This window comes from Molothrus aeneus, chromosome 12, assembly GCF_037042795.1.
Source record: "Molothrus aeneus isolate 106 chromosome 12, BPBGC_Maene_1.0, whole genome shotgun sequence".
NCBI classification, from domain to species: Eukaryota; Metazoa; Chordata; class Aves; order Passeriformes; family Icteridae; genus Molothrus; species Molothrus aeneus.
Window position 1 is genome coordinate 18,942,771 of NC_089657.1, and position 277,759 is coordinate 19,220,529.

The 277,759-nt window shown below is 41.6% G+C and overlaps 2 protein-coding genes across 2 annotated transcripts; one reads left to right on the top strand and one right to left on the bottom strand.

The window, feature by feature from the left end:
• Positions 1-29,842: 29,842 nt before the first annotated feature.
• On the top strand, positions 29,843-220,869 carry SYN2 (synapsin II). The gene is made up of 13 exons (XM_066557968.1): positions 29,843-30,336; positions 100,650-100,707; positions 106,090-106,181; positions 111,028-111,184; positions 131,686-131,775; positions 176,531-176,593; positions 179,006-179,148; positions 184,272-184,346; positions 188,026-188,128; positions 194,612-194,761; positions 212,147-212,207; positions 215,946-216,207; positions 219,855-220,869. Exons 1-13 carry the CDS (start codon positions 29,960-29,962, stop codon positions 219,988-219,990), a joined length of 1,767 nt encoding a protein of 588 aa, XP_066414065.1. The 5' UTR covers positions 29,843-29,959; the 3' UTR covers positions 219,991-220,869.
• TIMP4 (TIMP metallopeptidase inhibitor 4) lies at positions 135,619-166,782 on the bottom strand. The gene is made up of 5 exons (XM_066557967.1): positions 166,068-166,782; positions 146,155-146,252; positions 139,210-139,324; positions 138,435-138,559; positions 135,619-137,216 (listed from the first exon to the last, which is right to left on the bottom strand). Exons 1-5 carry the CDS (start codon positions 166,219-166,221, stop codon positions 137,019-137,021), a joined length of 690 nt encoding a protein of 229 aa, XP_066414064.1. The 5' UTR covers positions 166,222-166,782; the 3' UTR covers positions 135,619-137,018.
• Positions 220,870-277,759: the final 56,890 nt, after the last annotated feature.

The following is a 277,759-nucleotide window of genomic DNA, read 5'->3' on the forward strand; positions in this document are numbered from 1 at the left end:
TTATTTCAATTTCTGTTCATATAAACAGTTACAAAGTCTTGAAAAAGAAAGAGGACTGGCCATGGGGAGGCTGTGAGGAATTTTGAGATGGCCCTTGTTTCCTCTGGGGAGCAGGAACATGGATGCAAATGAGGCAGTCCCTCATTTCCTTCCCTTTAGGACATGCTCTTCCCTTCAGGACATGCTCTGCCTGTGCCACAGACAGAAATTTGGTGTTTTAAGTACACTTTACACTGATAAAGTAAATGTGTTTTAAGTACACTTTACACTGATATTGAGAGCTCTGGGTAAGGAAACTGTGCTTTGATATGGAGGGAAGGTTGTCAAATAAGCACACACTGGAGAATCAGCACTGAAGGAATCAACAAAAACAAGAATTAAGGAGAGAATGACCAAAAAAAACCTAAAAAAGGAGATGTTCTTGGCAAACAGACAGAGAAAAAACCATCTGAAATAAAGCACTGCACAGAGCAGCTGGAGGCAGAGGTAGCCATCAGCAGAGAACCAGGGTTATCCACAATTCCCAGGGTTATCCACAATTCCCAGTATCTGGGAGTAGGGCAGAGCAGCTGAGGGATGAATGCCAGCTGTGGGAAATCCCAAACACAACGAACAGGAGAAGGTTTGGGGCAGAAACACAACTGAGAGGTGACTGTGCCTGCAGAGCCAGGGCAGGGAGAGCTGTGGCATTCACATTCTCTGAACAAATCCCTTCACCCAGGATGCTTCTCCTGGGAAGCTGAGGAGCCTCAGAGAAAAGGAAAACAATTCTGATCTCATTTGCTTCTCCTGTGTTGTGCTCCTGTGGAATGTGTTTGGAGATTGTTCACCCACAGGTGATTGTTCCATTGCATTCTGCTGGGAGTTGTTTTCACTCTTTGGCCAATCAGGGCCAAGCTGTGTCAGGACACTGGAGAGAGTCAGGAGTTTTCATTATTATCTTTTAGCATTCTGTAAGTATCCTTGCTGTACTCCTTAGTTAGTATAGTATTCTTTAACATAATATCTCCAAAGTCAGGACTATAACAGATCTCCAGGGCTCACATGGTGCAGCAGAACTCCATCCTTTTCTTGTATCAAAATCCAAAGGTTGATTAAAATCCATAGACTTGACCATAAAGTAATAAAGTGATAAATCATAAAGTAATAAATAAACCTTCTGAGAACATGGAGTCAGACTCATCATTCCTCCCTGGCACACAAATACAATAGAGAGCATTTTGAGGTTTTTATCCATCCAAGCTTGGGCAGAACTAAAATCCCATCAAAGCTGGGGCAAAGCAAGAGGGTTTGCAGGAGAAGTTCTTGAGAGGAGGAAACCCTGAGCAGACTGTGCCGTTTGCTGGGCTGCACTGGCATTAGAGGCAGGATGGGATGGGATGAGCTCAGAGCAGCAGAATCCCCATGTTTGGGGCACTGGGAGCAGGGCTGAGGGCAGAGACATGAACTGTTATTGGAATATTTACCAATATTGCTAACAGGATGTGCCTCGGCTTGTCTGGCCCCTGCAGCTGAACCAAATAGCAGCAACTGTGGTGTTTCACCCCAGAGACACTTTTGGCCAGCTGGATGTTGCAGCTGGGCCCGTGGGGACAAGGCCAGACATGCCGGGACTCCGGCGGCGGCGGGATGGAGCTTCCTCCCGTGGAGGGTCTGCTCCTCAGGTTTCCCTCTGCCGGAGAAGCTTTAGGGTGGGAGTGAATGGTTTGAGTAGATAAGCTGCCCATTTTTGTAAAAGGTTGCAGATTTCACAGGTTGGGCCAGTTGCTGCCAGGGTGAGTTCTAACTGTTTGTTTTTGTAATCACCTGTTTTCATTAACCACCTGTCATGGTGGTTAATGAAAACCACCTTTTGTCAGTGACACCCTGCTGCTTCCTGGAGGATGGCACCTGGACGGTGGAGAGGAGGAGACCTCGGAGTTAGCATGCAAATGACATCGGATCCAGCATGCAGTGGGAGAAGCCCCTCATCAAACCTAGCCAAAAACCCCGAAAAACAATGAGCCAACACAAAATTGATGAATCAAAGCGATGTCTAGACGTGAGGACCAGAATCTGGTGTCCACCAAGACTCTTTTTACCCCTTGCCCTAACCTAAAGTTGTTGGCAAGACAGAGGACCTTGAATGTTGAACCAAAAAGCAAAGGATGTCTGCATGCTCTCCTGACCATAAAACCCCCAGCTCTACCCACAGACCAATGGACACAGCTGCACTCCTCTTCCTCCTCCTCTGTGTCACTCCTGGGAGCAGCAGTGGTGTGAGCACGGACCCGCCAGGTCTCCCCACCCGAGCGGATCACTTTGAATAAAGGCATAAAAAAGGAGAAAGATCTCCTGCCCATGTTTATTTCAGTGAAGGAAAGGAGTCGGTTCTGATGGAGGGTCTTAATCCAGAGCTTTATTCTGGCCCACAGGCCACTGAATCCAGCAACGGCTCCAACAGAACTCCTGGTCCACATGGTTGCTCACCCTTTTACCCGAGGGAGGGGAGGAGGGAAGGGATAGGGAGCCCACCAACCTGGTACAGGAGAGGAGGTCTCAAGGGACAAAGGACACCAGGATGGCCCAATGCCCCCCTGCCCGGGGTAGAGGGCATCTTTTGAATCTCCAATCACTCAATTCCTTTCTGGAATTCCAGGATTGACAGACAGTGCTTGGCAGGGGTCAGGGTGGGGAAAGGAGGGATGATTGACACCCCTGGGAGGGAATCTTCAGGGGAGAAACCCGGGGTTCTGGGGTAAACCATGCAATCACACTGCAACAAACTGTCTCCCTGGATCCTACAGTTTGGGATTTCCTTTCATTTTGAGCTTTAGTTTTTGGATTTATCACTCCCTTCCTTTCAGTTTGTGCTTTTGGTGCCACGTGGCAGGTGTGGGTCTGTTCCTAACCCAAGCCCTTCCACTGTGCCCTTCTGCCTGATAGGAGCTGCAGAACCTCCCTGTGCAATGACAGCTCGAGCTCTTGGGAGAAATAACAAGAAATGGGATTGGATTTATCAGGATGGAAGCAAATAGTTACATTTAACTGCATTACTGCATCACTACTCTGAATTTTCAGTGCACTGTGATTTAAAATTGACATCTTTATCAGTTTTGAATGAGTCCATGCAAAGCCATTAGAGGTTATTCAATTTCAATTTCCCAAAGTAGCAGGAAGATTGCAAAATAAAAATCCAGGGCAGGATGATGCTTCAGCCTCTTGGAGCCTCAGTGAAATAAATGGGGACCAGTTCCTGCTCCCAGGGATCCTGAGTCCCTTAATTAGCACTTCAAGCACTGATTTGGGTAGGGTTGTTATGCAATTTAAAAAGTATGAATTTAGCATGGATGCTGCCCCTGGATCTTTACCGTTTTTCCTGAATTTCCCTTTCCCTCCTTTCCCTGCTCCCTGGCTGCACTGCACTGGTTCCCCAGTGCAGCTCAGTTTCCTGTGCTGTGCTGCTGAAGAGCAACTCAAGATCTGTTGCTTTGCTTTCCATTGAGAAATTGATGGCATTACTGAGACTAACACAAAAACATTCTTTTAGCAGCTTATGATAAATCCATAGGACCCAAGTTTAAGTAAAAGGCACTTTCATTTGTTGTTTCCTTACAGCAAAGCCCCTGTAATTTTTTTCCATTCCACGAATTCATTATGTAGAGATGTGAGGGAAGGACAGATGAGAACCTTTATCACAATTTTCCCTTTCCCTCTCAGGAATGAGTATTTCCTAGGGCTTTCACTTGCAGGGAGCTCATTCATACAGTGAATATTTTCAAGAGTAAACTGAATTACTTTCAAGCACAGCATGGCATGGAGATGCTGGGAAGCTTTTGTGGATGTGGCTCACAAGCTCTGCAGAGAGCAGAATTTTGTGCAGAGCAGCTCCTCTGGGCTGTGTGGGATGGGAATGCCCAGTGCCTTTGGAGATAAAGGAGAAAGAAATGAGACTGCTAATTCCTCTACAGTCACCCTGCTGTCTCTGAAAAAGGAAGGGATAGGACTGGGGTGATTTTAATTAATTTTAATGAATTAAATTAATTCATGTTAATTTTAATTTATTTTCATTAATTTTAACATCATTTAAAATTATTTTTATTAATAATTTTATTAATTTTTATTGCATTTTATTTTCTTTTTATTACTTTTATTAATTTTCTGAAAAATTCAGCCTCTCCTTGGTCTCTGCCAGGTGCTGCTCTTTGCAATTCTTGTGCTCCCAGCCCCACTCACCCTCACTAAGCCACACCAGCACAGCAGGGATTTTTAGAGTATTTCCCCTTTCATTCCCTTCTTCCAAACCAGCTTCAAACTTCCTGAGAGGCAAAACTGCCAGGGAATAGATGGGGAGGGAAAATGCAGGTACAGAAGAGGATGGAATGGAAATGAAACATTTCCAGGGGTTGGTATCTGCCCACATTTCTCTGCTGGGGACAGATCTCCCGTCCTGGCTGGGCTGGCCAGGCCACAGGGGCTTCCCTGAGGTAAATGAGAATATGGATGGGTGTTAAAGTGCTTTGCTGGACTCCAGCCCTGCAAACACTCTGCTTTCCTTTCCATTCCCCTTGTAGTGTTTATTTTTATGCAAGGACATGAATCTTCACAGGTTCTTTGTGTCACCAGCAAGAGGCATTATCAGGCTGTGAGTATCAATCAATAGCTGCACGTTGAAATGAAGGCTGAGGTGGTTTGAATTGAATAAATATTTAATAGCTGCCCTTAAGAACCACGAAACTTCTTCCATTTGTAATAAATTAGCTCCAAAAGCAAATTTACTTTTGGGCTAATGGGAACCAGCATGTTCTCCTCTGTGCTCAGTTTTATACAGAAAATAAAATAAATTTCAAAGCTTACCTGAGTCGCTTTCAACCCCCTGAGTCCATGGATCTGCTTCAAGGGGAAGTGCTGGGATGAGTCATTTTATTTAAATAAGCACTTATGAGACAAAAGGTGTGAGGTGTGAGTAAAGTCTCTGTCCATGCTCGGATGCCACTATAAAACTGAGTTTCTTCATTTAGCCCCTTTGGTAAAAGGACAGTAAATCACAATACTGATAAATACCAAGTCATTCTCTATCAAAGCCTAATTGCACCAAAATAATTACCTTTAGAGACACTATCATTAAATCAATAATTCATTTCAAGCAATGACCAAAATATGAATTATTAATTTATAGAATTAACTGAAATGCCAAAGGTTTTAATTTTATTTTTCAAAAGCAGCAGCACCACCACCAATAAACATCCGACCAGGAGAGTGAAAATCAGTGTGTTACAAAAAAATCAGATATTTAAATAGTGTAAGGTCATGAGATGGTTCACAGGACAACATTTACAGTTAGGAAACCTTGCTGATGAAGATAAATAAACGAAAATAAAATCCATGCAGTGAGACCAAACAGTGCATGGCAGTAAGTGCCTATTTCTGGATTTTTTGAGATAAATTTGCTGGGATTTTTCCTCACTTAACAGAGGGAAATCCCCCACTGAACCCCCCCAGGGCGGTTTTGCCCTGAAGGGGGAATTGGGAGGTTTGTGCCTGGTTCTCTGGCAGGAATGAACCCTTTCAGGGGCTCAGAGGGGATTTTTACCCCGTGCTGGTGAGGAGCTGTGTGTGCCAGCCCAGCAGAGCTCTGGCCCTGGGCTGGAAATAGAACCCAGCCCAGACAATTAACTAATGAATTCAGGGGAATGGACTGGCACTCTGCTCCCAGGCAGGATTTCTGGGACACTCTCTGTTTGATCTGCAGGATCTGGGAAGGGAAACTCTGGGAGACTTTTTGGGTTGGGTGGCCCAGGGGTTTTTTGTTAGTTTTGTGGGGTTTCAGACAGAGTTTGAAAACTTAAATCAACTTTTTTTTTTTTTAATGCATAAACATGTTCAAATATCTTTTTTTCCCTTTTAATACAGGATCTTTCCCTTCCCATGTTACTGAGTCCTAATTTTGCACATTCATAATTTTGAACAGTCTGAGTGTCAGTAACTCCCCAGGGCTTTTCTTCCCTGGCAGTAATTGACAAAACTTTCCAGCTATTGTAAGTCTACAATTAATTCTACAAATCTGCAGTGGAGCAAAGCCTTTTTAATCACTCGGGCCCTGGATAAACACTTCCTACTTGCTCTAGACCACCTATGTGAAAATGAGTTTATTTAATGAAGCAGCCACATTAGAGTTCTAACAGGGCAGCCACAAAAGGAAGGTGAAATAATAATAATAAAAATGCAGTTTGGGCTAGAATTCCTGCCAGGGGAGTTCTGAGAAGCTGTGAGAAGACAATGAATCCCTTTGGGAGCAAACTGATGGATGGAGGGCAGAGTGACTGCAGAGGTCACAATGTTTCATGTTTTGATGGACAGAATGATGATAAATAAAGCAGGTTTATCAAAAAGGAGGCAGAAGTTGGATGTATTCTATTAGGGAGCAGAGATCTTTGATGGGTGATGATTTATTTATTTATTGTACTCATTTCTGACTGTCCTGAGCTGAAGGATGCTCTCAGATAAGCACTGAAGCTCACTTTGAATCAAAGCTCAGATGTAAAACAAAAAAGCTGTGAGAACACAAGAACTCAGTGTCAGCCTTGGGTCTGAAATGAAGTTGTTGCCTGAATTGCTAAATTCAGTCTGCACTCTCCACACTCTCCTGTTCCAGCAGCAGGGTTGGAAAATAATGCTGAAAGTTTTAAATGTGTGACCTTGTTTCATTTGTTTTGACAGCAGTGGAAAGATGTGACTGCAGAGATTGTGCAGGTCTACCCAGCTGTGATTGCAAAGCTTCCAAATGATATTCCTAAAGCTTAAAATAATTTGCTTTAAGTCATCCTCAGGTAAGTGAAGGAAGCAAAATACCTGTAGGATAAAACTGCATTTAATCCTTGAGCCTGGAGTGCTTTCATCACAAATGCAATTAAAATTCCCAGCACTGTTCTCTTGATTGGGGAGGATCATTTCTACAGCCATAAAATACTGAAAACAGAGAAGTGAACAGGATAATAATGGGTAGAAGTTAACAGGATAGTTATTGCAGAGGTGGGGTCAAATGGTTCAACACTTGTGTACTCATTTCACATGAAAAGAAAAATTGGAATAAAAAGCTCTAAAATGCTAGAATCAACATGGCTTGAAAGAGCACAGGAACTTAATTAAAACAATGCTTTCTGAAAGATCAAATGATAATATGAAAATGAACTGCAAAGTATTTAACAGCATTAAAATCTCCTTTTATTTTAAAACCATGTCTGTGAACTTCTCCCCACGAGGACTGCATCCCAAAAGTGAATTCTACTTTACAAGATCCAACTGAATTCACAATGCCTCATTTTGGGGACCTTTTATTGGCATGAGACACATCCAACAGAAATAACATTTTGTTCCTTTGAACCTGTTGTGGGGGAGAGTGAGGGCAATGACTGGCTGAACAAAATCTGGGGATGATTTTGCTGGGCTTCAGCCCTGTAAACAATCTTCTTTCAATTGCTCTTTTAGTGTTTATTTTTATGCAAGGATCTGAATCTCCACGGGTTCCTTGTGACACCAACAGGAGGCATTATCAATCTGTGAGAATCAATCAATACCTACAAAGAATTAAAAAGATTCTACTTCCAGGGGGCAGCTCCTGACCTGCTGGGAAGGTTGTGGGGAGAGGTTTTCCCATCCCATCCACCTCGAGCCTGAGATGTCTGCAATACCTTGTGGCATTCACATTCTCTGAACAAATCCCTTCACCCAGGATTTCTCTCCTGGGAAGCTGAGGAGCCTCAGAGAAAAGGAAAACAATTCTGATCTCATTTGCTTCTCCTGTGTTGTGCTCCTGTGGAATGTGTTTGGACATTGTTCACCCACAGGTGATTGTTCCATTGCATTCTGCTGGGAGTTGTTTTCACTCTTTGGCCAATCAGTGCCAAGCTGTGTTGGAACTCCAGAGAGTTTTCATTATTATCTTTTTAACCTTCTGTAAGTATCCCTTCTGTATTCTTTATTATGGTTTAGTACAGTATTCTTTAATATAACATTTTATCATAAAATAATAAATGAGCCTTCTGAGAACATGGAGTCAGATTCATCATTCCTCCCTGTCACAAGGGTTCCCACAAGTACAATAATAGCTATTGCAAAAAATAGCTTTTTATTAGATATCCACAACTTTTAATCAAATTAATGGGGTTTAAAACAGTCTGCCTGCTGCATTTTCAATGGAACTTCTTTCCACAGGGTGCCTCTTCACTGCTCTGCAATGCACCTGAAGCCTCTCACCTTTCTCTGGTCCTCTGACTGTGCCTGTGCATTATTTACAAATATCTCTGCACAACCACTGCCTCCTTATAGTAAAATTAGGGAGTCCTTGACACAGGGAATGATTGGTACCTGACTCCATTGATTCAGAATGCTGAACAACTGCTTTATTAAACTATACTATTGAAAAGCTACTGTACTATCCGATACAAAAAATCCAAGCCCCCTCAAAAGTAATAAACACTAAAGCACAACCCCTTCTAACACCCTAACTACCAGTACTAAAATGAATATTCAAAACAAAAATTCCCTCTACTCACCATGCTACCAGTACTTCATAAAGCAAATAAATTGCTCATATTAAAAAACTAAATCACCCTAAAATTCTAAAAATAATTACAAACAAGCCAAAAAGTAAAAACTTTAGTCTCGCTAATAAAAAAACCAAAAAGTAACACGTACTAAAAAAGTGCCACCACATAACCAACTGCCAACAAAAACCCCACAATTTTTACTAAGAGTTCTTACCACATTGGAAAAATAAAACAAAAATAAAAAACAACTGTATAAAGCCCCACAAAACAAGTTGCAAAAGCCACTTAAAAAAAAAAAAAATCAAGCCAACTTGCTAAACTCAAAACTGTTCAACTAGCCCTAAACATTACTAAAAAAAAAGTAACCAAAGCTCTACCTCTACTACAAATTCATAAATAGCAGCCAATGCTCTGTAAAAATAGCTAAAAAACAAAAAAAAAAGTAACTAGCAATGTAAAAAGACCCAATTTAAGCTGCTAAAGAATAAAGAGATGTTATTACCAAAAAAAAAGCTACCTGTAAAAAGTCCATCAAGTAAATGCCCATGTCCCCAAAAGTAAAGCCAATAAAAAACACCAAAACAATAAACAAGTAAACCAAACTGCAAAAATAAAAATGTCAAAAATAAACTTAAATTAACAACATAAATAATATTCCTAACTCAACCCATAATGCCTCAAGCCATCAAAGTAAAAATGCCACCTATAAACAAACGCAAAACCAAAAAATAAATCTAAACATAAACAGTATTTCTCAAATTATCCACAACTATAAAATGTGTGCTGCCATCAAACAAACCAAACAAGTGAAGCCCCTATAATATAGTAAGTAATAATCCAAATACAGATATAAAAATCCTAACAAATTCACTACATCACACTACCCCAGGCACACTAAAGCAAATAATGTATGTTAACCATAATAAAAGCCACCACAAAATAATTAAAAACCTACATTCTAAAGAAAACTCATGACTGTCTGAGGCAGTCAGGACACAGCTTTTTCTACTTGGCCAAGGAAACATAACAATTCTTAGTAGAATCCAATTGCCAAATCACTTTGGGTAAACAATCTCCACAACACATTCTGCACGTGCAAAACCAACAGGAGCAGTGAACAGAGATAAGAATTGTTTCCTCTTCTTCTCTCTGTGCTTCTCCAGGAAAAATCCTGTTCAGAGGATGTGAATGCCCCACTTCCTAAAGGATTTCCAACCTGAAATCCCACACAGCTGCCTGGGAATGGCAGACAATACAGATTTGATGGCATTTTTCCTGCACAGCTCCCCTGGCTGTTCAGACACTGAGCGCTGATGGTGGGGAGGGGTCCCTGGCCCTGCCCCACTGGAGCTGGCACACGCTGAGGGTGTCACAGCTTTCATCTCCTCTGCTCCTTTATCTCACCAGTGACTCATCCTGCAGTGCAACCAGAGGCATCCCATTTGCATCACCTCTCAGCTCATTATTTAGGGCAAAGGAATTGTTGCTGGCATCTCAAAATACCCCACCAAGTCCTTCAGGCTTTGTGTAAGGAATATCAGGATTTTCCTGCCCACCAAATCTCTTCACTTTAAATCAGCTTAATACATCCATGAAATCCCCCTGGCTCTCTTACTCATGTTCTTTCTAATAATAGATAATATTTTTTTTGTTCTGCTGGTTTTGTAACAGCTGGCAGGGTGTTTGCAAACCCAAACCCTGTCTGAAGGAGTGTCTGCAATGTCAGAGGATGCAGATAAAGAGCATTGGAACCTTGCAGACCTTTCCAGCCTGCCCTCAGACTGAGATTTGCCAGTGGAATTTATTGCCAGAAGTAGAAAAAGGTTTTCATGGATGGGAGGTTGAGGGCAGACATTGGGGTATTTGCACCAAGTGCAGCATTTAGTTCCCTATGGAAACTAAAAAGTGCCTTTTCCCTGCCCCACTCTTGGTTTTCTGTGTAAAAATCATTCTTCAAACTTCAGTGGACCTCACTTTGTTTCTATTTTTCCTGTTTTTTTGAGTGGATGAAAAGTGATTTTCTTACAAAATACATCTTTTCAAAGTGATTTATCCTTGTTTTTGACAAGGTTATACCCAATCTGTCTGATGAGTTTGTCACGCTGGTATCTGCAGGCTGTAATTAAAGGGGTCTCAGAACTAATCACTTTTCCAGTTCTCTATCACAGAATTAATCACTTTTTGCTTCCTTAATGCTCCCCCACAGCAGGAGAGCCAAAAGGGGCAGAGCAGACAGCAGCAGGTCTGTGATGAGTTCACACAGCCCAGTCTGTCCCCCAGATTTCTGCAGCACCTCAGAAATGCTCAGCTTTCAGATATATCCATCAATATATATCAAATATATCCATCAATATAGATCAAATATATCCATCAATATCTTGGATTAAATCCATCCCCAGGAGTGCTGCCTTTTGCAGCTTCACTTCAGGAAGGTTCTGCTGCATCACTGAGGCTTTATTTTGCTTTTTACCTGCACTAAACCCTTGTGACTGACCCAGAAATCTGAATTTGCATGTTTCCACCAAGGTTTTATTTCATTATCCCTTAAATTCTCTTTTGGAACCATTGCCACAGGAGCCACTCCTTCTTTCTTATTAATAAAGAAAATTGGAGCAGGTTTTGCTGGGTTTCTTCCCTAAGTTGTGCTCTGTGTCTGGAGCAACCTCTGAAGATTCAGTTTAAATCCAATAAATTACCTTGTTTAACATACCAGAGACAATTAAATGGTCAGGAAAAAATGAGGCAGAACTCCTAACAAAAAAATATTCTGTTTTGTTTTTTTTTTTTAAATAACCTGGCCTATAAATGAAGGGTAGAAAGGGATTTATTATAAACCTGCAGGGCTTTTTCCCAATGTATTTCCTCCTCACAACCATTTAATTTAATCAATTAACTTTCAGCAAAGGATAATTATTATTTAAATGGAAGTTTCCTATTAATTTTTCTTCTGTTTTAGGCATGAAACATGTGTGAAAATAGAGTGAAACTGAGTCAGGGTTTCTTACAGCCATTCTGTCTCCAATGACCAAAGTTTTTCTGCTATTTCACTTGGTTCAGCTGTTGTAATTTAAAAAATACAGTTAATTAGTCATATAATTTTAGAAATCTGATCATTTTATGCTTTAAGTCTTCTCCATTCCTCTGCTCATACTGTTGTATGTCTGTAGCAAATAACAATCTACTAGTATATATAATATATAATGTATAATAATATATAATATAATGTTATAATAATATATAATAGTATATTATATAGCATATTTTTATTACATTTACATTATATATAATATAATGTATATATAATAATATATAATGTAGAATAACAATAAACTAGAAACTGCAATAGTAGAATAGAGAGTTAAAGTACAGACTGCTGGTTTTTATCCAATCTGTCATTAATTCTCTCATTTGGAGGATTATTTTTATCTTTCAAGGCATATTTTGGATGCAGTTTTTATTGTAAATTCAGTGGAAGTAGAGGCAGTTTTATGTAAATCACTTTTCCCTTAACAGCCAGCAAGCTTCAGCATGAAAACCTTTTTATTTCTGTGTTTGTGGATCTGTTTTTCTCTCAGCCCCTTGTGTGGACAGATGTCCTGGGGAAACCAGTCACTGAGGGCCCCTTGGGGACATTGCAGAATTGTAAAATCCCTTACAATAATTATTTTTAATTACCTTGATGCACTTGAGAATGTGTTTGTTTAAATATCCTTTTTATTTTAAAGAGATTTGGATCATCGGTTTGATGACAACTTTCAGCTGCACTCTGAGTTTATCATCACACCTGAGCCAAGAATGATTGTTTTGGGCATTGTTCTGGCTCTGTGTGCCAGGAACACAAAAGCTGTGATCAGACAGAGGAGGGTGGCTGTAAGTGAGTGGAAAACAAATCCATGAGGAATAACCACAACTGGAGCTGGGCATTCCATTGGCTGCCAATTAATTCCTTCCCTCATTTTGAATTGTAATGGAAGGACTGATGTTTGCTTTTCTGTCCCTGAAATATGAGTACATGAACCAAAAATTCAGTGTGATCCTCCTGCTCCCTTGTTTGGTAAAACAAAACCCAAAAAAAGCCATTTTCATAGCAGTGCTGTGAGCAAACCCATCCTTTCACCAGGCAGCAGCACAAGGACTGAGCCATCTGCTCGGTGAGAATTTCACTTTCTGACCTGGGCTTAAAGGTAACACAATTAATATCACATTTAATATCACATTTCAAATGATGCCCTGCTAATGTTTCCGTGGATCTGCTGGAAATTTCATTTATTTTGGCTGTGATACATTAGCTGCTCTGTAAAGCAGAGCTGCAATCTTGAGGTTTCTACAGAATTGATGCCTGAAAATCCAGGTATTAATTTAAGGTTGCATTTAACAGCTGTGGAAAGCTCAGCTCAACATTTTCCATTAACCTGGAAAATATATATATATATTTATATATATCCATCTATGTCTTACCCACATGGTATGGCTCTTATCCTCAGGATCCCCAAAATCACTAACAGGGAATGGATCATGCTTGATGTGGTGGTTTCAGTTTGAAAATGGGTAGAAATATTAATTTTGTGTCGTGGTTTTGGTTCGCTAATTTGAGATTTCACTAATTTTGAGATTTCTTGGCTAATATACTAATGAGTGTGGGGGTGGAAGTGTTGTTAATTACTAATACACCTCCTGCTGTCAGGTAGGATTAGGAGAAAGGTACAGGCTCGAAACTTTAAAAGGGTATAAAGAAAATTTTATTAACTGTAACTAAAAGAAAGAGTAATAAGAATAAGAAAGAGTAATAAGAATAAAACCTTCAGGACACTTCTCCTCTCCCCACTTTTCTCATTGAAAATGTAAAGAAACAAAACATAAAATTTAGTCAGTTTACCAGATTTAGAACAGTCTCTCTTCAATTCACTTTGGGAGAGAAGTTCCTCTTGTTCATGTTATGGAGATTTTCCTACAAGAGAAAATGCTTTTTTGTGGCTCTCCATTTTGTTATGAGCAGCAGCTGCCCAGGGAAATCTGTAATTGTGAAACCCCTCCCATTTTCCACAGCTTTTCCCACAGCTGTGTTTACAGGCCATGCCAACTCATGGGGTGCTGTTCAAAGGCAAAATTCCCATTATCTCCCTCTAAAATCATCTTCATCCTTGGGAACAGAGATCTTCTTTTCTTCTTGGGGGACAGGACCACTCTTCTCTCCTTCCCTGTTCAAACTTCTCACAGGATCCCAGCTACTGGAACATCTGCTTACTTTGGCATGGAGGTATTTGCTTGGTATCAATTTGAACTCTTCCTCTCCCCATGATTTTATGTGTTATAGGGAAATAGAGGCTCCTCTCTATAGCTTTATAAAGGGATTTCAGCTCCAAGGTCAAACCAGAACAGCTGGCCTGAGCAACATCTATGGAAATGAGGAATATTATATTATATTATATAATATTATGCTATATTATATTATATTATGCTATATTATGCTATATTATATTATATTATGCTATATTATGCTATATTTATTAAAGTATAGTATGTATTATATACTTTTTATTATATAATGTATTGTATATCATATACTATATACTATATATTATACTTTATATTTTATATTCAATATAATATGTAATATATATTATATATTTATTTAATATATTATTATATATTACATAATTAGAATAGATATTATAATATATAATATTATATATTATATATAATTATATATAATATAATAATTATATATAATATATATTATTATATATTATATGTAATTATATATATTATATAATTATATATTATATATGTTATGTTATATTATCTATTATTATAATATTAATTATATATAGTATAATATATAAATTATATTATATTATGTTATATTATAACATATTATATTATATTTCTCTTTATAATCAGATGATTTGGGTTTTCTGAACACTCCACCCCAGTTATTAGCATTTTTTGGCTCTGTTCCTGTCCTGCAGGGCTCTCCCTGCCCTCCCCACCTGGCAGGATTTTTTGGGATGCAGCAAAACCTGGGACACAGGGAAGGTGCCCCTGGTTCTGCCTCCCAGGCAATGCTCCTGCCTCAAACAGCACCCAGCTGTCCAAGCTGCTCTCACCACATTTATGGCCTTAAGTTTGTCCCAAATGTGAAAATCCCTCATCTGACATAAAAAATGTTTAGGAAATTTTTAGTATTTTGTGTGGTAATTATTGATTGAATGCCCAGCTCGCAGCTTTAACCTGTCCATACCTCACACTGTGATGTTTCTGTAGCTACGGGACCTTGTGGCTTTTCATTTATCTGCCACTGTCAGGCAGGGGCCTCTCAAAGTGTTTGATTCATCCTATCACCCAAGAAACCTTCTCTTCTCTTTTCCAACAAAACTTTCCTTCTCATGGAATTCAAAAATATTGATAAAAATTTGTTATTTGACTCCATAAAGATTTGTCAAATGTCAAAATGTGACTTTACACAGTAAGGCAGTGCTATTTTTAAGTCTTTTCTTGCTTTATTTCCCCCCCAGGGGTACTGGGTTGTGCTGCAAGAAATCATGGGCAGTAAAATCCACATTTGAAGTGGGTGGATATAAAATCAAATGATGCACGGGGGAGCAGTGACAGTGGGCAACGCCCACTCTGCTCCACTGCATTTCCTTTGCAAAGGTTTATGTTAAATCTAAATATTAAAATCTATTAAAAAGAATTAAATTTAAATTAATAAAATTAAATTAGTATGAATTAATTAAAATATTGTTAAATATTGATATTGATTTTCTGGTGTATTGGCATTTCCTCCTTCCCAAAAAAAAAAAAAACAAACCCAAAAAATCTTTGCAAAGCTGTGATTCAAGTCCAGTTAGAAACTGCAGGTGCAGCAACAGCCAGGGTGGTGTTGCACTTTGTGTCTGTCTGTCTGTCTGCCAGCAGAGCATGCAGCAATTAAAAGAACAAAACCAGGGCATTTTCACCCACAAATCTGCCTGGTAACTTCCTTCCCCAAATCCCCACACAGTTTAATCCTCTTCACCCTCACAGGGGGTTGGGATCTGTGTTGTTTTTGTCCAAGTTTGATGTGTGGCCCTGGAAGTGATTGGGGAATTCAGGAAAATGCAGAAAGACAAAAGCAGCTCACAGAGCTCTGCTCCTGCCAGGTGTTTGTTTTTACAGGGCTGGGCTGTTCCACATCACACAGCTCTGAGCTCCTGGGGCCCCTTGGTGAATTTGCCATCCCTCTGATGCTGCTTTTTGTGGGTTTTGTGTGTTTAAAATATTCCAAGTGCTCCAGACGTGGCACAGCTGCCACAGGAGCTCATTTCAGTGCTCAGAATGATGCAGCATTGCCAGGCAATTCTCTTTTCTTAACCTGGAAATAGAGGAACTGAGAAGAGTTCTAAAAACTTTTATTCTGTTTTGAGTCTCATGAGAAAAGTGAGACAATACCAATGTTATAATTCACATCATCACATTATCAGAGGTCATAATTCACATTATCACAATCAGAAGTTAACTATTTCCTAATTACAAAACACTATAAGTGTTTCTTATCCTATCAGCTTTTTTCTACACTACGTTGTAAATACCTTAATCATCTAAAACTACTTTTTGTCGGTTTTACTACAGTGTATCTCTCATAATTCTCTTTTTCCAAAGTACCTAGGCTATCCTTTGAAACTTTTTTAAACTCTATTTCTCTCTCAACAATGTCTGTCTTATTCTCTAGCATTTCTAAGTCAGTATTTTTTATCTCTAAGTCTACACATAAATACACACTGTGTGAGCCTCCTGTCAAGCCTTAAAATCTCTCCCCAAATCCATGTCCAACAAAGCACTACAGTGATGCAACAACCTGAAATGTAAATAACAATGCACTGCCAGAGATGCAGGGCTCTCACAAAATGGGAAGGAACAAGAAGCAGCTGTTAAAAACACAGATATTGGTTATTATCCTAGTGAATGAATACTCTATAATAATATAATAAAAATAATCTATCAAATCTGGGAAGCTTTCACCACTCGCGCCAGGTGACTCAGCTGACCAAATTCATCATCCTATTTTCTCTTTTTTGTTTTTTTTCCTTTATCCCCAAGGGCTATAATCAGAGCTATTTGTGAGCCTTCAGACTCATTACTGGAGAAAAAACCAAATCTCTGCTGCCTCATTAATGAACTGGGGGTTGAGAGAACCTCCAGGAAAGGATCCTGGGGACACACAAAGCAGATTTAAGGGTTAATTCACTGCACAAACCCAGCACTGGCTGCACCTCTGACAGCGAGCACCAAACTGCTCTATTTTTATAACTTAACCTCTCCTGCTCTGCAGCAGTTCCTCAGCTCTATTTTATGCCCACGTTATGAATGTTTATAAAGATATTCATGAATGACCTTGGGGCTCACAATACCAGGTTTTTGGAGGCTGTTCTTACTCCCCTTCCCTGCTGCTGATGCCCTCAGCTCCTGGATGAGGCTCCCTGATCCCTTTTTCCCCCTCTGAGAGGGGGCTGTTGCTCCAACAGAGTGACTCAGCTAAGCTGAATTATTGACTTTTCTGCCTGAATTTGAATATTTTGCCTGTATATGGAACCAAAACACAGGATATTCTGTAAAAATATATAGACTCACACAGGAATCCATATTAATGACACATAAAGTTAGCTAATCTCTTTCAAGTTCTTTGCCAAATTCTGTGATAAATCAAGATTCCTTGCAAAGTGTAAGCCCCTGACTTTTCCTGCCAGTCTCATTGCTTTATATTTAGTATTAATATTTATCCGTGGCTTTGGGTATGGGAAGAAACATCACATGAAAAGCACCCTGAGCCCTCAGCAGAAAGTTAAAATTGCTGTGCTGTCTTGGTTTGAAAGGACAGGTGTGTGCTAAGGAAAGGAGGAGCCTCCCCTGAAATGGAAAATGTCAACCCCCTCCCCCTGAATTGTTATAAATTTGAAATGAAAAGTCTCTCAGGCAGAGATATGGGAATAGGAATAACAGTTCTTTACCAGGAAAATTAAAATGAAATGCAGTGATACAAACCAAACCCCTGCCAGAGTCAGCCCATGCCCTGTCCCCTGTGTGTCAGGGGGTGGCACAGCCCCATCCCATGGGGGCTCAGCCCTCCTGCAGTGCCAGCTGTGGCTCTGCTGGAGCAGGGATCCTGCACAAGGGGGGAGTTTTCCTCTGCAGCTCCAGGGCTGCTGGAGATGGGCCTGGGCTCCCTCTGGCCATGCAGGGCAGCAGAAGCTGCTCCTCTGGCAATGCACTGGGCAAAGGCTGCTGGGCTGTCCCAAACCTCAGATTGGATCCAGGTAGGAATGCTTGGCTCCTCCCCTGGGCAGAGCTTCTCCCCATGGGATGATGGAATTGGATCAGCCATGCAGGGACACTCAGTGGCCATGAACAGAAAATATCTCCTGAAGGAGGATGGGTTTGTGGAAGAGATAAAGAAAACTGCCCATGAACAGCAGATACCTGCCCCACGTGGTTCTAGGAGCTGGCAATAGAACACACACCCCCAGCACATCCTGCATTTCCAGCCTAAGACGTGGGCATATTGGCCAAATGTGATATTCCTATTCTCTGAACTGAGAAAGACATCATTCTCTCTCACAGGAATTTTCCTGGAGAAGCACAGAGAGAAGAAGAGTAAACAATTCTTATCTCTATTGACTGCTCCTGCTGTTTGGCACATGTGGAATGTGTTACAGAGATTGTTTACCCAAAGTGATTTGGCAATTGGATTCTGCTGAGGATTGTTTTGATTCCTTGGCCAATTGGGTCAAAGCTGTGTCCTGCTTGTCTCAGACAGGCATGGGGTTTCCTTTAGTATAGTTACACTGTAGTATTAATGTAATATAGGATAGGTAATAAAGCAATTGTTCAGCCTTCTGAATCCATGGAGTCAGATGCCAATCATTCCCTGTGTCAGGGGCACCCAGTATTCAATAGACAAATAGTTTGATTCTAGAAATACAAGTTTTAGGCATTGAAATGAAAGATCTCCCTCCAAGCTTCCCTCTGGTGATGCTCTCTCCCAGGGGATTATCATTCAGGGCTCCTGCTATGGAAGAGCCCCCTGTGTCTGCACATCCAGTGCCTGCTTGGTGCTTTTGGAGCAGGCACCTCTCTGATCCCAGGGCTCTCCTGGAAGAGCTCCTGCCAGCTGCCAGAATTATTTCTTGGCCTATTTGCTGTGGTTCTAAAACACAGAAAACACCAGTGAAATCAAATAAATGCATTTTGCATGATTTTTTAGGTTTTAAGAGAAAATCTTCTTTAAGAGTTTTTATCTCAGTTCTAATTTCCCATCCTGTGACATTTCATGTTTTTCCTCCATGCTTGGTTTGATTTTCACTCACAAGCTGTAACTGTTACTCTGTGAAGGGACAGGTAAAAATTAAGGGTTTTTCATCCCAGGCCACTGCAAATTGCTCTGTGTTCAGATCTGAAGGTGTGAAAGGGAACAGCTGAGAAGGAACTACAGCCCAGCAAAGGTCAGTGACTGACTGGGGAAATCCCACATGGGTAAGGTTTGGAGAGATCCAAAACCTATTTTATTATTTAAAAATGCTTTACTATTAATCCCTGTAAGCAGGAACAATGTGACTTAGTTTATGTACTTTATTCAGTTTTATTTGATTTTATTTGGTTTTATTATTGGTTTTATTTGATTTCACACTGGAAATAATGGGAATAGCACTTTTGTAAAGGATGAGAGAGGTGAATATTGAATATTGGTAGCATTTCTGAGTGCCAGATGCCTGAGATTACTTCTTGTTCTCTTGCAGATCTGTAAAAGAACCAGGGTTAAACCCCAGATTCTAAAATGGTTCAGAGGCATCAAGTGCTTAAAGCACAATCACTTTAATTTGAACATATGACAAAATAACCACAACACATCAAAACCTTGAAATCTTCCTGATTTTCTGAGACATTCAAATCTCCCTAAGGCCCTAAACCTGCTGTTCTGCACCTTTTAGCCCTATTAATCTCCAAAAACACACTGAAAAGGTGATTTCTTTCCATTTTCCTTCATTCCTGGTCTCTGAGTGTTGCACTTAATGAGACAGATAACATTTAAAGCCTGCTGTGACAATTTCAGGAGTAATTACAGCACATTAACACCAACTGCTGTGGGATTTCAGCTCCCAGCGTGTCACTGTGATGCCCCAATACCCAAATACCTGGGGAGGGTGGTGTCCATGCTTTGTGTGGCTGCTGCTTCCACATATTTTTATATATCTGGAAGCAGCCACACAAAGCATGGACATTTATATATATATATATATATATATATATATATATATATATATATATATATATATATATGAGATCATTGTGGAAAATCAGCTTTTAGGGAGCACTCAGCCACTTATTTTATACCCAGCAGATTATTGGTTGGGTTCTAGAGCCCAGAGCAGAATGGAACATGTGCTTAAATTAAGGCTGTGCTGCAGGATTGCTCAGGCTGTGATTAGTCCAGCAACACTGGAGAGCAGAGGCTTCTCTCAATTGTCTGGTGAAATGAGGAGCCTCTGGAATGGTCTGTTCTGTGATCAGGGGCTGTAAGAGCCTAAGTGAGAGATGTGGGACTCCAGGGGCTCTCCAAAATGCAGTTTATTGTATCCAAAATGCAGTTTATTGCATCCAAAATGCAGTTTATTGTATCCAAAATGCAGTTTATTCCATCCAAGAGGTTCCAGCAGCCCAGGCTGGTGGGTGACAGAGCTGTGCCCACAGCTGTCAGCTCCAGCTGCAGGCAGGCCTGGAGACCCTTTGGGTTTGGTTACAGTGCATTATAGACTTTTCTTTGCTGAGCATCTTCATACAGTAGAACCAATCTATACCTTAACTATTATCTATAGCCCATCATAGCTACTGTAATTACCATATTCATGTTACTGTTCTCCAGTCACTAACAGTCAGTGCATTACAGTTTAAGCTGGAAGTTGTTTTTCAGTTTTCTTGCAGTGGAAAATTCTGAGACCTTTTTTCTCCTTGCCACATTTGCTGCCTTGTTTGCCTGTGCTCTCTTTCTGCTTGGTACAAACATCTTCTTGTTTGGGGTGGGTTTATCCTTTGCTCTAAGCCATAAAAACCCCTTCTAACCAACACACCCTTTGCCTCCTTGGTTATCCAGTGAGACTGGCTCAGCAATTCTTTCCTTCTATATCAAAACTTGCTTCCATCTCTATTCCTTCATCAGACTCCACATTTAAAAATCTTTCTGCCAAGCACACACGTCTGTGAGACTTTCTGGCCAAACTTTCCTCCTTCCCAACAGTGGGCAGTGGAAGCAGCTGCAGAGCTCAGATGGTCACAGGCTGATGGTGCTGCAGCCACAGGGGTGAGCCAGGGCACAAGGGATGCCAGAGGGCTTCACTCCATCCAGGATTCACACAGAGGAGTTGGGACAGGGCTAAATTCCCTCAGCTGGTGCTGGAGTTATTCTGGTTAAACACAGCATGGAAATCACCTGCTAAAAGCAAACAAATTCCAATTATTGTGCACTGCCTTGCATGGACTAAATCAAGGATTTAGCCCAAAGTTAGCAACCCCAAGGCAAGGGGTGCCCCTTCTCTCATGGCCTTACTCTGGGTACCTGTGAGGACATCCAAGCTTGAATTCTCAGTGAAGGAGAATCTCTGCAAGCTCTGGGTGTTTGCAGAAAGAGGGGAGGACTTTTTTTGGCTACTCACTAAAACCAGCTTGTCCAATTCACATTGTTTTCATGGGCAACAAGGCAAAGCCTCTCCCACTTTGCCTTGCTGCCCGTGAAAATCATGTGAATTACACAATGCTGAACTTTTAAAATGTTATTTTTCAGCCCTGTGCTTTCTTCAATCCTCTGCTCATTTTGGGCGTTACACTTATCAGGCTTTCACATATGTGGTGTTCAAAATTAACCTGTGGTAACTAAAGCAGGTAGTTAATTAGGTAAATGTGCATTCATCTTAATCATTTGATTAGTCATTCTAAAAGAAAATTACAGTTTTAATGGGATGACCAAAGTGGATTTAAGTGTCAGATTTGTTTGCTGCATTTCAGCTGGAGTTGTGGTTTACAGGGCTTCATTCTTTTTCGTGAGCAGCCAGTGCTGGGTTTATTTTGCAGTACAGAACTGTGCTGCAGTTGATCTCACATTTATCCATTCAATCAGTTTAGAATATGACTCTGAATGGTTGGACACTTTCACTCTAAATTTCATAATGTAAATAAAACATTTGCAAAAGAAAACTGTTAAAAACCCAAACTATACCCCTTTTGTGCTGATTAAATTGAATACCTATGATCTGCCGGGCAGACTTCTTCATCATCAGGGGATGCTTATAGACTGTTTAACCTCCTACCTGGAGGATAAAAATGTTATTTTGTTGTGGGGTTTTCTCAGATTGGGAAAATCTTCATCTCTGACAGGCCCAGAATGCCAGGCTGTGTGAGCACACAAGTGCAGCTGGTGCATCTCCAGCCCAGCTCTGCTCATTTTGTCTCCCATCCCTTTTCTCTAGAATTTTCACAATATTCCTTGTTATTTTTATTCTTCAGATATCCAAGTGAAGCCCTAAATGATACAACAACAGCAATCCTTTAAGTGGAGCCCATGAGGAAAGGATATTTTCCTGCTTGTCAGAAATCTGTTTACTCTGCTGCCTCCGTCACATGCCAGCGTCACATTCATGTGCAGTTTCTTTTTGTGCCTCACAACATCTGCTCTTTGTTGCTTTTCATGATGCTGCCTCTCCTCCAGGCTGAGAAATGGCCAGGTTTTGTTGGTACCTGCAGTCTGCAAACAGTTTTGGTTCAGAAATTTGTGTATTTACTGCTCTGCAAAACACTGAGTGTGCCTCACTGGCTGGGCTGCTCCTCCAGCTCATTTTCTGATTTCTCTGTAGTGCAGAGCATGGGAGAAGAACAGCTCAGTGGGAGCAAAAGAAATAAATCAGCTCTTTCTAACAGGAAAATAAGGGCTGTGGTTTCAAACCCAAAAGAGTCCAAAACCAAGAAATGCAGCAGGTGATGTGGGCAGAGCAGATTTATTGCTGCATTCCTCCAGATACACAATGCCAGTAAACACTATTTATATATATTTTAATATATGTTTACTGTCACAAAAACTTGTGTGTGACACACACTTCTTCTCTATCCATCCAGTTTGTCAGTCCATACATGTAATGGTTGTAATTTTTTAAAAGAAATTGTATTTAAAATTCATTATGGAAACTTCTGTGGCTTGAGCTCTGAAATACTTGCAAGACTGCCTTCAACCTCTATGAAATAGTATCTGAGTAGTACAGAACAGCATCAGCAGTATCTGAGCTTTAAATGCATGATAAAAATTGCCTGAAGTTTGCATTTGTATCAAGGTATTTCAAAAATAATTTTTTTTAAAATGTTAACAATTATTAAAGTACAGAAAATACTGAACAAAAAAATCAGGTAATTTCTTAGTAGAAAATGGGAAGACAACTGTTGCTGCTATCATGACTTCAGGCTTTGGAAGAGATAGAATTTTATTTACCTGTAATTTTTTTTCCTATTTTATTTGCCTGTAATGATTTATCTGAGCTGTCACTCATGTGGGCTGTCACCTGCCTGTTCCTGTTGCAGTTGTTCTCATGTCACACACAGAATTTGTTTGGAGCTCCCTCTTGACACTGGCCAGGGGTTATTTACAGACATGAACAGGACGGGGCTGCTGTGGAACTGCCTTGAGCTGTTTGATTTTCCAGCATCAGCCTCATTCCATGGGTATGACAATGGGAAGATGCCACCAGCTCACAATCCAGGCAGCAGACACAGAACTCAATGTTACAACTTACTTTATAAGTTTTTTGACCAATCACCCAAAGCAAAAGCACATTGACAGTAGTTCCATCCAACCACTATAAGCACAGGTACCTTTGGTTAAACAATACTTGCTTATTTCAAATGCAATATCCACCTGTAAGCCTGAAAACACAATGCACAGAGCTCCATTATGATGCTTAGAACTTCCTAATATCCTGCTAGATAAACTTTTCTGTAGCTTAGGGAGTTATTCTAGACAAACGTTAATACACAGACCATTGTTCTATTTGTCCTTGCTTTTCTACAGTTTAAATAATTTTTCTGCTGCCCAATCTCATGGCTGCTGCTTGGCTCTTCTCACAGTTCTGCTGCCTCTGGGGCCTGCCTGTTGCAGCTTTCCCAAAACCCTCTGATTTTGTGGGTTCCTACACCTCCCACACCTCAGCAGGAATTATTCATGAGAGTACAGACCCCTCTCCTGCAGCAGGAGTTCATCCCTGTCCAGAGCTTGCAGGGGTCAATTCTGGTCACTAATGAATGCTGATTTATGAAATAACCTCTCCTGGGGTTTGCAGGTGAGATTTAATGGAGTGCTGAGCACAGCACAGGGGCTGTGGCCGTGCTCACAGGGGTCCCAGGATGAGGGAAGAGATGAGGATCTGACTCCATGTCTGATTTATTATTTTATGATATATATTATATTAAAACTATACTAAAAGAATAGAAGAAAGGATTTCATCAGAAGGCTGGCTAAGAATAGCAACAGAAAGAATGATAACAAAGGCTTGTGTCTGACTGAGACAGTCTGGACAGCTGGGCTGTGATTGGCCATGAATTAGAAACAACCCCATGAGCCAATCCCAGATGCACCTGTTGCATTCCACAGCAGCAGATAACCATTGGGTACATTTGTTCCTGAGGCCTCTCAGCTTCTCAGGAGGAAAAATCCTAAGGAAAGGAATTTCCATAAAAGATGTCTGTGACTGGGGATGTCTGATGCTGTTCAAGTTTTGCTGCTACTCCCTCAGGAACACGAGCATCATTCAGGAAATGACAAAAGGCTAATTCTGGTTAATTTTGTTCCCTGATGAGGTTCATCAATCAAGGAGTGTCACCCTGGTTTTTTAAGATTTTCTAAGCCTTCTGGTGTTTACATTCTTGTGATGAACTTTCTCACACACTTTCTGTAAACAACTTCTTGTCTGGCATTCCTTTATGGAAAAGGAGAAATTTGAGGGGCTGTTGGTTTGTCCAGTGACATTGGAGAGGTGGCACTGTCACCCTGCAATCCACTGTCACTTTGGGAAATCTATAAATACTGGAGTTAGAACATAAACTTCCCTTTTTTCACCTTGAGAACAGCAGTGTGTGTACATCGTGTTGTTTCGTGTCCTGTGGTGACAGAAGAGTGAGAGCCTGGGCTGGGAGGGAGGATGGAGCTGGTTTGTGTCCTTTTGGGGCTGGTTTATGTCCTTTTGGGGTTGGTTTATGTCCTTTTGGAGCAGTGAATTCCTTTTGGAGCTGGTTTGTGTCCTTTGGAGCACTGAGCTCCTTTTGGGGCAGGTTCGTGTCCTTTTGGGGCTGGTTTGTGTCATTTTGGAGCACTGAGTTCCTTTTGGAGCTGGATTGTGTCCTTTGGAGCAGTGAGGTCCTTTTGGGGTTGGTTTGTGTCCTTTTGGGGTTGGTTTATGTCCTTTTGGGGTTGGTTTATGTCCTTTTGGGGTTGGTTTGTGTCCTTTTGGGGCTGGTTTGTGCCCTTTTGGAGCAGTGAATTCCTTTTGGAGCTGGTTTGTGTCCTTTGGAGCAGGGAGGGAGGCAGTGCTCACTCTGAGCCTGGTTCTGTCACACCTCAGAGGCTTCAGCTGCACCTCTGCCACCGAGGCTGAGCAGAGCCAGGGAGATCAGAAATAGAAACCTGACATGGTTTTGCTTCAGGGCCATTGAACCAGCAGGAGAACTCACTGAAGTGTCTGATTAAACTCACTGAAAGAGCACCTTAGGGTGCTTCACCCTTTCCCTCTCTCCTCCTCTCAGTTTGTCAACACAACTAATCACAAAAAATTTGATTTCTTTCAGCATTTTGATTTCTGTGGTAGGAAACAAAGCTGGATTTGAGATTGCTGTTGTGTTCTCTCCTTTGATATTGAGCCTCCCTGTCATTGGACATGCCAGCAATTCAGGATTCTCACTTCCTATCAGACACAATTGTGTTGCATTACCTCACAAATATGCTGTGAAACAGTGGTTTGGACCCCAAAAATGCCATTTGTTCTTTTTCAGGCACAGGTTTACATGCTATTAAATGCATCAAGCGCCCTGTAATATCTGCTGAAACTCTTTCAACAAAGTTTTCCCTCCCAGTAACGACAGTGCTTCACAGAGAGCTCTGCATTTTGGTTGTTCTGCATTAAAAACCAAGGTTTTGCCACTTCCACCAAGTTCAGCTGCAGTTGCCTTGGTGCAGATTTGGATTTAAGGTTGCTACAATGCTCAGCAAGGTGTTTTAAACCCCCTCTGACTCTGGCATCTGAGAATGATGGATATTTTGAAAGATTTTTGTCAGCAAAGAGGGTGATGGTAAAGAGGGTAAAGCATAGTGGTGGTAAAGAGGGAAATTAAAAACCAACCAGCAATCAAACTCCACAAAAATCCCCTGAGAAGCTGCTCATTGGGAAGGGCCAGCAGATTCAAAGTGAATGAAGTGTGTAAAGTGGGAAATATTATTTATTTAATGTAGCTGTGACATCTTCAGAGTGCACAGGGTGGGTGAACAGGGCTCCTGCTGCTCACCCAACCATCCAGGAGGGAGAGAAACCATCCTGGGCAATGAGAAATCATCCTATTCTGAGAGTCTGCTAGCCATGGCTCCAGCCAGAACCTCTCCTGCAAACCTGCAAGCAAACGTTGAGACTGAACAAAGAAATACCTTGGGCAGAAATCAGATTCCATCACTAAAAAACCAAGTTTTCCACAGGAATATGCAAGCAGGGCCAGATCTTGTGTCTTTGCCATCCAAGCAGGAGGACCACTGTGCTTAATCTTCTTCTGGAGTTTGCTTTGTGCAATGAGACCTGACAGAGTGCTCCCAGCAATTCTGGGTGCCAGGGGCATCTGGTGGCCACACCAGTAAACACCATTCATATATATTTTATATATATATATATATATATATATACATATATACATATATATAGACATACATATATATAATCTATTATATATATTTTATATATATATAAAATAAAATTTATATATATATAAATATAAAACATATATAAAAATAAATATATTTTTTTATTATATATATTTTCATATATGTATTGTTACACAAATTTATGAGTGACACACACCTCTTCTTTATCCATCCAGTTTGTCAGTCCATATGTGTAATGGTTGTAATTTTTTAAGAGAAAAGTGTTTAAAATTAAATACAAGCAATATTTTAAAAAGCAAAATGAAATACAAGCAATATTTAAAATTAATTACAATCCAATCCAAGCTGGTACTGGAGGTGCATTTCATCCCTGCAGAAGAAACCTGGCAAATCTGTTAACCTGTTAAAATATTGACCTGTTAACCTGTTAAAATGTTAACCTGTTAACCTGTTAATCTGTTTTCCTGTGCCCAGGAAAATGGAACTCTCACCCTGCCACAGGAAATTTGGTCTGAGTGAGCCAAATCACCCAGAAATGCTGTCAGGACAATGAGCAGGTCCTGAGTCTGTGCAGGAAGCAGTGTGCCCAAGGAGAGGGGTTTTTATATAAAGAACAAATTTTGACAAATATTAAAATATCATTTATCTGTATATATAATTTGTCCCCCAGTGTGTCCATGGTGTTTAAATGACAACCATCACCTATAAGCCCTGGTGTTTTATTTCCTTTTGTCATTCTGTAGTACATAAACATTTCTAATTTCAGCCCTTCATTAAAGAACCCCGTACATAATGTGTAAAATTCAAACTGTGCAAGTGTTAGTACCTGGGATTTTATTCAAACTCTGACTTTAAAAGAAGCTGTTGCATGGATTTACTGTGTTTATTCTTAGAGCACCTGTTCCACCCAACATGGCCTGTAAAGATCAGCAGCCAAATGAGTTGTGATGTACCTTGATAAAAGGATAAGGGCTGAGCTGTGTGGTTTATGTCACACACAGTGCCTATCCCAAAACTCAGGGGAAAGAGCATTCTGATTACTCCTAAAGAAATCCTGCCGGGAAAAGCACCCAAATTCTGGTAAAATTGCTTGAAGGAACACAGCACCACCCCTTCCTTACACGGTTTCTGCCATAAACCAGAGTGGGGTCTGAGATTACAGAGCTTTTGGGGAAAATCTGGGGGGATGCAAATGGCTCCGCCTGCTCCTGCTCACAGCCACCATTTCGGGATGGGGCTGCTGTCCCTCCCTGCATCCTGCAGGGCCCGAGGGATGCTCTGGATGGAGCTGTCCAGGGATGCTCAGATGGAGCTGTCCAGGATGCTCAGATGGAGCTGTGCAGGGATGCTCAGATGGAGCTGTGCAGGGATGCTCAGATGGAGCTGTCCAGGATGCTCAGATGGAGCTGTGCAGGGATGCTCAGATGGAGCTGTCCAGGATGCTGGGATGGAGCTGTGCAGGGATGCTCAGATGGAGCTGTCCAGGATGCTGGGATGGAGCTGTCCAGGATGCTCAGATGGAGCTGTCCAGGGATGTTGTGGATGGAGCTGTGCAGGGATGCTCTGGATGGAGCTGTGCAGGGATGCTGGGATGGAGCTGTGCAGGGATGCTCTGGATGGAGCTGGCCGGGATGCTCAGATGGAGCTGTGCAGGGATGCTCAGATGGAGCTGTCCAGGATGCTCTGGATGGAGCTGTGCAGGGATGCTGGGATGGAGCTGTGCAGGGATGCTCTGGATGGAGCTGTGCAGGGATGCTCAGATGGAGCTGTCCAGGATGCTCTGGATGGAGCTGTGCAGGGATGCTCAGATGGAGCTGTGCAGGGATGCTCTGGATGGAGCTGGCCGGGATGCTCAGATGGAGCTGTCCAGGATGCTCAGATGGAGCTGTCCAGGGATGCTCAGATGGAGCTGTCCAGGATGCTCAGATGGAGCTGTGCAGGATGCTCAGATGGAGCTGTCCCAGGTTGCTCTGGATGGAGCTGTCCAGGATGCTCAGATGGAGCTGTCCAGGATGCTCAGATGGAGCTGTGCAGGGATGCTCAGATGGAGCTGGCCGGGATGCTCAGATGGAGCTGTCCAGGGTTGCTCGTGCTGATGCTGGAGCTGTCCCGGGATGTGCTGCAGGCTCAGTGCCCCGAGCCAGTGCGGAGCTGTCCCAGCAGCGCTCCCTGCTCCATCCTCATCCTCACCCAGCACTGAGCACGGCGGGGCTGCTGTGGCAGGGGGGAATCACAGGCCTTGTTGTGCTGACTGGACACACAGCCACAGACATCCAGAGACACCCAGAGACACCCAGAGACACCCAGAGACACCCACACACACCCAGAAACACCCACACACACCCAGAGACACCCACAGACACCCACACACACCCACACACACCCACACCTACACCCACAGACACCCACACACACACACACACATTCATACACACCCATACACATTCACACACTCCATCCCCCGCTGCCTGTGGCCTGTCCCCATCTCTGTCACCCTCCCCATCCCTGTCCCCTCCTCGTCCCTCTTCCCATTCCCTCCCTGTCCCCTGTCCCCTGTCCCCATCCCCATCCCCATCCCCATTCCCATCCCTATCCCTGTCCTCATCCCCTCCCCTCCCCATCCCCATCCCCTCCCCGTCCCATCCCCATCCCATACCTTCACATCCCCATCCTCTCCCCATCCCCATCCCTGTCCCCATCCCTCTCCCTATCCCTATCCCATCCCCATCCCATACCTTCCTATCCCATCCCCATCCCTGTCCACGTCCCCATCCCCATCCCGTCCCTGTCCCCTCCCTATCCCCATCCCATCCCCATCCCCATCCCCATCCCATCCCATCCCCATCCCCTCCCCATCCCAACCCTGTCCCCATCCCATCCCCATCCCCATCCCATCCCCGTTCCCATCCTCATTCCCATTCCCATCCCCATCCCCATCCCCATCCCCATTCCCGTCCCTGTCCCCTCCCTGTCCCCATCCCTCTCCCTATCCCCATCCATTTCCCACCCCCATCCCATCCCCATCCCCATCCCCGTTCCCATCCCCATCCCCATCCCCATCCCATCCCCATCCCCATCCCATCCCCGTTCCCATCCTCATTCCCATCCCCATCCCCATCCCCATCCCCATCCCCGTTCCCGTCCCTGTCCCCTCCCTGTCCCCATCCCTCTCCCTATCCCCATCCATTTCCCATCCCCATCCCATATCCGTTCCTGTTCCCATCCCCATCCCCATCCCATCCCCGTTCCCATCCCCGTTCCCGTTCCCATCCCCATCCCATCCCCGTTCCCGTCCCTGTCCCCTCCCTGTCCCCGCGCCGTCCCCGCGCCCCGCCCGCCCCTCGGCCGCCCCCTGCCGGCGGGCGGTGGCAGCGCGGCGGGCGCGCAGAGCGCGGAGCGGGCGCACAGAGCGCGGAGCGGGCGCTCAGAGCGAGGAGCGCGGAGCGCTGCCGCCGGCGCATCCACAGCCCGCTCCCGGCCCCGCCGCAGCCCCCCGCCCGGCCAGATGATGAACTTTCTGCGGCGCAGGCTCTCGGACAGCAGCTTCATCGCCAACCTGCCCAATGGCTACATGACCGACCTGCAGCGGCCGGAGCCGCAGCAGCCTCCGCCGCCGCCGCCTTCCGCGGGTTCCCCGGCCCCCGCCTCGGGCTCGCCGGCCTTGGAGCGCCGGCAGCCGCAGCCGCAGCCCGCGCCCCCCCAGCAGCAGCAGCCGCCGCCGCCGCAGCAGTCGGCGGGCAGCAGCTTCTTCAGCTCGCTCTCCAACGCCGTGAAGCAGACGGCGGCCTCGGCCGGGCTGGTGGACGCGTCCGCCGCCGTCTCCGCGGCTGTGGGCAGAAAGTTCAAGCTGCTCCTGGTCATCGACGAGCCGCACACGGACTGGTAGGTGCCCCCCTGCATGCCCCTGCATCATCATCCTCATCATCATCATCATCTTCCGTGCCCCCCGTCCTTGCCCCGTCCTCCCCGCAGGTGCGGCTCACCTGGGGCAGAGCCCCCGCAGCCGGCCCTGCTGAGGGGCTGCAGCGCAGCCTCACGGGCTGGAGGATGGAGCAAAAAAAACCCCAAAAAAACCACCCCAGGGAGCCCTGGAGCGCCTGGCTAGCCGTGAAATCTGCTTCCCATCACCACACTAAATAAAACATACATAGCGCCCTGACCAAGCATATCCCGTGTTCTCTGGGGAAACGCAGAACCCATGCGTAGGGGCAGGTTGGGTTTAGGCGCCCTGGGCAGGGATTGCTGTGCGGAGCCGCTGTGGCGGCGGCGTTGCGTGTGTTAATCCGTGTTTACGAGCCGGTTTGTTTTCACGCAGCTCCCGCTGCTCTGTGCCATTCACCAGGGTGAATGTCCTTCGGGATGCCGGGCACCAGCCCCGGTTCTGCCCTAGCTCCGGGAATCCCTGCCTGGGCTTCATTAACTCGGCCGGTTTTATTTGGGCTGCGTGTTTGGCTCCTGCTGGTAGCATGAAAAACGTGGGGTTTTCCAAGTGTGGGACTCCCAAGCCTGGCTGGTACCAGCAGCAGAGGTTATGGCTGTTGCAGACCCGTTTGTGCTGCTGGATGCTGTGCTCTAGAGGAAGGACACCTTCCTCTCCATCCCTGCTAACTTGTGTGTTTGCACATCGAGCTGACAATCCTCTCGTTGCTAATTACAGTGCAGAAGGTCTCAGCAGCGCCTTAAAATAATGCAGAGTAAAACAAGTCTGTTTTTGTGCCGCTGAGATCATCCGGTAATGGATTGTGGGTTTAGGGTTTTATTCTCAGCGTCTCGAATTTCCAGCCTTGCTGGCTGGGCTGGCTGGGCTCGGGCAGTGCTGTGATCTGATCCCATTTGCTTTAAAAACGGTGCTTCAATAAAATACTTAGAATGAAAACTAAAACCTTTAACTATAGCAGATACATTTTTTCTGTTAAACATTACCTGTTACATTTTCCAGGATTTTTCTTCCGTCTGGTTCTGTGGTTGCTTGTGTGTGTGTGTGTGTGGGGGGGTGGTTTTCTTTTTTCTTTTTCTTTTTTTTTTTTCTTTTTGAAAAAACAAGGTGGTTGTATCGACCAGAGCGAGGCAGCCTCTGTAGCTACGTCATGGAGATGCATCCATGGACGCTGCTCCCTGCCTTGCAGAAACATCTATTTATTTGATATTCTGGAGTGCACAGCTCTCTGTCTGATACATTCAGTAACTCTATTTGCCCATAAGGTTTCTTTCTGGGAGATTTTTCTGTGCATACTGGAGCCAGTCTGAGTATTTTGAACGTAGTTTTACGTACATGGTTTAAATCCCTGATAAATGCACCCCAAATTAGCACAGTCTGTGGATGGGGGCAAAGCTTTGAAAGCCCTGCACAGGGAGTTCCTACTCCAGGTAGGAGCCTCACAGATCTACACAAGGTTACTCATGCCTGCTTGCTTTTGCCTTTTTTTTTCTCCTCCTCATAGTATGTGACATGGATACGTAGTAATTCTAGAAAAAACAGTTTGTTGTTGCACTGGCTCTTTCCTTTCCCAGCAATCAGAGTTGTTTTGTAGCAGAGTTTGAAATATATTCTGGAAATTGATATATCTGACCCTTGTGAGCCCCATCCAACTCCAGAGATGTGTGAATTCTGATAATTCATGCAGAAGAGTTGGTTCATACCTTGTGAAGTACGGATCTCCATGCACTGCTCTGCTGGGGTGTTTGACTCTGTGGGCTGAAATGGAACAAGGATTACAATTTGGGCAAGGCAAAGGAAGGCTGGCAGGGGCAGCAGGTGAGTGCCAGTGCCTGCTGGGCACCCCCAGCTCCCTGGCTGTGCTGCAAGGGGAGGCTGGCACAGCTCTGTCATGTGATGCTCTGAGCAAACCCCAGCAATAACAGCAAAACCAGCACCAAACCAGCACCAAAACCAGCACCAAACCAGCACCAAACCAGCACCAAAACCAGCACTAAAACCAGCACCAAACCAGCACCAAAACCAGCACCAAACCAGCACCAAACCAGCACCAAAACCAGCACTAAAACCAGCACCAAACCAGCACCAAACCAGCACCAAAACCAGCACTAAAACCAGCACCAAACCATCACCAAAACCAGCACCAAAACCAGCATCAAAACCAGCACCAAACCAGCACCAAACCAGCACCAAAGCAGCACCAAAACCAGCACCAAAGCAGCACCAAACCAGCACTAAAACCAGCACCAAACCAGCACCAAACCAGCACCAAAACCAGCACCAAAACCAGCACCAAAATCAGCATCAAAACCAGCACCAAACCAGCACCAAAACCAGCACCAAACCAGCACCAAAACCAGCACCAAACCAGCACCCAACCAGCACCAAACCAGCACCAAAACCAGCACCAAACCAGCACCAAACCAGCACCAAAACCAGCACCAAACCAGCACCAAACCAGCACCAAACCAGTACCAAAACCAGCACCAAACCAGCACCAAACCAGCACCAAACCAGCACCAAACCAGCACTAAAACCAGCACCAAACCAGCACTAAAACCAGCACCAAACCAGCACCAAACCAGCACCAAACCAGCACTAAAGCCAGCACCAAACCAGCACTAAAACCAGCACCAAACCAGCACCCAACCAGCACCAAACCAGCACCAAAACCAGCACCAAACCAGCACCAAAGCAGCACCAAAGCAGCACCAAAGCAGCACCAAACCAGCACCAAACCAGCACCAAAACCAGCACCAAACCAGCACCAAACCAGCACCAAAACCAGCACAAAACCAGCACCAAAACCAGCACCAAACCAGCACCAAACCAGCAGCCCTGAGAGCCTCCAGAAGCCCTCCCAGCTGCTGGGCTCTGATGCTCACAGGAGGATCCGGGGCTGGGCCTCTGCTTTTGTGGTGTTTTCTGCTGCACTGTGTTTGTTTGCCTTAGATTGAAAATGTGTATATTGCTTGTGGGTTTCAGGTTCAATAGAAATCCAAGGATTTCAGTCTGGATCACTGGAATCTCACTGGTTCAGGATCCTCTCCCCAGCAAGGGCCAGAGGAAACATCAACATTTTTCTGTTAGAAAAGACAGAAACCCTGGCATAAAGGGACCCTTTCTCTTAGCCCTGGCGTAAAGGGACATTTTGTTTTCAATATATTTTATTTCTCTGAAAGATTGACTCATACTTCAATTATTATATTCATAATACATATATAATATATACTGTATTAATTATATATATATAGATATATTCAAGATGTAGTAACCCAACATTGTTGCTGTTCATGGAATCACTTGGGATATTCTACCTAGAACCAAATCCCAGCTGTTTCTTGCATTTTGTAATCTTGATTTCAGTGATATTTCTCCTCAATTTCTTGCACTAAGAGGTTTGTCTTATTGCAAGTCTTGAAATTCTCCATTTCAGTTACTTTACCTTTATGGCATGGGACAGGGGGAAAAACTGGGAGAACTGGCTTATCTATATTAATTTGTATATTTTTTAGCCTTTTTCTTACTTCTTAAGGAAAGAGTAAATGCAGCTGTGTCAAAGCCCCCTCCTTTCTCAGTCCAGGGTGTGTTAGAGCTGTAAGGGATAATTCTTTTCCTACAGGTGCTTTGGAGTCTTCCAATCACATTTAGTGATGGTGCTTCTCCTGAAGGCAGGGCTGAATCAAAGATTTTCCACCAGCCTTGGTGGCAAAGAGAAGGGACAAACTGAAAATAGGCTAAAGGTTGTAGTCAATAAATCCATGGCAAGGGATCTTTGTTGGTTCTGGTTTGTAGCATTCACATTCTCTGAAAAAATCCCTTCGCCCAGGATTTCTCTCCTGGGAAGCTGAGAAGCCTCAGAGAAAAAGGAAAACAATTCTGATCTCATTTGCTTCTCCTGTGTTGTGCTCCTGTGGAATGTGTTTGGAGATTGTTCACCCACAGGTTTGTTCCATTGGTGTAAGAGCCTGAATGAGGGATGTGGGACTTCAGGCAGCTCTCCAAAATGCAGTTTATTGTATCCAAAATGCAGTTTATTGTGTACAAAATGCAGTTTAATGTATCCAAAATGCAGTTTATTGTACCCAAAATGCAGTTTATTGTATCCAAAATGCAGTTTATGGTATCCAAAATGCAGTTTATTCCATCCAAGAGGTTCCAGCAGCCCAGGCTGGTGGGTGACAGAGCTGTGCCCACAGCTGTCAGCTCCAGCTGCAGGCAGGCCTGGAGACCCTTTGGTTTAGGTTCCAGTGCATTATAGACTTTTCTTTGCTGAGCATCTTCATACAGTAGAACCAATCTATACCTGAACTGTTATCTATAGCCCGTCATAACTACTGTAATTACCATATTCATGTTACTGTTCTCCAATCACTAACAGTCAGTACATTACAGTTTAAGCTGGAAGTTGTTTTTCAGTTTTCTTGCAGTGGAAAATTCTGAGACCTTTTTTCTCCTTGCCACATTTGCTGCCTTGTTTGCCTGTGCTCTCTTTGTGCTTGGTAAAAACATCTTCTTGTTTGGGGTGGGTTTATCCTTTGCTCTAAGCCATAAAAACCCCTTCTAACTAACACACCCTTTGCCTCCTTGGTTATCCAGTGAGACTGGCTCAGCAATTCTTTTCTTCCATATCAAAACTTGCTTCCATCTCTATTCCTTCATCAGACTCCACATTTAAAAATCTTTCTGCCAAGCACACACATCTGTGAGACTTTCTTGTCAAATTTTCATCCTTCCCAGCACATTGGGTTCTGCTGGGAGTTGTTTTCACTCTTTGGCCAATCAGGGCCAAGCTGTGTCAGGACTCTGGAGAGAGTCACCAGTTTTCATTATGATCTTTTAGCATTCTGTAAGTGTCCTTTCTCTATTCTTTAGTTTAGTATAGTATTCTTTAATATAATAAAATAAATGATCCTTCTGAGACCATGGAGTCAGGTTCATCATTCCAGCCTTGGTCAGGGTGTTTCCCAGCAAATACAATACTGGTTCTTGTGGAAGACTTTCTCCTGGTCCCTTTGTACCATCAATGACCCTCTGGCCCACAGGTGGAAGCAAATAGCCAGAAATCATTTCCCCCAACTGGAAATCTCCTGTCATTCCAGAACAGCACCTTGAGGAAGAGTGCAAACCCTTCCAGTGGAGCAATGCTGGTAATCTGTATAAATTTACATTAAGTCATTGGAAAAGCTGATTTTATTTCCAGGCCTGTTCTTTATGCAGTGGGAGGTGATGTCCTTTCCATCTGCAGCTGCATCTTGAGCAGACATTTCCAATTCCTGACCTGCAGAGTCCTGGGATGAGTTCCCACAGCTGCTGGAAGGGCTTGGAGCTGCAGTGGGAATGTGTCTGATGCTGCAGGGGAGGGCAGAGCCTCAAGAACCACTTGTGAGGTTTAATGGTGATTGGATGTGATGGATTTCCATGGCTGTTCTACAGCTTTGAGGATCTTTGTTGATATTTTACAAATGGAGGAAACTAAGGAGTGAAAGCATTTGTTCAAGGTCATCCAAGCAACCACTGGCAGAGCTAAATTAAACCTAGACAGCTTGCTTCAACTTCTCCTTTAATTCTGCATGAAGTATCCAGAATTTCAGCTAGATAGGTTTATTTTGAAATGGTTAAAATGGGTTTATTTTTAATTTCCTCAGAAATAACCTTTTTGTTCTGTACACAAAAAGTCCTGAATATCCAGCACTGAACAAGCAGCTGATGAGAGGCCATACATCAATGGCAAGGGGCCAAGGTGCTGTGTATAGATCATTATCTTTATTAAAAACTTATGTGTAAGATTCAGAAAGCTGCTTCAATACTGAAAACTAATCATCACTGAGTGTGTCCTGTCCTTTAAACATTGAATATCAGACTTGTTGGCAGCAGCAATGAAATTATAAAAAGAACGAAGCTGGGAAATTTTGGTTTTGTGTTTTTTTAGCACAAATCTGGTTGTAAGTATCAATACCTTTTTTTTTTTTTCACAGACAATTACACATTTCACTTCATTTTTACTGCCAGAGTAGTTACTCAGCCTGTGACAGGCTCCAGAGATAAACCCCAAATGGCTGGGACAAATGCTAAATGAAGAGCAAACTTTCTGGTTTCAAATTACCCAGTCATTTATGGGCCAACATTGCTCATCAGAAATATTTTTAATATGAACACAGTGCAGAAAAGCACTGCTTGATGACACAAAAATTTCATGAAGTGAGCAGTGTGAGTTTTTTAGGGTTTGATTTTTGTTTGGGGTTTTATTTTGTTCACTGGAAGGTGAGAACCAGTTTCAATTAAAACTCTTTGTGCTGCTGTTTTTTGTAACTACCAAACATTCATGAGCACACTACAATGACAATGTCACTGCAGCTTTTCTGTTCATTAGGGATGGCTCAATTGTGCATAACTGATTAGCAGTCCCTGACTCCAATTGGCCTGGAATTCTCATGTATTTAGCTGTAACATGCTGCTTTAGTAGCTGCAGCTCTCATGCCATTCAGTGCAAGCCTTCAGTGAGCGAGTTTCCCAAATTTAGAAGGCATCACTTGGTTTTAATAATGCATGAATGAGGGGACTGCTCTGCCAGAGCACTCTGCAGCCTTTGGGATGGCTCTGGAGGAGAAAACAACAACGTCCCTGCATCCTCCTGGCCTGACACAGCTCTCTGCCACCCGCAGAAAACCCAGAGCCAGGGGGGGAGTGGGGAGGGAAACCCAGTCTGGGACAAAAGGGGAGCTGGTGGAGGGGATGGAGGGGATTCCTTGGCAGGGACTGAAGGTGGGAGGAGTTTGGAGACAAATCCAGCAGCGCTGGAGAGGAGGGAAGAGGTTTTTAAACAGTCTCTGTCTCAAGATTTTGACCAAATGGCCAAAGGGTGTAAGAAAAAGATAATCTTATCAAAATGTAAAAGATAATCTTACCAATATGTGCATTTTATATGGGGAGAAAAAGCGTACACTAAATCACCTTTATTCATTTAAAATGCCCTGACCAACAAGAAACTCTTGATATTAAAGGAAAACAACCTTGCCTTAGGTGTAACACTTCTAAATTTGGGTGAGATAATCTTATCAAAATGTAAAAGATAATCTTACCAATATACATATAAAATATATAAAATAAAAATATATATATTTATATATATATATAAATACATAAAATAAATAATATATATATATAATATATATTTTATATGGGGAGAAAAAGCGTACACTAAATCACCTTTATTCATTTAAAATGCCCTGAGCAACAAGAAACTCTTGATATTAAAGGAAAACGACCTTGCCTTTGGTGTAACACTTCTAAATTTGGGAAACTCGCTCACTGAAGGCTTGCACTGAATGACATGAGAGCTGCAGCTACTAAAGCAGCATGTTACAGCTAAATACATGAGAATTCCAGGCCAATTGGAGTCAGGGACTGCTAATCAGTTATGCACAATTGAGCCATCCCTAATGAACAGAAAAGCTGCAGTGACATTGTCATTGTAGTGTGCTCATGAATGTTTGGTAGTTACAAAAAACAGCAGCACAAAGAGTTTTAATTGAAACTGGTTCCCACCTTCCAGTGAACAAAATAAAACCCCAAGTTCAAGGAGGCAACAGGTTCCTTAAAACCTCTGAAATTGAGCAAGAGTGACAAAGGTTTTACTGTAGTTTCTCTCTAATTTTTTGCTCCCTTTGGAAATGTCACATTTCAAAATTCTCTTTGTGAGCCATTTCAGTCTCACTCGAGCCTTTGCAGTGGGTTCCCAGCCCTCCAAAAAGGAGCTGCAAGCAGCTTTTGCATGAGGCCAGTGTGTGCCTCTTCCAGCAGGTAATTGGAAATTAGATCAGCCCTGCAGCTCCCAGCTCTGCATTAAGGGCTCTCTGCCTCTGCAATCCAAATAAAAACACAATTAAAGGAGGGATGCAGGCACAAACAGCACATCTCTGCAGCCTGGGAGGGCTCAGGCAGGAAACCACCAGGGTTTCTGCAGTTCCATCCTGAGCTCTGCCTCCTCAGCCACTGCAGGAGCTGTTCCAAGGGATAAAACAGCTCATGGGCCTTGGCACTGCGTCTTTGTCCATGTTTTCAATATTAATTCCACACTGGGCAAGGGCTGGAGGAGCAGGACATGCAGCTCAGCTACCTGAAGTATGGAACGTGTTAAACCTGAATTCTTGTGTACAACAACCTCACCCAAGTTGTGCTTCATGTGTTTCATTTCAAAGTGTGGATCAAGTTAAATCTGAATTTTTGTGTACAGCAACCTCACCCAAATTGTGCTTCATGTGTTTCATTTCAAAGTGTGGATCAAGTTAAGTCTGTGTTTTTGTGTACAGCAACCTCACCTAAGTTGTGTTTTGTGTGTTTCATTTCAAAGTATGGAGCATGTTAAATCTGTATTTTTGTGTACAGCAACCTCACTCAAGTTGTGTTCCACGTGTTTCATGTTGAAGCATGGAATGTGTTAAATCTGAATTTGTGTGTACAGCAGCCTCACCCAAGTTGTGCTCCACGTCTGCTCTCCCAACAGCCAGCTGGTGCAGCACCAGACAATGTCTGTGCTGGTATTTTAAGATGATCTAAGGAAGAAAATTGTTGGGTTTTTTCTGTTTATCTGCAGTTCTGTCGTGTGTAATGCTTGGCTGTGTTGGTATAAATAGCCAAACACAGCATGTGAGAGAGATTACCTTTTTGACAAGATAGAAAATGAGAACAAAATCCCTTTCATGGAGGACAACACTTTCCCCTCCATGCTCTGTGTGTTGCTCTATCTAAACAAGTTCTTGCAGGCTCTGGTGTTATTTCAGGCAGCTGAGTGTAAATGAGATGCTGGCCACAAATTTGGGCAGATTGTGGTGTCACCCCCATCCCATCCCATCCCATCCCATCCCATCCCATCCCATCCCATCCCATCCCATTCCCCTGTGCTCAGGACCAAAGTGATTTTTTTCTGTTTTCCCCTGTCTTTAAGGGACCATAGAAATGCCTCTGAAGCCCACTGAAAGCTGTGGTAACACGTTTGGTGGAATGGGTTACATTAGAGAAAAAAGTTTGCCAACATTTTCTTCTAAATTTTGCCTTCAGAGAAAGGAAATGGAAAAATTGGCAAGGAAAGAATTAATTTCAGGGAGGTACATTTCGAAGTAATGAGACTGAAGTGAGAGATGAAAGGAATAATAAATTGCTTGGTAGACTATGGAACCACATAAAAATAAGAAATTCTACTTGCAGCCTATTCAGAATTTGATAATGGCTTGCCAGCAGCAAATTGTAACCTGTTGAAATAGGTAAGGCATGGAACAAAAGGGAATTAAAAACTGTAACATTAGATATTTTATTCTTCATATTGCAAAAATATGTGTAGAGGACTTCCTGTTTGATATGGTGGGGATTTGCCATTGTGTAAACACTGCAGGACACTGGAAAAGCCATTTTTGCTGGAAGCATGTCTCCCCAAAAGACTGATACTAAATATTCCCACAGGAGTTTCTAAAAGTGGTGGCTTCATTTTATGCAATTTTAGTGCCCAGTTCTTAACAGCACCGTGTGAGTGACCCACAGAAATATCACATCATTATATCCCATTAGGAATGCTTGAAACTACAGAAATCTGTTTGAATACCACTGAAATAATTGATGTTTGGGGGGTTTATACATTTATAAATAAAGCACACTGCAATCTGCATTTAAAGATGTGATAAGGCTTCAGTGAAAATCCGTGTTTGAGCATAAACTTGTGTTTGAGGAAGGGAATAACAAATGCAGGCAGCCAGGTTTGGGTACAGAGCCTCCACAGAAGGAATTTGGACCTGCTTGGCTGAACACAGCACCAAAGGTAATTACAGGCTGGTGCACAAATTGTCAAGAATGGGAAAGAGCAAATTGGCAGAGAAAGCAGTGTTGTAGGTGACAAAAAGCAAAGCCATGAATTATGAAGTAAAATGTTACCTGCAGTAATGACATTGCTTCCAAAGAGGAGCAGCTCACCTTGTGGAGTGGCAGAAATGTGCAGGGAGGTGATAAAACCTCCCAGCCCCCATGGGAGGGAGGGAGGGCAGCCTCAGCCCTGGCTCTGCAGTGAGAGCTCCTTGCTTAGTTGCACTGCTGCTCCTGCTAATTAAACAACTTTATCAGCGCCCTGCCACACTCAGAGAGCTCAGGGACAGCTGCAGGCCGCTTCAGCTTTGGGCAAAATGGGCAAAGATTTGGTCCTTTTTTCCTCCTTCGTTGTCCCCACAGGTTGTCCCTCCCTGGCTGACACGTAAATATGAATAAACAGATTCCTAACAAACAGCTGCTGTGAGGCCTTTTGGGCAGCCTAAAACCAGAGGCCAGATAGAATTAAGGGGATAAAAAGCAGTTCTGTTTATTGAAGGACCTGCAGGTACATTTTGGGCAGATGAAATCCCCCAGGGCCTACACCCAAAATGGACCCTGGCTCACAGGTTTTTATACTTTTATAAGTTTGGTCCATTTGCACATTGGGGGTTCATCTGCCCATTCCAGCTGCAGGTAATGAAGTCATTGAGCCCAAGTTTGCTCCCCCCAAGTCCCTTTTGTTCCCATCTCTGGGCCCTGGGGCAGTGAGGTGTCCTTGATTGCCAGGCCTGGAGAGGAATTGTTGTGTGTGCCCAAAATGGGGAAGCTGCAGCTGACACTGGGTGTGCAGTTTGGAGTGACACACTAAATATACGAAAAATATAAAAGCTCAAATCCTAAAACATCAGGTGGCTGAGGTCAAATCCCTCATTATACTTTTCAAGCTGAGGTGGTAGAAGTGTTTGATTCTGAGGGCACAGAATGGTAAATCCTGGGTTTCCTGCAGAGCCCAGATGTTTCAGGCAGTGCAGGGCTCCAAGAGCACCCAGCTCAGCTCCCGCTGTGCCAGGGCATGCTCAGGGCTCTGTGGGATCCTGCTGGGGTGCTGGGTGCCCATCTCCTGCTGCCAGGGCACAGCTGCTCACAGCTGGAATGCAGCTGGAGCTGGGATTCCTTCAGTTCAGGGGCTGCTCCAGCCCTGAGTGTGCACAGCTCCATGCCTGACCTCACGTTTGTTCTGTCTGACCTCGTTTCTTCTTTATTCCTTCTGATTTCTTCCTAATAAAACTGATTATAATTGCACTGAAAGAGCCCAGATTGAGAGGATTAAACTCTAATATGAGATCAGTCCCAGTCCCTTCAGTCTCACGTTTGCTCAGGGAGACCAGGATGGCTCCAGAGAGGAAGATTCAGCTCAGTATTTCATTACCTCTCTGTTTCAGTGGTTTCTTCTGCACTGAAAATCATTTCCAAGGAAAACCTTATATGCATACACACACTTCAGCATTGAGAAATCTTAAAAGATGTTAAAGGTTTTTAAATTAATATTAGAAAAATCATCATATGAAACTTATGATTCTGAAAGTATGATGAAAACATCCAATTCCACTGAGTGGCAATACGGTTTCATAGTGTGCTGTGAGTGCAGAACTTGTTTTATTCAAGAGTTGTTGTCTTAGACATCTACTAATAATATATATATATATAAATATAAATGATAAAATTATATATTAAAATTATATATATTATATATATAAATAAAATATGTATATATATAATTCAAAGTTCTTTCCTTGTGCTCTTGCTGTCTGTATGACATTAACTTTTCCTCTTGCTGTTCCTCTTCAACAGAATTTATCAAAGATTAAATACCAGCGCACCTAATTCATTAGAATATTTATTTGTAAGAATCTACCATTGCCACACATTCAAATTGCTCTTTATCCCAATATCTCCTCCTTCCTTAAAGCCCAATTGACTTTCCAGGTTCCCTGTGCTGATCTTGGTGTTTAAAAAGAATCAAACTAGGGCAAGATGTGTATAGTACATAAATTTTGATATCAAGGTGTATAAAAATCCTAGGGATACTTTTAATGAGGAAAAATTATTTATGAGGCCTTTGTTTTTAACAGATAACCAAAGGTAATTTTCCTGAGTCTTGTGTGGCTGTTCCATATAAAATATACCAATAAATGACAGGAGTGTTTTTGACAGTGCTTTTGAAATGTGTTTGTGTGTGTGTACTCATGTACATCTGTTGTAGAAGGGTTTTTTGGGAGAAGAATTTGTAGGAATTTTCACTGGTGTAGGAATTTTCACTGTCCAGTGTGGTGGTTTTAGTTTGAAATTGGGTAGAAACACTAATTTTGTGTAGTGGTTTTGGTTTGTTAATTTGAGATTTTGTGAATTTTGGGATTTCTTGGTTAATGCAGTAAAGAGTGTGGTGGGCTTGGTGTTTTGTTAATTACTAATGTATTAATTCTTGTGAGATAGCATTAGGAGAAAGGTAAAGTAGGCTTAAACCTTAAAAGGGTAAAAGTAAAAATTTATTAACAGTAATTAAAAGAAAGGGTAATAAGAATTAAAATAAAACCTTTAGAATACTTTTGGTTTTTGTATGGCTGTTCCATGCAATATTTATCAATAAATGACAGGAGTGTTTGTGATAGGCTATTTAAAATGTGTTTGTGTGTGTGTACTCATGTACATCTGTTGTAGAAGGGTTTTTTGGGAGAAGAATTTGTAGGAATTTTCACTGGTGTAGGAATTTTCACTGTCCAGTGTGGTGGTTTTAGTTTGAAATTGGGTCGAAACACTAATTTTGTGTAGTGGTTTTGGTTTGTTAATTTGAGATTTTGTTAATTTTGAGATTTCTTGGTTAATGCAGTAAAGAGTGTGGTGGGTTTGGTGTTGGCTAATTATTTAAAACTTTAAAAGGGTTTAAAGAAAAATTTATTAACAATAACTAAAAGAAAGGGTAATAAGAATCAGAGTAAAACCTTGAATACAAAAACCAAAAAAAATAGAATATTTTTGGTTTTTTCTATGGCTGTTCCATACAATATATATCAATAAATGACAGGAGTGTTTGTGATAGGCCTTTTGAAATGTGTTTGTGTGTATGCAGTCATGTACAACTGTATGTAGAGGGGTTTTTTTGGGGAGAAGAACTGTAGGAATTTTCACTGTCCAGTGTGGTGGTTTTAGTCTGAACCTCGGTAGAAACACTAATTTTGTGTAGTGGTTTTGGTTTGTTAATTTGAGATTTCACTAATTTTGAGATTTTTTGGTGAATGCAGTAAAGAGTGTGGTGGGCTTGGTGTTTTGTTAATTACTAATGTACTTAATTCTTGTTGGGAGATAGGGTTAGATAGGAGAAAGGTCAAGTAGGCTCAAAACTTTAAAAGGATATAAAGAAAACTTTTTTAACAGTAATTAAAAGAAAGGGTAATAAGAATTAGAATAAAACCTTTAGAATACTTTTGGTTTTTGTGTGGCTGTTCCATGCAATATTTATCAATAAATGACAGGAGTGTTTGTGATAGGCTATTTAAAATGTGTTTGTGTGTGTGTACTCATGTACATCTGTATGTAGAGGGGTTTTTTGGGAGAAGAATTTGTAGGAATTTTCACTGGTGTAGGAATTTTCACTGTCCAGTGTGGTGGTTTTAGTTTGAAATTGGGTAGAAACACTAATTTTGTGTAGTGGTTTTGGTTTGTTAATTTGAGATTTCACTAATTTTGAGATTTCTTGGTTAATGCAGTAAAGAGTGTAGTGGGCTTGGTGTTTTGTTAATTACTAATGTACTTAATTCTTGTGAGATAGCATTAGGAGAAAGGTAAAGTAGGCTTAAACCTTAAAAGGGTAAAAGTAAAAATTTATTAACAGTAATTAAAAGAAAGGGTAATAAGAATTAAAATAAAACCTTTAGAATACTTTTGGTTTTTGTGTGGCTGTTCCATGCAATATTTATCAATAAATGACAGGAGTGTTTGTGATAGGCTATTTAAAATGTGTTTGTGTGTGTGTACTCATGTACATCTGTATGTAGAAGGGTTTTTTGGGAGAAGAATTTGCAGGGATTTTCACTGGTGGAAATGCTGTCCAGATAGAAAGCAGTCTCCATGGCTGCAGTTTTCTTGCCCTGGAATAAGAGGAACTTCCTCCATGGTGCCAGTGCAAAGTCACTCAGGTGTTTTGAAGACAGGTCTCATGAGCATCTATTGTGTGGGTTACAATGCAGAAATTCTGGGATGGAGATGCTCAGGATTTGTGTCAGGCTGTTCCCTGCCTAAATTCTCTCAGCTGGACCCATGGTCTAGGATTTTGTGCTGATTAATTTTCTTCCTAAGCAAGAAATGTCTGATGTGAACCTGCAATAATTCAATGTACACAGGGGTAGGATTACCTGCCTTGGCAATAGTAACAATACATGGGAAGAGCCAAGATAAAATATAATTAATGTGCATTATTGTTTACATTATTTCTACTCCCATCACTTCCACTGGCTTGGTGAAGTGCAGTGCTTTTCTGTTTAGTTTTGCTGTTGTTTTATTCTTTTATTTGCTAGAAGGCCTTTCCAAAAAATCAGGCAGCTAATGGAGCTTTGGGGTTGTTGCTTGGTGGGTTTCTTTTTTGTTTTCTTTTTTTTTTTTTTTTTCCCCTGAATATTATAAATGTCTTTTCCAGCTCCCAGATCCTTGGCTCTTGGGCTGTGCATTGATGACAAACCAGCTCCTAAGTGGCCTTTAGAGTAAACCACACCTGCACAGTGAGAGGAGATGGCAGAGTGTGATTGCTACTGTCCAAATCCCTGCTGATTGTCACTGTCCAAATCCCTCTGTGAGGATGCCCCTGCGTTTCAGGAACAGCTCTCAGCAAGGCTTTCACCATGGCATAAACACCCAGGTGCTGCTCTCCTGCAAGCCAGGCTCTGTGGGACTTCATGTGGCAACAACAGAATTAAATCTCGATTTTCTCCTTTGCTGGGCTCCCCACTGGGCTGGTGGAGGTTTTCCCTGGGTGTTTGTTGGTCAGTTCTTGGCTGGGTGATCCAGAGCAGGGAATTTGTGATGCTGTCTGTGGAACCGAATTCCAGCAGTGCTTTCAGCCTTCTGAAAAACACATGGCAAACTGCTCTGTCTGTCTGTCTGTCTGTCAAGATGGGATGGAGACTTTGTGCATGTAACTCTTTAACAAACACTGTGTAAGGCTTAAAGCACATTGCTTCATTTCAAGGATTGTTTCAGTTTGGGAATTTTCAACTGAGTGTTTGAAAGGAAGCAAACCTAATTGGTGTGAAGAAAATGTTTATTTTTGAGGGATGAGCAATAGTTCTAAAAGTCACTTTTTTATTTCTTTAATTAGTCTGTGTTTTAGAGTAGTTTTTTTGATAGATAACTGCAACTCTTTAGATCTAGACCATTGATAGATGAATGAAATTCTTTAGATCTAGACACTGGACTCCTCAAGATGAGAACAGAATATTTTCACTTTGAGGACTTGAGCAAATAACTTTCATGTTGGAAAATGGGATTATGTGTAAAACATAATCAGAGTTAATGATGTTAATCAGCAAAAGCAGCTGTTGTAAGGTATCAAAGTCCCCATCTCTGCTGCACCAGGGCTGGAGTGCTGTGCTGCTAATCTCGTTAGCACACACAACTAATTTCATTTGGGGGCACAAACAGCTTAATCTGCACATGGGTAAAAGTGTGTGCACATCTCTGCCTGTCTGCAGCAACCCAGGAGCATTTTCCTCACAGAGCTGTGCAGGGCATAAAATTATTCTGCATAATGAGGACAAATTCCTCAGTTTTGCCTGAAACATTGCCTGAAAACTTGGGGTAAAAACCCGTGATTGTAGGACCACAGAAGTTCTGTATGTCTGTAAATGGAAAAGAAATTGATTAGAAACAGCTCTGATCAGATTGTTAAAATCATAAATATTCAGTCATCTTTAATACCCTCTCAAAAAATATCTCTGTTTAGATTCCAGTGCACAGCACCTGCCTATGTAGATTCTTTTATTGAATTCAGATGGAATAAGGTTTTTTCTGTCCAAACTCAAATTAAACTGATGCACACTTACTGCCTTTTACAATTCTCTTTGTCAGCTGTCCCCACTAATACTGCTGCTCATTTTGAGGTCAGTGTGCAGTCACTTAACCATGTTAAAACTAAATCCAGCAGACCTCAAGAATTATTTAAAGGTTGAATTTTTTGCTTAAAAATAATATTTCAGAACTGGTTTTTGCTTGACTCAATCATTACTGAAACCTTTTGGAAAGGGTGAAGAAGAAAAATCCAAGTATATGGAGTTTCCATGTCGTTGTCATTTTTAATTAAAAACCTCTAATCTGGCCCTTTGTGTGGAAAGCAAAATGGAACATTCAGGGTGAAATTACTGTGGAGGCTTGGAAGTGGCAGTGAAAGGCATCAAACAGTGATTGGGCATGGTCTGCTCACAATTCCTGTGTTTATTTACTCCTGTGTTGTTTCCACACGAGCAGTGAAGTAGCTGCATGTGACAGCAGTGATGTTTTGGGGAAATATTGTGCTGTGGTGAGTCATGACATTTTAACTTGCTGTTCCTTTTCACAAGAGCTGTTTCAAGCTGCTTGTTGATTTTTCTGAGGAATTGATCCCTGACTTTAATCTGTCACCCTTCACTTCAAAGAGGCAAAAGTTGTGACATTAAATTAATATGACAAAAATGGTGATACTCTGCTGATAGGTTTCCAGATTAAGCTGTAAAATGGTGCAAATACCTCCACAAAAACCAGGAATTCTGAGGCTTTCCAAGCAAATGAAAGCATTCAATGGAGGGCAGCTCCAGCACAGCTCTGGAGAGCTGCATTCCATGATCACTGTGGCATTTTCCAGCCCCCCCTTCCCACCAGCCATTAACAACCACCCTTCAAAACCATCCCCAGAGGGTGGGACAGCCACAGCCCACCAGGAATTGTCACCTGGGGAATTCTCTTCCCATTCACCTCCTGTTTTTCTAGAGTCCTCTTAAAGAAAAAGTTGGAAGATAATGGAAAATTTCAACTTTTACATCGAGAATTCATCACAGAATAAAGAGTGACAGAATTCTTATTGTGCAGCTCAAAAGGTTGCCAAAAAGTAAAATACTTGCCATTATTCAAACTCATTTTCTAAAGGTACCTGCCTGATTTCTGCATAAAGTGTCCTTGTAGCTAATGCAGGCATTGTTAAAAAATCCCCTCTCCAATACTTTGGTGGCACAAATACGTGTTTTGCTTATGCCTTTTTCACTTGGAGAAATTTTCTTTTCATTTATGGCATCTCTTTGGGGAAAAAATAATCAGATGATTGGGACTTGCAATTCTCCAGTGGCTCAGCCATTGAGAGATCACCTTGCTGGAATTTCTTTGTGCTGGAATAAAGGGAATTACATTCTCCTATTTCTTTGTGTTGGAATAATGGGATTACATCCTCCTATTTCTGCAGCCTTCCAAGAGCCTTTTATGAAGAGCATGATTAAATGCAAATGAAGGTTCCACCAAAGAGGCACAAGGCCCTGGAAATTGGGTGCTGGAAATTGGCTCTTTGCTCTGCTCACCTCCCTCCCTCAGTTCTGCTGGATGGGTGAATTTATAGCAGAGCAAAGTTTTCCCTAATCCACATTTCCAGAAGTTTTGGTTTTGCTTTCCCTCCTCATCCCTTCCCCTCTCCCATTCTTATTGTTCCTTATTATTCATGATTCCTTCTTATTATTTGTTCATTCCTTTTGTCATTCAGCTCTCACTGATTAGAAATACTCAGCTTCTAAAGGGCACATGGGCTGGAAGAAATTGTCCTTGCTCAAGCTGTGACAATGAATTTGAAAATTCTCATGACTGGTTATTAAAATACTCAATTCATCACTGATACAGTGGATTACATTCAGTACCTGAACAGATTATTGTTTTGCCATACATTTAAATTACAGCATCAAATCCATTTAGGTTGTCATAATTCAAAGTTCTTTCCTTGTGCTCTTGCTGTCTGTATGAAAATAACTTTTCCTCTTGCTGTTCCTCTTCAACAGAATTTATCAAAGATAAAATATCAGTGCTCCTAATCCATTGGAATATTTATTTGTTGTTTTTATCATTATGATCTTTATATTTTACATTATGTATTATATTTATTAGTACAATATTATTATTTATTAGAATATTTTTTAATCTATTATTACCACCTACCATTTACTTATCTATTATTCATGTTACTCTTTATCCCAATATCTCCTCCTTCCTTAAAGCCCAATTGACTTTCCAGATTCCCTGTGCTGATCTTGGTGTTTAAAAAGAATCAAACTAAGGCAAGATGTGTATAGTAATTAAATTTAGACATTGGTTCATGTGCACTTACACCATCTTGTAGTTCCAGTAGCAAAGCAGATTTGGGAGCAATTTGGTCCCCATGATTGGATAGCACAATTCAGAAATAAATTACTGCAATGTCCTATATTCCAAAATTCCAGTATTCCTTTTTGGTGAGTTATGAGCACACTGGAGGAATATGGAAACCACATTTTCATAGAGAACTGTTTGAAATGTGCATCAACTCCTTCCAATCTTTCATGCCCTTTTCTTGTACACATTTTTAGCATTGCAGCAGCTTCTGAGCTCAGCTTCTGAGAAGACAGATTGAGCAAGTCCTAAATTTTTCAAGTATATTGCAGGATGCTCCTGGAGAAAGAACATCCATTAATAATCTCAAATTTTTCACCTGACTCTGGATTGTGATTAAAGACAGAATCATGTGGAAGAAGTAACAACACTCAGAAGCAGCTGCTTCTATTTTGCTGTTAAGGCCAAGAATTACTGGAGAAGCAAATCCTCATGGCAGGCTGGGGAGTGCAGAGAAAATCTCATTCACCTTGCCAAGACCAGCAGGGCTCTCCTGAACCTGGGATTTGTTTGCTTGAATCACGGGGCACAGAGTTACAAATTGCAAAATAAATCAGGAGCAGGATGAAATTGAGAGTTGGACAGCTTTGAGTTCAGGCTGCAAGGAAGGGCAGAGCTGGGACAGAAGATAATTTGGCTCCTGGTCAGGTATTGATCCAGAAAATTACTTTAAAACATCACAACTTATTTGTAATCAGTGCAGGAATTGCAGGCAAGCCCATATTTGCCTTTTTGGTTTTTGGTTTCCTTACAAGTCAGGAGTGCTCTCAGTGATGACACGTAGAGAACACCCTAAATTTTAGATTAAAAAAATAAAAAGCAGTAAAGAATTATCATACAAGTGAGAAATTCCATCAAATGAAGCCAATGGGTTTGAACCCAAGCTGTGCCCAATCCCCACCTTGTCACCAGCCAGGAGCTCTGACACATCCAGTCCTTCCTTGGACACCTCCAGGATCACCAGGGTCAATTTTTGTGGCCTATTTTTGGTAGATTAACTATTTGTGGAACAGAGTGATGCTGTACAAAGTGGGATTTAAAATAAACCAAAACCCCAGGTTTTCTGCATTGAATTATTATTTATCACTATTTCTTTGCTGCTTTTCAGTAGCAAAACATATTTATCCCCACAGGCATCCAGAAAACATAGAATTAAACACATAAATACTAACAGAGAATTTTCAGTGCAGTAATTATAAACTGGCTTCAGTCTCTGTTCCATATGTTAAGCAGCTTGGAACACTCAAGGCTTTGGGTGGCAAAGAGCATCTCTTGGTCATTGACTTTTACAATTTTTTTTTTAATGATTATGATATAATTGCTGCAGTTCTGAACTGCATCATTTTTATGATATAATTTTTAATGATAATTTTTTTTTATGATTATGATATAATTGCTGCAGTTCTGAACTTTGTCTTTGGAATTTTTTTCTTTCACTTGGCTTATCATTTGGAAAACATTTCAGGAAAGGAGGCTTTGACCTCCTGACAGCTGATGGACAGCAGAGATTAAACCTGGGCCATTGCAGCAAACCATTGGAACAGATTTGCCCCATTTCTGAAGCAGAGGCTTTTATCTGAAGGAATTGTAAATTTGGATCTGTCTCCTGAATTTCCAGGGCTGGGAAGGATTTTGTGATCAATATAAAATTGCACATATTTGGATTGTATTAAACAACAACTTGAATCTAAGGCGAATACTTTGTAGTTTAAATAAATATAACAGTTTGGATAAGTTTATGGGCGTGAAAATTTACACTGATTTTTATGACTACGAATTTTATTTCACCCTCGGATTGCAGCAAAAGCCTGAGCAGAGACACTGGGGGGAAAGGGGAGGGCGGCGGCTTTAACCACGGAGCAGGGGCAAGGACAAATCCCGAATTTCGACGTCAAAACGCTGCAGGTTCAGCCCTGAAAGGAAGAATCCCTGGTCACAGCGATGTCTGCGAGCTTGGAGAGAAAATCCCTGGCGGGGGGAGAGGCAGAGCCGTGACTCAGCTGCGGCTCCTGCCCCGCGGGGCCGGGGGCGGCCGCTGCTGCTGCTGCTGCTGCTGCTTCTGATTCTGATTCTGATTCTGATTCTGATTCTTCTGCTGCTTCTGATTCTGCTTCCTCTCCTTCTCCTTCTTCTGATTCTGCTCCTTCTGATTCTGCTTCCTCTGCTCCTTCTGATTCTGCTTCCTCTCCTTCTGCTGCTTCTGATTCTCCTTCTTCTGCTGCTTCTGATTCTGCTTCCTCTCCTTTTTCTCCTTCTGCTCCTTGATTCTGTTTCCTCTCCTCCTTCTGCTGCTCCTTCTGATTCTGCTTCTTTTCCTTCTTCTGCTCCTTCTCCTTCTTCTGCTCCTTCTGATTCTGCTTCTTTTCCTTCTTTTTCTCCTTCTTCTGCTCCTTCTCCTTCTTCTGCTCCTTCTGATTCTGCTTCTTCTCCTTCTGCTGCTTCTGATTCTGCTTCTTTTCCTTCTTCTCTTTCTTTTGCTTCTTCTTCTTCTTCTGATTCTACTTCTTCTGCTGCTCCTTTTGATTCTGCTTCTTCTCCTTCTTCTGCTTCTTCTGATTCTGCTTCTTTTCCTTCTTTTTCTCCTTCTTCTGCTCCTTCTGATTCTTCTGCTCCTTCTGATTCTGCTTCTTCTCCTTCTGCTGCTTCTGATTCTGCTTCTTTTCCTTCTTCCCTTTCTTTTGCTTCTTCTCCTCCTGCTTCTCTTTCTGATTCTGCTTCTTCTGCTGCTCCTTCTGATTCTGCTTCTTTTCCTTCTGCTGCTTCTGATTCTGTTTCCGCTGCTGCTAATGATGCTGATGATGATGCTGGTGATGATGCTGGTGATGCTGCTGCCCTCCCCCATGCACCCCTCCATCCTCACAGCTCTCCAGGAGCACTCACACACAGCAGAGGCTTCACCCTGGGTGTACAAATTATTCTGTCACAGCCAGCACATTCCTAGGGTGAAGCAGACAGGCAGGAAGGTGGAAACATGTATGGAACAGCAAAATCTGGGACATCTCCGTCCCCTGGGACACCTCCATCCCCTGGGACACCTCCATCCCCTGCAAACACTGGGTGTTCATCACATTGCCAGTGCCAAGTGTGACTGTGTTTTTCAGCAGAGGTTTATTTTTTTTTTTTTAGTTGAATAAAGACATTTCTTTGTGCTAAGGTTGCTTGCATTACTGTACAAGCTGTCAGAGGCTTTATTGAAGCTGGTTTTCAGTAAAAGGCCAAAGATGATGGGCAGCTGTCAGAACCTGCAGGAGGTGCAGAGAGGAGGGAGGTCAGGGTTGCTGTGTTTTTGGGAGGACACAGCAAAGGTTCCACTGTCCAGGCTCTGCCTTGCTGTGTCATTGGGGATGAAAGGAAGAGGAAAACCCTCTATTTCTGTTTTCCCAAGCGTGGCAGCTGTTAGTTCTTGTTGCATTGATTCCTGGCTCTCTGTTCTCACGTGTGTTTGTTTTCAAGTTTAGAGCTGAGTTGTACATGAAGCCCTGCTTGCATAGAATCACAAAATCTGAAATTCTTTCCTGTCCTATCCCACTGTTTGGAAGCCCTTGAGGGTCTGAGTGTTCTCCTGGCCCTGGAGTCTCCAGGGGTCTGTTCCCATGGCCCCTGTGTCACAGCCTCACCACACACACCCAGCCCTGCAGATTCTGCTCTCCCTAACCATCCCAGCAGCTGGACTTGACCATGTGCATACCAGCTGCTGAGGCTGGATGTCACTGACCAAATATATTCAAATATATTCAAATGCCACTGACCAAATATTTTCAAGTTCCAAACTCAGGCCCCAGCCCAAGTCCCAGTTTTCTGCATTACACCCATGCAATGTCAGGTTGCTGTTGAGCAGCTTTTCTTTTCTTCATGCTCCTTTTTGAAGTTCCACTCAGGCTCAGGTGTTAAATGAAGATTACCTTTTTCAGTTTACAAATTGGCTAAAAACTGCTGAGTTGTTACTTTCATAAAATTCCCCTTCTCTCTTCACTGACTGAGAGCTTTTTTAACTCTTAAAATGTTTTTCTCATTGAATACTTGTAAGTTATGAAGCTAATTATAGTGGTTTGAACACACCTTGGTGGTGTTGGCACTTTAAACCCTGTTTTGTGGAGATTAAGCATGCAGCAAAGATCTGAGGTCTCAAGATGAAGTTAATCTGACAGGCTTTATAGTTATTTTAAAAGGTGCCAGTTGGGAAGACATTTTGGGAGGTTTAGAATGCAAGCCTGAAAGATTTAGAGGATTACAGCCTCAGTTTATTTTCTGTACAAGTGTTTAAATGTTATCTAACCAATTATTCTCGCTCTTTTTTTACTAAGCTCTTCTGGCAAACATTCCAGAACGTTCCCCATGCTTCCCACCCTTTTCTAATGTAAACAATTCATCAATTACTTCTGAGCTGATTGTAGGGCCCTTTTCCCTATCAATTGCTTTCAGAAACATCACTGGCCAGGGGCTATGTAGAAATTATGAACAGGACAGGACTGCTAGCAATGTGTCTTGATCTGTTTTATTTTCCAGCATCAGCCTCATTACATGATTATGGCAATGGGAAGATGCCATCATTGCATATTCCAGGCTGCTGAGAAAGAACTCAATGTTACAACTTACTTTAAAAGCTTTTTGACCAATCACACAAAGCAAAAGCTGACAGTAGTTCCATCCAGCCACTATAAGCACACGTACCTTTGGTTAAAACAATACTTGCTTATTTCAAATGCAATACCCACTTGTAAGCCTGAAAACACAATGCACAGAGCTCCATTATGATGCTTAGAACTTCCTACTATTTCGTTAGATATACTTTTCAGCATCTTAGGGAGTTATTCTAGACAAGCGTTAATACACAAACCATTGTTCTATTTGTCCTTACTTTTCTACTTTACATAATTTTTCTGCTGCCCAATCTCATGGCTGCTGCTTAGCTCTAATCACAGTTCTGCTGTCTCTGAGGCCGGCCTTTTGCAGCTTTCCCAAACCCCTCTGATTTTGTGGATTCCCACAAGGAACTCTTTGGTGCCCTGAGATGTTTAACAATGGAAGAATTGGCTGCAATATTCATGAGCATCTTGGACTCCAGATCAGTTTTCGGTGGGAAATCATTTGGACGGGTTCTGCAGGCTGCAGGGATGAAACTTTTGATTTTTGGGTCTGTTTCAGATAAACAAGGGGCAGCAGAGGGCTGGTTTGAGTGGAGGTTTTATTGCAGCCGGGGAGATCAGGATTTTAAATTTCCTTCTTGTCAGTAGCAGGGACAACATTGAAGTACAAGTTGCAGGAAGTAATTTTGGACTGAATAATCACAGATTTGTTTTGTTTCAGACCAGAAAGGCAGGCACTGAGAATTTCCCTGTTGTTTAATGATTGAAAATCTTGGAGATATGAACTTCTATTCCTTCAATTGTGTTTTCTTTGTATTGTCTTTAGATTTGGTAATTTTATGGATTTTTTCTCACTTTTCCAAGTGGCACCCAGGTTTACACTTTTGCAATGTTATCTTGCTAAGTAAGCCACGTTTCCTGCTCATTTTTTTTGCAGACATTTTAAATTTTCATATTTACAATTTCAGGATTTGGTTTTGCTCTTTCCAAGCTCTGCAGTGAGAGAAGTTTTGTTTGGTGTGTCTTCCTCTGCACTGCCCCTGCTCACAGGGTTCCAAAGCTCATTCTTGCATAATTGAGCTCATGTCATTAATTGAAAGCAGTGTGAGAAGAGTATTTAAATACATATAAATGTTTACTGTCTGTAAAATAAAGAATCTGTACCCCAAGGCAGAATAACAGGCTCCTAATATCTGAGTCAGAGTGGTTTTTATAAGGTAACTCCTTTATTTAATTGATTTACCAGAAGAAGGGAACAATTATTTAGTAACAAAAATATGAACTCTTTAAGCTTTATTTTCTTTTTCTATTCTTGCAAAACAAATTGGAAATTTCTGCAGGTGGAGTGTGCAAACTTAACATATTGGTATTTTGTTTTTTTGTGATTAAATTCTGTGAGTTAAGGCCTTCAGGTAATTCTGGAATGGATTAATAGTGCCAGATAGTGACCTCAGAGGCATCCTCAAAGTGTCTGGGATGAACTACTCATCTATAAATTAGACAAAATCTAATTTAGTGTGGAAATCACTTCAAACCCTGTGAGTAATGAAGATAACTGGCTGAACGTTCTGCTCTCATTAATTTATCTGTGTTCCTATGAAGAATCCCTTCTACCTCAGCTGAGCCATTCCCTTCAGCACCCCAGGTTTTGCTTTTTGGAGGAAAAACCTGATCCCAGAAAGCTCAGGAGGGCTGAACCCCAGCAGAGCTTCAAGCAGAGCTGAGTCAGCACATGGAGCTGCCTCAGTGTGACACCGCTGGCACTGCAGCTGCAGGAACAGCCAGAGGAACATTCCAGAGGGATGCCAGGGAGCAAGGGAAGGGTGCATTGAAAAAGATATTTATCTATAGCTGAATGTAACATAACACAACATATAATATATGATAGAATATAAGGTATGATATAATACAATACAATATAATATAATGTAATATGATATTACAAAATATGATATGAGATAATATAAGAATGATAGAATAGAATAGAATAGAATAGAATAGAATAGAATAGAATAGAATAGAATAGAATAGATGATATGATATAATATAAGGTGTGGTATGAGATGAGGTGATATTATATAATAAAATATAATAGAATGGAATATAATATGATATGATATAATATAATATAATATAATATAATATGATATAATATAATATAATATAATATAATATAATATAATATAATATAATATAATATAACATGATATATGATGTTATACAATATATTATAATATAATGGAATGGAATAGAATATAATATGATATAACATGATATTATATGATATGATATTATATTATATAATATGAGATGAGATTAATAATAGAATAGAATAGAATAGAATATATGGTATGAGATTATATGCTATAATATAATATAATGAAATATAATATAATATGATATGATATTATATAATATAATGTATGATATGATACAATACAATATAATGGAATGGAATGGAATATAATATAATACAATATTATATTCTATAATATGATATATGCCATGAGATGATATGGTAAAAATACAATACAATATAATGGAATGTAATATACGATATTTTAATATAATTTAATGCATTATACTATGATAATATAATATAATATAATATAATATAATATAATATAATATAATATAATATAATATAATATAATATAATATAATATAATATAATATAATATAATATAATAATATATATAATTTGCTCCTGGGCCTTGTGTGCTCCCTGAGATGGGGATGGACGTGGTCAGGGCTTTGTCCCCCCTGCCCTGGAGCTCCCACCCTTCAGTCCCAGTTCCCCCAGTGCCTCCCCAGCAGCGCTGCTGGGTAATTTCAATCCACACCTGCAAAAGCCAAGGGAGCCAGCAAGGACTGCCAAGGGCAGCACCACGAGGTTGAACTTGAGCAACTGTGCTGCTGGGGGGTGCACAAAAGGGTTTTGCAAATGATTGAACAGAGAGGGGAAGTTTGGCAGTAGAAGAGATTGCAGTGAAAACCTTCTCAGCTGTGTGTCCTGTGGTGTTTTAGCTCCTCTGGGAAATCTGTGCTAGCAAGGACTGAGTGGCCACTGGAGCTTGTGACTGGCCCTCAGTGAGGTGGGAGTCATCATTCAGAGCTTTAACATCTACAGGTAAGGGTAACAGCTCTGGTTTTTTCTCTCTCAAGTATCAAAACCTGCATTTTTAGTGGGATTTCTGTCAAAAGCATAGCTTCAAACAAGAGATAACTGTTATATCCTGGGTGTAGTCCATGCAAGTTTTACAATTATTCCCTTTTGGTAAAGAATAGCAGTGAAAAATGTCAGGAAAATTAACCCAGAAATACCAGAGGTTTATGTCCAAAAGGAGACAGAGGAATCCTTTTATTTTATTCCAATAAAGGGAGAGGCCATGGGGCATCCCCTGGGGTCTCTCACATTTTTGGAGGATGCCCCCTCCTTTTTATCCCCATTTCCCATTTCCCTTCTCTCTTTCCCCATTGGCTGAGGTACTTGAGAGGTTCAGACTTCCCAAATCACCTGATACCAGAGATTTCCCTCTAATGTGCAACCCTCCCTTTTCATTGTTAATTCTTACAGAATTTAGGGGCTTTTCTTCCCCATTGTTCCTTTCATCTTTCAATGTCTAATTTCATTTATCAGCAAATCTAAATTTTATTTATTATAAATGGAAAAAAATCTTTTTCCATTCATCAATCAGTGCAATCCTTCCCATTGTTTCTTTTATGTCTCAGTGCTGGTTTTATCTACCAACAGACCCACAGCTTGTTTGGAAAGACAAATCCACTATTCCTCTCAAAAAGAAGCCAAAATGAATGTGGATTTTTTTTTTTTTCCTGGAGGTACATTTGAATGTTGGCTTTGTTTGTTTTATCCCTTAAGGAATAGCAGCTCGACCAAGGCAAGACTGTTTATTTGTGTGTGCTTAGGAAATCCCAGCTGATCTGTGGAGGTTGTGTCAGGAGGAGACTGAAAGTGACTTTTCTGAGGAAGTTCATAGTTCCTCAGTGAGAAACTCTGTCTTGAGAAGCTGTTGGTTTGAGAGGGAAATATGTTGTTTTATTCAGTACTTTAAAATAAGCCCCTGAATGAGTTATTTCCAGCCTCTCCTCACAGCTACTACTACATGGCCACAGGCTAAAAACTGAATTCTGAATTCCCACTTCAGCTCCTTCCCACTGCTCACAGTCCTTTAGCTGCACAAAATGGTTTGCAAAGAACCTGCCAAGTTTTACCTTGGGAATAAAAGCTGCCAGTACCCTTTGTGGTCAATGGGTTCCTGTGAAAAAGGTTGGATTCAGGTGCCTGGGCATTGATTGCAGGGTTGGACACACCAAAAATGGGTCTCCAGCTGGGAGAATTGGGTCAGCATTGACAACTCCTGTTTGTTCCCTGCCATGCTTTGAATTCTTGCAGCACAGCCTCCCCTCTGCAGGTTTGGGGTTATTATTTGGGTTATTATTTGCATTTCTCAGTTTGGATTTCCTCAGGTGTGGGTAAAGCTGCTCTCCATCTTCTGCAGTGTGGTTCTGATGCTCACTTGGTTTGTAAACGGGACAGTATTGACAAATGAGATCAGTTCTGTGGGGTAAATTTAATAATGTTAATAATGTGTGCTTTTATTTAAAAAAAAATAATGTGTGCTAGTTTTAACAATGTGCTACTTTATTTAGTAAAATTTAGTAATTTTACTAATGTGTGCAATAGGTGGGATTTATGTGCCTGGGCATTGATTGCAGTTGATTGCAGGGTTGGACACACCAAAAATGGGTCTCCAGCTGGGAGAATTGGGTCAGCATTGACAACTCCTGTTTGTTCCCTGCCACACTTTGCTTTATTGCAGCACAGCCTCCCCTCTGCAGGTTTGGGGCTATTATTTGGGTTATTATTTGCATTTCTCAGTTTGGATTTCCTCAGGTGTGGGTAAAGCTGCTCTCCATCTTCTGCAGTGTGCTTCTGATGCTCACTTGGTTTGTAAACAGGACAGTATTGACAAATGAGATCAGTTCTGTGGGGTAAATTTAATACTTTTAAAAATGTGTGCTTTTTCATTTTTAAATTTTTTTAAATGTGTGCTAGTTTTAATAATGTGTTACTTTAATTTAGTAATTTTACTAATGTGTGCAATAGGTGGAATTTATGTGCCTGGGCATTGATTGCAGTTGATTGCAGGGTTGGACACACCAAAAATGGGTCTCCAGCTGGGAGAATTGTGTCGATGTTGACAACTCCTCTTTATTTCCAAGGCCACGCTTTGAATTCTTGCAGCACAGCCTCCCCTCTGCAGGTTTGGGGTTATTATTTGGGTTATTATTTGCATTTCTCAGTTTGGATTTCCTCAGGTGTGGGTAAAGCTGCTCTCCATCTTCTGCAGTGTGCTTCTGATGCTCACTTGGTTTGTCAACAAGAATTTACCAATCAATATTTACAGATGAGGTCAGTTCTGTGGGGTAAAAATGGAATTTAGGAAATGACAAACCGTGGAATTTAGGAAATGGCAAACTGTGACAAAAGCCCTTTCAGTTCAGTGCTTTTTTCCAGGATAATGGGAATGATTCACCTCTGAGCTGTGTGTTGGCCTGTCCTGGGTCAGTGAGAGCATTCCTTTTCTCATTTTCCAGCAGCATTCCTGACAGCTCAGAAGTTGCCCAGAGTTAGGTGAGGGAAACGCTAAGCATTGTTGGGAGGGACTGAAATGCTGTTAATTTGGATGAATAAAACCTCTTTTCCTCCACTTTTTGGAAACTGGGCAGTGTAGAAAAGTGTTGTGAGAGGATTCCTCTTTGATTTCTTGCAGAGGGGATGATGCTGGCACAAAATCCCGGTGCCATCCCCTCCTGCCCTGCTGCTTTCCCTATGACTCAGATCAGGCAACAGCAAAAAAGGGATTTAAAAATAGCCTGCTTCAAATACATTTCTGTAAATATACAAGGGGAAAATACTGAGCCTTAAACGCTTGCTAAATAACCATTTAGCAGGGACAATATTGAAATCAGGCAGGGCAGATCTGGGGAGGGGATTTGCAGTTTCATTCAGGAGACGGCTCCAAGCAATCAAGGCTTTGTGTTTTTGGGAGGGAAATCACCTCCCGAGCTGATGCTGCCCAAACCCACAGGCAGGGCTCCTCTTTTGGGGCTGGCGCACACAAATTGTTGCAGTTTTTTCTCTAGGGGTTATAACAGACCTGCTGTTTTAGGTACATATGGGAAAAAAATGGAACAAAATGTGAGTTTTGAGCTGTTTTAGCTGACCCAGATTGCCACTCTGTGTTTATCCAGAGCTAAGGATGTTACAGACACTGTATTCCAAGTTCTTTTCTCATATAAAATGAGAAAAATATAAATACAAATATAAATATATATTTGTAAATATATATTTATAAATATGTTACAGACATAGTATTCCAAGCTCTTTTCCCATCTAAAATGAGAAAAATATAAAATCTATAAATATATATTTATAAACATAAATTTATAAATATGTTACAGACACAGTATTCCAAGTTCTTTTCTCATCCTAAAATGAGAAAAATATAACATTTTAAAATATATATTTATAAAGATAAATTTATAAATATGTTACAGACACAGTATTCCAAGTTCTTTTTTCATATAAAATGAGAAAAATATAAATATAAATATAAAATTTATAAATATAAATTTATAAATATAAATTTATAAATATGTTACAGACACTGTATTCCAAGTTCTTTTCTCATATAAAATGAGAAAAATATAAAATTTATAAATATATATTTATAAATATAAATGTCTAAATATGTTACAGACACAGTATTCCAAGTTCTTTTCTCATATAAAATGAGAAAAATATAAATATAAACATAAAATTTATAAATATATATTTATAAATATAAATTTATAGATTTGTTACAGACACAGTATTGCAAGTTCTTTTCTCATCTAAAATGAGAAAAATATAAAATTTATAAATATCTATTTATTAATATAAATTTATACATATGTTACAAACATAGTATTCCAAGTTCTTTTCTCATATAAAATGAGAAAAATATAAAATTTATAAATATCTATTTATTAATATAAATTTATACATATGTTACAAACATAGTATTCCAAGTTCTTTTCTCATATAATATGAGAAAAATATAAATATAAATATAAAATTTCTAAATATATATTTAGAAATATAAATTTATAAATATGTTACAGACACAGTATTCCAAGTTCTTTTTTCATATAAAATGAGAAAAATATAAATATAAACGTAAATATAAAATTTATAAATATATATTTAGAAATATAAATTTATAAATATGTTACAGACACAGTATTCAAAGTTCTTTTCTCATATAAAATGAGAAAAATATAAATATAAATATAAAATTTCTAAATATATATTTATAAAGATAAATTTATAAATATGTTACAGACACAGTATTCCAAGTTCTTTTTTCATATAAAATGAGAAAAATATAAATATAAACATAAAATTTATAAGTATCTATTTATAAATATAAATTTATAGATATGTTACAGACATAGTATTCCAAGTTATTTTCTCATCTAAAATGAGAAAAATATAAATATAAAATTTATAAATTTATATTTATAAATATAAATTAATAAATATATTACAGACACAGTATTCCAAGTTCTTTTCTCATCCTAAAATGAGAAAAATATAAAATTTATAAATATATATTTGTAAAGATAAATTTATACATATGTTAAAGACATAGTATTCCAAGTTCTTTTCTCATCTAAAATGAGAAAAATATAAATATAAATATAAAATCTATAAAGATGTATTTATAAATATAAATTTGTATTTATTTTAAAGGTGAAATATCAGATCCTCATATACTAAATGCTTTTCTAAGAGAACAGTATTTTCCACTTTGAAAATGCAGTATTTTTTTACAAATACATTTATCTTACATTTGTATTTTATGTATAATGTTAATGTATAAATTTGTTATACATTAACATGGAAATATATTTACGTGTTAATGCCTTCACTGACAGCCTGAAACAAGCTGAAAATTGCATTGTACAACCACGGCCACGAACACTTGGCATTTCCCATTATCTGTGCCCTGAGATGCCTCCAAGGAGCATGGAAGCCCCATGAAGTCCAACCCTTGCTCTCAGAATGGACAAACATCGATTTTTGGTTCCACTCAGCTCCTGAAATCCCTGGATTTCCCTCAGCTGCAGGCTGGGCTCTGCCAGGACAGCCTGGGTCCTGCTCACTTTGCCAAATTCCAAGACAAAACCCCAACTCTGCTGCTCAAACGTTCCATGTTTGTAGATAAAAATACATTTAGAAATAAAATAAATAAAAATAAAGAAAAGATACAGTTAGAAACTAGGATCTGGATACTGAAGTTTAAAGAATTTCAGAATGAGTTATGAAGGAGAATGTGTAAGATTTTTGGTTCCTGCTTTTTGGTTTTTTGGGGTTTTCTTTTTTTTATTTGTTTGGTTTTTATCTTTTGAGTGGATATTTTGTTTGTTTTGGAGTGTTTTGTTTTCTGCTTTTTGTTGGTTTTCTCTTTTCTCCTCCTGTTGTTGTGTGCTTTCTGAGGCATTTCTCTGCAGCACAAGCATTAATTCCTTGCAGTAGGAGGAGCCAGAAAGGGGCAAGCAGAAGGGCAAAAACCAGTTTGTAAAATGTGGTGCCAGTGGTGGGGAAGGAAAGGAGGAAAGGATCTTTAGGGCTGCAGACAACACAGGAGGACCAGGAGCTGCTGTGGCCATGAAGTCAGGAATGGCTTTATTGGTTTTTATTTTGGTTATTAGGGAAAAAACCCTCAATCCAAATTCAGTTTGTTTTGTTAGGTCTTCCCCCACCAATCCTACACATTTATAAACGTCTCAAAACCCATTCTAGTTGTGGTGAACAAATCAGAATAAATTGCTGGTTGTACTGTGGGCCATTCTCTGGTTCAGGATGAAAATCAAATGAGACAAGAGCAGACCTGTAAAGAATCTTGGGTGGTTTCAGCACGAGTTGTTTGTGTGAATAAGCAGAAATGTGGGAGACTGGTTTTGGAATAAGCATTTCAAGGTGCTTGAGCCTTGTTTAAGCAGAATTTAAAACACTGAAGGTCACCTCTGCCCCTGGAAAATCTAAAAGAAATATCAGCTAGTGCAAGGCTGAGCCACTGCAGTGATAAAATTCTGTTGTTAAAATCTAGAGCAGGGACACATGAGAGAAGTGGAAATTATTTTCTTATTCTTATAAAAGGGCAGGTTATGGTTCCCAAAGCATCTGTGGAGAAAATGAAAGATATTTTCTGGATTTTCTGTTTACAATTCTGCTGATCAGAGCAGAGGTCAGGGAGAGAAACAAATCCTCTGTACCACTAAATGTCCACCCACTTAAATGAGTTTTTAAAAATTTATTTCCCCATATAGAAGTTGCTTACTCAGTGGCAGCTGTTTGAATAGAATGGGGACAGTTTTCTCTGACATCCAGGAGATTTTATTTTGAGCTGTGCTGAGTGGATGCTCAGTATATTTCCATTTCCCCTCGCTGGAAAAGGGGCTCATGGCAAGAGCGTTAGCTGGGCTCTCAGCAGCTTATTTCTTGGCATAATTGTATTTAAAGGAAGAAATTTTAAGATATGGTATTGAAAACACTCTTTAAAAAGAGGAAAATCTTCATTTTATACCTCTATTTCCATAAATCATTGACAGAATTGACTCCTGCTGTAACAGAGTTCAGCATTTCAGCTCTGCTGTATCTGCTTGAGTTACTCAGCCTATTTAATCTATTCTCAAATAGAACCTATTTAATATAATCTAAATTTTATTTCCTATTATTAAATTACTAAAATTAAAAAATTTAAATATTATATTAATAAAATTTATATTAATAAAATATTAATTATGATAGTAATTAGTTTATTAGTTTATTTTATTAATTTAATAGTTAAATATTTTATTTAGATATTAAATTATTTAATATTCTTTGAAATTATTTTATATTATTTATCTCATTAATAATTTTATTTTAAAATGATTTTACATTAATAAAATTTAATACCTTACTGAATTTTATGTCCTATGTAATGAGAAATAATTAAAATGTGTCAGAATGATCTGATAATGAGGGGATGTTTAGGGCTGAGGCTGTGGAAGGGGCTCTGCTCACCCTCATCCCTCTCATCACAATTCTCTGCCCTCCCTTTCCTCTCCCTGCTGTGCCTGGTTTGTGTCACAGAGTTTGGGACCAGGACCCCCAGGATGTGCTGGATGCTGAGAAGCACAGAACAAACCCAGCCCTGCCATCCTTCAGCTGGACTTCAAAATTTGCTCTCATGTCAGAAGGCAGAGCTGATGTAAATGATATTTTTAACTAATTAATAGCCAGCTGGTCATTCCAGCTGCTGGAAAACAGCAGCACTGCAGCTAGAAAGAAATTCTGGTGCCAGGTTACATATTCCATACAGGATTTTTCAGGAGTCTGAGCCTTGAAACAGACTGGGAATTATCCTGAGGGAAAGGGTTTGGAGCCTTGAAACACAGACTGGGAATTATCCTGAAGGAAAGGGTTTGGAGCCTTGAAACAGACTGGGAATTATCCTGAAGGAAAGGGTTTGGAGCCTTGAAACAGAGACTGAGAATTATCCTGAAGGAAAGGGTTTGGAGCCTTGAAACAGAGACTGGGAATTATCCTGAGGGAAAGGGTTTGGAGCCTTGAAACAGAGACTGGGAATTATCCTGAAGGAAAGGGTTTGGAGCCTCGAAACAGACACTGGGAATTATCCTGAGGGAAAGGGTTTGGAGCCTTGAAACAGACTGGGAATTATCCTGAGGGAAAGGGTTTGGAGCCTTGAAACAGAGACTGGAAATTATCCTGAAGGAAAGGGTTTGGAGCCTTGAAACAGAGACTGGGAATTATCCTGAGGGAAAGGGTTTGTGTTTTGATCCAACTTGTTTTGGTGGTCCCAGAACTTCCTTCAGCAGAAAAGGAAGGGAATGTGCACAAAGTCCTGCAGACTTTAGAGGGTTAAATCACCTCTCAGTCAGGATCCTGCTCATTAAAAACAAGGGAACTCTTTTACAAAATAAGGCTGGACAAGTTCTGATGGAGAGGGCAGGGACTGCTCAGAAATATCAGGTTTATTATACTTTCCTAAAGGTAACACATGGAGAATAGGCTGGAAATAGTGAATAAAACTTTCTGGTACCATTCCTTTTGCTTTTCTGAAGGATGATTGCACTGTATCTCAGGTCAGAAAGGTTAAACTTCAGGCTTCACGTTTGGAGTTCTTTTGTTTAGTTTTTTTTTTCCATTTTTTTCCCCTTTATTAAGCATCAGTGTAACAAAATTTGCTGCTATTATCTGGATGCTGATGCCTGAGAGGCAGCAGGGAAGTAATTGTTTTGTTTACATTCCACAGGGCTTCTAAATGTCTTTTAAGGAACGTGTTCCCTGGACTGTAGCATCAATTCCATGGGCTGGAACACTGAATTTGAGCAATTGAGTGCCTCAGCCACCTTCCAGCAGGATAATTCAACATTTATTTTCCTGCAGCTCCCAGTTTTCCTTGGAGCAGGGTTTTGCTCCCACTAACTAACCCAATCCGACTCTATTTATTTATTTCTGAGCTGAGAACCTGTAATTAAGCCAGCTGTAATTTCCCAAGGGGACTTGTCAGACATTTTTCCACCCACTGTGTGGAAGCTCAGGTTCTGCACTCCCAACATTTTAATTCTGCTCTTTATGAAATACTTTCTAAAATACTCCAACATTTCTCAGTGCAAACAGTTCCAAAAGTGCTGAAACCACAGAGGGGAGGGCTTGGCATCAATATCTAGTGGGAAGAGGGTCAGAAGGTTCCCCTTTCCAGTAATTTGGAGCTTTGCTGAGCTCCTCAAGCACAGAAAACCTGAAAATAAACCAGAAAAACACGAATAGACCATAAATAAATGTACCTATGAGTGCTACCTAAATGGAAATACAGGTTTGCAATCCAGTGAAAATTCAGCACTGCCATGAAAAGGGAAAAGAGAAAACCCAAAACCAGACAAGTTCATGGCAGGATCTACTTGTGCTGCATGCAGAATATTTGCATATATTTTGCACACACACCATATGGCAATTATTCAGATTGCAGCAGCCCAGTGTTAGGAACTTATGTTGTTTTTTTCTGAGCATAGGTCAAATATGGATTGATGTGTTGATCAGTTTGGTGCAAGTTTCATTTGTTTCATGCCTCACCTTTCAGTAATCAAAATTTTGCCCTTTTCAGTTTTGAAGGGTTGAGTCATTTGCCTTTGAACATTTTGCCTCCAGTCAGAAGCCAAGGATTTTATAAAGAGCAGAATTAAAATGGAAGGAAAATCCATTGTGTCTCTTACAGCTGAACTGCAAAGATGCAGAGCTTGGACATTTGTTTGAAACAACAGAATTTTGTATTCCTGACAGTGCCTTTATTTGCAAACTCGAGTTTTTGGTGTGCCATCCTTGATTTGGGGGTGCCTCAAGAACATAAAATAATTTCTAGTTCTTCTGTCGCATTCCCAGAAGTGGGGTAGCCTACAAAAATAAAATTTCACAGTCACCTTAATCAAATCTTTTATTAATTTGCATGGCAGTCTATGGATTATAAAAGGTCTGAGTCAGCATTCAGCTACCAACTTCAAAGGAGGAATATTCAGATTAAAGTAGAGTGGATGAGTCACCTCACCAGCTTCTGAAATGTGCTTTTTATCAAGGCAAAGCAATGCTGGAGCTCAGGAAATTTGGGAAAAGAGAGATGCTCTGAATAAGTTAGCTTGGGGCAAATACAAGGGAATGCAGATTTTCAGCTTCCCTTGGGTGAGGAATTATTGGAATCTTCTTAGGCTTATCCAGCACCAGGAACTCTTGTCCAGTCTGCAGAAACCAATTAACTGAACAGGCACCACCATGTGCAGAAAGTAATAGAAAATGAGATATTCCATGGCAGTGAAGTGAATTTATATCTGTGTGGTATGGGAGCAGTAAATACACACACACCACGGATTCTTCCTGGGATTCTTCCTCCATTTTTCTGGGGCTTTTTGCTGTGGTTTAAATTTCTGCTCCCATTTTCCATCGTGGCATCCTCACCATGGAGTTATGTATTCAGGAGTTTTTCTCCTTCCCTGATTTTTCCAAATATATATATATATTTTTTTTTAATTTAAATTTAATTCCTACATATTGTTTATTTGCCAGTCCAGTTATTTTAGTACAAGCTGGAACTTATTCAGACAAGTTTTTGAGCTTCCTGTGAGAATGGGGATGAACCTGGCTAATATCTGTATTTTCCATTGATTATGTTTTCCACAACATGACATAAGCATAGGAATTAAAGAGAAATTTCATGTTAAAGAGAAATTAAAGAGAAATTTCTAAATTAACATGGTAATTTTGCAAGTTCCTGAGGAAACAGAGAATCCTTTTAGGACCAGAGTTGTGCATGGAACACACTAAAGCAAAATTATGTGTAGTGTAAGTGACAAAACTTGGGGATTATTTTGCTTGTCAGCAGCAAGTCACAGCTAAGTTATATTAAACATTTATTATCAAATGACATTTTGACATCTGAGGATAGTCATAACAGCATTCCAGCAAAATGGGCCTGGGAGGACTTCAGGTACCTGATGCTTATCTTTGCACTTCTTGTTCCTTCTGTATTTTTATTTTAAAAAAGAAAAGAAAAAAAAAGAAGCAAGTTCTTTTGTAGAGCTCTTGTAAATGTGCTGCACTTCAAGTAAAATTTTGGCAGCAGAGGTGGCTCAAATTTTGTTGTAGTTCATCTGTTCCTGTGTGATAAAGGCCCAGACAAGCTCCAGGACATTAGTCACTGCTTTCTGCAGATTGCTGATTTCCCTTTTTTCCTCTTTTTTAAACTGCTCGAGCATTACTGATGGCAATTTGTGCATACAGCCTCAAAGATAAGCTGTGAAATGAGAAATGGAGTTTGCTTTGCAGAGCTCCAGAGCTGGGAGGATGAAAAGCACTGCTCAGAACTGATGGCTTTGAGGAGATGTGGAGGCCAGGCCCAAGTGTCATCATTAAATCTGATTTTTCAGAGGAGTTAGAGCTGTAAAAGTGGGAATAACTCCACACCTTTCTCTTTTCTCCTTGTCCAGGTTTTGTTCTGTAGAATACCCATTCTGCTTGTGGTGCGTTCTTTTTTAATATTGATATTTTGAGGTGGCTCCTCCAGAACTTGTTGCATCTTGAGCTGGTAATTCATTTCCATCTGGTAATTCCAGAGGTGAAAATGTGTTGTCATCCTCAGTTTGTTCTTTGGTTTTGTTCTTTTTTAAGAGAAACTTGCAGATCTTGGGAGCAGCGAAGGTTGCGGAGCCTTTGGAATGCTCCCAGCAGGACGCGGTGTCAGATGATCCATCTCCTCCATGGGATCCCATCTGTCCTGTCTGTGCACTGAAAAATTCCCATTTCTCAAAGGCAGGGCCCAGGAGCTGAAGGGATTGTGCGTTCTTTATGCCAGAATAAAAGCTCTGCTGCCCATTGGTGTCCAGCACTTCACAGCTCCCTCAGAATTCCAACTTTTCTCAGTGCAAACAGTTCCAAAATGCTGGTGGTGCTCATGGCTGGGTCTCCTGCCATCATCTCCTCTGAAATTTTTATTTTTTGCTGAAATATGATCAACACACCTTCTATAAAATATTACTTGCACTTCTCAGAGCTGAAAGAGAGTGAAGTCTGGATTTAAGAGGCAGAGTGGGCCACAGATGGGTGAGAGGTGTTTTGACCCAGGCTTTTAGAGCTGAAGGTGGTCAGTTGCTTTGTGGTACCATTTTGCATTACTGGACTATTTAATTATTATTTAATCATTATTTAATCATAATTTTTAAATTTTTATTTAATTATTGTTTAATTTGGATTGTCCCTGTTAATGATGGTCCTGTTCTTCTTTCGGAGTTTATACCTGACAGCACTGAATTTTATCTGCTAGAGTCAGGCAGATTTAGGACTTTTGCCACAATACTGACATTTATTTTTTTTTTTCTGAATTAATTTTTTAACAGGACATTTGTCAAGTTTCATTCAAAAGTTTTCTTCCAGCAAAAATATGCTTTCTCTGATAAAAAATGTTGGATTTTGGAAATAATATAACAGCAGGTTTTTACAAGTTTAGCTAACAATTTCTTTCTGCTAGTGAAAAAAACTGAGTGGAAACATTAAAAAACAAACTTCAGGGCACAGCCAGATTTCAGATGTAGTCAGAATGTTCTGTTACAAATGATGCAACTTGCTAATTGCTTTTAAATGAGGGTATTTGTGCCCATGGTGATTACTGCAGAGCACCATTTAGAGTCGAAAAGCTGGAGTGGTGTCCTAATTGGGGTTTGATTTGCAAGAAGTACTTGAAAAACTTGCTGCTGTGGACTTGCAGTGGTATTTTAAATTTCCAGTGGCTCTCAGGAAGCTCTCCTTCCAAAAATGTCATCAGTATTGGGTGACAGCTCTGCAGAAAGTAAGGTCTGGCTTGGCTGGAATGGTTGGTTCAAAAGTACAAATAATTTCTTAATCTGCCTCCAAGAAATTGCTTAAAAATATTTTAAAGGGTTTATTTTGGTTTAAAAATGTGGGCCTGGTTCATATTAACAATATTAGACTTCAAAAGACAAAGTAACAGCACAAAAAAAGAAGAAGCTGTGGATTGACAAGAAGGCCCTGGTGCAATGTACAACATTCACTGTGGGGAGTTAAAGAGCAGGATGAAAGGAAATATTTTATTTCTTTACCTGAGAAGATAAATATTCCTCAAAAATGTTGTTCCATCATTAGAAAATCAGAACTAAAAAAAAATTAGAGGTTTTTAAATGATCTGTAGATCAGAGCCCGTAGCATAACTCAATGATTGCATTTTTCTTGAAGAAATCTTGCTGCTGTAACCATGGACCTTCAAACATTAGTACAATTTCTTTATAGCACATTTTTGAGAAATTCCTTCTCTTTTCTGTGCCACGAATTTACTTTGATTTCTCTGGCACAGTCAGGACTTATGAAGTACAATCTTGGTATTCAATAATCATTACTAAGTGGTACTATTAAAGGCCTTATTTATTTACACATCTTTTTTTAGTGGCCAGAAGCTAAATCCAGGAAGGGCACAGAAATTCTCTTTATGGATTTAATTTTTCTTTAAAGTCAGGGACAGTTTGTTCAATTTGAAATTTTCTTCTGTGTTTTGATCCAAATGAAGACACTCCCTGCCAAATTAACTATGAATATTAAAGAACTCCACAGATAATATTGCCCAAAAGACATTTTCCTTTATGTCTTCAGCTGTGTCTTCATTATATCCAGGATGTTTACAAAGGGAAAAGATGATTTCTACCCTCTTTGTTTCATTTTTGGATTTGTGGTTTCAAATTCTAGGAATGCCTCTCTCATTCCACAGTCAGAGCAGGGTCAAAGCTTGGCAAAGTGAAGGAAGGATATTAAAATTTCATTTCTGTGGTTTTTACCTAATTCACACTTTCTTATTGTGTAGTCTTGGCTGCTCCTCTGTTGTGCTTTTCCATCTTCTCCTTGGCTTGTCACAGACTTCTGGTGACCTGTGAAGGGCAGGTCCCCCCAGCTGCTGAGTGAAACCAAAATAAAAACATCAATTTAATTTCTGGGAAAGCAGGTGAGTGCAGAGAGCATTTCTAATTCACACATAATTTAACCAGAGGCAAGGAGAAGTTATTTTCTGAACTGATTTATTTTTACCTGGAAACAAAGTCCTAGACAGGGAGCTGTGAAGTCTGTTCAGTGGAGCAGCTCAGTGCTCAGGAACCCCGTGGCTGCTGGGGGAGGTTGTTTTTAATTTCCCTTGTGTGTTCCATTTTCTGTTGATGGCACCAACAGTTGGTTTCCCCAGGGCGTTGAACTTGTTTTGAATTTGAACAAGGTGGCTGTGCAGAGGTTTTATGAGCTGTTGTAGAAATTCTGCAACACCAGGTACTCAATTGCTTGGCATCTGTTTGTGTTCTTGCATCTCTGTGTTCTTGCTTAATGCTGCCATTACCATGGAGAAAGTTTACATTTTAACTTTCCAAACTAGATCACACCACTTAGGCCAGTAATTTCAGTCAGAGCAGCACCTATGAAGGAAACTGGGAAGATGAAAGATTCTTCATCTGTCTGTGGTTTAAGTCAGTCATTATTTCATATACTGATTTCAGTTAACCTTGTAGGCAGGCTTGCTCTCCTACCTCCATTAAGCATTTCCAGGAGCACAGATATAAATCAAGGACTTGAATGCTGATAAACATTTTATTTATTGCTAAATGTCCATAGAATGTAGGGGGATAGAATATAAGAAAATAAAGATAATGTAGAAAATAAAGATAGTGTAGAAAATAATCTTACCCCTAAGGAGCTGCAGCTGGGCCAATTATCAAAGATTGGGACCAGGCCTGACTTTACCAGGCCACAGCTGTGAGCAATGAGGTGAAGATGCTATAAAAGGTGGGGTGGTGTTGAGAGGGGAACTGGAGTCAGTGGCTGCTTTGTGGAGAAGAAAGAGTCAGTGCTCTGAGGAGGTGCCCATGAGAAACACCAAGAAGGTGAAACTTTTGTGATCAGGAGACAACAGCATGGAACACCTGCAATAAGATGACAACAATAAAATGCTTGTCTTCCACCTTCTCCTCCCACCTCTTTTGCTCTGTCCTTTCTCATGAATAAGCAGCTGGAACCTGGGAAAAGCCTGGGGAATCTGTCCTGACCACCAGAGCATTTGGACAATGTTCCCAGGGATGCACAGGGTGGGATTTTGGGGTTATCTGGTCTTCAATGATCCTTGCAGGTCCTTTCCCCCTCAGGGTACTCTATGATTCCCTCTGTGATTTTGTTTGCCAGATGTGGGGCATCTTTTACCCAAGTCCTGTCCAGCAGACCCATGGGATATGTGGAATGTGGTGCATGCATGAGAGCAAAGTCATTTGAACATCACAAAGAGAACAAATGGTTTAAGGCTTACAGCAGAAATGCCCTTGCTCCAGGTGCTGCCTCTGGCTTTGGAGCCCAGGGATTATTCTAAAGGAGCTTGTGGAGGGTGACTGAAAAACCAAATTCATTCAAGTTGCATTGCTCTCCACATGGGTGAATTCCTAAATAGATGGAGAATCCAGAAATAATTCCAAGGAGGTGGAGAACTCTTGTTTTTGCTGGAGGCCCTGTGGCAGGAAGGAAGGAATGATGAATCTGACTCCATGTTCTCAGAAGGTTAATTTATTATTTTATGATACTATGTTATGTTAAAGAATACTATACTAAAGAATACAGCAAGGATACTTACAGATTGCTAAAAGATAATAATGAAAACTCCTGACTCTCTCCAGAGTCCTGACACAGCTTGGCCCTGATTGGCCAAAGAGTGAAAACAACTCCCAGCAGAATGCAATGGAACAATCACCTGTGTGTGAACAATCCCCAAACACATTCCACAGGAGCACAACACAGGAGAAGCAAATGAGATCAGAATTGTTTTCCTTTTCTCTGAGGCTCCTCAGCTTCCCAGGAGAACAATCCTGGGCGAAGGGATTTGTTCAGAGAACGTGAATGTGACAGAGAACAGCCATCCTGGAGGGATTCACCACACCCAGCCCCTCCTCACAGCCCCACTGCTGTGTGTTCCCCTGACCCAGAACCCTGCAATGTGAGTGTGCTGTCCCCTGAGCTGTGTCCCAGGGCCAGCAGCAGCTGCTGAGCCTTGCCTGGCCCTGGGAACAGCTCACAGGGTGGGGACACCATGGGTGTGCACGGACACTCAGGAGGCAGCACAGAGCAAATGTCCCCTCCCAGCCCAGGCTCTGCCTGACTGCCCTTTCTCATACTCCTGGTCCTGCCTCAGGGACGAGGAAGGAGCCAGCTGGGAATGTCCCTGGCAGGAAAATGAACCCACAAACACCAGAGGTTTATGTCCAAAAGGAGACAGAGGAGTCCTTTCTGGCTTTATTCCAATAAAGGGAGAGGCCATGGGGCAGCCCCTGGGCTCTCTCACATTTTTGGAGGACACAGCCTCCTTTTTATCCCCATTTCCCTTCTCTGTTTCCCCATTTCTGAGGTACCTGAGACGTTCAGACTTCCCAAAACACCTGATACCAGAGATTTCCCTCTAATGTATAACCCTCCCTTTTCATTTTTAATTCTTATGGAATTTAGGGTTTTCCCCCATTGTTCCTTTCATCATTCAATATCCAATTTCATTTATCAACCAACCTACAGCTTGTTTGTAAAGGCAAATTTATTTTTCCATTCATCAATCAGTGTAATCCTTCCCATTGTTTCTTTTATGTCTCAGTGCTGGTTTTATCTACCAGCAGACCCACAGCTGGTTTGGAAAACAAATCCCTCCTTCCTCTCATCCCTATCCCAGCACAGCCTGGCTCTTGGTGCAGACATCTCCTCGTGCTTCTGTAGGGAGTGAGTGCAGGGGAAACACAGGAGGAAGGGTTTAAAATGGTATCCAAAATCACACTGAGGTGCTTGGCTTGTTTGGATAAAATCCTTAATGTGAAGAGATGCTGCTTTAGGTATTTTTATACTTGTATTGTTTCCACAGAGTTAAATGGATTGTAAGGTTCCAGCTTTCCCTCAGATTTAGTTGGAAGTGCCCAGAAAGTTTCCAGGGCTACAGGATGATCACAAAAGCCTGGCTTTTACAGGAAGCTGAATTAACTTTTGCAGTAAAACCTCTGTGTTTGTGCATGAAGTTCATCAGTCTAAATACACATTCTGTGTGATTTCTTGTTGGGAAATTCCCTTTTCTGAGCCAGAGATGGGGTAACTGAGAGGTGTTTTAAATCTTTCATTCCATTTTCAGTCTCATGAGAAGGGTGAGACAATACAGATGTTATAATTCATGCTATAAATCAGAAGTCAACTATTTTTTAATTACAAAACACTGTAAGCATTTCTTGGCTATCAGCTTTTTGCCACACCATGCTGTAGATGCCTTAAAGCCAATCATCTGAAACTGCCCCTCATGGGTTCTACTACAATGCATCTTTCACAGTTCTATTTCTCTAAAGTATCCAGTCTTATTTGCAAGGCCATCCTTTGAAACTTTTTTCTAGCTCCATTTCTCTCTCAACAATATCTGTCCTATTCCATGGCTTTTGTAAGTCAGCATTTCTTGTCTCAAATTTTGCACACAGATGCACATAGTGTGGGCCTTCTGTCAGGCCTTGAGAATTCTCTACAAATCCATTTTGCACATTTCCCTTCTTATTTCAGTGAGAAAAGCAGGACAGGTAATTGATTTTGGAGGTATTTGTCAGGATATCAAGTACAGCATAGCTGTTCTATCTTAGGTGCCAGATGCAATGAATAATACTGGGAAATTATCACCTTAAGAACTACAATTAGTTTTAGTCTGAAGGTCCAGTGGCAGGACATGACATAAAATGGGTTTTATTACCTGACTCAGACCTGCAGTGCAAGAATTTTAGTTCTTGAACTACATGAGTAAGGCCTTAGCCTTACTTTAAACAAAAATAATCTTTACAATTTCTCCACACTTTTCTCAGTGTAAAAAAGATATTTTTTTGACAATTTATGTGCAGATGTTCTGAACACAGCCCATCAGATGGGGCTGAGTTTGGATGTGGAAATCTGGTGTGTGAGGCACCCCTCAACATGTCCAAAAGCACCAAGATTAATTCTGGACACTCCATCCAACACAGTGAGAAATGTAGGAGTAGAATCCTACCAGTTACAAACCACAGGCTTGTCTTCTCCCAACTGGAATAGCTGTTAATAATATTTTTTTAAATGTTCATTCATAATGTTGATTATTTCTCTTTTGTGTGTGTGTGTGTTGAGCTTGTTCTCATCAGCTGCTTCAGCTTTTACAATTTCATGACTTTACAATAATTAAATTGTAAAGTTTTTCCTCTCCTTGCTGGGGTGAGGAGGACACAAGTGAGCTGAGTAAAGCTGGTGCTCAGCAGGTAAAAGATCTGACTCTGCTCTGCTGAGCAAAACTGAAATGTGAGGCTTGATTTTCCCCAGCTGCCAAGTGCTGCTGCTAATGGAAGCACTTGTTTTATTTTTGGGCCCTTCTGTGCCTGAATGGTGAAAATTGAGGCACGACTGAGGGGAAGTCGTGCTGCAGGGCTGAGGCACAGCTCAGGGGAGACAACAGAAACACCACAGCTCTTGGCTAAATATATGTTCCACAGGAGGAAGTGGATGGAAATAAATGATGCTGGATTGATTTTGGCCTTTTTTTCCCTTTAATTTATTCTCTGTATTCTCCACACATGGATTGGTAGCTCTGTAGCTTATTGTATTCATAGCTGGTTTTCCCAGTAATTTTCTCTATTTCTTCCCTAGGCAGAAAAACAAACACATTGCAAAGCTTCTGTCCTATCTTGGTTCTCTCTGGGAACCAAAGACCCAAACCAGCCCTTTGAGAGCTCCTTGGTGATTTTTGTCAATTATGTTTTGTTCAACTTTTGAGATAATATTAGCATAGGAAGTAATGTAAAGGTTGGTCTTTATTGGAGGCCTCCAGGGGCAGATATGGAAAAATCCACAAAAACCACCCCCCAATGGCATGAATACAGATTTATAAATCCAGCAAATCAGCATAATTGAGGAAAATCACCAATTAGGAGCACAAGTGGTGATGCAGTTCCTCCCCACCAGTTTAAGACCTTTCTAAATTCTCCCCCCTCAGGCAGGACAAAACTTTGTTGATGAAAATGTGTCTCACAGAGCTGTTTTTAGGCTGAGTTTTATGCACCACAGGCCACTCAGGTGAGGATTTTACACCACAGGACACTCAGCAGCTGCCACCAAGCACTGCAGCCCCCCCAGCCTGCCCTACCCCATTCCAGGCTGGAGATTTTGATACCTTGGAGGTGCCCCCAGAGCAGAGGCCAGGCAAGGTTCGGGGAATAAAGTGGGGATTGATGAAAGCCTTCAGCAGGCACAGCTGGGGCAGCCACAGCCTCCAGAGGCTGCAGCCAAGGGGGGCCATGGCACGAGTTTGTCCCACCATGATCAGTTTGGCCATTCACACATCAGGGGTTAATGCTCCAATTCCAGCTGCAGGGAATGAAGGCATTTAGCCCCAGTTTGCTCCCCCCAAATCATTTTTGGTTGTACTTTTTGGGGTAAAGATGTCCTTGAGGTTCAGGAATATTTTTGTCTGAATAAAATGGAAGAATGGTGGTGGACAGGCTGTGGAGTTTAGAGTTATACACCAGAGCAGCCCAGGATCTGAAAAACATAAAAGCTAAATGCTAAGGCATCAGTTTCCACGAGTGGCATGGAGAGGGGCACCATGGAGGCATTTTGGGCTCTGCCTGGCCCTGCCAGCACAGTGTCCCCATGCAGTGACAGTGACAGTGCTCACCTGGGCTGTGCCTGCTCTGCTCCTGCCTGCCTGGCACCAGTCCCTGTGAGCAGCCAAGCTGGGCCAGGGCTGTGAAAAACAGAGTGCACTCTTTGGAATTTTTAAAAGTTAAATAATAAAAATAGGATTTTAAAAAGGACAATATTTCCAGTGCTGGGGTGCTCCTGGCCAACAGCCACAGAACACCTGGGTGGGGTGCAGCCATGATATTTCCTGAAAAATCCTTTCCTTAGGATTTTTCCTCCTGAGAAGCTGAGAGGCCTCAGGAACAGAATGTAACCAATGGTTATCTGCTGCTGTGGAATGCAACAGGTGCATCTGGGATTGGGCTCATGGGGTTGTTTCTAATTCATGGCCAATCACAGCCCAGCTGTCCAGACTGTCTTGGTCAGTCACAAGCCTTTGTTATCATTCTTTCTTTTTCTATTCTTAGCCAGCCTTCTGATGAAATCCTTTCTTCTATTCTTTTAGTATAGTTTTAATGTAATATATATCATAAAATAATAAATCAGCCTTGTGAAACATGGAGTCAGATCCCTCGTCTCTTCCTCATCCTGGGACCCCTGTGAACACCATCACAGGTGGGGTATACAGACAATGTTATCTTTATGCTGTTCCATCATATTCATGTGTTTCATGCATTATTCAAACATTCTTGCAAACTTTCGGATGTTTTGGAACTCCTTTGTTTATCCAGCTTATCTGCATGACATCCTGTGTGTCACGTCACTATATTTTATTTCTTCTTGTGTCTCCATCCTCCTGTTTCACATCCTCTGATAAGATTTTAGTATGTCCTCCTTAAATTCAGCATGTTTTTTTAATTCTCCTCTGGTTTGTATCACAGTTATCACTTGGACAGGTTGGGCAGTGCATGGCCTTACACTGTTTTAGTTACAAAAAACCTTTTTTTTTTCACAATTTATGTTTTGCTCAGGCTCATAGCAGTACATTCATCACACTATTATTTCTATAAGTGATACACAGATATTATAGTCATTACACTGCTATTTCTATGAGCAATGCACACTTAAGCTGATAGATATTATATTATATTATATTATATTATATTATATTATATTATATTATATTATATTATATTATATTATATTATATTATATTATATTATATTATATTATATTATATTATATTATATTATATTATATCTATACTATATTATATTATACTGTATTATATTATACTATATCTTATATTTATTATATAATATTTATTATAATTATTATATTATATTTATTATATTAACAAGTAGCTATAAAGAGTTATAATTGATGCTATTCCTAAATACTTATAACCACTAACAGCATGCATAGGCTAATAGATAAATCCAATATTATCTGCTCATTTTTGCCAGGGCTGGGGAGCACAGGAGTGCTCAGCCCTGCTTTGGAGGCTGCCCATGGAGTCTCTGGGCTCAGCCTCAGGCAGAATTGTCTGCAGCACAGGTGTTGTCACATTTGGGCTCGGGTGGCAGGGTCTGAGCCAGCTGGACACGGGCAGGGCCCTCCTGGGAGCTGCTGCTGCTGCTGCAGGGAGAGCCCACGGCCTCTTACTCACCTCCATCTGTCAGAAAATTCCTCTCTGTGAGCAAGGGCAGAAAATAAACCCACATTTTGCATTGAATTCGGCTCAGAGTGCCTGCTGGCAACAATTCCAGGGGGATATTTTGAAGATGAATCCGTGATTCGTGTCTGAATGCATTTTTTATTTTATTTTTCACGTGTGGCCCTGCTTTTCCCTGTAATAATGCACAGTTATGACTGTTCCTTCAGGGAGGATTTAATTTCCTCCTGACTCAGGAGTCAATCTGTGCACAGCTCACTGGCAGAAGATCTCCCTGCCTTTACCACACAGGAGCTTTTGGAGAAGTGGAATAAAGTGATTTGCATCCCTCTATATGCAGGGGGTGTGTGTAAGCAGGCAGTGGTGATGTGAAATGAGGATTTCAGCTGGGTTTGTGACTTGCATAACTGAGGCTCCTTCCCTTCCAGTTGACTCAGAGTGTGAGGAGTGAATTCATCTCTTCTTGCAAAGGCCATCTATTCCCAGAACCTCTGTGTGCATCACACTGATCACTGCAATAAATCACTTTGGGAAGCACAGGAAAGCAACGTGATCTTATTCATCAGATTGGTGATTGTAGCATGCTCAAAGAAATAAAAAAGAAAGATAATAGCAAATAGCCATTCCTCTCTGTGAAGTCAGTGTGGAAGGACCTGTTTGGATTATGTATTTTTTTTTAATCCCCATTTTCTGGATTTGGTGATCTAAAAAAAAGGATGGCTTTTTCTCTGAGCAGCACACATTGCATTTTCCCCTGTTCTTATTCATGTAGCAATTATTTAACATGGATGCAACAATGCTCTTGAAGAAAATGCAACACTGTCTTTAAATGGGAGATTTCTGAATAGCAACGTGTCTGCAATTATAATATTTGTAAGCATTAGGTGTAATTACAGATTTATAAAGCTGGCTGCACAAAAAGTGTTTTTGCAAAATTAATAAATCAGGAGTGCAAAAAGCAACAAAACAGTATTTTGGAAGTTGTCAGCCTGGAAATTAAATATTTTCCTTTTCAAAATCCCAAAGGAAAGTCCCACTGGAGAGGTGCTGGGAAAGGAAGGCAAGAGTAAGGGTACAGAATATACACACAAAATTCCCTTTTCTAATTCAGTGATGTGATAACAATCCATGTAATAATCTATAATTTCTTACCACCAATTATTTAGCTGCTGATAAATTCAAGATAAAATATTATTGTGAGCCCATGTGGAAGCTGATAGTTTGTGTATGAGACAGGCTCTCAGCAGTTTAATTTGGTGTCACTATTTCTAATACAGATCCTCTTGTTGCAGAGGTACTGGTAGTTCTGGATTCTGGATCTATGTGGGCTTTTTATTAATGTTTTTTAGGGAATTCCTGTGTCATGTGATGCCTGGGAATTAAAAATTCACTCCTTCAGCTGCTCTCCACTGTAACACAGGTGGGGGAAAGGGCTTGGAGAGAAAAGAATTTTGGTGTGATTAATAATTGCAGGGGTTTCAGGATTGAACTTCAAGCCATTTTTGTTCAATTTTGAGTACTCTGCTTTTTAATTCCTACTTGTAAAGTCTCTCAGAGCATCCACAGAGCTCTGCAGCACCTTGGCTTGGCAGGAAATGCCTGCCCTGAGTGCCAGGCAGTGCCAGCACTTTGCCTTGGCCATTCCTGTGGCACAGCTCCTCTGTAGTGAATAAATTAAAATATGGCAGCTGTCACAACTTACAAATCCAAATCCTCCTCCAAATCTAGAAGGCCATCATTTCACAAATGTTGGTGTTAAATCTGTTTAAAACATTTTTGTATTATTATCATAATTTTGTAACTAATTTTTATAATGTTTTGTAATATTATAAATTCTTTACATTATAAAGGTGATTATCTTGGAACAGTTTAGGATGTTTTAAAGATTTCTTGGCATAAACTTAGCTTTCTAAAGGGTAGGGTTGTTGGTTTTTTTTACCTGGTGTCTTGGTTTGACAAGACAGGTGTCTGCTAAGGAAGGCAGGAGCCTCCCCTGAAATGGAAAATGTCAACCTCCTCTCTACAAATTATTACAATTTTGAAATGAAAAGGCTCTCAGGCAGAGATATGGGAATAGGAATAACAGTTCTTTACCAGGAAAATTAAAATGAAATGCAGTGATACAAACCAGCAGTGCCAGAGTCAGCCCATGCCCTGCCCCCTGTGTGTCAGGGGGTGGCACAGCCCCATCCCATGGGGGCTCAGCCCTCCTGCAGTGCCAGCTGTGGCTCTGCTGGAGCAGGGATCCTGCACAAGGGGGGAGTTTTCCTCTGCAGCTCCAGGGCTGCTGCAGATGGGCCTGGGCTCCCTCTGGCCATGCAGGGCAGCAGAAGCTGCTCCTCTGGGAATGCACTGGGCAAAGGCTGCTGTGCTGTCCCAAACCTCAGATTGGATCCAGGTAGGAATGCTTGGCTCCTCCCCTGGGCAGAGCTTCTCCCCATGGGATGATGGAATTGGATCAGCCATGCAGGGACACTCAGTGGCCATGGACAGAAAATATCTCCTGAAGGAGGATGGGTTTGTGGAAGAGATAAAGAAAACTGCCCATGAACAGCAGATACCTGCCCCAGCTCTGACAGATGGCAATAGAACACACACCCCCAGCCCAAGACTCCTGGTTATTCCATTGTGATTTTCCAGCTTTAACAGGACTGTGTGGCTGCAAAAGAAAGGGAAATCGGTGTGAAATTCACTTGGATCCATTCACATCCTCAGGGGAAGAAAAGCAGTTATTCTGACTTGAGATGGAGCAAATGCACAGCTTCAAAATGCAGCAGCACGTGTGACAGGTGTGCATGTGTGACCTGTGTGACCTGTGACATGTGTGCAGAGTGACATGTGTGATGTGTGTGACATGTGTGCCATGCCCTGGCACCCCAGGTGCTGCTGTGCCCAGGCCATTGAAGCTTTCTGTGTCTGGATCTATCAGGTGCCTCAATCAGCTCGTTCTGCATCCATGGGCAGAGCCAGAGGGATGCAGGGATGGAGGGAAGGGAATGAAAACCCTCCAAGCACAGAGGGATGCAGAGAGGGAGAGCAGAGAATGAAAACTCCTCAGAGCACAGAGGGGTACAGGGATGTAGATGGAGAGCAGGGAATGAAAACCCCAGAGCCAGAGGGATGCAGAGATGGAGAGCAGGGAAGGAAAACCCTCCAAGCACAGAGGGATGCAGAGATGGAGAGCAGGGAATGAAAACCCTCCAAACACAGAGGGGTGCAGAGACGGAGAGCAGGGAATGAAAACCCCAGAGCCAGAGGGGTGCAGAGATGGAGAGCAGAGAGTGAAAACCCTCCAAGCACAGAGGGGTGCAGAGAGGGAGAGCAGAGAGTGAAAACCCCTCAGAGCTCAGGGGACAGGGACGAGGGATGAGTCACCAGCTTTGCACAATCCCTGCAGTCCCTGCTGCTCCCATTCCAAATGGATTGGCACTGCTGCAGCTCCTTTTGTCCCTGTCCCTTCTAGCTCCCCTCTCAGCACAATGAGCTTTGTCAAGCCACTCTTTGCTCTGTATTTTTTAGTTCTTTTCTGCTTTTTTTCTCCCTGCAGGCTTTTCTATACAGTGCCACCTGTGCTGACTTTTTTCTGATTAAAGCAAATTTAGCTCTGGCTATAATAATGAAATCACATGCAGAAGGACTTCTCCAAAAGCAAGGACACCCTCACAACTTGGCTCAGGCAAGACTTTACATCCTTAGGAATGTAAATTCTGTAGGCCAGAGGAGGGTTTGGGCCTGATAATTCTCATGTCAAGCAGATTTGAGGGCTTTCTTTATATTTTCTAGCACAATAAAGACATTTGTGTATGAAAGAATCATGCTTTTAGATGCTAGGTTGAGGCAAAGGGTGATGACATTTGGAAGATGATGCTGGCATTATACAAGATTGGTAAATAACAGCTAAATACCCATCTAATATTCTGGTTTTAAAGCCAGTGGGATCTGAAGGACACTTGGGATTTGCAGGGAATACATTTGGGTGGCATTTTGCTTTGTGGAGAGGGGGGCTCTGAGCATAGAACTCACCTTGTCCCACACGAGATGAACAATACAAACTTTACAATATAAAATTTACCATGCAAACTTCACAATATAAACTTCACAATATAAACTTTACAATATAAACTTCACAATATAAACTTTACAATATAAACTTCACAATATAAACTTCACAATATAAACTTTATAATATAAACTTTATAAATATGAACTCTGGGAGAGGGAGCTGAGAACAGCACCTGCAGCTGCAGGGGCTGGAGCAGGAATAAATAGGAATAAACAGGAATAAAGAGCTCCTGCCTGCTCTGCTTTCAGGGCTGTGAGCTCCTTGGGAAATTTGGGCAGGGAAGGAGGAAATCAGCCCATTTTTAGTGGCTGTGCAGGGAGGGACAGGCAATTCCTCCAGCTGTGGAATCCCAAATCTGGAGCCTGGCTCTGAAGCCGTGACAGAAATTGTGTCTGGGGAGAGCTCAGAGTGAGGAATGGCCTCTCTGCTGTGGAAATTCTCCTTTTTCATCCTGGGGAAGGTAAAACCAGCCTCCCCAGAGCCATGGGAGTGATGACAATAGAGGTGATCCTTTTTGTCTGGATCATTGATGCCTGCCAGAACACTGGCAGCTCTGCCAGCCCTCAGAACCCTCAGTTCTATCAACCCTCAGCAACAGAAATAAATATATTATAAAATAATAAATATCAAAATAATAAAGCCCCTGGGACACGTGGGGCTTTAAAACACATGAGTTATCAGAATGGAGGCACACAAAGCCAAATGCTGCTCCATTTTCTTATTTTGTTTCAGAAATTCTGTTCCCCCCAATGCTGTGGTGTAGAATCCTTTCTCTATTCCCCATTCTCATTTGCTGTAAATTAAACTCTCATCAAATTACAGCGTTAATAATAAATATACCACTGAGAGTTACTATTTTCAGCACCCAGGTCAGCAGCAGTGAACTCTGTTAAGAGCATTTATGGGTTCCTATATTACCTACCTGCATTCAGATTTTCATTCATCACTCTACCCCAATGACCTTGAGCAAAATCAGGAATATTTTTCTTGTGGAATACACATCCATTGTGCAAATGATTGGGAATTTCATGGAATATTTTAAGGAGGGCTCTTCGTGCTGGGCAAACTTTATTTTCTGTTCTGAGAGTCTCTCAGGCCCGTGGTAACCTCTGCTCTGTGTTGATAAAGCAACAGAAACATTTTGGTTTTGTGTATTTCCTAATCAAAACCTAGTATTGATAATTTTTTTTCCAGCTGAGAAATCCTTTTTTTTTGGTAGGAATGCATTTTTTTCTTAACTGAGAGAGGAATTTGTGTAGAGGAAAATAAATTGTTTTACCTAAGAGTCAGTTTTCCTACAGGCACTTTCTTGGTCCCCTGCACCTCTAAAACTGCAGATTTTAAGGGGTTTTTGTGTTCTGTTAAATGACCTGTGCTTTTGCAGTGATTTTCCTGCCCTATCCAGTTTTAATTTATGAATTTATAGTTAGATAAAATGCTAAAAATTAAATAAGAAAACATTAGTGTATTCCTTTTGTAGTCTGGTATTTTTCAGAGTAAGGCATGTTGATATCATGGTGAGCTAGGTTATGGAAATTGGTTTGTATTGAACAGAAATGTATGAATATTCTTTTATCATTCATTAGCATTAATATTATTTTATTAGAGGTTATTATTTTATTATTTATTGTATTGTTATGTAGATATAGTATTATTATTTACATTATTTATAAAACTTACTAGTTTTATTTATAAATTTTATTTATAAATAATAAAAATTATTATTTATAAATAATAAAAAATTCATTCTGTAGACATAAATAATCTTATAAATTATATAACATATTTTATAAATTTTATATAAAATCTATATTTTATTTTTTATAATATTTTAAATAGATTTTTATTTATATAAATATTTTCATATATAAATAAAATTTTATATATAAAAGGGATTTAAATACATACAGTTTATAAATATGTTTTACATTGATCTAAAGATACAAAAACATATAAAGATCCTTTATATACATGTATCTATTTAAAAATTAAAAGGAATTACTAAAGAGATGTAGTACTGTGTTATTTATGGAGAATTACAAATTACACCAAAGTGGAATTTTGTGGATCCATTTCTGTGCCTCTTTGAGGTCACCTACCACTGCTCCATTTGAAGTGTGAGGTGTCCTTACCTGTCCCTGCCTTCCTGCTGCTCCACTGACAGCACAAATCTTCTTGGGCAGCAAGAAAAATCCCTTTTCAGTCTGTTTTGTTCTCCTGCTCCTTTCCTTCAAAGCTCCTTCCTCCTCCTCCTCCTCCTCCTCCTCCTCCTCTTCATCCTGTCACTATCATGCTGTGGATAATTCCACAAGTTGTCCACGTGCTCTGTGCATTCTGGGGTGAATTCCATTGGGAATGAGAAGCCCAGGAGAAGTGCAATTGAGCTTGGTGCAGAAAACTCTAAGTCCTTGGAATAGCAGCTTTGAAACAAGTAAATCCTCATCATTATGGGTATTTATTGTGTGCCTTTGCTGGGAGGCTGAGGAGCAGACCATGGAGTGGTGGGAGCTTCCACTGTGCCCACTTACCTCTCTTTTTGTTGTTGGTTTTTTATTTAGCTTTAATTTTTTAAAAGCTTTAATTTGTTTTTGCAAACTAATCATGACCCCAGGTCTCCCTTCAAATAAATCAGGGTTCCCCTCCATTGAGGGGAGTCAAAAGCATGCAACAAAAATAAAAGCTCATATGGCTGTTTTCTTTAAAATACACGTTTCCTCTTAAAATTTAGGGATCTCTGATGCCAATCTTGTGATTCTTACCAGGCCTGTGAGTCAGATTTTTTTAATTATTTCTTTTTGTATTCTAAGTTTTTGCTCTAACAGCTTTTGCCTGCCCACAGACTCGCTCCCATCTGTTCAGGTTAATGTGCTCAGAAAGGAGCATATTGCAGGATTTGAGGGAGGAATTTCATCTCAAGACACCACTAGTCCTTGGAGTCTGCTTAAACTTGGTTGCCAGGACTACTCCATCCAAGGCAAATAGGATAAATAACTTGAGATTGTCTTGTAGGAAAATGAGAGCTGTAGCTTGCCTACAGAATGAGGAAAAAAAAGATGTGTGTGATAATGAAATGGAAACCTTGGATAAACACTGGGATTGAGAAGGGTTCCAGGTCTCAGCTCTTAAATATGTGAGAGGGAAGAAGGGAAAAGGAGTAAGAAACTGTGAATCCAGGCATGAGACAGAAAGTTGTGATACCTTTTACTGGGGGATAGTACCAAAACAAGCCCTCAGCAGAGTCTGAACCAAGTGATGCCTCACCCTGGAACTGCAGATTAATCAAAGTATCACAACATTGTGGGTTGGAATTAAGCCCTCAAAACACTGTTTGCCTCAAGCTGTCAATCAGGAAAGAGGCTCAAAATGTGGGATTCACACAAGTAGGGAAAGGATGACATGTTGAAGCCTTGACCTGCTGCCTTTGGAGATGTTTTATGAAAAGGCGCAATTCAGAAAAGTTCCTGTATGTCACCGTGATATTTTCTGAAAAATCCCTTTGCCAGGATTTCTTTTCCTGGCAAGATGAGAAGCCTCAGCTTCTCCATGTTTTGTTGCTTTGGAATGTGATTTGGAGAATTGTCTACCCAGCATGTGAATTGGTTTTAATTAATGGCCAATCACAGCCAGCTGTGTCAGACTCTCTGAGTCTGTCATAGGTTTTATTATCCATTCTTTTCCAGCCTTCTGTCTGTATCCTTTATCTTTCTTTAGTATAGTTTTAGTATAGAATTTCTATAATGTAATATAATGTACTAACATATAACATAATATAAAGAATATAATATAATGTAATAACATATAATATAATATAATGTAATAACATATAATAACATATAATGTAATGTAATGTAATGTAATGTATTGTAATATAATATAATATAATATAATATATCAGCCTTCTGAGAACTTGGAGTCAAATTCTCATCTCTCACCTCGTCCTGGGGACCCCCCAACACCACACCTGAATCCATCCCTCCCAGCCCAGCCCTTGGGGTGCAGGGTTGGGGTGCTCCCAGCCCTGCTGGGTGCCCTTGGGGTGCTGCTTATCGGAACCCAACAATTCCCATTTCTTCAGGTGCTCTCACTGCTGCCTGTGCTGGGGCTCCACTCAGGTGGCATTAAAGGCATCTGTGAGAGGAAGGCCTGGGGTATTTTTTAGACCCCTGTCATTGGAGGATGAATGATGAATGATGAATCTGACTCCATGTTCTTAGAAGGCTAATTTATTATTTTATGATCTATATTATATTAAAGAATGTTATACTAAAACTATACAAAAAATAGAGAAAGGATACAGACAGAAGGTTGCCAAGAATGATAATGAAAAACTCATGACCTCTTCCAGAGTCCTGATACAGCCAGACCCTGATTGGTCATTAAGTAAAAACAATTCACATGAAACCAATCAAACAAGCACCTGTTGGATAAACAATCTCATTCCAAAGCAGCAAAACACAGCAGAAGCAAACGAGATAATATTGTTTTCCTTTTATTCTGAGGCTTCTCAGCTTCCCAGGAGAGAAATCCTGGCGAAGGGATTTTTCAGAAACTATGATGGTGACAAAGGTCAATACCAAACCCTCCCAGTTATCCCCTTCTCCAGCTGCTAAGAGCAGAAAACAGCCCCATTTCTGCCTGGGGAAGTGTCTCTGAGGTGTTTTTCCAGCTGGGAATTGTGTCTGAATGTGCAATAATGCTCCTCTGGTTCCTGTCAGGGCCACCAGGGAAACGACACAGCTTTGGGCAGAGCTGCTCACTTTGCTCTGTTCCTCTCTGAGCTGGACTTGGGGCTCTGGATTGTTTGGGACACACTGTCCTGCCACGAGGAGGAGCGGGTGCTGGGCATAATTTGGGGGAAATTTAGGGAGGGAAGATGGAGAGGAGCAGGGGTGCAGCCATTTGTTGGAATAGAATCTTTTATTTTTACTTAGAGATGGGGTAACTGAGAGGTGTTTTAAAAACTTTTATTTTCATGTGAAGGGTGAGACAATAGAGATGTTATAATTCATGTTATTACAATGAGAAGTTAACTGTTTCTTAATTCTTATATATCATAAGTGTTTATTTGTTTACAGTCACACTAAACTGTAAATGTTTTAAAGTTAATTATCTAAAAAAGTTTTTGGGGGTCTTACTATAATGTATCTTTTATAGTTCTATTTCTCTAATTTCTCTTATTTGTAAGGCTATCTTTTGAAACCTGTTTCTAGTTCTATTTCTCTCTCAACAATATTTGTCTTACTCTATAGTATTTCTAAGTTAGTATTTTTATCTTAAGGTTTGTGTACAGATGTATGATATATGAGCCTTCTGTCAGGCTTTGAGAATTTTCTACAAATCCATTTCCTACATTTCCCCCTCTGTCTTGAGTGGAAAAAAAAATTTTTTATGGTTTTGTTTATTGATTGTCGCATGTAGTGAAGTATATTAGGTAATATTATTAATATTTTTATTATAATAATTAATGTATATAAACATTAATTACTACAATAAGCCATTATTACTATCTAAGCCATCAATGTGTCACTGTCCTCAGCTGTCCTGGCTGTCACTGAGGGCTGCTGGCAAGATGAGGACACTTAAAATTAAGATTTAGTCTCTTACAAATGATGGAAACTGGGTCATTTTGCTGAATTCTTTATTGCCTGTGTAGCTACCTAATGACCAGGTTTCCTCTTCTTTCTTTGGGATGAAGGATGCAAAAAAATCCTCATAAACTGAGAATTTCCCCATTTTCTTTGTCTCAGTTTTTGGCATCTAGACCTGTCTTGTGTTCATTTCTGAGCACAAGGCTCCACTTTGCTTTGCCTCCACCCCTCCCTGCCCGAAGTGGAGTTTTTCCTGCCCAATGTGGAGTTTTTTCCTGCCCAAAGTGGAGTTTTTTCCTGCCCAAAGTGGAGTTTTTCCTGTCCAATACAGAGTTTTTCCTGCCCAATGTGGAGTTTTTCCGGCCCAATACGGAGTTTTTCCAGCCCAATATAGAGTTTTTCCTGCCCAATGTGGAGTTTTTCCTGCCCAATGTGGAGTTTTTCCTGCCCAATGTGGAGTTTTTCCTGCCCAATGTGGAGTTTTTCCAGTCAAATGTGGAGTTTTTCCTGGAGCTGTCCCCCAGCCAGGGCAGGCCCAGGTGTCCCCTCAGTAATGGGGGACCAGGCTCTCCACTCCTGGCATAATTTAAAAAGTGAGATTTACTCTGATGGAAGAAAGAAAACTTCAGGGAATCTAATCGAATTAATATTATTTTATTAAACAATTATTCATGACTGGTTTTTTTTCATATATTTTTGCATTTTTTAGTCTCTCAGACTGAGGCAAAATGTGAAAGCAGAAGGCAGAGATGGATTTTGGTCAGTGCCAGCTCTGTACCCGTGTGTCCTGTGGAAGCCTCACTGCAGCTTGGATTGTGATGAATTCTTTTCTTAATTTTGATCTAAACTCCAGCTGAGAAAATACCTGAGCTCCTTCCTTTCCCCCAAAACCTCGCAGAATCAGAGCTCAATAGGCAGCAATGGTGAATAGATGGAAATCCCTGCTCACATTTCCTTTGGTTGCTCCGGTTTTATTTACAGTGAATAATATTTCCGTTTAAAATTAAACCACCATTGCTTTTTAATTAGCAATTAGACGGACAAATTGGTGAAAGCGCTGGAGGTTTGGGGTGGTTTTGGCAGTGATTTTGCAGAGCTGCAGCTCCCGGCAGATGGCAGTGCTGGCCTGGATGGAGGTGAGGCCCTGCTCCCCTCCAGCCCGGCAAGGGGCAGAAGCTCAAACTCAAAAGTCACCCCAGGGATTGGTTATTCCCTAAAAACACACCTGGCAAAAGTGGATCTTGGTTTGCTCTGCTTCCCTTTCCTGGAAAAGAGGCGGCCTCGGCAGCCCAGTGAGTCTGAAATGGCTGCAGATGCAAACTCCTCTAAAGAAATGCAGGATTTTTGTCTGGAGTGATCCTGGTTGAGCTGACTGAACGTGAAATGCATTTAGGAGAAATGCCCATAAACACAAAAACCTTTATTAAAAGTCTCTAAGATTATCTTTGGTTGCCCTCAATTCTTCATAAAGGAATCTGCCCTTTTTTTTCTTCACAGTCAGTGCATATTATGGCTGGATTATCAAAAAAAAAAAAAAAAAAGAGATCTGCTAATAAGAAATCTTAAAAATAGCCTCAAAACAAAACATAATAATACTTCAGATTCTGTCTGCAACTCAACAGTGTAATTTTTTTTTTTTAATTAGCTGCTGGGCAGTGGAACAGGGTAAGTAATTAATGAGAATGGAGAAACTCAGAGTGCAGGAGCTTGCAATGAAGTTAATGAGTGCAGTGCTCACCAGGTGTGTTCTGGTTGCTATGGGAAATAGGGGCTCGTTCAGAGAGTCACAAAAACTACTGGGGGTAAGAATGAAGCTCCAAAGTGAAAGAGGAGAAGAGGAGAAAAGATAGAAAATTCTGACTTCAAAAGTAGTCAGAGAGATTCATGGACTTGCTTTAAAAATAAAATTAATGGCCGTGTCTGTGAATCCTTGTGAATTTTCTTTTGATTGTGCTGTTGGGATCTTGGGCATTACTTGCTCATTTTGTGTGCTCTAGTTTCTTCCCTGCTCACAAATGAAAAAGAGAAGGATTTGAGAAGGAACTGGCAGAGTGCCATTGTGTGGGATTTTGATAGGAGAGCTGCCTGGAATCAGTGTCTGCTGGAACTGCAGACTAATTTGTGTGGAGGCAGTAGCAAAGCAGGCTGAGTGCAGCAGCCTTCCCTCCCTAAACTTGCAGGATGGACACCCTGGGTCTGCAGCTCCAAGAGCTTTTCAACACATCCTGGATTTGTGTCCCAGCAGGATTATTGTGGAATAATCAGGAACACATTCTCCCTCTGAGTGCTGTTATTGTTTACTGGCTGGGAGGATCCTCCTTGCCCAGAGTCATAAATTCACAAGTGAAAATATTTACCAGTAACCAACTCAGCCTGGGCTCTTACATAAGCAGGGCTGCTCTGGAGGGCTCTGCCAAATGGCAGCTTCTCCATGGGAAAGGCATTCCCACCCCTTCTCCTGAGGGAGCACTGCCAGGGGCTGCAGCCTTGGGGGTCACCAAGGAGCCATCAGCAGGGAGGGGACCACAGCCTCGGCAGCTCCTGGGGGACCACGGGTGGATCCCACAGGATGGGGTGGGCTGGCTCCAGCTCATCTCCTCAGGGACCATGGGTGAATCCCACAGGATGAGCTGGGTAGGTTCAGTTCATCTCCTGGGAACCATGGGTAAATCCCACAGGATCAGCTGAGTGGATCCAGTTCATCTCCTGGGGGGCCATGAGTGAATCCCACAGAATGAGGTGAGTAGGTTCAGTTCATCTCCTGGGGCACCCTGGGTGAATCCCACAGGATGACATGGACTGGGTCCAGTTCATCACAGGTGAATCCCACAGGATGGGGTGGGCTGGTTCCAGTTCATCTCCTGGGGCACCATGGGTGGATCCCACAGGATGAGCTGGGTAGGTTCAGTTCATCTCCTGGGGCACCCTGGGTGAATCCCACAGGATGACATGGACTGGGTCCAGTTCATCACAGGTGAATCCCACAGGATGAGCTGGGCTGGTTCCAATTCATCTCCTGGGAACCCTGGGTGAATCCCACAGGATGACATGGATTGGGTCCAGTTCATCTCCTGGGCACCCTGGGTGCATCCCCCAGGATGAGGTTGGTTCCAGTTCATCTCCTGGGGGACCATGTGTGCATCCCCCAGGATGAGGTTGGTTCCAGTTCATCTCCTCAGGGACCCTGGGTGGACCCCACAGGATGAGCTGGGCTGGCTCCAGTTCATCTCCTGGGCACCCTGGGCTCAGGGCTCTGTGAAATTCACCCAGGCAGAGATCAGCCCTACTCAAATCTCTGAGATTTTGGAACAGGCTTTGCTGTTGTGTGCGAAAAAGAACACAGAGAGGTCCTGTTCTCACCCCTATAGGCACAGGGGGAATTAATCCTACGGATCTGAATCCTGCAATTATGGAATTATTGCATCTATTGCTACGTGGGGCTGTGTGTCAGGAGAGAATGCTTGTTTGCATCTCAGTTCCTTCGTGCCTGTTACACTGCCATGTTTTGGCAGGAAATCTCAGGTCTGACAGCACTTAGCTGTGCAAAAAAAGAAAAAAGAGGGAAGGGGAAGGGCAGATTTGTTGGAATCCCAGCCTGTGTTCAGCACTGCCCCTTCTCCTTTCAGCTGGGTGGGCTTGGGGTGCTGGGGGTGTGCAGCCCAGCCCTGGGGACCCTGCTGCATCCCCAAATCCCAGACCCCTGGTGCTCCCTGCTCCCCCACTGCAGAGCTGGACGTGCCCTGAGGGCTGCAGGCCTTGGCTGGGTAATTCTGCACCAAACTCTTGGGAGGGTGTGGAGCCTGTCTGATTCCAGTGGTTGTTAAGCTCTGAAAAGTTGGCTCGCTTTTGCTGTGCAAATGATGGGAAGGGTGTGAGCCATGATGGGACTTGGTATCATTTAATGGCATACTTACACCAAAATGAGTGTGCCTCTCTCTGACAGAGATTTTCTGGTTTTAATTCAGCTCCTGATTAGATGCACCATGAGCAAATCAAATGTTTGCACAGCTGCCTGTCAGACACCACTGTCAGCAAAGTCCTTTCCATCTCTGCTGGCTTCCCTTTGTCACAGCACCCTCACCTTGGGCTCTGTTCTGTGGTACAGACCCCAGCAGATTTTCCTGGCTTTGAGCTTTCTGGGCTGTTCCTGTGCAGGAACTTTTAAAGTCCATTTCCCCAAGGTCAGGCTCACCTGGGGAAGGGATGTAATGTCCGTGTCTGGGGCATTTCTTGTGGTGCCAGTTTATTGTTGTGTAAAACACAGTTCACAAACCAGCAGTACTGGAAAATTCTGTTGTTCCCTAATCTGTAGTGAGAAGCTGACAAAAACCTCAAAACACAGGCCCTTTGTTATTTAGCTTTTTAGAGAATATTGGAATCAATAAACCAAGCATGTGTTTTTGAAGTACCGACAAAATGATGTGATTGTATTTCAAGGTGGAATATTGATCTACAAGGTGGTGAGTTTAGTTTTCTAACACACTTGGGAAGCTTAAAAACCATGAAAAGGTGATACTGGCAAAAACATTTTCCACTTTCTTGGTACCCATTTGCACAGAGAATTATCTGTACAATGTAATTCCCGTGGCTACAGGAACGTGAGAATTGTGGGGTAATTGAGTTTTTGTGGCAGCATTCTGGACCTTCCTCTGGAAATGCCTGTCTCTGAGGCTCATTCTTCAAAAAGAACTGATAAATTCTTTTTGTTTTCTGCTGAGCACAGTGAGTGAAATCCTCCTTCCCTCGAGGAGGGGAAGCTGCACTGGAAGTACCAGGCAGCTTCAGATCCACGTTTAGAGTCACAGGAGACTCATGAAACCAATGGAAACTCTGTGTATGAGTGAGAAAAAAGCCCACCTTGGAATATTCATTAATTCACCTGCAAAGAGCAGAGGATCACAGAAAGCATCAGCAATCAGCAGTAATTTAATCCATGGGATGGCAGTGATTAACTTCATTATGATTTTTGCTAATGCTGCATGAAACACATCAAGACTGTTCTAGTGCTCTGTTAATGTGCTTTTTCTGTTAGATTTCAGCAATTTCTGAGTTAGGGTCATGCCTTTGGTGCCTATCACCCATCCCTGAGCACAGGCAGGCACTGAAATATTCCCAATATTTCCATGCACCCCCTCCCTGTGGCTGCTGCCCAAGAGGGGCTGACACCTGGGCAGGTCCCTTGGAGCCAGGAAATCCAGGGCTTTGACCATGGAGCTGTTTCCCAGGGATTGGAAACCAGTCCTTGGCCAATCTCATCTGCATTTCTTCCTACAGGAGAGGGCAGCAAAAGCTATGAACTCCTTCCCTTCCTGCAGCTGTGCAGGTGCTAAACCAAGATGAGGTTTTCTGATTGACCCATTCAAAAAAAACCCCAAAAACCAGGGCAGCACGTGGCTGTCTTGAGTATGAATATAAAAACATAAATTTCAATTGCATGAAAAAGAAAATTGAAACATCAAATGCTGTTTTACCTTGATTATTTGGGCTTTTTTTTCAAATGGGGCCTCGAGTGTTCCTGTAATGTGATGCAGTGCATGACTGGCATCTTCCCCCTCTTTCTTTCCTCCCTTTGAGTGGTTCATTCAGAGCCTCAGAGAGGTTTTTAAGATACAGTTTCTGTGTAAATTCAGGATCCTCAAAGGTGAAAATTCAAGCAATGTTCATAGTGCAACACATTATGTATGAAGTGACACCGTTGTCTCTCCAGGCATAAATTACTCAAATTTACCTCAGAGAGTCTCACATCTTCCTGAGGAACATCTGAAACACCTTGGAGAACTCGATATAAATACAACAATTAAAAGGCAGATGCATTTCTGATGAAAAAATGGACTGGATTCAGTCTCAGAGGCTCTTTCACCCCATGCTGGTTTATCTGGCTTTTCAGATGTTGCCAGAAGTGACCTCCTGGCAGTGTAAAGTCCTCAGGTTCACTGGATTTTCTTTACCTCAAGAAGAAAAAATAACCTAACCTACCTTTTGGTTATCTTCCTAGCTGGTTTGGGTTTTTTCCTGTCACAAACTATTCCCAGGGGCTGCACTGTGGGACATTTTTGCCATTTATTCAAGAGGATGTGCCTTCCTTTCTGAACAGGATTGCTCAATAACTGTTTGTGCTCCTTTATCTTGGTTATCAGCAGATGAAATGGAAAGGATGGACCACTTAGTTGGTAGGGAAATGCCAAAATTTGTTACTTTATCTTGGATTATTTGCTCCAGGAGATAAGGAGTTCAGGGCAGAAGGGGCAGTTTGAGGCTTGAGCAGCAATAAAAGCTGGATTCAGAGCTGTAATATTTTGTAATTTGGCTGGCAGTGTTTTCCTGTAGAAAAGTTGGAACTTTCTGTTCATCTCATGAGTACAAAATATTTTTATGACCCCAGCCCTGGGAAAGTGTAGTAGCAGCCCTAATGAATCGAACAGATTTGGAAAAGGTTAGAATATGTTGCATCACGTATTGGGTCTTCTGCTGGTGAGGGAATGAACATTTAAAAATACTCATTTGTCATCCCTTTTGCAAAAAAAGGAGCTCCCAGAAGTTACATCGTGACCATAAATCTTGCAGGGAAGAAGTGGGCTAATGGTAAATATTACATAATGGGAGGTGTGGGATTTTGAGACGTTACCAGCAAGGCAGACTTGGTGTTTGGGCATGAAAGAGGGCTTGTTTCACCTCGAGTGGGCAGAAAATGAGGCATTTTCAGTTGAGCATGCTGTGTGAAAGACCCAAAAAATTTCAGTTCAGGAGTAGGAGGCACTCACTTTCTTCTGCATTACATCCCCAGTGAAAACACTGCTCAGGCACAAACAGAAACCCTCCAGAATAAAAAGGATTGCAAGAATAAAAAAAAATGGAAATAATAAAATGGCTCTGTTTAGTTGAAATGAGCAGAGAAAAGGAGGTTTGATACATGCCAAGGGAGGGAGAACTTGTTAAAAAAAAAAGGGCTGGCAATGAATTAGGAGAATAAAAAAAAGGGATTGAGGTGGAGGTTATGGAAGCCTCTGAAGGTGCCACAAATAAAATTGTTGTGAAAAACCCCCCACCTTTCTAACAAGAACTGTGTGCAGTCCAGACAGAGAAATGGAATAATTGCTGCTTAATAAAATTGTGTTCTTTATTTCTAGCTAGCCTATGGGTTATTTTAAAATGAGTTTTTAGAGGTGGATTTCTTTGGGCAGGGAAATCCTCCACTGGGAAGTGTTTACTGTGGTTTTTAGCAGTGTGGCCATTGCTGGGGAAGGGGATGAGGTGCAGGCAGGACCCTCATACTCAGGTTTTAAGCAAGTTTTTAACAAAGTTCTTGGCTCCAGGCTGCAGAGGGGAGGGCAGGGAATCCCTGCAGAGGAGGAGCAGAGGTTCCTGCAGGGCTCTCCTGCCCTGCTCAGTGTGAGCTGGGGGGTGGCTGTGCCCTCCTGTGTGGAGTTTTATCTCCTTTTTTGCCAGGGATGGGATTAAATGTGTGAAACAGAATTTCTTGTTGGGACTCAGATGTTTGTTAGCTCTTTTCAATGTCACAGTCTCACAAGCCCTGAGCTGTACAGCACTTCACTCCAACAACCTAAAAATGGAGCCCTGTCTCTCTCTACAAGGCCTTTTAAGGATAAACTGTCCATTTAAGAAATGATACCTCAATTATTTTTACTTTTAACCCAATAACCAACCACCTATGGCTGTGATGTGGAATTTTTATCCATTCACACAAAACCACCCAAAGCCATGGAGAAGAAGGTGAAGGAGAAGGAGAAGAAGAAGGACCAGCCTGCACCCTAAAACCTCCACCTTTCTTTATATCTATTACTGTATTTTAAACCCTTTAACTCTGAGTTTCCCACCCTGTGGTATCACACACTGCTGATCAAACTCCACTCCCACAATCCCAGCTCTGTCATTCCATTCTGGAAGATCCTCCACAGGCTCAGGTCAGTGAAGTGTTCCCCTGGGGGTCAGTGCCTGGCAGCACAGAGAGGCTGAAATTCTGAAATTCTGAAATTCTCAGCATCCAGGGTCCCAACACTGATGCTCCTCCATAAAGGGGCAGTTCAGAGATACAGAAATCCTGGCAGAATTAACTGGGACAGTGCCAGGGGCAGGCCAGCTGGGAGGAGTGTGCTGGGATGCATCAGGACAGGAATCCTTGCCTTTGCTCCCAGTAATTCTCTTTCCATCTGTTATGATTGACTGCTCTGGTATAGAAATATTTGATGCAGACATTTCAGGTACAGAGACACCATGAGGACTCAGACATATTGGCAGAAACACCTTTTTTTGTTGTTATTGTTTTTGGTTTTTTTATGAGCAGTTTATTTTCCCCTTCAAAATGATGGAGTGAGAGTGGAGAAGTGCATCAGTCATGTCCTACCTGGCATGCTGGGGAAAAAATGTACAAAATAAATCAAATTTCAGTTGGTGTTTCTGTGAATTGTCACCTCCTGGGGTGGGTGACTGTGTCCTTGCCATGGAGAGGGCATTGCACCCAGCTGGGTGACGAGCAGCAAAGCAGAATTGTGAGCCATGGAAGCTTCTGGAATCACCTGTGCTGTCCCAGAGCCAGGAAAGGCACTGCTGTGCAGATTTACAGCCCCTGCTAATGCAGATTAGCATTAATCTAATGGAACCCAGCCCAGCAGGGAGCGCTCCCAGAGCCAAGAGTCATCCAAAGTCACACAAAGTCTGCTGTGTTCTGACATTTATTTTGTGCTGCTGGCTGCCCCTCCTGAGGCAGTCTCTGTGTGAGGGAATACCTTGAGAAAGCATCACTGTTTGATGGGAGAGTGAAAGAGGGGCTGGGGCAGGGGCCAAGGGTGGAACTGCACCATGCAGACACAAAAAGGGTGTGGTTTAAATCCAGACAGCTCTTTGCAGAATCTCAGTAACATTTAGGAATATCAAGGCCTTTCAGAGTCAGGTTTTAAGCAGGATTTTTTTTTGTTTGTTTCATAACAGTCTTTTTTTTGCAGAAATGTGGAACAAGTAAATAATAGAAAGCCTTAAATGACTGTGTTTAATTTCTATTTAAGCATGATAACCTGATCAGAGGTGAGTTACCCAAAGCTTGGCTGGTGGGGAAGGAAGCACAGCAAATGTTGGTGGTGCCAGTTGTAGAGCACATGGATGCTGACACAGAAATCCCCCCTGGTTTCAGTGGGGTGTGGTTTAATTCCCATAAAATGAAAATGCTGTGCAGATCTTATCATACACTGGTTTTGTTAACAGCAGCTTGTGGTCTTGCTGTGTTTACAAAAGTCTTTTTTAATTGAACTATAGAACAAACTATTCCTAATCCCATTTGAACTTGAAGACTGGGCTCAACTTGAAATCTTAACTTGAAGACAAGGTTTTGTTTGTCTTCAGCTTTTCCTGGCCTGTCACTGAGACACTTTTAAAATCCATGGAATTCTGGCTGGGTCATTTGTCTGTCAGTATCTTTACATGCAGTTCATTGATAATTGCAGTAATTCGGTTATTTGGGAATATTCTGTATATATACACACACACACATAGATATATGATATATACATATAGAAGATTTGGGAATATTCTGTATACATATATAAACACACACACACACACACACATATATATATATATATATATATATATATATATATGATATATACACATAGAATATTTGGGAATATTTTGTATATATATATGCACACACACAGATATATATGATATATACATATAGATGATTTGCGAATATTCTGTATATATATACACACATATATATATGATATATGCATAGAGAAGATTTGGGAATATTCTGTATATATATACACACATATATATATGATATATACATATAGATTGTTTGGGAATATTTTGTATGTATATATGCACACACACATATATATGATATATACATATAGATTGTTTGGGAATATTTTGTATGTATATATGCACACACACACATATATATGATATATATATGGAATATATATATGGAATATTCTGTATATACATACACATATATATGATATACACATATAGAATATTTGGGAATATTCTGTATATATGTACACACATATATATGATATATACATAGAATATAGAATATTTGTGAGTATCCTGTGTATATGCACACACAAATATATATGTATATATGTGTGTTCATATATATATATAAAACCAGGTTGGTCTCATGGCATAGTAAGATACTGTGGAACTGTTGGGAAATAAATCAGATTTATTATTTATACATTTGAACCCCCTTTAACGACTCTGCCTCGTTCCTTGTCCTTGGCAAGGTTCAGTGAGTGCAGTGGGTTGGTGTCAGGCTGCCTCTGTGGCAGCTGCATGTTCTCTGGTGGTTTCATTTTAAATGTGAATTGTGCAGCAAGAAATGCAGCAATATTTCAGGGGTTTTGAGCAGCCCCTGGCTGTGCCTTCAGTGGGCAGCATCCCTTCCCAGGCTCTCTGCTCTCTCTGTGGCCTTTGGAAAGTGGTGGAGTTCCAGGTGGATGATTTATGATTTCTTCCCTTTTCTTCTCCATCAACACCAGCAGAGCAATGTCCCTGTAAGCCCCCCTGGTTTGGGGTGTGGTTGGTTTTTAGCTTCACCCTCCTGAGAGCCCTGTCCTGGAAGCTCTGGGAGCTGCTTACAGCCATCCCACACTCTGTGCCAACAGGAATGAGGCTCAACAGGAGTCTGAGACTGCGATTGAGTGGAATTCTGTAAATAAATGACACCAAACAATTGCATTCCTCAGCTCCCCTCGGTAAAAAATAAAATCAATTACCATAAGTATGTGATGAATGTCATTATGACAGGACTGCTTCTTTTCTTGCAAATGGGGAATAATTCAAGCAGGGCATGGCTGAATTTCCAAGGTAGAGTAAATAAAATGAAAACTGGCTTCTGTTTCACAATACTCACATGCTAACTAATTCTTAGACTTTGTTATGAAATGTTTAAGTCATGACATTTTCAGTTATTCTTCAGAGATACCTGTGGAGGTTTTGGGGTTTTTTTGGGTTAGGGTTGAGATTAAATGTGTAAGATGGTATCTCTTGTTTGGATTTAGATGTTTATTAGTTTTATTTATAGTATAGTTTTACAAATTGTGAGTTTTATAGTATTTAATAAATTAAAAATGGAGTTGTAATTTTTTCCTAAGTTTTTTTAAGGATAAACTGTTTAATTAAAGAATGACACCTAAATTATTTTTATTTTTAACTTAATTACTAATTACTCATAGTTTGCAATGTGGATTTTTAAATCTAATTACACAATACTACTTCAACTTATGAAGAAGGTGCAGAAGAAGGATTAGTTTTTGTTTTAAAACTTTTATCTTGATTTATATATATTATTATATTTTAAAACGTCAAACTCTAAGTTTTCTACTGCGTGATATTACACACTTTTATTTACTCTACACATCCACAATCCCAGTTCTGTCATTTAATTTTGAAGCTTTCTCCACGGTCTCAGGTCAATGCAGTGTTCTGGGGGTCAGTCAGCACAGAAACTCTGAAATTCCCAGCAGCCAGGGAATTCCAACAGATACCAAGATAAATTCTTGCAGTCTGGGGCTCAACATTTGGAGAATATTGTGGAATATTATACATTTTCATAAAAGTTGTTGGTTAAAGCTGCTGCAAAATTGATTCTCTTGAAATGATTGAATGTCAGGTTTGTTTTCAAGCCTCAGATTGCTCCACTTCAGTCCTCACTGCTCCTGTTTATTTTCAAAGCTGAAGTCATTTGTTGAAATGTGAATCGTGCCAGGGTTTAGCTCTTTGGAGATTGCCTCATGTTTGAGCAGAAAGACTGAATTTAGAGTTCTAGCATCTCACTAATTAACAGCTAATGAGTATTTTGGTTATCTCACTAACACATACTTGGAGTAAAGAGTGGAAGGGTCTGTCCTGAGCTCTCTGTGCTTTCCCAGGTCCATTCCTTCTCTCAGAGCTGCCAATTCCTGATATTTGTTAGGGCAGCTTTTGGGGAAGGTTTAATCTCTGTACAGTTTCCATTTACATTTGAAGAAACTGAGTATTTAAACTGGTTTTCCAGTGGCCAAGAGGCAGCTTCACTATAATGTAGCCAAGATAATTGTATTTAAATCAAATGTGTCATGTGATGTCCAATAATGCACTTCCCTCACCTGTTTCTGCACCAGGGATAAAGCCCAGGAGCTCATCCTGCTCCCAGCAGAATTCAGCCAGGACAAGGCTGTTAAAGTCATGGCGACCAGAACAGGACTTTGAAGCATTTTTTGCAGTGGTGAATGTTTAGTTTTTCAGAGGGGCATTAAAGATCTCTGTTGATGGGAGCTGGGTGCTCTCCTCCTGATTGTGGCCCCTTCCTCCAGCTCAGATCTCCTGGCTTTTCCCATAAAACACATCCAGAATCCCCAAAGATTCCAAGAGGTGATGCTCACATTCCTCTTAAGGGATTCCAAAACAAATTTGGAAAGATAAACAAGCGATTAATGATTTTTCTGTAAATTAGGGGTTTTTTTAACTTCTACCTTTAGTATGGGAAAAAATATTTGGTAACACTAAGCTGAGTGTGCACCTCCCAGAACAGAACAATGGATTTCAAACTTCATCTTTCCTGTGTATTTATTGCAAGAATGCAGTTTAAAAAATAATAATACAAAAGCTTTCTTCTTTGTTTTCTTCTCTCCCATTGCATGTTTATACAGAATTATTGGTTGGGCAATATTTTACTGTGTGATTTCAGCATAAAAACTTCTACCATCCATTATCCATATCCTTAAGACATATCTTTAAGAAATACCCTTATTCCTTATGAAATGCTGCCCAAGGTGGTGTTCACATTTGTTTATTAAGAAATTTTGTTTATCCACGATTGAAATCAGTGGTGAAATTCCTCTGGATCAGGAGAAATAAATTATTAATCTATGTATTGCTATTGCTTTCATTGGGGAGGTAGATTTCATTAATACAACAGCATTTTGTTAGATGCATTTTGTTAGAAGAATTTTGTTTGATGGAATGCACAAAGCTGCTCTTCTTTAACACTTGAGGTGATGTTCTGTGGTGTGCAGGTTTTGAATTGGGCAACAATTTTTTCCTTGCACAAGAAAAAAGCAGGGAAGGCACCCTAAGCTTTGACTCGAGCAAAGAAAACGCAGAGGGGCTGATCCCATATTCCTTCAACAAGATCAGGGTCAGAATAATTCCTTTTTATCAACAGATTTATCTTTTTTGTTGAAATTCTCCTTTAGTCCAAAGCAGATACATTCAGCCTGAGGGATACAAGGGATGGATTCCTGGAGGAATGTCTGCTTGTAAGGATCAGTGAATTCTGTTTTATCCCAGCAATCCTGGTGCATAATAATTGCCCATAAACTCTCCTTCACATTAATTATTTCATATCAAGTCAGTCTAAAGGAAGGAAAATTGATTAGGAAACTCAAATATCTGACAACTGCAGTCTCCAGTTCTCTGACACTTCAAAAACAATATAAGGTTTCTAAGCACAGGATTCCCAATAAACCAGTTTTTCTGCATGAAATATGTGGATAAAGATGAATGTGAGTGGTTGTAAGGAAATTGTGCACAGGAAATGAATTTTCACTGCCACTGTTGACTTGGAGAGCAAGATTGTACCTGTTTAATAGGACTCCTTTTATATTGTTTAACAGCTGTGAAATGTGTACTTCTGATGTTTCATCATTTCAGTGCATTTTCACTTCAGTGCTGGAAATCACATCATGCTTTTTATTACAAAATATTGTGGGATGGGGTAGATTAAATCTACCTGTGCATCAGGTGGATTGAATTAGTATATTAGTGTGTTTTCAGGACATTGGAGGCAATACAGGAAGTTTTCTATAGACAGTGATTGCAGATAAATACATCCTTGATTTTCTCTCCTTTTTTTTCCTGCAGGGCCAAGGCTTTTCGTGGAAAAAAGGTCCATGGAGAGTATGACATAAAGGTGGAACAGGTAAGTGACTTAGCCTGAATGTTATTTTTATATATTTTATATTTATATATATAATGTATTCAAAAATGTTATTTTTATATATAGTATATATGATTTATTTTGATATTTTTATTTTTATATCTGTGCATTTATAGAAACACATATATTTAATAAATGTGTGTAATCCCTCCCTGGGGGGATTTAAAAGCTGTGTTCATGTGGCACTTGGGGACAGGGTTTGCTGGTGGCCTTGGATTAATGATATTGGAGATTATCTGAGGGGGGCTTTTCCAACCTCGATGACTCCATGGTTCTCTGTGCATTCATGTACAGAAATATTCACAATCTTTGTACCCCAAACCCCTCACAATTAGGGAAACGTGATGGTTTGGGTTGGGGCAGAGTTAATTTTCCCCTGGAGCTGCTGGGGTGTTGGTTTCCTGTTTCCACTCACAGCTTTTGCTTTAGCTCTTGAATTCTGTTCATCCCAACCCACAGTTTTCCCACTTTTCCCCTTCTGGTGGGTAAAAAGTTACAAAGTTTTCCCACTGGTACCCTCTGGGTGGGAATGGGTTTGGGGCTGAGCTGCCAGCTGGGGTTAAAGCACAGCAGCCCTTTCTTGGCACCCGGAGTGGCCTCTTCTGAGGGGATTTTCACCATAATTTTCACAGCATGAAAAACATCTTGTGTTCAGGAGCTGTTGCTTAGGAACTGTGAGGTTCCCAGACACTCCATGAATTACGTGTGGCACTTCTGTATCACTAATTCCCCACTCAGGAACAGAAATGTGCTCTGGTGCAGTGCTAGCTTGTGAGGGTTTAAAAAAAATCCATAACAAATAGGAACAGGCATGGAGATATAATTTAGGGTGCGCTGGCATTATAGATATTTTATTTAAGCTGAAACTAGGGGTTTAAAGAAGATTTTTCAGTGCTTTTGAAGCTTGAAATGCTCAAATAGATGCTGCTGTAGAAAGCATCAGTCCTTGAGCTGTTTTGTCAGTGGATTTTCAAGGAGTGAGGGGAATTTGTCATTAACTGTGTGCATCCAGATGTGAATCCTCTGCAAGGCTGCAGCATCCAGCCCTTCCACCTGGGAATATCTGATACCCTGGGAGCATGGGAAGCTTTGCCAGGGCTCTGCAGGAGGATGGAGGGAGAGGCAGGAAAATGAAAACAGCTGATCTGCCCATCGCCACCTAGGCCAGGGCAGGCAGCTGACAGCCCAGCCCAAGCCTTGAACAGGAGCCAAAACTCCTGGGGGCACCTGGGACACACCTGGGGACACACCTGGGGACTTGGGGATCGGTTTTGGTGATTTTTGCGTCTTTTTATGGGGTTTTTTTTAGTATTTCTTGGTGGTTTTCTGCATTTTGGGTTAATTTTGGGGTGATTTTAGGTGATTTTGGGTCACTCACCTGCCCTGGCCAGATCATCCAGCTCCTGCTGGGGGTTTTGGGGTGATTTTGGATGATCTGGGGATCATTTTTGGTGATTTTTGCATCTTTTTATGGGGTTTCTTTTATTATTTTTGGTGGTTTTCTGCATTTTGAGTTAATTTTTCGGTGATTTTAGGTGATTTTGTGTCCCTCACCCCCCGTGGCCCAGTCATCCAGCCCCTGCTGAGGCTTTTGTGCTATTTTGGGGTGATTTGGGGATCATTTTTGGTGATTTTTGCATATCTGTATGGGGTTTTTAAATTATTTTTGGTGGTTTTCTGCATTTTGGGTTAATTTTGGGGTGATTTTAGGTGATTTTGGGTCACTCACCCTCCCTGGCCAGATCGTCCAGCTCCTGCTGGGGGTTTTGGGGTGATTTTGGATGATCTGGGGATCATTTTTGGTGATTTTTGCATCTTTTTATGGGGTTTTTTAATTATTTCTTGGTGGTTTTCTGCATTTTGGGTTAATTTTGGGGTGATTTTAGGTGATTTTGTGTCCCTCATGCTCTCTGGCCAGGTCATCCGGCTCCTGCTGGGGGTTTTGTGGTATTTTGGGTGATTTTGGGATCATTTTTGGTGATTTTTGCATATTTTTATGGGGTTTTTTATTATTTCTTGGTGGTTTTCTGTACTTTGGGCTAATTTTGGGGTGATTCGGGGTCACTCACCCTCCCTGGCCAGGTCATCCAGCCCCTGCTGGGGCTTTTGTGGTATTTTGGGGTGACTTGGGGATCATTTTTGGTGATTTTTGCATATTTTATGGGTTTTTTTTTTATTACTTGGTGGTTTTCTGTATTTTGAGTTAATTTTGGGGTGATTTGAGGTGATTTTGGGTCCCTCATGCTCTCTGGCCAGCTCATCCAGCTATCCAGCTCCTGCTGGGGCTTTTGGGGTAATTTGGGGTATTTCAGGGTAAGTTTGGGTATTTTTATGGGGTTTTTTTCCTGCTTTTAGAGGAGGGTTTTTTGCAGTTTGTGGTATTTCAGGTTGGTTTTGGGTTGATTTTAGGTGATTTTTTGTCGCTCACCCTCCCTGACCAGGTCATCCAGCCCCTGCTGCGGCTTTTGTGGTATTTTGGGGCGACTTGGGGATCATTTTTGGTGATTTTTGCATCTTTTTATGGGTTTTTTTTGTATTACTTGGTGGTTTTCTGTACTTTGGGTTAATTTTAGGTGATTTGCGGTCACTCACCCTCCCTGGCCAGGTCATCCAGCCCCTGCTGGGGCTTTTGTGGTATTTTGGGTGATTTTGGGATCATTTTTGGTGATTTTTGCATCTTTTTATGGGGTTTCTTTTATTATTTTTGGTGGTTTTCTGCATTTTGAGTTAATTTTGGGGTGATTTTAGGTGATTTTGGGTCACTCACCTTCCCTGGCCAGGTCATCCAGCCCCTGCAGGGGGTTTTGGGATATTTTGGGGTGATTTTGGGATCATTTTTGGTGATTTTTGCATATTTTTATGGGGTTTTTTTTATTATTTCTTCATGGTTTTCTGCATTTTGAGTTAATTTTGGGGTGATTTTAGGTCACTCACCCTCCCTGGCCAGGTCATCCATCTCCTGCTCAGGGTTTTGGGGTGATTTTGGATTATTTGAGGAGATTTCAGGCTTAATTTTGGGTGGTTTTTTTTGCATTGTTGGGTGTTTTTCTGTATTGTGGGTCAATTTTGGGTTAATTTGGGGTGATTTTGTGTCCCTTGCCCTCCCTGGCCAGGTCTTCCAGCTCCTGCTGGGGGTTTTGGGATGATTTTGGATGATTTTGGATGATTTTGGATGATTTCAGGCTTAATTGTGGGTATTTTTATGGGGTTTTTTTGCATTTTTGGGTGGTTTTCTGTACACCTGGAATTGCCTTCCCGTGCTGCTGGAATTTCATCAGAGAGAGCCTGCAAGTTTCTGGGCCACACAAACCCTTTTGTTACACACCAGCACACAAACAGCAACGACTGCAGCGTCCTGCTGCTAATACCATTTATTGTATTATTGTATTATCACCGTGTTATTTATTATAGGATTGCTTTTTATAGTATTTATTACAGTGTTTATATTGTAGTATTTTATATTTAGCATTTTAGTATTTATATATAGTATTAAATACTATAATATTTTATATTATAACGTTTAGTTTTATATTGTTTTTATAGTATTTCTTTTTATAGTATTTATTATAGTTTTATATTATAGTATTTTTATATTATAGTATTTTCTATTCAGTATTTTAGTATTTATATATAGTATTAAATACTATAATATTTTATATTATAACGTTTATTTTTATATTATTTATTATAGTATTTATTTTTATAGTATTTATTATAGTTTTATATTATAGTATTTTCTATTCAGTATTTTAGTATTTATCAATAGTATTAAATACTATAATATTTTATATTATAACGTTTATTTTTATATTATTTATTATAGTATTTCTTTTTATAGTATTTATTATAGTTTTCTATTATAGTATTTTCTATTCAGTATTTTAGTATTTATATATAGTATTAAATGCTATAATATTTTATATTATAGCATTTATTTTTATATTATTTATAGTATTTATTATAGTATTTATTATAGTTTTTATATTATAGTATTTTTATATTTAGTATTTATATATAGTATTAAATACTACAATATTTTATATTATAGCGTTTATTTTTATATTATTTATAGTATTTATTATAGTATTTATTATAGTTTTTATATTATAGTATTTTTATATTTAGTATTTATATATAGTATTAAATACTATAATATTTTATATTATAGCGTTTATTTTTATATTGTTTATTATAGCATTTCTTTTATAGCATTTATTATTTATGATAGTATTTATTGTATTATAACAGTAATTACTTCACTTTCACCCTGCCTTTCTCTGCATACATTATCTTCTGTCCCCCACCCTAAGCTTTGGAATGGTTTGTTCATTGGAGGTAGCTCGGGGTGGGAGTGGGTTGCCGAGTCTGACGCTCGCAGTGCCCGCACAGGATGCCGTTCTCTCCCCATTTCCTTGTCTTTGCCATAACAAACACATTTTGTTTCTGCAGCGCTGGCCCAGGGACCCCGGGAGGTGCGAGGGTGTGGGGGCTGAAGGGAGCCCAGCCCTGAGAGCAGCAGCAGCAGCAGCTCAGCCCTGAGCCCCTGAGCCCAGGGTGTGAAATGCCCCCGGGAATACTCGCAGCAATTCCATTTCTCAGGGGCATTGTGACACTCTCTATCCTCTGCTGCTGCTGCCTGGGACAGCACTGACTCTTTCATTTCTCCACCAGGAGACAGCTGGCTGCATTTCAGTTCTTCTGCTGGGGGATGTTATTGTGAAGTGCCTTGAGAGTCTAGGCTGGTGAAAGGCTGGGGATAGATGTAAAACATCCTGTCCTTTCCTTTCAAATCACTGCAGATTCACGGGGTGGGAGCAGCTCCCTCGAAATTCCACATCTCCTGGGTGAGAAGACTTCTGGAAAAGTAGCTTTAATTGAGGATTTTGTGAGACAATTGCTCATTAGCGCCAGGTTTTCTTCTAAAGAGTAAATGCACATAAAGAAAATCGAAAGGGTGAGCAGTGTGAGGAGACACTAAATTCTATAAGAAAATGTTATTTTAATTCTGCTTTTGTACTGTTTTCTTCAAAACTTTCTGTCAATGTTGAGCCTGTAATAATCTCTTTGACAACATTGTGCAAAGCAAAAACATAATCCCTACATTTCTGTGCAGACAGGGAGGAGTAAATCCACTTGCTACTGCCCCACAACCCATTTCCACAACATTGTTTTTTAACCTTTTGCTCTCTTTGGATTAAAACCTTTTGAAATGTGACAAATACTGCTGGATCAATGCCCTCTTGGTGCTCATTTTATTTCAAATGTAGATTGCCAGCACTTCAGGCCCTAATGCTGAAAATAAGGGAGTTGGAAAATAAAGGTAAAACAAACCAGGCTGAACTAACAGGAGCCTTTTCTTCACAGGCAGAATTTTCAGAAATCAACTTGATAGCCCATGCTGATGGCAATTATGCAGTTGATATCCAAATCATTCGAAATGGCACAAAAGTTGTCAGGTAAGCAAAACTCAGTGGAATATCAGCAAAAAGCAAGAAATGGCATCATGGCTGGGTGGGAAAGGTGCTGAGTGCTTGGGCTGTGTTTGTGGATTTTGAGTGATGCACCTCAGGGAGAGCAGAAAATAAAATGTCTGATTTGTGACAAGCTTTTTGTGACAGGGAGGGCACATCTTGACATTTTAATCATGAGGAAAATGGATTTATTAAGGGAAGGAAGTCCAGAATAAAGAATACATGGTTGGGAGTTGGGGTTATTGATTTGGGTTTTATGTTTGCTACAGAAGGACCCAAACTTGGTGATTTTGTGCCTGCCAGACTTTCCCAGAATAGCAGAATTTATTTCCAACATGGAATATTTTCTATTGAAAGAGACCAAGTCAAAACACCCCTCTCAGGGCAGTTCCTGGAATATTTCAGCCTGTTTGAAACATTTTGGTTTAAACACCTCACATTTCCCAAGAGCTGTTTTGTCTAAAAAGGAGGATGCCAAGGAAGGCAGGGTAAATTTAACTTTTGGTTTTATTCAGTGAGGACATCAACAGCCTCATAAATGTGAGGGGAGAAAACAGGGCAAAGGAAAAAATTGAGGAAGTATCAGAAAATTTATATCAGCAAAATTATCATATTGGCAAAATGATTATCAAAACTATAATCCAATATTTTATTTAAATGGTGAGAATTGCTCCTATTTTGGCATTTATGTGTAAGTGAAGTGTAGCAGTTGTTTGGCTGAAAAATTGCATTTAAAGGCAGAGATACACAAGCATGTCCTGGATCTTTATGGTTTGCAGAACACATCTCCAAATAAAAGATTTGAATATATCTACTCATTTATGTAAACAAGCAAACAAACAAACAAAGAACCAAAACCAAACCAAAATACCAAAGCAACAAAAACACCCAACAAACTCCAGGAAAAAATATTAAAGATAAGTTTATGCTTCAAAATTCCAATTCTTTAATCTCTGGCATGTTTTAAAAATATCGCAGTTTAATACAAAAACAATGATCTTGTGCCAAACCCACAGGATTATTTCCTTAGAAGAGTAAGAGATTTGATTTTTCTTAGGGTTGGTGGAATTTTTTACCCGATGATGGAAGTTTGGAGCCAAGAAATCTTGATCACTGCTCCCTGGTGGCTTTTCTGTACTATTCCAAAAAATGTTTTAAAAAGTATCAAGGCCAAGTTGCCATCAAAACATGTCAGGAGAAAATGAGGGCTGGGAACCTCCAGAAAATAACATCTCCAAAGATTTGCAGGTCGTGAGAAAACTTGGTAAAAGTGCTGCTGTTCTTTAGAGAAAAAAGGAGCTTTGTGTTATCAGATAAGGCTGAGAATGAGATAACAATATTAGAGTTTTCTGTGTGATTTGTTTACCCAAAAGGAACTGCCTGAAGCTGATCATTTTCCCTCAATCCGGTGTGAGACACCTGGGGATGTGGCTTGTGGAGGTGCAGGCATGATGGGAGAGAATTCTCTGTTCCTGTGCTAATTGGAGATATTTGTCATCAATAATAACAAATTCTTAGGCCCAAAGTGACCTTGTATCACAGACTTATGAGCAAATTGTTAGTTAGAAAAATCATAGAAACTTCAATGACAAAATTTTGCTTGATTTGGTTTAGTTTAGGAGGAAAAAACATATTTAACAGGCACTGACTTGTTTGTTTTTTGTGAATGAAAATCATACCATGAAAAATTATTTTTTCTGTAACATTATGCTGAGATTTTTGGGTCTTGATGCTTGAGCCACAATTAAAATTTTCCTCCTGGCCTCCTTCTGGATGCAGTCACTCCATCCAGCATTAATTACAGAACTAGAACAATTATGGGAATGTGTCATAGCCCTTTGAGGAGCTTTTGCAAAGCAAACTGTATTTCTTTATTTTTAATTTTTAAAAAGTACATCCCCTCCATTCCCCAATTCTTTCATTAAATTGGTCTTTGAGAGGACACTTTCTGTTCTTTTATTTGAAGCCACAGCACTGTCTGGGATGTGTTATCCCCCTTATTTTAATAAATAAAAGTTGCCTCTTTCTTTCACTGAGGAGTCTGCAATTTTAATGAGGGCATGCAGGAATTGGAAAAACAAAAACTTCTACAGACACTGAAGAGTTTGACCTACAACCTTAGACAAAGCTTAAATTAATATAGAAATAAAATACACAAACATTAAACAAAAAAAAAATCATAAACTTATGTTTCTATAATTGCAAGAAAAAATATACCTCAAGTAAGTAAAACACTGTATTAATAAAATAGTGAAGATTTTATAATGTAAGCGTGTGTCTGTATAGATTAGGCTAAAAGTTTTAAAATTATAGTAGAAACATATATATATAAATATAACAAAACCCTACTAAACAAAAATATCTACAGTACAACCAAATTAAATAAAAATAATAAGTCAGAAAAACAAAATAAACCTTATAGCAACTATCTATTAAGTTAAAATGTTATATATTACCTTATAACAAAAAAACTTGTAACTTCTTTTAAACTAGAACCAGCTACTTACTCTCATAAATCTCACAACCTCTAAAACCAAAATATTTGTCTGAATAATAAATCATTCTTAACCCAAAAATAGTCCCATCCCTTCCTTAATAACAGCAATAAAGGCATCGTTAATCCTCTAAGTATTACATTCATGCTGGGCCAGTAAATTGGATTTCCATGTTCCAAACTCTTGAAACTTTGATCACAACATCTCAGGGCAGTGTTGCAGATATTTTTTAGGAATTCTTTTTAAAGGCAAGGATTTCTTTACAGGTTTTGCTCATTGAGCTTCAGTGCCATTTTGACGACTATTAACAGCAAATCCTTAATGTTGCTTTTGCCAAATCCTGCAGGTTTGGGGTTTTATTTCTTTTTACAGTGGCAAAACAATGGCAAAGGGTGCCCAGAGCAGCTGTGGCTGCCCCTGGATCCCTGGCAGTGCCCAAGGCCAGGCTGGACAGGGTTTGGAGCAGCCTGGGACAGTGGAAAATGTCCATGGATGCCTTCCACTAGAAAAGAAAAGGAGCTTTAAAAGCTCCCTTCCAACCCAAACACTTCTGTGATTTGAAATTCAAGAATCCAACTAATCTACTTGGGCTGCTGCATCCAAGCTGGGATCTCAGAACTGCTAAAGCAATTTTAACATGGATTTTAATTGTATTGTTGTTTTTATTCTACCAGACTGAGAATTCAGAATGATTTTGTAATCTTCAGAGTGTCTCACTCCAACAGCTTGTATTTATTTAAGGCATGTAAATAATTTCACCAATTTACTATGCTAATTTAATTTACCCTGCAGTTATACCTCTCTCAGGAACTTGAAATCTTCAAGCTAGTCTGGGCTTTCTTCCCCTTTAAAATTGGAATGCAGAAAAGACTCTTTCAACCATCAAATCTGGGAGTGAATTGCCCCTGTTCTGGAGGCTCTGTCCTGTTGGCTTGTGTTTTCTATTTTCCATAACCTTCTCCAGTAACAAAATGTCAGGCTTGGAGTAAGGTGAGGATGGTGTCGGATTGTTGGCAAAGGTGGGGGGTGATAGGCAGGGAACCAGGGGAAATGCTGGTCAGATACCAGAGAGAAAAGGGGGAAATGTGGCTGTAAGTCAAAAAATTCATTTTGACAAGTCTCTTGATCAAAAGTCCAGTTGTGATTCTCTCCATTATGGTCTGATTCCATTTGTCAGCAATGTGGTTGCTTCATCCCTTACTGTCCTTAAAACAGCTTGACAATAATTGTGGGGGAAAAAAAAATTAAATTGTTCCCCAAAAGCCCAAGTTTGTGGCAGAGGCCTTTGCCTGCTTCAGTTTAGCTTGCCAGTGCTCAGAAAATGGAGAAGACAAACTGAGGACATACCTAGAGGATGGATGTGATTTATCTGTCAGCAGGAAAACAACATGAAATCCATGATAATTTCTCTCTTCTCTTAATGGAACCCCATTATTGAGCGCATGCTGAACAGATAAAGGGTGTTGAAGATTTTCATGAAGCCATCATGACTCCTTCCATCTTTTGTAACTTCTCTTTTGTTTGAGTGTTTTTCATGAAGCCATCATGACTCCTTCCATCTTTTATCAATTCCCTTTGGTTGGAGTGTTTTTCACAAAACCATCATGGCTCTTTCCATATTTTCCCTTTGGTTTGGGTGTTTTTCATGGAGCCATCATGGCTCTTTCCATCTTTTATCAATTCCCTTTGGTTGGAGTGTTTTTCACACAGCCATCATGGTTCTTTTCTTTTTTTTTTCCTTTTTTTTGAGTGTTTTTCATGGAGTCATCATGGCTCTTTCCATCTTTTTTCAATTCCCTTTGGTTTGAGTGTTTTTCATTAAACCATCATGGCTCTTTCCATCTTTAATCATTACCCTTTGGTTTAGTGTTTTTCATGGAACCACCATGGCTCTTTCCAACATTTGTCAATTCCCTTTGGTTTAGTGTTTTCCTTGAAGCTCTTTCCACCTTTCTTATCATGGTTCTTTCCACCTTTTATCATTTCCCTTTGGTCTGAGTGTTTTTCATGAAGCCATCAGGGCTCTTTCCATCTTTTGTCATTTCTCTTTGGTTTAGTGCTTTTCACAAAGCCATCATGGCTCTTTCCATTTTCTCCCTTTGGTTTAAGTGCTTTTCATGAAGCCATCATGGCTCTTTCCACCTCTTATTATTTCCCTTTGGTTTGAATGTTTTTCATGGAACCACCATGGCTCTTTCCAACTTTTGTCAATTCCCGTTGGTTCGCATGTTCTCCCCTACTCCCCCACCAGCCATTTTCCCCCCTCTGCACACCTTGCTGTGGAAGGAGAACCAGTTTGCTGGTGGATTCTCATGACTGTGGATGTTTTTTGGCAGGTCGTTCCGGCCCGACTTCGTGCTGGTGCGGCAGCACTCGTACAGCATGGCGGAGAACGAGGATTTCCGCAACCTGATCATCGGCATGCAGTACGCCGGCGTGCCCAGCGTCAACTCCCTCGAGTCCATCTACAACTTCTGTGACAAGCCCTGGGTGGTGAGTGATGCTGCTGCTGCTGCCTTTGGGGGACCTAGAGCAGAAAGGTTCAGAGAATAAAGTGGGGATTTATGAAAGCCTTCAGCAGGCACAGCTTGGGCAGCCACAGCCTCCAGCAGCCGCAGCCAAGGTGGGCTGTAAGAGCCTAAATGAGGGATGTGGGATTCCAGAGGCTCTCCAAAATGCAGTTTATGGTATCCAAAATGCAGTTTATTGTATCCAAAATGCAGTTTATTCCATCCAAGAGTTCCAGCAGCCCAGGCTGGTGGGTGACAGAGCTGTGCCCACAGCTGTCAGCTCCAGCTGCAGGCAGGCCTGGAGACCCTTTGGGTTTGGTTCCAGTGCATTATAGACTTTTCTTTGCTGAGCATCTTCATACAGTAGAACCAATCCATACCTTAACTATTATCTACAGCCTATCATAGCTACTGTAATTACCATATTCATGTTACTGTTCTCCAATCACTAACAGTCAGTACATTACAGTTTAAGCTAGAAGTTGTTTTTCAGTTTTCTTGCAGTGGAAAATTCTGAGACCTTTTTTCTACTTGCAACTTTGCTGACTTTTTTGCCTGTGCTTTCTGCTTAGCAAAAACATCTTCTTGTTTGGGGTGGGTTTATCCTTTGCTCTAAGCCATAAAAACCCCTTCTAACTAACTCACCTTTTACCTTCTTAGTTATCTAGTAAGACTGGCTCAGCAATTCTTTTCTTCTATATCAAAACTTGCTTCCATCTCTATTCCTTCATCAGACTCTACATTTAAAAATCTTTCTGCCAAGCACACACATCTGTGAGACTTTCTTGCCAAACTTTCATCCTTCCCAACAGTGGGCCATGGACACGAGTTTGTCACACCATTATCAGTTTGGTCATTCACATATCAGGGGTTAATGCTCCCATTTCAGCTGCAGGTAATTAAGTCATTTACCCCCAATTTGCTTCCCCCAGCTCACTTTTGGTTACACTTTTTGGGGCCTGAGGCAGTGAGGTGTCCTTGATTCCCAGGCATAGAGAGGAGTTGTTGTGTCTGACCAAAACCTGAAGACAGTAACCAGCCCTCTGTGTGGAGTTTTAACGTTATACCCTAATGCAGTACAGGATTTGAAAAACAGAAAAGCTAAACCCTGAGCTGGATTTAAAACATAAAAGCTAAATCACTGCACCTGGAAATTTCCTGGGCCTGGCATTTCAGCTGCTGCATTGTGTGTTTCACTCCTCTTCATGAACGTTGATCATCAAACTTCCCTCACTGAGCAGTGAAATAGTGGAAGGATTAAAAACCCAACTAAGATATTTCAATAATTTTTTTTTTCAAAGAGCCAGTGTGGGGACAGAGAGCAAAAATCCTTGTAGTACAAATAGAGACATAAGTGAGGCATCCAACGGAATGCCTCCCCACTGCTAACACGCTTCCTCAAGTGAGGAAAGAGTGTTTATTCACAATTTGTCTGGGAAAAGCAAGCTGAGAATATTTCTCATATTTGTGGTTTTGAACATAATTTGAACAGGCTCTAGCCAGTGTTTTCCTCATTCCTGTGAAATTTTTGGGGCTATGCTTTAGCAAGGCCATCTGAAGGGACTCGTTCCCTCATTTGAAAGCCCTTTTCATAACCCTGTGCCTCTGTGGTAGGGGTTGGGTCCTTTCAGTTACCCCTGGAGCACTGAGGCACCCTGGAGAGCCACTGATCTTTGCCAGTTTCAGTGGAGAAGCCAATGCTGTTTTTCTTGACAAGTTCTGTGGAAATGGAGGCAGAATTTGGTGATTCTTTTGCTTCATGAAGAACTAAACATTAGCAGCAACAAGGTAAAATGTGGTGCTGTAAAAGGTGCTGATCCACAGCGCAGTCCCGGCTGCTACAATTCCATTGTCCAACAGTTAAAACAACTTTAAAAAATCCCACTTCTCATAAATAGCCAAAACTTCATTTTTCCCTCTGGTATCTGGGTAAGAAAAGAAGAGTTGTCAATATTTTTCACACTGCAGGGAAGTTTTGCAACAATACTTTTATTGCCTTGAAGATGTTAATTTTTTAATACTTACTATGAAAATCCCTCCAAACGATTGTCAGCAGTTTTTAACATATACCTCTTGCAGCTCATTTTATTATCCTTTTATACTGCAGTAAACTCCTGCAGGGGGGGGAATAAATAATTGATAGAGCATTTACAACTTCTCAGTGCACGCTGTACATTGCTAAATTCATTATTTCAGTGCATCCCATTTTCCAGCTGTGTGGCATTTCCCAGTGCTTTGATTCACTGGGTGGGGAGGCAAAGCCAGTAGCATTTATATGCAACAAAATGCAAGGAATAATTCCTCCTTACCGACTGCCATATCTGTGTTTTTATCACTTTATCACTGCCCTCAAGGTGAGTCCTAGTAAGGAGTGTGAGCTTTTAATGTGAGCACAGAAATAATTTCTGTACAAACACCAGGAGCTTTGTTTGGCCTTTTAACTTGAATACCCTGCCTTGTGCTGGTGGTGGTGATGGGAGATGTAAAGACCACTGTGTTTATCCCAGAGCAGCACAAAATCCTCATCAGATTTGGGAGAGAACAACAATGGAAGAACTCATGGCCCATGGGGGGATATTTGAGATGTCCTGTGTGGGGTAGGGAGTTGGACTTCAATGCTCATTGTGGATCTCTTCCAGCTCAGGATATTCTTTGCTTCTATGAGGCCATTCCAGAATAGATATCCTGAGGGGTAAAAATCCCTATACTCAGCCAGCTTCATGGATGCTCAGATGTTGCAGCAGAATCCAGGCACTGCTGGTTTTGCCAACATCATCATCTGCCTTGTTTGGTTGGACCAGTCTGGTGTGTGCTCCCTCCTGGGTGAAATCCCTGCTGAAAATTGTTGTGGATGCCTGGGAATGCACTCCCCAGTCTGCTGCTAAAATTAAGGGTAAAAACCACTGTGCCCCTCCATGGCCATGGCCATGCTTGGATTTGGCATCAATTAATCCTCTCCTCAGAGCGTGGCAGGGATTTCTTCCTGCACAATCCTTTTGTCAACACCAGTGCTGTGATATTTCTGTGGAAGTTCTCTCTGCAAACATTTCAAGTGCAAAAGCCCCACGGACAAAGGAGAAGCAGAAAGCTACAAAAAGCCATAAGTAACAATCTTTATTAATTCATGAGAAATAGATTGACCTTCGTGCAGTAAAATGTGGAGTGGCAGAAGGGAATTACAGCTTTGATAACAGCAGGGGGGGAAAAGGGAGTGTGCAGTGGAAAGGGCCTTAAAAAGATGGGAAATTATTGAGTTAGCCATGGGCAATGAGTCTTCCTTGTATCAGAGCAAAAGTAGGAGTAGTGTAGATCTGTAGGAGGGGAAGTCAGGGAGGTGAGACTGGTCATAAAAGGGCTCTCAGATAAAATGAGAGTTAGAACTCAATGTACAAGGTCTTTGGGCTTTAAATTATTGCTCTTCACTTGTCAGGTGTTTGGTGTTTCAGGGACACACAGCTCCAGCTGTAGAACATCTTTCAGCTCTGAGGGCAGGTTCACACTCTGTGTCACAAGCTGCCTGCCCTTAATTTTGCAGGAAAGCTCCTTTTGTACCCTGGCTTTCTGTGCACTTGCCAATAAGCAGTGAATCAATTTATGTTTGATCTGAGGTGCATCATTGAAAGGTGGGGTGTGGTGGTTATGATATTTTATGAAAAATCCTTTCCTTAGGATTTTTCCTCCTGAGAAGCTGAGAGGCCTCAAGAACAGAATGTAACCAATGGTTATCTGCTGCTGTGGAATGCAACAGGTGCATCTGGGATTGGGCTCATGGGGTTGTTTCTAATTAATGGCCAATCACAGCCCAGCTGGCTCAGACTCTCTGTCCAAGACACAAGCCTTTGTTGTCATTCTTCTTTTTCTATTCATAGCCAGCCTTCTGATGAAATAATTTCTTCTATTCTTTTAGTATAGTTTTAATATAATATATATCATAAAATAATAAATCAGCCTTCTGAAACATGGAGTCAGATCCTCATCTCTTCCTCATCCTCAGACCCCTGTGAACACGGTCACAGTGTGTGGTGGGATGATGGCCAGGGATGTCCTGAGAGCAGGAATTAAAGCCTGCATTCCCTGGTGTCAGGGCATGCACAGCTCCTCCAAATGCACAGCAGGACTTCAGAGCACGGCACAGCCCTGTGAGAAGCTGGGCTGTGAGCAGCCAGGTGGAAGGCAATGTTGGAATGAGTGTGTGTGGGGAGATGTTTGTGCTCTGAAACCTGCACAGAGTATGGGGTTGTTACAGCACTCGGGTTATTTCACTTCTGTGATAACACTAAGCACATAGCTCATGGAAAATTCATGGCCCTGCCTCGAGATGGATTTCACTTAAATGCTGGTGAGGATGTCAGAAAGCTGGGGGGAAAGCATGGCTTTTACAAATAAAGGCTGAGCTCTTTATTGCTGAGCTCACACAGAACTGTGGAGGAACCGTTTTAAGGTTTCTGCCCTCTTTGAAGAATTATTATAAAAACATTAGAAAGTTCCAGTGCAGGGTCATGTTGCAAATAAATTGTCTTGGGCATGAAATAACCCCATCAAACAAGACTAGAATTTTATCTGGTTCAATTTACAGCTACACTGAGTTAAGGTGAGGCAAAAACATCCACTCTCCTTATAGGATTCCCAATTCTCCTCACAGTTTTACTCATGTTTAATGGGGTGCAGATCCTGCTGTAAAGCATTTATGAAAAGGAAAAGTTAATCCAAAGTTAATATTTGATATCATTTAAATTATTTGTTTTCCTTTAGAAAACATCATTCAGGAAATAAGGGAGGCTTCCCTTAACTGAGGCTTAGGAGCTTTATGCAAACTTTCTCATTGTACATGATGTCATTGTCCCTGGGGGGATTTGAGATTTAAATTCCACGTGGATGTGGAACTTGAGGACAAGGGTGAGTGGTGGACCTAGAAGGTCATGGTTAGTTCCTGGTCTGGGTGATCCTAGAGGGATTTTCCAACCCAAATGAGTCTGTGGGTCCATGGAGGTGTGTGAAGTAATTGTGGAGGCCAGAAGGAACTGCAAAATGTGGTGATGATATCAGAGCTTGCAGCATTATGTGAATCCCATTCTTTTAATTATTAAAATATTTTAAAATAATTTCATAATTGAAATAATAATTCTCAAAATATTTTTAAATGTTAAAAATATTATATTATGTTATATTATATTATATTATATTAATAATACCAAAAAGAAAACATAATATTTAAATTTTAAAAATAATATTTTTTTAAAAAGCAACAAAAAACATGTATTAAAAATACAAAATATAATTTGCCAGTATCCTGTGTTGGAATTAAAAAAAAATTAATTTTTCCTGCATGGATCCATTTGCAGGATTCTTGTAAAGATTGATGTGAATCCTGCATGCTGAAGGATTTCCTTCAGTTGAACCCTGCTGGATTTTAGCTTCAGTTGCAAATATTGGTGATGGGGTGCAGTACTTTGGAACACCCCAGTTTATTCCCTGCCCACCCCACTGTGTCCAGCAGCTTGCTGATAGTGGAGTCAGGCAGGGAGGTGGATTTTAGTGACACCAAAGAGGCAAACTCTGATTTAATTGTCAGGGGCTGCAAGGTTCAATGTCCAAGGCTGCTGTAGATGGAATAAAGGGTTGGGTTTATTTCTATTTCTATTTTCTTTTTTATTTCACAGTCTGGCTGTGATATGATAATTACAGGCATTACAGGGGCTGGGCTGGTGCTTCCAGCTTCTTTCTGACAGTGTTGAACCTTCCAGGCCTGCAGAGACCCCAGAGCTGCTGCACTTGTGCACAGCAGCTGTGCATGGCTGAAGGGGAAGAAAACCCTCCCAAAATCAGCCCAGTTCCACCAGGGCAGCTCTGGTTCCTTTAGAGCAGAGGAAAAGCATCCCAGCTCCTGCAGCTGGCTGCACATCTGTTCTCCTGGGAGGTGCAGGGCTGCTCTGGGGGCTTCAGGGATCTGCTGCTGCCTCAGTCACACATTCACTCTGCTTTAGAGGGGGCTCAAGGCTCATTTGTGAGCTCTGTGACCCTCACTGGCTGCATTTAGCGAAGAGGGAGTGGAGGGAGTCCCTGGGGGATGTGGGGAGCCCAGGAGAGCTGAGCTTGGGCAGGGCTGTGCCAGCCTGGCTCTGCAGGGGTGGGAGCTGGGGCTGGGCAGCTTGGCCCCATCAAAGTGCACTCCTGGCACTCTGCTCCAGCACTCCAGGGATGGGGGAACAGAGGAAGCAGCCAGGAAGGGCCAGAGCTGTCCTAGCCTGGCCAGAGATACCTGGGAGAGTGTGAAGAGAGCTGGGGGATCCTGGTGCTCCTCACACAGAGCTCCAGAGGGGAACCCATTTGTGCTGAAGCATCTTCAGATGTCCCACTCTGCCCCACTGTAGGAATTTATTGTTATAGAAATATATCAATTAAATGAAGCTTTTAAATGTTAGAGAAGTGCCACAGAACACTCAGTTGTGCCAAAATTTCTCCCAATTTCTCTCCTTGCTCAGCCCCAGCCCTTGGGAGGAAGGCTGGCTATGGCTTTTTTTCTCAGACCTGCTAGTATTGGAAATCTCACAGTTGTTGTTTGTTTCTTTTCCTTCAGTTTGGGAGCAGACAGCCAAACACTTCTTTGCAAGTTTGTTGATATTTTCCTTGGTTTGCTCCTCTTGCCAAGCTTACACAACTCTGACTTCATGTGCTGTGTTCTGCTTTGCATTTCTTGTGCAGATGCTTTTCTGCTTATCTGTCTTCACCTTCTAACTGGACATTTAACTTCTCTGTTTTTACCTTGTTTTTTCTTGGAAGGTCTGTTTTAACTGCCCTTTATTGCTATTTGATGCTTTCTAGTGCTCTTCCCCACCTTGTTTTCTCCTCTGTGCTGCTGCTCCAAGTTGCTCTCTTGTGCTTTTCCCACTCCCAGTTATACTTTAAAAATCTTGAGCAACAGATTGGAGCACTGGCAGGACATTTGTCAGGACTCTGCAGGGAGGAGCAGAAAAAAAGAGATGAGCTCTGTTCCTTCCAGCTTCCTGTTGACACAAATTATTGAAGCAATGCTAATGGGAGACATAGCCACGCAGAGGAGATTCAATTTTGTGTCAAAGCATCTTCTGGAGAGCAAACCACAAACAAAATGAATGTGTGCAAGAGGAGAGGCATTTTGAAAACTTATTTGCTGAAAATCTGGGAGATTTTCAGTGCTATTCCATGTTGGGTTTAAAAAAAGAAATTCTAAATGTTTATTTCACTGTAAGAAAATCCTATGCTCGTTAGCAAAAGCCAGATTTGTACAATAATGCTGAGCAATGGGATAGGATTTGGCTGGTTGTTGCTCTCTTTTATATGCCAGAGGGGATTTTCTTAAAGGTCAAGGCTGCAGAATGCTGCCCTGCAATCTGGATGCAGCTCAGAGAGGGAAGACATTTAGGGACACTCAGATTTGATATTTTAGTCAGTTCTATGTGTTCCACTGGAGCAAACCTGGGGCCAGCACTGAACTTTCTGCTTCCAGCCGCTCTGGCAAGACTGATGTCCCTGGCAGGTGAGGGCAGGGCAGCCAGAGGGGTGCAGGGCCCTTTTCCTGCCCTGTCCCTGCAGGGAGCTGCTGAACTCCCTCTCCCTGCCCAGGGCTGCCCTCTGTCCCGGGCAGGGCAGGGCTGCTCCTGGCACACCAGGACATGGTGGCAGGGCCAGGACAGCCCCATGTGATGTGTGACAGTGTCTGTGTCAAATTCCATGTGCCCAACAGCAAATATTTGCCCCAGTGGCCAGTTCTGTGGCCTTTATCCGTAGAATTTTGGATTTACAGAAGGGTATTGGATTTACAGATTTCAAGTGAAGTCAGAGGCCTGTGGATCACCAGGTGCTTTTCCTCCAAGCAGAACTTTCTTAAGAACAAAAATCCTGCTTAAAAAAAAACCTGAATAAAACCTGTTTTAATTGTCTGTCACTCAGTGAAGATTTTGTCCTCCTTGCCTTGTTTTAGAGCAAAACATGCTGATGGACTTGTCATGCAAGAGCTGAAAGTAAATTCACAAAACTGTGTCAGAAGGAAGGTGAAAACAGTGTGAGCTTTTTGGTCAAAAGACAATTTAATACCAGGTTTGAACATTGGACTGGAGCAAAATTCATAAATAAAATTATAAGTTTAAATGCATGACTAGAAATCTAAATACCTTCAACCTAGTAGTGTTTGCTCTTTGCACCTCTTTATAGAGCTGGTTTAGTTTAATCTAGTCTTGGAACGGAAAGGGAATATTCCAGCTTTCCTTGCTGATTTTGCTTTCCTAAAATAAGTAAGGTCACTTGAAATTCCTGGTTAAAAAAAAAAAAACCAAAAAGCAGAGATCCTTAAATAATAAATAAATCTCAGTGTGGTGATGATTTTTCTGTGTTATACAGCCATTAATTCTCTCATCTCTGTATTCATCAATCCTTGCATGCACTCTCAAGTGCTTTATATATAAACTGAGTATGGGAGTATTTTGCTTTGACCAGCATTTACTGCTATCAGGATAATCTAAAGCAAAAATAGAATTTTTGACTACATTCCTGAATTTTGTAGTAGGTTGTTGCCACTCTGCCCTGTTCTCCTCTGCACTAAAAAGCAGCAAGAAGTGGGAACTCTTGACATCCATTACAGACTTGCATTGCATTGGACATTTCTAGGGACAGGAAATTGAAATGGACTTTTTAACTGTTTCTTACTTTCTAGTGAGAGAAACTGTTTTCAAACAGAGGCTGTGAAGTTAATATTCAAAGCAGGACTGTAAAGCTGGGGCTCAAGTCCTTTCTATTATCTGCTGGTTCTGCTACAGTAGAGACTCAGAATCTCTTTTTGTGCTTGGTTAAGGCAAATATCCACACCACACCTGAAGGCCAGATTATGGAAATTAAGTTTGATTTCTTGTGCAATCTTAATATATAATTACAAAGGAAACCTGTGTGTTATATACCCTATTAAATTATCTTAGAAAATATTTTTTTCAGTTAAAATCTAGGCTGTATCTGCTCCTTCAATGCGTGCCTGTGGTGACTCAGAGCTGAGGAGGATCGGGGGGGACATTCCCCTTCCTGACACAGGAATCTGTCACCCATCCAGGAAAATCCCTCCTGTGGTGACGGCTCCACCAGGGCAATCCCCACTGCTCTCCTCCAGTGCAACTCTCCCACCAGCACTGCCATTCCCCTCTGGCATTCCTGGATATTCCATTCCACCCTCAGCTCCAGCCCCCTCTGAGATGGATGCAAAGTGTCCTGGTTTCCTTTTGGGGTGTGTGAGCACCACCCCTGCTCTCTGAGGTGTTTTTAGTGGGTGGCTCAGTTTAAAAGGCTGTGAAATCTCTGTTTGGGTATCCCCAAGGAGTCCTCTGGCTTTCCCTGCTGGGCCTAGCAGAGGCTGGCTGGTGGTGTCTGAGGAGTGACCCTGGAAATCCACCATAGAAACCCAACATGGAAATCTCCACCCTGGAAACCCACCGTGGAAATCTCCTACATGGAAACCCACTATGGAATTCCAGCATGGAAACCCACCCTGGAAACCCACCCTTGAAATCCACCCTGGAAACCCGCCATGGAATTCCATCCTGGAAATCTCCATCCTGGAAATCTCCACCCTGGAAATCTCCACCCTGGAAACCCAACGTGGAAATCTCTACCCCAGAAATCTCCACCAGGGAAATCCACACTTGAAACCCACCAGGGAAATCCACCATGCAAATCCACTATGGAATTCTAACATGGAAATCTCCATCCTGGAAATCTCCATCCTGGAAATCTCCACCCTGGATATCCACCATGGAAACCCAACATGGAAATCTCCACCCCAGAAATCTCCACCAGGGAAATCCACTATGGAATTCTAACATGGAAATCTCCACCCTGGAAATCTTCATCCTGGAAATTCACCGTGGAAACCCACCCTGGAAATCCACACTAGAAACCCACCATGGAACTCTCCACCCTGGAAACCCACTATGGAATTCCAACATGGAAACCCACCTTGGAAACTCATCCTCGAAATCCACCCTGGAAATGCACCATGGAAATCCACCCTGGAAATCTACCATGGAAACCCAGCATGGAAATCTCCATCCTGGAAACCCATTCTGGAAACACAGCATGGAAATCCACCATGAAAACCCACTCTGGAAACCCGCCAGGGAAACTCACCCTGGAAATCTCTACACTGGAAACACACCACAGAAATCCACACTGGAAATCCACCCTGGAAAACCACCTTGGAAACCCACCATGCAAATCCACTATGGAATTCCAACATGAAAATCTCCACCCTGGAAATGCACCCTGGTAATCTACCAGGAAACCCACCTTGGAAATCTCCACCCTGGAAAACCACCCTGGAAATCCAACCTGGAAACCCAGCATGAAAATCTCCACCCTGGAAATCCACCATGGAAATTTCCACCCTGGAAATCTCCACCATGGAAAACCACCATGGAAATGCACCCCAGAAATCCAGCCTGGAAATCTCCACCCTGGAAATCTCCACCCTGGAAACCCACCCTGGAACCCACCAGGGAAATCTCCACCCTGGAATTCCAACATGGAAATCCACCCTGGAAATCTCCACCCTGGAATCTCCACCCTGGAAACCCATCACAGAAATCCACACTGGAAAATCACCAGGGAAACCCACCATGGAAATCCACCATGCAAATCCACTATGGAATTCCAACACGGAAATCTCCACCCTGGAAATCCACCCTGGAAATCCACCCTGGAACTCCACCATGGAAACCCACCCTGGAAACACATGCTGAAAATCCACCATGGAAATTTCCACTCTGGAAATCTCCACCATGGAAAACCACCATGGAAATGCACCCTGGAAATCCAACCTGGAAATCTCCACCCTGGAAATCTCTACCCTGGATATCCACCATGGAAATCCAGCCTGGAAACCCACCCTGAAAATCCACCATGGAAATTTCCACCCTGGAAATCCACCATTGAATTTCAACATGGAAATCCACCTTGGAAATCTCCACCCTGGAAATGCACCCTCAAACCCACCCTGGAAACCCACCACTGATGCCTTCCTCTACAAGTGTCACTGAACTCAGTATTTTTATGGAAACCTCCTATTTGAACTGGACCTCATCTGTAAAAAGCCCCACAAAGAAGAAAATCTCCTTCTGTCTCCATGAGCCCCAAACCCTTCTGAGAAGTGCTTAAGCACCAGGCCATCAAAACAAACAACAGCACAAATGTTTCCCTGGTCAGAACACTGAACTCCCTGTTCCCATAACAGTGGAATGAAGTCTTTTTTTATTCAGCATTTTCTCACTGCTGGAAGAGCACCCAGGAAGGAGTCCCCAGAGCCTCTCTCTTCCACAAACTTTATTCCTTCTCTAAATTTTCATTCCAAATGAAGGGCTCCAGGAGGCCTCTGGATCTAGGCCTCATGGGATTACCTTTAGCTTATTCTTGTATACCAGGCATGTCTTGATCTGTGTTGTACCCTGGTATGCTCATAGGCTGTTTTCCTTCATTTTAATCCACATGTCTTCCTTAAATCTCGCCTTCCTCACTGTTTACACATTTTGTCAGTGCCTCTTCCACCAGCCAAAGTGTCTCTCCTTGCCAGATGCCTTCTTGCCCAACCCTGCAAGCCAGGAGATGTTTTTATGTCTCTGACTGTGACCATTTTCTGGTTCTTTGGGATTTTTTTAATCCTGTTTTTCCAACTGTTGTAGAAAACTTTTTTTTTCCCCATGGATGCACTCTGCTAATTTGTAAGCCAGTTCATGCAGCTCTTCCAAGGGCATGAGGTTTTTATTTAAGACTTTTTTTTTTTTTTGCTTCCTGTAGAAGCTCTTAATGGTTTGCATTTCATCAGCTGTAATTCTAATGTGAAAATATTCCAGCAGTTAATTACATGGTGATTAGTGGGAGAGCTGTGCCTCTCGGATTGCAGTTCTCATGCTGCAGGGGAAGAGCTGGAGCCCAGAAAATGCCCTTGGAAATTCCGGATAGCTGGAGCAGACAGCCCAAATCCCTGTGGGAAGGGCCAGCACAGCCCCAGGGGCTGAGCAGCTCCATCTCAGGAGGTGCTGCAAGAACCCAGAGGGTGAGGAGGGAGCAGGAAGGGAAGGAGGTGAGGAAATATCAGCTGCAGCCAAAGGCAAGGGGGAGACGCTGCTGATGCTGGGCAGGGATTGAGGGGAAAATGCACCAGGGACAGATCTCAGCTGGGAGATGAGAGCCCTGCAAAGCCTCAGGAACAGCTCCCCTGTGGCACAAAACACCATGCAGGTCCATGGAAATGATCCTGGCATTCCCAGTCCCACCGCGCTGCCTTTGGCTTTGGGTCCTGCTGGAAAACCACTGGGATATTGGGACACAAAACAGATGATGGACTTTGGACCTTGTTAGCCCAAGAGATTTGGGAACAGGGTGCCTTGGCAAGAGCAAACAGAGCTCTGAGGATTAAATCAAGATTGCAAGAAGATTCAGTCAGAGGGTGTCACTGACATATTTTCTGAAAAATCCTTTTGCTAGGATTTTTCTCCTGAGAAGCTGAGAAGCCTCAGAAAATAAATGTGAATAATAACTATTTGATGGCTGTAGAATGTAGTCTAGAGATGGTTCACCAACAGGTGCATCTTTGATTGGTCTCATGTGAATTGGTTTTACTTGATGACCAATCACAGCCAGCTGTGTCTGAGTTTGTCACAGGTTTTTGGGTTTTTTTTTAACTTTCTGATGTTTCTTTTTTTAGTATAGTTTTAGTAGATATTTTATATAATATAATATAATATAATATAATATAATATAATATAATATAATATAATATAATATAATATAATATAATATAATATAATATAATATAATATATAGTATATAATATATAATATATAATATATAATATATAATATATAATATATAATATATAATATATAATATATAATATATAATATATATCAGCCTTCTGAAACATAGAAGATTCTCATCTCTCACCTCATCCTGGGGACTCTCAATCCCCACCACAAGAGAGGTTTACCAGGAAAAACAAAATTACATCAGAGTTCTGCAAGCAAGAGGTGTTTAAAATGCATAAGTTTGTTTCTGTGATGATTAACCCAATCCCTGTAGTAAAACATTTCTAGTCTTCCCAGAATAAGTATATAAGCAGTTGTACTCCACAATAAATTGGGATTTTTCGCCCATAACACCAAACCCCCATCTCTCTCTCTTCATCACTGATGAAAACCACTGGAGGAGCACCAAGTTCTGTTCCCGTTCCCATCTCCCCTGCACTCTGCTCATGTGCCCAAACTGATTTGTAGGAGCTGTTTCACCCTCCAGTGGCAGTGTCAAGGCCTGGGTGGGCTGTGGGTGTTGTTGGTTGGGGGCTGTGTACAAATTACAAATAGGACAGGGCTGCTAGGAACGTGTTTTGAGTTGTTTTGTTTTTTAGCATTAGTTTCATGACATGGTTATGATGATGGGAAGATGCTATTAGCTCACATTTTAGGCAGTAGACTAAGAACTTAATGTTACAACTTATTTTATAAATTTTTTGACTAATTACACAAAGCAAAAGCATTTGACAGTGGTTCTATTTAATTGCTGTAAGTGCACATACTTCTGGTTAAAACAATATTTGCTTATTTTGAATGCAATATTTGCTTGTAAGCCTTAAAGCACAATGTGTAGAGCTGTGTGTCAGCTCCTGCTGGCTGAGGAGGGTGTCAGCTGCAGGCAGGGTCTGCTCCCCTCCATTCTCCTGTGAGGAATCAAACCTGTGTGAACTCAGCCCTCGGGAAAGGCATTCAGGGTTTGCTCAAGTGCAAGGGAGGAAATGTTCACAATCTCAACAAAGAAGCACATGGAGGGCACAGAAAGGTAACACAGATGCTTCCCAGGTAATATTAATAATAATAATATCAAAAAGACAGTAATTTAATATTAAAATACAGTACAGACACTGTGTTTAAAGTGCAGATATAGTGAAAAATCGTGGCCAAAGCTGATTGACTCCCACAGGTGACAAATGTATTCTCCCAGCCCCTTCCACAGAGCTGCTCCATTCCTCCTCACTCTGAAGGGTCTCAGATGTTTGTGTCTCAGTTTGTTGGCCTCCATGGACCCCACTTTGTGCTTCCTGACTTTGAACATCTCTCACTCTCACAAGAGAAGCCAACCTTTATGGGATGACCAGGCACATTTCTGAGCCTCAGTCTGAAAATGGATATTTCGGTCTAAAAAGGAAAATTTCAGCCTGAAAATGGACCTCAGGTCCTTTTTCCTGGTGCCATCTGAAGAGATGAAGAAATAAATTTCTTTGTTTTGGTTTTGGGTGGGTTTTTTTGTTTGTTTGGGTTTTTTGTTTTGTTTTTTTTTGTTTTGTTTTTGTTTTTTGTGTCATTTTCTTTGTTAAATCCCTAAAATTGTAATATAAGCAGCCCATAATGCAAACCAGCTCATCTTTCAGCTTTCCAGGCCTGCCGACCCTGCAGGGGCCCTGTGCAGGTCACTGTGGGGCAAAGGGACCTTCCCTTTGTGCATGGAAAGGGAAAATCCCATGGCAGAGGCCTCCATCCCTGGTGAACTCTGAGATCACACCAGAAAACTGGAGACCTTTACTTCAGGAATTCCAGTCACAAATTCTGATCCTCATTAATGCATTTGGAAGAAGGCAAGTTTATAGCTGGACATACAGAGGAAAAGTGGAATTTTGTTTTATTTCATGGAATTTCTTCACTCTTAAGATGAACCCACACCTTAGAACACCCAGAGATGAGTTAAAGCTGAAAGTGGATTTTTTTATGAACCAGGTTGAAGAATTGTTCACTTATCCAAGTTTTTCCATTTCTCAGCTCCTGGAGAGTGCCAGCTCCTCTGGGTGGGTGTAACAGACTGCCCAGAGCATCTGGGTATTGTTTCAGCTCCCATGAAGCACCAGATGGGCACCTGGAGTTCTCAGCTTGTAGAGAGGGCAGGTACTGAACCCTCAAAAAGGGGAAATTTCTGACAGAACAGGCTCAGTAAAACCCACAGCCCAGGGCTCCTGCCTGAGCAGGTGTTATAACTGAGAAGCTTGACTAGGCCAATATTCCAGCAGCAATCAATTTATTAATTATTATGGTAAAGTATGAGCAATACAGCACTGGGTACTGTGGGGGAAGTTTTCCCTCCCACTGCACACCAATAGTTGAGGCTTACAGGTATTTATAGGGATACTCAATAAGCTTTCTCAGCAGTTTCTATTCCAATTTATACTCATCAGGAGTCTCTAGTCCCAAGTTTTATGTCACAATTCTGTACACTATTGTGATTTAGTTTTTCTCAGGATGTATCCCAGAAAATGTGTATTCTAGGTGGTGGTGGTCCGGTTTCCAAAAGAAGAAAGACGAATCCCATCTGGTGAGGTCCAGCTCTCCAGATGCAGGTCCACCTTTTAATTACAAGGACTATAAATCTCATAACAGTGATGTCCAGCTTCCCTTGGTCAAAACTATTAATCCTTGAGTTGATGTTCCTCTTCTTTTCTCAAGCTGCTTTTCACTGTTTTGGTAAGGCCTGAGATAAGCATGCTTCCTTTGTATATATTCTAAAGCTATAGTTTCAAAGATCCTTACTACAAGCAATATTCTAAAATTATATGTCAAAAGGTGAATATTGCAAAACTCTTTAATGTCGGGTCCGTCTGTCTGTCTCTGCCCCGACACGGGTAGAGTGGTTCTTGGGTGGCACGCGTTTCAAAGGACGAGTCTGGACTCTTCAGCTTTTCGATCTTCAGATTGTTTATTGTTTCTTATCTACAGAATTTTCTGTCTGCCCAACAGAGGTCTGACCTGCAAGGCAGCCAAGGGCACTCTGACCATCCACAGGGTGGTCATGTCTTTTTATACTAATATCTACGTACATAATATTTACCTTTATTTTCCAATACCTTTCACCCATATTAGCAAGTGCACCTTAACCATGAACCAATCCCCAAGTGCCAACATCACCACAGGAGATGGAGGACAAGAAGAAGAAAGAAGAAGGACGAGACACGCCCTGATCGCTCCATCTTGTCTCCATAACCCCCCTGTACCAAAAACCTTAAAGTTTACATTTCACCCTATGAATGTGTCCCTTTTACACCCTTCACTCTAAAGTGATTCTCTTGTCCTCAAACTGCTGTCACTTCTGTGGATGGATCAAAATTAAGCCACCAAACACTCTTGGCAACATTCCAGGATTTCTGAGACCCCCAAGGGTTCTCCTGGCATCTCTGGACATCGGGAACGATGTGCTGAGTTCCCACACTTTAAGGCTTAGCTGCAAGCACAAAGTTCATGTCAAACAGTAACACCCTTAATGCTTTAATTCAAATGCTCCTAAATCAACTTAAGACTTCTAAAGGCTAATTGTGAACAAAAGTTAGGTTCAAAGGCCTTTTCCCATGCTTTACTTTCCTCAGATATTGTTAGAATTCATCTTTATAACTGTCCCATGGTTGGTTTCCACACATATCACAATGACAGATTGCCTGTATGTACCTGACACATAAGAGGTACAGCTTGGTATTTCACACAGGGAACAGGAGAGGGAGATGCCATTCCTGCAGTTAAAATCCTACTAAATTCCTACATCCCACTGGAAAGGGCAATGCCACAAATCCTGCAGCCTGGCCGGAGGGATTGGCAGCTTTCTGGAATTAGAGGCAGCACCATCTGCAGGAATTGTAATTTGAAATATCAGATCTGATTATCTTTGAGGGAGAAGTCGGTGTGGTTTGCTCAGGAACAAACCCCAGCCCCTCGGAGGTGGCAGAGATGTAATTAAGCACAATTTAACTCCTCTTAAGGAGTTAACTTAAGCAAAGGAATCATCTGACTCTTTATGAAGACAGAAAAGGGATTTTTGGTGACTCTTTCTTGGTTACAGCACGATCTGTGCAGTCAAATTTAGAGGAGTTCCACTCCGGGGTGGTGAAACCCCAGAAAGATTTGATACAAATCAAAGGGAATAAATGACTTTTTTAATGAATATTTCTTCTCTGTGTCACACCTTGTTGGAGAGGAGAAAAAGCACCGCTGTCACTGTCCTGTTCTGTTCTAAAGGAACAATCCTGGGTGTGCAAGGATTCTATCCTGACTAGAAAAGAGCTGACATTACAACAAATGCTACAAAACCCAACCATTTTCCTTTTAAAATGATAATCTGCAAACTGTAAGCACATGTACCTGAGGATATCCCTTTTTGACTGAAAGTAAAATGCAAAATTGGAAAATGAGAAGTAAAGTCAGCTTGCTAAACTGAGAACTTTTTTCCACTTTCTTGTTTTTTTCCTAAGATGTAAAAATGACTTCTGCTGAAATACTGAGCTCCAGGAGTTGGGGGGTTTTTAGATGATTTTGGGTTTTGTTATCCATGTAAATACTTCAGTGGCTCTGTTCATATTTTCTATTATTTCCCAAACATCCCATGTCTGTAAACATTTGACATTGGATTAGATAAATGAGTAATTTATCATCTAAAAAGATGATGTTCCTGCCTAGGACTGGTGTTCAGCTGCTGAAAAGGAAAATATAAAAATATATAGTCCAAATCCCACTTAAAAATTGATAAAAGGTCATTAAAACCTAAATGAAATTCTTCTTTATAAATAGCCCAGGAGCAATAAGGGAAAATAAAACAGAAAATAAAAAATAAATTTATGGCAATTTCTGGATGTACAATTAGAATGCTGAAATTTGGTGTGAATTGGGGCTGAATTTATCAGGTTGCATTTTGGGGGGGAAATGATTGACAGGAGATTCCCAGATTTGTAGACATGGAGGTGAAGCAGCATCTCAGGAGGGGAAAGGACAAAGCATCCCCCAGCTGTGGCAGTTTGATTTCTCTCTTTTGCCTCAAAAATTCAATCCTGCTTTTCCTACCTGCTGTTTCCAAGCTGAATTACTGGATTAGAGGACACTTGGAGGGATACATGTCTGTTATCTGTGGTTGATAGTATATTATTTTAAGTAAACAGGCATTTGCTAGCAATTAATCTCAGTTACAGCTTTCTTACCTCTTGCATGAATGTCACAATCCCTACAAAAAATGCCATTTTCTCCGTGTCTTCCTCTCCCTTCCAGTGAAAATGGAAAAGAAAGTAGGGAAAGAATGACAGGAAACAGTCATATGATTTTATTTTTCTTTGGAGGTTTTTACTTCAAGATAGGTAAATAGATTTATTTTAACCTAACAATTGCTTGGCAAAAATCATGTACTTACTGGTCAGTGTTTTCTTGTGGAATTTGGAATTTGGCTCTTGCATCAGAACTGAAATATTGAGTAAGTTGTCAGGAATCCTATTCACAAACCACCTTATTTTGGTAGCTGTGAGAATATTTCCTTTCCTTGAGGCCTGGTTTGCTAGCCCACAACCCAACTACAATTCCTTAGGCTTTTGGTGAAGACTGCTCATCATTAAGGTATTTTCCACCGGCCTTCCAAATTTAAAGATGTATTTTACCAAACCTAAATAAACACCACTAAATTAAACAAGTCCTCTCCGCCGGCTGGAAATGCAAGCAAAGCTTTCATGGGGTTTTTTTCCCTTTTTAAACAGTTTTTTGCTCTGCCTGCCCCCTGAGCCTCTCCTCAGAGTAGGTGTTTTATCTGCAGTATGGACAGAGTTGTATTGCTCTGTGCTTTTTGTGCTGTTTGCAAGCAGCAAATCCCACTATTCAGTGTTGTGCTGAGTTGCTGACGTCCCATGCTGGCACAGGGGCAGCTGAACACATCCCTGGGGGGGATTTCCTCTCCCAAAAGTCACCAGAGGAGAGGGATCTGCTCAGCAGAGACAGAGAACAGCCCCAAAGCCAGCTGTATTCAATAAAGAGTTCTCTTGGTTCACTTGTAAATGTTCTTTGTGAAGCTGCTGCAGTCCAGCGTACAGGTAGGCAGGATGTGTCATGGGAGCTTTAAACAAATATTTTATCAGAATATTTTATAGAAAACATGAACAGGAATGGCATAACTGGGAGCAGTTTAAATCAGCCCCATCCAAGGATGGCCTTGTGCTATATCAGAATATTCCATAGAGAACATGAATAGGAATGACAGAACATGGAGCACTTTAAATCATCCTCATCTTTGGTGGTGGGACAAGGATAGCAACATGTTATATCAGAATATTCTATAAAACCATGAATAGGAATGGCATAACAGGGAGCAGTTTAAATTATCCTCATCTTTGGTGGTGGGGCAAGAATGGTCTGATACAACAAGTGGTTTTATATCAGAATACACTATAGAAAACATAAATAGGAAAGGCGTAGGAGGGAGGAGTTTAAATTATCCTCATCTTTGGTGATGGGGCAAGAATATTCTGATATAACATGTGGTTTTATATCACAATATTCTATAAAAACCATGAATAGGAATGGCATAATAAGGAGCAGTTTAAATCAGCCCCATCTTTGATGGTGGTGCAAGAATGGCCATGTGTTATATCATATATTGTATATAGAATATACTATAGATATTTATATCTATATATATCTATTTATATCTATATTCTATATATTATTATATATATATAAATATACTATTTATATATATAGTATATAGAATATACTATAAAAAATATTAATAGGATTGGCATAACAGGGAGCTGTTTAAATCATCCCCATCTTTGATGGTGGGGCAAGAATGGCCATGTGTTATAGCAGAATATTCTATAGAAAACATGAATAGGAATGACAGAACATGGAACAGTTTAAATTATCCTCATCTTTGGTGGTGGGACAAGAATATTCTGATATAGCACATGCTTCTATATCAGAATATTCTGTAAAAAACATGAATAGGATTGGAATGAGAGGGTGCAGTTTAAATCATCCCCATCTGAGGATGGCCGTGTTTTATATCAGAATATTCCATAGAGAATATGAATAGGGTTGGCATAACTGGGAGCACTTTAAATCAGCCCCATCCAAGGATGGCCATGTGGGAATGGCTCATGGCTGCAGCCTGGGAGATGAAACTTCTCCAGTTGGTTCCTCACTGCCCTGGCAGCCTGGCACAGTCACTTTTATCTCTTTGCCAGCACTGCCAAATCAATGTCAGGGAGGTGCCAGCCACTAAAGGGATGGTAAATATGCCTGGGCTTTAGGAGGACAGAAAAGGTAAAGATTTTAGAGGTAAATATGCCTGGGCTTTAGGTTTAAGAGGACAGAAAAGGCAAAATTATAATGATTTTATCATCGCAGAATCATCTTCAAACATACAGACAATGAGATACCTGGAATCCAGTATTCCCATGCCTTTCATCTCCTGTACCTGTGAGGGTTCAACTTTTCAAGGTGTTTTTCTGTGTTGGTCTGTAGATGAAGTCACAGCTCGGGTGGATTAAAGGGCTGTGTGAGGAGGAGGAGGAGGGACCATGGATCTGCTGAGTTCAACATCCAAGACAAGAAGCAAAATGTCCTGAGTAGGAGCTTTTGTGGGCACAGTGTGGTTCCTCTCCTGAGCTTTGTTTTGCTCTGCTTTGTTTTGCAGTTTGCCCAGCTGGTGTCTGTCTACAAATCTTTGGGCCCAGAGAAGTTCCCTCTGATCGAGCAGACGTTCTACCCAAACCACAAGGAGATGGTAGGTGCAAGCAGCAGGGCTAAACCTGCTCCCTGTGCCTCTAAAACAGGGACTGGGGGGCACAATCCCCTTCTCCCATTTACTGCATGTTCCAAAAGCCTTTTTGGCAGCTTTGAGGGGCGTGGGACAGGGTGAAATCACTGTGATGGTGAACTGGAGGGTGCTCACATGGCACAGGGGTCACTTTTCAGCTGCCCAGCTGCAGATCTCAGAGAGATTAAATGCTTAAAAAGACACTGAAGGGCTCTGAAAGTGCAGGAGTCGCTTCCATGGTCGGTTTTCCCCCCAGTGTTGTCCTCTCTGGTGCACTCCCAGTGTGTGCTGTCTTTGGAGGGGATGCACTGGGCACTGCAGAGCTTTGAACTCAGCCAAAATCAGGCTGGTTGTGACTTGGGAGCTTCAGGAACCTGGGCTAACACTGACTCCCAGTGCTCCACAGACAGAAAATAACACAGATGAGGCTGACAGAGTCCAAGGAGCACCTGGCTGATGGTTTTAGGCTGTGGTTCAGTTTTAGGCAGCAGTGAGGAGCAGGGAGTGGGGCACAATGACCCCTAAAGGATCCTTCAAACTTAAGATTGGCTGTAATTGTACTGAAAAAAGCAGAACTTTTGGGTGCTTTGTTAAACTGCAGTCCACAGAAACAAAGAACATTTCATTTTGGGGCAAGAACTAATGTTTCAGACTTATAAGTTTACATGGCATATTTTTCTGAGTGTAGCAACCCTGTGAGTGGTTTTCCCTGTCTTCATTCCTCTACATTGCTCATTAAAGTCAGAACTTATAAGTTATTTCTCTCTTTTTTGAACTTTTGAATGTTGTTCTCCACAGCCAAGTAATTTTTTTTTTACATATTTCTATGGTAATGAATGTTAATGTAGAGAAAATGAATCCAATTTGGGTATTGCATTGCCACTGAGAAGTGCTGCAAGAGCTGCCTGTGATGACACTCATTTGTTTGGTTTTATTCCTCCCAAAGAAAGCATCTGGAACTTTGTGGCTTGGGAAATAATCAGGCAATGTGGTACAAGACAACATTTTGTTTGAATTTCTGGAGTGGGTTGTAAGATGATCTGGAAGTCAGAGTCTTCTGATGCTGCACTGAAACCATATTGTGTTATTTTGTTTTGGCTTCTCATCACTTTATCAACAGCTGGCATTTGTGGATGCAGAATTTGGCAATTACAGTTTTAAATATTTTTCTTGGTGTTCCTCCTGCTTTTTTTCCTTCCCTTTTTATTCTCCAATGAGAACCTGGAGCTGTCCCCCCCTCCAGTGCAAACCAGCTCAGGGGGGACGTGAGGAGAGGGAAAAAGCCCCAAATCTCTGGGAATTGAGGGTCAGCTGAGCCTGCCAGAGGTGCTCCTTTCATCCTCTGCTGGCTTGTGCTGAGGCTTTGGGCAATGCAAGGTAAATAAACAATTAGAGATTCCATTCTTTTGTGTAAAAACAGAGCTGCTTTAATGAAACACTTTTTGAAACAGAAACATTCATCCCAGACTGATCACCAAAAACGCTTTTGAACTCATTGCTGGCTGAGTCATACCTACAGCCTTTCCCTCAGTAATTAGTTCTCTTTATTTCACTGCATTCCCACCTCCTCTGTTCTCTGCAAAAACCACACGGATTTTCCAACATAATTGCTGAACAATTTAATTAAAGCCTATCTGGAACGTTGAGGAAACACCAGCAATATTCCAAGTGGTGGGGTTTTTGTTCCCTGTTCACCTATACAGACTCCTTTCTCTCTTCTTTTCCCTACTCTCACCAGAAGTCATGTGAGTCCTTTTCAAATTAAATTAAAATGCTGTGCCAGGCTGTGTTTCTGCTCCACCCTCTCATGTAATACAAACACAGTTTCTAGAAGTAAAAAGAAAACATGGTAAAAAGAATCTGCTGTTGATAAGGTATCAATGCCACTACAGTAAAAATCCTGATATTAAAATAACATATTCAGAATGCCACGTTGTAGTCAAGGCTTTCGAGAGTCTTCCTCAGGGAAAATAAAATCTCATTCTGAGCTGGGTTTAGTAACGCTTTTCTTGCCACATTTATTGATATGAGGGAAAAAAACAAATCTTGGTACCATCCATTGTGGGAGTTTGGGCAGAATTCTGCTCAACCAGAAATTAAAGTGGACAAACCTTCATTGTGAAACACCTCATGAGGGATATTTTATAGCAGGAAAAGTAGGAAACTTTTAAAAACTAATTGTAGCACCCAATTTGTATCACAGTCTGTCCATAAATATCAGAGAAAGCATTTCTTTGTGCAAGGTGCCCAGAGAAGGCAATGTGGGCTGGGTGAGGTTCAGGTCTAATTACTGTAAAACCGAAATAGGACCAGGGCTCTGGGGAGCTGAAAAGCAGAAAATATCTGTTTGCTGTTATCCAAAAGGCACCATCCCATCAAAATGGATTTGGAGCCAAATGCCACAGGACTGGTACTGAATATTAACCACTGAATATTAACCATTGAATATTAATCATTGAATATTAACCACTGAATATTAACCACTGAATATTAATCATTAAATATTAAACACTGAATTTTAACCTTTATGGTTATTTAGCTCTGTGGGCTTCTCTAGGTATTGGTTTGATCTGACACAAGGAAATAAGGCCTGGTTTTGAATCTTTCTGGAAATTAATAATATACATGTACAGCACTGTCAGTAAATAGCTCTGCCAATAATGTCACTGCAACATCAATTCTTTTTCAGAAGAAATGTAGCTTTTTATTCCTTTTTGTTTCATTTATGTAAGTCTGTGGTCCAAATTGTTAGTGCCTAGGAAGTTTTTGGTTTGTCTAAAGCAGAAAACAAACCGGGTTTTACATTTGGCAGCACACAGATATGGTTTTAATTTAGGGCTGTAAATTAAAAGAGGACAGACTGATTTATAGTAGATAAAAAGTGAAACATTGGCTTTCATGTATTAAGGGACACTTATTCCTCAAAGGATAATAATGACACATTTTCCTGTTGGCCTTGCACCATTTGCATTTCACTGGAAATGTGTAAACTTCATCACAAAAAAAGTGAATCTATTTTAGAAGAATGTTTCCAAACATGTCCTTTAGACAGTAAAATCTGTCAGAAAAGGCAGCTACTGGAGATTCCCATCCTTCCTGAGGGCTCTGCTCCTTTTTTCTGGCTCACAAATAGTCTGGACTTTGGCATTTACACTTCCCTAAGTTTCACCACTGTGAATTGAGTTACTTTTATAAACTTAAATACATGTGTGAAGGATTAGTTGCTAACTCCAGTCATCAATTCAGGAAAGTTATGACACTAAAAAAGTTACAGGCAAAATGTGCTGTAACCTTTCTCTAGTTTGAGTTCACAAGTAGCCAAATTCACTGACAGGGTATGGTGGGTGTTCATGAATGAAAAACAATGAAATCCTATTAAAGAGGGTGAAACCTCTGAGAGCTTCCAGAAATCATTGCAGTGTGACTTATGCAATATTTATTGCATGTGTTTTCAGGTGAGTTTCTGAAGTTTTAACAGTTCTGGGGTACAAGTCCTGATCATGTATTTAGGGAGGTTGTAAGGGCTGCAGCTGCCCTGAGGATGGACATGGCTTTTGTAGTTCTGAGCATTTTTAGCCTGTCATCATTTGGGCTTGGAATTTGTTCCATGGAATGCTTAAATCCATGGATTAATGCTTTAACCCACGGATTAAAAATCTGGCTTTTCCTTCAGCAAGGTGTGGTTAGTCCATAGGAATGCTGACTTGGGAAGGGGGTTTTGATTATCAAGGCTGTTTCTTAATTTAGTTATCAATGGAAGTTACAACTCTGTGGATAAAGGGAGCTGTGACATAAGGAAAGTACAAAATGTGGAGCACAGATTGTTTTAATCACAGAAAGTGTTCAACTCGATTCAACACATAAGGAAATATTTGTGAATCTTTTCTTTTTAATAGCACATTGTTATAATACTTTACATATACACTGTACAATAATTCTTTCATATCCAAGACTTTCTTACAGAAAAAAAAAATAGTTCTATAAAACATTCCGTAGTTCATCAGAAAGATTTGGAATAAAACACGGGGAGCTCTTAACCTGCAGGTGATCAAAACAGTGGGCAAAATTTGTTCTTGAACATTCATATTGGAAAAATTCTGGCAAAAATTGTTCTTGTACATTTGTATTGGCAAAATTCTGGCAAAATTTGCTCTTGAACATTCATATTGGCAAAATTCTGGCAAAATTCTGGCAAAATTTGTTCTTGAACATTCATATTGGCAAAATTTGGGCAAAATTTTTCTTGAACATTTGTATTGGCAAAATTGACAAAATTCGGGCAAAATTTGTTCTCAAACATTCAAAATGGCAAAATTGGAAAAAGTTCTGGCAAAATTTGTTCTTGAACATTCATATTGGCAAAACTGGCAAAATTCTGGCAAAATTCTGGCAAAATTCTGGCAAAATTCTGGCAAAATTTGTTCTTGAACATTCGTATTGGCAAAATTCTGGGAAAATTCTGGCAAAATTTGTTCTCAAACATTCAAAATGGCAAAATTGGAAAAAGTTCTGGCAAAATTTGTTCTTGAAAATTCATATTGGCAAAATTCTGGAAAAATTTGTTCTCAAACATTCAAAATGGCAAAATTGGAAAAAGTTCTGGCAAAATTTGTTCTTGAAAATTCATATTGGCAAAATTCTGGAAAAATTTGTTCTCGAACATTCATATTGGCAAAATTTTTGTTCTTGAACATTCTTATTGGCAAAATTCTCACAAAATTCTGGAAAAATTTGTCCTTGAACATTCATATTGGCAAAATTGACAAAATTCGGGCAAAATTTGTTCTTGAACATTCGTATTGGCAAAATTTTGGCAAAATTTTTGAAAAATTTGTTCTTGAACATTCTTATTGGCAAAATTCTGGCAAAATTCTGGCAAAATTCTGGAAAAATTTGTCCTTGAACATTCGTATTGGCAAAATCGACAAAATTCTGGCAAAATTTGTTCTTGAACATTCATATTGGCAAAATTCTGGCAAAATTTATTCTCGTACATTCATATTGGCAAGAAGGGGATTTGTTGTGCCTTGGAGGACGCTGCCAGCCCTCTGTGCAAAGCATAACAGAGCAGAGCAGGTGCCTGCAGGAGGTTTGTCCCTCGTCCTGCAGCGGTGCCGGCCCCACGGGCCCTTTGGGGACGCGGCGCTCGTTTCTAGGCCGGTGGGACGGAAGGAGCCTCCCAGGGCGGTGCTTTAGGGAATGTTGGGCGCTCAGGGCTCGCTGATGTCCATGAACTCCTTCTCTGGGGGTGGCCCGCCCCGGTACCAGCTGCAGGTGCCATCGCTGCGGCGGATGCAGGCGTAGTGGCGCGCCTGGTGGCCCTGCAGCCGCCGCTCCAGCAGCCAGTCCGTCCACAGGCACTCGTTGGGCGCCGTGATGGAGCAGGGCACCGAGTAGCACGTGGTGATCTGGGGAGACACCCGGCCTTCAGCACCCTGCAGCCTCCCGGGGCTGGGGGTGTTCCCAAAAACGGGAATGAACGGGGCTGGTTTACGTCTACCTGCTCTGCACTCAGCTTGCAGCTTCCTCTGAACCGGGGTTTATTCTCAAAAATGGGAATAAATGGGGCTTGTTTGCAGTTATCTGCTCTGCACTCACCTTGCAGCTTCCTCTGAACTGGGGTTTATTTCCAAAAATGGGAATAAATGGGGCTTATTTACAGTTATCTGCTCTGCACTCACCTTGCAGCCTCTCTTGGACTGGGGTTGTTCCCAAAAATGTGAATAAATGGGCCTTGGTTACAGTTATCTGCTCTGCACTCACCATGCAGCTTCCTCTGCCCAGTTCAGAGGAAGCTTATTCTCAAAAATGTTTATATAAGGTGTTTATTCTCAAAAATGTTTATTCTCAAAAATGTGAATATAAGGTGTTTATTTACATCTATCTGCTCTGCACTCACCTTCCTCTGAACCAAGGTTTATTCTCAAAAATAGGGTTTATTTACAGTTATCTGCTCTGCACTCACCTTGCAGCTTCCTTTGAACAGGGGTTTATTCTCAAAAATGTGAATAAACGCTGTTAATTTACATCTGTCTGCTCTGCACTCATCTTGCAGCCCCCTTTGGACTGGGATTATTCCCAAAAATGGGAATAAACAGGGTTTATTTACATCTTTCTGCTTGGCACTCACCTTGAAGCTTCCTCTGACCTGGGCTTTATTCTCAAAAATGTGAATAAACTCTGTTAATTTACATCTATCTGCTCTGCACTCGCAGCTTCCTCTGAACAGAGGTTTTTTCTCAAAAATACAAGTAAATGGTGTTTATTTATCTGCTTTGCACTCACCTTGCAGCTTCCTCTGAACTGGGGTTTATTCTCAAAAATGTGAATAAACAGTGTTTATTTACACCTATCTGCTCTGCACTCACCTTGCAGCTTCCTCTGAACAGGGGGGTTTATTCTCAAAAATGTGAATAAATGGTGTTTATTTACATTTATCTGCTCTGCAGTCACCTTGCAGCTTGCTCTGAATGGGGGTTTATGGTCAAAAATAGGATTAACCATTATTTATTTACATTTATCTGCTCTGAAATTACTGTCTGACTTGCAGCTTGCTCTGAACTGAGGTTTATTCTCAAAAATGTGAATAAACCACGTTTATTTCCATTTGTCTGCTCAGCACTCACCTTGCAGCCACAGCCCATCTGGTACCTCTGGTTCAGGCTCTTTTTCTGAGACAAGGATAAATCATCCCACGGCTCAATGTAGTTGCACAAGTGGATCAGCACTTTGCCATCACTTAAAATTTGGCCTGCAGCGTGGAAAACACAAAAAAATCAAAGCAATAAAAGTGTTCTCTAAATATTAGAAGTGTAAGAACACCTTGAGCTTTTAACTAATTGCACCAAATTAGTCATACTCTAAAATGTTTTAAATTAATTTAATTACAACGGAGAGAATGTTCTCCTAATTGCATGCTGGATGGATGTAAAAGATTAAAGAAGGATATTTTTCCTAAATATGTTGATAGTCTGCCAGCAAGGGGTGGATGCAAATGAAGTTAAACTGGATTTTAGGAGTGTCTAGAAAAATCTGTAGTTGCTTGGAACCCCAGGCCTGCAGACACACAGGCAGGTGTTTTCTCATTATGCACCTTTGCATTCCTGGGAAAATCAGTACTGTTGGTTTTAATCAAATAATAATGGCAAATACCGAATCAAAATTCCTTCTGTTTACTGATTATATCATCATTGAGCTTCCCTTCCTTTGGAACTGCTCTAAGAGTGCTGCAGGAAGGGTGGAAAATGTGTCAGGCCACACTAATACTAGAGCTGAACACAATTTTTGCATCCTGTTGTGTTTGTATTTAGTACATAAATGCATTCCTTTGCATATTTTAACAAATTCACTCCAAGCAGCCACTTCTGAATCCCCAGGAACATTGATTTTTCTCCATTTTACCTGTTAGAAGATACTGTTTTTTGTTGTTGGCTTCTAGTTTCACTCCACAGAGTGATGAATCAAAAGGGGTGTAGACATACTGGACATCCTTGAGCTTTTCAAATCCTTTAAACATCTGAAAATGATCAGAAACAGAGTTAGCAGTGGAAAACAAGCATGAAAAAACAGTTGCAAAAAAGAGCTGGAAGAGATACAGGGTGAGTCTCTTTAAAGAAGGCTCCAAAGTCTGAATTAATGTGAGAAAACACCAAGAACTGGACTTTTTCTCTACACTTTATGAAATTCATCCAAGAGTTTTAGGAGGGAACTAAGTAGGTCTTGATTTTTTAAATTATAGCTTTTAAAATGTGCTTTTTCAGCGTATTTCATGGATTGTTAAAAGTTTCTCTTCAGTTTATTATTCTACTGGCATATACCATTCAAGGAGCAATGCAGAGACAGCATTCACCCTGACCAAAATGCAAATATTTCTCAGTGTCTTCCTCTGGGGAATTTTGGTCACTGGAGTTGTTGGGGTCTCCTGGGACACCAAACATGCTGAGGAACTGAGCATTTCCTGAGCAGTGTTTTCATATTTGGTCACTAAAGCAGAGTGGTTCTCCATATCCCAAACTCTCACCAGTGGGGCCATCAGAAATGCAGGGCAACCCTGATGAGGGGAGAAAGATGAGGAGGACTCTATCTTATCAGAAGGTTAAATAATTACTTTATTGTACTATATTATTTTATACTATAATACTGTATTATTTTATACTATATTACAGTGAATCTAAACAAGCATTCAATTGTTTAGAACTTTGTGATTGTCATCCAACAGTCCTGACATACACACTTGGATTCAATTCAGTGAATCTAAACACACCAGAATTTAATTCTTAATTCTTTTCAATTAAACAATCTTCCACAATGCATTCTACTTCTTTTAAAACAAGACAGGAGTAAAAAGTTGTTTTAAGACAACTACAGGAGCAGTAAATGAGATAAGAACTGTTTTTTCTTTCTCTGAGGTTCAGAGCTGCCATTCCCAGAAATTTCTTTGGGAAGCTGTGCCTTGCTTTTCTCTGTGAATGGAAATGCAGCTGCATGGGACCTTCTCAAATAACTGCTGGAAAACTTCACCCACCCCTCAGAATTTCCACCCTGCAAGCCCCAAAAAGGAGAGATTTGGGATCAAAGCCCTTTTCAGGCTGGCTGCCCCTTAACCAGCAGTTTCAACCCCGAAAAGAGATCAGAAATGAGGCATTAAAAGATGCAAACAAGCTGAGCAGTGTCCAAGGTGCTGCTGGGTGCCTGTCATCACCTCGTGTGCCACCACCAGCCCTGGTGACATCATGCCACGTGTTGACAGCTGGGGACAATGGCAGGGGCTCACAGCTCTCCCAGTTGCAGCTGGTGTGCCTGGAAAATGTGTTTGTGTTCCTCAAGCCCTCCCAGGGGATTGAAATAGCACAGGCCACTAGAAAATACTCTGTCATATGTTGGTTTTTCTGAAGCTTTATTTATGGAGGGGGGAAGGAAGCCAACGCTGTTGTCACCGCGCGGCCGATCCAAAAGGATGAGCTGGGATTTGAAACGCTCTGGAGAATAAAACAAACAGGCCCAGACAGACCAAAACACAAACCAAACTGGCACCCTGGCCAAAGCAGCAGTGGGAGCCACAGAAAAGCTGCAGAATGAAGAGGGAACTGTGTCTGTACAGGGCCAGCACGGGAGCTCTGCAGGTCAACTTTGCCTCGAGCTCTCTCCAGGTTCAGAAACCCTCAGGGCCTTGTAGGGAACAGATTTTCCATGGATATCTCAGCTTTGGTCTCAACTTTGCAGACAACACACCTCGATTTAGCTACAAACCCCCTAAATATCCACAGCAATCCATAATGGAGATTTAGGTAATATTTAAATGAGTTTAGTGTTTTGTTGCAGGTTTTTTTGGTTGCTTTTTTGGATTTTTTTTTAAATTACTGTCTGACTTATCTCTGGTTTTGACTTATATAATTGTTACAGCAATTCTAAAGATTATAATCTTGTGTTTAACTCAGTAAATCATATTTAATCTCCTCAATCATATTCTCCCTTCTCTAAAAGCATGGATATTTCTCTGCAGAGGGATAAGGTGGTTGGGTTTGGTTCTGCATTGATGCATTGGAATAGGAAAACAGGGTGAGGATTTGGGGGATAGAGAGATGTGACCCTGCTCCTAAAGTCTGTATGGACTCTGTCCCTGTCCTCCTGAGGGGTGGAACCAGCACCAGCACATGGCTTTGCTTGAAGATTTTAGAATGAGTGTGATGATCAATTCAATTACAAAAGTATTATGAAGAAATATTCATAAAATTACAAATTAATGGATATATATCATGTATTATCTTGTCTCTTCAATATAATGCTGTAAATGTTGCAAGAAAAAAACAGTAATTGAAAACATTTATGGCTTCTTGACATGCTGACCCATTGCTAAAAAAATGAAAGCCCCATTGTTATTTTTTTTATATCTGAAAATGAATATCCAAATTATCTCTAATATTTCCATCTAGAATAACAACATTTTAATGCTAAGCCTAATGCACTGGATTTAAAAAGAGAGAAACAGAATTTAAGCCATCCCATTAATGGAACAGCTCAACAGAGCAATAGAGCAGAGAGACAGCAGCATTGTGCTGAATGTTACAGTCAAATAAAACCTCCAAGGGCTCTGTGTTCCCTCTCCAAGAGGGGACAATTGATGAGCAAAGTGTGAATATCTGAGTGGTCTAAAAGCCCTCCCCAAAACTCACACTGAGGTGATAATTTTTGTGAATTTTGGTGCTAATTTTTGATGCATTTTACAGCTCAAAAGAGACGACTGGAGGGTCTGTTCTCCCCTGCTGTGTTACATGAAGCAAATTCTCTGCCTGTCCCCACCCTGGGCATGCAGAACACCTGGAGTGCTGTGCCCAGCTCTGGCCCCTCAGCTTGGGAAGGACCTGGGGACACTGAGCACATCCAGAGGGGACAACGAGGCTGGAGAGGGGCTGGAACACAAACCCTGTGAGGAACCCCTGAGGGAGCTGGGGGTGCTCAGCCTGGAGAAAAGGAGACTCAGGGGTGACCTCATCACTCTCACAGCTCCTGAAAGGTGCCTGTGCTCAGCTGGGGCTGGGCTCTGTCTCCAGCAGCACTGACACAACCAGAGCACACAGCCTCAAGGGAAATACAGGCTGGAGAGCAGGGAAAAGTTTTTTACAGAAAGGTGAGAAAGTTCTGGAATGGCTGCCCAGGGAGGTGGTGGAGTCCCCATCCCTGGGTGTGTTTAACAAAGCCTGGATGTGGCACTGGGTGCCAGGGTTTAGCTGAGGTGTTGGGGCTGGGATGGACTTGATGACCTTGAAGGTCTCTTCCAACCCAGTGATTCTGTGAATTCTGTGAATTCTGGGTCACCCAGAGCCCTGTGCTCAATGGCCATCCAAAGGACCCTGCAGCTTGTGGCACTGCAGGGCACCAGGAGAAAGCAGCAGCAGCACTTGAGAGAAGATTTGGAATGGTGAACAGAGGATATCCTCACCTTTCACACTCACTGTGGAGTTAAATTCTTTAAAATGCTGTCACCTGAGGTGAGACGTGGTGTGCTCAAGCTATTGCTCTGAGCCCAGCAGACTAATTGTTCAGCATGTTTAATTTTACCTCATTACATTCCTTGGATGTCACAGGTTACCCCTCCCTGTCACTCCTGTGGGGTTTATCAGGCACCCATGCCTTGCTGGGTTTATTTTGGTGCCACACTGGGTGCACAGAGAGGGGCAGGTCACAGAGCTCCTGGTTTCCCACCAAAATCCTTCCTTTCCCAAAATCCCTGTCTGCCTGGAGCAGGGAGCTGGGTCCTGGGGCAGGGGAAGGTTTGGTCCTGGGGCAGGGGAAGGTTTGGTCCTGAGCTCTCTCTGGTCAGGAGGAAGGATTTGAGGGGTGGAGTTATCACAACCCTTCTGTTGTTAGTCTAAATTGAATAAAAGTTTTTAAAACGCCTCTCCAGTTTCCCCATCTCTAGGTCAGGACAAGAGTATTGTGTGTTATGGTGTAGAGCATCTTTCTTCAAAAACACATCTCTGCCTTGTCCAGATCTGGCTGACTTAGAATTAAATAAACTCCTCTTCCTGCTGCCTGAGTTTTGAACAGGCCTCCAGTGGTGAAAATTAGGGAGAAACTCCAAAGCAGCTTCAATAAACGAATCTATTTCAGAGATTTCAGTGTGATAAGAATGGGATTATAGACTGAAAATAATCACTCAGATTAGATTTCTCATTCTTCTTGTTTGTGCTGAGGTAGGAGATGATTTGCAATTCTCTCAAGCTCCTGAGGTGCTGCAGAGTAGCAGCAGAACATTGAAGTGCCAGTGGGAGGAAAGGGAATTCTCTGGCATTGATGTATTTATTTCTGTAAGGAAACATTTGAATAAATCCTTAACATTTAAGAAGATGGGAAGTGGCAGATGGTGACAGCTTTGGGGTTTGTTTTAGTAAGGTAGAGACTGATTTGTTGAAATTGTTGTAAAACCTCACCAAGAGGTTTGTAATAACCAGTGGTGTGATAACCATCCCTGTGAACACTTTGAGATTTTCTTGTTTACCAAAGATTCTTCCTACTCAAGATCCTGTGAGGGGATTCTGTCAGTGAATACAACTTCAATGATTGAATATTTTTTGAGACCATGTAGCCATGCATAAGACCTTCCTAAGTGTTCCCATTAAATAGAAAAGAGCAAAAATTATAAAATAATATTCAGAGAAAAATCCAAGATGAAACTACCTTGAAAACCAATCCACCTCACCTGTGCACACTCCCACATTTGAATTTACAGAGATCACTTCTTGTGTGTTCCAGAAAAAGGTAAATGATCATTTTAATGACCATCATCATGATCATTTTAGCACCAGTGAGAGTTTGATGCTGACTTCCATGGGCTCAAGATGTGTCTTCTTAAACTGTGTAAATGAATATATCTCCTTATTGGAGCTGAACAGAGGGTGGGGAAAGCCTGGGGGGTTCTGAATCTGCCTCTTTGGGTGCTTGCTTCCCCAGCCACATTCACACAAAGGGATTTTGGTTTGTGTGAGTAGGAGGGAAGGACTCCTGGCCCTGCAAATATCCAGGGAACAAAGGCTTTGCTCCCCCAGCTGGGAATGCTCCCCTCCCTTTGGAAAGGTTGGATCGTGCACAGCTGCCACACTCAGGGCACAGGGATCAGGAATTCTCCAAAGCCAGGTGTGCTGACACCACTCCCAGAACAAAGCACAGTTATGGTGCCTTCAAAATCACAAATGATAAAATTCTTCATCAAAATATCGTTATTTAGCAAAAACCTCCTGAATATCAAAAAACCCCCTCCTGAATATCATTATTTAGCAAAATTCTTCACCAAAATATCATTATTTAGCAAAAATTTCCTGAATATCAAAAAAACCCTCCTGAATATCATTATTTAGCAAAATTCTTGATCAAAATAACATTATTTAGCAAAAACCTCCTGAATATCAAAAAAACCTCCTGAATATAATTATTTAGCAAAATTCTTCATCAAAATAACATTATTTAACAAAAACCTCCTGAATATTAAAAATACCCTCCTAAATATAATTCTTCAGCAAAAAACTCCTGAATATCAAAAATACCCTCCTGAATATCATTATTTAGCAAAATTCTTGATCAAAAATATCATTATTTAACAAAAATTTCCTGAATATAAAAAGCCCCTCCTGAATATCATTATTTAGCAAAATTCTTCATCAAAAATATCATTATTTAGCAAAAACCTCCTGAATATCAAAAAAACCTCCCGAATATAATTCTTCAGCAAAAACCTCCTGAATGTCAAAAATACCCTCTTGAATATCATTATTTAGCAAAATTCTTCATCAAAATATCATTATTTAGCAAAAACCTCCTGAATATTAAAAAATACCCTCCTAAATATAATTCTTCAGCAAAAAACTCCTGAATGTCAAAAATACCCTCTTGAATATCATTATTTAGGAAAATTCTTCATCAAAATACCATTATTTAGCAAAAATCTCCTGAATATCAAAAAAGCCCCTCTTGAATATCATTATTTAGCAAAATTCTTTATCAAAAATATCATTATTTAGCAAAAACCTCCTGAATATTAAAAAATACCTTCCTAAATATAATTCTTCAGCAAAAAACTCCTGAATGTCAAAAATACCCTCTTGAATATCATTATTTAGGAAAATTCTTCATCAAAATATCATTATTTAGCAAAAACCTCGTGAATATAAAAAGCCCCTCCTGAATATCATTATTTAGCAAAATTCTTCATCAAAAATATCATTATTTAGCAAAAACCTCCTGAATATTAAAAAATACCCTCCTAATTATAATTCTTCAGCAAAAAACTCCTGAATATCAAAAAAAAACCCTGAATATCATTATTTAGCAAAAACCTCCTGAATATCATTATTTAGCAAAATTCTTCATCAAAATATCATTATTTAGCAAAAACCTTGTGAATATAAAAAACCCCTCCTGAATATCATTATTTAGCAAAATTCTTGATCAAAAATATAATTATTTAACAAAAATTTCCTGAATATCAAAAAACCCTCCTGAATATCATTATTTAGCAAACACCTCCTGAATATCTCTGAAGCTCCTGAAATGCTGCAGAGTAGCAGCAGAAGATTGAAGTGGGAGGAAAGGGAATTCTCTGGCATTGATGTATTTATTTCTGTAAGGAAACATTTGACTGCATCCTTAACATTTAAGGATTCATTAAAATTTTCCTTTTTTTTTTCCCCTTTTTTTTTTAATCCCTCCTGTGATTTATTCATCTGGGTTGAACTGTGGGGGCAGCTGGAGCCTTTTCCAGCTTTCCCAGCGTTTTGGGGTAAATGATTTTGGGCTGAAATTTGCAGAGGTTATCAGCATTGAACTACAAAAAAGCTGAGTGGTTCCATGTACCTTTATTTGTTTGATTTCATACCGGATCATTTTGTGGCTATCGAGGGGATCATCGCTGGCAGGAACCACCTTTTCACTGGAGATTTTTGCTCGGATCACTGGAAGAGAAAGAGAGAGAGAAAAAGATTTCAATGCACGTGAGCAGATGCCAAATTTTACAAGGAAAAATGAAAATTGTACTGATAGATTTTGGCATTGTTTTGACGCTTCAGGTATGAGTAGATTTGAAGGATTTTACCATAAGAACACCAGCTGAGCTCCTGAAAACAAAAGTAAGTGGGCTGTCTGTGATGGAAATCTGAATTCCCAAGAGTCTGGAAACCTGATTGATGTTACCACTCAGTTTTGACAAAAGATGTCCATCAAAATCTCTGGAAGACTCAAATCCCATAAAATTTGACAAAATACCCATCATTACAATCAGTGAGCAGAGGAAAGGGACACGACTGTTGAGTACAGAATTGTTGATCCAATAAATAGACTTGAAATAAGCCCCCGAAAGCCTCTGCCAGGCAAAATGAAAACATTGATTTCATGCATGAAATGAGAAGAATAATCTTATATTCACTTTCCTGGGGTTGAACAGAGCATGCCATTAGTTGTGTTAACCTGTAGAAATCAATTACTTCCTTAATTCATTTCCTGCTCTTTAATCAAGGAAAGTAGGAGATTTTATGAAAGAAAAAATGGATTCTTTTCCCCACTCCTTGTTTGAGGCATCTCTGTTGTGTGTGATGTTTAAAATACACCAGGACTCTTTGGAAAAACCAAAATTAGACTGAGTTGCTTGATGCCACCAAGATAAATGCATCAGAACATGGCTTGGATTTCAGCTGAGCAGAATTTTCTTTGGCACAACTAACAGAACATACCCATTTCTACTTTGCTCTTCAATTTAGTTATTTCATCAGGAAGCACCATCAGAAGAACAAAAGCAACTTCTATTCAATTTCTTATCTTCTGGATTAGATGTCTAATAATAATTAAAACCACCTAAAAATTGCGTATGTTTCCCTATACAGGCATAGCTAAAGACAATAAAAAAGCAGAGACATAGTAATATTCATTGGTTTATTGTGGTTCTAAGAATATGGAGCATGGCCAAAGTTCCTCTGGGGATTTTATCCCCCAAAATTAGTGAGAGGCTCATTTTTGCTCTGTTTTGGATGGCCACTGCTGCAGCTCCTGGGTTAGAGCAGCCTGAGTTTTGAACAGGCCTCCCCTGGTGAAAATTAGGGAGAAACTGCAAAGCAGCTTCAATACACAAATAGATTTCAGAGATCTCAGTGTGATAAGAATGGGATTATAGGCTGAAAATAATCACTCAGACTGGACTTCTCATTCTTCTTGTTTGTGCTGAGGTAGGAGATGATTTGCATTTCTGTGCTTGTGGACAGACACTGGCAAAGCCAGAGCAGAGCAAAGTTTTGTGACATCAAAATCACGTGTTCCCCCTTCAAAACTCCCATTTTTTAACTAGATTTGCTTCAATATTTTTTTTCATATTTAATATTATAGTTAAAGAAAAGGAATAGGAAACCCAGGCTGAAACACAGTCAGGTGGAGGTCAGTCCCACCTAACCCTGGACAATTCTCATTTTCTCACTAATTAGCTGAGCAAACTGGATGGAATAATCAAGGTGTAAAATTATTATTAAAACCAACGTGCAAATTATGATTAAAGCTGCAGATGCCTGCAGCTTCCAGGCTCCAGCAGGATGGGCCCTCCATTAAACCCTTCTTGAGGAGCATTTTGGACTTGTTGGGATGAAAGAATTCTTTTCAGTACACGCATTAATTTATTCTTTTAAATTCCTCATTTCACGTGGAAAGTGGCAGCATCTCTTTAATCATCTGCAGATGTGAGCAACCCCAAAATTCACTGTGTGTCTGCAGCCTCTGATCTCCTTCCAGGGGAAAAGGGCTGTGGGTTGGGAGTGCTCTACCCTGCTGGCAGGGACAAATTAGGATGGTGCTGCTTTGTTTTGAGATGCTCTCCTTTGCATCATTACTCCCTGGAAATAAAAAAGGATTTCTCACTAAGGAGCCTGCTCAATTCTGAAGGAAAGGGCTGAGAAAACAACATTATTTTCTCAGTACCATAACATGGTTTATGTGCAGGAAATCTTTTCCTGCCTACTCAGTGTGGGATAATCAAAACTGCTTTCCCCATGTGCCCCATGTTGAAACATTGTGCATTTCCATATTTTTATGAAATTCTGCTTGTTAGCACATGAGAGGAAGGTTATGGATAATCCCTGATAGCTGCAGGGGTCTCCATGGAGTTGTGCAAGGCTGAAAGTGCAACGTGCTGGGGTTTGTCATGCAGAGACCTTTTAGTGGGCGTGTAGGTGAAAATGAGAAGCATTTTTGTGTCGTGCGTGTTTAAGACAAAACTTCCAGATGGCAAAGGAGGAAAAACAGAGATTGATTTTTTTTTTAACAGTAAGGAAGTTTAATTATCTGAACTTTGAGCTATTTGGGTTTTCCCCTTCCATTCTCCAAAGGCACAGAGATCTTTTGGCGCCTTTTAATTCTTCTTGGGCTCCTTTTGATTTTTCTTTTCGGTGCATTGATATTTTTTGCCATCAGTGTCGCCTGGCCGTCTCCTCAGCCCTCTGATTCATGTGGTTGCTCCTGTTTTTAACCACAAGCACTTCCTGCTGGAGCATTCCTGGGCATCTCCCTCTCCTCCCTGCTGGCTCAGGGGGCTCAGGATTCCTCCGACTCTGCACTTCTTGCAGGACATGGTTTGGAGCATTCCAGGGCTGCCTTGGCCTCTCTGTGAGTGAGAACAGCCTCTGCTTGTTCAGTAATAATGGCATTTTAGCTGTTATTGCTTCCTTATGAGGAATTTGCATCTATGGAATACATAGGCACGGATTTCACGTTTCAGTGCCAGTAATTCCGAACGCCTGGGATTCGTTCTGCACTAAAAATACAGATTTTAACATTTCAGTAGGAGGATGTAGCTCTTCTGTGGACTCAGCTTTGATAAAATGTCATTTTTTATCCTCACTTTGCAGCTGGAGGTTGTCTCAGGTGACTGAACTGGAAGGAAAATCATTTGAGGTATAGGAGGACAATGCTCAGCCCTTGGGCACTGAAATGTGTTAAGAATAGATTTACTCCTTTCCTGAATAATAATGATCCTCTCCCAACCATTTGTAAATCACTAGGAGATCATTTTAACTGGGTAAAACACAGCACATATTTAGTTTCTAACTTGCTGTATTTGTGTTTTTACACGAATAGGAGAAAAATGTCAGGGTTTGTATGATACAGAAGGGTTTATATGCAGTAAGGGTGGAAAGAGAGGCATTAACCTGGGTGATTTCCTTCTGCAATTAGCTACACTAATTATTACTAATTAAATAAACATCACTTTGTGTATTAGAGATTTTTGTGATGATGAGGAGCTACTTTTATTACAGGTACATTTCCTTACTCGGAGGGAATTCCCTGCCATGAGATTGATTTTACTGCACCACAGTGGCAAAACCAATGGAATCTGAAGGGAGAGAAGACACAAGGAGCTGAGCAGGGCCCATTCCAAGGCACAGATGTGGATGGAATCTGGATAAACCAAATCCTTGAAATTCATGAAAAATCATATATTAATATAAAATCTATTAATATTAAAATATTAGAAGATAAAAAGTTTATAATAATCTATAAATCTATTCAAATACATTAATATCTAATTATTATATTGATATACTGAAATTAATATATTCCCTAAAAATAATGTCCTTTTTAGACTCTGGGTTATTTCTAAGGCAATAACTGAGGGAAAACTGTTGAGTGAAGAATTACTCTCATTGTTGGTATTATTAAATAAGACATTCTGTATTACAGTATTTAATATTTAATATGATATTACTCTGCTTAAACAAGTGGTGAGATTATCCTCAACAGTCCAAGTGCTGTAAGACAGACAACTTTACTCAGCTAAAATAATTAACTTTACTGCTCCTTCAAAAAGGAAAGCAAGTTGGTTTTTACTTTATAATCCTAAGAAGCAGGAGGGAAAGGAGAAGGTAAAAAACTGATGAACAAATGAGGATTTTCCCCCACTGTCTCTTAAGTACCATCAACTGCATGGTGAAAAATAATTATTTAGGAAGAAATTTAAGATACTGCTGGACATAAGAACAAGAAATTCAATAAATTAAGATAATAAGAATAAATTAAGAAATTTAAGATCCTGCTGGACATATAACAAGAAAATATGTTCTATAGAAATCCTTATGTGCATTCTTGTTTTAAACCTATAAATAGATAAATAGGTAAATAGATATGGGCATATTGAGGAAGAATCTGGGTTTCTGTGCCTCCAGTTCACTTCAGCTTTTTGACAGGCTCCACCAGAGCTCTGTGAATAGAAGTGGGATCTCCACCTCTTCTAAGCAGCCTTCCTCTCCAGAAATCAGGAAAATTTTGTTCCTATCTCACAAGTTTATAATCACAATCAGCTCTGCCACAAAACCCTTGAAATGAGACTTCAAACACTATGTTGGCAGGAAAAGGTGTAAGCTACTAAAAAGATATCATCAAGACCCATTAAGGTCTTTTTTTTTTTTTTCTCTCTTATATTTTAAATGCTCAATTTAGCCCTTTCATTTAACTAAATATAAAATACAAAGAGCAATTTTTGGGCACTCCTTACCACCTGTCTCTTTAGTGTCTGACACTTCAGTCCAGCTGCTCTTAGATGTTCTTGGAGGGACAAGGAATGAAAGGCTCGAGGAGGGGAGCTAAATGAGAGTGTGGCTGTAGCATGGATTGAGGATGGCATCCTAAATAGAGACAAAAAGCATCCCAAAAGTGTTTTTCTGAAATAGTCAGAGTGTGCAGTATGAAATGTAGCAGAGCTATGGACACAGAATATGGATGTGCATCATTTTGGAGGCATGCATACTCAAATTAACTTCTCTCCAGAAAAATCTGTCCCTTCACCAAAATGAAAGCACTTTCATACACAATATTCAACTGTTTCTGCTCACTCTTCTGCTGGAAGATTAACTCAGACTTCTGTCATCCATCTATCTGTCATCTATCTATCTATCTATCTATCTATCTATCTATCTATCTATCTATCTATCTATTATCTATCAATCTATTATCTATCAATCTATTATCTATCTATCAATCATCTATCTTTATCTATAATCTATCATCTATCTATTAATTTATCTATTATCTATCTACCTATCTATCTATCTATCTATCTATCTATCTATCTATCTATCTATCTCCCTATTATCTATGTATCAATCTATCAATCATCTATCTATCTATTAATTTATCTATTATCTATCTATCTATATCTATCTATATCTATCTATCTATCTATCTATTAATCTATCTATTAATCTATCTATCTATCTATCTATCTATCTATCTATCTATCTATCAGAACTTTTCCCCTCTTTAGGGTGCAGGAGCTTAAAACTTGCTCCATGAATGTCTCCAATCCCTAGAAGAACCCACCCAGAATTTTGGTAAAAGGAAAATGCCACAGAGACAATTGCTGAGACCTTGAGTTTGTGCAAAGTCAGTTCAAAGATTCTTCTTGTCCAAAAGTGAGGATTTTTGGGGGTGGGGGAGAAGAGGGTTTTTATTTCCTCAAAAGTGTATATGTAGACTTGTTTTTTTCCTCAAATGAATTTATTGAAAGAGGATTCTGCCTCATTGCAACACTTTTGTAAGATCCAACAGTGTTTTACATATCCAAAGGAATCCCAATAATGCTTTTCCATTTTTTGCAGCAGTTCTGATCCCAGGCTACTCAAACATGGTTGGAACATGGCATTGTGGTGTCTTGGGTTCATACACTGCAAGAATTTGTCTGAGGAACGTGCAGAAGAGTCCACATGAGGGGTTTGGAGCTGTAAAGGTCAAGTTTTCAGATCCAGTGATTTAGAAAAATAAAATAGAATTTAGAATAATAGAATGATATAATAGAATTTAGAAAAAAAAATAACAATAATAATAAAATTAGAAGTATCTTAGACTAATGAAGCAGGAGAGAGCTGAAGTGGCTCTGGGCTCTGCAGGCTGAGTGGCAATGGCTGTCCCTGTCCCTGTCCCTGTCCCTGGGGTGACAGGCTGGGGTTACTTCCAGGTGTGATGTTTTCCCTTTATTCTGCTTTCTTAGCTGACTGCAGCAAAATAGAAATCCATTCTCAGTTCCCCTGTGGCAATTCTTACAATTTTACACCACCTGATAAAGATGTGCCTGTCTATTTTTAAGACCTCTTCATTTAAGTAACTCTATCATTTTCTATGTCTCTTATTTTGTATATCCTATGATATACATGATATGTGTATGATATCATATTATGGTATATAACATATGATATCATGATATATAACATATGATATTATGATATATAATATATGATATTATGGTCTGTAATGTTTCCTCTTTCATAGATCCTAATTCATTTTGCAGTCACATAACAGAAGCCTCCAGAACTGCTTCATTAAATAATCAATGGTGTCATAGTGATGATTTTCATTTGAATATTGGGATAAACCACTTAGAAATAAACCGCTTAGAAATAAACCAGTTGGAGTAGAAACAGCTGAATATTGTGCATGAAAGTGCTCTCATTTTGGTGAAAGGACAGATTTTTACAGAGAGAAGTTAATTTGGATTTAAGGGCCTTGAAAATGATGCACATCCATCCACATTTGCAGTGTTGCTGGTGCCCCAGGTTTTGTCCCAGCCAGAACAAAGCTTGGCCAGGAGTTTTCCATAAATAAATTTCCTCAGCCAGAGGACTGGTGATTTCCTGCAGGGGGTTGCTGTGGGATTAAGAAAGAAGGGTTTTTATTAACACCCTGTCACCACAAGTGCTAAACTTTGTATTCTGCAAGAGAAGGCTGGGGAAATGTGATAATAAGAGGTTCAGCAGCGCCCATCTCCAGTCTGGGAGGGGAATGAGTTCAGAGGGCTCAGTGTGAGAGCAGAGTGAAGCTGGAAATCCCAGAGGGGGACTGGAATCCATGGGCAGAGCTGCTCCAGGGGGATCATCTGTGTGCAGCAAACACCACTGCAACTCAGATTTGCCTCCACTTGAAGGCAGGCACCTGGAAATGGCCAAGAATTGAGATGTGAGCAACCAGAAAGCAAAATAACCTAAAGTTTGTGAGCAGAACTCATCTACTGCAGTACCTAAAGTCAAGTAATGGTAAAATAATGCAAAGAGTCCAAGAAAATCTCTGGAGAGAGGGTGTGACCACAGTGTTTCATTGGCCTTTGTGTCTGGAGGGCACAGAAGCTGAACCCAAGAAGTTATGGTATCTTGGAGGAGAATAAAGGTAAGAAATTCCATCAGAGCTGCCGAGGAAGCCAAGAACAGGGTGAAACTTTGGTGTCAGGAGCACACAGATATGACAAAAAATAATCTGTAGATAGGGAGTTAAACATCTGAGACACTGAACTTTCCTTGCAGAGAGGGAACAAAGTCAGGCAAAGAGAAGGAATAATAAACCTCCAAAAAGAAGAGGAATCTGCACAGAATTTGTCACAACAGCCCAAAATTAGTTGGTCTAAAAGTTGCTAGTGCTTAAAGCAACTTAAAGCATGGGATAGAACAGATACCTGGGAGAGAATCCTAAGTTAAACATGGTCTGTTGGCTGCTGATTTATATTGCTCACAAAATCTCTAAAATGTACAAGAGGTGTAAAATCTTCCTCCATAACTGAGAGCTGCTGTCCCATCTGTCCAGCATTGCCACTCCCCCTTTCCCTGCCTTTTTTGATTAAACATGCTGGATTGTCCAGTGGTGTCAGAGCTGTACTTGTCATATTTGCTTAGGGTAAAGCTTTGATTCTCACCAATGAAGGGAGCAAAATAACTTGATTAAATATTAATTTGTACAGAAAATATTGTAATTTCTCAGATTACATATGAGAGGAAGAAAGAAGCTTTGGTAACACAGATTGTAACTCTGATTGAAGCTCACAAGTATCACTAATGCTACCAAAAAGAGGTAAAAGTTATTGATTGATTGACATAAAATAATGTTTGAAAAGAATTAATTTAATACCCAATGTGTACCTTTGCATACACACTGACATTTTTATCAGTGTGTACACACATCTTTTTCTCAGATATTTTTAGATTATTTGAGATAATTCTGGGGAGAATGAAGGTTTTGCTTTCTTGGTGTTTCAGGATTTGATTTGCACGTGTTGGCTTCCAGCAGGAGAGGCAGTGTTGCCGTGTCCGTCATTTGAAATTTCTGGGAATGTGTTCATACATCCCTGGGAGCAGGAACCATTTCTGCCATGATCAACCATCCCTGCCAGTGCCAGCAGGGTGATTTTATGGCTCAATAAATTGCCTTTAACCTCAACACATGATTTTATGTCAATCAGTCAATGACTGTGTGACACCTTTCCAAAGCAAGTCCCTCAACAGCAAATATTCTGGATTTATCTGCTCATGCTCAAGGATTGGCCAGCTACACTCTCATGAAAATGCCAATATTTTTGGTCCTTTTCCCACTTAAAATTGCCTTCATTTTTCTCTAGTCTGAGTCCAAAAAGGGAGGATCTGCTGCTGTAACTCCATCTCACATATTTTGAGGTTGTGTGTGCTGCATGGGAAAGGTTTGTACTCTGTGTTTGCAAAAGCTCTCCTGACCTTTACTGCTTCAGGAATTTGCTTTGCAGCTTGGTGGCATGTGAATCCTTGTCTTTATTTACAATAGGTAGCCTGAGCTGAACTCAGGCAACTCTCACTTCTGCAATCAATTCCTATTTAATTGGATCTTTCAGAATCTGGTGGTTATGAATTTACACTCCCAGTCAATTCCAGACCACCTCTGCCATGGGTGTCCAAGTGTTTCACCTCCAATTGGCTTTGTTGGAGGTTTTTTAAAGCAAAGCTTGCTGGCCCCCATCACCACCTCTGGAAACAGTTGAAAATATCCATTTGTTAAATTCTTGTACAGAAGATTCCCAGTGTTGGGGCAGGGGTAGGCTGGAAGGGAAGGCTAATGTGTGTCAGAATGGCTCAGGCAGTGTTTGTGGGGTCAAAAATGACTCCCACACTCCCACAGGAGTGCTGCCAAATTATTGATGGTGCTGCCAGGCTGGGGATGAGATGGATACAACACACTGCCAGGAGAAAAAATCTGGGAAATTATTCCAATGGCTCCTGTGCCAGCCTTGGAGTGCAGGTGTCCCACACAGCCTTTGATGCTTTCAACATCCAGGAGCCTGCAGCCCTTCTTTGCAGTGCTGATTTCAGAATTATTGCACAGCTTGGAATTGTTTCAGACTGCAGGGGAGAGAGAGATGTTTGCTTCAGGACCTGCTGAGCTGCTGCTTCATCCTGATTCTTCCAGGAGTGGAAACTCTACATTTTTATTTCTCTTTTGAGAACAAGTCAGTGTTGAATGCTCTTTGAATGATCTTTAAACAGCTGGAAAAGAACAAATGTTTTTAGCAAATGGCTCATCTATCAATTAATCTTTCACCACACCAGGACAGAGCAACAAGCAGTAGCTTCATTTCCAAACTGTAACACAGCTCAGATGTTTGGGGCTGTGGGATGAGTTCAATGCTGGATGCAAACAGAATGAGCAGCAGCAAAGCTGCCCCAAAACTGAGGGTGAAAGAACCTTCTCCTCTGGGTTTGCAGGATGGATTTCTTATCTGTGAGTCTACATTGTCACTCCTGCTCCGAAACTCCCAGACCCAAAGCTGAGGAATCCTTAGTTCAGGAGATGTTTCTGCTAGCTGGGATATAAAGGCAGTTTCATTTTTCCTGCTTTGTATTTTTGTTTCCTCACATTCCATTAATAAATGCTTATAGCCAGCTGTAAAATGACTAAATAATCTATAATAACTAAATAAATAATTAAAGTTGATTAGCACAGTAATCAACTGAAGCACAGTTTCTGAAATCATGAGAAGGAAGAATTGTGGAGCTTTCTGGACTATTTGAACAAAGGTGTTTTGGATCTGTAAGCACAGAGCTTGTTGAAGAATTTAATGTAACTATGGCAGGATTTTCCCTTTATTCTGTGAAAAGCAATGTATGGAAGAGCATTTCTCAGTCCTGGTGATGTTTCCAGTTGCATGAGAAGATAAGGGTGGTGAGATAATCCAATCTGTAATTGGGAAATCAAAGCCTTACAGGGAAGTTCATGACTTGGACTAAAACTCCACTTTTGAGAAACTTTTGAAGACTGAAACCCCCTAAATACACTCCAAGCTGATAAAGCAGATACCAAGGATTCTTTTTTAATTACCTTGTGGTAAGGATATTAATTTGCACTGCATTGTTTCTCAGGATAAATGCTTTGCAGAATTTGATTACTCTGTAGGGTTTAATTAACTCTATTAGAATTAATAAATCCTATAGGGTTATTTTATTAACCCTAGAGAATTTATTACCAGACCTGTTCTAGTCTGCATCCAAACTGCATTTCCAGTTCAGGCTTTTGGGGTGTGGAAGGCCAATATTTCAGCTCATTAGAACTCTCAGGTAGGTCAGGATTTTGTGCATCTCTGTGTTTTTGGCTCAGGATGCAAAAATTCCTCATGTTGAAGGCAGGAGTTGATTGGGTTTGCTTCCTTGTTAAACCAGAAGATTATGTGGTTTTTTGTTTTTTTTTTTTTAATTAGAAGAATACATTCAGTTTATGAGAGTGAGGTTTTAGAATCTCATTTTTATAAACTTTCAACTAGAAGAGACGAGTGTATTTTTAACAGAAGTGTGGGATTCTTTTAACTTAAATATCACCTAAAAACTCCCCAAACTGATTTCCAAATGCTGTTCAAGGTCAGCTTTATTTTCACAGCTGCTCCTCATGTTAGCAGGACCATTTCTCTCTGCTTCACAAGCCTCAGATCCCACATCATTTGACTGGTGATCAACATCTGCCTAATTTCAGCTGGAGAATAACACTCCCTTTATGCTCCAAGCCTGTAGGACAGCATACATGGTGTTATTGTGGATTTCCACTCATGGGGACACGGCCCTTCCTCGGGGTGGACAGAACCCCACATTGCTGAAATTGTAATGAGAAAGTTTGGGATTAAAGTTGGCACATTAATAGGATTAAGAGTTTGGCAGCCTTTCATGGTCTCTGTTTTGTATTATTTAGTCTTGTGTCTAAGCTTGAGTTTTGTTTCTGCCCTCAGTGTGTGTAGAATGTTGGTTTTGAAATGATGGGGTTCAGTTTCCCAGAGTTACAACAAATGATTTTAAATAAAAGTAACTCAGTTTTTTCGTTTTCTTCTCCTGAATTTAGAGCACACTCAGCAACAAGCTGGTGTGACTGAGTTACTTCTGAGTTAGGCAAGCAGCACAATTCTTCTGAAATTTCATTTTTACTACCCAATAGCCAGCTCTGGGGTATTTTTTTTCACTGAAACTAAATGAAGTTACATTTTTCAGCTATGTCCTAATTGACAGGAATGTTGTGCTCAGTGGTTTTGGCTCCTTAAAATCCCATCCTGTTGTTCAGTTCCGTGATGCCACCTCCTTTTACAGGCACAGCTTTGAAGGGTTGGGATCAGTGCCATGAAAATGCAGGGGAAGGAGAGCTCAGCCTGGGTTTTCCCAGCCCCATTTTCAGGCTGGAGTGGCAGAACTCTGAAGAGCACTCATGCACAGAATATTGGGAATAATCTCCTAGAGATGCATGGGATTGGCAGTGTGATTCAAGCCTTGAATTCAGCAATGAAAAGTGAGTTAGGAAACTCATTTTCCATGGATTTTTTAAGTTCTCCAAGTGTTTGCTCCTATCCTAAACCCTCAAGTCCATGTAGGGTTATTTGTAGGGCTTATTCAGGTCTTACACTTCCTATTCCCAAACAGGAAATTCAAGCTCCATCCCAGGAAGCTGCTGCATTAATATTTTAGTGAAATTTAGTGAATTAGTGAATTTAGTGAATTAATATTTTAGTGAATTTTTCACTATTTAGCTGCAAAAGGAAGGACTCAGTGCCATCCCCACAGCAGCATTCCAGGAATTAATTGAATGGGAATATTCAGGTTTTTCACTGGATATTCAGGTAGAAAGACACGGAATTGTAATCAGGGATTGACACCACAGCATTCCTGCAGCCAGAGGTTTTGCAGGATTTTTGCATTTTTTAAAGCATTTAGAAGTTTTAGGCTGTGACACCCAGCAGTTTATGTGTACTGCAATTATTCCTGAATTGCCATTCATGGGCATTTTTACCAGTGATGGGCCTTTGCAGGGTGACAGGTATTTTTTCTTCTCTCTAAATGCATCAGCAGCTCCTTTAAACTAAACAACTTCTTAGAATTCATGCTGTCTGGTTTTTTACAAATTTTATTTGAAAGTGCTATTAATATGCATAAAAGTACTCATAAAAGTAAGAAAAAATATTTTTTTTTACTTAGAGAAGTAAAGAAACCTGGTCTTCTTTTCTCTAATGGAGTTTGACAGGGCACTGTACAGCCAAAATTGATGAAAATAGGTTAATTTCTCAGTAATTGAATCATTTTCTCTCATAATTTTTGTTGATGAACCTAACATTTGTTATATATCAAAATGTGGATATAAGAATGATTGTGAATGACTCCTACCTGCCACCACTGATTTGCTGAGCACTAGTGGGACACACAGGACTGGAATTCTTTATTCCTCAGCCCCTTTCTGAGGAAAAGGCTGAGTTTTGCCTCATTTTCAGCCCCTCTGCATAAACCTACCAGCATCAGTTTTGAAATAATTATAATTTTAGCTTCTTTTAAGAAGATTCATTGGTTCTGGAGATGAAACTGGCAGAACTCTCCTCCAGTGACACCAGTGCTGCCTCCCCACTAAATCCTAACCACACTCAGGTGGTTTTTTGCCTTGGGGCAAGAACTGGAGCAGCACAACCCCAGTACAGCATTTCTGCCACCCAATCCCCAATTCTTGGAGCAGAATTTCAGCTCCCACTCCTGGGTGTGAGCCCTGAGGAATGGCAGATGCACATTGGGAAGGAGCTCTGGAAATGTGGATTATTATTGCCATTGGAAATGTGCATTATTGGCACTGGAAATGCGCATTATTGACACTGGAAATGTGCATTATTATTGGTATTGGAAAAGTGCATTATTGGCACTGGAAATGTGCATTATTGGCACTGTAAATGTGCATTATTGCCATTGGAAATGTGCATTATTATTGGCATTGGGAATGTGCATTATTGCCATTGGAAATGTGCATTATTGCATTGGAAATGTGCATTCCTGGCTCTGGAGATGTGCATTATTGCCATTGGAAATGTGCATTATTGGCACAGGGAGTGTGCATTACTGACATTGGAAATGTGCATTATTGGCACTGGAAATCTGCATTATTGGCATTGGGAATGTACATTGTTAGCACTGGAAATGTGCATTATTGCATTGGAAATGTGCATTACTGGCTCTGGAAATGTGCATTATTGACACTGGAAATATGCATTATTGGCACAGGGAATGTGCATTATTGGCACTGGAAATGAGCATTATTATTGCCATTGGGAATGTGCATTATTGGCACTGGAAATGTGCATTATTGCCATTGGAAATGTGCATTATTGGCACAGGGAGTGTGCATTATTGGCACTGGGAATGTGCATTATTGGCACTGGAAATATGCATTATTGCCATTGGAAATGTGCATTATGGCTCTGGAAATGTGCATTACTGGCACTGGAAATGTGCATTATTGGCACTGGAAATGTGCATTATTGCCATTGGAAATGAGCTTTATTTGCACTGGAAACGAGCATTATTGGCTCTGCTTTGCACTCAGGGGAAGAAGGTGGTGCAGAGCACTGGGATCTGCCTCTGGTCAGCAGGGCAGGAAGAGAAATGAGTTTTCCCAGCTATGGAGAAGCCCCAAAAGCTGTGGGGATTGCAGCATTCCCTGAGGCCAGGTCAGGGCTGTCTGTGTGCCCATGACCCAGGATCCTGCCAGGAGCTCTCCTGCCCAAGCAGCAGCATCAAGAACCCCGATTTTTTATAGGATCCACAAAAACCTCCACAGAAAGCCAAGGTTTGTGACACCACTGTCCTTTGTGCGATTAAATTTGGCACAAAAGGGCATTTTTAAAGAAGCAAGGATCTCCAGTTCTTGAGGTTCAAGAAATCCACTGCTTGGATGGACACTGAGCCCCCAAGGACACCAGAGGCAGTGGCACCACTGCTGAATTTGGTGTTAGACCCCCCTGAAGGGCTCAGCAGCCAGGGCTTATCTTGAGCTTCACTGCTCACCTTCCCTCTTCTCACCTGGAACAAGCACCATCCCTGTTTCCAATGCATTCCCAAAGCTGATTTTTCCCACCAGGCAGAAATGACCTCCCACCTAATAATGTACAGATTAATGTACAAATTAATCCATTCCAGCACAAAACTGGATATTACATGGCAAAAAGGCAAAATTGTGGGACACTGAGCCATGAGGGTTTTCATTTGAAACTCAATAATGAAGAAATAGCATATTGTGATTATCTCCCAGAAGAGCTGACTCTGAAAACTTAATTCTGGCGTATTTAAAGAAAATTTGTTCTGTTATGTTTAAATGTGATTAAAATTTAATATATCATCTGGCACATCTTTACAGTGCTTGATCTCCGTGATCTTGGGAGATTTTAATGTGCTGAAAATGCTGCCAAGCTCCAGCTGTAAAATTTCCATCCTATTTTGAAATGTGCCACTCTTCTCCAAAGCTGCAGAACTGTCTTCTGAAGCTATTTTTTATATATATATAGGTGTGTGTGTATGTGTGTGTATTCAAGACCTGTTAGTTATTGCTGTTCAGTAAAAATATAATTTTCAATATATTTTTTAAGAAAAGACAATAAGACAGTTGAAATCAGAAAGAACACAACCAACTTTGAAAGGAACTGGTGTTACACAGCTAAGAAATGTGAAGTATTTACATATTTCTCCTACTATCCAAAAAATAGCCCAAGGGGGAAAACCAACCTGAATTCAAAGTGCCAGACTTCAGAAAGGAATCAGTGCTGCCCATAGCCCATTTTTGCCTCCAGATTGCCTGATTTGAGGCTCAAATTGGTCCAGCATTGAGGCCAAGATGACAAATTCAGTGGCAAAAGGGAAATCTGTTACCTTGGCACTATCTGGTAAACTCAATTGCATCCATGTTTCTCTCCAAAAAAAGGCAATTATCCAAAGAGTTTTCAGGTGCTGGCTTGGCACTCCAGGGCCTCACTACTGAATTTGTTATCCAGCACCTCTTCCCACATTTTTATGAGGAGAAAACCTGGGCATTGTGGTCAGCACTGCTAATTAACATGGACATCAGTTTAATTAAACCTCTCCATTCCCAGGGCAAGTCCTCTGGGAAAGCAGAGGTGTTTGTTGGGGGTAGAAGGAATTCAGCACATTTTAGGAGGGTCTCAGCAGCATTTAGAAGAGCACAAGAGGGATGTGTCTCTGTTTTTGTGTAAAAGGTGTGGATCTCCTGGTGCCAGGCACTTCCTACAAACGAGGAGTTAAATTTAAAACTACTGAGAAGCTCATGACAATTTCTCCAGTCTGAACTATGGGAATCAGAAAAACAGAAACTTCCACAGGCACTGAAGGGTTTGAGCTGCAGCCTGGGAGAAGCTTGGATTGATGTAAAAATACAATATACAGAAATTAAGCAGAAAAATCATAAACTTATGGTTCTATAGTTGTAAGAATATGCCTTAAGTTAGTGAGCAGCTGCACTGCTGAGATGGTGAAGGGTTTGTAGTGTAGGGCTGGGGTTGTGTGGAGTGAGCTGAGAGCTCAGAATTAGAACAGAAGCATTTGTGTGCATGTGAGACAGAAGTCATTGGATAAAAGTATCCACAGTGCAGCAGAAGTGAGTGAAGGTGATGGGTTAGAAAAGCAAAATAAACCCTGTGGCAGCTGTCCATTGGGTTAGAAAGTTCTGTATTGCCTTGTAACAAAGAACTTGTGGCTGCTCTTGAGCTATGGCTGAATGCTTGCTCCTCTAAAATCTCACAGCCCCTGGACTGATGTTTGTCTGAGCAATAAATCATTTTTAGCTTGGAAACAGTCCCACCCCTTCACTACTAGCAGTGATAATGACACTGTACAAAACCCCATCCTCTGAAGGCTCTGTGGGAAGATGAACAAATGCAAGGTCAGGCAGATGGCAGGACTGGCACAGCACTCCTGATGTACCCTGGCAAATCCCATTCCTCCCAACCTCAACCCTGCAGCCTCTCCACCCATCCCTGATTTTGGGCAGGACCAGGCGCTCTCCCTGACTCCAGCTCTGTCAGACATCCCCTGATCTCTCTCAGGTTCTGCTGCCTGTGGGCATCCAGAGCCACAAAACCTTCCTGGCAGTGAAGGACAAAGTGTCACAAAGGCAAAGCAAAAGAGCTTGTCCAGACTGAATTCATCTCTGTGCTGGTTTTTCCTTGGATCTCTCAAAAATGCTGTTGCTGAGTGGCTTCACACATTCAATTGGAGGTTCAGGGAGCATCCATTCAATCCCTCCACCTCCATCATAATCATGCTGGAGGAAATTAAAAATATTGCCTTTAAGAGTGGCTGAAGGACACGTGGTGGTTGGTAGCTCCATGAGCAAGTCTGAGACTTTATCTCTGGTTTTCCTGCAGAGTTTTGGCTCAGGGCATCTCTGTTTCAATTAGATCTGCTAGGAAATCCTGTGACAGAGTCCTTGCCTGTGGTTGTGGCTAGACAGGATGAGCTCAATGAATTAATGAATTTAATAACTGAAGAACTGCAACAGTCTCAGCACAGAGGTGGGAGCCAGGTGGCCCTGAGGGCCCTGAGGCCACAGGGGTGTCCCTGAGACCACAGGCGTGTCCCCAATGCCACAGGGGTGTCCCCAATGACACAGAGGTGACCCCAGGGCCACAGGGGTGTCCCCAATGCCGCAGGTGTGTCGCCAGGGCTAAAGGGGTGTCCCCAGTGCCGCAGGTGTGTCCCCAATGCCACAGGTGTGTCCCCAATGCCACAGGGGTGTCCCCAATGCCACAGAGGTGACCCCAGGGTCACAGGTGTTTCCCCAATGCCGCAGGTGTGTCGCCAGGGCTAAAGGGGTGTCCCCAGTGCCGCAGGTGTGTCCCCAATGCCACAGGGGTGTCCCCAGGGCTAAAGGGGTGTCCCTGAGGCCACAGGGGTGTCCCCAATGCTGGAGGTGTGTCCCCAATGCCACAGGGATGTCCCCAATGCCGCAGGTGTGTCCCCAGTGCCATAGGGGTGTCCCCAATGCCACAGGTGTGTCCCCAGTGCCGCAGGGCTGTCCCCAGGGCTAAAGGGGTGTCCCCAATGCCACAGGGGTGTCCCCAGGGCCGCAGGTGGGTCCCCAATGCCACAGGGATGTCCCCAATGCCACAGGGGTGTCCCCAATGCCACAGGGATGTCCCCAATGCCACAGGGGTGTCCCCAATGCCACAGGGGTGTCGCCAGGGCTAAAGGGGTGTCCCCAGTGCCACAGGTGTGTCCCCATGGCCACAGGTGTGTCCCCAGTGCCGCAGGTGTGTCGCCATGGCCACAGGTGTGTCCCCAGGCAGCTGTGGAGGCCCAGCCCCAGTTCCCAGGGGATGAGCAGTGCCTGGCCAGGGCTGCAGCCCGGGGTGCCCCTTCCTGCCGGGCACAGCTCCTCTCCCTGGCACAAAGGCTGCTGGCACCGGCCCGGGGGAGCTGCTGTGCCAAGCTGCTCCCTGGAGCTTCCTCCCACACAGGACAGGCAGCTCCACTCCAGCTCCTTCCAAGGGGTTTCACTCTGTTATTCAAAATGCTGTGGCTAAAGATTATCCAGGAATTCAGCCATGAATGCCCAAAGAGGGTTTTATGTGCGTGTACATGCAAATGTATACACAAAAATGTGTGTGCACTTATTGGGTGAAGAATTCCCTTCATTTCCACTTTTTGATATACAGAAATGGGATTTTAAAAATATAAATAGTGAACAAAGGGATCCTTGACATAAACATTCCTCAGCCAAAAGAGGAAGTTTACTTGGATAGGAATATTTATAGGAGTGAGAGCTTGAGCAACAAGTCCAAACATTGTAACATAAAACTATCATAAGTATTTAAATAAAAAGTAGCATGATATAGTAGAAAAGTAGCATGATATAGTTCCTATTTATAAAATACATCTAAGAAATTAGTAAGTGTTAATCTGTATCATCAGAATGGCTTCCCTATGAAAGAAAATATTCATTAAGGCGGCCCATAATGAATATTTTGAGTTTCCTCTATACTGTAAAATTGTTAATTTTGTAAATTTTTTACATGAAGTCTGTTGAAAAGCTGTCACTTTCTCGTGCACAGTTCAATGCACACATATTTAGTTGTAGCACAACTTTTATTTCCTTTCACTCCTCAAACACCCCCAAGTGTGCAATGCCTGGTGGAGGCACCTCCACGAAAGGGATGGCTGACCACGGGCAGATTAAAAACCAATTTAACTGATGGCCACAAACAGAGCTCAGAGTTTGCCATGGCCACAAAGATTTTCTGTCAGGGCATGAAAGCAATGAATCAGTATGCAGAAGGTATTGCCTGCCCCATAGAGATGCTAATGCTGTGGCACTTTGGAAACTCATGTTCTACATTTACTGTTCACACCCCATGGAAGCTAACCAGCCTTAGCCTGAGCTAATGAAATCAAAAGGCTGCAAAATGTCACATTTTCTCAAAATGTCACATTTTCTCATCCCCCTGAAGCCTAATTTTGGGATCTTTAGGCTCTTTCTATGAGTTGTTTGACAACCGTGGTGCTGCCTGGCTGTCATGAGGGACAATTGTCCCAAAGCTGGAGAGTTACACTCACACAGAGCTGCTGCAGCCACTTTATCTGCACAAAATAAAGGGCCCATCAGCCTCCTGCTCCAGAAAATGACAGAAAACCCCAAGAATAAACTAAAGAAAGTATAAAATAGCAGAACAAAGCTCAAAAGTTTCAGCAAGTTACCACTGGGGACTTGCTGCATTTTGTGGTCCATTGTTTTTTTGGTTTTTTGTGGGTTTTTTGATTTGTTTTTGTTTTGGTTTTCTTTTCCTGAAGTGCTATAAAAATATCTATGTGAGCAGTTTACACATTGCAGGCATGTTTAGACAGAATAATTTATACCTAGCAGATACTGCTATATATAGCAGTAGATATTTGAAAGCTCAGGTATTTTCTAAGTCAGGACCTAATCTACAGATATATAAAACAGATGTTATATATAAAATATATAACCCATATAAAATATAGAAATATCTGTTATATACAATAGGTATAAAATACACAAAATATAAGATAATACATAAATTATATAAAATATAGAAAGGACATTAATACAGTAATATATAAGATATGATGCATATCTAATATGGGAATATAAATATAGATAATATTTATAATATAAAAATGGTTTTTATAGAGATAGAGATATATTTCTATATAGTTATAGAGAAATATAGATTTATGGATATATAGGTATATAGATTTATAGATTATATAGATATATATTTTTAATATAGTTATATTTTTATATAGTTATATATAGTTATATATAGTTATATATATTTATATATAGTTATATATAGTTATATATAGTTATAGAGATGTATAGATATATAGATTTATAGATATATAGATTTATGGATATATAGATTAATAGATTATATAGATATATGGATATAAAGATATATAGATATAGATATAAAATAAATATAAAATATATAAAACCACATAAAATTCAATAAAAATCCGCTCTCCAACGCAGCAATCCCAGCAATTTATGGCCACAAACGCTTCTGGCAGCGCGCGGGAAGCAGAGCAAGCCGCGGCACCCATTCCCCTGCCTTAGGGGCTGCGCAGCACAGCCCCCAGCCGCCCCTTCCCGCTCCCCTGGCCGCAGAGAGCCCCGCGGAGGCTCCGCGGGCGCGGACTCACCGAGCGCAGCATCGCACAGCAGCTGCTGCGGGTGCGCGGGCGCGCAGCTACAGCCGGACACGGCGGCGGGCAGCGCCCAGAGCGCCCAGAGCGCCCAGAGCGCCAGCGCTGCCCCTCGGGCCCCGGGGCTGCTGCCGCTGCCCGCTCGGCTCATGCTCCGCACGGGGGAAAGGCTCGGCCCGAGCCGCGGTGTCCCGGCCGCGCTGGGACGCTCAGGGATGCTCCGGATGGATCCCCGGGGATGCTGGGGACACCAAACGCTGCTCGCTCCGAGCGCTGCCGGTGCTCGCTGCCTCCAAATCACCCGGACATGGGACCCTCTTATTTATGGCCCCGGCGCCGAGCCCCGGCTCCGCCTTCCCGCGCTTCAAAGCTCATTTATTGGTGACATCGTCCCCAAGAAGCTCGGGAGTGGAAATGGTAATGGCCAAAAGCTCCCACAAAACCGGCTTTTACGCGGATCTGAAGCTGATTTTCTGAGCGTTTTATCTCCTCCGAGTGAGTTTGCGTCCAGTTTGGATTTCAAAGGCAGCTCTGCGATCTTATTTTGGGCAAGTAAACAGAGCTGTCCTGTGTTAAGCTCCCGATCTTCCCCTGCACTTTGCTGAGCTGCCGTCCCCGTTCGCAGGCGGGACAGAACTTCATTCATGGACAGGAAACCTCTCAATGCTCTGCTTGTGAGCCTCCGGCATCGCTGGTTACAGGGAACAACCAATTACAGCTCAAAGCCACAATAAAAGGCATTTGAAACGAAATTATTTCATGGCAGGTTTCATTTAGAATAGAAAGAGAAGTATGCCAGTGGTGTGTTTTGGAGGCACAGCCACTTTCCCTGCATTTCTTGTTAATGCAAATCCTGCTCGGAGCAGATCTGTGCCTGTATTTCCTGGCTGGTGTTGGAAGTGGAATTCAGTGGAATAAATGCAGAGTTCAGAAATCCTTTTCACCTTCAGAGCTTTGGTTGCTGTGGCAATCTGGGTGTGTGTAACCTGTGGGCAGCCTCTTTTTATAAAGAAAAATGTTCCATGAGGAAGCAACCCGAGGTTTGATTAGAGAGTAATAAAGAACATCTCTGGATTGGCATGCAGGACAGGGCTGCTTAAACAATGCTGTGTTTTGTCACAACCCAAATCAAACCTAGGAATTGAAAATTCATTAACATGACCTGAACCATTCCAATCCAGGCTCATGAAAATGTATTTTGTTCAGGCTGAGGTTTAGGTGTGCCCAAAGCAGCTTGTTACCTTTAGAGAGAAGTGTGCATGTTTTACAGCAGCAGATTTATTTCATTTCTGAACAGTTATACAAATATTAGTGCTCAGATTATTTTTCTTTTTAATTCCCATCCCCCTCAAGACACACTCTGTCTGTTAGAAAAAAACCCACAAATATTCAGAATTATTAGAATTGGGTTTAGTTTTTAGCCTGTAGATCCACACCAAACACTGAGCCAGGAATCCTGTAGAAAATGTCCTGATTTCACACAGCCACACTTGGACTTTTTACTTTTCCAGTCTAAAGTTTTGGCTCCAAATCATAAGATTGGATCCCAGCCCAGGACTAACACCTGAAAATAATTTAGACCTGTTAACATCTCTGTTCTTACCTAGGAGAAATGGGTTTCTTTCATGCGAGGGGAGGGATGAGAAGGGCTGGAAGCTTGCAGGGGGGTTCCAGCTGCAGGAGGCAGGAAAACCCCCGGGCAGGGCTGCCAGGGGCTGGGCTCAGCCCCTCTGGGACTGCAGTTCCCAAACCTCGGGCTGGGAAGTGATGAAGGAGTTAATTGGATTGGTTTCCATCACAGGGCTGCTGCTATAGATGATCTAAATAGACCAACTTGATCAAATTCAATAACAAATTGAATTCACAAAATTCAAATTATAAAGAAATCTGTTGGGCAAACACTCTTCTCTACGGGTCCCTAAGGCACATTTTGTCCAGGATTCTCCAGAACAACATGTCCAGCTATGTTCTGGGTGTCCTAAAGACTTTTTCTACCTAGTACAATCAAATTAATTACATAATCAATAGCAGAACATTATGCTCAGAACAAAATTTAAAAATTCTTTTATGACAAGTTGCAAATTAGTTGTCCACTACCTTCTAGATATAGAAGAGAATTAAATACTTTCAACTGAACATATAGAGTGCATGTTATTTTTGTTATTTTTTCCAATTTTTTGTGCCCACCAACAGCAGTGTGGGCATTAATTACTATCCTTGATTGTCTTCTAACAGCCCCCAGAGCCCTGCACTAAATCCCCTGGGCTCCCAGAGTTTGGGGTATTTGTTCTCTGGAGGTGACAGGAGACGGAGGAATGAATGAGGGCCATGCCCTGAGAGCTGCTGGGGAGGGGCAGCTGTGCCAGGGCAGCTCTGCCCCGGGGGCTCCCTGCCCTTCCCACTGCCCATCCCTCCTGTGCCCTCCGCCTCTGGCTGCAGGAGAAACCAGGGCTGGGGAGAAACCAGGGCTGGGGAGAAACCAGAACTGAGAAAAACTCAGGATTTCAGGATAACCCAGAGTTGGGGATAACCCAGGGCTGGGGAGAAACCAGGGCTGGGGAGAAAGCAGAACTGAGAAAAACTCAGGATTTCAGAATAACCCAGAGCTGGGGATAACCCAGGGCTGGGGAGAAACCAGGGCTGGGGAGAAACCAGGGCTGGGGAGAAAGCAGAACTGAGAAAAACTCAGGATTTCAGGATAACCCAGAGTTGGGGATAACCCAGGGCTGGGGAGAAACCAGGGCTGAGGAACATCCAGGGCTGGGGAGAAAGCAGAACTGAGAAAAACTCAGGATTTCAGGATAACCCAGAGTTGAGGATTACCCAGGGCTGGGGAGAAACCAGAGCTGGGGATCAACCAGGGCTGAGAAAAATTCAGGATTTCAGGATAACCCAGAGCTGGGGATAACTCAGGGCTGGGGAGAAACCAGGGCTGGGGATCAACCAGGGCTGAGGAACATCCAGGGCTGGGGAGAAACCAGGGCTGGGGAGAAACCAGAACTGAGAAAAACTCAGGATTTCAGGATAATCCATAGCTGGGGAGCACCCAGAGCTGGGGATAAAAAAGGGCTGGGAATAACCTAGAACTGAGGAAAACTAAGGAATTCAGGAGCACCCAGAGCTGAGTATAACCCAGGGCTGGGGATAAACCAGGGTTAGGAAAACCCAGAGCTGAGGAAAACTCAGGATTTCAGGATAACCCAGGGCTGAGGAAAACCCAGGATTTCAGGAAAACCCAGTATTCTAGGATAACCCAGGACTGTGGGGTAACCCAGGGCTGCAGAATAACCTAGGGCTGAGGAAATCCCAGGATTTCAGAATAAAGCAGGATCTCAGACAAACCCAGGAATCTGGGATAACCCAGGGCTGCAGGATGCCCTGTGCCTGGCTGTGCTGGATTCCTCCTGCCCTTGCTGCCTGCCCAGCCCAGCCCATGTTCGCAGGAAGGCAGCACAGACAGGCAGCTGTCAGTCTGTCCATCCTGGGGCTGCTCACAGCATTGCTCTGGTGGCTCAGAGCTCACACTCAGCCTGGGAGCTGGGGCAGGAGCACTGAACTCTGCTGCAGGGGCATTGTCCACACAGCTTTTGGAAGGGTTTTTCACTGCCAGGGACATGCCACAGCCACCTCATTGTCCCTTCAGCTGTCAGGCACTTTGGGTCCACTCAGAGTCCCCTGCTTGGGCTGCCTGCTCCGTGCTTTAGCCACTCCCAGTGCACAGGGCACAATTTTTTATCCATATCAATCTCATTTTCGCTTCATTGTGGCAAATGAATCTTATTTGAGAATGGTAGCAGTCAGGAGTGTCCATTCCCATTGTGATAATTCACTTGTGGGGAATTATGGAAAGAATTTGAGATGGGCCCTCTGAATTGTTTTGATGATGTGGTTTATTTTTCTTATCTTCTACATAGGTAGGAAGGGTGAGTTTAGTTCACATGATTACAGCATGGTTTAGAAGGTCACAAGACCCTTAGTGACAAGACTTTTTAAGGAGTTATTGTTATATATATATTATATAATTAATATATATAGGTTATAATTATTATAACTTTAAGGATAATATATAATATATATTAATATATATATAATATATATTTTTTTATATATATATATATAGATAGATAGATAGATAGATAGATAGATAGATAGATAGATAGATAGATAGATATAAACACTACCAACAAGGATCTTAGTGTTTTTGACCTAATCTTTGAATATTTCATTTTATGGATTCATGCTACAGTGTAAGCTTTCTTAGCCAATCATGTTATGACACACAGACCTACAGTGCTGCATTCTAAACTCCTTGTTTACCTTTGTAGCTACTTTTATTTTTTCTAGATTTTAAACTCTAAAACTCTAAACTTTCTTTTACTTAGCTTAACATGTCTCTGCTTTAAACTACAAATCCACATTCTCGCTTCTAGCACTCAAGTTTGGGAGCCTTTTCCAAGGTCTCAGATCAAATCTTGTGTTTAATTCTAAGCTTTGGCTTACAGGCCCAAAGTCCTGAGGGTTCTTTGCATTTCAGATTCCAACAACCCAGAATTTATCTGTTGCCTTCTCAATGCTTTGACTTTGCTCTTTCTTCCCTGGTTCTCCTTTGGCATCGCCATTACCTCTAAAATCTACTTTTATTTTATCTGATGAAGTCACACTACACATCCTGTACCTCACCTGTACAATCATGTTGAAAATTCACAATAGCATTTCACAAAACAGGTGAGCTTTTATGGATTTTAAACTCCAGTGCCTCCATGTGAGCTACAGCCTGCTTCAAACAGGAGGGAATTTAGAGCTGTCACCTCTGAAATACTACAGCAAAAAATCCTTACACTTTATAGGCACAGCAATTTGGGTAATTGTTTTATAAAGTGGCAAAGTGTTACTTGACTTTTGAGGCAGCAGTTTTCCAAACAGTTGGTGGAAGGATGAATTAAACACTGACATGCCAGAATCAAAATCGAATTTGTTTCTGCTGAGTTTTTGTCTTCAGGGTTTCTTCCAAGGATCTGTGGGAGCTGCTCTCATTGATTCACTGCAATTACACTTTGTGTTTTCCTTCCTAATGACAATTTCTGTTTTCATGCTGTGCAGGTTTGAAACCAGCAGACTTTCTGCCATCAGATCCCTCTGTGCTCATTTAGATCACTGGGATTTTTTAGCACACGCCACTTGTGGGGACAAAGGCGTTTTAGGGGGATCTCCTGGTGGTCTGGGGGAGTCACCCCATAACCCAGGGTCCTCTCCAGCCCTGGCTGGTTTCAGGGGGCACAGGGGGCTGCTCTGTGCAGCTCCAGCCTCCCCAGGTGGTGGTGGCAGGCTCAAAGGGAGCTCAGACCCTCCAGTTCTGCACCAATCCCCACTGGTGTCCCTGGGAGCTCAGGTGGCCCTGGGACCTGTGTTGCACTTGGCTCACAAACCACTTCAGCCTTCAGTTTTGGGCCAAGGACTCACAGATCAGGCACAATTTCCTCTCCCAATAATAAATTTAAGCTCTACTCTTTTTATCCCCTTGAACTTTTATTTCTCACTGCCCTAGCTAAAAAGATAACACAAATCACCTCAGCCTTCCCCTTGGCTCAGGGGTATTAAATAATTAATAATCCTGGGCTATCCTAGAATCCTGGGTTTTCCTGAAATCCCAGGTTTTCCTCAGTTCTGGGTTATCCCCAGCCCTGGGTGTTCCTGAGCTCTGGGTTATACCCAGCCCTGGGTTATCCTGAAATCCCAAGTTTTCCTCAGTTCTGGGTTATCCCCAGCCCTGGGTTACCCTGAGCTCTGGGTTATACCCAGCCCTGGGTTATCCTGAAATCCCAGGTTTTCCTCAGTTCTGGGTTATCCCCAGCCCTGGGTTACCCTGAGCTCTGGGTTATACCCAGCCCTGGGTTATCCTGAAATCCCAGGTTTTCCTCAGTTCTGGGTTATCCCCAGCCCTGGGTTACTCTGAGCTCTGGGTTATACCCAGCCCTGGGTTATCCTGAAATCCCAAGTTTTCCTCAGTTCTGGGTTATCCCCAGCCCTGGGTTACTCTGAGCTCTGGGTTATACCCAGCCCTGGGTTACCCTGAGCTCTGGGTTATACCCAGCCCTGGGTTATCCTGAAATCCCAAGTTTTCCTCAGTTCTGGGTTATCCCCAGCCCTGGGTTACTCTGAGCTCTGGGTTATACCCAGCCCTGGGTTATCCTGAAATCCCAGGTTTTCCTCAGTTCTGGGTTATCCCCAGTCCTGGTTTCTCCCCAGCCCTGGGTGTTCCTCAGCCCTGGGTTACCCTGAAATCCTGAGTTTTTCTCAGTTCTGGTATTAAACTTCTCAGGGGTATTAAACCTCACTCCTTGCACAGAGAGTTTTACACCCACTTTGAGCTGCCAAGGGGAAAATGTGGCTCCACATGCCCAAAATTGTGCCTGTGTTTGTTGAGGCCAGCAGCTGGTGTAGGGTTTTGTGCTGAGGGGCCAGAGCTGGGCTGGCCCTGCTGCTGACGGAGCTCCTGCCTGGCTGAGCCCCCACTTGATCTGGAAATTGTGTTTTCTGCAAACCAAACAGACCAGAGAAAGTACATCTGCTGCTTGTTTATTGATTTAGGGCTCTTCCTGCCTGTTTCTGGGAAAGGAGGAAAAAAAAGAAAATGAATAAAAGGCCACCTTCATTATTTCACTTTTAATTTCCTTTCTCCAAAGTAAGCAGAGCAAAATTAGATTTAGGTTGATGCATATTCCACAAATAAATTACATGGAACTAGAGTGGTTAAATGAACTTTGCTTGGGGATTATTGGAAAGATAAATATTTAAACACTGAACTTGAGGTAAGTCATGTTTATGCAACATCTGGGGTTTTTTTGTCACTGCTTCTCCGCCCCCTCTTTTTTTTTTTTTTTTTCCTGTTGTGGCTTTTCTAGTCAGCTCAACCCCGAGGACATGAAAGCAGGGTGAATACCACCTTCAGAAAACTCTGTTGTCTGTATTGTTGCCAGCAGAGGGGTTTTTGGACTCTTTATTTTTTGCAGATAATCTTTGCCTGGTTCTATTTTTATAGAAGTCTTTGATTATATTTCACACTATGTCTCAGTTAAAAGAATTCAAAGTAAAGGTTAGAAGAATTCAAATTATATCTCTTGGGGAAAAAACCAGCTTGTATTGAAATTGTTCGAAAATATTTAAATTGCAGTAAAACTTATGAACCATTGAGCACCACAGTGTATGGAGCTGAAATTTGAGGGTTTTATTTTAAATTAATAGACTTTTAATCATAGGGTAACACTCTATTAACCAGACTTAGAAACTCCAGAAAATTTCTGCAGTAGGGGAGGGTAGGGATTTCCATTCCATGTGGAAAAATGCAAACTCCAATCCAGATGGGGACTGTGCTGGTTAATTCTGTAGCCACCTACTGGGTCACTGAATTACCTGCACCACAGATTAGCCAGGGTGACATTGGAGGTTTTGTGGAATTTTATCAAACTAGAATATTCCTTTTTACAGTAAAAAACAAGCTAAGCACAGTTATGAAATCTTTAAGTGGCCACATCCTGAAGATTCATACAATGAAGTATTTGCCTTTTAAGCTCATAGTAAATTCTTAAATTTTAAAAGTTGATGCAGATGAAACACTGAGAAACCATAATTAATAATAATTATCCTTGCTGTTGTGACATCAAGAAGGGAATAATGAAATGAACTGACTTTTTAGATTTTCATGCTCATCAAGAAGTGGCATTTATCCTCCCTGGATAAAATCTGAATTTTCACTGTTGTTATTTTGATTAATGGCATTGGATTGGCCAATGTCAGTGTGTTCCTCAGCTGTTTGCATTTGTGTTCCACAAGGAGCCAGGAGTTTTTCCAGTTGCTACCAATATTTATTACCAGTCCAATCGTATTCATATATGACTATACATTCTGAAAATTTTATTCCACCTTTGCCAAATATTCTGGTTTCTGTCTAATTAATAATGGTGGTTTCTCGCCTTGCTCTTTAAGTTAGAACTCCTGCTAATCCTATTTTTCATTCTGCTGTATTTTGTGTATATTATATGTGTGTGGAAGGGCTCATGCACTGCAGACCCTTCCATCTCTCCCATTTAGGAACTTGGCAGATTTCTCAATTTCTCTGGTTGCTCTTTGGGTTTTTCCCCTCAGTTTTTAATTGCCAGAATTAAATGTCTGAATTTTTAGAATGTAGAAGTTTTAGAATGTTTAGAATTTGTAGAATTTTTACTTTCCTGATTTTAAGAAAGGTTTCAAAAAATCCTCAAGATTTTTGCAAAATGGCCTTTTCCCCTCAGTAATACTTTTCAAAGCAAACAGCTTTTATAGCAGTAATCATAATATAAATGATAACTATCAGTAATTATAATGCAAATTAAAGGGAAATCCATGGAGCTGGTAAATTTTGACTGTCACAATCTCACTTGTATCACATATAATGTTCACCAAATGCAGGAATAGTCTGGGGAGTGCCTGACAAAGAGCAGATTGGGAATGGGAAGGGAGGATTCAGGTCAGGTTTTCTTTCATTTCCATGGGACATTTCAGGTTTCATTGGCAGAACAATCCCCTGGCCATGGGTTGGTGGCAGAGAGGTGCTGCACCATGGCAGAGGGAAACCTGGGATAAATAAAATCAGAGCAGCAATAAAGGAAAAGCTGCTCACACCCCAAAATAACAACTGCTGAACTTCATCAACCTGTCCCAGGGACAGCTACAAACAAGAGAAGTGCTGGGATTATTGAATTTTGCCTGCCTGGTTTTTTCCTCTCTGAAGTATGAGCTGCAGCATCCAGAGCCTGTTCCCTCAGTCTGTGCTGGGATGTGGTGGAGCACGCGGAATCTCAGGATCAGGGTCCAGAGAAAATGATGTTCCTGCACTTTTCTGAGGGAGAAAGCACTTTTTTTCTTTTCCTTTTACTTCTTTTTTTTTTGTTTTGTTTTACCTTTTTGTTTTTCTTTTTTCTTTTTCTTTTAATGTGAGTTGTATTGGCTACTGTGGGCACAGAGGATTCCACAGCTTTGGGATCACAGGAAGATCTTTTTTCTTTTCGTTTTCTTTTTTATTTTTCTTTTCTTTTTTTTTTTTATTTTCTTATAATATGAGTTTTGTTGGCTGCTGTGGGCCAGAGAGGATTCCACAGCTTTGGGATCACAGGAAGATCCGTGGCCCTGCTAATTACAGGAGTGCCATCTGCGCTGCTGTGCTCAGAGGTCTGCAGCATTTCCATGACAAACCCCTCTGCAGTGGTTTGCAGCTCAGACACAGAAATGTGCTGCTGCCCTGATGAATCTCCACTCTGGCAATGATTTGTTCCCCTCCTACCCTCAAGAACTGAAAAAACAAAAGAGCCTGGTTTAAAATCTGAAAGTGATACAGCAGTGACTGGATGTTGACTAAGCAGGAACTTTGGTTGCTGCAGTTTAGCAAGAACTTCATTCCTAAATTCCTGTAGGGGTGAGCTTTACTGTGTCATGCAAGTGCTTCTGGTCATTCTGAAACCAGTCAGTGTCTCATAAAACCTCCAGCAATTCTTAGTTTATGTTCCAGAGCATCAGCTTTGCCTCTGGCTGTATTTACTGTGCTGGAATGTGGCACTAAAGGGAGGGTTTGGAGCCTGTAACACTGTCCTGCTGCTGTCCAGTTTAATTACATGTTGAAGGTGTTCAGCTTTTTATTCCTAGTTATAAACCTCTTCTGTGAAATGAGGTTTGTGCTTGAGTGATAGAGGTTCAATAGATGCAAATTTTAAGTGAAAAAAGCAGTGCCAACCATGGCCATGACTGGGAGATCTCAAACTTTTTCAAGTGAATGATGGAAGCAGAAGTGGTCATTCACAGCACTTTTTGAGAGACAGAAGCATTCCCATTTCAGTGGATAAAGTCTTTTCAGCTGCTTCTGTATATTTGATTTCCTACTCAGTGGTTGGATTATTCCAAATTATTCCCTGCATTCTGGCCAGAAGCTGGAGCCTTCCCTAGAAAACTCAGATGTTCTGTAGCACAAGCTAGGAGCTGTCTTTAAAGCAAGTTTTTGTGAATTAAACATCACTGCTTTCATAAGTGGCCAGCAAATGTATTTAGAGCCCTGTTAAATAGTGGAAATTAAGGGTAAAAGGTGGTTAATTTGGCATCATTGCTGATTATAACCTTGGAGAGTGTGTTTGTGGCTCAGAAAACACAGAGGCTAAGCTAAAAATAGGAAACAGCAGAAATTCAGTTTAAAAAGTGAAGTTAAAAGACATACAAAAAATGTTAAGATTAAGAAAAGTTAAAAGCACCAATTGGCTGTATTGGGAATAACACTGTGCTCAGAAAACACACCCAGCAAGTCACCCAGCAGTTTGAGGCTCCACATGGCCAGAACAGCTTTGGCCCCGTTATGACCATGCTTCAATAATTGCCCTAAATGATGCTGTTTAATCTCATGGTCTCTCTCTTCTCTAATGCTCCTGTTTTGTTTCCCCCAGCTCACAATGCCAACCTTTCCTGTTGTTGTGAAGATTGGACATGCTCACTCAGGCATGGGAAAGGTGCAGATGCTACTTGTTGCATGTTGGGAGCCTGGGGTTTGTCCCTTACCTGTGCATGCTCCTTCCTCCCCTGAGATTTTACCTTTATCTATGTCTTGGATCCCCCCCTTGCAAATCTCTGCCTGTCCATGATAAGAAAGCATCTCTCTCTAGGAAAATTAAACCATGCCCAAAGTATTTTTACAACTTGGCCTTTGCAGTTTGAGAGTTGCCCTGTGTGGGATGTGCTTTGAACAGTGCTGAGATGCTTTCTGCAAGCAAAACCTTGTTTATTAATGTATTGTCTGCACTGAAACTCTTCAAGAGTCAAGGTCTGTTGCACAATCCAACTTTTTGGAGCTGGGAGTGTGGGAAGGATTTGCCTTGGTTCTTTGTTGGTTTCAGCTTGGTACTGAATGTTGATTTCCTATCTCGATGTGCTGTCTGTGATTGTTTCATACCTCTGTATAACTGCTGCTTTCTTTCTCCAAAGTAATTGCATTTCAGTGGTGAGTACAGATGTTTTGGTGTCACTTATCTCACAGTGCAGGGCCAGTGGGAGAGCATTAAATCCCATTTTCACTGCTATCAGTGCCAACTTCTAGTCCTTGCAGGGTAACTTCACTCACTGAAAACACTTCAGTGCTAGAAGTGGTTAGGTTTTAAATCAGTTAATCAGATAATAGTTACATTTATCATCCTGAATCTCCAAAGCTCCATGAACAAAATATTTGCCACTATTTTCAGATAGAAAACTGATTTGATTACAGCTTGTACTGTATGTTATTTTTTGCCTATGACTGTTTTGCTTTGTTTCATATTTAGTAAATCATTGAAGTCCAGCAGCCAATTTAATTAAGGGCAGACTGAACCACTAATTAAACTGCACTTTCTGTGGGTTGCATATGCGAAGTGTTAGAATGTTTATGCTGTACTTTGGATATTCACCTCTCATTTAGAGAAAAGGGGAAACAATGCACAGAAATGTTCCTCGTATCAAATGTCTAGAAATTATTTTTCCTTTTAGCTATGAAATATTTCAAACCCTCCAAGACTGAATTCAATCAGAGAGCAAAGGAAGGTTTCCCTGGAAGCCCAGTCCTCCCTGAAGGCACTGCTGGCAGCAGCATTTCCAGAGGTCCCACTTAAACCCACACAGCCCAGTCAGTCTTCAGAAAATCAAGTTGAAACCAGACCTCATGTCTGGTTTTTGGCTCTCAGATGGCAAATTACTCTGTGTCTTTCTCCATCTGAGAGCTGGGGCCAAATACTTTAACCTCAGGCTTTTATCTCCACCAAATTCCATTTATGGTCCCACCTCCCAGCCATGGCCCTCAGGTTCTCCAGTCCCAGGAGAAGGAGAAGCAACCAGGGTGTGCTGGGCTTTCAGAGAGCTGCAAACTCCTCATGTTGGACACCATGGGCAATCCTGAGCCTGCCTGCTCCTCACCACTCTGAAATGTCCTTTGGATTGGAGCCCCACTTCCCTGTTCTGCCCCTTTCACTCCTGCTTGCCCAGCTCTAATCCCCACAGGGACTGTCCTCCCTGTCCAGAGGTGATGTCTCTGTCCTCCCTCTGCCCTCCAAAATCTGCTTCTCCTCTCCTCTGGATCAGCAATCCCCACTTGTCCATGCCCCTCCAAGGTGTAAAACTGATGGTTTAGTGTCACTCACACTTCAGCAGAGCATTCCACACCTGGGAAATCCCACCCCTAGAAAGCCCTGGAAATCCCACCCCTGGAAAACCCTGGAATTCCCACCCCTGGAAAGCCCAGCTCCTTCAGAGCAGAGGGGAAAATGAGAATGATGGAAAAATGAGAGTAGAATCTGCTGCCTGGAGCCAGCCCTCTGTGCTCCTGCCCTCCCCAGGATATCAGGACCCTTCAGCTCCTCCCTCATGGGAAAAGCTGATGGGATGATGTCAAGATTCCTGGTGGGCTCCACATGTATTCAGTTACCAGAGCAATTTACAGAACCAGCAAGAATCTGCGTCCATCGGAATTGCCTGTCACACCTAAAAAAATTAATTTTGAGGCCCAAAGATCTATAATTGACTAACATCAAAAAAACCCCAAAAAACAAACAAACAACAAAAAACATCAACAACAAAAACAAACAAAAACCAACCAAAACCAAAACCAAGCAAAAACCAAACCAACACAAAACAAAACAAAAAACCCAACCCAAAATAAAATTCCAGTGCCTACAAACTGCTTTCTCCAAATGAGCAGGTAATATTTTGCCTAGAATAATAGATGTTTTAAAGCAGGAATGCTATAGAATCTAGAAATCAGATTAAATATCAGATTTTTATAAATGTTGTCAAAACCATGCTTCTCACGAATGCCGTTTGCAACCGAATTCCACATTTTATTCCTAATGACTCTTTTCTTCTTTTGTCTGTGCTGTGTTCTTGTGGCTTGATGGCTCCAGATCAAGGTAGACAACCACTACGATTTTCAGGACATAGCCAGCGTGGTAGCACTCACTCAGACCTACGCCACCACTGAGCCCTTCATAGACTCCAAATATGACATCAGGATCCAAAAAATAGGCAGTAACTACAAGGCATACATGTGAGCCAAATCCTTATGTTCTTTCCTGCTTTTGGTTCAAAGTTGATAAGCACCAGTGAGATTAAAGGGTGTTGGAGGAGTCTCTGAGATGGTGCCTCCCTTGGCACACTCTCTGGAAAGAGTATTTTAGACTTTCTGTATTTATCCAAATTCTTTTTATCAGTGGTTTGTGGCTGGGAGGAGGAGGATGAGACACCAGGTGAGCCTGTGAGAGGGGTTTTGCTGCTAACTTGTGTTCAATATTTTCATTTAAAGAAAGGAGCAGTTGGAAGAGGGTTTGGTCGCACAGAGGACTTGTTAACTCAGATTTCTTCATACTTTTCATCAATTTAAGGCCAAATTTTCTTCAAATTTTTCTTCTCCCCTCTGAGGATAAGTTAGATGGCATTCATTCACACAAACAAGCCTGAACTGTCACACTTTAATGGAACAAAGTCCTCTCCTTTCAACATAACCCATCAAAAAACAATCCAATCTTGCAGTGTCCTTCACAGAGACCATGGAAACCTTTCCCATGTTGGAGCCCAGGTGTTTGTTTGAAGGCCATGGCTAAAGGAGAGGCTCAGAGGATGTTTCACTTTCACAGATGACATTCAGCTGGAGCAGCAAACCAGCTGTGATGCAAGAGTTGAGCTCTGGTACCTGTGTCTATGCAGATTTTTACTCTCTTTCAATTATCAGGCAGGGTAATCTGACAAACACTTGTTTTGTTTCTCATTTTGTGACAAGTTAGGTCATCTCATGCCTTTGTTCCTTCACACTTACCATCCTGAGGCAGGGAAAATGTACCAGAACATGGATAAAAATACACAGTTACATATCCACACCCACATCCAGACACAGGGATATTTCTCAAGGAACTCCTGAACAGTGGAGGAATCAGCAAATCCTTGTGAATCATTTGTAAGGTACAGTCAGGTTCTTTATCAGTAAAGAATTGCAAGCAAACCGTAAATACTAAGAGAAGTTGAAGCTGGAGTGGGGTTAAAGCAAATCCATAAAATGTTTTATAATTTAAAAGACAGGGCTGATGTTAAGAATCAAATAATTTAGAACAGCCATGAGGAAATAGAATCTTTGGTCCAGGGTGGGAGAAGGGGAAGAATTTCTCTCCTTAGGTTGATATTGGAGGGCCACACACTCTTGAGCTCTCACCCAGACATTGCTGGTGCAGGATCTCCTGCTCTGCCCTCACCTGGCACTGAGGGGGCACTTGGGCAAGAACATCCAGGTCCAGCCTTCCCAATACTCAAAACTCCCAAACCAGCTCAGAAATCCCTGCTCCCTCCCACGTGAGGGGCTCAGGAGAGCACAGATCTGGTGGAAGCACAGTTCCCATGGGTCAGACCCACCCTCAGTGTGGACACCCAGTCCTTCTGAACCCAGAATTCACTGAACATTGCAAAATCAGCGTGTTGGGCATGTGCGTTGTGCAGTGACCAAGGCAGGACACCCAAACAGCTCATGAGGATGCAAAAGTTTCTGGAACATTCAGTGGTTTGGTGATACAGGACTGTGATTTCAGCTCCCTGTGGAACTCAGGTGTGTTGGGCCTTCTCCACCTCTCCCTGCAGGCTCCAGAACCTCAAGCAGATGCTTCAGCTTTTACCCCCCAGCTTTCCCAGGAGGGCTCCTTCCAGTTCTGTGGGTTTTTCTCACACTGCTGCTCCAGACCTGATTTTCCCCTCTCTGAGGATCCCATTCTACTTTTTCTGGCAGCACCATCAGTGTCCCCTCTGTCCCCCTGTCTGGGCCGTGCCGTGCTCCAGTCCTGCTGTTTTCCCAGCCTGCTCCAACCTTCCCATCCCTCTGTCCTGTCCCCTCATTGCAAAGCTGTTCCCATTCCTGGGATGTCCCCAGGATGTCCCTCAGCCCTTGGATCCTCCTCAGAGCCATTCCCAGCCTGGCTCTGGCCCTGCTCCCAGTCCCAGCCCTCTTCTCCCCACACACCTTCCCAAGCCACTGCAGGCCTGCATGGGGCTTTCTTTCCTCTCTTTCCTCTCTTTCCTCTCTTTCCCTCTCTTTCCTCTCCTGTCAGTGCTTTGACAGGCAGATTCCTTGTGTTTTGCTGCCCATCTTTCCCCTTCCCAAACAAACAGAGCTGATTTTTCCCACTTTAGTGTGAATGGGAAAGGGATAAGGCCCAGCACTTGCTGGCTCCAATGCATGGCCAGGTACCAGATGCAATACTGGGCTCATCCCCTGTGATAGAAATTGAACCACAGCATTTTGGAGAAGAGAGCCCCACTTTTTCTTTCCCCTTTTGACTTGAAATTTAAATGCTGTTCGGCATCAGGAATAATTTTGGAAGAGTCAACCACGGTAAATTTATCATTCTGAAACATAAATGTTTCTTGTCTGCAGAAGAAGCAGTTGGCCTAAGGGACAGCAAAAATAAGTTAAAATGACAGCCTGTTCCTCCTACTTTTTTATTTATTTTTAAGTTTCTGCTCAGAAACTCTGGGTTCATCCAAATGCTAAAAGCCTAGTGATCATTTTTTTTTCTCCAGATTCTTTCATGCACTTAAATCACACCCCAAAATGAAATACGGACTCGTTATTACAAAGCAGTGCGGAAAGGAGAAGATTTACCAAATGTCTGAAGAATTCTTCATGTGCACATACATATACATGATGTCAGTAGAATATTGTTCTACAGCTGGTTCTCATTTTGCTCTGTGACACAGGAACAGAGCACTTAGAGAGCCACCACAAAAAATACCAGCTGAACATTTGTTTTTGTAGTTTAAAGAGAGTTATTAAGAGCCTCGGGTTTATAATTCTGTGGGAAATTGTGGTTTAAGTGGATCCATGAGTCACCAAACACTGGTGCTTATCGTCTGTCAGTAGAGATTATGGCCAAAAAAGCAGGATTGGATCCCTGTAAATACCACAGCCCCTCTGGAGGCTGTGTGACACACACTTAACTGCCCTGGGCACCCGGGCAGCGTTCAGCTGACTTCAAGGAAATCCAGTTTAAAAGGGTCACACACCATGTAGAAAAACAGAAGTACAAAAGCTCTGTATCTAAATCTCCCCTCCAAAAGCAGGACTGTGAGGCCAAGGCTTAGAGTTCTTTGATCAAAAGGTCAATAAACCAAAAGCAAAGCACATCAAGCAAAGGAATAGTGCTGGAGGATCAAACCACAGAGCAGGCTGCCTACCCAAGAATAGTAGGCAGACATTTCTACATATTTTTCTGATGATAAGTCCCTGTCCCAGCAATTTGGATTGGATACTGCAAATGCTACTAAATAAAGCAGGAAGGTGTTGGAAAAGGGGAAGCTCAAGTTACTATGAATTGTTTAGCAATTCTAAAACAGTTCTTCCTTCTTGCAAAGACCAAATTGAGTACAAACATGTTAAGCCTTAGTGTAAAGCACTTAAAGGTGTAGGAGTTGTTTTATTTATTGTTCAGTGTTTGGTTAAAGAGGAGGAAATGATGATGTGAAAGGCTCCTGGCAATTATCAGAAGTGAAGAAGGGTGGGAAACCTACATGTTTCATATATATAATTACAGAAATAATCTCTAGGGCTTAGGGTGTCTGGGTGGGTAGTTTTGGATCAGTTCACCATGATCTCTCATTCTGGAGTTCATCTGTGTCAAACCCACAATCTCCTGAGATCCCACCAGTGAATTCTGTGCCCACAGCACTCCCCAGCCCTGCTCTGACCCCTGCAGCATCCTCACAGCCAGCCAAGCACCCACTTGGAGACTTCCACAGGAGCTTTTCTCAGTGTGGAGGGAAAATAGGGCTTAAATCTGGCCATCTCTGCCTCTCTAGTCGGTGGCGCTGGGATTTCATCACTGCAGCTGAGCATCTTGAGCTAAATACTGGCTAAAAGCCTTCAGGATAACTATTTCCCTTGATTTCGTCACATCTTCCTACCTAAAAGACACCTAAAAGGGTGCATTCTGATGAATTCCCATGAGAAATCTGCAAGAGGATCGAACTGTGATTTGTGGGATTTTCTCTCTGATGCCAAATGTCTGTGTGGAGTAGTAATGAGCCTAAAATTATTCATTTTTAAGCAGGCACATGTATATACCTTAAAAACTGAGCAGAAATCACAACACAACCTCTCTGCTGGGTAAGGTTTCCTTCTCTTCTCTTCTCTTCTCTTCTCTTCTCTTCTCTTCTCTTCTCTTCTCTTCTCTTCTCTTCTCTTCTCTTCTCTTCTCTTCTCTTCTCTTCTCTTCTCTTCTCTTCTCTCCCCTTCCTCTTCCCCTTCCCCTTCCCATCTCTCTTTTCTCTCCACAGCACAGGACATGGCATCACAGAAGAACTTTAAATTTTATGAGCGTCCCAGAGAAAAGTCAACATTCCCCCACAATTGCTACTGACCCTCGTAATTAACTTAATGGGAAATGGAGAGGGAGCTCTGGCTGCTGCCTGATCCACTTTTAATGCATTGCAGATGTTCCCTTGATTTTCCTAACTGGAAACACTTCATAACTTGTATGCATAGCCTGTTCCCAGTACAGCATTTGGCTTTCACAAAGCAGTAATCTTCCCAGCCCTGGGAGCACTCCTAAGGTTTGAGAGGGAAAAAACCTTCACATGGATTTTTTTCTTTCTTAGAGGTTAAATACAAGAAGGTGAACTGACACAGAGTGTTTAGGTTATATCAGTAAATAGCAAAGAGTGAACACTGGAGGAGGAACCAAAATCCAGCTCCAAAACATACCTGAAATCACTTCAGAGGTGTTAGAAACATCAATGTGTTGCTTTTTGAGTGTTGGGACACAGTGGGGTGGGTTTGAAAGGAGAAGCTGAAGCTTCTTGACATTTACCTTTGCAGTGCCAGCGTGTTACAGATAATTCAGTGCCTTTGTAGCTGGCACCAGCTCGTTTCTAACACTGCCCCTTCATCAAAGCAGGCTGGGTTTTTAGAAAACAACTTAAATAAATAAATGGGGAACAGAAATTTCCCAGCCATTCTTTGTACCTCCAGTACAAAGTGTGTTCCTGACAATGCTCTTACAACCCCTCCTGGTTCAGATGCTCTGTTATGAGCTGCCAGCTGGGGGAAAGGCAGCTGCACTCATGGGAAAAGCAGAGGCATTTGATGATGGCAATGTGAAACCACTGGCTGCCTTTGTAATGTTTTCCCCCTTTCAGGAGAACTTCCATATCTGGGAACTGGAAGACAAACACGGGCTCTGCCATGCTGGAACAAATTGCTATGTCAGATAAGTAAGTGGAGTCTCGTGTCAAAGGTAATTAAAAAATTAACAGAGTTTTATTTGAAGTGGATTTTTATAGAGTGCCATTGTTGGCACACAGGTCACAGTAAGTGCATGCATTGTGTTCATTTGGGGGAAAGGAATCTCTCAGTCAGGGGAAAGAGCAGAGGCAGGAGCTCCACGTGGCTTCAGAGTTACCCACCCACACTCACAGCCTTGGGGGCTACATGAGCCCCTGGGCTCCTACATCCACATCTGCTCCTACAAAATGTCTGGAATTCCCTTCAAAAAACTGAATTTCACAGATTAACCTGTCAGTGATTTCTCCTGGTTCATTTGCCCTCTCTTACCCACCAGTCTCACACCTCTTGTAAACTTTCCTCCTACTACATCCTACCATCCTCCTACATAACCAAGCACTCCAGTCTGCACTTTGCCTATTGAAATCCCATTTCTCTTTTCTACTTTCAATCCCAAACTCCTTACTTTTCATTTTATAAATTTCCACTGAAGTGCACTGTGAGGCTTTTTCCCCTGTTGCTGGGATACACTGAAGCTTTATTTCCCCTGTGCCATCATTCCAGCTCTGTACTTTGGTTTACTGTGCTTTTCCTTTTCTTTCCCATTCTTATCCTGGATAATTCCTGCAGTCCAGTTGAAAACATTCATGCAGCAGCACTTTGAAGCTCAGAACTCTTTTCTCATTCCCCCTCATTTGCTCTACAACCCATAAACCTCTTTTCCCTGCAAAACAAAATCTCAGAGGCTTTTGAATGGCTGTGGATTTTCTGCTGTTCAGCTTCTCCAAAGGCTGCCACTAGTGGAAGCTGAAATAAACTCTGTGCAGTGAAAGTGGAATTTAAAAGGTATTTTAAAGTTCAACAGTAGTCCTGGCTTGTGGGGTTGTTTGTTTGGGGCTTTTTTTTAAAGCCTGGAACCTACAACTTGGTGCCTCTTACGAGCTGAGGGAGACACAGGAACAGAATCATTGCCTGCCCTGGAAAGGTGAAAACAAGAAAGAAAGACGGGAATTCCAGCTCCCTGCTGTCCATGCCCTGTCTAGACTGTGTCCTCAGTGATCTCCCCTCTGGGCATGGCCTGCAGCCACATCATTTTCTCTTTCTCATTCCCTCCCACCTCCCTGCAGAAAGTTGTGTGTTCCTGAAGGGGAGGCACCGTGAGCTCTGGGCTGTGTAATTACAGCCCGTGGGCTGCTGGAACACACAACCTCCACTTGTGCCCCCAGGAAAGCAATGCCAGGGATGGGAAATGTTCCCCTGGCCCTGCTCCTGCTGGGAATGCTGGAAATGCTCCCTGAGCTCTGCTCCTGCTCCTGTTTTTCTGTGGAGTCAATTAGAGCAGAATGGGGATTTTCCCATTAACACACCGGCCAACAAAACCAAACTTCCTTCAGCTGCTGGGGCCAAAAGCATGGGAAAGGTGGATGTGATCCTTGAGAGAGAGGGAGAGGGGTCACAATTCATTCCTCATTTCCCCCTGTTCCAAAGCTCCTGCTGCCCAGAGAGCTGTGCCAGCTGTGCCCACCTCCCCTGGCACACCTGGTATTGCCCCCTGGGAGCAATCCTTTATCTTTATCCTTTACAAAAACCAACCTTCCTTTGTGCTGGTGGAGCCAAAAGCATGGGAAAGGTGGATGTGATTCCTGAGAGAAAGGGGGGTGAGGCAGAGCCCTGCTCCTCTGGGAGTGCTCTCAGCAGAGCAGGGCACACAGGGGGAAAAGAGACTTTTCTGAAGGGCTGCAGCAGGCTCAGAGCACAGCAAACCCCATCAGATCTGCTGCATTTGGGGTTTAATATGGATGGGCAGGAAGTGCCTTGGAAGCACTGCCTGGTGGGCATTGTTGGCTGGACACAAACCTCAGGGGAGAAATTCAGAGAAGAAAGAAGAGAGGGGCAGGAAGGGACAGGGAGAGGGGTCACAATTCCTCATTTACCCCCTCATTTCCAGAGCTCCTGCTGCCCAGAGAGCTGTGCCAGCTGTGCCCACCTCCCCTGGCACACCTGGTATTGCCCCCTGGGAGCAATCCTTTATCTTTATCCTTTATCTTTATCCTTTATTCTTTATCTTTCTCCTTTATTGCTGCTGGCTCTGGGAAAAGAGGGCCCATGACCTTTTGTCAAACCTACTGTGCAAGCCTTGGGTTTCAAACACTCCAGGCTGCTCCATCCAAAACCTCTCTTTCCAAATGGATTTTTCCAGCTCTGTGTTTGTTGGCAGAAGATGGGTTATTAAATATACTTTCAGAAATCTGATTGATGTTGCAGCGTTTTAGAGAAAATGTCCTCGGTTTTGTTTCCAATTCTAGTCCAGATATTTACTGTTCAAGACAAGTTTTGTTGTCCCTGTGACTTTCTAAGATACACAATATTTTACAGCCAAAAAAGAATAAATTATTTCTAAGCAAGTGCATGCAAAAAGTCCAGTCAGCCAGTGCATCTACAGATGTTGAAATTGTCAGGCATCCAAAAAACCCTCTTATATTGGACAAAAACCACGTTTCTCACAGGAAAAAAAAAATATTTTCATTGCTAAGATATTACCATCAGGATCTTTTCAAATCAATTTCTTTGTATTCTGCTTAAAAGCAAAACTTTTCCATTGGAACAGATTTGATATAAGAAAACATAAAGAATGTGACTCAATAAGTTTACTTGGAAAGGATGCTGTTACTGAAGATATTTATACATGAATCAGACTCTCAGCCCAGCAAGGAATTTCCTTTGATCCCACAATGAAATCAAATGCTTTGTTTATTACAGCAGGGTTTTTTTTTTCCTGTGGAAAATACTATGAGGTGGCAAATCCATCATCAGGGCTGGAGCAGGAGAGGGGCTGGAAGAGGAAATCGCTCTGCTTTAGACTCAACAGTGAGCTAAGAGGAAAATTCATGATCAATGAATGCTTTAAAAATGGGGTTTTTTAGCCAATCATGCCCTTCAGTTGGTGACATCGCCCTGCATCATTCCAGGATCATTTCCTCCCAGCCCAGGCCTGTGGAGTCACTGAACATTCCCAGTGCCTTTGGGCCCTCAGAGCTTGTGCTACAGGAATTACAGGAATTGCCTCACTCTTCTTCTGAATAAATCCCTCCCCATCCCCTTGTTGGTCAGATAATGGCTCTATTCATGGAGAAAAAATGAAAATAAATCATATTGCTGCTGGTAGGATGGGTGAAGAGTCCACCCTCAGTCTCTTACTATGACATTACAAAACAAAATGAAGAATTTTTGTGCCCAACTCTGTATGAAATTGCCTTTTTAGGAGTTGTAGAATTCCTTGGAATTCTTTAAATTCCACTTGAGTTGTGCTGTAGCTGTCTGTAACCCAACATGAAGAACATAACCCTTGTCTGCATGTTCCACTACCCCCATAATGTCATATTTTTGTCATGTCCTTCTGCATCACCTGAAGGGTTTTCCTGCCTGGGTTTCTCCTTTTGCTCAGTGCTGTAACAATAAAACCAGCCTGGTTCCTTTAGAAAACAGTTGGGCCAAAATCTAGGATGGAGCCTTCTCATTCATTTTCCTGATACAGGAGCCAGACCCATCCAATGTAGTGAAAATTCTGAATTTAGGGTGAATGTAATATTGAATACATTATTAGGTGAGCCTCTAGAAAGTCAAGAGCCTGATGAGACACTCACAGAGCAAATTATTTTTGTGAAACAGGTACAAGCTTTGGGTTGACACCTGTTCTGAAATATTTGGTGGCTTGGACATCTGTGCTGTTAAAGCTGTACATGGGAAGGATGGAAAAGATTATATTTTTGAGGTAAGAAATCCTGCTTTTTTTTCAATATCTGCCTTTACATATTACAAACAGGCAAGGAAACAACCTTTCTGATAGCTGGGCATTGGCTTATTTGTGTTTCAGGCAAGGCTGTGTATTTTTGAGCACTGTTTCAATCATGCTACAAAGCCACAGGTCCAAATTAGTGGCAAAACTTGCTGGAAAATGTAACCCTATGGATGGGAATGTCTTTTGGTGTTGGAGGAAATGTACACAAACTGCAAAACAAAGCCAAATGTGGATGGCACATTTTGCCAACCCTGATGATTTCTTTCCTGAGCAGCCTCAGCAGCTTTTCCAGGAAGGTTTATAGATAGCACCATCCCAAGGGAACCCCAACAAAATTATACCTTGCCCTGGAAAGGGAGATTAAGGATGAAGTGGAAACAACTTTACTTTTTTTTGTAGCCTAAATATTGCCCTGAAGATCTAAATCCTTGTGAATCAGAAGTTTCTGCTGTAGGTAATTTTGAAAAGTTGAAGTTTTTCATTTCCTTTGAGGTTTTTTTATGGAGAAATATCATTTTGTGTAGCCATAAAACAAGTTACCATCACTTTTCTATCACAATTTCTTCAGCACCTTCCACGTTCCTAGAATTTTATTTAGTAGGTGGGCAAGGATCTCCAGAATCTCCTCACTCCAAAAAAAGTTGATAAAGCAAAAAGGGCAAGCTTTTAAAAAATGAAATAACCCCTGCAAATTCTGTAATGGACTGAGACTGCTACTCAACAAATCCCCTGATTTTCCATGCCACAGGCAGACATAATTTCCAAATCCCAGAATTCTCAGAGCTGCAGAGCATTTTAATCAGGGTGCAGACTAGACCTTGCAATTAAAAAGAAAGAAAAAGAGTGGATGGAAGTGTGATAATTCCTGCTGTTGTCTGGAATCAGCTGAATTGTCCTGGAGATGGGAATGCTCATCAGCAAGGACGTTTAGAATCTATAAAAGACATTGAAATGTGGTGCTGTTTGCAAGGTTCACATCCACCAGAACATCTGGAAAAATTAGGATATCAACAGTTCTTACACTGCAATTTTTACAATGAAGAGGGGGAAACTGTCTGTACCAAGATAGGGAGAATTTTCTCCTTTTGTGTCCTTTCAGAATGGGAAAATAAAAGTTACTGAGGCTGGCACGTGCATGATGCACTCGAGAGAGCTGAGCAGGACAGAGAGTCCAGAAATCCTGGGCTGCAGCTCCAGGAAAAAATGAGGAGAAAACAAGGAAAAAAATGAGGAAAAAATGAGGAAAAATTTAGGAAAAAATTAGGCAAAAAACAAGGAAAAAAACTAGGAAAAAATGAGGATTTGTGTACCACTGACATCTTGATCCTGCAGAGCTCACCTGACAAGGAACACACAGATTCCCTAATGGGTGAAATAACGTTGGCAGATTTGTTCTTGCTGATTTTCACTTGGCACATTCAGCCAGTGTCACCTCCAGGAGGAGGACACAGGTGTGTGTCACCCACCCTGGGAGAGAATGGGAATTAGGAGAGAATTCCACCCAAGTTTTCTTCAGATATCCAGACCAGTTTCCTGCTCTCCAGAAAACGGTCATCTCCAGTTTTGCTGAAGAGCACAAAATGCTGAAGTGATATTATTCAAGCCCAAAACCACCTGTGCTGTTCTGTGAACGTTTGGGCTCTTTGCAGATTTGTAGGTGAGGGATGTAAGAGATTTTTGCCTTTTCTAAACCTGGTGTGGTTCCCTGGACAAAACTGCCTTCTCCAGAGGAGCACAGTGGTTTTTCCTGTCCTACTCCAAGGACCTGGCTCCCAACTCCTCCTAGGGAGGAATGAACTAATTAAAGGATGGCTCAGCTAAGCAGAGGGGCTGTCAGGTTGATGAGGAGGAGGGCCAAGTTATGATTCTGTGTCACAGCCTCATCTCTTCATTTGGTGTCTGCTCTTTCCCCCTCAATGGGAATTCTCAGCTGCCAAGCATCAGGCAAGCTGTAGAAACAGGATTTTTATTAACACATCACTGCAACATGCAGCAATTTAACTGCCTCCCCTCTTCTTCCTGATGAGACATCAAATCAAGGTCCCTTAAACTTTTAACTTCTTAAATATAAGGACTTTCCCCCTTTTAAAATTAACACTTCTGAGGTTTCAGTACTAGAAGGAGCAGAGCATTGTTTGTATTTCTGATCCCACTGAATATTATCTTTCCTGTTTCATTCTTGGAAAAGCAAAGCTCTGGGAAAGTAAATAAAAGCTCAGAGTGGTGATGAGAGCAGTAAAAGAGAACAAATGTAAGAGAATCCTTCAGAGTGGCCTCCCAGAAGTCTCCCAAATTTTGTTTTAGATTGAATGGGCTGCTGCAGGTGTCTTTCCCACTTGCTTCACTTTGCCCTGAGCTAAGTTAAAATTAGCTCCCAAGTGGTGTTTTTGACTTAGAAAGGATTTCAAGAAGAAAACTTCCACTGAAAACCAACGGAGGAAATGAACAAACAGCATTTGTGCACAATTGTATGGAAAGTTCTGCTCTTGGCCTCGAATTCCTCAGAAGCTCAGCTACTTCTCCTGTGCTCCCATGCAGGACAGAATTCCTCTGCTCAGCTCAGGGAGGGAGTGAAATCCCACTGTAATCACTGATAAACTCAGAAGTCTCTCGTAATTTCTGCTCTGGAACATTGCTGTACTCACCCATCAAAGGGAATGGTTTTGCCCATTTCTCACTCTGCCAAGCATGGACCTTCAAAATCACCCTGATTGAACTCCCCCTTCCCCTGTACTTACCATTTCTCCTGTTTCCTCCTGGAATTCCTGGGCTTTTCCCTCAGGAGGTCCATCTGTCCTGCCAGACTGACTGACTGACAGCCCCCTGGCTGCTGCTCCATCGTGTTCCTCTTGTATTTCAGCATCCTGGGAAATGCCTTTTCCCCACTTTATCCACAGCATTCTTTACCTTTGCCCTTCCTTTCACCTCCCCAGCTCTGCCTTTCCCAGCCCTTCCCAAACCTCTGCCCAGCACATCCCAATCCTTAGGGGTGAGCAGCAGAGCTGGTGTGGGAATTTCTCCCTCAAACACCATGATCACTTTGCAATTACTGATATTTTATAATTGCTCTGGCTCCTTTAGAAATCCCCTCCCATTTCCCCTCCTAATTACAGAATTTCTCTTCTTTGGGTGGCCAATCTCAGTCTTGTACCCCAAATTTTAGCTATTCACCTTTCCCACTAATATTTACAGTCAGTCCCTGGGTGATAAGAGAAATTCATCCCAAGGAACTGACTACTGAAATGAAAATACATTGATATAAAAATGCAAGTTCACACAGATATGAATTAAGGGACTGTAATTCATAGTGACCCATGTTTTTACTGGCATCTGCAAAAGGAATGTATTTGATTTTATAAATTACAGATGTCCTTTTTTTTCTGTGAAATCCTCTTAGTGGGAAACTCCAATATTTTAAATAGCTGAACTATATGCTGAACTAAAAACTGGCTGGGTTTAAATGAGATTTTAAATCTAGCACAGGCTGTAAATAGACTATTTATAAACAGGGAGCTTTGTGTATGTTTAAACTTTGTCAAATCTTCTGAGGGGGAAAAATGCCAGCCTGACATTCCTGTAGTCACTCACAGGATTTAAAATCTGTTGGTGTTGCCCAAAATATTCTTAAGATACATTTATATAAAATCAAAATATAAAACAGTTGTCATTAACTCTTGTACCAGGAAAGAAAATTGACTGTATTCTGTGAAAGCAAAAGAAAATACACTAAAAATCACCAGATAAAGCATCCACCTGGATCTCAGCTGCTCTGCCAGGGAGTGCCAGAGGGGCTCTGTTGCCACATCTTTGGCCAACAATATTTCTGCCTCTGTGGCAACAAACCCAAGGATTTTATCAAGGTCAGAACCTCTCCAAGTGATAGGCTGGTAAGGACAAATGGTCCTGGTTTTAATGCCAAATCTGTTTGAATCTGCCTCAGTTTGTGACTATGCCTGAAAATTCTTCATTCAAGGAGTGTAGCAGCTTCTGAGTGTAACAACTTCTCTGCTGGAGTGGCCACAAAGATCTGACACCTCAAGGCTCCTTATTTTCACTTTTCCCACCAGTTCTGCTGCACTCCATGGCAGTACCTCCTAAAGGAAGCTGGTGTGTGAACTTGCAGTTGTAGAAGTACTTGAGAGCAGAAATTCAGTCCAAACCCAATCCCCCAGATCTTAATCCTGCCTAATCCTTTGGCAGGATCTATTGGAGATAATTTATTTCACAGTCATTCCAAGTAATTGTTTTAATGCAAGTGCATGGTAAACAATGGGAGAGTTTTTTGCTCGTGAAACTTTTAACTGATGTTGGGTAAGAGGGGGGTTCATCTGCACCCTATGGTGCACATTTTTATAAATAGCTCTCATTAAAAGAGATTTTTAGAGCCCACACATCACTCCTGCTCTGAAAATCAGATGGTTTGCAGTGAAGAACCAAACATCCAATGCCCTTCACACCAAAACATTCTACATTCAGTCATCATTAACACTTCACAGTCCTGGCACCAAGCAAATTCCTCTCACAAGGAACAGCTCAGGATACCAAGTGGATTTTTAACGTGGTTATACAATTTTTAAAATAGCAGTAAGCGAGCAGAAATAAATATTAAAGGGCCACTCAACCTGCAAGGTTACATTTTACCCCTCCAGAAATATCAACTCTTATTGGTTGGTCAGCTCTTCTCCCAATTAATGGAAAACATTGGCATGTTCTACTTAAAACTATGGTTGTTCAAAAAGATGGTAAACTTTAAAGAACCTTTCAGTGTACTTATTAAACATCTCTTCTCTGCTGTTGATGTGGCACTACAGTCAAAACCAGTCATTCATTTCTAAGGAAACATTTGTTCTGGAGTTCAATTATTGTGCATTGTTTACTCTGGGGTTATTTTCAAGCCTTTTGGCTGTGAGGAAGCTCAGAGACCTCCTAAATGTGAAAATCCCAGCACAAGCATTGCCAGCATTTTGGTTGCCAGCAAACAATGCCAGTGAATCTTGTAAATGAACAAACAGAAGAATCATGGAAACGATTTGGGACTTCAAGCTAATCCCATTATTGGAACAAAATCTTCCTTTGTCACTCAGGAAGAATTTCTATAGCTCTCATCATAGTTTGAAAAGCTCAAAATTTATATTATTTATAAATAAATCCTTCCCAACTACTGCAAGGTGCAATGTTCTTTTAAATCCAAATATCCCTTTAAACACCCAACTTCTGTGTCTAATTCCTAGAAACCCTTGAAAACCTAAAAGAAGGAAGGCTGTTCTTTGGTAATTAAGGAGATGTTCTGGGGAGGTTGGGGGACTGAGAAGAGTTTTGCTTCCTCTAAATCCCTTTCAGCTCAGGAGGGATCCACACAATGTGGGTGTGTTCCTGCTCTTCAGACTGATCCCTGTGCACCCTCAGATAAAATTCTTCCACCCAGACCTGTGGGAAACACCAGAGTGCAGCACTGCAGGTGACACGGACATGCAAAAAGGATTGCAGCTTCTCAAAAGTGAATGAAATCCTATTATTTTTTCTAAGCAGGAATGCCCAGTGCCCTTGTGAATAATAGCTGGGGTTATGTTATGCTCTTATTTCCCCCGAAACAAACACAGATGTGGCAGAAGAGGATACACTGAGAAATAACAAATATGCTGGAGAAATAACAAATATTCTGGAGAAATAACAAGTGCTTGTTTATTTTGCTTTGTTGTTTTTGTTTAGCTTTGTTATTGTTATTATATTTCCAAAACCAATACTGAAGTGTGAGGATTCAGTATTGGTTTTATTCATCAGAATGGGTGTGATAAATAACCACAGAGCACCATTAACCTGTCATGTTTAGAATGGAAATGTGCCCATTTTTATCTGCCTCTCTGCCATCCTGCTTTCTCTGTAGAAATCCTTACCTATTCTTTGCAGCCACACTACTTTTTTTAAAAAGGTTATCAATAATAACAAAGTGTAATTCCTTAAAAACTGGAAAAGTTTTAAAGTTTTTCATGAATCAATTTGGATCCAGATTTCCCTAGCAAAACTCCACAATGTGCCAGGGAGCTCAAGCTTAACTCTGCATTTCCCTGGGGTAATTCAGCTCCTGGATGTGGAATGAGCCCCAAAATCAGGGAAGGGAGGAAAGCTCAGCTGAAATTCCTGCAGATCACTGCACAGCCTGAGAAATCTCATTGTCCTTAGCAGCCCTGTGCTTCCTCTCCCTGTTCCCAAGGTGTGTGCCCAGGTGTGAAGTGAAGCTTTTTCTGGAAGGTTCTTTTCTCCCATTTTGTGGAAGATGGGGAGGGGAAGGCATTGCAAAGTTGCTATTCTCTCATTTATTTTCTGATAGAACACATAATGCCTGCAATTGTTGTGTACTTCTGCTAAAAGCACTGCTGGAAATGCACAGTCTGCCCTCGTGCAGGGGTGGGTGAGGAGGATTTCCCTCCCAGCACTGATGTCCTGTTGGTTTTGCAGGTGATGGACTGTGCCATGCCCCTGATTGGGGAGCACCAGGCTGAAGACAGGCAGCACATCACTGAGTTAGTCGTAAGCAAAATGAACCAAATGCTGTCCAAAACTCCTATTCCATCTCCTCAGAGACCCACTGCCACTCAGCAGCCTCAGGTAGGATGAAATCAAATTTCAATTCAATTACAATACAGCATCTTGCTCTATCCTTTTTAAGCACTAAGTTTTTTGGACACCTGTGGAACCTCAAAGATTTGGGAACTTACCAACACATTTTATCAGTTTGTTATATTTCAAAGAGATTGTCTCCAGATAGAATCAAGGAGTGCAAGTATTGCTCTGTTTCTACCTGTGGGTCCAGGGAATTACCAGGCTTTGTACTGCTCCCTTTCAGTCCCATATATAAAATATCATGGAAATACTGAGAAGCACTGTCATAGATAAACCCTTTTACTGAGGATGTCAAAAATAATACTGAAGAATTCCTGTTCTTGTGAGAAATTAATGAGGTTATAATAATCTTTGTTTAATGTGTTGCAATTCATGAAAATGCCTTAGAAATCTAGGAAGCTCTTCAATTATGTTCAGCACAGTAGAAGATTCAGTTAAAATAGAGCATCTCGGTCGATCATTTGAAGGACAAAATTTTTTGGACACCTGTGGAACCTCAAAGATTTGGGAATTTTTCAACACATTTTATCAGTTTGTTATATTTCAAAAAGATTGTCTCCAGATAGAATCAAGAAGTGCAAGTATTGCTGTTTCTACCTGTGAGTTCAGGGAATTACCAGGCTCTGTACTGCTCCCTTTCAGTCCCATATATAAAATATCATGGAAATACTGAGAAGCACTGGCATAGAAAATGCTTGCCCTGAAGATGTCAAAAATAATACTGAATAATTCTTGTTCTTGTGAGAAAGTAATGAGGTTATAATCTTTGTTTAATGTGTTGCAATTCATGAAAATACCTTAGAAATCTGGGAAGCTCTTGAATTATGTTCAGCATAGTAGAAGATTCAGTTAAAATAGAGCATCTTGGTCGATCATTTGAAGCACAAAGTTTTTTGGACACCTGTGGAATCTCAAAGATTTGGGAACTTACCAACACATTTTATCAGTTTGTTATATTTCAAAGAGATTGTCTCCAGATAGAATCAAGAAGTGCAAGTATTGCTCTGTTTCTGCCCAATGGTTCAGGGAACTACCAGGCTTTGTACTGCTTCATTTCAGTCCCACATATAAAATAGCATGGAAATCTAAGGAGCGCTGTCATAGAAAATGCTTCTCCTGAAGATGTCAAAAATAATACTGAATAATTCTTGTTCTTGTGAGAAATTAATGAGGTTATAATCTTTGTTTAATGTGTTGCAATTCATGAAAATGCCTTAGAAATCTGGGAAGCTCTTGAATTATGTTCAGCACAGTAGAAGATTCAGTTAAAATAGAGCATCTTGGTCCATCATTTTAAGTACAAAGATTTCCTCCAAGAATTTGGAACCTCAAGGATTTGAGAGTTTACCAACACATTTTATCAGTTTGTTATATTTCAAAGAGATTGTCTCCAGATAGAATCAAGAAGTGCAAGTATTGCTGTGTTTCTACCTGTGAATTCAGGGAATTGCCAGGCTCTGTACTGCTTCCTTTCAGTCCCATATATAAAATATCATGGAAATACTAAGGAGCACTGGCATAGAAAATGTTAGCCCCGAAGATGTCAAAAATAATACTGAATAATTCTTGTTCTTGTGAGAAATTAATGAGGTTATAATCTTTTTTTAAATGTGCTGCAATTCATGAGAATACCTTAGAAATCTAGGAAGCTCCTGAAATCTGTTCAGCACAGTAGAAGACATGGGCCAAAGGTTGCAAATAAATGCACATTTCACTTCTTTTATTTGCATGGCCTGACAGTTAAAGTGTGTGGAGGAAGAATTTCTGCCCCTGGTCCAGCTGGCTCCCAGGAACCACCTTTGTGTTTCCATTTCCATTTCCATGCTTTAAAAACATGGGGTTTATTGGAGTGATCCTTTTAATAACTTTGGGGAGTGTGGTGGTTTTGTAAAAGAGCAGAAAATTTGGGAGAGGTGTGGATTTGCTGGGTGGGTAAGGAATTGGGTGGGATTAAATAGAAGCCAGGAACAAATGCTGACCTGGGGGGTTTGTACTTAAAAAAGGTCAATAAATCCCTTTTTTTGCCAGGACTGAGGGGCAGGGGGATGGCTTTAGACAGAAAGATATTTAGATTAGACATCAGTTCTTTGGAATGAGGGTGGTGAGGAACTAGAAAAGTTTGTGCAGAGAAGCTGTGGGGGAAATGGAACTAAATCCGCCCTGCCCATGACCTGTGAAGGGTTTTGGTGCTGCCCTGAACCTCCTCACTCCACAGGCATCAGCTGAAGACCAGAACCAGCCAAACTGTAAGCCAGGAATTACCAAGCCTAAATAGCTAAATACCAAGCCTAAATCAAGGATCTATTTTTGCTCCCAGCAGGCTCCACACCAGGTAAACAATTTGAGAACAGTTTTGTGGCCTACCTCAGACAGACCAGTTCTTGAGGCAGAGTGACTAATTTGTTCTTCAAATACCTCATCATGCTTTAAGATATAAAAATACCCCATCCCACATGAAAAAATAAGTGGTGTGGCTTCTATTTATGCTGCAGCCACTTGAAACTAAGCACAAAATTGTTTCAGCCACAGAACCACATACAATGGAGAAGTTTCCATCCAACATGACTCAAGTCCATTGTAAAAAGGGCACTGAGAGGGAAAGAAGGGGAAAAAATAAATCACCTTTTGCCAAAATAGTTCCTTTTAGGAGCAACAGGTATTAAAATGAAGCAAAGAGGCAAATTTAGAGTTATCCACTCAATACAAGGCAACACAAATCAAAATTTAAAGTAGCAACAGACATGCCTGTTACATGAATAGATTCACATTTGATATTTCACATTTTGGGGGAAAATGTAAGGTCTTGGGTAGGCTGTCCTGGATTTCAGAGCAGCCAGGGGAGGAGCAGGGTTCACTGTTACTGCTGTCATCCAAAGGAGCTGGCTGTTGGTTGGATGCAAATAAAATTCCCAATCACCCCCAAAGAAAAACTGCCCACCTGAGTCCAGAATGAAAGCAGGATCCAAGGAGCTTCTTTAGAAGGGTCTTAAATTCCTCAGTCATTGCTGTCACTCAGCATGTCCATGGAAAGGGGTTTTTGCTCTAAAACCAGACTTTGGGGTGAATGCAGAGACAATATTCTGGGATGGTGGAATTCTGGTTGGCTCTTTTTAGTTTAGGCTATTCCTGAAGGATTCAGCCCTTACTGACGGCCATAAGATGTTATTCCACATTAATCTTCTTTTTCTTAGCCTACCCTTACATTATGGATTGCACAAAAAAATGCTGTGAAAACCAGGGATATTCCTTCAGAATATTTGCCATATCTGTTAGTGCTCCTCTCAGTTAATCAGACTCTTAAAATTGGCCTTGTTCTACCAGTTTATGGTAGGAAAAGGGGACCTGATTTTCTGCTGAAGATTCCATTTGCAAATCTTCCCAGTTTTAGGGGAAAATCATGAAACACATTTGTAGAACTTAAAGCAGATAACTCCTCATGCACAGCTCTTTTTTAGCTGGGTTTTGCTAAGAGTAAAATCAGCCTGTTAAAGCTGCCCCTTTCACTTTTGAACAGTCTTTCCTAATGTAAGAAATTATTTCCCATTCTTGAGGAACAGCCAGTTCATCTGCAGGGCAGGGGGGCACTGCCCATTTCTACGGGTGACACAAAATGCAAAGCCACTAATTTATCCCAAATCAACTCTGTGCACATGTAGAAACCAAAATACTGGAGATATCAAAGAGTAACTGCTGAGTTTTGCTGCTTCTGCTTTTAAATGAGCAGCCTGTGCTCAATAATGCAGCTCCAGGTGTGCCAGGTTCTGAATTTCTTTATTATCTGGGGGTTTCAGAAGTGTTTCTATTTTAATCCAGACTGGGTGACTGTACATAAAAACATCCCTCAATTTCTAAATGCCCACAGTGATCAGCCCCACTCCAATTAAGCATCCATCAGGAAACAAATCAATGATTGGGAAAATCAGCCTTTGTTTGGCACTGGGCAGCCAAGTCCTGTGGGGATGGTTGGGCCTGCAGTGCTCTGGCAAAGCTCTCCTGTCACAGTGCCAGGGGGAGCAAATTCCAGAGGGAAACCTCACAGGGCAGGCCTGGGATTGTTAAACCCATTAAACCTGAGATATCTGAATAGGGAGACTTCTTCAATACAGGTTTTCTATGTTATTTGTTTATTTATCTGCAAACTCTTGCCCAGACTCTGCAGCAAGTTCTGCTGGTGCACAAAGGGCAGAGAAGTTGGGCAGGAGGAGATTTGGACTCTCAGAAATTCTACCTGTTGTGGTAAAAAAAAAAAAAAAAAAACATCAAAATGAAGCTGTTTCTATTTTTCAAATCATGATCATTTGTTTTACCCCACACCATGCTGAAAATGGAACTTTATCTAGGAATATGAATTGAAAAGTTTTCCATTAACAAACCTGCTCCATTTGCAGGCAACAAAATTGTGGATTTTCCATATTTTCTCACCTCTTTGACTACTTTTGACAGATCTTTAGAGAACCCTCTTTCAAATTTTCCCTAAAAATCAAGAAAATAGCTTAAACCACCCCGTGACTCTGCTCTGGATTTGCAGGATCTGGCTGGTTCCTTGACCATTACATTTGTGGATAAAAAAATAAAAATGGTCAAACACCCACTCAGAGCTGCCTGTCAGGTCCTGAGGTGAATTGTGCTGGAGGAAATTCTGCAAAGAAATTGGCATTGTCATTGAGAATCCCCATAAATGCAAATGTTTATGGGTGTGTGAGCAGCTGAAGCTGAGGGAAATCCTGGTAGGGAAATGTCCATTCAATCCTGTTGCATTACCCATGAAAGAAGAAGGGATTTATTTCCTTCATGGAAGGGAAGAAGGAAGGAATATGTGCTCCAGAGGCACAATGTCCATGGCCTGATGACATCAAAGAGAGCAGAGCATTCCCAGCTACATCCTGGTTCTGTGTGCTGTCAAAGGAAGGAGTGGCCCAGTGCTAATAAACCAATTATAATCTGTGTATTCTCCATTCCCTGACCCTTTCCATGCTGGAGTTTATCCAGTTTGATTGTTCCATGTGCAGAGAGAAAATTGAACCACACGTGGACATAGTGTAAATAACAAAATGTGAATTCCAGAGAGAAAATCAATCCATCAGCAAACTCCCTGTTCCTGGATGTCCATAGGATCAGCCACAGCTCTTTCACTTCCATCTCTTGGATTTAGTAGGATTTTGAAAGGAAAACACTTCTGATGAGCAGCAATTTACTTCCAGTCACTGCAGTTTTTATGATGACCAGAAAATGCAGTTATTTGGTTTGATCTTAGCTGAAGGGACCACATTTTATTGGGAATGATCCCCTCATGGAGTTATTTGGAAATGGAGTCCAAAAGGACTTTTGGTCCATAAAATTCCTTTTAAATCATAGTCCTTGGTAAGATAAATTACATTTCTTATTAAAATACTTACAGGGTTCTTGTGGATGCCTTCCTAAACATATTGGTAGAGAATCTAAACCATTGGCATCAAAACTCACAAAGAGCAAAGAAAAATATTGCTGGGGCACAGAAATCACACAGCCTGAAATGCAGCACGTTCCAAAGGTTATTTCAGTCAAAAGCCATTCTGAAAACTATCGGGTTTGCTGGAGATGGTGCCCCCTCACTGCAGTATTTTGGTTATTTGCATCCCAGCGACACCTTGTGGCTTCTCTTCTGCAATATGTGACTTGGGGAATAAATAGAATAAATCTATTCTTTATTATTACACTGTATTACGTCCTATTCCATAAGCTCTATCACATTAAAATCTATTTTTCTGTATATTTTACAAAGCAAAAATGCTCCATACTCGAAAATTTTTCATCATGTTACTGTGATGCATTTCTTTCTTATTTTTTATTATTCTTTTAATATGGAATATATTTTATTTGGCTACATTAATGTGCACATAAATAACTGTATATATATATATTTGTGTGTGTGTGTGTGTATATACACACACACAAATGTTTATCCTTGTGTGCTTATTTTGATCAAAAGGGGGTTTTAAACTCTTCATTTTTATGTTAGTGAAAATAAAAGAACAGCTGTTACTCCTTTAGGTCCCAATATAAACACAGGGAATTAAGAAAAGCTGCAGAAAATAAACAAGTAGGAGCCTGAGCTCACCACAGCCTTGTAAAAGGCCACATTTAGGGCACAGTAAAATTTATTTATCACAAGTACAAAGTGATGGAAGGGGTTTTTTTTCCTACACTGAGGTTATTTGTCCACCTTTGAACACGACCCCAGCTGGGGCAGGTTCTGCATGAGAGGGACAGGGGCCCAAGAGAGGCAGGACCCAGCTGGAGCTGCTGCATGAGGGATGGTCATGGATCCAAAACAGTCCCTGTTTCATTAACAAAGTTTGATTTATTTTAAGCATTTGAACTCCACATGCAGGTATTGCAATGTATCAAAACCACAAAGTTCATGCTGGAAAATAAACCTTGAACCCTTGAATATTGATAAGGACACAACACATAAAGAACTGAGCAGGAATTTTACTGATGGTGAAAGTGGAAATAATTGGTTTCAAATCCTTCCTGACCCCCTGCACCAGCAGATGGAGTGAGAGCCAAGGGAGCTGCTCAGAGCTGGGTTTGAGTCTCAGGTAAATAACTGGGGATAAATCTGTACAAACTCTGGGATTTTACCTGTGATTGTATCCATAAAAGGAGGGTGATTTAATCAGAACACTGATAATGGGTATCCTGCTCAGCTTGGTTCAACTTGCCAAGAAATAACCAAGGGTGCCCTTCTGAAGGGATCTGATGGCCTTAAGATTATAGGAAAATACACTAAGGGTCATCTATGAAAGGCTTTGGGTTATTTGGTCAAAATTTCCACTGACATTAACAGAAATTTGACCAAATTAAATGAAGTTTTCTGGGTGTACCCCGATTTTTTTTTTTAATTTCTGAGTACTCTATATTGAATGCCTATCACCAGCAGTATACCTGGAAAAATAAATGATTTCTGCAGAAAAGCCAACAAAGCTTTGTAAGATAAAAATTTGCCCACAAAGCTTGGTTAGAAGAGAATCCCAAAGGAAAAAGCCCCTGACAGGGTCAGGCTTCAGGCCCAGGAGGATTTGGATGATCTCAGTTGTCTGTAGGATCCAGTGCTTCAGCCTTAGTGCTGATTTTTTAATTCAGAAAGCCACAAAGCACTGATAAAACTGAAAAACAAAACAATTATTATACTTAACCAATACTTTTCCACATTTCTGTTAAACATAACAACATGAACATTCTCTTTTTGTCTTCATTGACACAACAAAGTGATGATTTTCCTAACTTTTTATTACCTCCTACCAGATGATCTCCTGATCATCTCCCAATCTTCCAGTGGTGTTGGGAATTCTGACACTCCGTGGTCCCTCCCCTCAAGAAAAAGAAAATATTTGGGATTTAAAATAACCCTGAGCCCACCAGGATGGAGAAGCCTGTCTGTTCTTGGTAGACTTCTGTGAGAAGCAGCTTTTTGGTCCCATAGGAGTTCTTTTGGAAAGTGCAGGAATTCTCCTCATTCCATTCCAGAGCAAAGCCCATCCTTTTCCAAGAGAGAGCCAGGGCAGCAGTGAGCCCATGGCCCCAGGGCAGGGAAAAGCTGCCCCAGACACAAACAGGGCAGCCCAGGCTGGACCCCTCTGTTCTGTCCTGGTGCTGTCATTACTATCATAGACAACATCCTTTGTTGGGTATTTTATAATTATTTTATCTTATTTTTCATCTATTTTTACTCTCTGATTGTTTATTTAAGCTGAACCTCACAAAATTCCTTTTTTTTTGGAGGCTTTTCCTTGCTCTCCTTTCCTTTCCCCAACATGGTGGGTGTGTTTCCTCTCTACTTTTTTTTTTTTTTTTTTGGTTATTATTCCCTGTCTCCACTTGACTTTTTTGTTTGATTTCTCTGACCTTTAAATCATACCCAGTTAAGCAGAGGGGGTTGGCTTTTCTCCATGTTTAACTTGCAGGAATTCTGCCCCTCTCCCCAGAAATCCCTGCCATGGTTTATTTTCACTAAAGACCACGTGTGTCAAAATCTTTAAACAAGGAGAAGCACCAAGAGAAATTATGGAAGAATCCAAAGCCAGAGCAGCTCATTTTCAACTTTTCTTGATTTTTCCATAGAAAAAAAAATAATAAGCAGCCCTCACACACAGCCACACTTCCAGCTCTGGAATGTGGGGATGGACTTGTGGAGCTGCCAGCAGAGCAAACTTGTGTTCAGCTGCTTCAAAATCCCCCTCCAGCACCTTTCAGCTTCTAACAGAGACTTTTCAGAGCTCAGAGCAGCCCTAAAGCTCCTGTGTGTGTTTGAGGGCAGCAGCAGCACCATGAGGAGCAAGCAGAGGAGCTGTGGATGGTTGTTGGGTCTGGTTCTCACCAGAGCCCTGAAATTCACTTTTATCTGGGGACAGCTCAGGTGTCTTTCCCAGTGCCTTTTTTCTGTGCCCCCTCCCACTCCACTGTGATCCTAAAACACAAAAATGGGGGTTCTCAGACTGGGCTTGAGGCTGCTCCAGCATCTTTTTTCCAAATTCTCTCATTTCCAAGGATAAACTTCAGCTCTGAGTGGATCCAGTACCGATGGATCTCTGCAAGGTGAACTTGTGCAGCCTTTAAGCTCCTCCTGTTCATGCAAGGATCTCTTGCCATCCCACATTTCAAAACAGCCATAAAAATAACCTTCTGTCTGCTAAAACTGGAGGAGCAGACACATCACAGCATCACCCACAATCCCTGGGCTCAGGGGTCAAAACTTCCTCACAGTTCCAGCCCTCAGCACAGGATTTTGGCACTTCCAGCCCCACCTGACCCACTGAGAATGGGGAGATTCCTCTGTATGCTGGGAAAGGTGAGACAAATCCACCTTGCCAGTCACAGGATGTCCTCCTGCATCTCCTGGAGCCTTTTCCCTGCTTTTCCATGTTTTGGAGCTCTTGCCCTGCTGCGAGCTCCCTTCACACCCAGTGTCAGCACACGGGGGAGCTCGCTGCCATCCCAAATTCCCTCCCTGTTTTTGGCTTCTCCTGGAAACAGCTGCCTAAAAGCTGCTGTGCCACTGCGTGGCTTCACTGCCCCCTGCTCCAAAAGCACAAGGGGAAATCGGATTTCTTCAAGCAGTAAAAGAGCTGAAGATGAAATTCCAAAAGCATCCTCGTCCATTGCAATTATCGCCTGGTTCTGGAAGGAAGCAGAAAGCTTCCTTAGCTGATGGCACTTCAGAAATGCATTTTCCCTGAGAAGCTTCTTTAGAAAGCTCATCAAACTGAGAGATGGGGTGATTTTTTGTGCAGCAGGATAACAGAAAGTAGGGCTGGAAGGGACAGTGGGAGCGGAGCTGTTCCAGTATCTCAGGGAAAACGCTGAGTGTCCATGAGAGCAGCACTGAGCTCCTGCTGGGTGCTCACCTGCCCTGAGCCACCTGCCCTGCTGGGAGCATCCCTGCCCAGGTGGAGCAAAAAAATATTCTTTAGGAAAAAAAAAAGGTCCTGAAAGTCCCTTCCAACCTAAAGCATAAAAATCTATGATTTTATGATTTTTAAGACTGATTCAAGAAGGAAGCTGTTGTCTGGGAAGTAATTCGTTATCTAGTAATGGAAAACAGTCTGTAAAAACAAAGTTAGAATACTCTTTAATGTTTGGGGGTTTTTTAATCCCTCTTCAATGCATTTTTTAAATACTATTTCAAGTAAAAGTCTCACTGTTAACTTGTTCTCTGCTCTGAGCAGGCATTTCCTACCCACTCAGGGGAAGCCCCTTGACAGGTTTTGCAGAGGTTCTTTGGAAACTTGGTTGGGCAACAACAAAAGCTGCTCAAAGTTTGGGAATTCTTTATCATAACTTCAACATGAAGCAACCCCAGGCTAGCCTCATTTTTGCTGAGTGTGTTTTGCACACAGATTCCCTCAGTGCAGAAGGGCAAGGCTGGACAGGGCACTCCAAAATTGTGTAAAAATCAGGAGAGAACTCTCCTCTTGCTTTCCCCCTTGCACAGGCAGCAGGAAGGTGGATTTTTAAAATCTCATCTCTCCATTGTAGCTGTTTCTCTCAGTCCACAGGGAATATAAAAAACAGCAAAATCTTTATTGTGGGAAATGGATTTGTAGAGAGTTTTCAGGGCTTGACACAGTATGTATTTATATGTAAACTTTGAGATAAGAAATGTTGACTTAGAAATGCTCTAAAATAGGACAGATTTGAAAGAGAAATAGATTTAGAAAAACAGTTTGAAAGGATGGTTTTGTAAATAAGACTAGATATTTTAGAGAAATAAAACTATGAAAGATGCATTGTAGTAAGACCTATGAGGAGTAATTTTAGATTATTAACTTTAAAGTATCTACAGCAAAAAGCTAACAAACTGAGAAACACTGATAGTGTTTTGTAATTAGGAAATAGCTTCTAATTATAGTAGTGTTAATTATAACATCTGTATTGTCTCACCCTTCTCATGAGACTGAAAATGGAATGAAAGTTTTTAAAACACCTCTCAGTTACCCCATCTCTGGGTAGAACAAAGCCTAACCCAACATTTCAGGTGCTGTTCAGTGGCCCAGAGTGGGGCAGCTGCACCTCCTGGGCAGAGCCTCCTGCTCCAGGGGAAGCTCTGAGCCAGGAAAAGCCCCAGCCCCGCTCACTGCACGCTGAAGGGACAAAGCAGGAGGCTACAAGTCACTGAGAAATTCTGTATTTTTGGAGGTTCCACTTCAGGATTTCACTGCTTTGCTAAATTACACAGCACGGGCTTATTTGCAGCCCAGTTTTATTCAATTTCTATGCATTTCGTCTTGGTTTGCTTTGGCCTTTGGCTTGAAACTGCCCCCAGTTTCTGTTCATAAAACCCCTTTATTTTACTAAACTAGGCAGATAGGTTCTTCCAAAGGCTGCACTGAGTTGTGAGGAGATTCTGAGGTTTTCATGGCACAAATCATTCCCATTAGATTTCAGTTACTGAGTCAGCTCTGCCTTTGTGACAGATTTATTTCTTATTATAGAAGAAATCATAATTAAAATTATAATTTATATTTTATAATAATATAGTTATATTAATATTGTATTATTGACATAATTATAATATCTTTATATATAATATAAAATATATGATATAATATAATATAATATAATATAATATAATTAATTAATATAATATAATATGCAAATAATATGGTATTATATATTATATATTATATATTATATATTATATGAATAATATAATATTATATAATAGATATTATTTTTAGTAATTATATTATTATTAAAATTATTATGAATTTTATTTAGCTCCACCGATCAATGTCATTCTTTCTTTAGGATATTTTGGCCCCACAGTTTTCCAGCCCTGCATCATCTACAGGTTTTAGTAGCACACACCTATTTTTTTGTGCCAACCTAATTAATTAATAATCTACTTGAGTTCTGCATCCCACTAATGTCCTTCCCAGTATTTTTTGTTCAATAACTGCTTCTTTCCTCAGCAGACAATTCCTTAGCTCAAAGCAATATTAGTGCTTTACCTTCCCCAGTAACTTGGCTATTCCCAATTTTTACAGACCTGGTTTTGCATTCTGTATTTCATGAGTCAGCTGGTTTTCATTTCTGAGATGAAGAACGTTGCATTTTTACCTGCATCTCATTTTCAGCTTTTATCCCACCTGCCATCTTGCCCTTCCTCCTGTGTTTATCATCATCTATAACACTTCAAACACTCATTTACTGTTTACTCTCCACTTAAACTCTCTCGATGACCTCTCTCCTCAGCAAAAACATTTTTTCTTAGTTCTCTTTTTACTTAAATGTTTTACTATTTATTCCTGTTCCTTTATGAGCTCTAACTCAGCTCATATTTTGGCAGCTCTCAATTTATCCCTCTCTCCTTCTTGACCTGAAAAACATGGCTTTCCCCTCAAATATTGAAATACCTATGAAAAGCTCCTGTCCTTGCATTACAAAGAAAACCAAACGAGACCCAAAAACAACTCTACGTGCTCCAAGTACAGTTCACAAAGGCTTCAACCTCAGCCAAATCCAAATCAATTTTTGCTGGGACTCTGTTTAGCATCTCTTTTGCCCAAGGGCTATTTCCCTGCCAAGTTGCTGCTTTTGCTCCCACCCATTTCAACATTCTTCAGACCGTTCAAAATTCAAGTGTCTGTGAATCCAATCTGCAGTTATATAAAGGTAGAAAAAGAGGTAATGCCTTGATCAAACCCTGATGCAACTTATTTGAAGAATAAAAAGCTTTTTCTACCGGTTCTACCCCTAAAACTCCAAAGAGACAGTTTCAGGTAAGTGTGGAAAGGAAGGAAGTGCCACAGGGACATCTCGAGACATTTACATTCTAGATAATTAGTGAGGTTTGTGCTCTGGCTGTAATTAGCCAATATTCCCAAAAGTCATTATGCAGCCAAATCCTCACTTGTTCTACCCAGGGCTGAGAAATCCCTGGAGTGGATTTGCAGCATTCATGGAGGCTTCCCCAAGTGAAGCTGGATTTTTGGGGGGCAGTTGTATAAACAGCAAACCCCTGTGAGCAGGAGAGCCCCTTCAGGCACCCCACAGATTGCTCCTGTCAACAGCAAACCCCTCCTCCTTGGGAATTTGGGTGGATGTGGAAATTATGTTCCACAAGGTGAAAACCAAAGGGGCTCCTCCTGCCATCAGCCACCACACCTCACTCAGGTAATCCTAAACCATCCCAGGCACACTCCTGTACCACTGAGTCTGCCCTAAACCGTCCCAAACACACTCATGTACCACTGATTCTGCCCTAAACCATCCCAGGCACACTCCTGTACCACTGATTCTGCCCTAAACCATCCCAGGACACTCCTGTACCACTGAGTCTGCCCTAAACCATCCCAGAGACACTCCTGAACCACTGATTCTGCCCTAAACCATCCCAAAAACACTCTTGTATCACTGATTCTGCCCCAAACCATCCCAAAGACACTCCTGTGCTACTGATTCTGCTCTTTAGCTCCTAAACCATCCCAAAAACATTCCTGAACCACTGAGTCTGCCCCAAACCATCCCAAAGATTCTCCTGTACCACTGATTCCTCTCTTTAGCTCCTAAGCCATCCCAAAAACACTCCTATAGCACTGATTCTGCCCCAAACCATCCCAGGACACTCCTGTACCACTGATTCTCCTCTTCAGCTCCTAAACCATCCCAAACACACTCCTATAGCACTGATTCTGCCCCAAACCATCCCAGAACACTCCTGTAGCACTGATTCTGCCCCAAACCATCCCAAAGATTCTGCTGTAACACTGATTTTGCCCTAAACCATCCCAAAAACACTCCCATACCACTGATTCTGCTCTTCAGCTCCTAAACCATCCCAAAAACACTCCTGATTCTGCCTTAAACCATCCCAAAGACACTCTGTACCACTGATTCTGCTCTTCAGCTCCTAAACCATCCCAAAGACACTCCTGATTCTGCCCTAAACCATCCCAAACACACTCCTTTTGCACTGATTCTGCCCCAAACCATCCCAGGACACTCCTGTAGCACTGATTCTGCCCTAAACCATCCCAAACACACTCCTGTACCCCTGATTCTGCTCTTCAGCTCCTAAACCATCCCAAACACACTCCTGTACCCCTGATTCTGCTGTTTAGCCCTGAGTATCCAAATGAGGACCCGTGCAGGGCCATTTTCCATAATAAAATCCTACATTCAACCCTTGCTCCCTGCAGTTTTTGAACCCAAAACCCTGCATTTAACCCTTGGTCCCTGCAGTGTTTGAAGCCAGCCTGCCTTCAGATCAGTTTTATTCCAAAACATGTTTGTGCTACAAGAAGGTGGTAGGGAGGGTGAATGTGGAGGCTGGGCAGCAAAAGAAAACAGAAAATCAGCAAGAGGGGTGAATCCATGAGCAGGACAGGTCTGGTCCAGCACCTCTGCTCAGAGAGGAGCTCCCCCAGCTGCTCTGGCAGCACCTTGCAGAGGTGAGAAGAACAGTCTGCAGCTCATCTGCCAGCAACTGGGGCTCCAGAAGGAGCCTGGATTGTATTAAAGGCCTTGGCTCAGGGCAGCAATCAAGGCTGGTTGAAAGCCTGCCTTTAATAGCAAGTATCAAGGTTCTGACTGTCTGAAAGAAAGGCTCTTGGAAAGGGCTGGATTACTACAGACCATTGAAAAACCATGAGTAAGATTTCTCAATTAGGAATGTAATGCTAATTAGACTTTTTGGGTCAGCCTGGGTGGGTTGGCTAATTAGCCAAAGTAATATACCCATGTGATTGGCCTGGAGTGTGGGTGAGGTTCCTGGAAGCACCAGGTGATATCTGGTGAAAAAAAAAAATAAAATAAAAAAAAGGATGTGTGGGTGGTAAAATCAGGACAGCTGCAGTCAGTGACTGAGGAGGGGGAAATACACCTTCAGCAGGGAATGCACTGCAGAGGGAGAGCTGAGGAAAGGATTAGGGAGCTCCTACAATGTTTATTGAAAGCTTGCTTTGGGATAAAATCATTTCTTTGGGAGATGAGAGATATGCAGATTGCGTAAGGGCTGCCGGTGCCGTGTCAAGGCAGTGCAGTTGTGTGCTAGAGCCTGAGACATTTCAGAGGCAGAACAAATGGCAGGTTTGCTCCAGCCTCGGGGCATGGGGCAGCCAGGGGCCCTGCAGGGCTGTTCCAACCTTACAGTGCACGTGTTTTCAACTGCCAGCCTGTGTTTCTAAATCAAACACCAGTTTGACCTGCACAGCCTTTTGTTTTAGTGGAAAAAGGATAACACCCATATCCTCCCTGGGCACCCTGTGCCACTGCAGAGAGCTCCAGGCTGTGGCCCTTGGGAAGGGTAGGGAGCCCATCAGGTGCTAATCATGACAATCACAATTATTAAACCTGGAGTGTGCTTTCTAACAAAGTCACGTGGGCTGCTTGGGACTCCAGCAAGAAACCCTTGGGGTTCCTGCAGCTCACTCCTGGTGGTTTCCCTTCCAGAGCTCTGTGCTCATCCCAGTGCCCAGCAGCAGTGAGGGGGGCCAGGAGCTGCATCCCAGCCCAGGGACAGGCCAGGAGCTGCACCCCAGCCCTGGGACAGGCAGGAGCTGCATCCCAGCCCTAGGACAGGCCAGGAACTGCATCCCTGCCCTGGGAGAGGCAGGAGCTGCATCCCAGCCCTGGGAGAGTCATCCCAGCCCTGGGACAGGCCAGGAGCTGCTCATCCCAGCCCTGGGAGAGTCATCCCTGCCCTGGGAGAGGCAGGAGCTGCATCGCAGCCCTGGGACAGGCAGGAGCTGCATCGCAGCCCTGGGAGAGGCAGGAGCTGCATCCCAGCCCTGGGAGAGGCAGGAGCTGCTCATCCCAGCCCTGGGACAGGCAGGAGCTGCTCCTCCAGCCCTGGGAGAGGCAGGAGCTGCATCCCAGCCCTGGGACAGGCAGGAGCTGCATCCCAGCCCTGGGAGAGTCATCCCAGCCCTGGGAGAGTCTGGAGCTGCACCCCAGCCCTGGGACAGGCAGGAGCTGCTCATCCCAGCCCTGGGACAGGCAGGAGCTGTATCCCTGCCCTGGGAGAGTCTGGAGCTGCACCCCAGCCCTGGGACAGGCAGGAGCTGCATCCCAGCCCTGGGACAGGCAGGAGCTGCATCCCAGCCCTGGGACAGGCAGGAGCTGCACCCCAGCCCTGGGACAGGCAGGGGCTGCTCCTCCAGCCCTGGGACAGGCAGGAGCTGCTCCTCCAGCCCTGGGAGAGTCTGGAGCTGCTCCTCCAGGGCTGCTTTCAGCTCCCCCCTGGGCTGGTGCCCTGCTCCCCAGGCAGCTCCTGGTGCCCAGGCAGATCCTGCAGGGACTGGTACCCCCAACACTCTGCCCAGGGCAGCCCAGCAGCTCCTGCAGCAGCCTCTGAACATCCCAGCAAGGAGGGAAACAAAAGGAGAGGACTCCAACCCACACTAAAGCTGATATTTTATGGTGGCTTTATCTTTCCTTACAAAAGTTTCTTATTTTCTACACATCCTCACCCTTTAGTGATGCTAAGAGAGGACTCCAACCCACACTCTAGCACTCTGACATTTCCTGGTGGCTTTATCTTTTCTTACAAAAGTTTCTTATTTTCTACATACCCTCACCTCTTTAGTGATGCTCATCAGGCACTGTGGAACTGGCTCAGGTAAATCAAGGAGCACAGTTTATGAGGATCAGTTTTTACTCCTCATTTGGGCTCCTGCAGGTTGGTAATGCTGACTAATGAGACTTTTGGAGCTGCCCTGTGTCCTTTTATTTATGCAGCTAAAGCAGACACAGCAACTTGCAGCAGCTGCATGCACTGGAGGGCTCTTGTGCCATTTAGAACTCCACAGCTGCATTGCTGGGCAGGAATTCAGAGCACTAGGAGCAAGATTTATTCTGTAAATAAAGTACTAGGAGCATGATCAAATAAAAATCTATCAGAAAAAACCCAGTAAGCTCTGCAAGAAACACGTTTAATTGATTTTGCATTTGCTCTTTAATAAATTCTGCATTTTTTTCCTCTTGACAGATGGCAATTTGATTTCTGGATCCTTAAAAAAAAATCCTAAGCTATTACCTACAATGATTTAACATCTTTCACATTTCAAAATGTTAGAGATGGGCCTAAGACAAAGTTTGGATTCAAATACTCCTGTTCCCAGAGGATGTTCTGCTCCAAGGTTTTGGTTCAGGCCCATCTTTTCCTTTCACAAGTATCCATGTGAAAAGGATGCTGCCAAATCAACCTCCTGTTTTGAAAAGTGAAGTATCACATGTGTTTCTAATAACATGTCAGATGGAGAAGCATGAAGTCATTTCAATTATTTTTATTATTTGTCTGTGGTTTTTGCTTTCTTCTTTCATTTTGCTTAGCAAAACAGTGAAGCTGGAGCAGCCCACCTCCCTCCCCACTTACAGCCAGCAAATCAAAGTGAAACTATCAATGGCAAAACTCCTGCTGTGCAAATGCTTCAGGATACAAGTGAACATAATTAAAAATCAATTATTTCTTAAATTACACAAAGGTATCTGTTGAAATCCATTTCCTATTCAGTCTGTCCTAAAAAAAAAAAAGAGAGAGAGAGCAGATGCATTGAAATACAAAAAAATGGTTGCTGGTGCTGGGAACTGAGGATAAAGTCCTTCCCCAGATGGAGGTAAGGCTGGGAAGGCACTCCCTGCATCCTCATCACATGCTGCAAAGGGAAAACAATTTTTATAAGAGCTCAGCCTTGGACCAGCCCAGGATTCATATTTCATGTCAGGCAGCAACTAAATTAAAAAATAGTGTCTGGAAGAAATTTAAAGTATATGTTCAGCCCCACCAATAAAGAGTTTTCTAATGAAAATAAAGACAAATTAGTGGAAAATTGGAACCGAGCTACTCTAATTTTTTTTTTCTCTTCTGTTTTCAAATGTATTTTCCAGAGTGGATCACTAAAGGAGCCAGAGCCAAACAAAGTCCCACCTCAGCGACCACCACCTCAAGGTTGTTTACAGTACATTCTCGACTGTAATGGCGTTGCAGTAGGACCAAAACAAGTCCAGGCTACTTAGATAACTGAGACCAAAAGCAAGGGTTAAAGCAAAACTGAAAAGTGAAAAACAAAACAAAACCCAATTGAAATCAGAGAAACAAACAATCTGAATGCAAGCATCCCAGTTTTGTTCAGTTTGCCATTGTTTCAGTGCTGACCTGGACTGTGTTTTTTCTATGCAGTGTCAACTCTCCCGTCTGGTTGTTTCCTTGTTCCTGTCTGTGCGTGTAATGCTTTCCAACCTTCCTCTGTAAACTCGTGATTGCAGGGCTGCTGTCAACAGTGTACAAAGAATGTGCCTCTCTAGAGCCCAGTGCCATGTACACCCTGGATGGTTAGACAGTATTTCTGGATATTTGATATTGTTCAGTACAATCCCCCCGAGGTGCAAGCCCCCTGTCCCTTTGCTTACTCTGTGAGTGTGTGCACACTGTACTCATAGCCTTTATTTTTCTGTGCGTGTGCATGACCAATAGGTAGGTGATCCAGATATATTTTTAAAGTCTAGATTAGGATTTGCTAGTGAGGCTTTTTATTTATAATTTTATAAAGTTTATTAACCTTTGAGTTTTACTTCTATGCGAGTGGAAGTCTGCTATTTTGGTGACTCCATAAAATACAGTTCTTCCCAAGGAATATTTAAAATATCTTCTATTTTACATACTGGTATTCATATTTTTAGTAATTCTGCATTAAATTATTAGCTACAAAGCTATGTAAATGGGCCACCTATGTGCAATATCTCAGTGAAAGTGTGAGTATTTAATGTATCCTGTTTCAATTAAGTAGTACCTTTTGTTGTCATTCTGAATTAGTAATCTATGGAGATTTTTAATGAAAACTAATGCAAATACTTTCAAAAAATCTTATACTTACCTAAGATTTAAATCCCAGGTTATTTGGTGAGAAGTACCTCAAGGACTGTTAAACTTCCTGTAAGAGCTCATTTCATTGCAAATACTGAGAAGTGAGGGGATGGCAGACCAAGGTACCTTTAACCAGCTGAGGATCCTGGGTTAGAAAATGCAAGGCAAAAAATATCAGTGGTTTTCTTTACCAACTCAGGTCTCCTATTTTACACCTGCAAGTTTCCAGAGAGCTGTAAAGAAAATCCAGTCCCAAGGTTATCCACATAAATAGGGTTTCTAAGAACTGCTTGGCATCGAACGTGCAAAAGGACTTGAGGTGCCTGACAACTGCTAGATTTTCTGTAGGTAAATTCTTTGTGATTTTTACATGAGCAGAGCTCCACAGGCAGGCAGTTAATCTGCTGGGAGAAATCTAGCCTAGAATCACAAGCTGCACGCTGCTGGCATACCAGAAAGCTGAGTTGCAAGCGAGCCACAAAACTATAATTTTCATCTTGAATATGTACAAAGATGAGTAGTGGCCATTAGTTTAGTGCAAACAATTATGTTTAAGGGGAAAACAGCCTGATGTTCTACGTCTGTTTTCCCTACAAACACTGGAAAAAGTTATCAGTGAGTCTCATCATTCTTAGTGTTTCTTTTATTTGTACGAGCTGGCTGGTGAGATGAGAATTAAGGTATGCATTATTAGCTATTTAAATGTTTGTGGTAAGTGCTACTGTTTACTACCTATCAGTAAATTACATGAATATTTTGCTTTAGTGATCAGCATTTGTCTGGGTCAGTGGTCGTTCCAACGATGGCATTGGCTATTTTGTTCTATGTCAAGGAAATCCCACCCAGAAATCAGGTTCACAAATCCTTTCCTCCAGACACCCTAAAAGAGAACAAACCATACTGCCCTGGGGTGGAGAACTGAATCTGATGGCCGATTTTCCTTGCAAGCAGTTGGTATTTTTTGCATGGAGTAGTGCCAGTATTCACAAGTGCTTTTCACAGGACATTTGTGTGTTTTGTGTGTGTGTGTGTGTGTGTGTGTGTGGAAGACCTGGGTGTCTCAGACAGGATTCCAGCCTGTTCCCTGGGAAGGATTCGCAGGGGCACACACAATTCCTACATCCCACAGCCAAGAAACAAGCCAAGATGTCTCTCTGCATGTCAGCATGCTTAGGTGCAATATTGTGGGTAACAGGGAACAGATGTTTTACAGTGTAGGCTTAATGTTCAGTTCTGTTGAGTTATTTTTGGTAAAAGTTTCTTTCATGATTGTTGCCTTTTGTACAACCCAGCTGCAAGAAAGTGAGCAAACACTGGAAATGTGACAGCAGTATATCTTTTATGTGAAATCTCTTGTACAGCTTAATGTGCAATAAAAGAAAGTTATATCTGTCTTCAGTGTAAAGTTTCTGGCATTCAAGCCTGTACGTACAAGTGCGGGAAAGAAACCTTTCTGGTTTTCAATATTGAGTGAAAGGAGACTAATAAGAAAAGGCTCCTTATTAAGATGTTGCAAGACCATGTTATCACCTTCAAATATTTCCTACAAAAGTGGTTCAAATTAATAAACAATGAAGGCACATTCCTTAACATTCAGTACGTGCTATTTATCTTTCTACACCACAACACACTGCTACAATTGTGTTAAAACTCACTGAGGCATCAGCACGTGCTGTCCTCACACACACACACTGGAATTCATGTAGTAAGGGGAAAGTTAACTGTAAAAGCAATTTGAAAACAACAACAAAAAAATAATGTATTGCAAGAGTACATCTAGATATGATGGTTTGCTTTGAGAGACTTGAGCAGATTAAGTGTTTTACTTGCACTAAATATCTATGCAAGACTAAAAATTCCCAGATATCCAGAAGGTCTAGCTCAGTTGTGTTCTGTGGTATTTACAACAGCTCTTATCCTGAGTGAAGCACTGTACAAACAAACACTCAGAATGTCATCCCATCCTTTCTCCCCTCAAGTCAGATGTCCTGAGTGCATTTTCAAATGCAAGGGTTAAAATTCAGTTACAACAGCCATTCATCTAGAAAACCCCAGTCAGACCTGGGAGCTGAGATAAAAGCAGCAAGCCCTGATGTCTGACACAGCATTATTTCAGCCAGAAAGCAGAAAAAACCCCACTGGTGATACTGTGGAATCTTTCAGCCGTGGGTTGCACAGCCTGAGTCTCTCCTGCACGTGGTGGTTTCCCACTTCATGCAGTAGTTTGCCAGTGAAGTGCCTTCCTGGTAAAGCATTTGTAGTGACTTTCTTGTGTTTCTTGTAATGTTTTTGACATATCTCAAAAGAGATATGTCAAAAGAGGTTAAGTAAGTTATGAAAATATTTTCAACCAGCCAGAAAATTAGATTGTTTTACTGCTGTAAGAGTGAATCTAAGAGGAATATTACAGAAATGATTTTAAGACTCTGGAGGAAGAAAATATCTGCAATAACTACACAGAAAGTAGTGACTGTCTTGCTGAATTAGATATTGCTGCTCTGTTCAGTTACCTCACAGCCTCTCCTTGACTTGGGCCAAAACTGTTCTGGGTGTAACTCCATTGATTTGGTTTGAAGTCAGTACCTGGGATAAATGGGGTGCTATTTAGCAGTTTTAAGGCTGATTCATGGGGGGCTCCAAGCAAGTTCCTCACGATTGTGAGCAGTGCTCTTGCCTCCCCGCGAGCACACGCGAGCAGGCTTTGACCTTGAAAGTAGAATTAATCACGTTGGAGAGGATGATTTTAAAGTGTTGGGTATGAAGTTCTAAATAAGGCCTCTTTGCAACTATAACATTATGAAGTTTTTCTTGTACTGAACCTAGGGGGCCCAGTGCAACCCCAAGGAATGCAATCCCAAAGCCAGGAGCCATTGCAGCCCCAGCGCGTGTTCCCCGCGGGGCAGGCAGCGAAGCCCGCAGCCTCGCAGCCCCAGCGCCCGCCCGGACCCACCACCCAGCAGCCTCGGCCCCAGGCCCAAGGTCCTCCCAGCTCCAGGTTATCAAAGGAAGCAGAGCCACAGCCACAGCCCCAGCCAGAGCCACAGCCTGCGCCACAGCAGAAGCCTCAGTCGCACCCGCAGCTTAAGTAAGAGTCGCTTTATCCGGGCTTCTTCTCTCCTCATGGCATAGATTCTGTCTGCTGGGGTTGGGGGGATGCTCTGACAGCCAGGGGGAAAATGAATGTGCTGTTCCCAAGTTTAAAAGGAGGTTAAACAGCTCAAAAAGCTTAATCCCTGGTAATGGAGTCAAGTAAACTGCTAGCGTAGTTCTAGTCCCAAGTCTAAAATGACTTTTTAGTCCCTGGTAATGAAGTCAAGAAAGCTAGCATTAGTTCTAATCCCAAATTTAAAACAAGGTGAAATACCTCAAAATGCTTAATCCCTAGTAATGGAGTCAAGTAAACTAGCATTAGTTCTAGTCCCAAGTTTAAAACAAGGTGAAATAGCTCGAAATGCTTAATCCCTGGTAATGGAGTCAAGTAAACTGCTAGCGTTAGTTCTAGTCCCATGTTTAAAATGAGTTTTTAGTCCCTAGTAATGGAGTAAAGTAAGCTAGCATTAGTCTAGTCCCAAATTTAAAGCAAGGTGAAATAGCTCAAAAAGCTTAATCCCTGGTAATGGAGTCAAGTAAACTAGCATTAGTTCTAGTCCCAAATTTAAAACAAGGTGAAATAGCTCAAAAAGCTTAATCCCTGGTAATGGAGTCAAGTAAACTAGCATTAGTTCTAGTCCCAAATTTAAAACAAGGTGAAATAGCTCAAAAACTTAATCTCTCGTAATGGAGTCAAGTAAGCTAGCATTAGTTCTAGTCCCAAGTTTAAAATGAGTTTTTAGTCCCTGGTAATGGAGTAAAGTAAGCCTCTAGTGTTAGTTCTAGTCCCAGGTTTAAAAGCAGGTTAAATAGTTTAAGAACCTTAGAGCCTGCTAATGGAGTAAAGCAAACTGCCAGGGCTATTTCTAGTCCCAGGTTTAAAACAAGGCTAAATAGCTCAAAAAACAGTCTCTGGTAATAGAGTAAAGTAAGCTGCTAGCATTAGTTCTAGTCCCAAGTTTAAAATGAGGCTAAATAGCTCAAAAAGCTTAATTCTGGTAATAGAGTAAAGTAAGCTGTTAGCATTAGTTCTAGTCCCAAGTTTAAAATGAGTTTTTAGTCCCTGGTAATGGAGTAAAGTAAGCTTCTAGTGATAATTCTAGTCCCAAGTTTAAGACAAGGCTAAATAGCTCAAAAAACAGTCTCTGGTAATAGAGTAAACCAAACTGCTAGCATTAGTTCTAGTCCCAGATTTAAAATGAGATTAAATAGCTCAAAAAGCTTAATCTCTGTTAATGGGAGTAAAGTAAGCTGCTAGCATTAGTTCTATCCTGAGCACCATGTAAAATTTAATCTGCCCATTGTGCAATTTCTGCCCTGGCCAGGTCTGAAAATCCATCATCTTTTGGTCTTTGTTTCCTCCTTTTGGTGCCACCGAGTCACGGGCTGGGTGTGATGTGAGCCTGCCCTCCAAGAGGAAGTCTTATCTGCTTCAACTTTTAACCTTGCAGTCACTGAGACAACAGATTCTGTTTCTAAAGGCACAGTCCAGGCTGGGTCATGTTGGACAGTGGCTGCCAAATTGGTTCTCTCTGCTGCCTGTGGTTGTGCAGAGGCATTGCCTGAGTGCTCAAGCCCTGCCCAGAGAAGGCTGCACAAAACTCAAAATAATAATAAAAATTTTTTTTAAAAAGTGGTTGTCCCACTTCTAGAAGGTTCCTTACTGATTTACACCCAGTAAGGAATATGGAAAAATCCCCCCTCAGAGCTCAAAGCCAGCCAACAGAAACCCCAGAGAGGCACCAGCAGAGCTCTGACACAACCATTGCCAGGAGAGTCTCAGACACATCTCCTCAGTCTGGGATGTACAAAGAGCTGCACAGAGGCTTTGTTTCCTCCCAGGAACACAGATCCCCTTGTTCCACCCACTCCTGTGCTAACACCAGTGGGAAACAACCCCGGGTCCTCCCTGAGCCCAGCTCAGTGCCAGAGACATGCTGGATGACAATATTGTGCAAAGAGGACAGAATTTCCCTTGCCTCCATGGCACAATGTATTTCTTTATTCTGTTTTCTGATCATAAACCTCAAATTGATTCCTCCATCATTTCAGATGATGGAGAATAGAGAGGTGGATTTTTTTTTAAGCAAGATGGAAATCAGTTTATAGTTCAAAACTTAACTTCTGACATTGAAGAAAAGCAGCTAAGAACAGTTCCAGGAGGACTCTGCCACATGCTGCTTCCCAGCTTTCTCCTTTTAGCTTTTTCTTCACATCTAGATTAATTTTTCTCTTCTCCAAATGGAAGAGTCTCTCTTTAAAATAAAATAACAAAGGAGAAATGAAAGTTTTTAAGATGCAAGCCATAATAAGAGCCGTTTTCTAACTTTCAGAAGCAGTTTTAGGTCCACACCAAGGCTCAGATCTCCTGCCTGTAGGATTAACTCTATTTGCATGTGTATGCTTTGTATTCACCCACATGCTGTTGCCTAACCTGTATGTACATGTTATTAATCTGTGAATAAATATTTAATTAGGCTACTTATTGTGTTACTAATCAAGTCAAGTGCTGCTTCCCACCCTCCCTCTTTCAGTGAGTACAAACAAACATTTATCAGTCTATTCTCATTAGCACAACTATAATTTATGAAAAACCTAAAACGCCTGCAGCACTGTTTGCTGTACATTATTAGTTTAGAAGGAGAGGAGCTGCAAACCATGAGGAGTCCGAGACAATCTGAATAAGGAAAGTGCTTCAGTTTTACCAGAGCCAAAACTGAAATCTATTGTGCTGAGATAAAAATGAAATCAGGTAACTCGTTTTACCCATGTAGGGATGTCTTTGTAAAAATAACTTATTAATGCCTTCTATTTCAATTCAAGCCTATTTTTTAGATGTTATTTTATCTGACAAGTCATGAGTTAAAGTCTTAGACTATAGCTATTTTCCTCCTTGTTTTCCTTGTAATGTTTTTCTTGCTTATGGGAACTTAGACCAGAGTTACACGACAGCACTAAGAATGGAGTAGCACTGCCAGGCACTGCCTATAGGAAAGAAAAAATAGATTTGATTTGGGGTGTTTTTTCAAAGATATAAAATGCCTTTAAGCCTCTATTAAGGCTCTAATGTTCAATACATCTAGACAAAGGGAGAGCACATTACAGTTTAGGATTCAAACTCTTGTAAAATACCTGATTTTTCTCTCTGCACAACCATTTGCAGCCTCACCAAAACACAATTATTTATCAATCCTGTTGGGTTGTGATTTGGATTTAGTAGCCAGGCCCACATTTTCTTCAAGGCTCTAATTTGCACCATCCAATTCAGATCTGCAGAAAGAAAAGAAAACACCATTGTGTTCCTTGAAGGAAATGTTATCCTCAAGCCTTACTCTCAAGTCAAAGGTGCAGAATTGTGTGGGACATAACAAAAATGGGTAAAAGCCAATTTTTGTCCAGCTTCAGGGACAAATCCAAGGGACAAGTCTGCTGGAGCTTGATTATCTGTTTGGTCTCACTTCTCCAAGGGGTTGTGGTTGCACTTGGTGTGCACCCAGTTATCCCATGGGATGCTGTGGAGGGAATTCCAGTGGGAATTTCTATGATTTCCTCTGCATTTCCCCTCCTCTGAATCCAAGTGTTGGGGGGTGGAGGCTGGGGGACAGCGTGACCATGCAGAATTGTTGTGTTTGTGTCTTGCAGCAAGTCTCAGTCCTTGACCAACGCCTTCAGCTTCACAGAGTCCTCCTTCTTCAGGTCGTCCGTGAACGAGGACGAGGCCAAAGCTGAGACCATCCGGAACCTGAGGAAATCCTTTGCCAGTCTGTTCTCTGATTAGCCAGCTTTGTGTAGAGTCTGAATGTCCCATAGGTTTTGTTCTCCCTGTGCCAGCACCCTTCTCTACTGTGCTCACTGTTGTACCAAGCAATATGTCCAACCTACAGAAACACAAATCAATAGCAGGAGGACTTTGGTGGGGGAGATGCCACGCAGGAACACGTGGAAAGCTCTGGAAAGAAGGAAGGGTTCCATTGCTCCCACAGAATGTCGGGTTCCAAGGTCCTTATCCATTGTAATTTTGTGGCCTTACTGTGACTGAAGTATATAATCCTATTTGAGACTCCTTTGTAGAATTGTGTTAATAAAGCATTGGGGAAGGGGTTCCTCCTGGCTTTGCCCATCCCCAATGCATTGCAATGCATGTGTATTTCGTGTGTAAATGTTTTGTACTGCAGAAGTATAGTCTTGACTTGTTCTTGCCTCCCAGACTCAGGAGGCCATTCACACCGACATTCTTGTCGAGCCACATAAATAATGTGAGAAATTGAAGCAGTTTCTTCCTCCTTATCCAATCCCTCCATCAGCTGGTTGTGGACTTCTGATGTATTGCTGGGAGTTATCAGTACACTATATGTCATAAATAGAGTGTATATGTACTACTGTATCTCCATGTGTCTATTTAAAGAATTTATTTCCAGACTGTAACCATAACTGGGTTTAGTTGCAAAGAATATGCATGATGTTACCCTTATTTTTGTGAACACCTTCTAATAAATGTAAAGTCCCATGCCTGATTTAAAAAAAAATGTCTTCTACAAAGCTTGTTTAGACATCAATATATATTGTCTATTTTGACTGATATCAAGAGGGTAGCTTTATGATTATAAACTATTTGGACACAAACTACAGCTGTAAGAAAATAAACTATCACAATGAATTCCTTTGTTGAATCAGCATTATAAAAAAATCCCTATAAATTGTAGGAATCACATTTACATTTTCTACTGAGTTGTGTGGTTTAAAAAAATTTTTTTCTGACTTCTGCAAACAGAATTGATGCCAGACTTTGAGGCAGTAGCAGCAGATTTTAACAAAAGTTATCTGAGTCAAACTGAAGAAGCTTTTTAGTAATCCCTAGATTACTCATTTCCAACTGATTTTCATGTCATTCTCAATCTCTTGTCATGAATTACATGCAATCCTTGCCAGGAAACAGTGCTGACAGAAGAAACAAGAAAAAATAACTGAATAATATTAACAGGGAGAGGAGATTAATGAGGGAGAGAAAGAGAACACCACGGTCACTTACAAACCCCCTTGGATTTGTGGTGGGTTTGTAGGGACGCCTCTGCCTCTGAAATGTCATCTCCCAGGGATGGGGGAGCCGGTGGGGCCCAGGTAAATCACAAGCACCTTTCAATGGCACAGACCCTGTCAGCAGTCAGGGCTGCTCTGGGCGCAGGGCTGGCAGTGAGAGTGGAAAGTTGAAATGCAGAGGAGCCAGGGCTGAGCTCCCACAGGAGCACCTGGAGGCTCTGGAGTCAGCAGTGAGCTCAGCACTCACCCTCCTGGAAAATGGGCAGCCCCAGGTGCCCCAGGAAGCACAAGCAGCCCTTGTGGGACTGACCACAACAGCCGGGACCAGGGCTGAGCCAGGCCAAGGGGAATTTCTGGGTGAGTTTGCACTGCAGCCATGGAAACGTTGACTCGCAGCCCTCGGAGAGGTGGAACCCCAGCCCCTCATCTCTGGAGCAGCCCTTGGAGAAATCTCTGACTGACAATTCTCTTTCCTTGCAGGAGGAAGGCACTGTGGACGGTGTAGCTTAGCTGATGAATTCTGTGGCCAAACAGAACTCTTTTTATTAGTTATTAGTTCATAAATATCAGCTAGACTTTGATTTTTTTTTTTTAAGCTTTGTCCCCTTCCTGCCCCCCCACTGGATTGAAGCACCCTCCACGAGGCTGCAACAACAACCTTGAGCACTTGGAGAGCCTTTCATGTCTGAGAAGCGCTTTACTTCTAGATTAGAGAGATTAATCAAAGTTGCTAACGCAAATTAATTACTGCTACAGAGAAAGCATAGTAATTATGCATAGTTTGGCACGGTCCATGATTAGTACATGCCTGGTTTCAGCAGTATTTAGCACAATCTGAATTACAGGTACTTCATTAGCCCAGGCCCCAGATTTCCACTCGAGGCAAAGTTTCTTGCTCATATAAAAATTCCCTCCCACCTCTTCCTGGGAGAAAACGGGTTTCACTACAGCCTTTGTTTTACCATCTGCAAGACAAAAAAGAAAGAAAGGGGAGGGGAAAAAAAAAAAAAAGGAAAAAAGAAAAAAAAGCCAGGGAGAGGGGGATGATGCAATCCAAGGTGGCTGCTGGTGTTTCCTCCCACACAGAGAACTCGCTGCCTGCCCCAGTGCCAGCGTGCCAAGGAGTGTCACACACAAGCTGCTGCACGCTCCCCTCCCCGGGCTCTGCCTCTTGGCTAAGGCATTTCCATCTGGAGACACCTCCAGAACAGAACCAGGCAAAAAAAGGAGTTTTTGTGGAGGGCTGTTGGAGCTTGGATTGTCTGTGCGGTCTGGCTTCTCCAAGGGGTTGTGTTCCACTTGATGTGCACCCAGTTATCCCATGGGATGCTGTGGAGGGAATTCCAGTGGGAATTTGGGTGTCTGTGGGGGCTCATCTCTGTGAGCCCCAGCCTGGGAGCACTGCTCTGTTCTTCACTTGCATTTTTCCATGCCCAGGCAGCTCACAGTGCCACAGGTTTCTATGCACAGCGCTCCATCTTCACTCATCTTTCACTTAAAAATCAGGAAAAAGCTACAAGATAAATAAAGCTACAGGAGCTACTAATCAAGTTTAGTCTTGAGATGGAGATGGAGCCATTCTCTGACCATTAGGCCTGAAGCCAATTCAAAATGCTGAAGCAGATTTCAAGAGATTGTAATTATGGTCGAAGTGACTAATCCAGCTTTGAAACAACCACTAACTCTCCAGTAAAAATTAGTCAAAATAGCACTGAGGTACTTTGTAAACACTGGGTGTACTTTGCATACTTCCTACCTGACAAAAACAAAGCCCCCTGTGGGAGCCAGGGCTGGCTCAGGGAAGGGATCACGTACAGGGAAGCTCCTGTTTATGAATTTGGGGCAGGCTCTGCAGCTCTCTGGGCACTCACAGGGCTCTTGCCACCCTTTGGCTGAACACCACCAATAAATTTCCTCCTGTCCACCAGCAGCAGCTTCCAGCAGGGCTGGACGTGCCAGAAACATCAGAGGTGGGAGCTGAGCTAGGCCTGGGCTGGATGGAGGGGGCATCCCAAAGGACACAGCTTGGCAATGCTTGGGACTGAGCTTCCTCCTCTGGCTGGACACAGCTGCCTCATCCCTTGTGCACATCCTGAGCTGGAAGGGCCCCACAGGATCACCCAGCCCAGCTCCTGGCCCTGCACAGCCCCCAGCAATCCCACCCTGGGCACCCCTGGGAGCTCCTGGAGCTCTGGGGGCTGTGCCCATTCCCTGGGCACTGCCCAGCACCCTCTGGGCTAGAACCTTTCCTAATATCCAGCCCAAACCTCTCCTGGGTCCTGGCCCTGGTCATTAATGAAAACAGCTCAATTACAAAAGGCTGTCACACCATACCACGTCCAAGAAAAGGACCAGCCAGCGTGGCAGAGCTCAGAAAATGCAAAAGGCTTCAGTCCTTTAACTCAGAGGGTCAAATCCTCTCCCTAGCTTAACTCAAATCCTCTCCCATGACTGACTACCCTCTCTTAATCAACCTCAACATTGCCCTCCCAATCTTAATTGCAGTAGCCTTCCTCAGGCTAGCAGAGCCCAAAATCCTAAGCTATATACAAACATTGTTGGCCCATTGGGGCTCCTACAACCCCTAGCAGATGGAGTAAAACCATTTATCAAAGAGCCTATTTGACCATCAACATCCTCCCAATCTTATTTGTCACAGCCCCAATCCCAGCCTTATTCCAGCACAGCCCCCAGCAATCCCACCCTGGGCACCCCTGGCAGTGCTGTCCTGGAGCTCTGGGGGCTGTGCCCATTCCCTGGGCACTGCCCAGCACCCTCTGGGCGAGAACCTTTCCTAAAATCCAGCCCAAACCTCTCCTGGGTCCTGGCCCTGCTCACCATCCCAGCATGGGCTCAGAAGCCATTTAACAGTGCTCTGCATTTCTGCTCCCCCAGCACAGCAAAGCTGTTCAAAAGGCAGCACTGCAAACAAAGAGCAACCTGCACATTCTGATCCTCAGCAGAGTTTAGTTTTCCATACCAAAAGTAGCTAGAACTGATTTTGGACTCAGAGCAGTTCAAGAGAAATCATCTAAACTGCCCCAGGTGTGCCCACAAATGGATTGAAGTTCTGGATGGCAGTGCCTGTCTCCAACAAGGAAATGCTTTTTCTTAGACATCACCTCTAAACAAGCAAAAATGTTTAAGGTGTTTTTTAAAATCTCCTATCAAGAGATTCAAAATAGGTACCTAAAATTAGTGATTAGTTTTCCAAATGCATATTCAGTTATTCAAATTAGCAGCCAAATTTGCAAAATCCCATCAGTTTCTGTGATTCCTCCTCTTTTTTGAGGAAGAGCATTCCACCTTGAGATGACACTTTACATCAAATTTCATGAAACAGGGATTTACTCCTCTGTAGCTAAATTATTGCAGCTCAAAAATTAACTCAAGATTAAGAAAGATAATAAAATTAAACTTCTTTTAAATAAAGAGAACGAATTCAAATCATATTTTAAGAATCAAGTAATTTTTCTAGATTTAAAATAAGCCAAGAAGAACAGAAACAACACCCCCTGTTTCACAGTAAGATTGCCCAGGAGAGACATGTTTGGAAGTTTTTTAATCACAAATTACAACACAAAAAAAATTAGAAAGAGAACCAATTTAAACAAAACAAAATCAAATGAACAGAATTTGTGGTTTTTACTGTGTCTGCAGTTTTAACTTCTTTCAGCAGTGGCATTGCTCAGCACTGCCAAGGGTGGATGTGGGGTTTAAAGGCTGATCCACATCACATTATCCAACACCTGAGTTTCTTCAGGACAAATTCTCCTTCAAGGCTTTATAACCTCTGAGGAATAACCACTTTTTTTACCTAAAGACAAGATTTCAGTGGTTATTATTGCCTTGCACTGCTTGTACTTCCCAGCACCATGAAGATAGTTACAGTAAGTAAAAAACTGAAGCTGCTCGTGTTCTTCTCTTGCTTTTTTTTTTGCTAGGAGTGAATTTTTGGTAAAAAATCATGCAGATTTATAAAGCACCTGCACTGCAATACAAAAGAGCTGTTGTCTCTCCAGATGAGAAAGAAGAGAAACAAGGAGAGCGTGTGGGCTGGTATTTAGCTATTTTTTCTTTTGGGAGCTCCCTCTCAGAAGTCTGTTAGCAGTGTTTGAGTGACAGGCGCTTTTCAGAGCTGATGCAAGAGTGAAAGGACTTAAAATTACCCAGCTGGATCTGCTCCATCACTCACAGAATGTCTGCAGTGCTGAAGAAACTCTGGATAGGACTGAACATAAAATTAACCAGAGCTGGGCTTCTCTAGTGTGCCCCCCTAAAGAGGGGATTTCATTTTCCTGTCCCTCAGAGCAGCCAAGGTGATCCCCCAGGGAATTTGTGTGGATTAGCAGTTCTGTTTTAAGGAAAAGCAAGATGCTGATGCTTCTTTTCACATCAAGTTTCACATCAAATTCTGCCACTGAAGGCTCCTTTTGTGGGCACTGCAGATATTGGGCAAAACTTCTTCAGGTAATCAAAGTGTGTGAGGATACATTTCTTTAATTCACACCTGCTAGAATAAAATCTCACAGCCTCTCTCCTAAAGCACCTCCTGCCCTGAAATCAGGAGTGGTTTTGACCCAGAGAGGAAGCAGAGGGGGCAAAGCATCCTCACTGTGAGAGCAGGAGCTGGGAGCAGCTCCTCTGCCAGGGAGAGGCAGCTGGGGCTGCTCTGCAGATCTCTGCAAGAGGGGATTGTGCAAATCCTCCAGATTGCAGGATTTGAAAATTCCTTCAAACAGGATTTTTCTATCCTGACTCTATCATCACTGAATTCTTCAGACTTTGAGCTGCTTCAAGCCCAACTCCTGCTTTTTTCCCCCTTTCCTTGCTTTGCACCCCAGAACCAGGAGCACAGGGGATCTTTAGGCAGGTTTTCCCCACATCCAATTCTTTTTTCCCTTCAGTCCCAAACTCCAGTGGCCTCGTGCAGTGAGGAACAGGATGTGCCACTGAAGCAGTGCCCCTGGAATTCAGAGTGCAAACAAACTCTGCTGCCAGGGTGACACATCAGCTCCCAGTCCACGGCACATTTGCCTCACACAATAGATCCACCAAACAGCTCCCAGGGCCAGATTTCTAGCTTAAGAGAAAGGAAATGTTCCTTTCCTCCCCTCTCCTGGTGGGGAAATGGAAATTAGTCACTCCCTCCCCAGCAGCTAAAGCAGGGCTAATTGCAGTGATGGTAATTGGGAGCTGCCCTGGTGTTTGTCCTGGTGACAATTTCAATAAATTCACTGGCACTGAGGGCTGCAGGCTTCACCTCCCAGCTCCTGGGGAATGGGGGGGTGTTTCCACACGGGCTGGATTCCACCTCTGCTGCTGTAACCACACAATCCCAGGCAAACACTCATTTTTCAGCCCCTGGAAATGGGAGTTGCTGTCTGCGTGCAGCGGGAGCGGGGCTTGCTCATCACCTGTAACAAATTTGGGTGTATGCAGGAGAGCTGCCATTTAAATAAAGGCCTCTGCCCCACCTGCTGTGGGAATGTCTCTGAACTAGGATCAAGGAAGCGTTCTTTTTTTCTTATTTAGATGGTTTTTGTCTGTTTGCAAGTCATGACTGAATCTGTGAAAGCAGCTGAAATGGCTCTTTCAGGAGCACGATGTCTCAATCCCTTCTCCCCTGCAAGCCAGGTTCACTTCCAGGTGAGCAGCACACTCCAATAAATACTCCTTTCCTCACCTTTGTTCCAGGGTACATTTCTGAAGACATTAGCATTTTTCACGCCTTTTTTACTAGAAAGGGAAAGCATTTGTGTTGACTCTGGGCCACGGGAGCTGATGTAATTCCATGGCAAGAAGACTCCTGCTGCCCTTAAGAATGTCAGTACAAGTTCTGAACTGACTTACCCTCCTCTGGAATAATTATGCATTCCACTCTGGCACATTTGATCATGCAATTCTCCTGCTTTGTAGATTACATGTCTTGAGGAGGTACAAAAGGAAAGAGCAAAGCCTGGTTTATTTCTGTGCCTGCACCTAACAAAATTATATACACAGACACACACCTCGAGTGGGACTTTTAAATGTAAAATTATGTGAGAATTTAACTTATTTAATATGTACATTAAATACAGGCATCCTTTCATGCAGCAAGGAGGTGCAAGCATCTCTTGGGAGGAACACAGCGAGCTGGGGGAAAATACATTGCTAAATTACAATTGAACAAGCTGAAACTTGTCCAGGTTAAACAGCCCACCCTCAAACTGCGAAAAGCCAAATTTTGCCCTCGGCAGCTTCTGAAAAGCAAGCTGCCTTCAGTGGATTTGTGTGAATTTAACTGTCTAGAGTCTCCAGCCACATCAGAATCCGTCTCCCTGATCTGGGAGATAGCAGAGCCCAGCCTAGGAAGTCTTTGGAGAAGAGACCACTTGGCAATCCCACACTAAAACAGGATTAAATGTGAGCACAGGATGCAGCTGGGAAGGGATGGATGTTCAAGCACACAGCTACAGTAAATGTCCCCACCAAGGAGGTTTTTGGGTGCATTTCTCAGCCTACCCCTCGCTGACTACAGCAAAAGCCTAAAATGGGGTTTAAAAAAGAAACCAAACAAATAAAAAAAAACCCCAAACCAAAACAAAAATAATCAACCCCCCAAAAAGGCTTCCCCCCAGCCAAAAAAAAGCCTTAACCAAAACAGGCAAATAAACAAACAAAAAACCCTAAAACGAAAAGAAAACCCAGCAAACTGGAGGCATAATTGCCCTTGGTTCTCTCTACAAATAGCAGATAACAAAGGCTGACTGAATAAAAGCTGAATTCAGTGTGAATTCAGTTCTGACAAACAGGGACTAAAATACAATAATGTCCAGGGGCACAGGGCAGGTCAGTTTTAGACTGAAGACACAAGAATGGTGTTGGCAGAGCCAGCAGCAGCCCCTGGGGAAGGAATGGTTAAAGTCACTGGACGCTTGTTCCTCACCGAAGTGAGGAAGAGGATTTTTGCTCTCCTCTCTCAGAGGTGTTTTGCTGCATCCTCTTGAGATGGAGATATTTCAAATCCTTTTTTTTTTTCTCAGACCTCCAGCACATCACGCTAAAAACTCGGCAGCAAGGGCACCCAGCTCAACGCAGGGGCACATAAAGGATTTAAATGTTTAATTTTTAACTCTCCTGGAACGTGAATTCCACTATTGAAAAGTTCTACCTTGTTCCACAAAACACAAAGCTTTTTTATTTTTACCTCAAAATATTGCCATAGACTGGTCAGTGATGCTGAGGTGCAAAGTCTCTGTGTTCCTGTGGGATGAGGGTGGGACATGGGTGATGTGCATGGAAAATCTAAACCTAAAAATGTTACAAAAAGACACACAAATGTCTTCAATTCTCAGCTAATTCTGAGGTTCAGGTAAACCAACACATCCACAGTAGGAGAGGGGGTAACTGGAGCACCTGCACCTGTATTTGTATCTGAATTTTCCTGTTTAAAACTTCCAGATCAACCCAAAAGTCAGATTTTCTATGAGTGGCTCCAGTTTATGATGGGGGCAGCACACAGTTTATATTCACAAAATACAGCTCTTCCTTATTTTTAAGCTTATTCTCCCAATTAACACACTAAAGACCTCATTAATGAACATTAAAAAAAGGCCAACATTTCCATTCAGCTGAGAAATAGAGTGTTGAGCTGTTAGCAGTGATGGGGTTTGTGCTCCCTCACACAAATGGCTAACTGAGAATGAGAAGCAAGTTCAAGCTTGAAATGAATTTTTTTTTTTAAGCCACCAGAACATAACACTAAACATGATTTAATAATGGAAAGACTGGCACAACCTTAAAGGAATCTCATCAAGTAGGCAAGGTATGCTTGGGACTTATTATAAAACAGTTAAATCGAGTCGGAACCATAATCCAGATTCTTTACATAATTATGGCAGGAGGGTGTGGGAGAAAGAATATCAATTACTTTTTAAACTGGAGAGCTTCTAAAGTAAAACAAGCAATACATTGATCTCCCATTTCCCTCAGCTCTCTTGGAAATGTAATTTTTTCACTTACATTCATGCTATAGCCAATTTAAAATCCAGCTTAACATTTTGCTAGCACTGAGAGGTTTTTTTGATTTTTTGGGGCTTTTTTGTTCTTTTTTTATTCTTTGTTGTTGTTGTTGTTTTGTTTGGTTTGGTTGGTTGGTTTTGTTTTGAGTTTGGGTTATTTTTATGTTTGTTTTTTATGGTTTTTTTATGTTTGGGGTTTTTTTTATTTTAGAAATTAGAACAATTTTTATCACAATTCTCAGCAGGTCAAGCTTAACATTCTTAGGACAGTTTCTTCTCTCATTAATCAAGCTGATCACAAGGTGAATGAAGCATCATTACTGTTCCTCATTCCAGTGGTAACAAAGCATTATTTACTTAGTCACTCATAGAAATGACTTAATTAAAACAATAGGATCTGATGCTGTGGGCAAAATTAGAGAAGGGACTGAATTGGAGCAGTGCAGTGACTGAAAATGGAGAATTTGTTGTTTTACACTCAATTAAACCTTAAATAATTTCTGCTCCAACTAAACCCAGATCATTCTGTGCTGTTTGCAGCCAGAATCCCGTGCAAATATCAGAATGGCTTTCCCTGCTTGGAAGGGCTTCTGCTGTGGATTTCTGTGCTGGACCCAGCAGAACCCTGAGATTTCCTCCAGCATTTCAAGGTTTTGAACCTCTCCTGCAGGTGACTGGGACGAGGTGTCACTACAGGACAGGAAATGACACAGACACGCTGCTCTTTTCAAGGTAAAAGAGAGTTTTTAATTTCTGGCTCCAACATTTATAGATTTCCCAAAGTGACAGTGGGTTGGAAGGTGACAGTGCCACCTCTCCAATGACACTGGACAAACCAACAGCCCCTCAAATTTCTCCTCCTCCATAAAAGAATGCAAAGCAATGAGTTATTTACAGAAAGCATGTGAGAAAGCTCATTACAAGAATGCAAACATCAGAAGCTTTAGAAAAACTCAAAAAATCAGGGTGACATCGAGGGGATGGGGAGGTGCTGGGTGAGGTGAGGAGAGCAGAGAGCCCTTGTGGGAGCCCTGGAACCAGAGGTGTGGCTGTGATTAGAGCAGATCTTCCGCTGATAAAGGCGCCTTGCATCAGCTCCTGGCTGCTCCTGCCGGTGACTCAGCAATCCCAGGAATCCAGCCCCAGCCAGCTGTGAAACCTCCAGTGATGCTTTCTAGAATTCCCCAAAATGGAGCCCTGAAGCCCTGGGCAGGTTCAGCTCTGAGGAGCAGCTCCCCAGCCTCCATCCCCTGCGAGTGGCAGAGCCATCCCAGTGTGTGGGGTGTTTGAGGGTCCCCAGCACGAGGGAAGAGAGGAAAATCTTGACTCCATGTTTCAGAAGGCTGATATTCTATTCTATTCTATTCTATTCTATTCTATTCTATTCTATTCTATTATATCACATTATATCACATTATATCACATTATATAGATATATTAAAACTATACTAAAGAAAAAGGAGACATCAGAAGGCCAGCAAAGAAAGGAATGGAATGATAATAAAAAACCTGTGACTGATCAGAGTCCTGGCACAGCTGGACCTGGGATTGGTCATCAGTTAAAATCAATTCTCATGCTGGGTAAACAGTTCTCCAAATCACATTCCAAAGGAGCAAAACATGGAGAAGCTGAAGCTCCCCAGCTTCTCAGGAGAAAAGATCCTGGTAAAGGTATTTTCCAGAAAATATGTCAATGACACCATTGTTATGGATGGATACTGAGATGATTGGCTCTCACAATTAAAAGATAACAATTGTGTGAATATTGAGAAAAGCTTTAGTGATGTAGAGTTGTGTTATTGTGGTTAGGATGTCCTCTGTTCTCCCCACGGTTCCCTTTCCCCCTGTATTGTTGCCATCAGACAGCCTGGGCTGTCCAGCACAGGCACAAAGAAGCTGCACAGGTGTCCCTGGCATGGGGCAGCTGGGGATGGAAAAGCTTGGGGTGCTCAGGGGGTGGGCATGGCAACACCTGAGCTCCAATGCAGGTACAAAGCAGTCTGCACTGATAAATGGCACAGAAGAGCTGCCAGACAGACCTTGGGAGGGGCCAGGGCTGGCTGGTGCAGCCCCAGGGGTATAAAAGCCTGAGCACCCACCTTGAACATGAACCAGCCATGAGGGGCAGGTCTCAGCACTGCAGCTTGTTTCCTTATGTGTTCCTTTGCTGTATTTTTGTCAAGGTTTAATAAAACTCTTTAGGTTTTCAAAGTGAGCAGTTGTCTCTCACACCAGCCCAGGTGTTTTCTCTGCAGCAGGATTTGGTGTGCAGGGCTCAGCAGCTGCTCCTGCTGCAAGTCAGTGCAGCACAGCACAGGAAACTCAGATTTGGAACCAAAATGGAACTGGGAGTGCAAACATTCCTGGTAATTCTGGTGATTCATCAGTCCTTTTTTTCTATTTCTTTCCCCCCTGATTTTGGCATTCTCAAAAAAAACCAGAATTTTTGTCCATTCTGTAGAAGTCTGAAAAGGAGAACACCTCATAAAATTCTCTTTGATCAGGAGTCTGTGTTTTGGGTACTACCCCAAAGCACCATGATTAACAAAATTATCTATGTCAAATATTTAATTAAAATAGTAAAATACTGTTTTTTTAAATTATCCCCTCCTGCTGCCATCAGAGATTGAATATTATGGAATTATATTCCATGGAGTTATATTCCATGGAATTATATTCACCATTGGATGGACTCAGCAGGAGAATTCTGGGGTTTTTTCTCTTCTTCCCTCTAAGCAATGAGTTTGCACCCATCACTTTAAGCCAGCCCAAGTGAAAGTTACTGTGGCTGGGTTGCCAAAATTTCTTCTGAAACAGGATTGTAGTTGTGGAGGGAAGCGGAAAAGGAATGGTTCTGTTCCTTTCCCTCAAGACAGACTTGTGAAAAGGAGGAGTATTTGTGGGTATTTGGGTTTGGTCTTCACAGAATTGGTCAGTTTGTGCTAGAAGTAGATGCAGGAAAATTTCTGCCTGTTCCTGGCCTGCCATTGAGCACAGCTGTGCTGGTGCCCACAGGGGTCCCAGGATGAGGAAAAGATGAGGATCTGACTCCATGTTTCAGAAGGCTGATTTATTATTTTATGATATATATTACATTAAAACTACACTAAAAGAATAGAAGAAAGGATTTCATCAGAAGGCTGGCTAAGAATAGCAAAAGAATGAATGATAACAAAGGTTTGTGGCTTGGACAGAGAGTCTGAGCCAGCTGGGCTGTGATTGGCCATGAATTAGAAACAACCCCATGAGCCCAATCCCAGATGCACCTGTTGCATTCCACAGCAGCAGATAACCATTGGTTACATTTTGTTCCTGAGGCCTCTCAGCTTCTCAGGAGGAAGAATCCTAAGGAAAGGGTTTTTCAGAGAATACCATGGCTGCACCCAGGTGTAAAGAGCAGACTCCAGGCAGTTTGTACCTGAACCTGGAGTTTGCCCACGTTTCTGCCTCTCCTCTGAGTGCAGCTCAGGCTGGCAGCTCTGCTCTCAAATCTACAGCCCCCTCTGACTAAAACTGAGCCTTACTTGCCATGCTGTGCCTGCTTTCTGATATTTCAGTCGTTTCCTTGAGCTCTGGCAGGAAGCAATGACGGGCTGTGCATGCTCTGACACAGCAAGGTGTCACAGGGCTGGGATTTCATCATCACCCTGTGACTGAGCAGACATTTCCTCTGGGCTGGGTGATCTTCAAACAGTGGCCTCCAAGAAGAGGAAAAATCTCAAAGTTGCATTTCCAGTTAGGCTCATTCTTAGAACAGGGCCCTGAAAAATCCTGAGTGATTACAAACATATGGGAATAAAATTGACATGGGCAAGGAAAAAACCCCATTAATTTAAACCAATCAATCTTTGTCACTTATTGTACAGTGTTCCAGAAAGTCTGCAGCTTCTCCTGAAACAGGAATTGCATTTTCTAGGTTCCATTAGTGAAGTTTAGGAGGGGCTTTAAAGCCAATTTTGAGGTCTGCCCATTTGCTCTGCGTTGAGATCAGTAAGTCTGGAAGAGGCGATGAAATGAAGATGAAGTCAAGAGCAACTTTTGTGCCCAGTTTGCACAATGCAGCTCCAAAATACAATCCATCAACTAATCCAGAAAATATCTTGGTGCCAGCTCTGGTTTTCAGCACCATGCCCTTCTGAATCAGCACCCAGAGTGATTTAAAAGCACAATTGATCCAAAGCTCAGTTTGCTCTGAGCTCCTGACACGCTCACCAAAGGCCAAGTGATTTTCTGCTCGTGCAGCTGATCTCACTGCAACAGTGCTGAAAGTGGTTTTGCAATTATTCAACTAATTTATGTCAATTTTGGAGCAGTTGGTCACTTTTTTGGAGCAGAGTGGGCTTTGAGGAGAGTGATTTACTCTGAAATATTGGCACCCATCTGCTGCTAAGGCAAACATTTCCTATTCATAAAACCCAAACCAAAGGAGCCCACTGCATTCACAAGCCAGTTGCACTTTAATATCAATGAAGGCTCAAAATCCTGTGTGCTGTAAGGAGGATTTGAGCCAGAAAAGGCCATGATGTTGCTGAATGGATTGCTGTCCAGCACAGGGATCATTTACATTTTAAACAAGTGGGAGTGTGGGTTACTCTGTGTATTGACATTTCACAAGGTGCACTCACAATGCAGGGAATGCCCCTTTCCCAAATGCAAATCCTCTCTTCTGTAATTTTCAAGATCCAGTGAGAATTTCAGGACTAAGGAGGACCCAAAAGACAGAACCTCCTTTGTGCTCAGCTCTCTTCAACTCTTTTGCCAAAGACCCCTGAAAAGCAGGGGGAAACTCTGAGCAGGAAAAGTGGCACTGCCACGAGCAGCACACCAGGACCCTGCTGGATTTGCTCTGTTGTGACAGACACAAACCTCAGGCTCTGACCAAATACTGGGCAGCAGAGATCAAGGGGCTCTGGGACCCTCCCCAGACAAACCCTGGGGTGCAGCAGGTGAGCCCTGAGGGGAGGTGGGGACACCCCTAACCCTAAACTGGGTCTCTTGGTGGCCCCCTCATCCCAGAGAACAGCACGGGGCCCCAGCCCTGAGCAGATTTTCCTAAAATAGATTCAAAAATAAATAAAAATCAGTGTGAGGTGCTCTGTGAGGAATGAAATATTTTTCAGCCTTATCTGTTTATATGTTTATCTTATTTTATGTTTATCTGTATATGTATATGTAATATTTATCTGTATATTTTCCAGTTCTGTGCATCTTTGTCCAAAACTTCTTTCTGATCCCCAAAAGAATGGACAGCCCCCATCACCCTCTTGCCTCTTGCACTCAACATTTCTAATCCATCTGCCTCTGCACTCTGTGTTATTTCTTACTCCAGCTCACCAGCTTTTGTAACAGTGTACAGAAAACATGTGCCAAAACCTCACTTGAGCAGAAAAGGCCCAGACTGTCTCTTCCCCAGAGCAGATTTGGTCAGCATGGATTTGCCTATTGCCATTTCACACTGGAAATATTCTGGAATTCTCCTTTGGCTGCTGGCTTCCTGATATTCATAGAATATCATATATATATATATGTATATGTATATATATGCATATGTGTATATATATGTATATATATGTGTGTATATATATCTCATATATATAATTATATATATATAATTTATATGTATATAAAATTCATATATAGAATTCCTATATATGTATATAATTCAAATAATTAGCATGTATTTGGAAAGGAAAACAGTGAAAATTTACACATATATATATGTGTATATATATATGTATATATATGTGTATATATATATTTCATCTATATAATTATATATATAATTTATATGTATATAAAAATCATAAATATAATTCATATATATATAATTCATATATACATATAAAATTCATATATATATATATATAAAATTCAAATAATTAGCATGTATTTGGAAAGCAAAACAGTGAAAATTTCTGTAAAAACACTGGGTCACAATAAAAATATAATCTTTTTTTTTTAAATCAAAACAATGAGAAGGGAAATTAGTAGGATATCTTAATTAACTTGTCTGCTGCCTTATGCCTCCTGCAATGCCCAGAGCTCCTGGAAGTGCTGCTGCTTGTGTCGAATGAATGATTTGTCACTGCCCAGCTGCTGCAGCCACCCCACTGCTGGCTGGGCTCTGGGGAATGCATCCCTCACATGTTCCAGTTCCTGGCACTTCATTAATCACAAATTCCCAGGCACCAGAGCAGCCCAGGCAGTGCCACCACACCCAGCCCCACCAGGGCAGGCAAACACCTCTGACAGCCTGGCTGATGCAAGCAGCAGCAGATCGATTCCATTGATTTGCACATGGCTGCTCACTCACTCATTTGTAATTATTTGTAACAGCTTTCCACCCAGGGTTTGGATTTGAACTTGTGTTATCTGTCAGAGACACTGCTTATTATGTAGCCTAAGTGTAAAATATTTCAGAAAAAAAAGTGAAATAGGTGATTTTTACAAGATCAAAACTGGGGATATGTGGAGCAAATCTCGACCAGGCAACTTTCAGTTCTACTTTAGTTTCAAACAAAGTTTCCTCAGAGTTAATACCGCGGCAGTGCTGCTGTTACATTTATTTCCTACCTCGGGTTCAGGGCTGAAAAGTGAGAGGGCTCCATGGTTTGGGAGGAGAGATTTGTCCCCAGTTCCCGGTGTTTGGGATTTGTCCCCAGTTCCCTGTGGATGGGATTTGTCCCCAATTCCTGTGTTTGGTATTTGTCCCCAGTTCCCTGTGTGTGGGATTTGTCCCCAGTTCCCTGTGAATGGGATTTGTCCCCAATTCCTGTGTTTGGGATTTGTCCCCAGTTCCCTGTGTGTGGGATTTGTCCCCAGTTCCTGTGTTTGGGATTTGTCCCCAATTCCTGGGGATGGTTTTTGTCCCCGATTCCCCGTGTTTGGGATTTGTCCCCAATTCCTGGGGATGGTTTTTTTCCCCGATTCCCCGTGTTTGGGATTTGTCCCCAATTCCTGGGGATGGTTTTTGTCCCCGATTCCCCGTGTTTGGGATTTGTCCCCAATTCCTGGGGATGGTTTTTGTCCCCCGTTCCCGGTGGCCCGGTCTGGCCGCGCCGCTCGGTTGCGCTCCCGGCCGTGCCCAGCAGGCGGCGCTGGCGCTCCCCGCGCGGCGCTGCCGGGGCCGCTCCTTGGAACCACCGCGGAGAGCCCGAACCGCACCCGAACCGCGTCCGAACGGCACCCGAACCGCCCCCGAACCGCCCCCGAACCGCATCCGAACCACCTCCGAACCGCCCCCGAACCGCATCCGAACCGCCCCCGAACCGCCCCCGAACTGCATCGGAACCGCGTCCGACCCGCAGCCGAACCGCAGCCGAACCGCAGCCGAACCGCATCTGAACAGCGTCTCGCAGCCCGAACCACAGCCCGAATCACATCCTAAACCGCAGCCCGAACCGTATCCCACAGCCCAAACCTCATCCCGCACTGCATCCCAAACTGCACCCGCATCCCGAACCGCATCCTGAACTGTACCCTGCATCCTGAACTTCATCCCGAACTGCATCCTGCATCCCGAACTGCATCCTGCATCCCGAGCCGCAGCCCGAACCGCATTCCATCCCGCATCCCACATCCCGTGTCCCGCATCCGGCGTCCCGCACCGCATCCCAAACCGCATCCCACATCCCAATCGCGACCGCATCCAGCCCCGCAGAGCCGCGGCGGGGCCGGTCCTGGCAGCGCCCAAGGAGTCCCCATATCCCGCACCTCCCCGCATCCCGCACCTTCCCGCATCCCGCCTGCACCTTCCCGCATCCCGCACCTCCCTGCATCCAGCTCCGGATCCCGCCCCTCAACCAGCCTCGTGTCCCACCCGCATCCCGCACCTGCATCCAGCTCCTCATCCCACCCCTCATCCTGCCCTGCACCCAGCTCCACGCCCTGTCCCGTGCCCAGCCCCCCAAACTGCTCAGCATCCCACCCCACATCCAGCTCCTCATCCCGCCTCATCCCATCCCACATCCCACCCCACATCCAGCTCCTCATCCCGCCTCATCCCATCCCACATCCCACCCCACATCCAGCTCCTCATCCCACCCCACATCCCACCCCCATCCCACCCCACATCCCAGCTCCATCTCATCCTATCCCACCCCATCCCACCCCCATCCCGCCCCCCCATCCCTCCAATCCCTCTGCCCAGAGCCACGGAGACATCCCAGGTTCTCCCAGTGTCCCACAGCAACAAACTCCTGTTAGTGCTTGTTCCAAACTCACTCAACTCTAAGAGCCCCAGTGCTGTTAAAACTGAAAGAATGATCAAATTCAAACACAATTAATCATTTCCTCATTTTTCCTCTTTTGTTAAAACTCAGATTGGGCAGCCTTAGCTTGGAAACTTCCATGTAAAAAAATCATATGAAAAGAGGAAATAATAAGTAACAGAGAGAGAGAAGGCTACAAATAACTGAGTGACCTACAAAAATATTGCCAAATCATGCACCGTGTCTTACCTCTGATAACAAATTCCTTTTGAAAATGATTGCATTATTTTTAAAGCCTTCTGTAAAGGGAAAACCTTAGGTAGAACTCTAAATTAAAAAAAAAATAAACCACACCCATCCAATTAAAAATTCCACGTTCAGTTCTTTGGCTGAGTACAGGCACTCACCACATTTCACTTTCTTTATTGCAGCTGCAGGAAGGAGGTTTTTGGGGCTGTTCCTCCGGCCCTGACCCAAGTGCACCTCAGTGCCAATTCCCCCTGTTCACAACAGGGAGATGGAAGGGAAACGAGGGAACAGAAAAGAGAAACAGGGATTGGGGTTTTTTCCACCCATGGGCTCTGAAACTGATCTTGGCCACGCTACCCAAGGAAAGTTACAACTGCAGTTAAACTCAGAGCTCTGGAGCACCCCAGCTAAAAGAAACAAAACCCCATTTGTAGAAGTTTTTCCCCACAGTTTTGTCCATGAATTCTGTAATCCCTTCTTTAAAAGGATGAACACCTTCAGCACCAAGCTGTGTGTTCAGGGAATAACTCGTCCCTGGGATGCGAGACAGCTCAGAGCAGGCCTGGGATTATCCATTCACACACAGGAACATTCCTGCCAGCACTGACACCCTGAGCTGATTTATTCTCTGTGTGCTCTCAAATGCCACTGCAGCTCTGCTCGCCATGGACTGGCCTTGAGCTGTGAGTGCTTCAGCAATGCACATTTCGTGTTTTAACAAAATATTATCCAATAATAAATAAATAAATAAATAAATAAATAAAAGAGAATACCCACATTTGGGTTCTTTTGGGCATCTAGAGCTGAAACATCATCGTGTGTTTTCCTTTCCTTTCTAAAACTAAACTACAGCTGTGTACATATTGCAATGAAATATTTTTGTCTTCCACGTGTCTTGAAGAGAGCATAGTCCAGCCAATCCCATCACTAATGCAGGAAGTGTTAATGGAGAATTGGTTTGCTCTGTCCTGAAGAGCTCAACCCCTGCCTTTTGTACTTCCATACACACTGGGGTGTCAGAAAACTCAAATGGAATTTGCAGAAAAAACCAGCAACTCTGCTTAAAGCCAACAGTCCTTACAAAAATAAAAAAAGCAGGATCCATTTTGAGTGTTTTCATATAAAAAAATTAAGATAGCAATATTTGATTTTGAGCTCTGGCATTCCTTGCCCTCCTCCTCCCTCCAGCAGGAGCCAGAGCGACCAGCAGGAGCTGCAAGGCAGTTTGATCTTTGTTACATTGGGACTACGGGATGCAAGCAGCTCTTTTACAAGGCATCGTAATTGTTTGTACTTGCAAAACTGGATTAAGAAATCAGTGCTATTCTTAAAACACATTTATCACACACATACAAAAGTCAGCACATTTCCACTCGGAGCACAGCCCCAGCCAACCAGAGAGAGTTCCCGTGTTCCGCCCACGCTCGCTCTCTCATCCTCCCCTTCCCCAGAGCAATCCTGCAGCTGGCCCCTGCAGCCTGTGAATGTCCCCCCGAGCCCAGCAGGGCACACCTGCCCCAGCCTGGCCCTGTGCCCCTCACCTGGCCTCTGCTGCTGCTGCCACCGTCCCCAGCTCCCCGGCGTGGTGGCTGGGACAGAGAAATTGGGAGTTCTGGATAGAGAAGGTGAATTTATGGAGGGATCCCAAGGGGTGCAAGGCACAAGCCCTTTGCTGTTCCAAAGGCTCTGGGAATTTCAAGCAGTCCTGCACAGGGGAATTGAGATGAGGAAAAGAAATGGGGTTCTATAGGGGGTGTCAATGGACCTGTAGGATTTTTAAGTTTGGGGCTTAACTGAACTTCTCAAAGTTTCATGAAACACGTTTTCCTGTTATTTAAATCCGTTTGTTCTTCGACTGAAGCTTAATTTAAAAAACATGTCTCTGACTAATTCTGTTGTAAATGCTGCTGAAGATGAACAAAACTAACACTATAATTGAAAAAAAAAAAAACCCAGAAAAGGCCTCATGCCTGCAGAACAGCCATACTCAGGCTGCTGCCCAAGCTGTGAGAGCACAGCTCTACTTTCGTTAACTGACTCAAAATCAACACCCATCCTGCTAAAATCTGTACCAGACATAGGGAACTCTAATGACAGAATCCAGAAGATGGAGTTCCTCTACTCATCTGTTTTCTCTTTCTGTTTCTTTCTTGTTTGTGTGGCTCCTCTGTTTCCCTTTTGTGCAAACCCAGGGCACACAGGGAATATTTCTCTGTCTGCTCTGGGGTGCCCTGACCCCCAGGGAAGCTCTGACTTTGACCCTCATTCATGGAGAAAGCTTCCCAGACTTCAAAATAAACCAGAATCCACAAAAGTGTGAAATAGATTATAGAGAGTAGTGTAGTTATATCACTTGGTGAGAAATTTAGTTTTGGGATTTTTAGTGTGTTGTGGATGGCAGCAAGATGGAGGGCACAGGGTGTCATCCTGGGTTTCTTCTTCATGCTTCTTCTTCCTCCTTCTCCATGGGTTTGGGTGGCATTTTGTAATTGGGCAGAAAAGTCTGCATTGCAGCTCTGTGGGATCAGTGATTGGGTTAAAAGGGAAAATAATCCAGGTGTCAGTTCTTAATTGGATAGCTCAGTCTTAAAAGACCTGGTAACAAGAGACTGTTGGCCATTTTGTGCCTTCTAATGAAAAGCTGCTGACCTCACAGTAATGAGACTGTTTTACTGATAAGAAATAATAAACACTTGAGTCTGAACACGAATTACTGTCTCAAATACCTTCAATCCAGACCCAGAAAAACCAACGACTGGGACCCCCACACTGTTTCCCAGTGAAGCGGGAAAGGGTGTGAGGGTCCCAGTTGATAAAAATGTTCAAATAAAATGGAAGATATGGAATGTAAAATGTAAATGTAAAATGTCAAGGTAAAATGTTAAGACAAAATGTTTCCATTTTGTCCCTCCAGCCCTTTCCTGATTCACTCTCCCTTTCAGCACAAACCAAGTCCTTCAGCACTTGATCTCTGTGGAGCTGCTCCTCAAGGGAGTTTTCTCCAGGCCCAGCCTCTGTGGTAGCTGTCCCATTCTTTCCCCACTCTCCAGGGAAAAGGAGGGGAAAATACCATGGATATCATCCTTGCTTCTCACCTCAACCCCTGTGTCCTTCTCCCATGCAAGGAAAGCATTTTTGGGAAGCAGAAGAACCAGCAGAACCCTGGAGCAGCAGTCCTGTACATTCTGGTTAATTCTCTTGGCTGTTTCACACTTCCAGAAACGTCCCATGGGTATTCCCAGTCATGTCAGAATTTCTGTTACTGATATTTCATAAGCAGTGTTATAACTTGGGAACCAAAGCTGCAGAAAACGACATTTTTATTTGTTACTTTCAGTTCAGGGATGTCTGTTTTCCAGACATACTCTGCCTGCAAGCAAGATGCCCTCATGTTTTCCATAGGCACCCTCTATTTTAACTGGAATTTCTTGCTACCTGCAGGGCAGGTTGAGAATTGAGATGCCCACAGTTTCCTTCCTGCTTAAATGTTTGCTTTCTATCCTTCTTTCTTTCTCTTTATAGAACCTCCTGGAGCAAGAAAAGTCATTCTAGACCCCCTCATGGTCCATGTTTTCCATAGGCAATCAGGGCACCCTCTATTGTAACTGGCATTTCTTGCTACCTGCAGGGCAGGTTGAGAATTGAGGTGCCCACAGTTTCCTTCCTCCTTAAATGTTTGCTTTCCATCCTTCTTTATTTCTCTTTATATAACCTCCTTGAACAAGAACCTTTTTTCTCTTGATATAACCTTCTTGAACAAGAAAAGTCATTCTAGACCCCCTCATGGTCCATGTTTTCCATAGGCAATCAGGGAACCCTCTATTGTAACTGGCATTTCTTGCTACCTGCAGGGCAGGTTGAGAATTGAGGTGCCCATGATTTCCTTCCTCCTTAAACGTTTGCATTTCATTTTTCTTTCTTCTCTTTATGTAACCTCCTCGAACAAGAAAAGTCATTCTAGACCCCCATTGCCCAAGAAAAAAAGACATTTTCTCCAATGAAACTCCATGGCAGCCAAGAAGTGTTGTTGTGCCCCTCTGGCTGGCCAGGGCTGTGTGCAGCCTTACCTACATCCCAGCAGTGCCAGAGAAGGAAATGGATTTTTTTCCCCTCTTGGCAGCTCCTGGGGAGGTTCACTATTGTGTTCTGGGAGTCCTCGTTCTCCGGGGCTATTGTGAGCACTGTAGTAAACAGAACTTTCAGCCCCAGGATGCAAGAACAGGATCCAAGGCTGGGAGCAGGAGCCAGGAGGGGATGTGACCGCTGCCCCATTGCGGGGATGGCCCAGCCCTCCATCCCAGCTGCTGCCTGAGCACATTCCCTCTCCAGGGGGACAAAGGTGGCAGCAGTGACAGCCGGCCCGCGCACAACAGCACCAGGATGTGGAAAAATTTCCTTCCCATCGGGGGAGGGAGGAAGAATGGATCTGGATTGCAGATAGGGGCTGCAGCTCCCTGAATTGTGTCAGCAGATTCCCAGCGAGCGCGGGGAGCCAGGAGCCGATGGCAGCGGGGATCTGGCCCAGGGCTGGGCCTGAAGTGCTCACAGAATTCCAATGAGCTGCTCTGCTCTTTGGCACAGGCTGGGATGTCAGCCAGGCCAAATTTCATATTTTATAGAGGAGCAGATAGGGAGCAGAAAGGGGTGAATGTGGATGGTTAGGGAGCTGGGATTAAATAGAGCTATACAGAATAAAGCTATAACGCAGGGGTTGTATTGTGTACTGAATCAAATAAAATATTTTATCATAAATCAATTGAAAAGTCGTAAAATAAATGCAATTATTTCATTTTAGATTTTTTTATATTTATTGGATTATTTATTATTTTATAATAAATCAATTGAAAAAGAATAAAATAAATTGAATTTTCTTATTTTATATTTATTTATGGTCATTGAAGTATTTATTATTTTATAATAAATAAATTGAAAAATAACAAAATAGATTTAATTATCTTATTTTATATTTATTTATATCTACTGAAGTATTTATTATATTATAATAAATAAATTGAAAAATTATAAAATAAATTGAATTTTCTTATTTTAAAGTTATTTCTGTTTATTGAAGTTTTTATTATTTTATAATAAATAAATTGAAAAATAACATTAATTGAATTTTCTTATTTTATATTAATTTATATTTATTGAAGTATTTATTATAATAAATAAATTGAAAAATAACAAAATAACATGAATTATCTTATTTAATATTTATTAATATTTATTGAATTATTTATTATAATAAATAAATTGAAAAATAACAAAATAAATTGAATTATTTCATTTTATCTTTATTGGTATTTATTGAAGAATTTATTATTTTATAATAAATAAATTGAAAAATAATAAAATAAATGGAATTATTTCATTTTATATATGTTTTTATTTATTGAAGAATTTATTACTTTATAATAAATAAATTGAAAAATAACAAAATAAATTGAATTATTTCTTTTTATATTTATTGAATTATTGACTATTTTATAATACGTACATTGGAAATAATAAATAACATAAAATTCATAACATAAATAAAATACTGTGAACAGCTCTGAAGCCAAGTGTTCTGTGTTAAGTTTGCTATGGACATAGAGGTGTTCTTGTAGCTTCAGGAAGGAATGAAGGAAAGGTGATGATAAACTGAATGTTTACGGAAAGATTACATGGATTTTACTGCTCATGAAATTGTTCAGCATAGAGGAAAGAATGGATGAAAGCAACTCTGGATGAAGGAAATTAATTGCTTGGTACTACCAATCTTCAACATTCAGTTACATAAATAAATAAAGATTTTGGGGGTGTTGAAACAGCAAAGGTTGGATCTGATTTGATCCCAATCAATGACCTTTACCTTCTCAGGGTCTCTCCAAGTCCCTGCTGTCTCCAGGCCATACCAAAGCTGGAAATTGTTTTTCCTTTCTTCCCACACACTGTCAAATACCCTCAGGTTGTACCAACAGCCCTCCAGTGCCCTTTGCAATGTGGAAGCCCATTTAAGTTGCTAATTAATTCAGAAAAACATCACCTGTTTTTACTGACATTTCATCACTTCTCGTATCTCTGTCAATTGGATTATTGGGTGGTGTTGAAACCAAACCTTGCCATGTCTGCAAGGCCATTCTGACCCAAAACAGAGCCCTGCACCAACCAAAATCCTTCTGATCATCTGAGAGGTTCTGGGCAGAAATGCCAGGGCCTTTTCTCAGATTAACTCTTCACCAGGAGCCACCAACAAAGGAATATTGGGCACAGTTAGCAGGGAGAGAGAGAAAAGAGGAGTCAGGGAGGAGATGCACATAAGGAGGACAAGTTGAGGGTCATTTCCAGACACAAATTAACCCTTGAGCAAAACAAGTGTGCACAGAGCATCTCTGAGAACTTCACACCTCTCTGGAAGCTGCTTCTCTCACCTCATGAGTTTGTCACCTTCTAGCACCTTCCTCACCCTCAGAAAGGAATCATGAGCTGGAATCCAAGAAAAAGCTGGTTCACAGTTCCCATTCTTGAAGGCATTTTTCTTCTGTACAAAAGAAGTTGTTTGGGTTTCAGCAGGAATGGATTTTTCTGTCTGCACACCAGATTTCATCCAGGCACCTTTAGTTGCACAGGAGTCTGAAAGGGCTTTTCAGACTTGGGAAAGCAAAGCTGCAGAAAACAACATTTCCATTTGTTCTTTTCAGTTCAGGAATGTCTGTTTTCCATGGTGGGCTGCAGATTACCCACCAAAACAGAGAGCTGGGGCAAAGAACCCTCTCAGAGCCTGCCCACATTTCTGAGAAAAGGACCAAGAGTGAATTCTGCTCACCTTTCTGCCAGCAATGAGCTGAAGCCTTAATTCCTGCAGTCCTTGACACACAAATCACCCCATGAATATCAATTGTTCCATGGCAGTGGCAGCAGACATGTGTCACCATGTGTGGCATTGGGGGACAAGTGCTAATACCACAAAGATATTTTAAAAATTGACAGAAAATACAGAAGAGCTTTGCTGACAGAAAACTTTTGTAGCATTCAAAATCCAGCTTTTTCCTTCAGCTCTGTCCTTTAAGGAAATCCCTGAAAAGGTCAAATCACCTTGCTGGTTTAAGGAGCTGAAAAAAAACTAATAAAAACCCAATAATTTATGGAAATGTCTTTATTTTCTTATATTCCAGGAATAACTAAAGCCACTTGGCAAAAGGAATTTCCCAAATTCTGCTTTGAGCAGAAAACATTCTGGAAACTTTGGCTATGGCAATGCTTTAAAAATGAAATTTAAAAACCCCCAGCCTAATTAACATCTGCTTCAGGAGCTGAAGTTATTGCAGGGCCATTTATCTACTCCAAGGATCTTGTTCACAATTGAACAGATTTTTAATGTTTAACATTTCTGCCCATAAACCACCAATGAGAGCCACTCACCTGAGGTTGCATGGAATGGGTAATTCAGGGCTGTGTTCCTCATCAACATTTCTCACTAATTCCAGCTTTTCTACTCCCAGGAGAGCTGACAGCACCCATGACAGAAGTGCAGTTCTTTTTAGAAAGCTCAGAGAAGATTTAGAAATTTTAGCACTGGAGGATAAACAAAAACTATTTAAAAAATAAATATTAAAAACCAAACCGAATATTAAATAACTGAGAAAACTCTTTCTGCAAAAAGCCTGATGTGAATGGCTTCAGGTGTAGTAGGTTTATGAGGAAATAAATCTGGAAATATGTTTTGGAAAGGTCCTCTCCAAAATGCACCTTTGCCCACCCGCAGCCTGGCTTTTCTGAGACATGGCTGGTCAGAAGGTGACAACCAAATCCTCTGCTGCCCTCCTGTTTTAGGGGAATTTTTCCTCTATCAGGGGAATTTCATTTCCCACTGTTAGACTGGCCAGTTGCTTAGCAGGAGAAATGGAATTTTTGGGGCACATGGCACAGGATGCACCATTCAGGCAGGGAATAAATTCCAGAATTTGAGAAGATTCATTTCCCTCAGCTCAGGCAAACTGCAGCACATCCATGGTGTGTCCAGGACTCAGAAAGCTCAGATTTTACCAAGGGTGATCTAAAATTTAAGAGATCTGAAGTCAACCCTTCTTCAATTAACTTTGGCTTTTCTTAATGTTCTCATTATGCAAATCATTCTAAAGGCTTTGGAAGAACTTTTTGATCATTATTCTGCCTCTTCCTTCAGTTTTGGTTTGGTGTTTGGGGTTTTTGTTGCTATTGCTGTGCCCTACATAATGAGCATAAATTTCTAGAGTAAGGAAGTATTTCTTCTACCTGGTTTGTGTAGAAACAAAGGGTAAAAAGAGGATTTTTAAAAATCTTGGGGGCTGCTGATGTTCCTGCAGCTGAAAGCCAACAGGTAAAAGGTGATGGTTGAGCAAATCAAAGATCCCCAAACAATTTTGCAGTCCTGTCTCACTTAAAAGGGATTTTAAGCCTGGCTTAAGTCCAGGGCAGCTCTCTACCTTTGAGTCACACATTTGAATTTGAAATGAGTGCTGGGGAAGGTTTATAATTTATTTAAATGGCCATTCAGAAGAGCTTCAGCAGCAGCTCAATGGTTGTTATTGAAGCTCAAGGGGAACAGATAATTGGCTTCTGGAAAAGCAGAGCTGTGGGAAAGTGGGAAGGAAAAGTGTAGCTGGAAGCCAACAACACTCCAGAAAAAACATCTACAAACCAGGGTTTAGACATGTGAGGGAATAATTATCAAATATTGTCTTATAAATAACTTGAGCAGGTATTGGAGAAACACAAATATAAATTATTTAGATAATCATTCTTAAAAGATGTAAAGAGGTGAATTTAACAAGTGGATTTGCTGCCATACCCACAGATCCCAGAGCAGCTTGTGCACATTCCTACTCTCACCTGGCTACCAGAAATCATTATTTATTTTCTCAATTTAAGTGGTTTCAGAGTATTAGAGAACTGAATAAATGTCTCTGGGAAATAAGTTTTAATGCTCTCAAGTTAAAAAAAAAAAAAAAAACAGATATTTTTATAGAAACTGTTTCTCAAAAATACAAACATTAATTTAAAGTAAAGTTTGAGACCATTTAAAAACCTGAGCTGGTAAATGGATCAGACCATCACATCACACAAGTTAAAAATAGGAATATTACAAAATAAAACCAGCTGAGGCAAAATATCGATGGAGCTGAAATTCCCAACAACAGAAAAAAATCAATTAAATTAAAAATGAATAAATGACTATGAATAAGAATGAATGTGAATATAGTTTTATGAATAAAACTCCAGCCAAAACCAGCCTGGAGCTGCATGATGAGTAAACAGGAAACTGGAACCAAGAATACAGAATGGAAGGAGGCTGCTGCCACAGGTGAGAGCAATGACCCCAAGTTTTTTCTTTCTCCTGAGCTAAGATCAGCAGGTTTAATAACTCACTTATTAAAGGATGAATTCTTAAAACCAATAACTTTTTTCTCCATTTCTAGTGATTTTCTGGATGTCTATCTACAGACAAAGGCAATTTTGTTCTCTCTTTTGTTCTCCTGATCTTAATGGAAGTTCAAATCCTGCAGTACTCCTCCTCTGTGTTACTGCATGGGGTACTAAATCTGAAATTCTGCTTCTCACTCCTTGGGCATTTATTGTTATGCTTTTTATATTCCATCACGAATCCTTGTTATTTCATCCTGCCTGCCAAAATGTCCTTGGAGAGCAAAGCTGCCCAAGTCCCAGGACACAAAAAGCCATTTTCCCCCAAAAAATCTTTCCTGTTGCAACTTCCCCGTGCTCTCAGTAGTGACCCATCTATTTCTAGGAGTGAAAGTGAGAACTACCCCCAGTGAGCTGAAACTTCTGTGCTCTGGCTGGAAAGGAAAGCTGTACATTGGTTTTCACTCATATCTAAAGGGATGTTTTGCTCTCTGGAAGCAGGTGTAAATTATTCTTGGAAAAAACCAAAATTATGGAAAAGCAGCTGGTACCAAAAAAGTGACTTCAATTATGACCTGATTGGAATTGTCACACTCTGAGGAGAGGGCTTATGAGAAGATAATCTTGATTTCTGATACACTTTATTATCGGTATTTTATCCTTTAAAAATCAGCTTTTCAGTGATTTATGACAGAAATTGAGTTACCTACAAAGCCTATTTAGAGAAAAAATTCAGCAAAGGGCCAAACTCCACCCAACACAAAACGTTTTTACAAATGGATGGTTTGTTGCTAAGCATATTTGAGCAGGAAAATAAATAAAATAAATAAATCAAAGGCACAATAAATTACAATGTACCATGAGAATTTCTCACTAGAATCCAATTTTCTGTCCTACCATTCTACTCCCATTTTTGCACTTTGCTTCCACAGGTTTGGCTCCAGGTTCAGCTGCTGGAGCACAGAACTGTGCACAGAACGATGACCAAGCCCAAATGTCCAAAATTCTCAAATAAAAGCAGGGAAATTGATATTAAATTTATTGTGGTTCACTGAAACAGCAGTGGGTTGCCAGGTTCTACTCCATGGTGTACTGAACTGCTCCATTTTATTATTTATTGCTTTATATAAAACTCAAAAGCCAGAAATCAGCACAAGGTCCTCTGTAAGTTCCCAGAATTTCATTGTTTTGCTCACACAACCACAGGGGAAGAAAATACTCTTAATGAAGATCACAGAGAAAAAACTTCTGTAGAAAAAATGAGTTTGATGACATCTGCTCCACATCCCATAGAAGAGATGCTTCTTTATTAACTTATGCAAATAAAATTAAACATGCCAGAGTATGCAAATGAGCTATTAATAAAAAAATTACCATACCTCACATGTGTATAAAAGACTTTTTGAAGAGCTTTTACAGCTTTCCTCTGCTAATAGTGAGGGCTCAGAGCCACAGAGAGCAATTACAATGCTATTACAATAAAAATAACTCCAATTTCATTCTGAAAAACACCAAAAAAAAGTTATTTGCATTATCAGCTAGTTACAATCTGAGGGAATAAGAAATCCCAGCAATGTGGAAATATTTTTAATTGGGGTTTGAAACATATTAAAGCCATCCACCAACACTACCCTCTACTCTAGACCTGCTTTTATTTAATCAATTGCATCTTGTAACAAAGAAATTTTCAGCAGGGAGTATTTATATCCTAAATTAGAAATACCAGGTTTCTGGCTGCTTTGTGTGTTGTTCCTGACCCAGTGTTATTTTTCCTCCATTTCTGATCCAACCAGCTATTTAAATTCACCAGGATGTTTGCACATGCTTCCTAATTCACTTTATATGTTAGCTAGCACTTTTTTTTTTCATTCTAAAAAATTTTTTGGCATCCAACCCTTGACATGAAAAGGCAAATTCTATAGAGCTCAGGTTGAGTCAGCAGAAGGGCTGCTGCTATAGAATGGCAAAAAAAACCTCCACAGAAATTGTCAAATGTCCTGAGAGAGCAAAACATGACAAACCCAGGAGCTTCTCCAGTGATGATGAAGGGTTTCAGGCACACAGTGGGCAGAAGTCCTAAAACACTTGAAAAATATTTAACTGAACAATGATGGAGCAGTGCCAAATACTAAAAGTTACCAAAGATAATTTTAATTGTTGTAGATATAATAGTGTTCAATGACAGCTGTTTTGGAACAAAAAGGTTATTTCCTGAAAATTATTGTAATATTTTTCTCCCCAAAATAGCCCCTGATTCACTGCTCAAGTTACCTGGCATCCTCTAATGCTCAGCACAGCCTAACAACCAGTTATTAACTTTAGTTTTTAGGAGTCTTCAGATCTTAAATGAAAATAATGACTTATTTGAAAGACTACCAAGAGTCAGTTGAGAGGGGGAGCAGACAAAGCAGGAGAACAATTTGCATGGCTGGAACACGATGCCTTTAATGTAACACCAATTTCAAGCTGCTTTGCCTGGCCATATTTTGTTTTCTTGTGCTTCTGCAAAGCGTAATTCAAGTCAGGATTAAACTCACTGTTTCTCTGCCCAGCAGAATTCCCTGCACATTTTTATGATGAAGGTTTAATCATGGAGTAAGGGGATATTTATTACACTTTTAACAATCTCATCTGAGGCCTTTGGGTTCAGCATCTGTGTGCATCTACACAAAACAACCCTGGGAAAGGATAAATAGGATAAATATTGGGGTAATTTTTGACTGGGCTCTGTCTGGATCTCCCACTCCTGCCTGGATAAAATCAGAAGGCAGAGTTTGGTGTTTGTTTTGTCAGGTCACAACACCTGTGGATAAAGAAGCCTCTGCAGCACAATTTGTGAGCTGTAAGAAAAGGATGCTCACATTTGATTGTGATCCTTTCAGAACTGACAGGACTAAAATGACATTGGTTTAGGACATTTAGGGTTATAATAATGTGTATTAATTACAAAGACAATCAAGAAACTGCTCTACTCAATCTTTGGTCCTTAATCAAAAGCCATGCAACCCATTCACTGTAAAGACTAATGAAGGCATGCCAGCAGACATCATTAAATCTGGAGGATAATCTGAATGTCATCTGATTCTCTTTCAGTCTCTGTCACCTATATCCACCCTAAATAATTCCAAAATGTCTTCAAGCATTTAAGCCAATAAACCTGATTCACAGGACATTTGGAAGAGACCCTGATTTCCTTGGTTTAGAAGCTCTTTGCAGAAGAAATGCAAATTGTGGTGATGGGAATGAGAGATGCATGACAGGAGTGCTGAGAGCTGCTCCTCAGGAGGAGGAGATGCTCCCCATTCCAGGATTTTCCTGGGATTCAGGAGCTGCAGTGGGAACTGCTGCTCTACAGCATCATCAGCATTTCATGGGCAGGCAGCATTTCCTACGTCCATCCCAGCACCCTGGAGATTTGGGGAAAATATGTAAAAAGCAGGGGGTTTAAAAATAGTGCTTCAAATTAACTCCATCACAACAATGTATAAAAACTATAAAGCAGGACAAAGGTTATAGGAAATGGAAGTACCAAGAGATCTTCAAGCAGTCCTCCAAAAGAAACAATGGGAGGGGGGGGATTAATTATTTTTTCACAATTATGAGGGAGTGAGTACCTTTCTCATACTCTTACAGGGAAAACACAATCCTCCTCGTGAGCAAATGTCTGATTGCAATCTGGAGGCAAAGTTCCCCAGGTATTTCGAGTAAAAGTTTGTACTTTAGAGTTTTTAGTCTTTACTGGAATCATTGACTTGCTGTGTAAGTGAGCAAATTAGCAAAATTAGTTACTTCAGGAATATAGCTTTATAACTAGATATATTCCTATAAATTGAGGAATATAGCTTTATAACTAGATATATTCCTATAAATTTAGGAATATAGCTTTATAGCTAGATATATTCCTATAAATTGAGGAATATAGCTTTATAACTAGATATATTGCTATAAATTGAGGAATATAGCTTTATAACTAGATCTATATCTATACATCTAGGAATATAGCAGTGACCTACTGATACAATTCTACACAAATTATGAGAATGAAACAATTATATAGACAGCAATGACTTGGATCACAGTGCTTTAGCAATGCAATATTATTTCTATTTTGTATATGAGTAAAATGAGCAGTCCTCTAAAAGAAACAATGGTAGGGGGGGATTAATTATTTTTTCACAATTATGAGGGGCTGAGTACCTTTCTCATACTCTTACAAGGAAAACACAATCCTTTTCATGGACAAATGTTTAATTGGAACCTGCAAGCAAAGTTCTCGAGACACTTTAAGTTAAAATTTGTATTTTTGAGGTTTTAGTCATTAGTGGAATCATTGAATTGCTGTATAAGACAGCAAATTATCCAAAAGGAGTTACTTTAGGAATGTGGTTGTGATCTGCTGTCACAAATTTCTTTTATGAACACAAAACAATGGTACAGACAGCAGTGACTTGTCTCACAGTGCTTTAGCAATGCAATATTATTTCTTTTTTATAAATGAGTAAAATGAGACAGAGCTCAGTGACTCCAGTGACCCACAGGAAGTCAGTGACACAACCAGGAATAGAAGCAAGACCTCTCAGCAGCTCAGTCCCATGCTTTAACCACAACCCAGCCACCTCCTTCCCATCTCAGATTAGCACAACCCTGAGCCTTGGTTGCATCAGCTCCTCATTTCAGATGTCTAAGCATGTATAATTGTAGAAATCTGGATTTCTGAAGTTAAGTTACATTCATAAATCTGTCTCAGCTCAATCAGCCAAGAAATTCAGATAAACTGGTTTTAAATGAAGCTCAAAACAACCTTTTTGGTTGCTTTAAAAGGATTCCTTCAGAAATGAATTTTGGATGGATGAACACATCTGACACATCAGTTTGTGCTTAAGCTCCTTATTCCTATATTTTCTTTTGCCTGCCAGCTGTCTGTGATGTGCAGTTTGGGCCCATTTCATCAGAATGGGACTGGAACAGCAATATCATATCCCACTGCAGAAGAGCCAGGCACTCCTAGAGAGGAAGTTATTCCCTCCAAGATGAAATCAAAGAGTGGGGGGAGACTGAAGGTGAGGAAAAAAAAACCCATTACAATTAGAGGCAGGCAGGCTGGTGTGATCTTGGCTTTAGTGACTTTAAAGCAGGCATGGGTTGGATTTTGCTCTCTTTTTATCCAAGCCTCAAAGTTCAGGCAGAGGAGGCTCATTTTTAAGGGGTTCTTGTTTTGACCCGCTCTGCAGTTATCTGTGCAAAATCTGCACCGTGCCTGCTCCTCTCCCTCCTGCTGGATCCCAGCAGAAACTCACCCAGCACTCTCCTCTGCCCCAGGAATGCACTTTCCACCCCAGCTTTTGCCATGGATCTGTGTAAAATGCCACTGATAGCAGCTGAAACTTGCAATTCCCTTCAAGAAAAGAGTGTGCAAGCTGCAGATAGGAGTGTGCTGTGATATTATGACTTGCTTTTTAAAAACATGCCTTCCCAGACCAAAAACTGCCAGTTAAGACAGAATGAGATATGCTGAGGCAAATAAGATATGCTTTTTATCAATAAAAGGACACCAGATATATGAATTAAAATATTGCATTACCCAAGAGACAGAACACGGGGTAACTTTAAAAAAAGGCAGCAATACAGGACATTTTTAACTTATTTTAACGCCATTCCTTTAAAGCATTGCATTTTGCACAATCAGGGCTTGCTGCTCAGGCTGTCAGATTTCTGGCTGCACTCTCAGAGCAGGAGATTGCCCTCTAGATGTTAAAAGTTTGGCTGCTTCTCCATTCCATCCCAGAGCACCAGGATGGGACACACTGCGTGAGGGGTGATTTTAAACGTGAGTAATGCACCCAGAGACTGAGCACAAACCCAGGGGAAACATAAAAAGTCAGTAAAAGATGGAATTTGTGTCTTTGCAGAGATGGGAAGGGGTAGAAATCCTTGCAAGGTTGCCAGCGGGGTCAAAAAAATTGTAAAAATCACAGCATCACCTCCAAAAAATTAATTTTTGTAACCATAAATGCCTACCTGGAATTCCTTAGGACTCGTTGCACAGAAATTCCTTCACCAAGATGGAAAAGAGAAATGAAACCACTCAGGGGAGGTTATTTTGTCATTGCTAACACCCTGATCCATCTGGAGATTCCACAAAGTCCTCATTTCATTTTCTCCTCTCAGTGAGAACTATTTTTGCCATATGATTCAATTGAATCTACTTCAAATTTTCTGAATAATTGAAACGCATAATGTACAGTCAGTCAGTAATAACTGCAAGCAGAAATAATATTTTTTTTTCAGATGCAATAAATGCTTCAAAAAGACTCACCCTGAAAAATGGGCTGATTAAAGTGAGTTTAAAATGCAATTCTTTCACATGAAAAGAATTAACTAATGCTTTTATACCCAATAAAAAAAAAAAACAGAGTATAATTGATCTTGTGGAAGGCAAATTATCTTCTAATTTTAAAACCAGAACTGATGCTGAGAGAGTCTTTTCTGCTTGTCTTTGAACTTAGGGGAGCACTGCCCATGGCTCAGCAAGGCCTGAGCCTGACATTTCATTCTTGTTTCATAACTCTCAGAGCTCCCAGCCAAACTCAGGAATCCTCTCAGATAAGCAGGGGAGAAAGTCTGGATCATCAAAAACTGCACAGCCAAACAATGCAAACAAAAACTTACCAGAAACTGATAAATGTCTTTATTATGACCATTTCAGTACAGGATAAAGCAACTTGATTACAGAATAGATAATACATTTGTAGCCTCTTTTATTTCTTTACCAATACAGAAATTATTGGCTTTTTCTGAAAAAAAACCCCACTCTTTGTTAAGGAAAAAACCAAAAAAAAACAGATTAAAATTATAAATAAGGCATACATTTAATTCCCAGAGAAAATGTATGGGCTTCTCATCTCTTCATTCTTCAAATTAAGATTAGCTGTCCAAAAGAAACATTTAATAGGATATCAAATCCTACCTAAAAATCCGTGTTAAGCAGAAAATAAGACTAACTAATCTTTTCTTCTCCTATCTCAATCTGCAAAAATGCATATTTACAAAATGTAAGTAATTTTTACATATGTTATCTCTCAGTTTTTGCTTTATTTTTAATGAGTTCTGTTCAAAAGATGAACTTGCTAAAGAAAATAATGCTTAGAACAGAACCAGACTGACAGCGTCTTTGTACTATTTCTGTGAAAGCTGTGTTTGGCTGATTTCTCTGGACTGACAGAGATATCTGTCTCACCCGTGCAATTTCATTAAAATCCAAACTGTGCTTTGTATTTCTGCCTTTATTAAAAGCCTGGGCTCAAAGCAGGACTGCACAGTCCCCACTGGATGTTATCAATACCTGCCAATTTTTGGAATGCTTCCAGTTGCATGGAGTTTGAAAGAGTTTGCAGGTTAAAACCTTGATTTTGGGGAGGCATCCCCTTTTTTCAGACACTTAAACTAAATGGGGAATTCTCCAGCAGCAGAGCAGCTGTTCTGCTCTCACCAGGGCTCAGTCAGAACTCTGTGAGGGTCCAGCTCAGATCCTTCTCCTTTTAACTTTCTATGGAAACTCTACCTCAGCTATTGCTGTAAAGTGGTAAAAATATTAATAACCAAGGTATTTAAAATCTCTTTGTTAAGATTGTTTTACCCGCATTTGCCTCTTTGTTCATCCATGGTAATTCTGAGGGTTTGTTTTACTTGTTTTCAGGACCTGGCTTCTAATTCTGAGCCAGGGCATTACTGGAATAGGTTATTACTGCAGTATGTTAAAATAATTTTTAAAATACCCAACCCAAACAATAAAAAAGAACCACTTAAAAAAAATATTTCCACATTTCCAAGGCTAAAAAAATTCAGATGAAAGGGAAAAAGCAGGAATTGAAAAAAAAAATCCTTGATCTGTCAAGGCAGAGGTAACACCTCAAGCCTATACAAATAGACAGATAATTCTCATAAAAATTAACACAAGGCTTCAAGCCTCTGCAGACAGAGAGATTGTTCTCATAAACAAAAGGCTGGAGGCAAAGTTAGTATCTGTAGGTAGTCCAGGTATTTTGACGTGTTCAACCCTAATCTATAAATTGCCTTCAGTATACAAATAATAAAGCAAATGTGGGCTCTCTTTCAAAACTCTTGATGACTAAGAGACATAATGAGGCAAATTTGGGATCCTCTCAACCTTGCAGTGATGTCCAAGGGATCAAGAGTTTTTCAAGATAAACTGTTGTGTCCCGGGGCACCTCGAGTTCCAGGATGACTCTTTAAAGCCTGTTGATCTTATGCCTTTTTTTCCACATCTAACTTCTTTTTTCAAAGCCTCAGAGGCTGAGATAGAGGAGGTGACAGGCTTGTTGGGGCTTGCTGCCTCCGGAGAGGTACCGAGCACAGCCTATACCGCTCGGCTCTGCATTCCTGGCAGGGGGGGAAGAGCGCCCAGAGATTATCTCAAGCGAAAAAGAAAAAAAAAGAAAAAAAAAAAAAAGTGAAAAAGAATTTGCTTTACCTCCGTTACTGCTAAGAACCTTGTCAGAAAAGCCTTTACTCCTGTCACAGCAGGACACAGCCTGACGTGAGGCGAGCCAGCCAAAGCAAACCGCGCAGCGCAGAGCGGAGCCGGCTGCAGAATGGCAAGGCAAAAGAGAAAGCAGCCGGCAGGCGGAAAAAGTGAATTTTCAGTTACGGGAGATTACAGGGAGCAGAGATCAAACTCCAGCTGCGCTGCGGGGCCGCGCTCTGCCCTCGGCTACACGCGGCCGATTGCGCTGTGCGGGCCGGGCCGGGCCGGGCTGCAGGACGGCCCGAGGGGACAGCGAGGAAGGGGAGCGCCTCCTCCTCATCCTCATCCTCCTCGTCCTCCTCACTGCCCGCTGCCTCTCCCGTCCCGCTCTTCTTCGCCATCCCCGTGGCTGCCCCCGGTCCCCTTCCCTATCCCCATCCCTATCCGCGTTCCCGTCCCCAGCCCGGCCCGTTCCCGGCCCGGCCCCGCTCGCTGCCAGCCCCGCTCGCCGTGGGCTGGCGGAGGCGGCGCCGGGGGGAGGCGGGCCCTGCCCGGGAGGCCGGGCCGAGCGGGGGAGTTTATCCCGCTGGAAGGGAACGGCTTCTCCCGCTGAGAACTGACAGCGCCAGCTCCGTGCGGCTGCGGGGACCAGCCCCGAGGTGAGGGGCGGCGCGGGCAGCGCGGGGCTGAGGGCACCGCGGGTGTGAGGGCACCGCGGGCGGGTGTGAGAGCACCGCGGGCAGCGCGGGCAGGGCCGCCGGGGCTGCGGGGCTGCGGGGGCTCGGGGCGGGCAGGGCAGGAGCCCGGGGCCGCCGGGGATGCTCGGTGTGCCGGCCGGCCGGGCGGGCCGGGCCCCTTGGAGCGGGCAGAGCGGAGCGCTGGCGGAGCCCGCGCGGGATGCGGTGCCCGGAGCGCCCCGGCCGCGCTCCAGGCGCGCTCCCGGCGCTCCGGCCGGGGCAGCCCGGGCGCTGTGTCCATGGTGCTGCAGCGGATGGTCGGGGCCGCCCCGCTGAGGTGAGGCTGTGATGGGCAGGATGGATGGATGGATGGATGGATGGATGGATGGAGTGATGGATGGATGGATCCGCTGCGCGCCCTCCATCCCTGCTGCCCGTGGGGGAAGCACCGCCAGGGCACTGCTGGGCTCACCTGGCTGCTCTCGTAATGAATGAACAGCTCGTTTCTCTTTTTTTTTTTTTTTTTCTTTCCTTCAATTTCCCAATCGCAGAAAGTCGGGGAGCCTCTCACAGCCTGCAACAACTGAGATGCTATGTTGAAATATATTGTGTCTTGATGGCATGCCTCAGGTTCGCAGGAGCGTTTTGTAATCTTCCTGGTGTCATTTCTCCCCAGGGTATTCTGCAGCTAGAGAGTGCAAGTTCCTGTGGTGTTGTAACTTTGTGGCCCTGTGTACGCACGACAATACTATGCTGACTTCACAGGGATGCCTTATTAATATCAGTGATGTAAGGCTGCTATTTACTGTGATCAAAAGCTCGGGGAATTCTCAATTTCTGGATGTCCTGTGGAGTTTAGGTTCCTTTAAATCAGATGGATCAGTTTTAAATTCTCCTTGAAATAACCAGGGGTTTGAGTTGGTTTTGTGGCTTGCTGCCCCATCTGTGAACAAGCTTTTGCTGTAGAACATTGTTACAATGTTCCATTTTAAAATATCTATTTTCTGGTAGCAATTAGCCTATCATTTAATAAGTAATTTACCTTTTAAAAGGTTACTATGATTTGTTACTAGTTAACCAAAAATTCCCAGCGTACACCAAGCAATTGTGACATATGATACTGAGTGCTCTGCTTTGAAAAGAAGTTTCACATGGTGTGCTCCCGTTAATATCAGAATTTGGAGCATCAAGTGATGTGTTTGACATCATTATTCACTTTGGCTGTCACAAAAAAAAAAATTGCTGCAAAAATTGCTCAGAGATTTAATTATGAGATTACAAGAAATCACTCCTAGCAGTGTGTTAAGGCATGTGGCACAATATAAGCATGGGCTTGTCAAGGGGAGAGAAAGCTGAAAAAAATAGTTGGCACTGACTTTGAATGATAACCAATCAGAAATATAATATAAAGGTATTTTTTACACAGACAGCTTTTGAATTTGAATGTTTTTAGGCATCAGTTTTGTAAAATATCTCACTGACTTGTAGTGGTTCAGAGATTCTGTGCTTCTAAACAGCCTTCAGATAGTCTGTGTTTCTTAGAAATGCCAAATTCCTAGATAATACAATGTATTTAACATCAGCATTCAACGAAACATCCATTATAATACAGAATATACAACTAATATTTTTCCAGATATGAATTTGAGTTTCGTGTAACGGATCTGAAGCGAAGGCGGTGAAATATTAGAATTTAATTGAAGGATATCGAAGCTATGCCTTTTAACCTTCCTTGTGGCACTGATAAATGCACCCCTTATCAACAGTGCTTCTGAATCTGACTCTTTTGTGGACTTTTTAAAATAACCAGAAGTCCATTTCTAAGTCAATAAAAGAAGTTTAGGCACTGTTTCAATCACTTTTAGTGTAATTTCCTCCTTATAGCAATGGCTAATAAAATGAATTTTGAAAACGATTTTATTGTAAGAACAAGAAAAATTTAAAAGTGGAATGAAAACTCTGTCTTGTACAAAGCCGGACCAAATCATGCAAAGTGAAATTAATACTTTTTTTCAACTTGATTGGTGAGGCCCTCTTCAGGTATTTTTTAAATATAATCTGCTCAGAGTGGAGTTGAAGATCTTTCCTTGCCCTTTTTAGTAGCCTAATTGTGAATCACTAATTGTGTGTGTTTGATATTCAGAATCTGAGTTTCTTTTACAAGCTTCTCCACGAGGATTGTTCCCATGTCCTTCTCTGTCACGCAGTAAAAGTTTCCAGTGCAGTTACTCAAGAGGAATCATCCTACAATTACAAATTCTCCATGAGGCTTTTGAAGTCATGGCTCCAACACTTTCCATTAGTTATTGCTACTGGTTTCATTTTTTAATCACTAATAGGTTTGTTAAATCCAGCATGACATTAGGTGATAAGTGCTAATTATTTCATTCTGTATTTCCATAATGGTGTCTAGTTTGTAACAGCATTTAACAGCAGGATCTGGTTTTCAGGTACTTTATGCCAGATGTTCTTTGTGTGTCAGGTCACTTTTTGTGAACTAAAAGAGGAAGAGTTAGAAACAATCCAAAGCAAGAGAGCATTGATGCACTCAGTCCTACTCCTCACACCTCAGACAGAACTTGGGGGCTCCCAATAACAGGACAAGTTAAAGGAGGTAATTTACAATTTAAAGGACTCCATTTACTTGGGGAAAAATCTCCTCCTTCCCCCTGTCTTTTTCCCTGTGGAGGCTTTTCCAAGGCAGAATGAAAAATGGAAAAGCTGTAAGATTTGTCTTCGGATTCTCAGGAATATGAAACATCAATTGATTCCTACATTAAATAATAAACTTTTTCTATTTCTTTTGTCTCTTCCCCCTTCCACTTTTTATTTTCCACAAAGGGAAGAGCCCAGGGAGTTTTTCCAGTTGTGCTTTGTTTTAAATGTAGGGTAGTCCACCTTTTTCCAGTGGTGCTGCTCTCAGGTACCAGGGACAATGTAGAAAATGCAGGTGCTAAGCAAATTATCACCCTGGTACTCAACCCTGTGGTGAGTGGGCTTGGGATACTCCCAGGTCTTGCAGGTACAAGGAAATAGGAAGGAGAAAATAAATGTGGCAGCCATAGGAAAGATTAAGTTTCTACTTCAGCATCAGCTCTTCTGCTGCAGCATGCGCTTCCCTCTTCCTCCTGCTACAAAGTTGTCAGCTCTTCTCACACTGCAGGGCAAATGATAATAAATCTGTCGTGGAGTTTTGCTCTTGAAATTTAGAGGGGAAAAAAAAAAATGAAGCAAGGCCTATTCTGCAGTCTTCCTATCCAGAAACTTTCGCAGAACTGAAGTCAATTTGATGATGTTCACATTTTTCTCCCACTCCACCCACACCTTCCATTATATTATTTGGCCTGTTTGCCCTCTCATAAACCACTCTATAGAACTGAACTAAACAATGACATCATTCCCCAATTAAAATTCGTGATACATGAACTATATAGATATTTTTAATTACCTGTGTTGCAGTAGTACCGAGCAGCCTAGTCAAGACTGGGGCCATCTTCTTACTCAAATGAAATAATTGAATAATTGCCCCTGTCCTCAATACTGTGTGATCTGGGACGTGAGAATGCAAAGAATTCCCCACTTGCAATGGAGAAACAATGCAGGAGTGAGACTGAGGCAAAAAAATGAAATTTAAAATTTCAGTGTGTACATTTATACTTGCAGGAGTAAATGATGCTGACAATGGTAGGAGATTCTAATCAGCATTATGACAGAAAAAGTTAGGGGTTTGTGGAATAAATCTCCAAATTTGCAGCAAAAAAAACCACCTCAACTTCTAAGCAGTATCCTCTTTTCTTTACTTGGCAGTTTTTAAGCTTTCCTTGGAGACAGGGGAATATCCCTGTTTGACAGGGAGGAGAAGGAAGCAGCTCCAGAGGCAGGCTGTGAGTTTCTGGAATGGACTAGCAGGAGATGCTCTGTGGACTTGCATCAGCCACCCCCTTTCCTCATGACTAAGCAGATCTCCTCCATGCCATGCAGGCTGCACATTCAGGACAAAGTCTATGAATTCAAGTCTCTGAATCCCAAAGTCTACTCTGCTGGTTGATAATTAGCAATTTACAAAACACAAAACTGCCGCAGCTCTGGGGATGTACATCCAGCACTGCCTGGGGTGAACATCCCTGTGGGGTTCTGGACATGCTTAGAGGGGATGTGTGTGTGTAGGGAAGGGATTAACCCTGTGTTAGCAATGGCTTCTTGCTAATCTCAGCAGTGCTGAAAGGCTCTGTGTAATTTCTGATAACACAGGATAATAAATATTAGGTAATATCCCAACAGAAAATACACAGAACACTCCACGCCAGCAAAGAAACTTCTTGGTTTCGTGGGAGATGCATAGAATCTAAAAAATGGATCAAAATCCCAGCTTCCTTGAGGCCAGTGGTGGATGTGCTGTCTCAGAAGGATCAGGTTTGCAGTGATAAAAGTTCAGTCCTCTGTACAGTTTGCTCCCTTGCAATTACTGCTGGATTCCTGCGTGGCTGTGGGTTTAGCATGCTCAAAATTGAGGCTCCGGCTCTAAAGGAATTACTGCTTGCCCTGTGAGACTAAATGCCTGAAATTAAATAACCATGAGTATGTATTATAGCCTAAGTCCTACATATTTTTCTTTAAAACTTGTGAGAAATGCCAGCGTAACAGGAGGAGTAGATTCATCTGCCTTTTATGTGATCCATTTCTTAACATATTTCAGCTCCAAATGAAACGCCAACATTTTGGGGCAGACTTTGCAGTTGGTGTTAGTTTATTCTAGACTTCAAATTAGGCATGGATTCTCCTTTTGGTCTTCTCACAGCTATTATTATGCCATTGTAAAAGAGTCTGCTTCGTGCTGCTTTACGGGCTGCTGGAATTTCATGGGCTCCATGGGGATTGATGTCTTTCCTCTTTATCACAGATCAGATTGGGACATATTTTAGATTCCCTTTTGCCAGAATCCCAGAATTTTTTAGACCTCCTGCTCCAACTCCTCTAACTCACCTGTGTGTATAAAATCTGAAATATGTGATTTGCATCAGTCGTACTTTCAGCTGTATGGAATATTTATAGGATTAGGCAGAGCAGTGAAGTTTTCCTCTTGCATCTCGTGTTTCCCTCTGAGTTTCAGCATTTACAGATCAGATTGGGACATGTTTTAGATTCCCTTTTGCCAGAATCCCAGAATTTTTTAGACCTCCTGCTCCAATTCCTCTAACTCACCTGTGTGTATAAAATCCGAAATATGTGATTTGCATCAGTAGTACTTTCAGCTGTATGGAATATTTATAGGATTAGGCAGAGCAGTGAAGTTTTCTTCTTGCATCTCGTGTTTCCCTCTGAGTTTCAGCATTTACAGATCAGACTTTGACATGTTTTAGATTCCCTTTTGCCAGAATCCCAGAATTTTTTAGACCTCCAGCTCCAACTCCTCTAACTCACCTGTGTGTATAAAATCCGAAATATGTGATTTGCATCAGTCGTACTTTCAGCTGTATGGAATATTTATAGGATAAGGCAGAGCAGTGGAAGTTTTCCTCTTGCATCTCGTGTTTCCCTCTGAGTTTCAGCATTTACTCTGCAGAGAATTTCATATTTGCACAGAGCAGTCCTGCCCAGAGTTATGATCTCGTCTTAAACTTTTTACACAATACGTGATTACAGCGCGTTGCATAAAATGGGATTTTTTTATGTTATAATATTGCATGAGAAGTCCATAGTACTTGTGTGTTTGTTTAGATTTATTGAACAGAGAGGTTGTGTAACTGCTGTTAGTATTTGTGGCCGTGTAGCAGCAATTCTGAAGTTTGAGAGGCTTTGAACTCAGGTGCCATCTGTGTACAAACAGACTGAGGAACATTTTCACTCCCTGTGCTGGGGGAGTGTTTGAATATTGCTGTGAGCTCACCCATGGTGCTGTGAGAGAGATGTCAGCCTACCAAAAGACTCAGATTGTTCCACCAAAAAAAAGAACTATGGAAAGAAAAATGTTAATTACAGGCTTTAACATTCACACCAAGATCTTCTAGAAGGGGTGGTCAGAAAAACAGGTTTTACTACCTGGACCTGGTGCTTTGTGGTGCTATCTAATACGGGGGCTTGTGGAAAAATGCAGCCACTTCTATTTACTGCCTTTCATAATGTACATATTTCCTCATGATAGGTTTAGGTCCTGACTTTTTATGTCTACAGTAAATAAAACTGAGAGTTTATCCTGCCATCTCAAATGTGTTTTCCTTGGAGTTGCTGTTCCCTACAGTGGTATTTCAGTATTTCAGCTACAGTATTTTATGCTGAATCTCAGTTTTTAAGCTTCATGGAAGCATGTTATTATGTGGTACATTGCTAGATTGATTTTGAATCCTACCTATGAATGTAAAAAAAACCAAGAAACCCAAATTTTATTTTCAGTTACACCCAGAGAAATCTATAGATAAGCAAGTACAGAAGTACATGAGGGCAAAAGGTTGCTTTATTTACTCAGAGTTTATCTGTATTCTCTAAACTTATTCAGGATCATATTCAGGGAGAAATTTTGAAGAGGATGCAACAGAGGGTCTCATTCCCTTCAGGATTAGGAAAAAAATATAATATTTATTTGCTTTCTAGCAGTCATTATGTCTAAAACAAAATTCTTACACTGAATTAACGATGAATGCTCCCCTGAAGTTAACCAGTGCTAGGGGATGGATTTATTTCATGGAGTCACTAAAGTTCTGCAAGGCTTTCACTGTTTTTCTTTCCTGTTGTCACTCCCAGATGCCAACATTTGCACTTAAACTGCATTTCTGAGATGCCTTGTTTGTACATCAGGGCATGATAGCGTGTTTGAGGTTTGAAATTATTGGGCATACGAAGAAAAACAGGCAAGTGTTTTATTTTCTTTTAAATACCCCATGGTATTGGCAATATAAATTAAGTTTTACAAATGGGTGGATATTTGGGGGGTACTCATATGGAGGTGCAGACTTTTTGATTTTGTCCTAGAACAGGATTAGAGAATGTGGAAACAAGAGTTCTGCAAATGTGCTTTCACTTTCAGAATTTCCAGCTGTTGCTGAAGCTGGTTTGAGATGATAAACAAGATGAAACTTTAAGCCTTATTTCAAACAAAAGGATTTCACATTAAATCAGCTCTCTGAATGAAATAAGCACCATTTAAAAGGTTTCTTTTCCTGCATTTGGTTTAGATGGTTTTGCATTTACATTACAGCTATTGCCAGAGTTGCTGAATTGGCCTGGAGTGGATTCTTTAGTAAAGATCTCATCTAAATAGGAGTTGTTCATTTGACTACAGAAAACAATTCTCCAAATTGCTGCTACAAAAGTTTCAGGTCTTGAATTTACGATAGGCAAAAAGCAAATATTCAAGGATTCCATTGAAAGGCTCAGGGATTTTTACCGATTGTTTCAATGTATTTTTCATTAGTAAGGCAAGGCAAAATAATTTTTTTTAAATCTGATGGAAGCTCAATAAGTTGTTCCTACCTTGCTTCTTTGGGTTATTATTGTTGTTGCTGTTATTAGTATTATTACAATATTTAATAAATGCTACTGGAAGCAAATGCCAGCCCTGCTTTGCCAGCTTTTGGAGCATAATTTGTGATGTGAGCTTGCCAGTTGTCTCAAACTGGAATTGTTTTTGTCACACAGAACATTAGGCCATGATGAACAGGAAACTCAAGAGGGTTCCTTGCACAGCTTCCTTTGGGCACTGCCCAGATTTTGGTCCCTGACCCTCGTGTGGCCAACTTCAGCAGGATATTTGTGTCCCCAAAATCTGCTTCAGTGTCAGGCTTTTAGCAGGGATCCCAGCCCTTGGATAAAACCCACACTTGAAATCCTTGCACTGCTCCAGCTTTTCAGACAGGGTAAGACATCAGGTTATGCAAGCTGCATTCTGACACAGGTAATGACATTTGAGGAATTATTTTCTTAGATCAGGATTACTGATTTATTAAGAAATAGTGATTACAGCACAGCTGGCGTGGGCAGGAACTCTTGACAGTGCTTGAAGTACTGGGAAACCCTTCAGCACCAAGAACCCACTTTTCCTACAGCAGAGATATTTTCTCCTAGACATCTTCTTGAAAAAATTTTGGCAATGAAAATCATAATCCAAAAATAGAATATTCAAGATCCACATGCTTCATTTATATAAAAAACCCACTTAGCAGGGGAATGTCAGAGTCCACAGCAGCAGGTCCCATGATGAAATGAGCCTATCACTGTTTTCATTGGTATCTGTCAATTTTTTCATGAGTCACAGTTTTCTTGAGAAGGGCATTTTTTATGCAAGGCAAGAGTTGCACACAGCACAGCAGCTGTGCTGTACACTGTGAGCTGTACACAACCTGCTGTTTCATCCTTCATGATGTAACACTGAGGATGTGGAAGTCATGTGCACTTCTTGCCATTCTTCATTTTGGTGCCAATTTCGAGTAGGTGAGAGATCAGACAAAAGCCCAGAAAACTGCTCTGTATTTTCTCCATTCTGCTTTTAAAAGATGACAATATCACCAGTGCCCTCTTCTTTTCTAATATTCATAAAACAGAATTCATGCAGAATAGGTGGAGTAATGTGTGATGTTAAGATTGGCTCTGGCTTTTTTAATCTTGTGAAATAGCAAGATTATCTTTAATCTTAATGGAGGCTACTGGTGTGCAGTGTGATTAGATTAATTGCAGTGGTGGATTAGGGCAGGGATTGAAGGCCAGTGTGGGACTTTGGAGGCCCAGCAGACAGGGAGTTGGGAAAATGGGAAGAAACTGTCCACAGTGAATATCAGGAAAGGAAGTTAATTAATTAATTAATTAATTAATTAAAGGAAATTTCAAAGGAAGGCAGTGGGCAGATTAGCTATGCCTGCTGGATTTCTGTATTTATTTAGCCCTTTTTATTTTTGCCAATGAAAAGTATTTAAAAATGGGGCAATTCTTTAAAAATATACAGATGTTTGAATTTCTTTCTCAAAGCCTAAAGTTTATTGTTGGAACCTTCTTGATTTTGAATTCTTCTCTCTGGTCTCTTATGAGATTTTCAGCTTTTCTTGGTTTAAGATATGCTGACAATGCCATAACGTGGTCTTTCACTGTATTTTGGCATCCTTGCTCATTGTTCTTTTTCTGCCCAAGTTTGCTCTGTTTTTTAAATCTAGCCTCACTTACGACTCCTCTGAGAACAGGAACTGTCTGATCTGCTAACAACAAGTGACAGCTTTCCTGTCACTGGGGACAGCAGGGCAGGCAGGGAGCGTTGCTGCACTCGAGGTGAGTTCAGAATAACAATAACTCGTCCCTAGCCCCGATTTTCTGTGCTGAGCCTCTGCTGTGCCTCTGACGCAGGCTGGGCAGCAGATTCCTGTCTCCTCCCCAGCAACAGGAAGGCACAGCATACAAACCATGTGGCAATTTGGAGTTTCTGCTCCAGCTTGACCCTTAGACACGAGGGTGACTCTTGTGCTGGCGTTGGTGAAAGAGCTGGACTGGGCATCTCCACGGAATGGCAGAGTTTTCATTTGAATTTTTTTAAAAATTTAAACATTTTAATTTATTTTTTTTAACTTGAATTAAAAAAAAAAACCAAACCCACAACAAATTGCTAGGTGTGAAAACAGCAGGATTGTCTCTCTCTTTTCTCCCCGCTAAGTTTTGAAGGGAGGAATAAAGGGAGGAAAAGGGCTGAGGTGAACAAAGGAAGAGAAAGTAGAGAGGGCCTTTCATTGTCCTGGAAGGCAAGCAGGAAAAAGCAAGGAGGAAGAAGGAATTGATGCAGGCATGGTTGCCACTTTCCTGACAATTACTCCAGGAAAGGCTGATGAATGTAGTAATTATACCTGGCAGTGACTCTGTGAAATGAAGGGATTCTCTGGAGTTCAAAACAGCCAGAGTGATAGAGCACTCATTTAGCTATGAATATGGAAATGAAATAAATGAAATAAAGACAATGTAGGCTAAGTGCTAAATAGCACTGCTGTCTACTTCCATGGTGTCATTTAAACAGAGAAAAACATCCTCTGAGTAAGAATTCCTGAAATTAAATCAGAGAAAAAAAATGGGAAATATGCTGCAGAAGGGAGGGCGGCAGTGGGAAGAGATACTGACAGAACCCACAGGATTTTCCTCCCTTCATCTTCTAAAAGCCATTCTTCAGAACAGGTTCCCTTATTGCCTTTGGTGCTGAGCAGCAAATCTGGTGAAAAGAGAGTTTTCCTCTACATCCATGGAGAATGTGGATTATCCTAAAAGCTGGGGTGATTTTGAGGTGCCAGTATGTAATAATAATGTGATTATTAAGAATGATATGAATAATTATAAATATGAATACTTAAAGCTGATTTCCAGCTTGCAGCAGTATTGCCATTCTTGTATTGTGGAGTCTTGAAGCAGCAAAATATCTCCTGTGCTTTTATGAGACACAAAGATGGATGGGTAAATGCCTCTGTTGGATGGCAGCTACAGGAATTTGATCATTATCAAGAATGGAACTTGTATTTTAGAGTTTTCCATCTGTACAGGGGTTTCTGCACAGATATTTCACTGAAATGAACTGCAGATTTTGGAAAAAGAGGTCAGTGCCTTTCTTAGCGCTCAGTGAAGTGGTGTACAAGAGAAAAGCACCTCAGGTGAGATTGAGGAGAGCCCTGGTCATGTTCAGCTGGGGCTGAAGCTCCAGAGTGCTGAGAACCCCCCCAGGTACTCCCAGCAGAGCTGGGGACACAGGTAGGAGCAAAGCTGGTTCACAGTTAAATCAATAACTGAGTGCATTTGAGGGGAAGCAAACAAACCCCAAAGCAATGAAGTTCCCCAGTCCCACTGGACACAGAGGCTTGGAAATCAGAGAGTGCTGAATCTGGGCACAGCTGCAGGAGTGAGGGTTCAATGGATGCATTCTAGAACTGTCCCTGCTCCAGTTCTAGCCCAGCTAATTAAGAGCCACTCAATCACTGCCCTGACATCATTAGGAGCCAGCAGGGGCCATGGACCATTTGCAAGAGGCCATTTACAAATTACCAAGTTTGCTAAAGGGACAAGCATGGCCAGAGTGAGAGCCCTGGTGCCCTTCAGTTTATGGACAGGGAATCAGCTGAAACACCTCCCAGAGCTGACAGCATTTCTTTTTAAGTTTCTTCCTGCCCTCAGAGCAAGATGAGCTGGGCCTAAAATCTACTCCTAGATTTTTAGCTCTAAAAGAAGAGTGATTTTTATTGTGGAGATCTTCCTAAGAGAGCTTGTGGCACCCAAGACACAAATTTCATGTTTGGTAACAGTGTTTCATTAAAAGAAAAATCTCTGCAGAGATTTTAGTCTGTGTTGCCCATTTATTTGGCTACCATGTAAATAAATCAAAGAAATAAAGTTCAGAATCTTTTAAATTACTCCAATTTTTTTTTCTCACCCCTGGTGAAACAAATTACAGGAGTTTGTGGCGTGAATAAAGAGCACTAATTTGAGCTCGACTTGTAAAAAAATATAAATCAAAAAATCCAAATGAAGAATTCAAAAAAATACACATAGGCAACTAAAAAATACACATAGGCTCAATAATTTGAGCTCGACTTGTAAAAAAATATAAATCAAAAAATCCAAATGAAGAATTCAAAAAAATACACATAGGCAACTACTTTACTGCTGAAAGAACTCTTTGGATATGGGCAGAGCCACACTTTTTAACAGCCACAAGAATTCCCACATTATTCCTTTTATGTCTCCTTCTGTGTTACTCTTAGTCCTATTACAAACCTTTGAAGTTGGAAAATTTTGATTTGATATTAACACCCCAGATATCCATTTTTATGTTTTATTTTCCATTTTAGCTTGAGTTACTACAAAAATTTATTCTATTTATTCATCTGTCCTGAGCAGATCTTAGTGCAATACTTGTATATGACACAGTCACTGCTCTGAAAAAATAATTTGAGTTTTTTATTGTCCTCCTGTCTGTTCCAAGAGCCAGAGACAACATTGTAACTCACCTGTAAAGAATATATTACAAACTGTTTGCTCTGAAAATTCCTCCTGGCTCCAGTGAAAGCGCAGAGGGCAAACAAAGTTCTGAAATGTGTGCACAAGGTGTGAGACAAGGGGGTTAGGCCTGGCTTTAACTCCTGATTCTGGTCCTTCAGGGCAGCCTAAGCTCTGCTCACCATCTCCTGCCTCCAGTGGGATTGCAAAGGACCACGTTGGCTGATTTGCCCCAAACTGTGTCAATAAATAAACCATGGAACTTTAATTTTGTGGTAATTCAATAGACAGCATTTCACACAGAAGTGTAAAATCTAAAAGATTAATGCGTACTTTAACACCTGAAAATTTGAGAGCTAAAATATTTGACAGTGTTGGCACTGTTTTAAATTTCATTTTTGCCTTAAAAGTTGATAAATATTTTAAGTGTTAAATTCTTTCAGCTCTGTGATCATTGATTGAATTAGAGGAGGTGAAATTATCATATTTTGTTGAGACTTAAAAAGAAATGTCAAGAACCTTGTATGGGTAATTAAACAGGTGAAGCATTCAAGAGGAAATACAGAATAAGCTATAAGATTTTTCAAAAGAATGAGACATTTACTTCATAATAAAAATTGGGCAATTCAGAGACTCAAAGCACAATTTCAGAAGAAAATTTTAATATTTTAACTTCAAATAATTGACTGGCAACCTCAGAAACAGCACAGAGAGGAGGAAGCTGTTTCCCTTTGTAAGGGCATTGTCTTGAATGGGGAAAGCATTTATTTCTATATAAAAAGCATTTATTTCTATAGGAAAAACACCCCAGCACTCCTCAAGCCCTTTTGTTATTCCTAACTAAAGAGGAATTTTGAAAGGAATTTTTTAAAAACAAAACTTGTCATTTTTTAACTCACTAAACTGAAAGAGGGGGATTCTGATTGGGTGTTAGAGAGAAATTCATAATTAGGAGAGTGGGGAGGCCCTGGCACGGGGAAGCTGTGGCTGCTCCATCCCTGGCAGTGCCCAAGGCCAGGCTGGACAGGAATTGGATCCTCCTGGCATAGGAGAAGGTCCCTGCCCATGGCTGGGGTGGGGCTGGGGGATTTTTGAGGTCCCTTCCAGCCCAAACCCCCTGGGATGCTGTGAAGCCATCACCCCCTCCTTACGTGTGCGGAGGCAGCAGCACAACCACGGCCACTCCCAACCACAGGAGCAATCCAGAAATGCAGAGTTCTGGGAGATATTTTCCTCTTTTCTCAACCTTTAAGGCACATATTTCAACTTTTCTCCATCCACCTTGGAAAACCTGAGCTGAAATGGGAATTAAACCATAAGAATGGATATCTGGTGTGTTAATATCAAATCAAAATGTTCATATTTACTTAAGCTAAAATGGGAAATAAACCGTAAAAATTGATATCTGGTGTGGTAATATCAAATCAAAATTTTTGTATTTACCTGAGCTGAAGTGGAAATGAAACCATAAAAATGGGTTTGATCAATAATATCTGGTGTGGTAATATCAAATCAAAATTTTCATATTTACTTAAACTAAAATGGGAAATAAACCATAAAAATGGGTTTAATCAATAATATCTGGTGTGGTAATATCAAATCAAAATTTTTGTATTTACCTGAGCTGAAGTGGAAATGAAACCATAAAAATGGGTTTGATCAATAATATCTGGTGTGGTAATATCAAATCAAAATTTTCATATTTACTTAAACTAAAATGGGAAATAAACCATAAAAATGGGTTTAATCAATAATATCTGGGGTGTTAATATCAAATCAAAATTTTCCAACTTCGATGGTTTGTAATAGGACTAAGAGCAACACAGAAAGTGAAATAAAGGGAATAATGTGGGAATTATTAAAAATTATGTTAAAAAGTGTGGCTCTGCCCATATCCAAAGATTTCTTTCTGCAGTAGAACCAATTCCATTAGTTTCCTATGGTTATTTTTTTTTTTCAATTCTTCATTTGGATTTTTGGAATTCTTCATTTGGATTTTTTTTTTAACTGGTTGAGCTCAAATGGTTACTCTTCCAGTGGTGACACCAACAATGATTTCATCCCTTTTTGTTCAAACTCCTCTACACTTTTAGTCAGTTCTGGCTGAAAAAAGCCAAGAGTTTCTGAAAGCCTCGGGATGAAGAGAAAGAGCCCAACAAAGACATGATAGAAGTGAATATTTTAAGCTTATATTCTTTACAATGACATTGTCAATTGAAACGTTATTTTTTAATGGGCATTATATGAATCAATCTGTTAAACAAATATTGGTGTTTTAGGATGCATTCCAAAATTTGAAGTATTCTGCATACCTTTGGGATGTGCTGGCAGCTTCTGGAGCCACTGAAATCTGGGACTTCCTACAAGTTCCTCACTTCAGAATGAGGCTGGATCTGAGTATTTCACTACAGGGAACTGGAAGCACCAGAAATCCCACAGGGAAACATTTGCCTTTTGGTAAATCTATCATGGCTTCCAGAGCAGAAGGCCCAGAAAGGCATCTAAACATTTCCACTTTAGTCTCAACTACTTTGTCCATCTTTTGAATTTCCTTCCACTGTATCTGAACCACGAGCTGTTATTCAAAAATTGTGTCAAATCATCAATTCATAGAGCCTGAAACTTTTCCAAGAGAATAAAAAAGCAGTTTGTGGCCTCTGGGAGAGTAAATTCCAGGGTTAATTTATAACTAAAGCAAATGTATCTATAAAAAGAAGAAAAGCTCCATAAGAAATATGTTAACAAATGACAAGAAAAAAGAGGCTTGATAAAAGATATCAGGACTTGTTTGGCACCAGTGATTTTATGACTGAGGAATTCAATTATAGGTGTGTTGGGAGTAGCAAATCACAATCCTTTAAATTACTAATGGGAGACAAAGCTCTTTATCATGGCCTGAATGTGCTCACATGAAATGTTCAGTCCTGCCCTCTGTAAATAAACTTTTAGTGCCTGCACTGTGCATCTGCACCAGCCCTGTGTCACCACCGTAAAACAGATACCCCAGTCTGTTGAGTCACTCCTCAAACACTGCTGGAGCAGGAATGATGTTATCCATGACATTCCTTCCTGTAACATGGGCTGTTCAGCTGGCCCTTTTTCCCTGCTGTATTATAATTATTATTATTATTATTATTATTACTATTTTTCTGGAGTGCCGCTGGGTTTGTTGGCAGGAGAGCTCGGGCTGTGTGACCCCAGGGCTCCCAGCGATAGGCAGTGAATGCTATCGGCGGGGATTTGTTTGCTCTCTTGTTGGACACATGAGTGTCACAGAGCTCTTGGGCTGCTGATGCAGATAATGACTTTGGACTTGCCCAGGAGAGGCAGATTAGGCCGGGATCAATTGCAGATTAAGCCCTGCCTAGAGCCTGACACCATGGGAAGGCCGTCTGCTCCCTGCTGTGGGAGCAGTGAACCCATATCAGCCCTGCAAGGAGGAAGGGCTGCTGCTGGAAATGCAAATTTCCCTGCTGGGGAGATCCCCCTGCTCCCAGCTGGGGCAGGGAGGTGCAGAGAGCTCCTCCTGAGCCTTCCAGGGCTGCAGACTCGGAAACTCGTAAAGGTGGCGGGGCTGGTTTGAGGCTCCTTTGAGTCTTTGTGGGGTTCTGTTGGTTTTGTCATTGCCATGACCTCCTAACCCTCCCTTTCTACTGGGCCATCCTTGCACGAATGTTTTATGCTCACCCCAACCTATTAAGCCAGCCAGTTATACAAGAAGTAATAGTAACAAAAATAGGAAAAGTAACAAAAAGTAATTCACTTTATTTCATCATCGCTTTCTTTTCTTCTTTTGGCATCCCTATAGCTGACAAAAAAATGTTGTTTGCCTAGCAAAGGTTCAATGCATAAAGCTTTCCCCCTGAATATCCAAAAAGCAAAATATGTACTTCTTTTTGTGTTGACACTTCTTTTTGTGTTGACACTTCTTTTTGGTTGTCTCTTTATTGGCCAATGGATTTTAATTTTAGGGAGAAAATTATTCTCTCCTAAATAAGAACTTATTGACAGTTGTTGGTTTTTACATCTTGAGCGTTTGAAAAATTTTAAAATATAAGCAACATCATTCAACTTCTAGTTATTTAACTAATTGTATTTGTTGGTTTCATTGACATAGAGGCAGAAAGACTAAGAAGTGTTGAAGTACCCCCATCTTAAACTATTAAAAATGTTTATTATACATAACATATAATAAGTATGTAACCACTGTGACTGCTAGCTGGTAGTCAGCCCATAGCACTAATATTAAGGATTAATTTTACAACCTCCTGCTTTTAGATCAGGTTCATGAAATGCCAGGGAAGTGTGTGGATTTCTGACACAGAATCTCTGTTGTGAAGAGGAAAAAGCAGTTCTGTAGAGGTAGATATTCCACACAGGAACAGCAATGTGTTCCACAAAGCCAGTGCTGCCCTGGTGCTCTGCATGCAAGCTCACAGACCTTAAAACTCCTCACAGTTTACTCTCAGATGACACTGAACAAAAGAAAAAAAATTAAAAAAGGTGAAAGATTCAGGGAAATACCTTTGTTAAAATGCTGGGGGTTTTTTGGTTAACTCCCTCTCAGCCTCTAGGTATGCACTGGATGTCTGTCAAGCCCACAGGGCTGTCCTTGCTGCAGAAGTGTACGAATTTGTCTCCATGCAGAGCTGCCATTGCTCTTTTCCTTATCTGTGAAGGAAACACAGCAACTCCCACTGGGGAAATTTCATCTTAACTTGATCTTAAAATAAAAAAAAATCAAGGGAAAGGTCATATCCTAATAAGCTGTGCAAATCTAAATTCCCAGGGAGCTTCAAAATGACATTGTATGACTAGGGCATTAACAATTTTCCAGCATGTATTTTGGAACTGCTTACAATAGTGGTTTTAACATCCCAGAACAAATAGTAAAAGCAAGACACAACTGGCAGGATCCAAGATGTGATTCACAGCACGTGGCCCATTGATAATCCAGGGGAGCTGACAAACACAGTGGGATTGGCAACTTTCTCTGCTTCCATTGAGATGGAGATCTTGGGAGGAAGCTTTTTATTGCTCACTCCATGTGTTGTTGTGATGGCAGGATCAATAGTTTGCACTTTTCCCCCAGTCTCAGGTTTTGGAGCAGTGATTCCCTCAGGCTGGCTGAGGAAGGAGGAGCTCGGTGGTACCTGCATGCTCTGGATGGGGAATTTGGGTTGTTCTGGTCAGGTACTGAGCAGGAGGCCCAGCGCTCCTGTTCAAAACAGATGCTGCCATTGCTGCCCTGCAAAAGGTAAATTAAGTGCACTGGTGGAAATTTTACAGCCAGGTTCAAAGGAGCCAGTGTTTGTCTGCAAACTATCTCGTCTGACTCAGTGGCCATATGCAGAGAAAGCTGTAAAAAATAATCCATAGTTCTGAAGTGAACCAAGCCCAGTAGCAGATTACACCAGAAGCAGTTCAGAAATCAGAATGAGACCAATTTCTGGTTGTGTTAGTTCTGCACACCACACCACAGAGGTTTCAGCAGCCCAGCCCCTGTTTTGGGAAGGAGTGCCATGAGCCCCACACTGCTTGGAGCCAGCGAACACCTGTCTGCTTCACAAACACTCTGCTGTTCAGCCTAATTTGTGATGCTGTATTGACAGCAGAAAGGGAAGGTGAGAGATCAACCAGGCTCTACATCCACCCTGGCAGTTTGGGTGGTGGAATGGAATTAGATCATGGTTGTGCTTATTTCCATGCTGGTCAGGTCCCTCTACAGCAGGCACATCCCTGCTGGTGAAGAGTCACCAGAGCTGCTGCAGAATCCCTGCTCAGCTGGTACAGAGTGCAGGGTAAGGTTAAAGCAGGCGTTCTCACTCTGTTAGCAAGGGCAGGAAGGGTGTGGGGAGCACTGGAGACCCCTTCTGATCTCATGGACTGATCCCAAAGTTCCAGGGGCAGTTCTGCATCAGCAGAGTCTTACCCTGACATTCAGTGCTCTGTTACACTCCCCCTCACCGGCTGGGATCCAGGTGTCCCTTCACAAATTGCTTCTTGCTGATATCCTGAACAGTATTTGAACAGAATTCTTTTTAAACACAGCTGGATCATTAAGGAGACAACCATTGGCATAGAGACATTTGTAACTACTGAGCTTGGTTTGGCAACTAAAGAAAACTGCGAGCGGTAAATGGAGCTCACCCTCAGTCCACATCAGAGCCACATGTTTGGCTGTTCACACGCCTGCTCCAGGGTTACAGAAAGTCACAGAAATCACTTTTAGTTCCTCACACCAAACTTGCTTGCCTAGAAAAGGAATCTTCTAAAAAGGAAAATGGGGTTATGACACTAATCATTTATTGCAAAGTTAACTGTTGGTATTCTGGCCCAACTGAAGATAAATTACTGATTTGAAAATAAACCAATCCAGTTATCAAATATCCAAGAGTCTGTGGGCAAAATTGCAGTGTGTGATTTGTGGTTTGTGTGTGAGAATGGCACATGTATTTAGATTAAAGAAATATACTTACACATAATTATTCAAAACAGCACTTCTCAGGAAGTTAATTAATATTTTTCCAGTAGAAATTAGCTATCAATGTTATCAATCATAGTAAATTGTAACTCTAGTTTTTAGTTTTCTAGTTTCTAGAAACTCTACATTTTTGGCTTGCATTGTGGTATATCCTTATATTTAACACAATATGAAACTGAAGGATTTGCTGTTGGTTGCCCTCTTAGGTTCCTTGCAGAAGAAATTCCTACAGCAATTTAAATATAGCAAAAACCAAGACGATGACAAGAACACATGACAGAGAAGGGAACTGAAATTTTCTCAATCTCTTTCTTCCCCTCTTTTTAATGCTGTTAAATTTTAACACAGCTGCTTTGCTGGTACCACTATTGTTAATGTTGCATAAGCCTATAATTATTAATCTTTTTGAAACACTGTTCAAACTTGATTATACACTTTTCTCCTCAAGTGAAAGCAGCAAATGCTGTCAAAGACAGGATGGCAGCTGAGGTTTTTAATGACAGCAGGTGAGTTTCCATGGGCTGGGATCTCTGTGAGTCGTCATCTCAAATTCAGAGGTTCAGAGGATTCTAAATCCATGGGAGCAGAGGTGGCTGGGGCACCCTGAGATTGCCACTCTCCCCACAAGACTTGTGTGTAAAACACAAACTGCAGAGCCTTTACTGCTCCTCTCAAGCACTGGGAGATTCTTTCCAGCTGCAAACACATCTCCAAAAATGACTAGTTAGGAGCAGCTGTTAAAAATAGCAGAATTGTGAAATTGGCCAGAAATAGCTTTCTCCTGAGCTGCTCCCAGCCGCGGATCCTCCGCTTTCCGCCGGTGTCCTCGAGTGATGTCACTTGAGCTCTTGGACATCTCAAAAATAGCAAGGCCAGTTCCCATCTCCTTGAACAGTGACTGGGACAGTGGCAGGGACCCTGGGGGTGGCACTTGCCACCTGCTGACTCTGTGGGTCAAAGATCAGCAGTATGAAGAAGAATCACATCACACCCGGTTTTTAAAATGTTTGGTTTAGTGCAGAGACAAAGAACAGTAGCAAAAGCTGTGGAACTCTGTTAGAATTCCACAGATATTTGTTTCTTTATTATAGACAAAGAACAGTAGCAAAAGCTGTGGAATCCTGTTTATTGGCAGGCACAGATATTTGACTTGTTTCTTTATTACAGATATTATTTTATATTTATTTCTTTTAAAAAGAAAGAAATTTATTCATAGATATTTATTTTATTTCTTTAAACACTTATTTAACATATATTTAAACAAATCTTAATACAAACAGCCCCTGCTTTGGGGATGAGGGACACTCACAGGAATGACAAGCAGCTCATGAGTGTGGAATCATCTTCCACACCTTGGCAGGTGAAAATGTTTCTCCTTCCTTCCTTCCTTCCTTCCTTCCTTCCTTCCTTCCTTCCTTCCTTCCTTCCTTCCTTCCTTCCTTCCTTCCTTCCTTCCCTTCCTTCCGTTCCTTCCAATTCCAACAGGGATATTGGAAAACTTTTACTTCCAAATAGGTTGACAAAAGTAGGAACAAATCACATCGGACATATTCTTGGGATATTAATAACACAGCGAAAGAATAACCCAACAGAAAATAAGATCAAAGAAATGCCTTCCTTTTAGTTTTCAGACACATTATAAAATCTAAACCATGCCAGATACTTTATTAGAAAATACAGCAGGTTTTTGAAACTGTAACCAAGTCAGGGCTTTGTAGAATTTCCCATTAATGTATCATTATGCAGGTTATATTTAAGTTCTTTTTGAAGTGCATTAACGATTTTGAAATTAAATATAAGATGAAATCGTGTTCTTTCCCCACAAATATTTTGTCTTTTTTATTGTTATAAAAGGGCTGCAGGGGGAATATTCATCTCTTAGTTCAGGTTCAGACAGCACTTCCCCACTGTGTTTTCAGTAAGTTCCTTCTGTGTTCTGAAGGCAATGGTGTCTTGAGGTTTTTTTCCCTTAAAAAGTACATTTTGAAAAGAATTCAATATTTCCATCAATTCTGGGCTGTGTTGCAGGGGAGCTTTTATCAGAAAACTGTGAGGAGGTGGCAGGAGAATTCAGGTCCCCTTCTTCAATTATCACCTAAAGTGAGCTGATAATCCCCTGTCTGAGCCATGGATTGTGGTATTTTGATTTTGAGTGGTAAAGGGGGTTGAGTTTATTAATTTCAAATGGAAGGAAGGAAAATGACATCACTGAGAATAATTTGATTTGCCCAATGTATAAAGTGACATCCAGAACTACTTGGAGTTTGGTAGGGAAGCTGTTGGCTATAAACTTACAATATTAACCAATATTATAAATTATAGAATTACAGTATTAATATTATAATCTTAATGATGATTATTTAGTTTAGAGCTCAAGATGAAGCAGTTCTGTCTGGGGCTTTCTGGTATCATTATTTCAGAGTAACTCAGATCCTGGGTGCTGAATCTAAGGGTATTTGGGTTTTTTTTCCCTCTGCTCAGTAGTTGGTGTAGTTTCAGCTACCAGTTTGCACAAAGCTTTTCTGAAGTATGTAAAACAGAAAAATCCAAATGAAATTCCTCTCTTTTTTGCTGAAAGTTAGAAATACTAAAGGAGGTTGTTTTGTGCTAACTTAATTCCCAGGTTTTATAGTAGATGCTTTAGCATTCTTTCTCTCAGTTTGCTATTATTTAGTCAAACACAGGCTTTAAAATTAATATTTCTAATACCAATTCTCAACGCTTAATTTCCTTCAGAAATTCCCCAGCTATTTTTTTTCTGGAATAAAAACTGAACACAACATTACTTAATATTGTATTTTATACTGACCCCCCCCCCAAAAAAAAAAAGAATGGAGAAGATTCTCTTGAAGCTTGCAGTCCAGCAGAAGAGTTACAAGTGAAAACTGTTCAAGGTAACTTAAATCTGGAGCAGAAGTGCAGATTAATTTCCTGCTGCTCATGAAATGCTCCTCAGAGTGTTGCAATTGCAGTTACAGCAGCTCACCCTCCCCGTGCCCCGAGCCCACACTCCCAGCCTGAAGCCACCTTGACTTGGGCAGAGCCTGAAAGCTGCCTGGAAAAATTACAATTCAG

Coding starts and splice junctions, on each gene's coding strand:
- TIMP4 (XM_066557967.1), bottom strand. CDS start 166,221: ATGAGCCGAGCGGGCAGCGGCAGCAGCCCCGGGGCCCGAGGGGCAGCG. Junction 139,325..146,154: donor ATGAAATCAAACAAATAAAG/GTACATGGAACC, acceptor GATCATTTTCAG/ATGTTTAAAGGATTTGAAAA. Junction 137,217..138,434: donor AGATGGGCTGTGGCTGCAAG/GTGAGTGCTGAG, acceptor GTGTCTCCCCAG/ATCACCACGTGCTACTCGGT.
- SYN2 (XM_066557968.1), top strand. CDS start 29,960: ATGATGAACTTTCTGCGGCGCAGGCTCTCGGACAGCAGCTTCATCGCC. Junction 179,149..184,271: donor AGTAACTACAAGGCATACAT/GTGAGCCAAATC, acceptor TCCCCCTTTCAG/GAGAACTTCCATATCTGGGA. Junction 194,762..212,146: donor CTGCCACTCAGCAGCCTCAG/GTAGGATGAAAT, acceptor TGTATTTTCCAG/AGTGGATCACTAAAGGAGCC.